The sequence below is a fragment of the Colius striatus genome, chromosome 25 (genome assembly GCF_028858725.1).
Source record: "Colius striatus isolate bColStr4 chromosome 25, bColStr4.1.hap1, whole genome shotgun sequence".
NCBI lineage: Eukaryota > Metazoa > Chordata > Aves > Coliiformes > Coliidae > Colius > Colius striatus.
The window spans coordinates 40,152-315,946 of record NC_084783.1 but is presented as its reverse complement, the minus strand read 5'-3'; the positions used below and the strand labels follow the sequence as shown (position 1 = coordinate 315,946).

The following is a 275,795-nucleotide window of genomic DNA, read 5'->3' as shown; positions in this document are numbered from 1 at the left end:
CCTGGAGTAGAAGAGAGAGAACCTGTAGTCCCAGGAGATGTTGTGGACAGGGGAACCGATCTGGAGGTCTCCATCAAGGTGGAGCGTCCGGCTGTGGTGGCCTCAAGTGTTGAGGTTCCTGCACTGGTAGCAGTGGATGTTGTCACCGCAGTAGCGGTGGGTTTTACTGTGGTACCAGTGGTAGAGGTTGTCTCCAGTGAAGTACTGTGAGTAGGAGTTGAGGTGCTGACAGGAGACTGGGTTGTCCCAGGATGTGCGGACGTTGTTTCTCCAAAAGATGTGGATGAATAGGCCACTGTCTCCAGACCTCTGGTCATGACGGGAGGTGCAGTGGCTTTTCCAAATGTGCTTGTAGTGAGTGGTGTGTTTGTTTGTGGAGCTGTGCTGGAAATTTCTGCTGTGGTGGACAGCAGAGTGGAGGATGTGTAAAGGGTCGATGTTTCTCCTTGAGTAGAAGAGAAAGAACCTGCGGTGACTACAGATATGGATTGCGGAATGGTGCTGGAGGTCTCCATCAAGTTGGAGGTGCCTTCTGTGGTGGTCTCAAGGGTTGATGTTCCTGCAGTGGTAGCAGAGGATGTTGTCTCCGTAGTAGGGGTGGGTTCTGCTGTGGTAACAGTTGTATACTCCAGAGAAGTACTTGGAGTAGGAGCTGAGGTGGTAGCAGCAGACTGGGTTGTCTGAGAAGCAGAGGAGGACATTGTTTCCAGGAACGTGGTGGCAGAGGCTGTTGTCTCTGTAGCTGTCGTTCTCTCGGCTGCAGTGGATGTGTGAGCCGGGCTGGTTGTGAGTGGAGCGGTTGTGTCTGCAGTTGTGCTGGAACCTTGTGCTGTGGTGTGGACGAGTGTGGAGGTTCTGTGAAGGGTAGATGTTTCCCCTGGAGTAGAAGAGAGAGAACCTGTAGTCCCAGGAGATGTTGTGGACAGGGGAACCAATCTGGAGGTCTCCAGGAAGGTGGAGAGTCCCGTTGTGGTGACCTCAAGGGTTGATATGCCTGTAGTGGTAGCAGTGGATGTTGTCATTGGACTAGAGGTGGGTTCTGCTGTGGTAACAACTGTAGAGGTTGTCTCCACTGAAGTACTCTGAGAAGGAGCTGAGGTGGTGACAGGAGACTGCGTTGTCCCAGGATGTGAGGACGTTGTTTCTCCAATAGATATGGTTGAATAGGCCACTGTCTCCAGACCTCTGGTCATGATGGGAGGTGCAGTGGCTTTTCCAAATGTGCTTGTAGTGAGTGGTGTGTTTGTTTGTGGAGCTGTGCTGGAAATTTCTGCTGTGGTGGACAGCAGGGTGGAGGATGTGTAAAGGGTGGATGTTTCTCCTTGAGTAGAAGAGAAAGAACCTGTGGTGACTACAGATGTGGATTGCGGAACGGTGCTGGAGGTCTCTATCAAGGTGGAGGGTCTGGCTGTGGTGGTCTCAAGGGTTGATGTTCCTGCAGTGGTAGCAGTGGATGTTGTCAGCGTAGTAGGGGTGGGTTTTACTGTGGTAACAGTTGTATACTCCAGAGAAGTACTTGGAGTAGGAGCTGAGGTGGTGGCAGGAGACTGGGTTGTCTGAGAAGCAGAGGAGGACATTGTTTCCAGGAACGTGGTGGCAGAGGCTGTTGTCTCTGTAGCTGTCGTTCTATCGGCTGCAGTGGATGTGTGAGCCGGGCTGGTTGTGAGTGGAGCAGTTGTGTCTGCAGTTGTGCTGGAACCTTGTGCTGTGCTGGAGACGAGTGTGGAGGTTTTCTGAAGGGTAGATGTTTCCCCTGGAGTAGAAGAGAGAGAACCTGTAGTCCCACGAGACTGTGTGGACAGGGGAACCAAACTGGAGGTCTCCATCAAGGTGGAGGGTCTGGCTGTTGTGATCTCAGGTGTTGCTTTCCCTGTAGTGGTAGCAGTGGATGTTGTCATTGGAGTAGAGGTGCGTTCTGCTGTGGTACCATTTGTATTCTCCGGAGAAGTAGTCTGAGTAGGAGCTGAGGTGGTGGCAGGAGACTGGGCTGTTTCAGAAGCAGAGGAGGACGTTGTTTCCAGGAAGGTGGTGGCAGCGGCTGTTGTCTCTGTAGCTGTCGTTCTGTCGGTTGCAGTGGATGTGTGAGCCGGGCTGGTTGTGAGTGGAGCGGTTGTGTCTGCAGTTCTGCTGGAACCTTGTGCTGTGGTTGAGACGAGTGTGGAGGTTGTGTGAAGGGTATATGTTTCCCCTGGAGTAGAAGAGAGAGAACCTGAAGTCCCAGGAGACGTTGTGGACAGGGGAACCGATCTGGAGGTCTCCATCAAGGTGGAGGATCCGGCTGTGGTGACCTCAAGGGTTGATATGCCTGCAGTGGTAGCAGTGGATGTTGTCATTGGAGTAGAGGTGGGTTCTGCTGTGGTAACAACTGTAGAGGTTGTCTCCAGTGAAGTACTCTGAGTAGGAGCTGAGGTGGTGGCAGGAGACTGCGTTGTCTGAGAAGCAGAGGAGGACATTGTTTCCAGGAACGTGGTGGCAGAGGCTGTTGTCTCTGTAGCTGTCGTTCTGTCGGCAGCAGTGGATGTGTGAGCCGGGCTGGTTGTGAGTGGAGCAGTTGTGTCTGCAGTTGTGCTGGAACCTTGTGCTGTGGTGGAGACGAGTGTGGAGGTTGTGTGAAGGGTGGATGTTTCCCCTGGAGTAGAAGGGGCAGAATCTGTAGTCCCAGGAGACGTTGTAGACACCGATCTGGAGGTCTCCATCAAGGTGGAGGGTCCCGTTGTGGTGACCTCAAGGGTTGATATGCCTGCAGTGGTAGCAGTGGATGTTGTCATTGGAGTAGAGGTGGGTTCTGCTGTGGTAACAACTGTAGAGGTTGTCTCCAGTGAAGTACTCTGAGTAGGAGCTGAGGTGGTGGCAGGAGACTGCGTTGTCTGAGAAGCAGAGGAGGACATTGTTTCCAGGAACGTGGTGGCAGAGGCTGTTGTCTCTGTAGCTGTCGTTCTGTCGGCAGCAGTGGATGTGTGAGCCGGGCTGGTTGTGAGTGGAGCAGTTGTGTCTGCAGTTGTGCTGGAACCTTGTGCTGTGGTGTGGACGAGTGTGGAGGTTGTGTGAAGGGTAGATGTTTTCCCTGGAGTAGAAGAGAGAGAACCTGTAGTCCCGGGAGATGTTGTGGACAGGGGAACCGATCTGGAGGTCTCCATCAAGGTGGAGAGTCCCGTTGTGGTGACCTCAAGGGTTGATATGCCTGCAGTGGTAGCAGTGGATGTTTTCATTGGAGTAGAGGTGGGTTCTGCTGTGGTAACAACTGTAGAGGTTGTCTCCAGTGAAGTACTCTGAGTAGGAGCTGAAGTGGTGACAGGAGACTGGGTTGTCCTAGGATGTGAAGACGTTGTTTCTCCAAAAGATGTGGTTGAATAGGCCACTGTCTCCAGACCTCTGGTCATGATGGGAGGTGCAGTGGCTTTTCCAAATGTGCTTGTAGTGAGTGGTGTGTTTGTTTGTGGAGCTGTGCTGGAAATTTCTGCTGTGGTGGACAGCAGGGTGGAGGATGTGTAAAGGGTGGACGTTTCTCCTTGAGTAGAAGAGAAAGAACCTGTGGTGACTACAGATGTGGATAGCGGAACGGTGCTGGAGGTCTCTATCAAGGTGGAGGTGCCTTCTCTAGTGGCCTCAAGGGTTGATGTTCCTGCAGTGGTAGCAGTGGATGTTGTCACCGTAGTAGGGGTGGGTTTTACTGTGGTACCACTTGTATTCTCTAGAGAAGTACTTGGAGTAGGAGCTGAGGTGGTGGCAGGAGACTGGGTTGTCTGAGAAGCAGAGGAGGACATTGTTTCCAGGAACGTGGTGACAGAGGCTGTTGTCTCTGTAGCTGTCGTTCTGTCGGCTGCAGTGGATGTGTGATCCGGGCTGGTTGTGAGTGGAGCGGTTGTGTCTGCAGTTGTGCTGGAACGTTGTGCTGTGGTGGAGACAAGTGTGGAGGTTGTGTGAAGGGTAGATGTTTCCCCTGGAGTAGAAGGCGGAGAATCTGTAGTCCCAGGAGGCGTTGTAGACACCGATCTGGAGGTCTCCATCAAGGTGGAGGGTCCGACTGTGCTGACCTCAAGGGTTGATATGCCTGTAGTGGTAGCAGTGGATGTTGTCATTGGAGTAGAGGTGGGTTCTGCTGTGGTAACAACTGTAGAGGTTGTCTCCAGTGAAGTAGTCTGAGTAGGAGCTGAGGTGGTGGCAGGAGACTGGGTTGTCTGAGAAGCAGAGGAAGACATTGTTTCCAGGAACGTGGTGGCAGAGGCTGTTTTCTCTGTAGCTGTCGTTCTGTCGGCTGCAGTGGATGTGTGAGCCGGGCTGGTTGTGAGTGGATCGGTTGTGTCTGCAGTTGTGCTGGAACCTTGTGCTGTGGTTGAGACGGGTGTGGAGGTTGTGTGAAGGGTAGATGTTTCCCCTGGAGTAGAAGAGAGAGAACCTGAAGTCCCAGGAGACGTTGTGGACAGGGGAACCAATCTGGAGGTCTCCATCAAGGTGGAGGTTCCGGCTGTGGTGACCTCAAGGGTTGATATGCCTGCAGTGGTAGCAGTGGATGTTGTCATTGGAGTAGAGGTGGGTTCTGCTGTGGTAACAACTGTAGAGGTTGTCTCCAGTGAAGTACTCTGAGAAGGAGCTGAGGTCGTGACAGGAGACTGGGTTGTCCCAGGATGTGAGGACGTTGTTTCTCCAAAAGATGTGGTTGAATCGGCCACTGTCTCCAGACCTCTGGTCATGATGGGAGGTGCAGTGGCTTTTCCAAATGTGCTTGTAGTGAGTGGTGTGTTTGTTTGTGGAGCTGTGCTGGAAATTTCTGCTGTGGTGGACAGCAGGGTGGAGGATGTGTAAAGGGTGGATGTTTCTCCTTGAGTAGAAGAGAAAGAACCTGTGGTGACTACAGATGTGGATTGCGGAACGGTGCTGGAGGTCTCCATCAAGGTGGAGGGTCCGGCTGTGGTGGTCTCAAGGGTTGATGTTCCTGCAGTGGTAGCAGTGGATGTTGTCACCGTAGTAGGGGTGGGTTTTACTGTGGTAACACTTGTATTCTCTAGAGAAGTACTTGGAGTAGGAGCTGAGGTGGTGGCAGGAGACTGGGCTGTTTCAGAAGCAGAGGAAGACATTGTTTCCAGGAACGTGGTGGCAGCGGCTGTTGTCTCTGTAGCTGTCGTTCTGTCGGTTGCAGTGGATGTGTGAGCCGGGCTGGTTGTGAGTGGAGCGGTTGTGTCTGCAGTTGTGCTGGAACCTTGTGCTGTGGTGTGGACGAGTGTGGAGCTTGTGTGAAGGGTAGATGTTTTCCCTGGAGTAGAAGAGAGAGAACCTGAAGTCCCAGGAGACGTTGTGGACAGGGGAACCGATCTGGAGGTCTCCATCAAGGTGGAGGGTCCGGCTGTGGTGACCTCAAGGGTTGATATGCCTGCAGTGGTAGCAGTGGATGTTGTCATTGGAGTAGAGGTGGGTTCTGCTGTGGTAACAACTGTAGAGGTTGTCTCCAGTGAAGTACTCTGAGTAGGAGCTGAGGTGGTGGCAGGAGACTGGGTTGTCTGAGAAGCAGAGGAGGACATTGTTTCCAGGAACGTGGTGGCAGAGGCTGTTGTCTCTGTAGCTGTCGTTCTGTCGGCAGCAGTGGATGTGTGAGCCGGGCTGGTTGTGAGTGGAGCAGTTGTGTCTGCAGTTGTGCTGGCACCTTGTGCTGTGGTGTGGACGAGTGTGGAGGTTGTGTGAAGGGTAGATGTTTCCCCTGGAGTAGAAGAGAGAGAACCTGTAGTCCCGGGAGATGTTGTGGACAGGGGAACCGATCTGGAGGTCTCCATCAAGGTGGAGAGTCCCGTTGTGGTGACCTCAAGGGTTGATATGCCTGCAGTGGTAGCAGTGGATGTTGTCATTGGAGTAGAGGTGGGTTCTGCTGTGGTAACAACTGTAGAGGTTGTCTCCAGTGAAGTACTCTGAGTAGGAGCTGAGGTGGTGACAGGAGACTGGGTTGTCCTAGGATGTGAAGACGTTGTTTCTCCAAAAGATGTGGTTGAATAGGCCACTGTCTCCAGACCTCTGGTCATGATGGGAGGTGCAGTGGGTTTTCCAAATGTGCTTGTAGTGAGTGGTGTGTTTGTTTGTGGAGCTGTTCTGGAAATTTCTGCTGTGGTGGACAGGAGGGTGGAGGAAGTGTAAAGGGTGGACGTTTCTCCTTGAGTAGAAGAGAAAGAACCTTTCGTGACTACAGATGTGGATTGCGGAAAGATGCTGGAGGTCTCTATCAAGGTGGAGGTGCCTTCTGTGGTGGCCTCAAGGGTTGATGTTCCTGCAGTGGTAGCAGTGGATGTTGTCATTGGAGTAGAGGTGGGTTCTGCTGTGGTAACAACTGTAGAGGTTGTCTCCAGTGAAGTACTCTGAGTAGGAGCTGAGGTGCTGGCAGGAGACTGGGCTGTTTCAGAAGCAGAGGAAGACATTGTTTCCAGGAACGTGGTGGCAGAGGCTGTTGTCTCTGTAGCTGTCGTTCTGTCGGTTGCAGTGGATGTGTGAGCCGGGCTGGTTGTGAGTGGAGCGGTTGTGTCTGCAGTTGTGCTGGAACCTTGTGCTGTGGTGTGGACGAGTGTGGAGCTTGTGTGAAGGGTAGATGTTTCCCCTGGAGTAGAAGAGAGAGAACCTGTAGTCCCAGGAGACGTTGTGGACAGGGGAACCGATCTGGAAGTCTCCATCAAGGTGGAGGGTCCGGCTGTGGTGACCTCAAGGGTTGATATGCCTGCAGTGGTAGCAGTGGATGTTGTCATTGGAGTAGAGGTGGGTTCTGCTCTGGTAACAACTGTAGAGGTTGTCTCCAGTGAAGTACTCTGAGTAGGAGCTGAGGTGGTGGCAGGAGACTGGGTTGTCTGAGAAGTAGAGGAGGACATTGTTTCCAGGAACGTGGTGGCAGAGGCTATTGTCTCTGTAGCTGTCGTTCTGTCGGCTGCAGTGGATGTGTGAGCCGGGCTGGTTGTGAGTGGAGCGGTTGTGTCTGCAGTTGTGCTGGAACCTTGTGCTGTGGTGGAGACGAGTGTGGAGGTTGTGTGAAGGGTGGATGTTTCCCCTGGAGTAGAAGGGGGAGAATCTGTAGTCCCAGGAGACGTTGTAGACACCGATCTGGAGAGTCCCGTTGTGGTGACCTCAAGGGTTGATATGCCTGCAGTGGTAGCAGTGGATGTTGTCATTGGAGTAGAGGTGGGTTCTGCTGTGGTAACAACTGTAGAGGTTGTCTCCAGTGAAGTACTCTGAGTAGGAGCTGAGGTAGTGACAGTAGACTGGGTTGTCCCAGGATGGGAGGACGTTGTTTCTCCAAAAGATGTGGTTGAATAGGCCACTGTCTCCAGACCTCTGGTCATGATGGGTGGTGCAGTGGCTTTTCCAAATGTGCTTGTAGTGAGTGGTGTGTTTGTTTGTGGAGCTGTGCTGGAAATGTCTGCTGTGGTGGACAGGAGGGTGGAGGATGTGTAAAGGGTGGATGTTTCTCCTTGAGTAGAAGAGAAAGAATCTGTGGTGACTACAGATGTGGATAGCGGAACGGTGCTGGAGGTCTCTATCAAGGTGGAGGTGCCTTCTCCAGTGGCCTCAGGGGTTGATGTTCCTGCAGTGGTAGCAGTGGATGTTGTCACCGTAGTAGGGGTGGGTTTTACTGTGGTACCACTTGTATTCTCTAGAGAAGTACTTGGAGTAGGAGCTGAGGTGGTGGCAGGAGACTGGGTTGTCTGAGAAGCAGAAGAGGACATTGTTTCCAGGAACGTGGTGGCAGAGGCTGTTGTCTCTGTAGCTGTCGTTCTGTCGGCTGCAGTGGATTTGTGATCCGGGCTCGTTGTGAGTGGAGCCGTTGTGTCTGCAGTTGTGCTGGAACGTTGTGCTGTGGTGGAGACAAGTGTGGAGGTTGTGTGAAGGGTGGATGTTTCCCCTGGAGAAGAAGGGGGAGAATCTGTAGTCCCAGGAGACGTTGTAGACATCGATCTGGAGGTCTCCATCAAGGTGGAGGGTCCCGTTGTGGTGACCTCAAGGGTTGATATGCCTGTAGTGGTAGCAGTGGATGTTGTCATTGGAGTAGAGGTGGGTTCTGCTGTGGTAACAACTGTAGAGGTTGTCTCCAGTGAAGTACTCTGAGTAGGAGCTGAGGTGCTGGCAGGAGACTGGGTTGTCCGAGAAGCAGAGGAGGACATTGTTTCCAGGAACGTGGTGGCAGCGGCTGTTGTCTCTGTAGCTGTCGTTCTGTCGGCTGCAGTGGATGTGTGAGCCGGGCTGGTTGTGAGTGGAGCGGTTGTGTCTGCAGTTGTGCTGGAACCTCCTGCTGTGGTGGAGACGAGTGTGGAGGTTGTGTGAAGGGTGGATGTTTCCCCTGGAGTAGAAGGGGGAGAATCTGTAGTCCCAGGAGACGTTGTAGACACCGATCTGGAGAGTCCCGTTGTGGTGACCTCAAGGGTTGATATGCCTGTAGTGGTAGCAGTAGATGTTGTCATTGGAGTAGAGGTGGGTTCTGCTGTGGTAACAACTGGAGAGGTTGTCTCCAGTGAAGTACTCTGAGTAGGAGCTGAGGTGGTGGCAGGAGACTGGGTTGTCTGAGAAGCAGAGGAGGACATTGTTTCCAGGAACGTGGTGGCAGAGGCTGTTGTCTCTGTAGCTGTCGTTCTGTCGGCTGCAGTGGATGTGTGAGCCGGGCTGGTTGTGAGTGGAGCGGTTGTGTCTGCAGTTGTGCTGGAACCTTGTGCTGTGGTGTGGACGAGTGTGGAGGTTGTGTGAAGGGTAGATGTTTCCCCTGGAGTAGAAGAGAGAGAACCTGTAGTCCCAGGAGATGTTGTGAACAGGGGAATCGATCTGGAGGTCTCCATCAAGGTGGAGAGTCCCGTTGTGGTGACCTCAAGGGTTGATATGCCTGCAGTGGTAGCAGTGGATGTTGTCATTGGAGTAGAGGTGGGTTCTGCTGTGGTAACAACTGTAGAGGTTGTCTCCAGTAAAGTACTCTGAGTAGGAGCTGAGGTGGTGGCAGGAGACTGGGTTGTCTGAGAAGCAGAGGAGGACATTGTTTCCAGGAACGTGGTGGCAGAGGCTGTTGTCTCTGTAGCTGTCGTTCTGTCGGCTGCAGTGGATGTTTGAGCCGGGCTGGCTGTGCGTGGAGCGGTTGTGTCTGCAGTTGTGCTGGAACCTTGTGCTGTGGTGGAGACGAGTGTGGAGGTTGTGTGAAGGGTGGATGTTTCCCCTGGAGTAGAAGGGGCAGAATCTGTAGTCCCAGGAGACGTTGTAGACACCGATCTGGAGGTCTCCATCAAGGTGGAGGGTCCCGTTGTGGTGACCTCAAGGGTTGATATGCCTGCAGTGGTAGCAGTGGATGTTGTCATTGGAGTAGAGGTGGGTTCTGCTGTGGTAACAACTGTAGAGGTTGTCTCCAGTGAAGTACTCTGAGTAGGAGCTGAGGTGGTGACAGGAGACTGGGTTGTCCCAGGATGGGAGGACGTTGTTTCTCCAAAAGATGTGGTTGAATAGGCCACTGTCTCCAGACCTCTGGTCATGATGGGAGGTGCAGTGGCTTTTCCAAATGTGCTTGTAGTGAGTGGTGTGTTTGTTTGTGGAACTGTGCTGGAAATTTCTGCTGTGGTGGACAGGAGGGTGGAGGATGTGTAAAGGGTGGATGTTTCTCCTTGAGTAGAAGAGAAAGAACCTGCGGTGACTACAGATGTGGATTGCGGAACGGTGCTGGAGGTCTCTATCAAGGCGGAGGTGCCTTCTGTGGTGGCCTCAAGGGTTGATGTTCCTGCAGTGGTAGCAGTGGATGTTGTCACCGTAGTAGGGGTGGGTTTTACTGTGGTACCACTTGTATTCTCTAGAGAAGTACTTGGAGTAGGAGCTGAGGTGGTGGCAGGAGACTGGGTTGTCTGAGAAGCAGAGGAAGACATTGTTTCCAGGAACGTGGTGGCAGAGGCTGTTGTCTCTGTAGCTGTCGTTCTGTCGGCTGCAGTGGATGTGTGAGCCGGGCTGGTTGTGAGTGGAGCAGTTGTGTCTGCAGTTGTGCTGGAACCTTGTGCTGTGGTGTGGACGAGTGTGGAGGTTGTGTGAAGGGTGGATGTTTCCCCTGGAGTAGAAGGGGGAGAATCTGTAGTCCCAGGAGACGTTGTAGACACCGATCTGGAGAGTCCCGTTGTGGTGACCTCAAGGGTTGATATGCCTGTAGTGGTAGCAGTAGATGTTGTCATTGGAGTAGAGGTGGGTTCTGCTGTGGTAACAACTGTAGAGGTTGTCTCCAGTGAAGTACTCTGAGTAGGAGCTGAGGTGGTGGCAGGAGACTGGGTTGTCCGAGAAGCAGAGGAGGACATTGTTTCCAGGAACGTGGTGGCAGAGGCTGTTGTCTCTGTAGCTGTCGTTCTGTCGGCTGCAGTGGATGTGTGAGCCGGGCTGGTTGTGAGTGGAGCGGTTGTGTCTGCAGTTGTGCTGGAACCTTGTGCTGTGGTGGAGACGAGTGTGGAGGTTGTGTGAAGGGTGGATGTTTCCCCTGGAGTAGAAGGGGGAGAATCTGTAGTCCCAGGAGACGTTGTAGACACCGATCTGGAGAGTCCCGTTGTGGTGACCTCAAGGGTTGATATGCCTGCAGTGGTAGCAGTGGATGTTGTCATTGGAGTAGAGGTGGGTTCTGCTGTGGTAACAACTGTAGAGGTTGTCTCCAGTGAAGTACTCTGAATAGGAGCTGAGGTGGTGACAGGAGACTGGGTTGTCCCAGGATGGGAGGACGTTGTTTCTCCAAAAGATGTGGTTGAATAGGCCACTGTCTCCAGACCTCTGGTCATGATGGGAGGTGCAGTGGGTTTTCCAAATGTGCTTGTAGTGAGTGGTGTGTTTGTTTGTGGAGCTGTTCTGGAAATTTCTGCTGTGGTGGACAGGAGGGTGGAGGAAGTGTAAAGGGTGGACGTTTCTCCTTGAGTAGAAGAGAAAGAACCTTTCGTGACTACAGATGTGGATTGCGGAACGGTGCTGGAGGTCTCTATCAAGGTGGAGGAGCCTTCTGTGGTGGCCTCAAGGGTTGATGTTCCTGCAGTGGTAGCAGTGGATGTTGTCACCGTAGTAGGGGTGGGTTTTACTGTGGTAACACTTGTATTCTCTAGAGAAGTACTTGGAGTAGGAGTTGAGGTGCTGGCAGGAGACTGGGTTGTCTGAGAAGCAGAGGAGGACATTGTTTCCAGGAACGTGGTGGCAGAGGCTGTTGTCTCTGTAGCTGTCGTTCTGTCGGCAGCAGTGGATGTGTGAGCCGGGCTGGTTGTGAGTGGAGCGGTTGTGTCTACAGTTGTGCTGGAACGTTGTGCTGTGGTGGAGACAAGTGTGGAGGTTGTGTGAAGGGTGGATGTTTCCCCTGGAGTAGAAGGCGGAGAATCTGTAGTCCCAGGAGACGTTGTAGACACCGATCTGGAGGTCTCCATCAAGGTGGAGGGTCCGACTGTGGTGACCTCAAGGGTTGATATGCCTGTAGTGGTAGCAGTGGATGTTGTCATTGGAGTAGAGGTGGGTTCTGCTGTGGTAACAACTGTAGAGGTTGTCTCCAGTGAAGTACTCTGAGTAGGAGCTGAGGTGCTGGCAGGAGACTGGGCTGTCTCAGAAGCAGAGGAAGACATTGTTTCCAGGAACGTGGTGGCAGCGGCTGTTGTCTCTGTAGCTGTCGTTCTGTCGGCTGCAGTGGATGTGTGAGCCGGGCTGGTTGTGAGTGGAGCGGTTGTGTCTGCAGTTGTGCTGGAACCTTGTGCTGTGGTGTGGACGAGTGTGGAGGTTGTGTGAAGGGTAGATGTTTCCCCTGGAGTAGAAGAGAGAGAACCTGTAGTCCCAGGAGACGTTGTGGACAGGGGAACCGATCTGGAGGTCTCCATCAAGGTGGAGAGTCCCGTTGTGGTGACCTCAAGGGTTGATATGCCTGCAGTGGTAGCAGTGGATGTTGTCATTGGAGTAGAGGTGGGTTCTGCTGTGGTAACAACTGTAGAGGTTGTCTCCAGTGAAGTAGTCTGAGTAGGAGCTGAGGTGGTGGCAGGAGACTGGGTTGTCTGAGAAGCAGAGGAGGACATTGTTTCCAGGAACGTGGTGGCAGAGGCTGTTGTCTCTGTAGCTGTCGTTCTGTCGGCTGCAGTGGATGTGTGAGCCGGGCTGGTTGTGAGTGGAGCGGTTGTGTCTGCAGTTGTGCTGGAACCTCCTGCTGTGGTGGAGACGAGTGTGGAGGTTGTGTGAAGGGTGGATGTTTCCCCTGGAGTAGAAGGGGGAGAATCTGTAGTCCCAGGAGACGTTGTAGACACCGATCTGGAGAGTCCCGTTGTGGTGACCTCAAGGGTTGATATGCCTGTAGTGGTAGCAGTAGATGTTGTCATTGGAGTAGAGGTGGGTTCTGCTGTGGTAACAACTGTAGAGGTTGTCTCCAGTGAAGTACTCTGAGTAGGAGCTGAGGTGGTGGCAGGAGACTGGGTTGTCCGAGAAGCAGAGGAGGACATTGTTTCCAGGAACGTGGTGGCAGAGGCTGTTGTCTCTGTAGCTGTCGTTCTGTCGGCTGCAGTGGATGTGTGAGCCGGGCTGGTTGTGAGCGGAGCGGTTGTGTCTGCAGTTGTGCTGGAACCTTGTGCTGTGGTGGAGACGAGTGTGGAGGTTGTGTGAAGGGTGGATGTTTCCCCTGGAGTAGAAGGGGGAGAATCTGTAGTCCCAGGAGACGTTGTAGACACCGATCTGGAGAGTCCCGTTGTGGTGACCTCAAGGGTTGATATGCCTGCAGTGGTAGCAGTGGATGTTGTCATTGGAGTAGAGGTGGGTTCTGCTGTGGTAACAACTGTAGAGGTTGTCTCCAGTGAAGTACTCTGAGTAGGAGCTGAGGTGGTGACAGGAGACTGGGTTGTCCCAGGATGGGAGGACGTTGTTTCTCCAAAAGATGTGGTTGAATAGGCCACTGTCTCCAGACCTCTGGTCATGATGGGAGGTGCAGTGGGTTTTCCAAATGTGCTTGTAGTGAGTGGTGTGTTTGTTTGTGGAGCTGTGCTGGAAATTTCTGCTGTGGTGGACAGGAGGGTGGAGGATGTGTAAAGGGTGGACGTTTCTCCTTGAGTAGAAGAGAAAGAACCTTTCGTGACTACAGATGTGGATTGCGGAACGGTGCTGGAGGTCTCTATCAAGGTGGAGGAGCCTTCTGTGGTGGCCTCAAGGGTTGATGTTCCTGCAGTGGTAGCAGTGGATGTTGTCACCGTAGTAGGGGTGGGTTTTACTGTGGTAACACTTGTATTCTCTAGAGAAGTACTTGGAGTAGGAGGTGAGGTGGTGGCAGGAGACTGGGTTGTCTGCGAAGCAGAGGAGAACATTGTTTCCAGGAACGTGGTGGCAGAGGCTGTTGTCTCTGTAGCTGTCGTTCTGTCGGCAGCAGTGGATGTGTGAGCCGGGCTGGTTGTGAGTGGAGCGGTTGTGTCTACAGTTGTGCTGGAACGTTGTGCTGTGGTGGAGACAAGTGTGGAGGTTGTGTGAAGGGTGGATGTTTCCCCTGGAGTAGAAGGCGGAGAATCTGTAGTCCCAGGAGACGTTGTAGACACCGATCTGGAGGTCTCCATCAAGGTGGAGGGTCCGACTGTGGTGACCTCAAGGGTTGATATGCCTGTAGTGGTAGCAGTGGATGTTGTCATTGGAGTAGAGGTGGGTTCTGCTGTGGTAACAACTGTAGAGGTTGTCTCCAGTGAAGTAGTCTGAGTAGGAGCTGAGGTGGTGGCAGGAGACTGGGTTGCCTGAGAAGCAGAGAAGGACATTGTTTCCAGGAACGTGGTGGCAGAGGCTGTTGTCTCTGTAGCTGTCGTTCTGTCGGCAGCAGTGGATGTGTGAGCCGGGCTGGTTGTGAGTGGAGCGGTTGTGTCTACAGTTGTGCTGGAACCTTGTGCTGTGGTGTGGACGAGTGTGGAGGTTGTGTGAAGGGTAGATGTTTCCCCTGGAGTAGAAGAGAGAGAACCTGTAGTCCCAGGAGACGTTGTGGACAGCGGAACCGATCTGGAGGTCTCCATCAAGGTGGAGAGTCCCGTTGTGGTGACCTCAAGGGTTGATATGCCTGCAGTGGTAGCAGTGGATGTTGTCATTGGAGTAGAGGTGGGTTCTGCTGTGGTAACAACTGTAGAGGTTGTCTCCAGTGAAGTAGTCTGAGTAGGAGCTGAGGTGGTGGCAGGAGACTGGGTTGTCTGAGAAGCAGAGGAGGACATTGTTTCCAGGAATGTGGTGGCAGAGGCTGTTGTCTCTGTAGCTGTCGTTCCTTCAAATGCAGTGGATGTGTGAGCCGGGCTGGTTGTGAGTGGAGCGGCTGTGTCTGCAGTTGTGCTGGAACCTTGTGCTGTTGTGGAGATGAGTGTGGAGGTTGTGTGAAGGGTAGATGTTTCCCCTGGAGTAGAAGACAGGGAACCTATTGTCTCAGGAGACGTTGTGGTGTCTTGAAACTTTGTGGAGGTCTCCATCAAGGTGGTTGTTGCTGCTGTGGTGTTCTCTATGGTCGGTGTGCCTATACTTGTAGCAGTGGATGTTGTCTCTTGGGTAGAGGTGATTTCTGCTGTGGTAACAACTGTAGAAGTACCTGGTGTAGGAGCAGAGGTGGTAGCAGAAGGTTTGTCATGCATAGCTACTTCACTGAATGACAGCACAATACCTATTAATTTGTCAGTCTATAAGAATTATTCTCTTCCCCTGAGGCAAATGCAATTGTTCAAATTCATCTGGGCTGTGTTTCGAAGGAGGGGCTCGTTCTATTAATAATCATTTACAGGAATCACACCCCATGCCTTCACGGTCTCTCCCTTGTTATTTTGGTTGTGTCAACTCAAAAGATTCTCTTCTTGTGAGGCATACTCTCCTGGTTAGGTAACACTTGTTCTTGACACCCACCAGGTAACTAGCAGGGTTGATATCCTGCCTCAGGTAGTGCCAACTCAGGGAAGAAGGATGGAGCAGGGAAGACGTTCTTAGAACAAAATGTAAAATGTAAAGAGTTGCTATCACATCCCAGCATCCTATGAAACAATTTCTTTGCTGTCACAGTGTGCTACATGGATCACAGAGTTTGTGTGGACTTTTGCATGCAGATGTCTGTCTGCTTGCACTGCTGAAGACCTGAGCTTGCTTTGCACACAGCTGGAGTCACCTGGCTGTCATCCACCTCCAGACTAGAGGCTGTATTGACACGTTAATATACTGCACAGAGAGCTAATACACTCCTTCTTAGCATGACTTGTTAGCTATGATCCAGTGCTAAGCAAAGCACAGCTCTATCCCTTAACTGCAAAAAATAATGCTCTGCCCCTTCCCTCTTCTTTTATCTTTGTTGTCTTTTTAGATGACAAACTTCAAGTGAGGCTCTGTCACTTTTGTGCATGAGAAGGCTTGGGAGGCTGCAGAATATCAACAATGGAAGGCATGGTAATACTAATGCTTCCAACAAAACAAAGACTTGAAAGTTTAGGAGTCACAGAATTAAGTTGGAAAAGACCTTTAAGATCAAGTCCAACTGTTAACCCAGCACTCCACTGCTAAACCATGTCCCTCAGCACCACATCTGCACATCTTTTGAATCCCTCCAGGGATGGAACTCCACCAGATCCATAGACAGCCTGTGCCAGGACTTCACAACCCTTTCAGGGAAGAAACATTTCCTAATCTCCAAACTAAATCTCCCCTGGTGCAACTTGAGGACATTTCCTCTCATCCTATCACTTGTTACTTGGGAGCAGAGCTCGACCTCAACCTCTCTGTGTCCCAAACAAGTCCTCTATCCAGCAAACTGGAAGCACTTGCTTGTCTAACAGTAATTGCATATATCCCTATTTAAGGAGTAATTTTACATACAGTGAAATATTGAGATTGAGTTGCAAACTGTAGGAGCAAGGACGTGGTTCCCTGTCCTTCTGACGGAGCAGAATTCCCAAAGAATTCACCCCAACACCGAAGCCTCGTCCCAGTTTGCACAGCACAATGCACCATGCATCTCCTCGTCCTAGTGAGAGGTTTGCAGGGCACTAGGACGGTAGTTTTCATGCTGCAGATCAAAGCTGAGATTTTGTGAAGCAGTGGCAGAAGACAAACCTTTTCACATCAACCAGAAAAGCGCTCATTTAAAACCTGTCCCTGGGCTGAAATCCTGGTGCAGATTTCTATTTTCAGATTTCATACCCTTCCTGGGCAGCCTGGGCCAGGGCTCCCTCACTGAAACACTGAAATAGCTTTTTCTTATCTTTAATTGGAACTTTTTGTGTTCCAGCTTCACCCCATCACAGCCTCATCTTCTCCAGACTAAACAGCCCCAGGTCCCACAGCCTTTCCTCACATGAAAGATGCTCCATTCCCTGATCATCTTGGTGGCCCTGCACTGGCCTCTCTCCAGCAGTTCCCTGTCCCTCTGGAGCTGAGGAGCCCAGAACTGGACACAGGACTCCAGATGAAAGTATTCAGACACTTAATTTTCCTTTTATAAGAAATACCATTTCAGGAGCTCGAGTGTCCCAGAACCTCAGACTTGTTGCCGTTGAAGACGTCATTCTTCATCGTCAGATACCACTTTTTTTGTGTGTGGGTAAAAATCACACCAGTTGAAAGCATTGTAAATTGTTCAAAATCTTACTAGCTTGATTGTTTTCCAGTAATATTTCTGCTTTGGACTTGTTTTGTTCTTTTTATGAATTAAGAACTTCACTGAGGATTGCACAAGAGCAGTTTGTAAAGTAAATACGAACATCACTCGTTAATAAGTTCACTTTGGTTACTAAAAACAAATATAAGAGTCTCATACTCTGGATGTTGTTAAATGGAATTAGGTCAGCTCAGCTTTTGTTATTCCCTCCACATTTATATCCACTAAATCTGGAAAGACATGTGTCTTCCTCTCTTATTTTCTGAAGACCTGAGTAGATGTAAGTGCTGAAGACACACACGGCAATGAGCAAGATAAACATGCCACTCAAAAGTGTATGGCAAAGGGTTTTTCCCTTGTACCACAAGGTAGATTCTGAACAGATTTAATCAGCACTATTGTTTGCAGTAGTTACACAGACACAAATAAAACATGTTATCTCTGGGGGTAGTTTTAGTGGTAGTAACTTAACGTGAACAGTGCGTAAAGCATCACAGAGTATATTGTCAGAATTGTTCTGTTGAAGTAGCAAATAAATGAAACTTACCTGGAAAGCAGCATAATGCTATGACAAAACACACAACCTTCTGCTTAGATCGAGATAAATTTGTTGTCCAATCCATCTTTTTTTGTCACAACCTTTCGTTTGAGCAGCTGAGTCCGAGATTCCCTTCAGTCCCTGCCGTGCTCTTAGTGACACGGAAGCAACTCTCACAGCCAAGTGAAGAAGATGAGACTGATGGTCAAGGTGAAATGTTCTTAAGCTAAAGCACCTTGCATAATGCCAACATTTCGCTGAGGGTTTGGTGAGTGACACACCTTCTTGTACCTTACAGCCCAAGGATTTTAAAATTAGAATATGGTACTTTCCCTCTAGGTAAGGTAAATAAGAAACTGGCTGCTTTGAAAAGGTCAGTGTGCATTAATCTGAGCATGCAATGATCAGGAATGGGGACTAGTTGACACCCTTGAGAAGTCCATAATCACACATTCATCTCAGATATTTAAGTTCAGGGTGGACACCTAACTGAAAGGAAAGAAGTCACTCCTGCCACCACCTCACATTTTATTGAGAGCACTGCTCTGGTTAAAAACCTCCACAACTGTTGCCACAGCTGCACCCACCTCTACTCTGGTGACAGCCTCCACTGCTGCCAGTACAGACACACCAGCCCTTGAGGCCACCACAGCAGGCACCTCCACTTTGATGGAGACCTCCAGCATGGTTCCCCTGCCCACATCCTCTCCTGAGACAACAGGTTCTCTCTCTTCCACTCAAGGGGAAACATCTGCCCTTCACACAACCTCCACACTCCTCTCCACCATTTTACACCCCACCGGAGTCCTTCAGTTTAAAGCCCCCTTTAAACAAGCTGGCCAACCTATTCCCAAAGCTTCCCTTGCTCCTGTAGTTATTCCATCTCACTCTAGCAGATTATAGTCATCAAAGCAGATCTTGTCATGAAAGCCAAAACCTTCTCCATGGCACCAGCCACGTAGCCAGGAGTTGATATGCACTATTTGTCTCTTTCTGTCTGCCTGTTTGACTGGTGAAGTGGACAAAATGATAATCTGGGCCCCAATATTTGTCATGTGTTCCCTCAGGGCACTGTAGTCCTCTTTGACTTTGCTCAGGTTATGGCTCACCACATCGTGCATGCTCACATGGAAGAGCAGCAGCAGCAGAATTCTCTGTCATGGTTAATCTGCAAAGGACACATGAAAATCTACAGGTGCACAGGCTTTGTTTGGCTTTGGGTCCCCTCATCCCTGAAATCCTGTCCTTGTTCTCTTTCCAGGATCCTGTTTCTCTTTCCTCTCACATTTTCCATTTCTTGTTTGAGATGGACCCTTAAAGAAAAAAATTCTCTTCATTTTCTGTAGGATTCTGGTTGGCATTTCTCACTAAACCATGTGCTTTGCCTAGAGAAAGGCCCAACAGCTTCTGAGTGTCTGCTTGCTGATGAAGAGCCTTTGTTACCGGCTGGTTCCAGGTTCAGAGGGTCAGTTTTCAGCCAGTAACTAGCAATGCCTGTGGGAAAGTCAGCGTTTTTCTGCACGACCTAGAAAGTCTGCAGTGTAATTGTGATTCAGTTAGCTGTTTGGGGGATATTAGTGCAGTGTTTGGTTTGATTGGACTGAAGAATCAGAATTGCTGTGTGGTACAACTTGTAGGGTATGGTTCTGCTTTCAATATCCAGGTAAATACTTGAGATAATTGGCATGAAACCTGCCCTTTTCACAAGTGAAGAAACACTGGCTAATGTGTTCGTAGTAAAACCAAAGTTAATTCAGTTTTCTTACTTGAGTAACTCGATGGCTTTTGGAAGCCTGGATTCATTCCCATCAACATCACTTCTCTGTAAAGTGGGATTTCCATTGGTTTATGTGACATGAAGACCCTCTTAATCACCTGATCAGCGCTTGTTGGACGGCATAAAAAGGTTAGAAGTTCCTCATACAGTTTCTTACATTCCAGGAAGCACACATGTCATGGGCTGAGGGACTGACGCTCCTGCTCCTGCGCGCTTGTGCAACAGCTCAGGGCAGCTGCACGCACGTTCTCGACCTTTCGTCAAGTGTCAGTAAGGAAGAAGGAATGTGTGATGCACAATTAATTTCTGCATGGTTAGCCATTGCCTTTCACATGATCTTTCCTTTTTGCTTTGTCTTTAAGCATAAAAAGGCTTAAAAATGGAAAGGGGTCATTTGGAGAGAGAGATGTACTGGTGGAGGTAGATAAAACTGAAACAAAGGAGCTTTGGGAATAATCTTGAAAAAGACGTGTGCAGAAAGACACAAATCCCTCGGTTTTGCTTTGACTTTTAAGTGGAGTTTGCTTTTTGTTTGAGTACTGAAATCCTAGACAGGAGAGCTCCACAGACACCTGCAGCGAGAGGCAGCCCTGCTGCTCTTCAAAGGAACAGAAGTTGCAGGTAAAATCTACTCAGGGAAACGGGCCCTATCACAAACATCTCTGTGTTATAAAGTCACTGGTGGTTACGTGGGGTGACATGAGATCCCCTAAAAAGAATTTAAACAGTGTTATTTTCAGTAATGTTTGCACAAACCAGCATCGTTTCCTCTTGGGCAGCACTCAAGCATTTGTACCTCCCTGGTGGAAACATCTCATTGTGTACACTCCTTATTCTGTCCAGGTAAATGAAAGTGAAGGGAAAGGCCTGACTAGTCTGGAAAGAATGCAGCACCTTCAGAAAGGCTGCTGATCATTTCCTTTTTAAGCTTGCCATTTCAACCCAGAATGGACCTTCTCAGGAGAGCTCCAGTTGTGAAACAGGAATAATTCTGGCAGGGCAAAGGAACCTTGTTGGGAAATCAACCTTCTTAGATAGCTTAAGCAGCAATTCCTAATAAGTTTCACTCTTTGACTGTCCCACGTTAATGAGACTCACTATGATTTTTCAGGTTTAACAGTCTGGTTTGTAACTGAATGCTTCCTTCTGCTGGTGTAGTGAAGAACTGCATTTTGAACACAAACCAGGTAAGGGCTGTGGAAGAAAAGGATTCCCCCTGTTTCCATACTGGTTTATCTTCATTTACATCTGGATCAGACCATCACTGAATTTTTCCAAATGATGGAATTTGTGCACAACCCCATCAAGTGTTAAAAGATCTCTCTGAACTATTACTAGAACTTGGACCTTCCTGCTACTCAAAGCGAGTGCATTCAGATACCCTTCCTTTGGTATCCAGAGGGGAAAAGGGTAAAAACAAACTTCAGATTGAAAACAAGTGCAGCTTTGATCAAGTGTGTCCATGACTGTGTCAGTCTCTGTTTGTTCAAACTCCTTCACAGTTACCGTTCTGTGTCTAGAGCCGGTTAACAACACGCAGTAAGACCTCAACTCTCATCACATGGCATGTGCCACAGCTTGCTCAAGTCTCAACAGTTTTGGACTGTTTTTCTCTCTCTTCTTCATTCCCACAATCATATACAGTTCCTAGAAAGTATCTTGGTTATGCTGTGCCCTGAGTTCCTGCCTCTGCACTGTGTGCACACCTTAAATACAAATCTTCTCTAGGGTTTTTTAACGTGCTGTGCTGCTCCTAGTCACAGCTTGAACAGACATAGATGTATAGATACACATCCCTAATTCCCTTTAAAAAGATCTTCCCCCTTTATGACAAAAGCTGACCATTTCCCTGGAGCACTCTATGAAATAAGGAACACAAGGTGCATCCTACCTGTTGTGATTGTGTTGAAAGAAATAGCCAAGGCTATGAACAGGTTTGTTATGAAATGCTGCACAGAGGAACGTTTCCAGGTCATTCTGTTGCCTTGAGACTACTTGTCCAAAGGAAAGGTTGTTTCAGGCTCCTTGCAACTCTGCTGCCTCTGCAAGCAAATTCCAAGTGTTATGGAAGTAACTGGGGTAATGCAAGCACGTTGCTGTGTTAGCTGTGCAGCTGACACACCTTAAAGTCCTGCTCAGGTTAAGAAGTTGTAGTTATCTGGGCAAGAAAACTGTGGACCCAATTTATAGGTTCAAGAATATAATGTGTGCATTTGTTTAGAGCTTTCTTGAGGACCTGTATTTCCCAGCTAAATCTGTGCAGGCAAAAGTGGATTAAAAAAAGCAAAAGGAAAAAACAAGAAGAGTTTATTCCTTGCTTATCAACTGGGGAACCAGGGATATGCCTCTCACAGTGTCTGGAGAGGGTCTGGGGCTGCAGGAGCAGGTCCTCACACCATCTTCTGCTCAAATAAAGGAAACAGTTAACATTTTTTTAAAATCCCTCTTGTGTGGTTTTGTGATTATCAAATCAACCACAACCAGTGCCCAGACTTCAGGCAGAAACGTGCTAACTCTGTGGTGCCATGAGAGGTGAGATGCACATCGCTGCTTCTGCTCCTACATAGGCAGTAGAGGGATGAATGAATTGTTACACAGACATTGCCTCTGAGTTTCCAGTGTTGTTACAATAAACCTGATGGACTGTAACTATCCCTCTGCCATTGCCTCAGGTGATGTTCAGGGACACAGCTGAACATCTTAGCAGTGGACTGGAGGTGTTCAAAAGTGTCCTTTGAGGACCAGAATGAGATCAGTGATCTCATTTCATACCAAAGTGGTACCACTAACCATATACTGTAAACCTGATCAAGTCCCTGTTGTCCTAATTAGACAGAGGTTTTGCAAAGCCAGCTTTCTTAGATGAAACACAGTTACGACCTGGAAAATACTCGGTGTTTGTTTCCAGAATGAAAACCACATCTCCTAAGTTGTGTATTTACTGTTTGACATGGGGAAGGTCTTGTTGCCTGGAGACTGTGTAGTGTTACAGTCCTGTCTGTTTCCTGTGCAAGGTCTGTGTTTTCCTCTGCCCCTGTTGTGTGTGTGCCCTGTGAAGCCAAACAGAACAGGGTCTCCCCTTGCCCATCCTGCGAGCCACTAGAGGCCATCCTATGCCTCACAAAGTGGCAAAGCATCTGGGAATGAAGGACAACAGCAAAGAGTCAGAAAAGATTCATTGAAGCCTGGATTCTTTTTAAGCAAACCCATCAGTTTGTTTCAGGAGAGGTTGTTCTTTGCTTGTGCCTTAGGAGTTGGGTGGGTTTTCTCCTGTTTGCTGCTGGTGGGGTAAGGGTGATGAACTGCACCAGGCTGTCCTCCCATCAGTGGCATCCATTCAGTGGTCTTGCAGTTACACCTGGTGCTGGTGCAGTTTCATAGGAGAGTCTTTCAAACCTTTCCTGTCCATGCCATTCTGTCTTTCTGTTTAACTACAGATTAAATTCCTTCTTGTAGGTGCTGCCAAAGGGTAAAGGCTAAAGGCATACAAAGCACCATGGGGCATGAAGAGAGCAAAGCTAACGTGTAAAACACAAAGGCCTTTGTAGTAAGAGTGGAGGGAGAGGTCAGCCCTGGTCACCAGGCAGCAATACAACACAAGGTACCTGGGCTTTGCTGAAGCAACTCAGAATGAAAGGGGCAAACATTTACCATGAGGAAGAAGCAACAAGGAACCTAAGCTCGACTGAGTTGGACTTTATAACGAGGTCTTCTGGTAGTGGTTCACATCCAGTTTTTACAGGCAAAGTTGCAAATGCCACGTTTCCCTTTGAAATCAGAGCTTGGTTCTGGCTGTCACTAGTGCCAAGTGCAGGTAGGATAGGACAGAGCAAAGCTCTGCCTTTGTGAGCGTCCCTGTGCCAAAACCCAGCCTGGAGCATGTCAGTATTTTCCTTCAGTAAGGCTTCAATTCCTACCTAATGAAACATCCTTCAAGTGCTCTGCTAAAGGCATCCATCAGTTATGATCCTACTGGGGATTTTATAACTAATGATATTAAGTAAAATTGAGGAAATCAGAGTTAGAGAGAAGAGACAGTTTGTAGGGCAGGGAGGTTCCCTTCAGTATATTTAATATAGTGATTCCTTATCTCATGGCAAAACAGACAGATTTGACAGGAAAGAATCTCTTCCTTGTACTCAACATCAAGTCCTTTACTACAGAGATGGTGGGATGAATGACAGCTTGAAATATCAACCCATGCCTGGCTCTTGTGCACAGAGCCTAAAAGCAGAGTGCCAAGTATAGACTGGGTGACACACATGCTGGCATGGAACAGGCTGATTTTCACACCACCCCCTGGAATAAGCTTCATATTTGAAGGGGTCTTTTCAGGCATTTTGTGATATAAATGTAGATCTTGGTGAATTTGTTTGGAGAAAATCTAATGTGGAAGAGCAGATGTTTGTGTAAAACAGAGTTATTACTGTGCAAGGGAAGGAGGTTGGGTTTTTGTAGGTGTCATCTTCAATCCTTCCATCTTTAGTTATTTCTGTTCATGCAATATTAAAGCTTCTGTCATCTGGAGCATTTTCCCACCAGCAGTTTTTCTCCTGATTGAATCATTAACCTTGACATCTTTTGTATGCAATATTAATTTCCCTCTCTTTTTCCTTGCCATCTTGTGGAATAATTAATGTGAGAACACTGTGTCTAATGAGTTATAACAGCACAGTTCAAGATCCAGCCTTTCACTTGTAGCATCGTTGGATCAGCTGCATCCATCCAGTTGCAACGAAACACGAAATACCAGGTTGTAAGAGCTGGTGCAGCAGCGATTCCAGGATCAGTCTGTACCTGACAAGAACACAATAGAGAGTTGAGCTGTGTTCTGCAGTTCAGCTGCAATGAAGGCTGGGATTCTCTGTGCTTGCAGGGGAATCACAGAGCTGTCTCCTCTGTACAACAGTGCTGGCTGTGGCAATTGGTCTCAAGGTGGCCCATTCTCCTCTGAGTTAGGTTTTAGTCTCTCTTTAAAGAGTTTCTGGAGGAGAATTCTTGTATGTTTTCCTGTACAAACATGCTTAGATTAACATGATGCTTTCTAGATGTATTTCATCATTTCTACAGGTTCTGCAAAGGAAATAATGGAAATTAGTCCTCAAAGGTAACCACATTGTTTGAAATAGAATGTAAGAACTAACACACCCAGCAGAGAACTCCTTTGTGGCTGCACTTACCCTGCCTTAGTGTCCTTAGCAGGACTGGATTCATAAGCATATTTTTCAAGACAACCATTCAGCTCATCATTTATTGCAACATCTATTTGGCTTTGTCTCCTCTCATGAAAATCCAGTTCTCACTGGGTAGTGAATGATACCTATGTCCTTTCCAGAAGGCACTACCCCAGCAGAAATGGGTTCTCTCTTAAATGGGAATGCTCAGCACTCCCTAGTTGTCTTGCTGGGGTGGCAAAGGCCATCTGTTCTGGTTGTAGGCACCGAGTGTGCTCAGCTTAGCAATAGCTGTGTTCACAAAGCAAGTTTCTGCTCTCCAGCGTGGCAGTTCACCAAGGGATTGTTGCTTCAGTTCTGAGCATTTAATTGCAGAGGGAGCTGTGTCACTACTGAATGAGAGAGTTTCCCTCTGTGTTTCATATTGCTGCACTTTTCCAGCTATGGATGTATTTCCCCTCACCCTTCAATATCTGGCAGCGTTTCTTAGCTGAGTTTTCACTTGCTTTCCCATGCTGATAGCCCTGAGATATCACATATCTTCTGTGCCCTGATTCCCTGCTCTCTTGGTTTTGTTCCATTTGATATATTTCACCTAATTGTAAATCCAAAGAATACCATTTCTTTGAGACTTTGCCTTTGGTACTGCATCCCTTCCTCGTTCCTCAGCCTGTTTTTAGCTCTCAGTGGGCTAAAACTAGAACTCTTTCAACACATTCGTGATGGTTTCAAGGTCTGGCTCAGCTCCAAGTGAATCTGATGAAGGTCTTGCAGTGGGGTGAGAGGTGGGTTGGAGGATGGGTGCTGCCATCACTTGATACCAGCATTGATGATCTGCAACAAAGGCTCAGAGTGTGTGTACATCCCAGGCTGTCACGTCACAGACAGATCTGGGGGATTTAAGTGTAAAGCCGTGGATAATGAAAGCAGTGTCGACCCCCTTGCAGGCCTGTTTCTCTGTATCAGATCCTCAATCTGTGTCAGTTCTTTGTAGTTTTGCTTCAAGTTCTTCCCCTGCCACTCTAAGGCTCATCTTGGACATGTGTTGTCCAACTGGTGCAAGTCTGGAGAATGAATAACCACAGCAACCATGGATTCTCCCAGTGTAAGGCTTCTGCTCAGATGGCACTGAAGAATTTCCACTAGCTCTGCCTTATTTCAATTCTCTTCTTGCCTCTTCAGTTCGTATGACAGACAATAACTCATCAGCTACAGACTTTATAAGAAAAACAATTAGTGAGCATCTCTGTTTTGTGCTGGTTTTACCTCCCATTTTCCATTTCCAAAGGGTTTTTTTGTTGCCTCATTAGGTTAAATCTCAGTCCAGTCCAAAAGGAGTGTTCCTAATGTGGGAACGAACCAAGAGAGGAGCAGGAAATGTATTAAAGGCTTTTCTGCAGTTTCTTAGCATTATTTACTTAGGGGATAAAAGCATTATCAAAGGGTGTTTGTTCCTGTCTGATTGAACAGCAATCTGCCTTATATCACATTACTCTTAGACTTCAGCTCATAGAAGGAAAAACCACTCAAAGGAAATGTCATCCCCAGAGTCAGCAGCCACATTTCGTCTGGTTCAGACCACGAGCTCGACAAAAGCTGGAGATAAAACTTTCAGGTTATCTATTGCCCTTTATTTTGGCTAGTTGCATGGGTTTAGTTTGAAATCAGTTGCAATAAGGCCAGAACACAGTGCCATGGATTTGTCAGGCTGGCTAAAATAGAACAAAACAAAAACTGAAAGGAAGATGATTCTCCTGTCAGATGCTTTGACCTAAATGTGCTTCAGCACTGGGAAGGAAGCACAAGTGTTACCCCCTTTTCCCCTTAGTTTTAAGGACATTTGTGCATGTCTGGATTGCACAGCTGTTGATATAGATGCCATCTGAAAACAATTGCTTGGTTATGAAGAGAAAACAAGGACAAGTTTATGCTGGTCCAGTCTTTCCCTTCAGGGCATCACTAAACTGCAGTGTTACACATGCACGTGTTTGTCTTGCTTTCTGCTTCCACTGAGTCTTGCCATTACAGCTTTGCTCTGGCTGAGACCTGAGGATCACGAGGCCCCAGGAAAGAAGCTGCTTCTACTAATTTTAAAACAGATGAGAAATAATCCATCCTCTATGCTGCTGTTCACAAATTGTCTGAGACTTTTCTTCCCAGAGCCAAGAGGCAGCTCAGCAGAGACCCAACAATTGTGCTGTGAAATGCAGGTGCACAGAAGAGGTGTACAGACCTTTCCAACCACCTGATGCTTTGAGGTCAGCAGGGAAATAATCCAACATTGCAACGAATTTTGTTGGTGGCATCAGCCTGGCAATGCAGATAAATAATGACATTTTACCAGAGCATGTTCAGACCCAAGAAGGATTGATTTAGCTGGAGGCAAAAACTGTTCCTTGATCTGCTTTGGGCCATGGCTTTGCACACACAGATGTACTTCCCGGTGTACATGCTTCTGACTGCACTGATTTCCCTTTCTCAGTACATTTAGTGCTGTTATCTGCTTTGCAGGGAGGGGTGTTTAAGAACACCACTGTGTGACATTCTTACATAAACACGGGATCATTGCACGTGGAGTTAACATGAATGATCCTTACAGCAGTCATGCAGACACAAGCAGCTCATCTGCTGCTCTTCTCTCCTGGGAGAAGCTCCAAGTTTAGGATGCTTTGGAGAGGAGCAAACCAGCTTCAGTTCTGCTGAAGCAAGTAGATGAAACCAAGTCTTTTAGTTCTGGGGCAAACGCTCTGCACGCTCTGAGCTGCCGTCGAAGGGAGGGGTAACAAATGCAGCAGAGCAGGGATTGTCAGTAGAATGGGCCAGGGTTTCAGTATCAAACTCAGCTTTCAGAGCCCAGGCTGGGAATGCAGCAGTGTTTGCAGTGCCACCCGTGAGAAGCACTGTCTCTGCCCCTCTCAGGCGTGAAGGATTTGGCACTGTCCCAAGAGGGAGGAGGGTTTTTTCCCCTTTATGCCCCAGTGACCATCCTGAGTTCAGGGGAGTTCTGTGACCAATTCACTGGCTGATTAATAGGGGATTTAATAGCAAAGGAGACTACAGAGGCATTAGGAATCTTTTGTTATCTGGCTTCCTTATTCATCTCTGTTTCTGTGGCTGTTTCTGGGCTTAGGTGAACTCATTTCAGGGTGAAACGACACAGGGAAAAGCAAGCCAGAGGTTAGTAGGCTTGTGCTGCCTGGGAATTCTCCTTTCTCCTTGTCAGTGGATGATTTCTTTTGCCTGGAGGAATTGACTAATTTAAGAATGAATTTGAGAATTGCTTTGGTTTCCTTTCTAACCTAATATCTCCAACTAGAACATCATCACTCCCCCAGCATTAGACCTCCGGGGAGAAAACATCCTTAACTGCAACATGTGACTGCCCTGGGCACCAGCACTTTGACAGCACAAGTCCAAAAAGCCATGAGGCTGGGCATCTGGAAAACACTCCTTCCAGCACCTGAGGAGTGAGGAAGGGCAGTGGCAATGGCACATGTTGAGCACAACCAGGGCAATTCTGCAAGATGCTGATGGCAATTTCCAGATTCAATGCTGGCATCACACAGTGACCCCAAAGCTGCTTCCAGATACTTCCACGAAACTTTACAACTAACATGTCTGGTCAAGATGTAACTATTTAACCTCATCCCTCAGTATCTGTGCACACATCACACCCAAACACCAAACTGTCAGCAGGTTGCTACTGAGAACTCACAAGGAATTACAGGTGGGAGTTCTTTCCAAGGTTGAAAGGGTTGGGAGGGAATTTGTTCCTTCATTAAAGTATTTCAGTGCTGCTCCCTCCTGCTTTTGTAGTAAAACATGAGCAGTTATTCACCCACTGACCAGCCCATCCTGAGCTCTGAAGCCTTTCCCCTTGCAATGCTGCTGTTTTCTGGACACTTTTAGCTGGTTGCCAGCCAGTGGGATTCTGTTGATTAGTTGTTCATACACTAATTGTGTCGTTCTTTTAAACTCCTCTGTCAGCAGAGAGGCTCCAGTGAAACTGTGTGCAAAGCCACATCCATTAGCTGCCAGCACTGGAGGGACTGTTTCCAGGTAACACACATTTAGAAATGAAATTGCCTTTTTTCTTTCAGATGCACGTGGGAAGCACTTTGACAAAAGGCTTTTGCAGGAAACTTTTGATGCAAGAGAAAGAATTTGACTGTAAATTCCCAGCCTGACCAGTGAATGGATTCAAGGAGATTATTGAGATAAATCCATTGCTTACCTGCTGTTTGAAACTTGATTTGAACCAGCAGCACCAGCAGCCATAAATGGCTCCTGAGATCTTGTTTTCTCCAGGCCATTCAGAGGGTGGGAATGACACTGCTGCCGAAGATGGGAGATCACAGCAGTCTCTGGTAGGCTTGGTCTGACAGAACCTACCCCTGGAACACAAAAGGGTATCAAATTTGTGTTTGTTGAGCAAAGATATTCTCCCAGAGTTCACCACACTGCAGCTGGGAAGGGTGAGGCTGTTGTGAGACCTCTCTAGAGGGACCTCACGACACATTTAATGAACTGGGGACAGGAGTCTGTGGGATGCAGAATAAACGTTCCACTCTCAACTGATCATTGAAAAAGGAAAATCAGGATGTTAACAGGAGTTTTGTCTTCCACCCAGGGATTTGCTGTGGGGCAAGAGGTGCACTGGAGACAGACTGACATGGTGTGAAATGGTGTTGCAGCCTGGCAGCGTGGAACAGCATCAGCTGGGAACAGGTTGTGAGACCAGGGGTGAGCTGCCCCACACTACCCCAGCCCTGCACCCAGGCTCCACAGGGGCTCCCCTGGGCCAGCTACCTCCATCTGCCTTGGGACACTGCAAGGAGCTGTGTCAGTGTTACTGACACAGCTCCAGCTCTTCTCATCACAACCATGCCTTGGTGGAAGAGCCACTTGATGTGAAGGTGAGGAGCCAGAAGGCGTTGCCATCCCTCACACTCACCTTTCCCTTACAGGAAACTCTGCCTAAACTTTGCAGAAACCTCCAGAACCATTTCACAACAGTGTTAATCTGCTCTGCTCAGCTTCTGAGTGGCTGGCTGTCAAAAGCAGGTATGTCTGGGTGTCAGATCTGTGCAACAGGAGCCCTCTGAAAGGTTAGTGCTGACGCAGTTCAGGGAACACGAGGCAGGGCTCTGCTCTGGCTCAGCCACAGCCTGCTGCCTGCTGCTTTTCCCTTCTCTCAGCTTGTAACACAAGTAAACCCTGTAACTGATCAAGGGTCCACAGCACCATTTAGTGAAGGCAAATGGTACAAATGCCTGGAATTGTGTGAGGCTGCAGTCCCACAGATGAGGTTAACACTTGTACAGGTGCATTTCAACCCCCTCGTTGTAACAAAGGGCTGGTCTTAGCCCAGCCACGAGCACACTGGAGAAGGCGCTTGCAGGCACATATGTGGGTGCTGTGTGTTAGTGCAGCTCTTGAAGCCAGACCCTGAGCTTTCACTGAATGCTGTGGCTCCCAGCCCCAGCCAGAGCTCTCAGTTTTGCAGGTGTCCCCTCTTTGTCTGCTGGATCACACTGAAACCCGGATTTAGACACCTCTGTGTTTTACAGTTCGAGGCCTGATCTGGCTTTGGCCACGGTGCTTTACCCTCCTCAGTAATCAAATGGTTAAGAGGCATATGAAGGGAGATGTTTGGGAAGAGAAATGCTGACAAAAGGAAAGAGCAGACAGAGAGGCATTCTGTCCATTGCACAGAGGAACGAAATAGTACCTGTGGCATGAAGTTCTACTGGATGCCCAAAGGTTTGGGGCGTGGTGAGAAGCCTTAAGTGAAGGTCAAGTGTTCAAGGGCACCTGTGGATCCTGCACACCTGCATTTCTAGCATTGCAGCCTTTAAAAGGGCTTTTGTGTTTTCATAAAGTCTCCTGCTTTGGGGTGTTCTGCAGCCAGGTGTAGATGTGCTTTCTCACCATTACAGGAGCCTGAGGGATTCCCTGGCTGGGATCTCCTTTAAGGATGTCAGGGGATCAATTAGCACCTCTTTACCTAACGAGTAACTGTGCTAGCAGGCTTCTCTGAGGTGGCCAAAACCTTGTGAGCTGTGATTACAAAGTATAGTAGGTATAAGAACATCACCTCCCTAACCCCAAAGAGTGCTTGTCCTCCTTGTACCTTGGCTGAAGTGACATTAAAGCATCAGGCAAGAAGTGACCAGGAAGGGTCAGTGCAGAGTGGTGCTGGAGCTCAGCACCGTTCTCACACATTTTCTTCACTGAACTCTCATCTTTCAGCAGGATTGTGTAAGATTTCAACCATGGGATGCTGAATGCAGTGTCAAACATGCAGAGAAGGCTGAAATGTTCCAGTTTAAAATGACAACAGCTTCACTTTTCCATTTTTTTCTCCTTTCCAAATAACTTTTGCTGTGCAAATCGTTGCTTGATGTAACAAATGACAATAAGGCCATGAAAGGAGCCTGTCAAAATGACAGCTGAGTGCTTCAGGCAACTTTTAACAACTTTTTCACCATCTCATTTTCTGATGCATTTCTGAAGATGACATTTCCCTCCCCACTGGGATGAAGCCTGAGTCTGAAATGAGGGAATTTCCAAGGAAACAGACTCTTCAGTTCCCACGTAGGTGTCATCTTAATGCACCAAACCACACACTTTGGTTGGGTAGTGCCAGGTGCTCACAAACAATTTCTGAAGTCTGTAAGGTAACATGGATGGACCAGAGGAGACACCTCAGTGTTGCTCTTAGAACTTGGAAACCTTCCTGCACTAAGAGACCTGCAGTTAGGTGACAGGAGTGTTTTAAGCCTTAGCAGGAGCCCCTGGTGACATTCCTCCTCTGAGATTGTTGGTTCCCCTTCCCTTCCTCCCTGCAAATCTTACAGGGGAACTTGGGATAAACCAGAGACCAGAAGCAGTGATGCAGAGGGGTGGACTAGATGATCTCTAAAGGTCCCTTCCAACCCCACCATTCTATGATTCTATGCCCAAAATACCTGCTCTCAGTCATGGCCTGGGGGAAACCGTTACTGAACTGAAGATAGAGATGGGTAGAGCATCACATCTGTATCTTCATCCGTGGCTCTTCAGCATTTCTTCTTGTGCTCTTTGGACTTGATTTGTATTTTGCAGCTGAGGGGAGCAGAACTGGACTGAGGACACTGTTTAAGATGAGAAGGTGTCATCACTGATCTAAGATATGGCACTATAACACTTTCATCAGTATATAAAACCTATATTCCAACATCCTAATGTCTCTGCTGAGCAGATGCTGCTCAATGAGCTCTTCACAGTGACACCAAGGCCTTTTAGTTGATTTACAATGCATGAAGATCAGAACAGTTCAAACTGCTGCTTCCCACGTGCATCACATTGCACTGACTGCCAGCCCTTTGCCCAGATCATCTCTTTCCTTTCTGTCCTTCCAAAGTTCTTCAAAACCCTCTCCCATCTTGGCCCACTCAGAATTCTCTCCCATCCAAGTGGTTCTCTGTCCACTGTCCTGTCTAAATCATCACTAAGCATATGCAGTAATCCCAGCCCTGGCACCAACTGTGGGATGTGGGGCTGCTCATCTCTTCCCATGCTGAAAGTTTACTGCTTAAGTCTACATTTGGGGGTTTTATGTCTTGATTAATTTCTAAGCAGTGAGAGGGCTTTTCACAGCTTGGGCACCACAACATGGTTCTTATCTGAGCAGCTTTGAGCCTCCACCTTCTCATCAGTGGTGCCTGGAATGAAACAAGGGCAGCAGGGATGTCTGTGTGCTGTGATGCATCCACACAGGCACAGCGTGTTCACATCCCAGTGTGGAGGACTCAGCTGCTTGTTGACACATGTTGTGTTCTTCAGGATTCCTTCAGCAGCTTGTGATTTACTTGTTTTGCTGGAGCAAGAGGCTTTTGGAAGTCTCTGAGACAAAGTGAGCAAACGGGAGCACAAACAGTGCCTCAGCCAGCTGGCTCTGGGATGCTCCCTCCTCCTCCTCCTCAGATCTGGCCTGTTACTGCCAACTGGGACTTGCCTGAGAACAGTAGCTAAGCACAGAGCCAGCAGTGTGCTCATCCCTCTGTTTGAGCAAGGCTAAACTCTCTGTACCTTTGGGGTGGCTTCAGGGGTGAGGCTTCAGGCAGAAAGGTTTGTCTGTGTAGCCTTTGTCCACTTGTCCCCATGTTTTTGCTTTCAGGGAGGGTGTATTAACTGCAGGGCAGCCTGAAAAGGAAAAGTAGTCACACATTGCTCTGGGGAATGAGCATTTTGTCTCCAGCACGTGGTAACAGGGTGTTTGCACAGCACCTGAACCCCAAAGTGACATGTGTGATTGATGGGAGACCAAGTGTATGGCTGGGTGTGGGCTGAGGGAGGAATGAGATCCAGCAGTGCTGGCAGAAAAGGGTTTGCTGAAGGTCAGATCTTGGGTCCTTCCCCAGAAGAGGACAAGAACTACAAGAGGATGTGCATGTACAACTGACCTCCCATGGAGCCCAGGGAAAGTCCTGCCAGGCAAGGACACGAGGGGAGCCCTGTTGTGTTGCACGTGGGTTTGTGGGGGCACATGTGAAGGGGCAGGAGCAGAGCACAGTGAGGATGGAGAAGCTAAACATGGGCAAGAACAGCAGGAGAAGGGAACACAGAGGCATTGTCATTATGAAGTGTTCACTGTGAAATGTCACAATGCCAAGTGGACAATGTGGCCTCTGCCAAAACCCACCTCTGTGAGGCTGCACAGCTCCTGTGACCAGACCCCATGTCAAAGGCTGCTTGTGTGTATCCCCACCTGCACAACCCCAGCCCACACTGCCTCTGTTCCTACTCTGCAGAGCTGAGGGCTGGGACACTTCCTTTCCTTCTGATTAATACCAAAGGATTTTCCTATCCAAAAAGACCCACAATGTCCATTACAAAGCAAGACTGGAGGCTGAGTGAAGCTCATCCTCAGATGAGCACACTGGTACCAGAGGTCTGGCGAAGCAGAAAGCTCCCAGTTTAGGTAACATGAAAGATTTCAGCTTGCCCTGGTCTGAATAATTGAATTGACATGATTAGATCATCTTTTTGATGGTCTAATTGAGTTATGTGAATTTCCAAGAGCTTTTCTCAGCATGGCTGATGAGTTTGATGTTGTTACTGAGCCAAGCAGCTGAGGGTGCAGCTGCAGACACTGTTGCACCCTTTCAGTCTGACTTGTGTGATGGATCTAATCCCCATGAGAGGTCAGCAAGGAGTTTTTACACCAGTTAGGACTGAATTAAGATTCATCTCAACTTCTCCCCTACTGGCAGCTTGCTCAGGGGCTTGTGCCAATAGGTTTCTGTGTAACTTTGTAGGAGATGTGGGGTATTATTTACCAGCTTGTCTCCTGGGCAGTCTGGGTAGCTAACAGAGAGAAACTGCCTTTGGCCTTTATGGGACTTGAGCTGGTTTCTATTGCCCCAGGGGGGGAGCTCCCAAGCCCATGAACATTGTGAGCTGAACATCAGCCCTACAAAGGCTTTTCCCTGCTTTTCTCTCACTTTCCTGACCTTGATTTGCACTTCTCACTCCTAATCTTGGGGCTGAAGCAGAGGCAAGAGCAAGGCTGGCAGGAGGCATGAGCTTATTGCAATGAGTCAAAAATGAGCTTATTCCGACCAGCAAGAGTCTCAGTCTGCAAGAAAGGTGCCAGGTTGAGCTGCCTCTGCCTGAACCTTGTCCCCAGGCAGAACTGAAAGTGTCACAAGGATTGCAGCAGATGGGAAGTTTGTTTAGCCTGGAGCAGAAGGCTGAGGAAAGCCTGTGCTAAATCTGTGTTTGTGCTTGGATCAACTTCGTGTTGTCAGTTGCTTTTGAAAGCAGGAGATTTATAGCTGTGGGAACCTGGTGCAGGTGAGAGCAGGCTCAGAGATTTCTCTTTGACCTTGTACACTGCCCTTGCATCCTGATGGACACTGTCCCTCTTGGCCACCCAAATCTGCTGGTAGATGCTGCAAACCGTGTGTGAAAAGAGCAGCTGCTGCATCCTCTGTTGTTCCTAGGGCTTGGTGCCATGCACAGGACTGCTCTCATCTGCCCTGCTCTCCCTGGAGCTGCATCTGCCTGCTGCAAACTGAGACAAACTGCAGCCTGTCCAGAATGGTTCACAGGGATGGCTGTGATCAAAGCAAACGCTCAGGAAATGTCGCTGCTGTCAGCCCTTTCCCTCCTTGTGCTTTCTCAGTTGCAGCATCCTGCAATCTGGCATCTGGAACCAGCCAAGGCAAGGGCCAGGCCTGCAAATTCCTGAGAACATCTGATACATCCCCTGAACAACATGGTAGTGCATCAGGGGGGTTAATCCTCTCCTGCACCTGCAAAGAGCTCTGCTGCCTCTGAGGCACCAGCCTCTGCCTCCCACGACAGGGTCCATTTCCAGACCTGTTCCTTCAGTGCAGAGCCAAAAAGTTTTCTTCCTAGGAGCAAAGTTTGGAACAGTGAAGTGTGAAAGGTCCAGATGGATTTTTGACAGCAGCTCTGAGAGCTGTTGCAGTTTGTCAGGGATATCATCTCGAGACAAGGGTTTGATCCCTGGAGTGTAACAGCACAGCGAGTGACAGAACCCATCTTCAGAAAATGACACCCCGAGACAAACAGAGGCGTTTTCTTTCAGGGAAAAGAAACCCACCCCAGTCCCTGGACAGCAAAGGTGAATCTTAGCAGCCTGTGTACAAGAAATCCCAGCTTTTGCATTAAGTTTCTGTTAAGATTCTGTGGTATCACACTGGTGATCACTGGTCATCCCCAGGCACCCCAGCAGCAGCAGCAGCGTGATGGGAAGGAGCCAGGGTGCTTCTTGAGACTTGAAGCTCACCACCCTGAATAAATACCAGCAGATAAATTTATGTTCTCTGAAAATAGGATGTTCCTTGTTTTACAACCACTTGTTTTCATGTGGGCAGAGGACACTTTATCTTTACCAGCCAGTTCAGGTTTTTGCAGACTAACTGGTCCAGGAGCTCAGCTGGTTGAAAGGGCATCTCTGTGTACCTAAAGGGATGGTCTCAGTGCAACCTCCATCAGGGGCTGAGCCCTGGGAACACACAAAACCTCTCTGTTCACATCTAGAACAGAAGGTTTAGCCTTTTATCTTCTCACAGTCCTTGATGTGGAGTTTCAGGGTGTCCAGAGTTTCATGAGCAGAGTCCCAGGACTGCTGAGCAGACACTGCCTAGAAACGATGATCAGTCCCTCCCTGAGTTCTTTCCTCTCCTCTCTCATCCCTCAGGGCCTCTCCAGACTGGTTTTTATCCCCCTTCTCACTGAGACTAAACTTTCCAAAGCCTTTTCTAAGCCAAGCCTGTCCCATGTACATCCTCCTGTACACCCTGCTGCTCCTGACACCGAAGTTCAGGCTCTTTCTTTAACGTCCAGCTCTCCCTACTTACATACCTGTCTCCTCTCTGATTTTTCAGCATCTCTGCCCTCCCAGGGACACTGCAGCTCTCTGCTGCTCATAAAGTCTGCCTTTCACCTCCTCCATTTCCCTCCATACCCACTCCTGCCACGTTGTCAGGAACATTGCAGCAGTCACAGTCACCTCCAGGCCACTTCTGTGATGTGGAAGTCACCACTGCACACAGCACCTTCCTTTCATCTCTCAAAGACTTCTGTCCTTGGAAGAAAAAAAGGCTGAGTGGAGACACTGACACAAAGGGAACAGAGCAGCCCCTTTTCATCCCCTGGCTGTGTCTTGCCTGGCCTCTCCCCTGGGCTCTGACTTTGTCAGGGATGCAGTGTGACCAAGGTGTCAGTGCAGGCAGCGTGCAGGCACGGTCCTGCCTCACTCAGCACTTTCAGCAGCAGAGGTCACCTCTGCCCCAGGCCTCTTGAAGTCAGATGGTTTTGATTCCAAGTGCCCAAGGTGGCACAAGGCTGTGGAAGCTCAGCTTGCTGATGGGTAGGAGACCCCTGCTCGGTGGGGCAGGTTTCCTCCAGCTGAGGACTGCAGTGTCCTGCTGCAATGGACTGTCCACACACCACCCCTGTGTCTCAGGCAGCCCTGGCTCCTGGCAAGGTCTTTCTCTTCCCTTAAGGACGAGTGCTGATGTTCAGTTGAGCTGCCTCACTTCTGAGGCCACACACAGGGCAACACTCAGGCTTTTTTTCACCTTCCTATGCCAGCTGCTCTTCCACCACAGAACCTGCCCAGGAGAGGCCTTTACATTCAGGAAAGTCATTTGATAAACAAAGCTGCTCTTGCCCTGTGCCACCTTTCATGGGGACACTCCAGCCCCTGCCATCTGTGATTCCAACTGCAAAACATAACGAGCTTTAATTAGCATGGAGACATTTCCTTTGCAGCATTTACCAGAGTCTAATTACCATTCCCTTTGCATCAGACAGACTCAGAGCTTACAGCACAGCATGGGCTGATCCCTGTGGCAGTGTCTGATGGGTACCTCAGGTCCCGCTGTCACATCACGCTCAGAGGAACACCCACATCTCCCTTTCCAAGCCCCTGCCCGTGAAGGATGGGTTGTATTCTCATGGGCACAGTCTGTGCTGGGAGTTGTGCATCTGAGATGGAAACTGTCCTTTTTCCATCGCTGTGGAAAGCTTTTACAGGTCCCAGGAGGAGCAGGTTCAGCTGAGACAGGGCAGAGCACCACGTGTGCTGCAAAGTGATGTGCGCCGTGTCATACAGGGTCTGCAGCTCCCACAGTCCCAGGGCAGCTCCTGCTCAGAGCTCACAGCTTCTGCCCAGCCCTCTTGTGACTGAGGAGTTATTTCCATAGTGCTGAGGACCAACAAACCCTCTGCAGGTCGTTCAGCTCTTACAGGGGCTTGTTCTCCGGCGTCACTGCGGGGAGAGGAGGTATTTGCTGTCTGTGTGGAAAGGACTGTCCTGTCTCCCCGAGTCCCCACAATGAACCAGACAAAAAGTGGGGAGAGCTACAAGCTCAGAGGTGTGTGAGCCCCAGGAAAACTGGCACCTGGCAGTGTCCCACTGAAACCAGCACCCTGCCCCTTGCGAGGAGCTGCAGGAGGCAGAAGTGCCAGGGTGAGCGGCTGCAGGAATTGCTGCGCTGGGGGAAGGTTCTTTCTGAGCCAGATGAATTAGAAATCAGTCTTGTTCAGGAGATGGAACATCTCACCCCAGAGAAGTGTGAGGGTGTCTCCTGATTGCCTCTACAGCACCAGAAATGCTGATGGAGCTGAATGCAGACTCCCATTTGCCGCTTGTTTGGGAGGCAGGGAGAGCACCGAGGCTTCTGAGAACAGCACCAGGGCCAGGGCTGCCGCTGAGCACGGGGCAGAATGGATCCCCCTTCCCTCAGGAGCAGCTCACCATGCTCTGCTGCTCTGCAAATGTGATGTTATCTGTCAGGGAGGACGTGGCAGGGAGCCTGGGGCCCTGTGCTGCTCCTGAGCAGCGCCTGTAGGAGAGGTGTCAGGAGGCTGTGCCTAAAATAAACCCTGGTCGTTGCCTTAGCTGAATGAGGATGGGTTTAAAGCAAGGCAGGGGGAAGGACAGGAAGAAAGGTAAGGTAATGGTGAAAGGAATTATCTGTACTAAGGGCAAAGAGTTGGAGGAGAGAAACATGACCCAGAGAGGCTCTCAGAGGTCCTGAACTGCTCCCGAGGATGAAAAGCCCCACAGACACCCGAAACGTTGGGTGAGGAGCAACTTTCCTCGCTTGCCTCTGCTGAAAAGCCTTGAGCAGCGGCCCGGGAGTGCCGAGGATGGGCATCGGGAGCCAGCAGTGCGGCACCGAGCCAGGGGAGGGCACCAGATGCTGCAGAGCAGCAGCCGCAGCTCCCCGAGCAGCCCGGGACGCGCCGGGGGCAGCTCAGCCCCAGCCCGGCTCGCACCGGCCCCGGCCACACCTTGTCCTTACAGTCCCTCTGGCTCCATGTCCAGCTGCAGCCCAGCCACACTGTGTGTGTCTGTAGCCTGAGGCAGGGAGGGAGGGAGGGGTGGATGATGGAGGGATGGAGGGATGGATGGAGGGATGGATAGATGGGTGGAGGGATGGATGGAGGGATGGAGGGATGGATAGATGGGTGGAGGGATGGAGGGACGGGTGGATGGATGGGTGGAGGGATGGATGGATGAATGGAGGGATGGATAGATGGAGGGAGGGATGGATGGATGGATGGATGGAGGGGTGGATGGATGGATGGATGGATGGATGGATAGAGGGATGGGTGGAGGGGTGGAGGGATGGATAGATGGGTGGATGGATGGATGAATGGATGGATGAATGGATGGATGAATGGAGAGATGGATGGGTGGATGGATGGATGGGTGGATGGATGAATGGATGGATGAATGGATGGATGGAGAGATGGATGGGTGGATGGATGGATGGGTGGATGGATGGATGGATGGATGGATGAATGGATGGATGGATGAAAGGATGGACAGATACCTGTTGTTACAATGGCACCCTGAATTGAGGTTTCTGCTCAAAACACATCAGCAGGAGGCAATTTTGCATATGCAAACAGGCTCCTGGGCACAAAGCACCTGGGAATGCAAGCCAGGGAGGCCACATCTGCCCACTTTGTGAAGACAGGACGCCAGAGACAGCAGTGACCCTGTGGAAACAGGGCTAATGGTCCCTTTGAGCTGTATGTGGCTAAACAGTCTCTCTTCCTAGGCCCACCTGTCCATCCCTCAGTTGCTGGCAGCCCATCCCAGGTGCAGGTCAGAACCCAGCAGTTCCACCCCGTTACCCAGAAAACGGAGCTGGCAGCATCCTCAGCCCCAGGCTCACAGGGACCATTACCTCTGGATTGGTTCCCTGAGTATCAATCACACTGTTCCCTCTTGGGCAGCCTTCCTAAAATAATAGCAATAAAAGCCCCAACATAATGTAAAGATGAGCTCTACTGAAAGGACTGGATGCTTGCACTCACTGTAGCTGGATGTGACAGTTAAGGGGCAGATCCTAGAAGATGCTGCAGTGTCTGGCCATGATCCAGTAGATAAATGAGGTGCTGTTTTATCTCAAGCCAGTGAATCACCCCCGTTAAAATCAATGGGACTAATGTCATTAATTGGGCAGATCTAGTACCTGCCTCTGTGTGCTCATCTCTGCTGTCCTACAGTAAAAACCTTGATCAAACCATTTAAAAAGAATATGCCAGCTCCAAAAAGGGTGAGGAAAATTGACTCAAGTCATCTTTACTGTACATATCCCAGTCCCTGGCAGGAGGCTGTGAGGCAGACTGCAGACTCCTGCAGGAGAGCAGGGCAAGAAGAGCTCACCTGCAGGCTGTAATGCTCAAACACTGGGGGTTGAGTCATCTCCAGTGGTTTCTCACCGTGCTGTCAGCTTTAGAGGCTCCACTGGAACTGCAGGAAAGTGCCTCCCTGAAAGGTTATTGAGCTGTAATACAGAGCAGAGAGGAAAGAAGGGAGAAAGAGAAGAAAGCAGATCTCCCCAACAGCTCTCAATCCCCTCATCCAGATCATTGGTAAAGATACTAAACAAGACAGATCTCAACACTGAGCCCTGTAACTGCTGAAAGAGCAGGAGACTGAGCTCCCAGCACTGAGCTGCACTGGGCTTGGGGAGAAGAGTGAGCACAGGGATCACAGGTGATGTCCAGGGTTGTGGCTGCAGGGTGGGAGGTTTGCACGTGTCAGGTCCCTGAGCACTGCTGTGGGACCTTTGCTTTCAGCACACAGCAGTTTCCTGAGGTGGCTTCTCCCCTTCAGTCCATGGGGCTCAGCTCCAGCTGCTGTAAAACAAGTTTCATGGCTTTGGCTGTGCTCTCACAAGCTGCTTTTTGCTTTTATTGAGAAGCAGAACCTGCAATGCCAGAATTAAAGCCTCCCTGGTCAGCAGTGTTTGGGGGCTAATGAAGCAGAGCCTCCTGGGTCAGCTTGCACTGGGCTTGCTTTCAAGGCTCTTAATTCTCCATGAGAGGTGGGACTGGGAGGGCTGGTGCAGCTGGAGCTCAGCACCAAGCAGGGACATTAAACAGGGAGTTTATTGGCTCAGTTTGGTTCTGATCCCTGCAGGGCTGCCTGTGTGACCTGGGCCACGTCCTGCTCTGGCTCAGTGGCTTGGTTTCCCCCATCTCTTTAGTCTGGTTTGACTACAAGCCCTTTGCTCTGGAACTGCCACTTACAGGGGAGCTTTGCCCAGTGTGTCTGAGCACTACCCAGCAACAAGGATGAGGAAAAAGCAAGACACAGGGTCTCAGAGTCCCTGCTCTCCTCCAAACAATGCTGCATGAAAGCACAGGCATCCAGAGGACTGCAGCTTGGGCAGGAAAGGGGGTGGGAGCTTTCCATAGTGCACATCCCAGGCTTCTCCAGGCACTTTCGTGCCCCCTGCACAGCTCATGGCATCAATATTAATGGCTCTTTCTCCAGCACATGAGAATGTGGCAGCCAGGGCTGCTAGGAAGGGAATCAGGATCAGTTGCATGACAGAAAATCCACTCAACAGTTATTATATGATGAGACTTAGAGACTAAGACATCTGAAAATGTCTATTCTGCAGCTCCTGAGGGCATCTTCTCTATCCAGGGCAGGCTGAGTTACCAGATAAACGAGCAGTAATCAGTGACTTGAGCTGAGATACCTGAGCACGGGCAGGCTCTGAGCTGACAGGCCAATGTGAGCTGAGCCATGCTGCTCTAAACCTCTCTCCTTTTTCTTTTGATGCTTAAGCTGCTACACAGTGGTGGCTCCAACTGCCTCATCATCCTGCAAGGAAAGCATGGGCACAAATCCTCCGTGGCAGCTGACTGCAGTGATGAGGGTGCCATATTTAGCTGTCAAGCCTGGGGTTTTACTCCCTGCCTGGTGACCTGTCTGAGCTCTCAGGAACCTTCCTGTGCCCCTTTACCTTGTCTATAAAACAGGAAGAAATCCTCTCTGCTTCATTCATCCCTGTTCACAAAACAACTCCAGTGCCCTTGGCAGGATTTCCCAAGGGAAGGTGCATTGTGCTGTTATTACAGCCTGCCATGGTACAAGACTCATTTCCTCTGGCTGTGCCAGCACAGGGATTATCAGGCTGGACAGCATCACAGATGAGAGGTTTGTCTGAGGTGGGGATGGCTGTGTGGCAGGCACCGAGAGGGCAAGGAAACATCCATTCCCTGCAACACAGCAAAGGTGCTCTGCACTGAGCCTCTGCCTCTCTGGCTGCCAGGTTACAGCTCAAGGCATCTCCCAGCCTGTGAGGTGGGAAGGACAACGTCTCCCACCTGAGCAGCCAGCCTCTGGCATTGGAGGGATGCTCTTTCCTTGCAAACCCAGCAACAGGCTCAGGGAGGATGTTACAGCTGGAGGCAGAGCTGATGTGGCAAGATAAACAGTTGTTACCAGCAACTGATTATCCTGCCTGGGCCTGGCACATTTTCCAAGTGCCGTTTCTGTCTGACTCAGAATCTGTTCCAGCCTCCTGCAGCTCCAGGCAGCAGAAAATCCTCGGGGCTAATTATCCCCTAATCCCACGTACAGCGGTTTTAGCAGCACTTACTGTGCTTGTCTCTAAGTAGGTGGAAGCAGAAAAGTAACCAGTTGAAATCTCCTGAGCACAAGGGGCCAGATGTGGGGACGGCTCTGGATGCTCAGCACCTTCCCCCGGGTCCCTGCAGCCGCAGCCCCGAGCTCTGCCTTGGCCTCCCCCAGCCCTGGCATCTCCTCAGACTCCCTCCTGTGATGCTCACATCCATGTTTTCCCTCCACACCCTCCCTTCTGAAGGGTCAGATGCTCCAGATGCCAGTTTATTTGAAAGCAAACTGGCCAAACTGGGCGGGTAACTGGGAGCCTTTCCCAGTGCCTCGCTCCTGCAGACTCTGTAGCAAGAAGAGTAAACAAACCTTCCCTTTGATCTTGGTGGACCTCATATATAGCTCAAGGTCTCCCTGATGGTGTTATCTCCCCTGTTCTCCAGCATTTCCACCTCTGGCAATCAGGATACAGTCCTTTTCCATTCAAACAAGCCCAGCTTGCCCTTGGCCAGGCTGCTGCCATCCCCAGTCCCAGCCAAGCTGCAGCCTGGTGCCCTCCCTGTAGGGCTCAGACCCCACAAGGAGATGTCAGTCTCTTGCTGTCAACAACCTTGAGTGCCACAGAGGTCTCCAACTGCATGGTGAGGGCTTTTTGCCACTCAGGACACAGAAAGGCATCAGTGTCAGGGGCAGCAGCCCCAGTCAAACGGGAGCAACACAGACTCCCCCGTGTGACTTTGATGTGACAGAGCACCTGGACCTCCCAAAATCAATACTGAGCTGCTGCCTTTGCCAGGAACTGTAGTGAGTGTCCATGCCTGCCTGGTGAGATAAACCCCTTCATGTGCTCATTAGCTGCATGGCTCCTCTCCCAGCTAATTGGTGCTGGAAAGGTCAAGCTCTGGCAATGAGACAGTCTGCTGCAGCCAGGAGTCCCAGCTTGGGAAGCACCTGGGGCTGGAGACTGGGATGTTCTTCCACTGCTTAATGGAGCTGGGGAAGGGGCTGAGGGAATGGGGGTGTTGAGCATGGAGAAGAGGAGGCTGAGGGGAGCCAGGAGCACTCTGTGACAGGAGGCTGCAGGGAGCTGTTGCAAAGCCCTGGAGCTGAGGTGCTGAGCACCCTGGGTTAGTGCTGGGCTGGGCAGGGTGAGGGCAGGGCTGGGACTCCAGGAGCTTCAAAGGCTTTTCCAACCAAAACGATTCTGATTCAGCCCATCAAGAACCTGCTGTCCCCTGGAGATAAACAGCAGGAGCTGCTGAGATGGGGAGGTGGTGCTGGGATGCAGCAAAATCCCTTGTTGATACCTAACTGCTGGCACAGGCAAGAAAAGCAGAGTCCCTGGGCAGCTGAACTGTTTCCACTTTTATTCATCCACTGTACAGTTACAAAGCCACAGCCCCCCCTGCTCCCCCCCAGCCCACTCAGGACCCCTCCTGCACGTCCTGTCCCCGTGGCAAAGCCCCGTGGGCTGTGGCTGCAGAGCACTGCTGGGGCCCAGCCACGGCACAGCCACCTCCACGCTTCTCCTCCAGGTACAGACACACTCGTGTTTGAGCCTGGCAGCCTGGCCACCCGAGGCACCTGCAGAAGTCCCTTTTTCCCAGGTCTTTAGGGAACCTCTGTTTCTCAGAGCTGCTTTGCAAGATCAATGGAGAGTGAAATCCGTGGGCTTGAGCTGCTGAGTGTGGGCAAGGTGTCTCCTGAGGATCCTCTGGAGCAAGTTCTTCCTGGGTGTCCCAGGGGGGACCTTTGAGCTGGAGCTTCTCCTCTGATAACCCACCTCCAGGAGCCTCCTCTCTCTCTTCTCTGCCTCTCTGCTCTCCAGAACATCCGTGATTTGGATGACTCTGAGCGGACTGGCACATCTCCTGGGCAGGGGAAGCTGTGCTGGACTCCTGTAGACTTGGCTGCCTCCACCATCCTCTTGGCCACTGGGCTGTTTGTGGGTCCTCAGGCCCCCATGGGTCTGGGAGCAGCCGCCTTCCCCAGCAGCAGGCACCCCAGGGCATCTGCAGCATCCCGGCTTCTGCCAGCTGCAACAGCTCTCAGCTGCAAAACCTCGGAGGTAACCTGAGCCTGAGTGAAAAAACAAAGCCTCTTCACTGGTGACCCGTGGGCTCTGCCCCAGGGTGACAAAGCCATAGGGGGTGGTGACCTTGGGGAGATGGGGCAGGGACAGAGCTGCCCGAGCAGCGGGGTCTGAGACATCCTGAGCCACGGCAGCGAGCTCGGCGGTGGAGCGGGATGAGCTGGAGCCGGGCACGTTGTGCTCATCCTCTGCTGCTGGGTCCAAAGCTCTCCTCCAAACCTCTCCTGTCCCCAGCAGCTGCTCCTTCCCCTGGCCTGACAGCCTGTGCTTCTTGTGGGCATCCAGAGAGGGGACAGCAAACTGTGGGATGCGGTCGGGGGTCAGCACGCGCAGGAGGATGCCCCTGGAGCTCTGGCTCTGCAGCCTGTGGGGACAGAACATCCCCTCCCAGAGGCACGGCGGCTCAGAGGGGCTCCCTGGAGCAGTGCTGGCTATTTATGCTCTGCTCCAGCCCTTGGTTGCGTGGTGACAGTGCTGACGCTGCCAGGGCCCTGCACCTGCTCCCTCCCAGCAGCAATTCCACCTGGAGTTGCATCACCCGCCTGGGCACGGGGCAGCTGGACAGAGGGGTCAGGCGAGGAGACACCAGCTCCTGCCCTCCTGCTCACACAGGGAGCCACCAGCACCTCAGCCATGAGCCAGGAGAGGGGAGGCACTGAGGACAGGAGCTGGCTGAGCCCTGGGAGCTGAGGGTAGGGGGCAGAGGGAGCAGGAGCTGGAGCAGGGGCAGGAGCTGGAGCAGGGGCAGGAGCTGGAGCAGGGACAGGAGCTGGAGCAGGAGCAGGTGCAGGAGCAGGAGCTGGAGCAGGAGCAGGGGCAGGGGCAGGAGCAGGAGTGGGTGCAGGAGCAGGAGCTGAAGCAGGGGCAGGAGCAGGAGTGGGTGCAGGAGCAGGAGCAGGGGCAGGGGCAGGAGCAGGGGCAGGAGCAGGAGTGGGTGCAGGAGCAGGAGCTGGAGCTGGAGCAGGAGCTGGAGCAGGTGCAGGAGCAGGAGCTGGGGCAGGGGCAGGAGCAGGGGCAGGAGCAGGAGCTGGAGCAGGAGCAGGAGCAGGGGCAGGGGCAGGAGCAGGAGTGGGTGCAGGAGCAGGAGCTGAAGCAGGAGCAGGAGCTGGAGCGATGCAGCAGCGGTGGTCTGCGCAGGATGAGTCACCGTCCGTGGGCATCGGGTGGAGCTGAGCTGAAGGGGCAGCTGGAGCTGAGAGCAGGAGACAAACACTCCAGCTCTGTCTGGCAAAACTCCTGTCAGGGAAATCTCTGCCTTGGCTCACACAATTACCCAGAGAAATCAGCCCTTGCCACTGCTGAGGGCCCCAGGTCCCTCTGCAAAGAGGTTCTGGAAGGTGCTTCCAGGGGCACAGCTGAGCCTGTGTGTGTGAGTGTGTGTGCTTAGTTCATCAGGCTGTGGCTTCACCAGGCTCAATCCTTTCATTTCACCTTTACCCACTAAAACAGATCCCAGCTCCAGCTTCCCCCCAGCAGAGGAGCAAAGAGAGGACACACATCAGGAGGGATGCTCAGGGGCCTCCCCTCACCCAAAGTCCAGCTTCTCCCATCACTGGGGGTTCAGTGGGGCAGGATTTTACAGGGTCATAGAATCGTTTGGGTTGGAAATTATCAGCCCTTCAGAAAGGCACCAGGAGCAGTGAAGACCCTTCTCAGGAGGGCAGGGGGCTGCCCCACTGATTGGTGAGGCTGGCAGCTCGTCAGTGCAATGGGGGGCAGCTGGGCCATAGCTACAAGTAGCTGGAGGGCTGCAGGCTGGTCTGAGCTGGGCTTCTGGCTGGTCTGGGCTCTTGGTCCTCATGGAGCGGCAGCTCAGGCACCACAGCAGCAGCCTGGAGCAGGTAGTGATTTCCCAGGTGCTAAAGGGGTGGTTTCTGCTGGGGGTGCTGCCAGAGCTGGTGTGGAGGGTGCCTGACCTTTGTCTCCCTGCCCAGGGGAGGCTGGTTGCCTGCAGTGAGCCCTCCTGCTCCTTCTCCAGCAGGATCCTGGGCCGGATCCTTCAGCTGAATTTTGTCAAGCACCTGGTAGGTGATGCTTTTGCTGCTGGAGGAGTTTGAGGCCAAGAGGGAAGGGGTGATAAAGCCTTGAGGCTGTCAGGTTCTCTGCCAGATGCTCTCTCCTTTCAGTCCCTTTCGCCTGCCCTGTGCACAGTGTGCTCATCCTCTGCTTTCCTCCTCACCCCAGCTTTTGCTCTCAGCCAGGTTTGCTCTTGCCTTGCTCCCCTTCTGCTGGTGACTGTTGCAGCATTCACATTTCTTGCCTCCTCTGGGCCAGGAGAGGTGAGAGGTCTTTGGGGAGAAGGTACAACTTCACTGGCCCTGTCCTGCCTGGTCCCTTTCTCAGCTCCATACTGGGACAGAGGAAGGTTGAAGAGTTTCCCTCTCGCTTGCAGCTGAAGATCCTTCAGAAAGCATCAGTCTGGGTTGGATTTGTGGTCCCTGTGGAGACCATCATCAGCAGAATCTACCCCAGGGAGTCTCCCAGCAGGGCCCCACGACTCGCCAAGAAGCGCCGGGGGAGGCTCCTGCGCCTCGTCCTCTCCATCGTCCCCAGCAGGCTCCAGAACGCCCTGGGCTACCTGCCAGCAGACTGGGGCCACAGCAACATGCCCAAGGGTAAGAGCTGGGGCCTGATGCAGCACCTGGAGGTTTTGGAGCCGAGAAGCACTCGGCATGACAGCGAAACACTCTGTGTGCAGCTCCTGGGCTGGCTGCAGAAGCTGGGAGGCACACAGAGGTGTTGTGTGTGTTGAGTGAGGCTCCTCTGAATCCCTGCAGAGATCAGAGAAGCTCCAGTTGACCCATCGAACAAAGCAAACAAAAGGAAGAGAGATGATGTAGCTCTGGAGGAACAGGAGTCCTGGCTGGTGTTCCTGGAGAGGGACCTGCCAGAGGATGAGTCTGATGACCTCACATACAAGGTAGAAGGTTCTGGCTTGTTCCTCGGGGGCTGAGCAATGGGGAGATGTTTGTGTTTGCTCCCTGGGCAGCCTGGGAGTGTCACTGCTTGGGTTTGCAGAGGGGCCAGCACAGGGAGCCAGAAAGATTTCCAAAGTGCACCCTTCAAGGGCTGTTCAAAGGGCACTTGAACATCACTCCCTCGGTGTCTGAGAGGTGTGTGTGCCCCACTCCTCCCCCAACACTGAAGTTTCCCCTTGGTTGATGTCCCTGCAGAGCAGCAGCCCCACCACCAGCTGTGGCTGCCCCTGGGAATGGGGCTGGTGTGTCCTTGCTCAGACTGTCCCTTTCCTCCCCAGCCCTCAGATGTGGAAACAGACAGTGAGGAGTACAAGTCCCACAATGACACTGATGCAGACCTGGAGCTCGAAGAGCAGGATGAGCTCCTTCTGAAGGACTCATCAGAACTTGAGGTGAGTGTTTGCCCTGTGCTGGCTGCAGGCTCCACCCTGGGTACATTTGCAAATACTGGGCTGGAAGGATGTGCTTGAGTCTTCCTTCCCCTGGCTGAAAGAGGAGAGGTTTTGGGTTAATCAGACTAACCTGGATTCCCTAAGATCACTCATGGGCTTTATGCTGCCCTTCCACAGAGCTGTGGCATGACTGGGCCCCTGTCTCAGCAAGTGGAAGACACACACCACCCTGGGGCTGGTGATAGCCCAGAGCTGCTGGCTGCAAGCACAGAGCTGGGACCAGGGGACTCAGCTGGGTCCAGCAGCAGAGAAGATGCTGCAGGTGATGGTGACAGTGATGCTGCTGGGGGCAAGAAGCCAGAAGCTGATGTGAGCAGTGGGGATGCCAGTGAGCAGGATGCTGATGCAGATTGTGATGACAGCAGCAGTTTGTCACAGTATGAGGTAAGGACTTGTCTGTGCTGAGCCATGATCCCACCCACCCCATCTCTTTGTGTGCAGGAGCTGTCACAAGCTGAGGTGTCTCAGGCTGGGAGGATGTCCCTAGGCTCTGAGCCTTTGATGTGGCTCTACATTCCTTTTACTGCCAAGTGAGCTAGGAAAGGGTTGTAGGGGCCTCTCTGTGCAGAGACAACCTCAGTCCACACACGTTGAGGTGATGCTGGTTGTGTGCAGTGCTGGGGGCATCTTCACCAGGTGCTGGTAGCCAGGGCAGGCAGCTCAGTGCCAGTGTTCTCAGTGAAGTCTCTTGTGCTTTTTAGGATAAACAGGAGCCCTGACCCATGGGCCTGGACCTCTGCTGTGGCTGCAGATCCCTGGTGTGGCTGTGTCCTGGAGTAAGATGTCCAATTCAATGCTGTGTTTGTGTCTTTTGAACTTTATAATAAAGCTGCCCTATTTTTTCATGTGAATTGAGATGCAGTTGGCTGTCAGCACCTAGAGCTGGTGGGTTCTGCCTGTGCACCTGATGGCATGGACATCAACACTGGGGAAGGGTGTGGAGCACAGGTCTTGGGAGGAGCAGCTGGGCTCCTGGGGGTGCTTAGTCTCGAAGAGGTTGAAGGGAGACCCTGACAGGAGGGTGTAGTGAAGTGAGGTGACTTGAGACTGGCCACTGCTTCATCTGTTGCCTGGAACAAGTCCCAGTATCTGAAGTTGCAAAGAGCAGTAACTCCTCTAACTGGGATATAGAAATGGGAACAGGTCTGAGTTCATCTGCTGCTCAGAGCATAGCTGGAGGCTGTGTCTCATGGCACAACTGCCTTGAGCTGTGTTTGTATCAACTTGGACTAACAATACTCCAACGGTTAAAAATAACTGTGGCAGGGCTGTTGTGCTGAGCAAGCTGAGCTCTTGGGCATGTTTAACCTGGATGCAGCAGGGCAGCTCTGCCCTGAGCACAGCAGCAGCCAGACACTGCTGCCTACCAGCTTAGAAGCCTCTGTGCCTGCACCTTGCTGAGGCAAAGCCTGTAGAGAACTGTAAATCCTCGTGTGCTCTGGAGAGAGGGAGGTGTTGAGATGCTCTGAGCAGTTCTCAGTGTCTATGGGCTGTAAGAAAGAAGAGGAGTTGAAGATCTGAGCTGGGGAGTGAGTTGCACCTCTCCCATGGCAGCTGTGCTGTGTGTCTCTAGCTGAACCCCCCAGTGAAAGCTCTTCAAGGCAAAGCTGGGCAGGGGAGGGTGCTGGGAGCACTAATATGCACATACATCGGGTGTGTGACTCAGGAGAGTGATTTTCAGGTTGGATTAGCTTCATCTGTGCACTCTCCCAAGCTCCCTGTGTTTATTCAGTTTCTATTTAAGATGCTGCAAGATATTGGCTTAGGAAAAAAACCCCAGGAGGTGACAGGGAAAGCTGAGAGGCAAAGGCAGCTCCCAGCCCAGGCAGGGGTAAGGAAGGGTGGGCTGAGCTGGCACTAGTGCCTGCTGCCTGTGCTCTGGAGGTGGCCCCAGGTGTGGGATGAAGGAGCTGAAGGATGGTGCTGAGTTTATTAGTCAGATTGCCCTGGCTCGGTCTGCATGGACAGAGGCACTTGTGACTTCAGTGCCAGCACCTCAGGGGCTCTCCCAACCTTCCCCAGGCTTAACCACCAAAACTGCTTTCTCAGGAGCAGCCTATAGCCAAGGAATCTTCATGCCCAGACAGCTCCTTGCAGCTAAGGAACTGCTCTGGATTGCATCTTCTGCACCATCCAGTCAGCTCCAGTGTCTCTAACAGAGGGAGGGAAGCTGAAGCCCAGCTGCTTTGTCACTGGCAAAGAGAAGATCTCCCACCTTGGTTTAAGTCTTTGATGCAGCTCACATCAGAGGCAGGAGCATGATCTGCTGCCAGGAAACCAGCTCTCCTGCACTTCTGGGGCAGCAGGTGGCTTCTCTTTTGCTGCTTTTGCTCATGAGCTTGCTCTGTCCCTGGCTGTAGCTCACTTGAGGATCACAGACAGGGAGCTTTGCACAAAGGATTGAAAAATGCTGGTGTCCAGGCAGCAAAGGGGTGTCCCAAGGACCATCCTTGATGGTTGTGACCTGATCTAGGTGCTCCTGCTTTAGCAAGGAGCTGGGATGAGGTGATCTCTAAAGTTCTCTTCCACCCCCTCTTATTCTATGATCCTGGGGCTCAACAGCCTCAGGTGCACACAGAGGATGGGGAGGGAACAGGAGGAGCTGAACAGGCACCATGTTTCTGGCACCATCGTTCCTCTGAAAGGAGAGGAGCCTGGAGGCAGGCAGCCTCCCCACAGCCATGCATCATCCATGCCAGAGTGGTCCCTCTCTGATAAATCATCATACAGAGACAAGACACAATGGGGCTTTTAATTATAGAAACAATTACCAAGGATTAATGACAGCACTGGGGTGATGGATTATTGTTGTTCCTCAACTTTAATAAAGCTTTTGGTAGTTTTTGTCAGCCAGGGGGAGCAGGGACACAATGCTGCCCTGGGTCTGGGCTTAAGCTGTGATGCAAGTCCCTGCCTCACCCTGTGCTCCTCCCAGAGTCAGCTTGGTTGGTTTGGTCACAGTGGAACTGTGGTTCCCCTGGGCAGAGCTGCCCCTCTCCTGATGCCCCAGCACAGGGTGGGGGGTGCTGGATGCTGAGACACTCTCAGGAGTGGGGTGGGGTGATGGATCATCTCTGGATCCCTGTGCCAGGTACAGGTCTTGTTTCCAAACAGTTTTTCCTTCTCTGGAGGATGTGGGTGGATTTGTTGCCTGTGAAAGTGAGACACTAATAACTCTGGCTTGGTGCCAGGTGCAGTGCCAGTTCTTGCCTCCAGCTCTGAGGCTCCTCAGAATCCTCCTGCAACCCTCCTCCATGCCATCCCTCCACCCCACAGCCCCCCTCCCTGCCAGCCCTCCCCCTGCAGCCCCCCAGGAGCACCAGCTGCTGCCTGTGAGCAGCCCTGATCTTGCAGCCCCCACCACTGAGTTATCCACAGCCAAAGGAGTGTTTCTCTCCTCTGAGACACTCACACATGGATGAGGCTGCTGGGGTGCTGCCCTCACCTGCCTGGCTGCAGGAGTCTTTAGCAATGAAGCCAATTCCCACCAGGTCAAGCTGGAGAAGTCACTTCAAGGCCCAGAGACATATTCAGTCCAAAATGCCCCAGCACCCACTCCTGGTCCCTGCAGTGAGCTGAAGGTTGTTCTGGCAGGTCAAATACATCCAGAGCTGTGGAGCTTCATGTGTGGGCCAGAAGAGACTCTCTGGAAGCAGCTGGATTCCTTGGAGAGGAACCTTCCACCTTCAAACTTCTGTTGGTTGATGCCCCCAGAGACTGACACATGGGTGGGGGGGGTGACACTTCTAACAAATCTGGAGCCATTTCCTCTTTAAAAGCAGCTTCAGAACTGTAGGAGCCTTTCTGTCCTGCAGAAACCCAGGGCCTGGAGGAGCAGGGCAGCAGCAATAAGCTGGTAGGTAACAGTGTGCTTGGCAAGGAAAAGTTCACTTCCCAAGTCTTCCTGGTTACTAAAGGATTCGTCATCTCTCTTCCAGCCCAAATTAGACCTTGTAGACCCACCTGGTTTATGAATCAGCCCTGTCAGCGCTGCACAGCAGCAGCACTTGTCTTGTCTTTCAGAGTAACAGCTCCCATCCCACTCAGAGGATGTGGAGCAAAAGCAGGCAGCCAAAAAAAGCAGCATCCCATGTGCTGGACTCAGCAGAGCACTGAAAGATGGGGAATGGGGGAGTTTCTTCCCTTGCTGTTTGAGTTCATGTGCTGGACGTGGTACATGTGAGGACAGAGTATCTGGGGATTGTCACCTCACCTCAGCATGAGCCAGAACCATGGAAGGGCTCAGCCTGGGCAGTGAGCTCCCTCCTGCCAGCACCTGAGTCCAGACAGCACGTTGGGTACTGAGAGGAGTGTCAGCCCCTGTGCCAGGCTGCCCAGGGAGCTGGGGGAGTGCCCAGCCCTGGAGGGATCCCAAAGCCCTGGAGCTGAGGTGCTGAGGGTCAGGGCTGGGCAGGGTGAGGGGAGGGCTGGGACTTGATGGTCTTCAAGGTCTTTTTCAGCCAGGACAATTCTATCATTCCATCACTTTGGGGGCCTATTGCCACTGTGCAATTCTGTTCAGACTGGCTGGGGGCAAGAAGCATCTGCAACAGGGAACCAGCAGCTCCCAGGGCTGTGAGCAGACACAGCTCTGCCTTGGGCTGATGAATTAAGGAGAGGATTTTGGCTGCCTCTGGTGCAGGGGTGTTTGGGGGTGCCTGGGCTGCCCTCCAGCCATGCCCTGAGGTTTGTACCCCACCGAGCTGGCATCCCCAAGCCCTCAGAGCATCAGTCCAGCTCCAAAGGGGCACTGGGTGAGCCTCTGTGTACCCAATTCCTGCAGCATCAAACATTCTGCACCCGCCATGTGAATCCAGAGCCACCTGGATGGCTCCTTCCAGGACTGGATCGAGGTTCCCATCAGTCCAAATGAACGGCCACCGAGAGGCTGGAGCCATCACACAGCTCCCGGTGCTGCATCCTTGGAGGGGGGGAGTGGAAATCGCTGGCTGTCAGCAGAGCTGGCAGTGCTGGAGTGCTGCATTTGAGCTGGCAGGAGCCCAGTGAGCCCGGCAGCAGCGGGGGCTGGCACAGCCCCCCACACACAGGGAGAGGCCAAGCCCTGGGGTGCAGCACAGAAAGCTCCAGCTCCACCATCCGAGGGCAAAGCGAGGGCAAAACAGAGTTTGCTTCAGTGTTTGTTGGGTTTTCTGGGGGGTTTTCCCCTCCCTTGGCACGTTTCAGGCAGAAGCTCTTTGGGATGTTGAGCGTGTGCCAGAGCAGCTGTGATTGATGTCTTTTAATACACAGATTTATTTCTCTTTTTTTCCTTTTTTTAAACCATTTTGCTGAGTGTGTGTGAAAATGCCCCAGCAGGCAGCAACACTTGGCAAGATGCTCCCAGCCCTGGCTCGCTCAGAACAGCCCCTCCAAAGGCAGCCCCCTCCCCACAGGGCTCCCTGCTGACACCCCCAGGGCCCTCACACCCCTCTGCTTTTCCTCCCAGGCTGGGGACAGGGACAGCTCGACAGCAGGAGGTGACATTTGTGTCCCTCTCCATTCCCCAGGTGACTCAGGTGGCCCTGCTGTGTCCCCAGTTGTGATGCTGAGCAAGAGGCTGAGTTTTGAGATGTGGTTTATGGGTCCCCATCCTTGTTTTGGGGATGGGACAGGGGTAAAGTCCAGGGAACCTAAAGAGGGGACCAAGTCCCATCTCAGCACCCCAAATGCCATGGCCCCTGGCAGAGAGCAGGCTTCGAGTGCCCAGGATGCTCCTGGCCCAGCCTGTCTCCTGGCATAAGGTCCTGTTTGATTAATGCTCATAATGAAACCAATTTGAGTTAATTGGCCCTGATGTCCAGAGCAGGGCCCTGACTTGGGGAAACAGGGCTGTTAACTTCAACCTGGCACCTTTCCTCCATACCTTTGTCCTGGTTTTTTTCCTTAAAGCCCAAGGCATTTGAGCTCATGGCAGCTGGGATGCAGCCAGAGGGGAAGAGGGGCTGAGCTAAAGCCCACGCCATGGGCTCCTGTCACAGCCTCCCTCTTTCCCTTACCCTGGGCAAATCACTTCTCTGTGCCTTGGTTTGCCCCAGAGTGAAATAATGGTATGAAGGGGACATAGTGACATGTAAATGACTTGTTTTTTTGGTGGGAGGCTTGGGGAGGGGACAAGGATGAGCTGGCTCCCTCTAACCTGGGCTCCCCCAGCTCCCCTGTTATAGTGCCATCACTCTGTCCTCCCCCAAAAAAACCAACCCAACCCTAACCCAGGCCAGCAGGCAGGAAAGCATCTTCTGTCAGACAAAATCAGATCAGCACTTGGCTGCCAGGGCCAGGATGAAGCAATTCCCCTTGTCCCTTGATTAATAACAAGGCAGACCTGGGGAGCCAGGGCAGGGGGGAGAAGCTCTTTAACTGACTCCCTGGTTTTGAAACAGCAGCATAATGACTAGGCTCAAATTAGCCAGAATCACCTTTTCATCCTGGGGAATGGAAATGAAATGTGGATTGCTCTGGCACGCCCTCCCCCTCACCCCCCTCCTTAGAAATACACCTCCTACTAAGCCACTTGCATTTCTCCTCCTTGGGTTTGTCACCTTTTATTAAGCAGATAAATTGTTATTGTTTAAACCTGCAGTGAAATTCCTTCACATCCCCCCCCCTAAAAAAATATCTCCTGGCTGTAACTGCAGATCCAGAGATGAAACTCAAATGGGAAAGCCTGAGATGCTTGTGCCTGCAATGAAATTATAAATCCACATCTAGGAGCAAGTGAGCAGTAGGAGGCAGCCAGAAGCCTCCAGCAGCAGGAGCGCTGGGCTGCAGCGAGGGATGGAAGGCGCAAGTGGAAGCGACAAGGCACCCAAGATGGGAGAGCTGTTGGCATTTCTCCTGGCAACACCCTGCACAGATGCAGGCAATTCAGGCAAGAATATTCAATAGGGAAGCTGATGGCATTAAAACAGCCTGGGATTGAGTGCTGTGCCCTGCTTCTTACCCCTGATTGCTTCCCCTCAGTTTCCCCATCTGTAAACCCGAGCACTTGCTGTCAAACCCTGCTTGGAAACCGCTGTCGGGTGGGGAAGATGTGAGTGGATGGCTGGAGTGATGCTCATCAGCTGTCAAACAACACATCAAGGGCACAGGACGCTCCACTTCAGCAGCTTCTGTCCCCTAAGCCCTGTGACCTGCAAAGCTAACGCTGGCCTGGACAAGGAGTGATGACTAGAGAGGAGCAACAACTCTGCTCTGGAAGAAAGTCAGCCCTAAGGAAGGAACTGGCCTCTCTCATCCTCAAAGCCTAATTATCCACGTCATCTGCATTCGTGGGAGACTTTATGGGAGCAGAGAGGGGCAAGAAGAAAGCTCTGAAGAGGAATGGTTAATGGTGAGTGATCTGCACCCAGGATGTGGGTGCTGGGGGGGTGCACTGTGTTACTGCTCTTTGAACCTGGCATCTTGTTGGCCTTGCCTGTGAGCTTGGCACGGCTGCCAGGAGGAGGGAGCCCACCGAGGGGCACGGACACGGGAGCCCTGGCTGGGCTGGAGGCTGTGCTGCTCACTGGTGCCGCCTGTCCCAGTTTCTCCGTGGAGGGGGGGAAATGGCCGTGCTGGTCCATAACCAGCTCGCTGGGGGAAGCATCCAGGGCCCGGGGTGAGGTTGGGCACCCATGACCCAGGGCAGGGAGGGCGACACGGCACAGGGGGGATGCAAACAGGCTGCTGCGCGCCTGCGCTGGGGCACTTCGGCACACCGAGAGCGGTCTGGGAGGGGGAGAAACCCCTTTCGTTGGGCACAGCAAAGCGGGGCGGGGGCACCCCCGCGCGCATCCTCCTCCCCGCGCCCTTCCCCGCATCTCTCCGCGGGCTCTGCCCGTTCCCCCGCCCGCGGCCCCGCACGTCCCTCCCGTCCCTCCCCCGCGCTGCCGGGGCGCGGGGGGCGGCTCCGCGCCCGCTCCGCCGCACGGCCGAGGCTCCGCGCCGGGGTCCGTGCGGAGCCGCCCCCGGGGCTGCGGCTGTGGCCGCGCCGCCGCCGCGCCATGGGCAGCCCGGGAGCCGCGGCCGAGCGGTGAGTGCGGGGTCCCGGGGCTGGCGGGGGGAGGCCGGGGAGGGCGCCGGGGAGCGGCGGCGGGTGGGAGCCGCCGGGCTCTGCCTCTGCCCCGGCCCGGCCGGACACGCACGTGGGCGCGGGGTGACCCCCCTGCAGTGCCCCCTCCCCCGGCACCCCGAAAGCGCTGCCCATCGCCCCGGGCTCGCGGGGCCGCTCCGCTCCCCGCTCCGTGCCGCGTCGGTGCCGGGGGTCGCGCTGCAGCGGGGGGCTCCTGCCTGAAGCCGGCGGCTCCGCGTTGTGCCGCTCGGCGCCCGGCTCTCCGGAGCGGCCGGTGCCTGCAGCCTCGCCGGGGCTGGGGCCGGGGCTGGGGCCGGGGCTGGGGCCGGGGCTGGGGCCGGGGCTGGGGCTGGGGCTGCCGCTCACAGCCCCGCGGAGCCTTTCCCTGGCAGCCCTGAGCGGCTCTGGACATCAGCAGGCGTCGGGAAGGCTCTTCCCCCACCTCATCCCGCTCCTCTTCCCCCTCCCCGCACCACGTCCTGCAGATTCTCGCTGCTCTCCATCCCAGGGCCCTGCCTGCCCCCTCCTCTCGGCATCCTTGGTTTGCAGGCTGGGCAGCTTCTCCCGGCAGCAATCCCGGGGATGGCTCCGGCGCCGGTGGCAGCGGGGCTGTGTTTGCCGGGGAAATGGAGCAGGAGGCAGTCGCAGCACACGCAGCTCCTGCTGCTCTGGAATAGCAGCAGCCTCCTGCCTGCTCCACGTCCAGGGGACTTTGGTGCCAGTTTCTTGATCCACTTGCAAAGCGGATTGAGGTGAAACCTGAGGGAAGGTGCTCCAGTTCCCACCATGGCCGTGCGAGGCAGCGACTGCAGAAAAGCAGCTGCTGCTGAAATCCACGCACAGCCTTACCCTGAGATGAGGGGCTTTTGGGGAGGGAGAGAAGAGCAAACAGGAGGAGAGAGGATAACAGAAGCAGGCAGAGCAGATTGAGAGCAGGCTGGAGCGTGGAGCCGCATCCTGGCAGCACCCAGAGCCCGGCCCTTTGGAGCAGAGAGCGGCAGCTGCAGCAGCTGAGAGGCTGGATCCTGGAGCAAGGAGCAGCCTGGGCCTTTCAAGGTGCTCCAACTTGCTGCTTAGTTTCATGGCCTGGGCTTGGCTGCCAGCACGATGCTGCTGCTCTTGCTGTGGATGTGCTGCCTGGAGCCACCTCAGCGGGTGCTGCTTCACCCAGGTGAGCAGAGAGACAGCAACAAGAAAGCTCCATCCAGAGAGGGGAAAGTTCCTACAAACACCTCAGTCCAATCACAGGGAATGAAAGAAAACCCCAAACCTGAGAATGCAGCCCCCAGCAAGCCAAACAGCTCCTGTTTGTCTGTTAAAGCCAGGGTCAGAATCTGTTGCTGGCCCTAAAACTGCAGATGGTGAAACCCACACTGACCTCTTTGCATCTCAAAGCTCTGCCCTTGGCTGCTGTTTCCTCATCCCTTGTGCTGCAGGATGGGGACAAGGTCCCTGCTGCCTGTGGCCCCACACTGCAGGGCATGACGAGGAGAGTGGCACATGTGCTTTGAAGAGGAGAATCATTCAGGCTGGTTTGGGGAGCTGCCAGTTTGACAGCCTGTGATTGATCCAGTTGAATTGGAGCTAATGGATTTCTCATCAGCGTTCCTGTGGTGCTCATTAAGGCAGAGAGGAAGGAGAGTTGCTGGAGATGTGGTAGGGCTGGGAGAGGTGGCTTCTGATCCTCCTCTCAGTGTTTCTCAGAGGCTGTAAAAAGCCCATTTGGGCACTTCCAGCCTTTCCCACAGCCCTTGGTCCTTGGCTGAGCTGAGCTCGGGGGAAGATGCTCTCAAACACAGCAAAGCTCAGCCCTCAGAACAGCCAGAGAAGCACCTCGAGAGCAGAGAGCAAAAGTGTCCCCAGCAGCTGGGGGCAGCAGGAGTTGAAGCAGCTTCATGGAAGAGTTTGGGGCTTAAAAATCAGCCACTTTTGCTTTTATCCTGCAGAGGACCAGAGAAACGGGCTGGGTTGTGTTTCCTCTCCTCTTCTTGGGCTGCCCTTTGGCATTGATACCCAGGGCTGGGCCATGGGTGAGCAGGGGACACGGTGACAGAGCTGAGGCATCTCCTGGGCTGGACCCTGCGCTGCCTCCTGCTGCTGCCCAGCTCAGCCCTCCCAGGGAGCAGCTTCTGCTGAAGATAGCAGGGCCAGGGGCTTTTTTCCTATTGCTCTCTGGTTTTTTTGTCCCTTGGTGTTTGGAGCTCAGGAATGTCTGCTTTTATTAGCTGTGTTAATGCTGCACCACGAGATAACACATTCCATCCCTGATCACTGCGCTCTGCCCCTGAGCCACAGCGCCAGCCCCAATTAACCACCCTGGCATCTGAGACCCAGCAGCAGGGACAGACCCTGGGGTGGTTCCACTTGGTATTTAGAGGCTTTAAATTCATGTTGTTAGCATCGATTTTGGGGGTGGGGGGTTTAAGCTTCTGGCTGTCAGCTCACCACTGTTGCCCCTGAGTGTCCCACTGGGGAGGGGATGGTCCCTCTGCTCAGCAGCACAGGGAACCAAAGCTGCTGATGGTCACAGAGGAGCTGCACTGCTCCAGCAGATGTGCAATCATGGAATCATTTGGGTTGGCAAAGCCCTTGAAGCTGCTGCAGTCCCAGCCCTGCCCTCACCCTGCCCAGCCCAGCACTGACCCTCAGCACCTCAGCTCCAGGGCTTTGGGATCCCTCCAGGGCTGGGCACTCCCCCAGCTCCCTGGGCAGCCTGGCACAGGGGCTGACACCCCTCTCAGGGAAACAGTTCTGCCTCAGCTCCAACCTCAGTCTCCCCTGGGGCAACTCCAGCTCCTTTCCTCTTGTTATTTGGGAGCAGAGCCTGGCCCCCAGCTCAGTGCAGCCTCCTGTCAGAGTTGGCTCTGGGGCTGCAGCAGCAAGGCAGGTTGGACTGTAGCATCCTTGCCCATTGGCAGCAGGCACCAGGCAGCCATAAGCGATGGCATGTGCTGGTTTCTCCTTTTGATCCCTTTGGTTTAAGTTGGGATGCTTTGGGGCTGTGCTGGCCCAGGGGTGCCCTATGCCCATGGGGTGTCAGAGGTGGGGGCTGAGCCTGGGCAGGATGTGGGGCCAGGGCAGGTGTGGGTGACAGAAATGACACCTCTTATCAGAGAGCAGAGCTCTGGGTCCTCCCTTCTCTCTTCTCTGTAGAAAATGGGCAGTCTGAGGCCAGGAGCAAACTCCCCCCAGCAGAGTCACACAGCAAGGACTTGGGTGCATAACTGGGGCAAACTGGGAGGAATTACTGCCCTGTGGATGAGTTAAAAAGATAAAGCAACTCATGAAGAGTCTGGGCAGCGATCCCCAGCCTGCCACAGTGGGTCAGGTACCAGGCTGGGGAGCAGCAGCAGTGTCTGTCTCCCAGAGTGACACAGTCCCAAGCAGCAGCCCAGCCCCGTGCCCTCCTCCTTCCCACACCACCTGCCTCAGCCCAGCTCTTTCCTTGCTTTCCTGCCACCTCGAGCCTGGCTGCAATTTGCAGCCCCATCCATCGGGAGGGGTTTTTAAAGCTGTGTCCCAGCTCTGCAGGGCTGGGATCTGGAGCACTGGAGCTGCTTGTGAGGCTCCAGTGGCAGCCAAAATAGCAGCAGCCACACGCTGTAGTGGAGAGGAACAAGTGTCACTGAGAATTAAAATGACAGTTCCCAGCACCAAGGTCTCTGAGGGTTTGTGCTTTATTAAGCAACAGTGAGTTCATGGGAAAGGACTTTCACCCCGAGCACTGGTTGTGTCTACAAGAAAAGAGAAGCAGTGCCTATATTTAGGTGCAGGCGTGTGATGGAGAGGCAGGGCCAGGCTCTGGGGGAGGTGAGCTGGGCATCCTCTGCCCTGCCAGGGTGAGCCCTGGCCCTGCAGAGCCTGGGGGGGATGTGGAGGGGGGAATGCAGGGACCAGGGATGGGAATGGCTCAGCTTCATGATGCTGCTGTGGGGCAGGAGAGCTGGAGGGCTCCTCTGAGCTGTGCAGTGGCCTGTCTGGGGGCTGGCATGCCCAGCCTCACCTCAGCCAGGGCCAAGGGCGTGTGGCATGGCTGGGAAAGCCCCTCTGAGCAGGATTCCCTGTGTGCAGCATCCTTCCTGCCACTGTGTTAAGAGACAAGGAGGGTCTGTGACCCTGAGTGTGAGCTGATGGTTGCACCCCTCAGCCCCTGCCTGATGCTGGGTGGTCCCTCTCCCTACAATGTGGTTGGTGATGATGGGGGTTATTTAACAGATCTCTTTATCTCTTTGCCTTAGGGTCTTCCTCTTCCCACCAACTTCTCCTATGAAAAATTCATTGTTTCTCCCAGATGCTGTTGCTAGAGGGAGATCAAGGAGAATTAAGGAGGTTCTTGGAAAGGAGGAGGGAAAATATTGAACAGGAAGAGAGTAGAAGAAACATTTAAAGCAAATATTGTCCCTCTCTCCCTGCCCTGGGCACATCCCAGGACCCTGATGCTCTCAGCAGACTGGAGGAGGTTGTGTGGGACCTGGGTTAAGCCCAACTGGTGGGAATGGTCCTGCTCCTGCCTGGGGCTGAGGAACCCATCACTGGTACCAGGCAGAGATGTAACAGCATCATGTCTGTGCAGATGTGGCTGAACAGGACCTGTGTCTGTGACCATTTGCTTTTGAGGTTCCCCCTCAAAAAGGGGGGGGAGGGTTAAAGCTCCCTCTTTCTTTGTTACAGGCAAATTAAACTTGATCCAGAAAGTTCAAAACACTTGAGCAAAAACTGTAGCCAGTGATTTGCTCACAGGCTGGTGTCCTGCATCCCCTGCAGCAGCCTCTCTCAACCCCACCAAGGCACAGGGGACATGGGACAAAGGGGTCCAGCCCAGGGGAACTTCTGCTTCCAGGACAGGGTTGAGTCTCCCCAGATGAGAGGACTTGTGGAGAGCTGGCCTGGCTGCCACATCCTGGGGCTTTGGGGGTGTTTACTGGGGATTTCAGTGCTGGCCACTGGGGAAAGGTGACTTACAGTCGTGTGCTTGTGCTGTTGTGTGCAGAGGAGCCGAGGCTGACCGTGCCAGGCGCTTTGCCACTTGACCATCCCCAGTGTCAGATGCCAGAGCAGCCCCAGATGTCGGAGCAGCCCCAGACCTGCACAAAGGTGAGTGCTGAGGGGCTGGGGAGCTGGTCAGCATCATCACTGCCCCTGCACCCCATGAGGTTTGGGCACTGAAGTGCTGAACCCCAGCTCATTTTTAGCTCGTGGCTGTCCCTGCTTGGTGGCAGCAGCTCTCCCTTTGTCTCCAGCCTCCTCATGCAGCACTTGGTACTGTGGAGCTGGAGGTTTATCCCATCTAACAGCTGAGAAATCTCCTGCTTGTTTGCCAGGACCCCAGAATGAGCAAGGAGTAAGTGAGGGTGTGATGCACAGCTCAGGGGTGCAAGCCCTGGTGCTCACCCTGAGGTTGCTGCAGACAGCAGCAGGGCCCTCAGCCATGGGGCACTGGGACACAGGCACAGCATCAGTTTGAGGATCAGTTCAGGGTCTGGACAGGTTTCATGGGGTCCAGAAATCCACCAGCTCTGTCCTGGGAGAAGGGCTCCAGAGATTTTCCCTCTGTCTGCTGTCAAGATGCCAGACAGGGAGTTAAGAGATACGGCCCTGCCATCTCCTTCTCCTCCCAGCACGGAGTTTTCTGACTTTTGGAAACCTCTTTGGGGCTGTGTATGGGCAAGGAGCTGCTCTCCCTGTCCCACAGCCACCGCTGATGCCCCAAAGCTGTGGCTGTGGCGACTGACGCCAGTGAGTCTCACTCCAAATGTCAGCACTGGCTGCACTCTTCAGCCCCGAGGAGACGTGGGGGTGGCACAGCTGGAGCTCCCCCCTCCAAAATCTGAGCAGCAAGTCATCAGGCAGAGCTGGGAAAGCCCCCCCCCCCCCCATCCCGCTCTCCTCTCCAGGGCTTATTAGAGGGGGATTTGCTCTCCCTCCCTGGCAGGGTGAGGTGTGGATTGCACTGTCATTACTTCACCCCATCACGGCATTCTGCTTTCGTTGCTCATTGCTCCCAGGGTCATCACTGGGATAGCAGGTCTTAAAGAACCCCTTCAGCCTGGGGTTGATGCAGAGCAGAGCTGCAGGGTGGGGGGAAGGCTGTCGTTGCACACTCCCTTTGCCTGAGACTCCCATCAGGGGCTCCCAGCAAACCCAGGGATCCATACCTGCACCCACAGAGCTATGGGCTTGTTTTCCAGCACAGAGCTGAGCAGTCCTGCTGGGACTGGGTTGTTTTCAACCCAGGGCTGCCTCTCCCACCCCGTGCTCAGAGCTGACATGTGTGTCAGTGTGGCCTGGCAGGCTGCTGCTGCTGCCCACGGGTGTTGCTGCCCAGCTGGGTGAGTTACAGCCTCGCAGATGCTGCATCGTCCAGCCCGGCTTTGGAGCCCGTGGGCTGGCAGCAGCTGGCCCCAGGCTTCCAGGCTCTGTCAGTGTGGGTGAAGGCTCCCCATGGGGCTGATCTCTCAGGAGCAGGGTCGTTTCTGAGAGTGAAGCCTGGAAAAGGCTGGGTTTGTGTCTGGGATGCTCGGGGATGTGGCTGGGACTGCCTTCACTTCATTTTGTGCAGCTCCTGCAACCTCAGCCCAGGTAAGGGATTAAGAGAAGACTTTGTCGTCAAAGACCCAGGTCTGGCAGCTTGAGGCACTGATCAGGGGGTGATTCATGTGCCAGCCCTCCAAGGGGCTCAGCCAGCAATGCTGAGATGCTGAGCTTAACAACAACCTGACCTAATGAGGGCTGACATTTGGGTGGACAAATGAGGTTGTTTGCTGGGGCAAAGCCTGTGGGGAAGCAGGTAGTCCTGGGCTAGTTGGCCCTGAGGCTGCTGGAAGCCCTGGGCCAGTGGCACAGGGAGGGTTCTGTGGGGTGGGAGATGCCTGTGCCATCCCAGGCGCTCCACACACCCCCGAGCAGCGTCATCAAGCAGCTCTCTGCAAGGTGGCTCATTACAGCATATGCTTTTCTGTTATGGTTATTAATCATCCTGCTCCTGTGCTTCATTTCTTACTGAGCTGCCTGGGTTAGAGCAGCAGAGGTGCAGGGTCCCTTCATGCGATGAAGTGGCACCTTCTCCCTGGAGCCTCTTTGGGTGATGTTTCTGGAGGATCAGGGAACAGTGTGGGGTGTCCCCACCACTGGTTGAGGTGTGGGGAGCTTGGGTTGAGGTGTGGGGAGCTTTGGTTGGGGAGCTTTGGTTGAGAAGCTTTGGTTGAGGTGATGAGCTTTGGTTGAGAAGAGGAGCTTTGCAAAACCCAGAGCTCCTGGGCTTTGATGGGAGAGGAGGGAGGTGGTTTTACAGGGGGAGTCTCTTAGACCCAGGCTGCCTCTGAGCTTGTGGCTGGGTCCTCTCCCAGCTGGGTGGGTGCTCAGGGACAAGGACACCGTGGGGGTTGTGGCCAGCAGCTGGTGCTGGTGACACACTGGGAGGGACCCTGGGGAGCGAGGGCTGTCGTTCTGCATTTGCCTTCCTGACCCCCATCAGCACATTAAGGGGCTTCTGCAAATCCTGCAGCACTGGGAATCCTCAAAGCAACCAACCCCAAAGCCAACTCCAAACCCTGGGGTGTCCAACAAGCTCTGGTGGAACAGCTCACTGGCAACCAGTTTTGGGCTCAGTTTAAGCCAGGGAATGGAGCTCAGCCTCTGTCCCCAGGCAGCCTGGCAGGTACTGAAGCCATCGAGGCGTGGGTCAGGTCTGCTCTCAGCCAACATCTCCTGGTAGCCATCGAGATTCAGCTCTGGCTGGTGGTTTGGTCCCACTGCTTAGGCTGGAAGAAGAGCTTAGCACCCACTTGTCCTCCCCCTTCGCTGGGTTTAGAGGAGTTATTCACCTTGGCAGAGAAATAAAGATGCTCGTGGAATATTAAACACCTCCCCCAAGCCCCTGGTAGCTGATGAGTGGCTTCTGAGCCCCATTCCCCAGCACAGGCAGTGACCTTTTAGAAACGTTGTACGTTGTGGTCTTATCTAAATGTCTCCTCTCCTGGGAGCATCTTGTGGAGATAGAGATTCAGACACGGTGTCTGTCAAGAAGAGGAGCAGATTGCAGCTTGATCTGTGGCTGCCTGCCTGGGCCCCGTGCTCACAAATCAGAAGCTTGTCTCTAAAAATAAGCAGTGGCTTCTTGCAAGTTGCCTCCTTGGCATCTTGGCTCATTAGGGAATCCTGGTTTCTGGGTTCTCACGGTGTTTGGTGAGGGCTGGGAGTTCCCACGGGGGAGGGAAGGGAAGGGGAGAGTCCCGAGGCCTTGGCTTGGACTTTGGAGTGGGATCAGGGGGTGAGGAGAAGGCTCCATCAAGATGTCAGTCAGGGCTTTTGCTGGGTAGAAAGGGTGAATCTTGCTTCCAGTGACAGCTCACACGGTCTCGTTGCTCCAGCATCATCTCAGCTGTCCCCAAGGCCTGGGGCTGTGGAGCAGGAGACGTGAGATGCAGCAGCTGCCAGTCACCAGAATAACTCATCTCTGGGAGGTTTTCCTGCTCTTCAGGCCGTCCCTTGAAGCTGTGCTTGGGGACACTGTCTGCAGTGACCTGGCAGCAGCCTGGCTCCTCACACACATCTCTCTTTTCATGCTTTCTCTCCTCGTTCCCGGGGAAATCTGCTGCTGCCTGAGCAGCCTCAGGAGGGACAGGAGATGGGGGTTGTGTGTGGAGCACGGCCACTGGTCCCAGCCCTGCTGCTGTGGCTGCTGGGTGCAGTGCTTGGCCATCCAGAGCCCCAGGGAAACCCACTTTTGGGGTGTTTGGCAGGTCCTGGGGACATGAGCCACTGCCTGGGTGTCCTCCCGCTGCCAGGGCTGCCCCACTGCCCACCCTGGGCTCTCTGCTCTGCCCCTGCAGCTCTGCCCCAGCCCAGCTCTGCTGGGAATAGCTGACCTAGAAAAACACACCCTGGGTGTGTTGAGAGTGGCAGAACCAGGAGCATTTGTTTCCCAGCCAGGCTCTGATGGGATTAGGAATAACTCTCTGCTAGATGATTCTCCATTAGGGCTGGTGATTGATTTTCTTCCTTCTTATCCCCAGCTCTCTCCTCCTCTCCCTGTTTCAGCTGGATTATTCTCATGCTTGGTTTGCTAATTGCCTGATCACTAGAGCCTCGTTGCCACTGGCCTCCTCTGACCCTCCAAGGTTTCTGCCTTTTTGTTTATGCCTCAGTTCTGATTTAATCTCCTGCATTCCCCAGCACAAGCTGGGTTGTTTCTCCCACCCTGAGCAGAGGAGAAACCTGCTTGTGTCATCCCTGGAATCATTTGGGTTGGAAAAGACCTTTAAGATCATCAAGTCCACCCACTGCTGCCATCCTGCCAAGCCCACTCATGGTCCTCAGCTCCAGGGCTGGGCACTCCCCCAGCTCCCTGGGCAGCCTGGCACAGAGGCTGAACAACCCTCTCAGGGAACAAGCTCTTCTTCAGCTCCAGTCTCAACCAACCCCCACGTCGCCACAAGCCCCTGTCAGGGAGTTGCAGAGCGATGATGCCAACGCAGCCCAGCGCAGGGGCTGTGGGGATGCTGGCACAGCTGTGCTTGGTGATGCTTTTCTGTGCAGAGCTGCTGGCACAGAGCCTGGCACAGCCTGGGGACAGCAGCCAGGGAGCTGTGGGCTGGCAGCTGGGCTGTGGGGCAGGGCTGGCTGCTGGCTCTGCAGCGGGCAGCACCTCGGGGGTTTCCAGCAGCGTTTTTGGCCACTGTTGATGTTTGGAGGAGCCCTCTCCCATCTTGTGCCAAGTTTGGGACGTGCTGGCACTGGCACAAGTCCCTGGCGCTGCCACATCCCTGCCACATGTGCTGATGTCACCCCCCCCCCTGTTGCTGTTCTAAGGATGAACCTTTCCAGAGCACGTGGGGTGTCTCAGCATCACGTTCTGTTCCCTTTGCTCCTTCCTTACCTGGGGGTCTTTACCCTCCCCTTGAACTTCCCTGGCTCCATCCCCCAGCCCCTGCATGCAGCAGGCTTGTTATTTTTAATAGCAAATTAAATGCCAAGATGAGCCTCTATCTAGGCCTTGGAGTAGAGGCTTAATTGGCCTCGTTCCCCTGGGACCAGCCAGGCCCCAGAAAGTAATGAGCTATTAATAAAAGACGATGCTCAGCTCTGTGCTGGGCTCAGCCAGGGCCAGATGGTGACCACAGGGCTTGGCACTGAGGGAATCCTGGGGTCTCCACAGCTGGAGTGGCTTCTGCAGGGTGTCCTGGGGCTGGCAGAGACCCCTGGGGACAGAGGCCACCCCAGCTCCTTGCTCCAGAGCTGATTCCCCCTGGGTTTGCTGAGAGGAGGCCGAGCTGGCGCCTGCTCACCCGCCTGCCCTGGGGTTTGCTGAGGGTGTCGGGGCTGTGCCTGGCTCCAGCGGGCACCAGTGGGTCAGGGCAGGGGGATGGGGCAGCTGGGGCTGTGCTCTGGCTGCAGAGGTGAAGCTGCTGCTGCAGGCTGAAACGCCAGCGGGTTCGTGCCTTTGCTCAGAGGATCAGGTGGCTGCAGCACAACACAGGAGTCTGGTTACCTCAGGCTCATTCATAATGAAGGCAGCAGGGAGCTGCTGTGCTCCAGGGCTGCCTTGGTGCTGCAGCCATGGGCAGGGGAGGGGAAGGGGCCAGAATTCCCCCCAGCCCCTGGCAGAGAGGTGCTGGTGGGCACAGGATACAGCCCAGACTGGGAGACCATCAGCCTGGCAGCAGTGTCTGGCTGCATCAATTTAGTGCAGAGACACTTAAAAACAAGTGTCACAGTAAGTTGAGAGGGTTTTCCCTGTGGGTCTGCAGGTTGTGCCTGTGCACATCCCCCCATCCAGCCCCAGGGCACAGCAGGAGCAGAGCCCTCCAAACCACGGGGAGCTGAGCAAAGCCTTTCCCTCCTCACTCACCCAGAGCCAGCTCAGGTTCCTAAGGCCAGCAGCCAGGCAGAGCTGATCACAAAATGGTTCTTGGCACGGCTGTGAGCAGTCAGCTTGAATGCAGACGCTGCCAAGCAGGTCCAGCTGCACCCCTGTTCCGTGCCAAGGTGACACTGGTGAGTGTCACTGTGGGGGAAAACCTCCAGAGGAGGAAACTTCCTTGCAGGCAGTTGTAGGGAGTGATCACATCTCCCTTCAGCCTCCTCTTCTCCAGCTCCCTCAGAGGCTGAGGTCTGCAGCTCTGTGTCCTTTCTCAAACCTCTCCTCCTGCCTCAGTTTCCCTCAGGGTGCAGCAGGCTGTTTGCAGGTCGTGCACGATCTGGTTTGCACGGGCCACGATCACCAACTCACACCTTAGATGCTGAGAGAGGTCTGGAGCGGTTCCTGAGGGGAGCTGGAACCTGCTGAGCACCAGGGGCCGTGGTCTGGGGAGTGTTTCCCAGTCTCAGCCCCGCAGCCGGGTGACCTGGAGCCGGGCAGGACTCTGCTGGCTGCTGATCCCTGCCCGCCTCTCCCTTGCAGGCACGTGGGGGAACGGTGCTGAGCCCATGAGACCATGCTCCACACAATGAGATGTTGGCTCCCGGTGCTGGTCCTGCAGCTGGCGCTGAGCAGCCCGCGGGCCTCATCCTGCCCTGCCCGCTGCGAGTGCGCCCCGCAGGTCAGGTCCGTGGTGTGTCAGCGCCGGCGCCTCACGGCCATCCCCGAGGGCATCCCCACCGAGACCAAGATCCTGGACCTCAACAAGAACCGCATCCGCTGCCTCAACCCCGGCGACCTGTCCCCGTACCCGCTGCTGGAGGAGCTGGACTTCAGCGAGAACATCATCTCCAACGTGGAGCCGGGAGCCTTCGGCAACCTCTTCAACCTGCAGACCTTGAGGCTGAGGGGGAACCAGCTCAAGCTCATCCCCCCGGGGGTCTTCACCAAGCTGACCAACCTCACCCTCCTGGACATCAGCGAGAACAAACTCGTCATCCTGCTGGACTACGCGTTCCAGGACCTGCGCAACCTGAAGAGCCTGGAGGTGGGTGACAATGACCTGGTGTACATCTCCCAAAGGGCCTTCTCGGGGCTGCTGGGCCTGGAGCAGCTGACCATTGAGAAGTGCAACCTGACCTCCATCTCGGCCGAGTCGCTCTCCTACCTCCAGAACCTGGAAGTGCTGCGGCTCCGGCACCTCAGCATCTCTGCGCTGGAGGACCAGAACTTCAGGAAGCTCCACAACCTCCTGCAGCTGGAGATCGACAACTGGCCACTGCTGGAAGACGTCTCCCCCACCAGCTTCCAGGGCCTGAACCTCACCTCGCTCTCCATCACCTACACCAACATCACAGCCGTGCCCGTCGCTGCCTTGAGGAACCTGGTGTACCTCCGCTACCTGAACCTGTCCTACAACCCCATTAGCACTGTGCTGAAAGGCTCCTTTAAAGACCTCATCCGGCTGCGGGAGCTGCACATCGTGGGTGCTCTGCTGGTGTCCGTGGAGCCGCAGGCGTTCTCCGGCCTCAGGCAGATCCGGCTGCTCAACCTCTCCAGCAACTTCTTGTCCACGCTGGAGGAAAGCACCTTCCACTCCGTCAACACGCTGGAGACGCTGCGGGTGGACAGGAACCCCCTGGCCTGCGACTGCCGCCTGCTCTGGATCCTGCAGCGCCGCAAGACGCTCAACTTCGACGGGCAGCAGCCCATGTGCTCCTCGCCGCCCCAGATCCAGGGCAACGCCCTGCGAGACTTCCCGGACTCCGTCCTCTTCGAGTACTTCACGTGCCAGAAACCCAAGATCAGGGATCGGAAGCTGCAGCACGTGACGGCCCGAGAAGGGCAGTCGGTGTCGTTCCTGTGCCGGGCAGACGGGGAGCCCGACCCGTCCATCTCCTGGGTGTCCCCCCAGCACCGCATGATCACCAGGCGCAGCACGGGCCGCGCGACGGTGCTGCCGGGGGGCACGCTGGAGATCCGCTTCGCCCAGGTGCAGGACAGCGGCACCTACATCTGCATCGCCAGCAACGCCGGCGGCAACGACACGTACTTCGCCACGCTGACGGTGAAGGGGAGGCCGCCCGACGGCTCCCACCGCGCCAACCGCAGCCTGTACGCCGGCGACTTCAATGACACGGCCCACAACGACACGCAGGTCTTCCTGAAGTTCACCTTGGACCTCAAAACCATCCTGGTGTCCACGGCCATGGGCTGCATCACCTTCCTCGGCGTCGTGCTCTTCTGCTTCCTCCTCCTCTTCGTCTGGAGCCGGGGCCGGGGTCAGCACAAGAACAACTTCTCGGTGGAGTACTCCTTCCGCAAGGTGGACGGTCCCACCGCCACCACGGGCCAAGGAGGAGCCAGGAAGTTCAACATGAAGATGATTTGAGCCTGTCCCAGGGGACACGGGGCTGTCTGCCGGGGCGAGGCCGGAGGGGGCCGCGGTGACATCCCCGGGGCTGGTGGTGGCACCTCGCCGTGCCGGTGACGTCCCACAGGCGCCACAGAGCAGCAGTTGCAAGCGTGTGGACCTCAGGGTCGGGGGCTGATGGCTGTCCCAGCCCTGGGGTGAGCCCTCGGGGGCAAGGGCTCAGCGGCCACCTCGGCTCCGGGGGCTCCCAGTGGAGCTGGCAGCTTTGCCACCAACTATGCATTTCTCCAGCCAGGAATCAGCAGCATTTGGGCCTGGAAAAAATAACCCAAACCTTCCTTTTCCCCTTTTCCCCTCCTTTCCTGTTTTTTTAAGAGACTCCAGAACACTTTCCCAGGAGTTGTTTATAGTTCTTCTCTTTTCTTGGTGTTGGGGTTTTGGGGGTTTTGGTTCTTTTTTGGTCCAATGGTTGTGGGTTTTTAATGGATTTCCAAGAGAAAAGTCTTCCAGGGCAACGTGGGCCTGGGGCACCAGGGAAGATTGTGCCGAGCCCGGGGGTGTCCCCCAGCCCCTTCCCAGGGGAGGATTTCAGATGTGGCATCTGCAAACACACGTGCCCAGGGAGGCTCCTGCACAAGCAATAATAAACCCCCAAAGCCAGGCTCTGAGGAGGTGTCAGCAAGGACAAAACACAGGGGAAAAGAAAGGTAAAATGAGGCCCAGGTCATTAAAGTCAGGAGGAGCAGCCCCAGGGTGATGCAAGGCCCCAGCTTTGTGTCCACCCAAGCCGTGGTGGCAGTGGTGGGGGGGAAGGGGTGGGGGGGTCAGGGTTTGTGTGGGTGCAAAAGGCACTTTGAGTCCATTTTCTTTGGCTTGCAAAGTCAAAGTCTGCAGGAGAGCAGGAGCTGGCTCATCCTACATGGGGAAGCTGAGAGGAAGGCTTGGAGACCTCAGGAGAAGGTCCTGTCTGGCAGCTCTGTGGCATCCAGCCGGGTCCTGCAGCTTCTGGCACTGGCCATGGGTGGGTGTCCGTGGGCTCTGCTCCCTGCTGCCGGGCTTCCCCCCCTACCCCTGCCCAGGGCAGTGCTGGCTTCACCTCAGGGTGCAGGGTTTTGGGTGTGAGAAGGTGCAGAGCTGGCACAGCTGGAAGGGAAGAGCCTAGATGGGACCTAAATGGGCCAGGGAGTCCATCTCTTCCTTCTCCTCCTCCTCCTCTTTCTCCTCCTCCCGTGTGCAACCCTGGGGTTTGCTGCAGGTCCCCCCTGGATGTCCCCTCCCCAGCTGGCAGGGGTGAGGATGGACACACTCACTCTGGGAGCTGGAGAAGGCACCTGCCCATCTGCTGCCAGGCATCCCCAGGCCTTTGGGACTGCACTAGAGGCAGGAGCTCCAGAGTGGGTCAGGGCTGTGATCCCCCCTCCCCCAGGAGCTTTGCTCACAAGGGGCACAAGAGAGAGCAGCTGCTCAGGTTGTCCCCTGCACCCCATCCTGCTCACAGCCAGGAGCACTGGGTGCCCCCCAACCCCACCTGAGCCAGGGTTGAAGGACAGGGGTGAAGGAACCCTCCTCTCCAAGGTGCTCCCTGGGCTGCTCCTGCCTGCCCAGGCTGCAGCTGGTCACTGCCAGGAGCCAGACCCCGAGCTGGGGGGCTGCTGCCCACCCCTGCCCTGCCGTGGCCCTTCGCATGCCCGGTGCCCCTCACCCCCCTCCTGAGCCCTGCATGCTGTGTCGTGCCAGGGGAGGGTCCCACTGGCTTCACTCACACCCCTGTTTGGTGTCTGGGGTTTTTAGCTGGGGTTTGGGGTGGGGAGGAGGTCGGGCACAGACCCTTGCAGCAGGAGCAAAGGCAGGTCGGGGCAGTGCAGACCTGACAGGGTTTTATATGTACCAAGCATGTGAAATGTATTTGTGGGAGAAAAAGAAGAGAAAACAAACAAAAACAAAACAAAAAAGGGACTTTTGTGGCTCATTTGGTGTTGGGGTTTTTTTTCCCCCTCTTTTTTCTTCTCCATGTGCCTCAAACAGGGAAAGTCAAAGCTCAGTGGCCAGAGGCTGAGCAGGGCTGAGGGTGGGTGTGGGGAGCAGGGGGGGGATTCAGTGGCTCTGCAACACAACCAGCTCCTGGGAGCAGGAGCAGCTGGGGAAGAGCTGCTGGGGGAGCAAAAGAGGAACTTGTGGGTTTTCTCTCATTTCCTGCATGTGAAAAAAACCTATTGCACAAGGGTGTTCAGCAGGGTAAGGGCTGGGCACTGCCCCAGCTCCCTGGGCAGCCTGGCACAGGGGCTCACACCCCTCCCAGGGAAACAGTTCTGCCTCAGCTCCAACCTCAACCTTCCCTGGGGCAACTCCAGCCCCTTTCCTCTTGTCCCCATTACTTGGGGACAGTAATAAATGACAGAGGCTGAGGGACATACCTGCACTGAGCCCATTGCTGAACAGGATCCTGCTGAATCTTAAATGCTTCATCTGTATTCTCTCCTTTTACAGCATCACAGCCCCAAGTGAGGTGTTGAGGGAGCAATGCCAAGGCCAAGCACGGGCTGCAGTCCCAGCCAGGGCTGTGGTGCAGGGAAGCAGAGTGAGCAGGGCTGGGTGAGGACTGATGCAGGTTTTTCATCTCCCAAAGTCTTGCACCTCCTCCCTGTGCTGGTTTCCAACACGACTCAGCCTCAACGTGCATTTTTATCAGCTCTGGCACCACAGAAGCAGCCCTTTGGGGAGCACCATGGGCCAAGAGGCACGTTGTGCAATACAGGGTGAGGAAACCATGGAGGAGGGCAGCCTGCTCATGATGGGGCTTCTCTTCTGCCTCTGCAGCTCCCTGACAGGAGGCTGCAGTGAGCTGGGGGTCAGGCTCTCGAGTAACCAGTGCTAGGACAGGAGAAAATGGGCTCAAGCTGCCCCAGGGGAGGCTGAGGTTGGAGCTGAGGCAGAACTGTTTCCCTGAGAGGGAACAGGGGAGCTGGGGGAGTGCCCAGTGCTGGAAGGATCCCAGAGCCTGTGTCACCACAGGGTCCAGCTCAAGTGGTGAAAACATGGGGGGTTTTCCACTTCTTTGATGCAACTCCACATCCCCCAGAGCCTGAGCGCATCCCCAGCCTTGGTGCTCCCAGAGGAATCCCTGGAGCTGCTGCTCTCAGCAGCTGGTTCACCCACCTGCCCAGGGTAAGTACTAATGAGTGCCACTCATTATTAGCTAATTAGTTGAATGAGTTGAATGGGAGGAGCTGGTGCTTGGGGGTTAGCATGGATTTAGGGGGTTCAGTGAAGTACTTTGGGGGTTTAGTGAAGTATTTTTGGGTTAAAGGGCAACTTTATCCTGGAGAGGATGGACACTGATGGGAGGGGGTTGTTTTAACAGCTGAGTCACATCACTTTGTGCTCTCCAGCTCCTGGAAAGTCTCTTTTCTAGTGGCTGAGCTGCTCTGTGCAAAGGCTGCAGGAAATGCCAGCAAAGAACAGCATGGAAGGAAACACAACAACTGCCCCTCGTTAATGCATCTGGAGTAACAGAAGACAGGGAGTTAGCAGCCTGATTTGGGGCTTTACCATAGAAATCCCTCCCCCAGCACACCTTTCCATGCAGCTGCCCCCCAGCCAGCAGCCCGGGAGCAGGGGGAGGGAAGCGAAGCCACAGCAACGGGCAGCCAGAGGCCAAACCTCCACCTTCCCTTCACCTCACACGGAGCAAGTGTTGAAAGAACATCCTCCTGTGAGCGAGGGGACACCCAGCAGGGCCATGGCCACGGCCCCAGGAGCCCGGGACGGGCAGCGGGAGCAGCCGCCGTGTCGGGAGCTGGAGCCCCCCAGGGCCCCGCCGCTGCCAGGGAAGACTCAGAGGTAACAAACTGCTCTGGAAATGCCACCTGAAAAGGAGCTTCCTCACAGCACCCCGGGCAGGCTGCTCAGCACCCTGCTGCCTGTGGCAACAGCACGGTGATGGCGCCCAGGGGAATGAGGAGGGAGCGGGGCAAAGGCTGAGGCTGCTCAGGGAGTGATGGCAATGGGAGGAAGGGGAGGTTGAGAAGGAAAGCCACTGTGGGTTTGGTGCTGCTTGTGGCAGCAGGGTCAGGGCTGCAGGCTTGCACTGAGCCTGGCCACGATGGGGAAGAGAAACCCAGCAGCCAGGGTTGCAGATGGCTCCTTCCCACCCTGCTCTTCCTTATGGGCTCTCTGCAGTTCCCTCCCCATGCACAGACCTCCTGTCCCACCCTCCACACCCCCCAAGCCCGGGATGGGGTGTCAAAGGCTTTTCCCTGCTCCCATCCTACAGCTCTCCCACCATCCTGTCCTTGCAGCCACCCGACAGAGACTGCAGGGCCGATGTGAGCCCATGTGCACACACCCCCCCTCTGCACCTCTGAGGGTGTCAACTCGTGCAAGCGAAGCCCCTGAGGCAGCCCCCACCCCTCAGAAGCACCCCCCACGTGCTGGCCTCACTGGACCACCAAACTCCCTGCCTTTTGCCCCGAGAGCACACAGCCAGGGCTCCCCAGGCTGCCACTTCCCCTTTGTCCTTACTCGTCCCCTCAGCCAGCGCCGACAGGAGCCAGATCCCTGGGGAGGGGTGAGCGCTGACTCCTGGCTCTGTGCAGGGCCATCGTCACCCGCTGCAGCAGCCTGGACGCGGCTGTCCCCATGCCAGACAGCCCGGAGGGATGCCCACCTCGCCCCCCAGCCTCAGCCCTCATCTACAGCAACGTGGGTGAGTGATGCCCTGCCCCTGCTGCCTTTCTCCTCGCGGAGGTGCCAGCTCAGACCCCGCCGCCATCCCCGGCCGTCAGCCCTGCCGTGGCGCTGGGCATCGCTTTGGGGATGTAAACGTGCGGGTTGCTGTGTAAATAACAACGTGCTCGTACTCCCACCCCGCTCCCCCACTTTCTCCCCTTGCCTCCGGGGAAGTTTCAGGCCTGCCTTGTCTGTTCCTCCCTCCCCAGGACAGCTGAGGGCCCACCTCGTGCCCCGCAAGGCCAGCCGAGGCGAAGGAGCCGGGAGAAGCCCCTCGCAGCCCGATGAGTGTCCCCTTCCCCCTCCTCTGCCCAAGAAGCAGCTCCAGCGAGCAGAGTCTCTCCCAGAGAAGGGCCCATCCCAGCACCGCCACAGCAGCCCCCCGCCACGGGCTGGCAGCACCCTCTGCGGCATCCCCCCACCCCGGCTGCAGCAGCACGAGGGGGCTCCCAGCGCCGTGCCCACGCGGGACGGACCCTCCTGGGCACCCAAGAAGCCCCTGACCAAGTCCCAAAGCCTGGGGGAGGCGGCCGGGAGCCGGCGGCAGGAGCTGACGTTCGGGACGGCTGACGGGGAGCTGGGGCAGGCGCTGGGCGGCGCGGGGCCGCGGGAGCTGCTGCCCGGCTGCTGCTGGGCCGCGCTGGGCCGGCTCTCGGCTCGCATCCAGCAGCGGCTGCTGGGGCCGGAGCGGCGGCGGCTGCGGGCTGAGCTGGCGGGGAAGGGCTGGGCAGCGCTGCGTGTGCTGGGCCGGGAGCCGTGCTGCCACAGCAGGGACGCCTGGTACTTCCCTGTGGGCTTCACCTTCGAGCGGAGGCAGCTGGTGCTGGCGGCCAAGGTAAGGGGGAGCTGGGGAATGCGGCTGGGGGTGCAGGGGGAGCCGGGGGCTGTGGGGAAACACGGTGGTTTGGCCACTGATGCCCCTCACCAGGCACTTCCCCTTTTTGCACCTACTTCTGCATTTACTGAAGGGGCTGGTGCTGCTGGGGAGGGAGAGTGGCTGCTGCTGCGGTCAGAGAAGCGTGGTGGGGGTGGGCAGGGCCCTGCAGAGCTGCTGCAGCCCCAGCCCCTGCTCCAGCAGCTTCCCCTGGCTCAGGGGGCACAGGAACGTGTCCAGGTGGGGTTGGAAACCTCCTGAGGAGCCTCCACACCCTCCCTGGGCAGCCTGGGCCAGGGCTCCCTCACCCCAGCACCAAAGGACTTGCTCCTGTGCCAGGGGCGCTGCCTGTGTGCCAGCTTGTGTCCATCACCCCTTGTCCTGTCACTGGAGACACCAGAAAAAGTGTCCCCCCATCCTCCTGACACCACCCTTCAGGCACTCAGAAGCATTAGTGATGTCCCCCATGTCCCCCTCAGCCTTCTCCACTCCAGGATGAATAGCCCCAGGCGTCTCGGACCAGGGCTGGTGGCCCTGAGGTGAGGTGGTGGCCCAGCCCAGGATGAAGCACCCCATCCTCACACTGTGGCTGTGTCCTGTCTGTCCTTGCAGGTCCCCAAGCCGTGCTGCACCAGCCTGGAGGTGCAGAGCTCCCTGGGAGCACACTGCAGCATCCAGAGCCTGATCAGCCACTTCACAGAGCAGCTCCCTGAGGAACTGGTGCTGCCTGGGGAGCTGAGTCCATCCCCTTCCTCAGAGCAACCAGCCCAGCTGGCCACACGTCCTGTCCTGCAGGTCTTCATCTCTCCTGAGGTTCCCTACCAGACCCTGGCAGGCTTTGTGAGGGGATCCCAGAGCCTGCACAGGACCAGCCCTGGGCACTACGAGCGCCTGGCTTGCCTCCTCCTCCTGCAGGTGTGCATGGGGCTGGAGCACCTGCGGCTGCAGAACGTGGGCCAAGGGGACCTCTGCCTCGAGAACCTGCTGCTGGTGCAGTGCCCGTGTTCTCCCCAGAGCCAGCAAGGCAAGGAGGCAGCCCTGGGGCTGTCCCTTCCCAGGCTGCTCATCAGCAGCTTCTTCAAGGTTGAAAGCAAGCAAAGGGCTTGTTCTACCAGCCAGGAGCAGGACTGGACCGAGGGGTTTGCTGCATCCCCCTCCCTGGCGGCAGATGAGCTGAATGTAGGCATGCTGATCTATCAGATCTTGCACGTGGACATCTCCCTGGAGAAGGCTTTGGGCCCTAGAAGCAACAGAGCTCCTGAAATCCCCTCCCTGTCCATCTATTCCACGGGACTCAAGCGTCTGGCCACGCTGCTCCTCCAGAGAGACCCCTGCAAGAGGGTGTCCATCGAGCAGGCCAGGAGCATCCTGCAGGTGCTGCTCTGGGGGCCCCGCCAGGAGCTCTTTGCAAGGAGCAAAAAGACCCTCCCCCTGCTCCGGAGCTGGGTGGAGCTGAAGAGGGCTCTGCTGCTCCTGAGGTTTGCAGAGGATTCAGCTGGGGCAGCGGGGAGCCCTGGCCTCGAGGACTGGCTGTGCTGCCAGTACTTCAAGGAGGTCACTGAACACACGCTCTGCCAGGTCACCCAGGCTCTCTACACTCCCTAAAGACAAGGCAGAGTTCACAGCCCTCCCTACAGGTCTCCTCAAAGCCAAGAGCCCACCAGGACCTGGCCAAATCCAGCAGCTCACAGGGAACCCAGGCTGGTCCTGGCAGGGAAAGCCCCATTTGCAGACCCAGACCAGCACATGGATGCCAAAGCTGGGGCCAAACTCCCACACCAGAGGTTGTGTTTTACACCCTCGACAGAGTTGTGTTTGGCACTGTGAGCCCAGCTTATTAGAGCATCTCTGGAAGGATGGTGGGATGGAAACTGCAGCATCAAGCACCAGTTTAGTGGCTGATTATCCCATTGATGAGGCTTAGACTGTGCACAGAACCCCCCCAGCTCCTCCCACTGTTAAATAACAGCACAAAGCCAGGCACCCAGCTCACCTTAATGCACCCTCAGCAAAGCAGAAACACAATACCTTGCACTGGGTGCCCTTTCTTAAGAGCCAGTCTGTGGCACAGTCACAAATACCAGTGACATTTTAAAGGGGGAAACACAGCAGCCACACAGCTTCAATAAAACCCAGAGCTGAGCCTCTGCAATACCTCTCCTTTCTGTGCTCCTGTGACTGCATTACACAGCCCAGTGCTGAATCCTGGGGGAAACACAAAGCCAGGCTGCCCTGCTGAGTGCAGATGAGCCACCACAGCCTGGAGGGTGTGGAGTAAAGAGCTGGGGGTCAGTTTGTGGCTGCAGCACCCAGTGAACAGGCCACAGCCTTGGTCTGTGACCACACAGCTCCATGTGGCATCTACACCCCAAACCCCACCAAATCTGGTCCCCAAACCCAGGCAGAGGGCAAGGGACCATGGCAGTGAGGTGCCCTGCTCAGGTCATTGCAATTAGTATTAAGACCTTGCTAAGCCACTTGCAGCTCTCTCCTGCCTGCAGCAGGAGCAGTCTGTGGGCTGTGCATCCCAGCCCTCCCCTGCTCAGGCAGCCCCAGCGTGCCCACAGACAGGGGCAGCAGCCCCTGGGCAGTCACCAGAGCCTGTGGCATGGCTGGGTCAGGGAGGATTCCTCCCAGGAGTCCCTGAGGCCGAAAAACAAACAACCTCTAGTAAAGCAGAGCTGTGATTCCCCCCAGATGAAACCACAGAGCACAGCACCAGCTCCCTGGGCAGTGGGTTCTGCCTCCTGTCCTGCTGCCAGCTGAGTGTGGGCAAGCAGCAGCTTCATCCTCCTCATCATCCTCACATGCAGGCAAGCAGCAGCCTCATCATCCAGCTGCAGCAAAGCCAAAGGCCCAGCTGCCTCCCCTCAAGAAGGGACCAAAGCAGCTCCTCAGCCACAGCCACCAGCAGTGCACAGAAACGTTGGTCAGATTGAGGGCTTTGGGGGCAAAATCTTGCAGGAGGGTTTGTCCTGGGTGAGCCCCAGCCCTGCTGGTCCCACCTCTCCTGTAGTATCCTGCGTGGCTACAAGATGGCAGTAAAGGCCATGGCACAGCAGCAGCTGCCCAAAGGGCCATCTCATCCCTGGGCTGCAGGGCAGGAGAGGGCTGTGCCACACAGCAGAGCACAGCCCCAGCCAGGACAGCTCCATAGCAGGAACTAATTAAGCAGATGAAGCCCCCCCAGCTCTCTGCATTGCTAATTAACCACCAGGGAACACGGGGCCATCCCTCAGGCGACTTTGTGCTGCAGATCCAACACCCAGCTCTGCTCCTGCTGCATCTCTGAGCTTGAGGGATGAGGTTGTGGGTTGTTGATTTTGAGGGGGTGAGCTGTGCCTGAGGCCCCTTCACCTGCACCATGTCTCTGAAGCTCAGCCCAGAGGGGGTGTCAGGCCCAGGCAGAGCCCACCCTCATGACCATGTGCTCTGAGGTACAGGCTCAAAGCAACAACCTGGGGACAACACCCCATGCAGGGTTGACACTGCCCCAGGGGAAACACGAATCTGCTCAGAGGATGAGAGAGGCCTCCAAAGCTGCAAGGGAGCAGCAGGGGAGACAGAATTGAAACACACTGCTTTAAGGCACAGCCCCAGGAGACTCCTCTCTGGTACCTTCAGCACTTAAGTGTAGCACTGAGCAGCTGCCACTGTCCCTGTGCTTCAGGCTCCCGAGGGCTGCAGAGCCCCACAAGCAGCAGTTTAACAGCTCCTTCTCATGCCCAGGGCTTGAGAGGCTGCTGCTGGGCCTCAGCAACAGCATCCAGCCCTCCCACTGCCTCCCAGCAGCCCAGAGAACTCGCACCCAGAGACTCCAAGCTCAGGCAGGAGGCACCTGTGACTCCCTCACACACCCCCCCACATACCAAACCATCAGTGAGTGATGCCACCACCAGTGGAAACACACAACCTGCTCATTTCAAACCAAAAGCAAGCTTTTGAAGCATTCTGGGCTGATTTCAAGTCCTGGGGTAGCTGATAACCACGAGCTCCAGCTAAGCAAAGAATGAGCAACACCTTTGTGTAGCTGCAGCTTTAATGGTGGTGGGGGGAGGCAGTTCCAGAGGCATCTCTTCAGAGTCTTGAAACAGCTTAAAACCAGTAATAAAAAGTAAAATATAAACTTTTATTTAGAATTAAAGCAAATAACTTCAGTATCACAAACACAATATTAACCTTCCAAGAAATGTACTGCTGGATTTGGAGGGAGCATTTATTTGCACAACCACGACATGAGCACAAAATCCAGAGAGGAAAGAAAGAGAGATGTGTGGAGCCTGAAATCATCACCATCTCATCACCAGAGCAGCTGGGCACAAGGTTTCATACAGAGTTATAGAGATAGATACGTGTGCTGCAATAGATGTTGACAAAGTTTCTACAGAATCATCTTTATAGACAACAAAGAAAGCTCTAAAGAGGCAAAGCATTGCGATCTAATCTTCTTCTGATGGGTCTCTCTCAAAGGTGTAGGCCATGAAGCAAGCATCTGGTCTCTTGGGGACAAGGGGATGCCCTGGTCTCACAATCTCAAAGCCCAAAAAGCTGAAAGTCCGGAGCAATGCAGCTGGTGTGGGGGGAAAAACAAACAAAGCACAAGATTGACTCGTTTGTTACCGTGCAGCAGCTCAAGGGCAGCTCCCAGAGGCTCCCACCGAGCTCACACCCACCTCTGTCATCTCTGTTCTTGTGGAAACAGATGAACACGTGATCAACTCGAAGCTGTTCTTCAGCAAACTCGAGAAGAACTGCAAAACTGCAAGGCAAATGCAAAGGTTCAGGGCACATGAGCAAGAGCTCCCTGCAGTCAGCCCTCACAAGGCCGCCTGAGCCAGCCCCACACCCCCTCACGGGCCCAAGGAAGAGGCTGGGGCAGGAGATTCACCTCCCTGAGCCCCTGGGGTAACTCCAGGACACACATCCAATTCCTCAGTAACACTGGAAAGAGACTTTTGCGCTGCAGCTGAAGGGAGAACTGCAGTGACAGCCTCAGAACCAGGATGATGCGTTCAGTGGGTAAAAATGAGCCACCAGCTAAGGAGGGAAGAGCCTGAAATCAGCCCTTTTGGGTGATTCTGCCTGACCAGCCAGGAAACAGCAGCCCCCAAACCAGGATCCCTTATTTTCAGCCTCTTTCAAGACAGCATCATTGTTAGACTTCAGCTTCCAGAACAAGAGAAGCAAACCCCAAGGACAGCAAAGCATTTCTGCACCCTCCCAAGAGGCCTCGTTGCACCCACCTGTCTTTGCTCCCTTCAGGCAGAGCACCACTGGGAATTTCTATATAGAGGTTGTTGTTGTTCAGCACTGCTCTCCAACTAATGTGTTTGGCATCTGTAAGCCTTGACTGGACATTCAGAATTCTTGTCCTGTTATTAGATGTTAGTTCTTCTGTTACATTCAGCCGATTATCCTGCAGCAGGGACACGTGCAAAGTCACCTCCAATTCACTCTGGAGGAGGAGAAACTCCCATGAAGGAGTTTGAGGCCGAAACAAAAGGCACTCAGGCTCCTCACAGGAAGCTGCTGGTGGGTTGGCATTCAATACTCACCGAGTAAAATAAATTAGCTGAAAGATTGTGATCCCTCTGACTATTCCCTCGCCCACCTGGGATCTTCAGGGGTGGGTGAGGGACATCAGGAGCACCACCGAGGCCCCGGACCCAGGTTACTACAGCAATTGAAGGGAACCCTGGAACTGCAAAGGGATGAGAGAGGCAAAGAGGCAGGGTTAGATTTAAACAAAAACCCCAAAAGCTAAGCCAAAGGAACTCCTCCCACCACAAGTGAAGCAAGAGGCAAGACAAAGGAACCTCCAGAGCAGGGAGAGGCACGGTGCCTCACGTCCAGACCCACGAGGCTCAGGAGGCTGCTACTGCAGCACTTGGAGGGGGGAAAAAGGAGCTTGGAGGTGAAAATACTCTGGGCCTCAAGTGAGCAAAGTGTGTTTCTACAGCCAGGCAGCAGCATGCTGGACCTGATCTCAAGAGCAGCAGCATTCTGCTGTTACACACACATGATCCCACCTTGTTCTCCACAGTTATCACGAGCATCCTGGCCCAGCAAGCTCAGGATCACTTTTCCCCTGTGCTATTACAGCCCTGATGACCTCAGACCTTGGCATCAGCACCCCTGCCTTCAGGTTCAGAAAATGACCTGAAACAGTCCCACAGGTGCCACTGTCTCCAATACAGTTTGGCCATGCTCAGAAGCCCAAACCACACCTGAACGTCTGAGAAACCAATGTGCCTTTGCACTGAATCCTTCAGAACAGTTCCAGCTCAGATCCTAAACCTCGTGAACCTGACCCTCTGCAGATCCAGAACACGTTTTCTTGCATGCAGGTGAAGTTTCACCCCATCCAGATAAACCTCCTTAACCAAATAAGCCTTCTAGAAGCTGGAACACAGAAAGTTCCACTGAAACATAAGGAAAAACTGTTTCCCTGTGAGGTGAGGGAGCCCTGGCCCAGGCTGCCCAGGGAGGGTGTGGAGGCTCCTTCCTTGGAGGGCTTCAAAACCCTCCTGGACACGTTCCTGTGTGAGCTCATCTAGGTGGGAGCTGCTTTAGCAGAAGGATTGGACTGGATGAGCTCTAAAGGTCCGTTCCAAGGCCCAGCATTCAGCGACTGCACTGTAGGAAGAGCCGAGGCTGTGCTGGTGGCCCCTCCCTCTGCACCATCCTTCACCCTGCAGGCTCCCTCTTCCAGTTGCGTCATCTCAGCAGATGCAGCAATCGAGGCCCTTCGGGAAATTTTCACAATCGTCCTGTCTGTGAGTGCCAGCAGCCATTTGCAAATCAGAATAAACACCCACTCAATAACCCACCATTTTGCACCGTTCCTAAGGGTGCTTTTCTTTTAGGAAGGCACTGAATGGCCATGCAGGTCAGACCCTGCTGGCAGCACACACACTGCAAAGGGCTCCTCAGGATCCACAGTTCACACACTCCCCGTTAAATGTGTGTTCAGGCTGTTGTTTCAGGCTCTCTGAAAGACTCTAGATGCTTATTTTAATCTCTGGAGCTGTGCATTCCCGATTACCCTTCCAAATAAGCCTTTAAGCACCCTGTTTCACAAGCCTGCAGTGGCAATCAATCCTCTATCCCCTTGATGAAAGGCAGCACACAAGGAACGCTGCCCAGACCAGAACATACTGGAGTGATGTCTGTGTGTACTCAACTCCTCTTGGAAAAAACAATCCCAGAGCGGTGGGGGTTGGAAGGGACCTTTAGAGACCATTTAGTCCAATTGCTCTGCTACAGCAGGTCACAAACCTTTAGATGTTTAATAGCGGCCGATTATTACAAATGGCTAAACAAAACCATCTGGAATACCTCTCCCAGTGCCCAGACAAAGTGTAACCCCGGCCAAGGCCGACTGCTGTTCTACCCTGAGTCATCTCGAGTCAGCTATTTTTCTTCCCAGCATCTAGTCTGGGCTGTTTAAATCTTTCGATTGAGTTTTAAACCAGCGGCTCTCCCAACGCCCTCACCTTCCCCTTTACCCCCAGCTATCTGCGATTACATAAGGAGATCAACAGCTTTCCATCCTCCCAGACCTTCACCTAACAGTCGGGGTGGGTAGAAGCCGCCTTCCAGCGCAGCTTTTGTCTAGGGGCCCCTCACAGCCCCTCTGAGGGGGAGCAGCCGCCTCCCGTCAGGGCTGTTTCCCCGCGGTGTGACACGTCGGGGGCTGCGGCGGGGCCGGGCCGGGCCGTGTGGCGCGGCCCGGCAGCGGCTCACACCGGGCTGGGGGTTGGGGGCGGGTTCGGCCTTTACAAAGCCCCGTTTCTGGGTTGTTTTTTTCCAGCCGCCGCGTCCCGCGGGACAGGCCGCCGGGGCCCAGCGCGGCCCGCCCCGCCCCCGCCCGCCACCGAGCTCCCCTCCCCCTGGCCACTGGCGCCTGAGGGACGAGGAAGAGGAGGCTGAGGGCAGGCGCTGAGGGGAAGGGAAGAGGCGGCGAGCGCCCGGCGGTGCGTAGGCTGAGGGAGGCCCCGGCCCCTCACCTGCTCTGTCCGGTACTGAGGCTCAACACAGCGGGCATGATGGTGCTTTTATTCCCCTCTTTCTCTCTAGCGAAGCAGTGACTGTTGAGTATCCGCTGCAGGGAGGATTTCACCATCCGGCCGCTCTGGTCCGAACCCCGAAACCCTCCGCGCCGCGGCCGGCCGCTCCCCAGGCGCTGCTACACAAAATGGCAGCGCCGCCGCAGTGCCGCCTTATATATCCTGCGCGGGCCACGCCCCCCGCAGAGGCCACGCCCCCTCGGCGAGCCACGCCCCCGGCCCAGAGAGAGCTCGCCACCGGTGAACAGCACGCTTGTCGCTTAGGTAACCCGCTTTCCCATTGGCTGAAGGCAGCGCGGGGGGCGGAACAGAGAGCTCTTCTCCTATTGGCTGGGCAGCGTGAGGGGTGTTCAGTATTGGTTGGAAGGGCGGTAGGACTGGGGAGGGGGGGGAATGGCGGCCTCTGATTGGCCGCGCCGTTGCGGGTGGGCGGGGCGCGGCGGGGTCCGGCCGGGAGGCTCGGTCGCGGCGCCTCAGCCGTCGCTGTGCCGGGAGCCGCCGGTTCGAGTCCCGCGTCCGCGCCTCCGCCCGGCCGAGGGAAACTGCGGCGGAGGGGACGGGCCAGGCCGCGACAGCCGCGGGGTCGGACGGCGTGGACAGCCGCGGGGCTGCCCGCTCGCGGGGCCACCGGGCTCCCAGACACCCACCCAGGCTGCCCAGGGAGCTGGGGCAGTGCCCAGCCCTGCGGGGATCCCAAAGCCCTGGGCTGAGCTGCTGAGGGGTCAGGGCTGGGCTGGGCAGGGTGAGGCCAGGGCTGGGCCTGCAGCAGCCTCAGCGGCTTCTCCAGCCCCAGGGTGATTGTATGAGTTGTACCATCAGCCCTTGGCATTCCCTTGGCCGGGGTCACACTCCGTGAGGCACCACTTTGCTGTTCCCGCGGGGATCGGCGCTGACGGCAGCAGCTCCGTGCTCTCCTGCATGAGGACTCGGGTAAATGCCGGTTGTCTGTGCCGCAGAGGCCGGTCAGCATCCTCCTCAGCCCGTAACACACAGCCCCCCACGCTCCCCTGGCTGCAGCACCCTCTGTGCTTCATCTGTGGCCAGGCTCTGGGAGATCCAAGGCTGGGGGACACAGTGGGGTGTTTGTGCAGCCCCACAACAAGGTCTGGGAGCAAGGGTGAGCGTCTGACATCCCCATTCAGACAGTATCAATTAAAACACACATCCATCCCTTTAAGGTCTTCAAAATTCATCTGAAAAGCAGCAAATGTGTGCAAAAGCTGACAGAGGTTATCATTTCCAGGAGAGGAGGTCTCGGGTTGGGCCATCGCTGAGCATCAGGCCGAGGAGCGGGTCGAGCACAGCACAGCAGTCGGGGCACATCCTGAACTGTGGGTCTTGCCCCGTATGGAAAGAGCTCAAAGCAATGCTTTAGGTGATGCTGAATCAAGCTGGCAGTTGGGTATGCCTTGTAAATTCAGTGGGGAAAAGGTGTTTATACACCCAAAGAAAGCTGCTGAAGATACATTGCAATTTCGAACCCAAAGCTGCTTAAAAACCTGAAGGGAGACGGCGGCATTTGTTTGTCTGTGTTCATCTCAGGCTAAGCCCTGCCCTTTCTGTTGCCTTCAGGTGCCAGGAGTGCATTTGGGCCTTTTAAAATATATTTTAGGGGTTTTTTTTAACTACCTTTTATCACTATTTGCTTTAACACATTCCCATCCAGGAGCTCGGAGCACAAGGGTATTGTATCGATGAGTTCCACTTTGCACAAGGATAAGCCTCTAAATCCCCATCGGCTTCTGTGTCCTGACACTGCTCTGATTGACTGGGATGGAACAAAGTGTGTTGCCAAAAGAAAACACCGTTCTCCAGCTTAGAGGAGAAGCTTAGCCTAGCCCATGGCCAGTGACTAGGCTGGGAATCATGGCAAGAGGTCCCAGAGGAAAATCCTTTCCCTGCTGCAGGTATCTGCACAAAGCTCCCAGAAGACAGTTTGCTGCCACCCCACTGTCTGGATTTGGCTGTCGCTGTGCAGAGGGGAAGCTGATTGCCATTGAATGCATTACCCAGAGACCAGGTTGAAACAATTCAACAACATCCAGGCCAAACGAAGCGAGTCAGAGAAGATTTAGCCCTTTGTGTTGAGTGTGTTGTGTTAGAAAAGGTTTTCCTGATGGGGGGAATGAATGTTTCAGCTGATGGAAGCACTGCCTGAGCTCTGTGATAGCTTTCATTCCTTCTAATAAAGGCATTTATTATTTATGTAGTGACCTGCCTGTAATTCCTTCTAATGGCACCATGGCAGCTGACATCATCTCTGCAGCTGCTTTCCCCTCTCCCGTGGCACTGGGAACAGCTTTGCCCTTTGGATACCTGTCACCCCAAGGGGCCATCATTCCATTTTACAGTTGAGTGACCCAGCTAATGCTGTTGCTACTCTGTAGTTCTGCAAAGAGCCCAATCAACCTGTTTGTGCTTTGTGCATTACATATCGTGTGTGATTAGTTCCAGCTGCAGTTGTGCTGAGATAGCCAGACTTCCAGTTTAGCAGTGATTCATAAATCCTCACAGAGAAGCCTCTGACTCACAATTTCAGGGTTACCAGCTGAGGCAGTTTGAGATGTTGCCATCTCCAGCTGTTTTGTTGGGGTTTTTTACCACTGTTTTGCCATGAGAGTGGGGAGAAGTAACTGTGTGTTGGTGTCTCAGTTGCTCCAGCTCCATTCCTAGCTTGGCACTGTAGTCCAAACCCATCCCTGGTATTAGCTTATGCACTGGGCAGTGAACCCTAGCAGCTGATGTGTGGACAACCATTCCTACTTGCCCCCATCTGCTGTGGCACAGTAGCTTTCAACATAGAGGCAAGATGGGCAATGGCAAATAATCTCATGCATCAAAGTCCTTATGCTCTAGTTCATCCAGTGTCCTGTGCTGGTGTCTGTGAATACACCCTCCGCTGCCTTCTCATTCCCCTGGCTCCCAACTACCCCATCTCCCAAAGCCACGTGTTTCAAAGGACCAGCATAGTCCCCAGAGCAGGAGGTGCAGCAGGGAGCTCTCTGTCCCCTCCTGATGGCAGCTCTCTCCTGAGCTGCTCGCTGAACTCCTCAGAGGAGAGCACCAGCCAGCGCTGTGCTCTCACACAAGCAGGTCACGGCAATTAGGCTGGCTCAGACAACCTGGGAAAAGGTTTTGTACAGCCTGAGTTACTCAATAACCAGAGCTGCTGACAGAGCAAGTACAGAAGAGCTTCAGAGACGTAGCCAAGCACCAAAAGCAGGACTGAGGCTGAGGCAGAGGTGTCCACATTGGCTTCCACAGCCATCATTGCATGTGATGACTTTTGCCCCCTGGAGTTCAGCCAGTTTTAGTCCCAGAGTAACCGAAACGTTCATCTTGGTCAGTTCTGTGTGGAGACAAAGAACAGCAAAGGCTTGTGAGGTCTTTATCAAAGCACTGGGCAGTGTTGTTCCTACACTTTATAATGCATCTAACTCATCAGTCTCATAGGGCAGGGCTCAGCCTGTCTCCTTCCCTGGAACTGCTGCTTCCTTCCCTCAGTAACAGTTAACTACCAGTTACCTCATTTCAAATACTCCCCCACTAGAAGCTCTGTGGGGGGTGTTAGAATCTATTCTGATCTTTGTGGGACAGGTAATTAGAACACTTGGGTTTTTTTCTAGCTGGAAAATTCATTGTCATTGGTGTGGGAATGATTTGATTTGAAGGTCAGGTTCCCTGCAGCCCCACTTGTGCTGGAAGGAGACTCTGCACGCCTCTGCCAAGCTGAGCTGGACTCCTCACATGTTTACCAGCCACAGGGAAGAATTTATTTTCCAAGATCTTGGTGAGATATCAGACTAGAAGAAAGCAGTCACTAGTTTTCAGGCCAACAAACATCTGTACTCCTCACCAAAGAACCTCTGGATCTCTGCTTTCTCACTTGCTCACAGCTGGCGTGACGACGACTGTATTTTGAATGCAGATGAGGTAACAGATGCTTAAAATGCTCTCAGGTCTCGTTATCTGTTTCAGGAGTGTAACCCAACCCAGTGCTGGGCAGCTGCTGAGTGCTCAGTTGTTTTCTGTACCTTTGCAGGATGGATCTCACCAGGCATTGCTGTTCAGTGTCCCCAAGAAAACGGCGTGGGGGTGAGAGGAGAGGTTAAAAGTGAGACTGGGAACTAGAGTCAGCTGGAGGGTGGGATGGGCAACAGCAAGAGAGATGAGATACAGCCAGAGGATGGCCCCTTAATGTCTCTGAGGCAAGGAGGGTGCTTGAGCAGTTTGTTGTTACGGTTTTGTGATGGAAGGACAATGTTCCTCAAGCTTGATTTGGTTTTGTGTTGATTTTTCTCTGGGTGCTGCTGCCAGTTATGAGCAAACAGTGGTGGGGAATTAGGGGTTGTTACAGAACAATGGAGTGGGAGACATTGCAACATCCTCCCTTCCACATCCCATTTTCTGTTTCGTTGGGGCTGGGCCAGATGCAGCTCAAACTTCTCCATCCCCTCCTCTCCTTCCTCCCCCTCTCCCCGAGGTAATGAGAGGTGACCGAGGTCCAGCTCTCACCAAGGGTGCGACGAGGGGTTAGCTCAGGAGATGGAGCACTTCCACCCCTGTTAGCTGAGCCCTTTCCCTCACTGGAGCCTTTGTGTGGTGGATTTATTCCTTTATGTTTTTTGCTTAGCTTCCTTTTTGTCTTACAGAGAGCTCAGCACCATCTGATGTGTCTGTGCAGGACGGGCCACTCTCAGCCCCGTGAGCTGCCTGCCATGGTCTGTTTTCCTTCAGCTCCCATTGTGCTTGGATCAGTCATCCTTTAGGCAGGAGAGAAGTGCAGGGGACAGCTCAGCTTTTGTAACTCAGGATTTGGCTTGGAAATGTTATCAAAACAGACAGATGCCAGCAGGATGAGCGTTCAGACCTGTGCAGAATCTGCTCTGTTAGAAGCGAGTTCAGCGTCAGTTTTGCCTGCCGAAACATTTCACCCAGCAGCTCATTCAAATGGATGCACTCAAAGGAGACTTCCCCCTCCCCTGCTCCCCATCAGATCCTTCCTCTGATAAGAGCATTAACAAGCATATTTTCCCATAAATAAAATGAATGAGCCTCCAGGGCAGGGAAGGTTATTTAGCCTGCAATAAGTTATACCCCACATTCCCCCTTCAGGGAGCTGTGAGGATGGGAACCCGTTTGTCCCTTTGCTGTAGCTGAGAAGGAGCCTGCAAACGGCCTCTGCCCAGCAGAACTGGCACAGGGGGGGTTCTCCCAGCTCCATTTTGGGTGTAATCCCCGTGGATTCAGTGCTCAGCAGAATTGCTGGCTGGAGCTGTGCTAGTAGCCAGGGCAACCCTTGGGGTGCCACAGGAGGGACGGGGATGGCCCAGCCCTGGCAGCACTCCCTTTTGCCAGCCTGTTTGTTTGAGCCTCGTGCTTTTACCCGTGAGCTGACTGTGTCTGAACCAATATTTACCCAGGGTTCTGTGTGCTGAGGGAGGCAGCAAAGCCTCTGAGCTGGAAGCAGCCATCAGGCCAGCTCAGCAGCTCGGGTTGTTTACTTCTTTATACGTATATATATTAAATGCTCTTGAATTTCAGGCTGCTGAAAGGTGGCAGCTTGGCAGCTCTGCTGAGCCGTTACCCACGCAGCAGCCAGAGCGATGGCAGCACAAGCTTTCCCTGCAGCATCCCCCTTCCCCCTCCTTAGCCAGCAAAGCCCCTCAGAGCAGTGCCTGAGCAGACCCCTGAGCTCTGCAAGCCTTGGTGTCTCCCCACCTCTCCTTCTGTAGCAACAAACCGAAATGCAGAGGCAGCCAGTGCTGCAGTGATGTTTATAAGGGATTTGCAGCAAATTGCTCTCCAATAACCCTCCAGGTTGTCAGCCCACTGAGGAGTGGAGGCTTTAAAGCAAAGGCAGCTCCTTCCTTGCTAGAACTTTCCAGTTTTCCTAGAGGTTTTTATTGAAGAAGCTGTTGTAGGTACCAATTAACCTCCCCTGCCTCCTGTTTGGTATTAACTGAGCTTTGGAGGATTCATTGCTTACCCTGCTGGGAAGGGGTGACTGAGTGCAGAGCTCTGCAGTGTTTTCCAGCCACCACCCCAATGCCTGTCCCTGCATTTCCAAAGGAACCAGGCTCTAGGGGAGCTGGTTATTCCCCTGTGTCCTGCTGCATGGAAGCCCAGCAGCCTCACACAGGCAGCCTAACTCAGCCACAGAGGCAGGGCAGCCTGATCTTTGGGGAGTGCAGAAGAGCACTTCCACACAGAGCTGAGCTCGTGCTTGTGACTCAGTAAGGCCAACAGTTTCCCTAAGCTGCTAGAGGATAAAGAGGTGGCAGAAGGAAGGCAGGAAACCTTCAAATTACTGTTTGGGATGGGGCTGATGCCCTAGTTAGAGCTCCTGCTCACACTGACTTCTGCCAAGTACTTCAGCTGCTGACCTGAGAAGCTGCTGCTCCAGAGGTGTGTGCAAGGCAGGGGGGAAGCTGTGACCTCAGGAAAGAAACTGTCAGGGCAGCAGTTAAGGGTTAGTTCTGAAATGTGGGGGTTGGTATTTTAGCTGTTACTTCTCTTCTGATCCTCAGGTCAAAGTTTGTCCTTTCTTGGGGCAGACACTTTGCATTCTGGGTTGTTTTGACCCTTGCAGGTTGCAGGGCAGGTGGTAATGGTGCCTTTCTGCTGCTGCCCTGCACCTTTGTCCTACAGCACATGAATTTCTTGGCTGGTGGTTCCTTATTGCCTGTGCCATTTCCATGTTTGTTTGGTTTCACACACAGGCACATCCTCGGTCTGGGGCTGCCGCAGCCTGGCAGCAGTGGGAGCCAGAGCTCATGCACTACCCAGCTGGGCAGCCCCAGCCCATCTCCAGACTCACTGAGCTCATTAGGGAGGAAAATGTCATCAGCTGTCCTGCAAGGCACAGGATGTGACAGCAGGTCCTTAGCAGCTGGCAGAGCAATGTGCACAGTGCAGCAGCTCTGGAGCTCTGCATCCAGCCACAGGCTCGATGGGACGGAGGATGCACACGAGAGTGATCTCTGCAGAGATCAGAGCGAGGCAGCACATCCAGCACCACTCCTGTGACTGCTTGGAGCCCTGAAACAGGGGAAACAGGAGCTGTGGTTTACACACTGAAGCTTCCCTTTGCCACCCCTCAGTCCTTCCAGGCCTCACTCTCCCTGTGCAGGCTGCCACAGACTGTGCTTGTGGCACCGTGTATGGGGAAACTGAGGCAGGGAGCAAGGACCAGCCAGGACGCTGGAGCTGAAGAGATCTCATGCTTCTGCTCTCTTCAGGCTCCTCCTCTGACTCTAATCCTATGGAAAATGGATTGGGGAGGGAAGGGGACACACAGCACTCAGTTCTGCACCCAGCCTTGGGCATAAGCACTCAGAGAGGACCACGTTGTCTGAATCTTGGTGCTGAGCAGAGGACATTAGTTGCCAGTGCAGCAGGCATAAGATCAGCCTTTCATGGATCATTCCTGACAGGACCTGTTCATAAAACCCCTCAGTGACAGGGAGACCATTTCCCTAGACAATCCCTTCCAGTACTTTTCTGTCTCTACTACTACAAAGCCTCTCAGCTTCACAGAAGTGGAACCAGCACCTCGGTGTCCTCAGCACAGGCACGTGCTCTCGTGGCAGGGAGCAGTCCCCTGCCAGCTGCTGTTAGCAGGGAGGATGGGCTGTCTGTCTGTGGGGTGGCTGGAAAACCCTGTGTGAGTGGAAGGGCTGAACCCCAGGAGGAGCCAGGCTGATGGCACAGGGCTGAAGCAAGCACTGCAGCCAAGTGACGTGGCCTCCTTCCCCCCCAGCCCCCCTCTGCCACCCCAGCAGCACCCAGCGGTGCTTCCCCTTAACCCCACACGCTCCTTCCCTCTGCTGCAGCTGCCCAGACCCCTCTCCCCTCCCCAGACCAAACCCAGGGACCTGGGCAGGGTTGAGGCCATGCCAGGGCTGAGTGAAGGGTGACTCAGAGCTGGGTGCTGCCATCCCCTGCCCGCGCAGGGAGAGGAGCTGGAGCGGGTCCCACCCTGTGGCGTGAGCATCAATCCCCCACTCCCCCCCCATCACCCTGCACCTCAGCTCAGCACCTCGGGGAGAGCAGGACTGAGCTGGTCTCTGCATGCACAGCAGCCTTTGTCTGCTGTGGCTGAACCTAAACTGCTGGAGGGAAGCATTTTAACAATGAAAACCATGCGGGGGCTCAATTGTTCCCTGCACCCGTGGAAAATTCCCCCTGCTGGCTCTCCCCTTTGCTTGAGCAGCTCCAAGATGTGCTTGGAGGGGAGGGTGAGGAGGAGGAGGGAGGTGTGTAAGCCTTTGGGGTCAGCAGCTCGCTTCTTTTCCCTTGTTTCCCCCTGCCTCTAAACGATTTCTCTGGAAGACTCTCTCCTTGGTGTCATTGGGAAAAACACACAGCAATCAGAAAGCATTTTGGGGCCAGCCATTTAAATGTCACTGGGAAGAAGAATGGGAAGAAGAATAGAAAGAAATGAATCCCCCAGCAGCCCAGCCAGGCAGCCCCAGCCCACAGCCCCTCCCTCCCCTTCCCATCTGGCACAAGCAGACACAGATGGGAGAGGTGACGGGGCTGGAGCGTGGCAGAGGGTGCTGGTCCCACTGCCACTGCCCATCTCTGCCAGCCCTGAGCATCCCCTGGGCACCAGCTCCCTTGTGGCAGTGGGCAGGGGGATGGGCAGGGACTTGGGGGCACACACTGGCCGTGGGCACTGCTCTGGTGCTGGTCAGCATCCCGTGAACCTGCCCATCCAGCCGTCCCCTCCGTGGCTCATCCTTCAGGGCTGACTGGCTGTTCCCCTCCTGCCTCTTCCCCACAGATTTCTTTTGCCATGGTGCTCCAGTTTTCTCTCCTTTTCTTTCCTTTTCAACTGGAATTTCTGGCTCATTTGCTTGCCCACATCCTTAATTCTTTCCCTTCTCCCTTTTCTATCTCCCCCCCTTCCACTCCCAGTGCTGCCCAGCTCTCCTCTTCATCCCCTACTCCCACTGTCTTTCCTTGGGACAATCTGCTCAGGAATAAGACCAGGGAAATCTGGGCAGGTTTCACTAGTGGTCAGGGCTGACATTTTTAACTCCCTGTGCAGACCATCCCTGCCCTGACCCCTCTGACTCCTCCCCCAGCCGAGCCCCAGATCCGGATCTGGGACCTACAGCCCACCCGAGGGAGGTGTTTGGTTTTCTGTGACGTGGGGAGCTGCCACACTGTGAGGCAGTGGGACTGTCCCCAGGCAGAGCCACTGCAGGGGCTCTGCCCCAGCCCCTGCTGCCTCGTTTTCCCCAGTCTGTGCACTTCAGCTCAACGTGCTGCCCTGACAGGCTCCTCTTCTCTCACCCATGGCATGAGCTGGTGGCTTATCTTCAAACATTCCCCTTGCATGGGTGTTCCTGGCACCTGCAGTGCTTTTTGCACCCAAGAGACTTGGGTTGGGCTTTTTTGCATAGATTTTTTGCCTTTTCATCTTGTTTTGTTCTGCTGTGAGCTCGTGCACATGGTGTCCTCCTGAGATCCTGCTTCCCAAGGGGGGATGGAACAGGAGGCAGGCTGCTTTTCAGCCCAGGTCCCTCCTGTGCCACTGCAGCCTGGGGCTGCCTGAGGGATGCAGCAGGGATGTGAAATGAGCCACCTCATTGCCCTGTACTCAAAAAGTCCTGATTCCAGCAGCAGTGGAGGGGAGGAAGGGAGCTGGAGGCATCTCTTTGTATAGTCAGGGAGCTGCTCCTGTCATTCCCCTCTCTTTGTTCACTTCCCCCAAGACCTTGATCTTTCAGCCAGGCCTGGACAGGAGAGCAGGGAGTGATATTTAAAGCTGTTTGTGAAACTGCAGCTGAGCTTGGGTAGCTCTGCACTGACCTCCTCTCCCTTCTTGGCTTTGAATTGCTCACATCCCTCTTCCCCCAGCACTGGAGAGCTGCTCTGTTCAGGGACTGCTGAGTGCCCCATCAAAGGTGTCTCCAGCAGCAGGTTCCTGTGGCTCTTAGGTCCCAGGTCGTGGCTGTTAATAAAGCACAGAAGAGATGGTGTGTGGAGGCAGGGCTGGAGCCAAACTCACCCCAGGTATGGCTCTTCTGCAGCAAGCGCTCGGTGCAGCCTCCCTGCTGCCTTCCCCACAGGCCCAGCAGCCTCCCCCTGCTCTGCACTGGAAATTATTTCACTCAGAAATGAAGCATCACGAAGCTGAGCTCATGGCCCCAGTTCCTTCCACCGAGGGATGCAATCCCACAGCATTTTTTCCACATGACTAACAGCGAGGATCCCGCTGTCACATCCCACCCTGGGCACGGGAGCAGCGAGGGGCAGGGAGCCACAGCCCCAGGGAGGCTGCAGAAACGAGCCTCAGGAGCATGGGGAGTGGGGAAAGGAGGGTGGCACTGCTGTAAATCCAAAGTAAATCCGTTTCACTGGGGTTACACCAGGAGTTGTGTCCGTGTCAGTGTCGTGGCAGCCTTGGCTGTGCCGAAGGACACGTGGAATGAGAGGCTGGAGCATGGCCAGAGCCAAGGGCTGGAGCTGGGGAAGGGGCTGAGGGAATGGGGGTGTTGAGCCTGGAGAAGGCTGAGGGGAGACAGGAGCACTCTCTGCAACCCCCTGACAGGAGGCTGCAGGGAGCTGGGGATTGGGCTCTCAAGTGACAGGACAAGAGGAAAGGGGCTGGAGTTGTCCCAGAGGAGGTTGAGGTTGGAGCTGAGGCAGAACCGTTTCCCTGAGAGGGGTGTGAGCCCCTGTGCCAGGCTGCCCAGGGAGCTGGGGCAGTGCCCAGCCCTGCAGGGACCCCAAAGCCCTGGAGCTGAGGTGCTGAGGGGTCAGTGCTGGGCTGGGCAGGGTGAGGGCAGGGCTGGGACTGCAGCAGCTTCAAGGGCTTTGCCAACCCAAAGGGTTCTGTGATGATTCTTAGCCCATGGGGAATTTCATGGCTGTATAAGACCAGTGTCCTTCATGCCAGGAGGCAGGAGCCAGGGCAGTAGCAAAAGGAGCAGCTGGAGCAGAGCACAGGTCAGATCTTCCCCTCCTGTGCTGCCCAGTTTGGTGTTTTCTTCCTGCACCTTTGTCTCGTTTAGTCTGTAAATCACCTTCCCCTGGCACAGCTGTTGGGCCCCTTGGCAGCACTTACACGACTTTACCTCTTCTGCCATTTTCTTCTCTGCTCATGTCCCGTAAATTAAGTCACTGATGAGCTTGGCATGGGATCTGGAAGCTTTGCACAGCAGGATCAGCTTCTCCCCTTTAATTAGACGTTACAGGTTCCTCGTGAATCATCCTCCGTGCTGTTGGGCTTCGGTGAAGAGCCCCAGCCTGGTAATTTATGGGAAATCTGTTGTGATGTGCAGATCTGGGCCCTGCCCCTCACCCTGGACATGATGGCAAAGCTCCTGGAAGCCATCTGACCGCTCTGGGTTTGCATCCACATGGGCTCTCCAGGCTAAACCTGGGCTCTGTGGAGTCTACGAGCACGAGCTCTGCCGCCCCTTTCCCACCGCGACTTTGCTCGCCCGTTATTCCCACTGCTCTGCCTTCTTAGGCCTATTTATAGAGCTCCTTCCATTGCAGTCTTTAGGCTTTTAACCTTTATTCTTGGAAAATTATTCACTTCTTGGACGTGCCATGGAGCAGTTACTCACCAGCAGCTCCTCCCAGCCTGGCTGGGAACGGGATTCCCACGAGGCAGCCGGAGCTCCGGACCCGCCTGCAGCCAAACCCCGGCTCTGCCTTCATGCCACGGCCTGTCTTGGCTTGTCCCACAGCTCCCAGCCTGGCTCTGCTGCTCATTCACCTGCAGAAATGGTTTGCTGCCACTGATGCTTCTCCCATGAGATCATTCGCCTCTGAGTACGGGAGCAAAACACTTCGGATGGGATCGTGGTTGGGGCTGATTGGTGCCTCCAGGTTCCTTCCTCATTCCCTTGGCCATCACCTGCTGGGCCACCACAGCTTCTGCCTCGTGCCCTCGTTGCTGTAGGATAGAAGAGCCCTGTGGTGACCACAGAGCAATCTGGGGGGTGGTTGGTCCCCCAGCTGGGGATAGTTTCTGTGGGCATGACACGGAGGAGCTGCCTCCTCCCCTCCAGCCTTTCTGTGTTACACAGGGCTGGAAAATACCCGCAGGTAGTCAGAGGTACATGTCACTACCCAGCTTTGGGATCCATCCAGCACTGCAAGAGGCTGCTGGGAATGGAGAGAGCTCATTCTCTCTGCCCCACATCTCTGAGGGGGGAGAGGTGGTTGGAGAGGTGTTGTGTGCTCTTCTGGCTCTTGAAATGCCCAGTGGATATGAAATCAGCTGCATCACTGCAGAGACCTGAGGCTGGCTCAGAGTCTGTGCTCTGCTGTGCCAGAGTCTCAACACGGCTCTTTCCTGAGGTGCAGAGTCCTGAGCCTGGCAAACACAGTGTTGGGAGCTGGGGGTGCTGGGGCTGCATGAAACTCCTGCAGAAACAAAACCCATGTGGCTTTGGACAGCTGATCTGGGGCCTGACTTGGGGCTGCAGGAGGAAATCCTTTCAGGCTGTTGTTTGCATTTCACTAGAGCAAAAAAAACCAACCCACCCAAGCCCCCAGAAGGGACTCATCTGTCCTTGCCTTCACAGCTCCCAGCACGAGGCAAGCTGGGCACACGTGGGCTGAGGAGCGGGCCGGAGGGGAACTGCTGACACTGTGGGTAATTGTGGTTGAACATCTGTCTCAGGGCTGTGTTGCAAGGGTGCAGCTCTCTATGGGCTTTGTGCACCCCTTTAACTGGCGTCACAGGATCTCCAGGGCTGGAAGGGACCTGGAAAGATCATCCAGTCCAGAGACACCACTCGAGGGCAGCCGAGCTCCAGAGTCAAACGGCTGCCCCAGGGCTGGGGAAGCAGCGAGCCCAGTGCCCTGCCAAAGCTTCCAGCTGCTGTGCCCGAGTTTTCTCCCCAGGATGGAGCCTACACCTGGCTGCAGCTCCCTGGTGCTTTACTTGGGACGAACCACCAAAGTCACAAAACCTTCATCTGAGCCGCCCGAGACCAGAGATGTGAGGGTAGAGACAGAGCCTGGCTGCTGAGCACCTCGCTGCTGGGAGACAGCTGTGGAGCAGCTCATCTCCTGCCCTTCTGCCCACTCACACAACAGTGTTGCTGTGTTAATAATTCCATCATCACTTGAAGTAGCTGCCACTGCCAGGCTCCTGCCTCAGCCCCTCGTGGGTTGCTCATGCTGCCGCTTCCCCAGCGTGTCCCTGCAGCTCCCAGCCCCATCCTGGGGCACGTTTCATTCCTTGGTGCCCTTTTGCCAAGAAATACCAGACTGGTGTCATAGACAATCATGGGAACTGCATCAGTCTGTGCCAGGCTCTGCTGCCATGATCCAAGGCGTGACCACGGAGGGCTGAGTCCTGCCCTGAAGTGGGAGAAACCAGAGTGAGAATGGGGCTGTTTGGTGGCTTCAGCAGCGAAAAGGGTCAGTAGTCAGAACAAGCCTTGGTACTCACAGTGCCATGTCTTACTGTGGCCAGTGCTGGGCTCCCCAGCTGCAGAGAGACGGGGAACTGCTGGAGAGAGGCCAGAGCAGGGCCACCAAGGTGCTGAGGGGCTGGAAGATGTGTTTGAGGAGGAAAGGCTGAGACCTGGGGCTGCTCAGCCTGGAGAGGAGAAGCCTGAGCTCAGCAATGCTGAGAAATACCTAAAGGGTGGGTGTGGAGAGGATGGGGCCAGTGTTTGTGACAGGACAAGGGCACAATCACTGCCCTGCTCCTGCTGCCACACCAGTGCTGACAGAAGCCAGGGTGCCATCGGCCTCCTTGGCCACCTGGGCACGCTGCTGGCTCATGTTCAGCCCCTGTCCATTGTCCCAAAGAGGCTGGTTGCTGGCAGGAGCAGGGGAACAGCCCCTGTCCCTGGGCAGCTCTGGTAGCAGAGCCTGGAAGCCCTGTGTTGTTTGCAGGGTGCCTCTTGGAGCAGAGGGAAGCAGACCCTTCCCTGGGCTTGATGTGGAAAGGGGGAACCAGGTCAGCATCTGCAGCCCCCACAGTGCTGTCACAGGGGGACTAAACCTCACAGGATAGAGGCACTAACAAGTGGCCGTTCCAGCCTGCTCCAGCACCCCTTTCCCAAAGCTTTGCTTTCCCTTAACCTCCTTTTTGCCTCAGTTTCCCCTGACGTGGCTGTTTCCGACTGACAGAGCCGCAGCCCCCAGCAGGGACTGCTCCAGGCACAGACAGCCTGGACAAGGACAGTTCATCTGAAATGTCACATTCAGACCCAGTCCCCTGCTTGTGCTCCCCTCAGAGACACGAGCAGTTGTCAGCCTTCCAAGGGAATGATGATCAGCCTGAAGCAGTGCTGGGCTGTGAGAAAGGGTCATGGAACAGCTACCGAGAGCAGCCCAGACTGAAGGTAGCACTGAGTGGACTCTGGCACCTTCTGTTGGTGCTGCCCCGAATGCTGCTCCCTCTGCCAGGCAAAGACAGCCAAAACCTCCCAGATTTGTAAGTTGGGAGTATTTGGGTCACACGTGGCTCAGAGTGTGATGAGATTTGACTTTCATGTAGGGCTGCTCTGAGTAGCTACAGACCCGGGAGTGTGCTGAGGCACCAGCGCTCCCAACAGCCCCGCCGTGCTCGGCACTGGGCGCCAGCAGCGAGGTGGGTTACGGCTCCTGCCCTCCCAGCGAGGATCTCCAGGCCAGGAGCCTTCCCCACTGCCTGTGGTGATGGGTCAGGAGCAGCAGAGCTGGCAGAGAGGAGACACGTCCCTGCCCTGGCGCTGCCGACGCTGCCGGAGCTCGCGCAGAGGATTCGTCTCCACGGCTGACGCTGATGTGTTGCCACCCCGGGCTGAGCAGGCTGCAGCTCCTGTCAGCACACAGACAGTTGCACAACCACTGAGGATGGGAAGAGCTGGTGTGTGCTGGATCCAGCTGCAAGAGGAGCTGTGGGTCAGCAGAGCGCTGTGGTGGGCGCTGGGCCCGTGGCCAGGTTGCCGTGGCAACACGAGTGCCTGATCCTGTGAGGGGTTGGGATGCTCTCTCACCTTTTTCCCAGAGAAATCCCGTTGCTGTGATCCTCTCAGCAGCTCAGCCTGGTAGCAGCTGCCAACCACGTCTGAGAGGAGGGTGGAGGGCTCAGGGACACGAAGAGCCTCCAACGTGCCCATGCAGCACCAGCCCCAGCGCCGCGGCGCCGCCGGAGGGGTTGGTTTGGTGACACCCACACCGGTGTCAGACAAGCACAGCATCACTGGGGTTGGCAAAGCCCTGGAAGCTGCTGCAGTCCCAGCCCTGCCCTCACCCTGCCCAGCCCAGCACTGACCCCTCAGCACCTCAGCCCCAGGGCTTTGGGATCCCTCCAGGGCTGGGCACTGCCCCAGCTCCCTGGGCAGCCTGGCACAGGGGCTGACACCCCTCTCAGGGAAACAGTTCTGCCTCAGCTCCAGCCTCAACCTCCCCTGGGGCAGCTCCAGACCGTTTTCTCTCATTGTGTCACTGAGGAGCAGAGCCTGACCCCCAGCTCCCTGCAGCCTCCTGTCAGGGGGTTGCAGAGCGTGCTCCTGGCTCCCCTCAGCCTCCTCGTCTGCAGCCCCAGCTCAGGCAGCAGCCAGTGTCACCCCCAGCTCTGCAAAGGGACAGTGTTGGTGTGGAGGTGACTGACTTGCAGAGCTGTGCTTTGCCCAGGGCAGCTGTGTTCAGCAGACAACATCCAAATTCCTGCCTTCAAAATGAGAGCAAGAGCCCAGCCCTGCCAACATGAGGGGTTGGAGGATAAATGCTTCAGAGGCTGGAAGGGGGGTTTCAACTCCCAGGCCTTGGGAACCCAATTGAGTCGGTCTGGTGGAGCCAGAGGTGAAACCCAGGGGAAGGAGCAGCAGCAGCTCAGTGATTTGGCAGCAGGAATCCTCCCCTGCACCACCAGCCCCAGCATCTGCCTTCCCCCATGCCCTCAGAGGCTCTGGGGAGAGGGGGGAAATTGCACAGAGACCAGCAAAATTCATCCCCAGAGCTACCCCGTGCCAAGAACAACCAGTGGCTGGTTCCATGGCTCGATGGTTGCCTTTTAACTGGAGCTCTTAACGGAGGGGGAAGCAGCTGATGTGCTGGTGGGAGGATGGAGGAGCGTTGCCATGGGAGCCAGGGGATGGCTGTGGCACGGCTGGGCCACAAACCCCTCAGCCAGGTCTCGCAGCAGAGGCAAAGCTGACAGCCTGGGAAGCCAGGGAGGATGGATTTCTGTTCTCAAGCCAAAGCCAGAGAGTCAATATTTAGGCTGGGCTCAGAGCACAGGCTGTGTGCAGCCAGGCCCTCATCCATCACGCTGCCTGGTTGCCCTCCCCAGCTCATCCAGCAGCGCCTCTCTCTCTGCCTGCTCTCACAGCCAGGTCATATTTCCCCCTCTCTGAGCTAACTCCATCCCAGAGACACTTTTATGAGTCTCAGGGCAAGGGAGAAGCCAGAATCTGGGGAGTTCACGGGATTAGGAAAGAATTTGCCTCTGGGAATCTCTTTCCTCCATCTGCCTGGGATCAGTTGGAGATGGAGGCTTTGCAGCTCAGCAGGGAACTGCGGAGGCAGAAACACTCCTGGGCCCTCCCTGCTGCACGAACTGGGTGTTGGAAAGGTCCTGGAAAGGGTGAGGAGAGCTCTGCATCCCCTGGTCAGGGTGAGGGGAGGGCTGGGACTGCAGCAGCTTCCTTACTTCACCTGTAACGATTCTGTGATTGCAACAGGTACCACGGGGCTGGAGGGCAAAGCACCTGCTCCAAACACTGGCAGCAGGCACTTGGGCTGCCTGAGCACTGCTGGTCCCAGGGGGTTGCTCCTCTCTCCTGCAGCCCCTGTGCTGGGCAGGAGTCTGGTCAGTCCCAGAGACCCCCCACATCAGGCAGCAAACGGCCCCTTCCCCTTTCTTTGTGCCCTCGAGGTGGGGTCACAGAGGAATGAGCTTCGTCCCGGGTGCCACAGGCTGCGCTGGGCAGTGGCAGCCCCTGCTCGCAGTGCCTGGGGCCCACCAGCCCTTTTTGGGGCTCTGGTTCCTGGTGATTGGGTGCTATTTTGCTCCGGCCCCGCTCGGCAGCTGTTGCTGTTTATTACCCCGGAGAGCTGGAGGCAGAGCAGGGGCTGGAGGCAGAGCAGGGGCTGGAGGCCAAGCAGAGGCTGGTCGGGTCCCAGGTACGACTCTGTGTGGCTTTGAAGCCTTTCAGCTGGCCGTGGGGCAGCCCCAGGGGCACGGGGCTGTGGTGGGTGGCCGTGGGTCGTGGCCTGTGCCCGTGTCCCAGCGCTGCTGTGGGAGTGCTCAGGGAGGGGGGGGCAGCAGGGGGCTATTTTTGGAAGCCTCTTTGATGTGAGTCAGCGGTAGAGGCAGCTTCAGGAGCTGGTGCAGGAGGGAGCACAGCAGAGCTGGCTGTAAGTGTGTGTTTTTAAGGCAGGATCTGGCCTGAGGGAGCAGGAGCACAGGCAGGGGAGGGAGGGATGGAGCTGAGGTCCCTCGTGCAGGGGTTGATGTGAGCCAAGGGCTGGAGCTGGGCTCTGGGGCTGTGGGTGACCAGCCCTGCCGTGGGCACTGTGTCCCTGGCATTGACTGTGCTTGGGGCGTCTCTGCTGGACAGGGACTGACCCCAGGAAGCCTTTTCCTACAGGTGACATGACCCATCCTGGCTCTACAGCCCCAAAATGCACCCAGCTCCTGCCAGGGCACAGACCCCCAGCTCCCATCTGCTGGGGCACAGAGCCAGGCACGGAGCCGGAGAGCTCTGGGGCTGGGGCAATGCCCGTGGGGCTCTGGGCTGTGGGGGGAGGCTGCTGCCTGCCCAGCCACTGGGAGACCAGCGAGGAGCCCACAGCCACTGCAGAGAGCCCAGAAATGCTGGGGGTGGGGGCACTTTGGGCCTGAAACCTCTCTCCACGGGTGGCACAGCGGCACTAACACAGCAAACGTGGTGTCACAGGATCCCTGGGGCTGGCAAAGCCCTTGAGGCTGCTGCAGTCCCAGCCCTGCCCTCATCCTGCCCAGCCCAGCACTGACCCCTCAGCACCTCAGCTCCAGGGCTTTGCAACAGCTCCCTGCAGCCTCCTGTCAGGGATGTCAGAGAGGGCTCCTGGCTCCCCTCAGCCTCCTCCTCTCCAGGCTCAACACCCCCCTTCCCTTGTCTCTGACAGATGCCGAGGGGCCGGTGAGCAGCGCCGGGACAGGGACGGAGCCCATGTAAGTGCAGCTGGGCAGGGCTGGGGGCTCGGGGGGCTCGGGGGGCTCGGGGGGCTCGGGGTGTCTGTGCTGGGGGAGCTGAGGGTTGTGTCCTTCAGCTGCCCCATCACCCATCAGTGCTGGTGGGCAACTCTTCCTCACAGTGCCGAGCCCAGACCCCCACGTTGTGTGCCCCAGCTCCAGCCACCGCCCTCAGCACAAGCACCACCGTGCCCAGCCAGGCTGGGGCGAGTCCACCCTGCAGTGGGCTTGCTGAAGGGAAGCTCTGGGGCTGGTAGCCACCAGCAGCTGTCAGTCGCCCACCTGCAAGCATTTGGGCTGCACCAGGCCCTGGGGGTCGGAGCGGCCTCGGGGTCAGCAGCTCCATTGGCTCAGCCCCACTGAATCCCTTCCCTGTGGGGTCTTGTGATGCTCTGACCCCCCCACCACCACTCTCACCCCCTCCCCACAGGGGCTAGAGGAGGCCAGGGCCTGGCGTGGTGTCTCTGAGCAGGACCCGAGGAGCCTGAGCTGAGCATGCCAGAGCCAGCCCCGCTCAGCGGGGACAGGAAAACCCTGGAGAAGAAGCAGGTGGAGAAAGTGGGAGCCAAAGGCAGCACTGCTGGGCCTCCAGGTAGGTGTGCAGGATGGCCCCAGGAGGGCCAGGCAGGCACAAGCCCTGCCCTGCATCCCCGGCCAGCCCGGGAGGCACCATGGATGAGTTCTGCTGTGCACAGTCCCCTGGGAGCTCAGCCACGTGGAGATGGGGCTTCTCATCTGCCAAATCCCCCTGCCTTCCTCCTCTTTGCCCTGCCCAAACCTGCTGCTGGCAGGGAGCACAGGGCAGAGGTTTTCCCCACCTGATGCTGTAAATGCCATCGTGTCCCAAACCCCTCCGGCTCAGCCCCCATGGCCCTCTGTTCCCCACTCCCACTGCAAACACCTTCCTGCCCCTGCCCTGGATGGGCTGAGCAGGAGGGTGCTGAGCCCTTCCCACCCCCACTCAGAGCCCTTTGCCACTTCCCATCTCCCTCAGTAACACTTTCCCTTGGGGGTCCCCAGCCCCCAGGAGCCTCCCCGTGCAGAGGAAGGTGGAGCCCCCCAGCCCGGACCCCGCGGAGGAGCCGCTGCTCTGGGAAGGACTCACCCTCAACAAGTGCATCCTGGTGGCCTCCGTCGTTGCTCTGCTCAGCGTCACCTTCCAGGTGCTCCAAGGTGAGCCAGGAGCCAGGCAGCAGGGGGACGGGGTGGCCAGAGCCCGCTGTCACCTCCTGTCCCTCCTCCTCCTCCTCCTCTCTCGCAGCGCCGTGCTCCCGGGACGCCGTGAGCCGTGCCCGGCCGGAGCCGCCGCCGGCCCCGCTGCACGGTGAGTGGAACCGGAGTCGCTTCCCTTGGCAAAGACACATCCCAGCCCCTCACTGTCCCTCGGGTTGGCCCCTGCTCACGGTGGGCTGTCCCTGCCCCCTCCCAGAGCTGGTCAGTGCTGAGGAGCAGGAGGTGCCGGAGCCGGTGACCGTCCGTCCCCTGCAGCCGCAGAGCAGCATGTTCCAGGACGACGACGGCGACGATGACGATGGTGATGATGATGATGGTGATGATGGTGATGCCGACAGCAATCTGGTACGGGTCTGGGGTGGGGGGAGAAGCAGCACCCTCAGGGCACCTCCAGCGTGGGGACAGCACCTCGCCCTTTGGGGAGGGATGAGAGAGGTCCCAGGGATCCATCACCGGCACCCGGTGCCCTCCTTCCCCTCCCAGGCAGAGCCCTGGATCTTCAAGAAGTGGTTTGGCCGCTCGACACCAGAGGATGAGGAGGAAGAGCCCTCGGGTGCCCCTGAGGAGCCCACGGGTGCCCCTGAGGAGCCTCCAGATATCCCCGAGGAGCCCACAGACGCCTCTGAGGAAGCCACAGACATCCCCGAGGAGCCCACGGACGCGCCCGAGGAGCCACCAGCCATGGAGGTGAAGAAGAGCCGGGAGAAGAAGCCGGAGAAGAAGGAGAAGGCCCGTGAGGCTCGTGCTGCCCAGGCCGAGCGGAGCAGCCGGCGGGAGGCACGAGCCAAGGACAGGCCGCCGCGGGACAGAGCCCCCCGAGCCCCCCGAGCGCCCCGAGCGCCCCGGCAGCCAGAGCCGCAGCGGAAGCGGGGCCGGGAGAGCCGGGGGAGCCGGGAGAGCCGGGAGAGCCGTGGGGAGCGGCCCCAGGCGCGCAGGGAGGGCTGGAGGGGCCCGAAGCAGGACTGGCAGCAGCGCAGGGGCAGGAGGCCCTGGGAGGGCAAGGACGGCCCTGCCAGGCCCAGGGAGGGCAAGAGGCGCGACTGAGGCAGCAGCGGCCGAGGGGACCCCAGGGGGGTCCGAGCCCACCGTCACCCCAGAGGAGCAGCCACAGCCCCGCACCTGGGGCAGCCCCGGGGTGTGGGAGCAGCAGCACGGCAGCCCCAGAGCCTGGCAAGAGGAGCCTGCGCCCCTCTGGGTTAGATGCACAAAGGCAACCCGACGAGACCTGGGGAAGGGGCTTCTCTTCGCCTGGACTTCGCGTTATTTCTCCGTCCCCACCCAAAAATCTCTCCCGTGGTTCATTTCCACTCACAGCCCTCGGGGCAGCGCAGTGGGCACAGCCAACAGAGTTTGTCTGCAGACTCCTGTAGCTCTTCAGCTCACGGTTTTATTCAGAAGCAAATCAAGACACGAGTGTATCCCAGGCCGAGGAAGCCGAGGCTGCAGCCACCCTCTGAGGGCCGTCAGGGAACCATCCCCCCAGCTGCCATCAGCTGGTTCAGAGTGTGCTGGTAACAAGAGAGGGGCTGGAGAGCCCATCCCCGGGATCCCTTCGGGCTTTGCCTTCCCAGAGTCGCTTTTAGGAACGAAACACAAGTGCAATATCCCGCAGCGCTGGGGTGAGGCCAGGCGAGGCTCCCGGCCCCGGCCCACGGCAGGTTGCAGTCTGTGCTACATCAGTAGAGGTCAAAATAAACTGTTTTCATTTTTAATCAGGTATTGAGTTGAATGTTTTAAAACCAAACGAAACAAAGAAATCAAGAGAGGCTCTTGTCCCTCGCTGTGTGTTTTCTGTGCCCCCCCTGTCCTGGGCTTCAGGCCTAACCCAGGTCCCTGTGGGATGAGGCTGGTGTGTGTCAGCCTCTGGCCGTGCCCACGCCAGCCCCGGGGGCTGCAGCCGGGATGAGCCCAGGAGCTGCTTTCCAGGGGCTTGGACCCTGCAGCAGCCCCACGGGTGTCGCTGAGGGCTGGGCTCAGCTGGGAAGATGATCTGGGGGCAGCCGGGCTCTCGCAGCAGGTGCTTTGGCAGCCGCTCGCAGCCACTCCCATGAATGGTGTGAGCAGCCTGGGAGGTGTAACGGGATCGCTCCCATCCCTCAGCCCCCCTCCCCTCACCCCCGGGGTCAGCGCGGGGCGATGTGGACGTGACCCGGCTGCAGCCCCAGGCCCTGCCAGCTCTGCACGGCCCCAGGCTCACACAGGGACAGGGCTCAGATGGTAAGGACGGGGCCCTGCAGTGGGGTTTTGCCCCTTGTTCTGCTTTTGCAGGAGGAGACACACGGCTGGTGGGGGCTCGTGGCTGGGAAATGGCCAGAGCAAGGAGGGAAAGATGGAGGAAGCAGTAGGTGCCCTGGCCAGCTGCTACGGGAGCAGAGGGGATAAATGGGCACAGTGCTGGTGGGATCTGCTGTGCCTTCCCCTCCCAAACCCGCTGCGGGGTCAGAGCCAAGGGCACGAGAAGCAGGGCAGGGGGGTGACACCAGGCTGCAGAGCAGCCCCTGGGGACCAGCTGCAGACAAACCCAGACCCAGAGCGACGCTGAGGAGCCGAACCCCGGGGAAAGGACGGGCCGGGAGCTGCCGTCCCGAGACGCTCCAGCTCAGAGCTGTGAGCCCAAAGTGGGGGGCGAGGGAGGAACGGGGCTGCGGGCGAGCGGAGGGGAGCCCGGCCGGGAGCGAGGCTACCGGCAGCCACACTCCTCTGCCACCATGTTGGGGAACTTGCGGACCTCCAGCCCTTCGGCCGAGAGGCTGATGATGAGCTGATCCGAGTAGCGGACGGGGACGCAGCACGGGGGGCGCCGCAGGGCCGAGCCCCGCTCCTGCATGCCCAGCAGCAGCACGGTGTGCGAGTAGTAGCCGTGCACCCGCGTGGACAGGGGCAGCTTGCAGGGCCCCTCGCAGTTGTTGGCCGCGTAGACCGTGGGCATGACGACGAAGTTGCGGTCGCGCAGGTCGATGGTGAGCTCGTGCAGGCGGCAGTGGGCCTGGTGCCGGGCGCTGCGCTGCTGCCGCTGCGCCTTGCGCCGCTCCTGCCACTGCGCCCGCACCGTCTGCAGCGCCTTCAGCAGCAGCAGCGTGCGCAGCTTCCCGGGGCCCCGGCCCTCGCCCTCGCCCGCGCTCGTGGGGTGGTCACAGAAGCTCAGGAGCTGCTGGAAAAGGCCCGCGTTGGCTCGGAAAGCCGGGATGTCCTTCAGCTCCTGGATCACCGCCCGCAGCTTGAGCGTCAGCAGCTGCAGCACGGTGCCCTCGGGCTGCCAACCCCCCAGGTGCTGCTCCAGCTCGGCTCCGCTGTCCTGAGGGAAGAGCAGCACCGACGGCTCCTCCGACCGCACCAGGCGCTCCAGAGCAGCCTCCTCCGACAGGTTGAGCAGCTGGTGAGGGAGGGTCTCCATCAGCTGGAAGTCCAGCCAGTGCTGGGCGCTGGGCTGGGTGGGGGGCTCGCTGGAGGAGTTCAGGACCCGGCGGATGAACAGGGTCAGGACGCTCAGGAACTGGCTGGTGCCACCGGGCACCGGGGACGAGGCGTTGGTCTGGCTCAGGGCGGTGGGGAACGGCAGCTCCTCAGCCTCGGCCTGGGGTGGGCTGTGAGGAGAACACACGGAGGGTCGTGGGGTCCCTTTGCACCCTGAGGGTCCCACCAGGCCTTGTCCCACGTCCTCCTGCAGCAGAAGGGCTGTGACTGCCCATCTCCTCTGAATCACAGAATCACTTGGGCTGGAGAAGCTGCTGCAGTCCCAGCCCTGCCCTCACCCTGCCCAGCCCAGCACTGACCCACAGCCCTCAGCACCTCAGCTCCAGGGCTTTGGGATCCCTCCAGGGCTGGGCACTGCCCCAGCTCCCTGGGCAGCCTGGCACAGGGCTGACACCCCTCTCAGGGAAACAGTTCTGCCTCAGCTCCAGCCTCAACCTCCCCTGGGGCAACTTGAGCCCATTTCCTTGTCCTGTCATTTATTACTTGGGAGCAAAGACTGACCCCCAGCTCCCTGCAGCCTCCTGTCAGGGAGTGTCAGAGAGTGCTCCTGCCTCCCCTCAGCCTCCTCTTCTCCAGGCTCAACACCCCCATTCCCTCAGCCTCTCCCCAGCCCCCTCCCCAGCCTCCTTGCAGCCCCCCAGCCCTGTGCCTTCCCACGGCTGCAGTGGAGGCCACAGACCTGAGCTGTGGGTACGGAGCTGTTTCCACCATCCCGTCAGCAGAGAGGTAGGAAGAAGGAGCCAAAGCCACCTCTTCCTGCGGAGCCTTGGCCAGCAGGAGCAGCACAGGGGTCATCCTGGTGAAGCACTTGTCGTCAGAGCCAAACAGGAGCTGTTGGGTCTCGGTGGAGGACAGGAGGGCACCTGCGGGGGACAGCAGCCGTGAGGACGGCGCTCCGGAGCCTTCCACGGGTACCCTGGCTCCTGCCAGGCTCGAGGGGACGGCGGCTGCCCTTGCTGGGACACAGGGCAGGGCCGTGCCGCAGGGCTCTCACCCGCGGGCCCGCGGTGCCGGATGGACAGCGAGGCCTCGAAGCTGAGCCGCTCCGAGCCGCGGCTGACGGACGCCACGGCGGCTCCCAGGGCCAGGTACCGGGTGTCCCTGCTGAGGCAGAGGCTCTGCACGGAGGCAAAAGGCACAGCGAGCCCCGAGGACGGGGGCGAGACGTCACTGGGGGTCCCTCAAATGAACCCCCCCGGTCTCTGGGGGCTCGGGGTGCCGGGGACCCCCGGGAGCAGAGAGCCCCGAGGGATACTGACCCAGAGCCGCTTCCCGGCGGTCAGGCTGCGGACGCCGGGGCAGGGGGCAGCGGGACCCCGGGGCTGGCTGCGGGACCCCGGGGCAGGGGGCTGCGGGACCCCGGGGCAGGGGGCTGCAGAGCCCGGGGCAGGGGGCAGCGGGACCCCGGGGCAGGGGGCTGCAGAGCCCGGGGCTGGGGGCAGCGGGACCCCGGGGCAGGAGGCTGCGGGACCCCGGGGCTGGGGGCAGCGGGGCCCCGGGGCAGGAGGCTGCGGGACCCCGGGGCTGGGGGCAGCGGGGCCCCGGGGCAGGGGGCTGCAGAGCCCGGGGCAGGGGGCAGCGGGGCCCCGGGGCAGGGGGCTGCAGAGCCCGGGGCTGGCTGCGGACCCCCGGCCGCCCCGCCGGCAGCCGCGGACGAGGCAAGGGCTCCATCTGCAGGCACGGCTCGGGGGTGCCGGGAGGGGACGGGAGCACGGAGCCAAAGCACCCCCTTCCCACCCCCCTGCGACCCCCGGGCACCCACCTGCGGCCGCGCCAGCCCGGGGCCGGTGGTCTCCAGCTCCCGCGGGCCCGGCCCCGCGCCACGACCCGCGTAGAACAGCAGCAGCGCGGCCCGGAGCTCGCCCAGAGCCCGGCCCAGCTCGGGCTGGAAAGGCAGCTGGAACCTCAGCTTCACCTGAGCTTCCCACCGCACTGGAACGGAGAGGACGGCGGCTCAGTCGCTGCCTTTGGGCTCAGCACCAGTCCCGCGCCGCGGCCCAGAACCCCCAGGACAGGAGCCCATGGAGGGGGGACACAAAATCCCCTTCACCCAGTTTCACCCCACACTCAGCCAAGCCTGTGCTCTGTCCTCCCAGAGCTGAGACGGATCCAAACCCCCGTCATTAGGGCAGAAAGTGGGAAACATCATCTCACAGCTGCTCACCAGGGACCCTGTGCACAGGAGTCACCATCACTGCTGAAATCTCTTCAAAACGAACCCAGAAAGACTGAGCTGTAGCACTTGGCTCATTTTAAAAGGGATCCAACCCCACACGTTTAATTCTGGGCTGAGATCTCGGCTTTGGAGCAAACAGCAGCGGCCTGGCCGAGCCCAGCCCCAGCCCACCCCTCTCACACCGACCTTCCTCCAGATGCAGCACGAGGAATCTCTCCCGGGGCTGCCCTGGCTCCAGCACATGAGCGTGGATCTGCTGCAGGGGATGGGCAGCACCCAGCTGCCCCCCTGGGCACAGCCCAAAGGTCTCCAGAGAGCTTTGGTCCCAGCGGGCTCTCTGTCTCAGCCGCTTGATGAAGCCGCTTTCGTAGTGGCCGAGGACACCGACCACGTCCATGTGCCTCAGGCTCAGCCCGTCCCGGTCCATCCTCACCCTGCACACCGGCCCCTCCAGCCCCCCGAGGGGCCAGGGCTGCAGCACGGAGCCCAGGGGCCCTTCCTCAGCCATCCCTCGGAGGCACTTTGCAGCCTCAGCCTCAGCCCAGAGGCGAGTCGCAGCCCCCAGCGCCGGTGCTGCCGCGGAGCTGCGGCCGCCTCTGCCCCCGGTCGCTCTCTCTCCCTGCTCCCGGCCGTGTCCCAGCTCCTCGGGCTGACCCTGCTGCGGGCGGAGGGCCGGGGAAAGCCCTTCCCCCGCTGTGCCCTGGCTCGGCCGGGCTGCGGAGGGGACCAGCAGCGCCAGGCACAGCAGCAGCGCCCTCACAGCGACCCCCATGCTCCCTGTTCAGCTGCTGCCAGCGCAGCCCCGGGAGCATCTCACAGGCAGGAGGGTAGCACGGCCTCTCCCTTTTAAAAACCGGTGGCCTTGAGTTGACAACACACAGCACACCTCCCCCGAGGAACAAAGGCTCCAGAGGAGGGAGGGAGGGATGTTTCAAAGAAACTTGTTGTTTTGGTTCTATTTTTGGGTCTGCATCCAGCGTTGGGAACGTGGAAGAACCGAAGCTGCTTCTCTCACCCGCAGGGACGCGTGTCCTTGACTTCAGATGCTTTCCAAAGGAGGGTGAGTGCCCAGACTCCATCTCCACGGGGTCTGGCACGTGCTACTCCCCTCAGCACTGAAACACCAGGAGGGAGGAAGGAGCCAGATGAGGAGGAGTGGGGACACAGACAGATAACGGGCAGAAACTAAGTAACTGTATGGAAGGAGCTCAGGGCTCTTCTCCCCCTCAGCTCCCCAGCGCCAGGGGCTGCAGGAGCACAAGGGCCACAGCACGCTGGCAGAGGTCAGGGCAGCTGCTCAGAGGCAGGTGAGATTTCCAGTCCTTTGCCTCCTCTCTGGAGCGTGTCCAACACTGGGAATGCTCCAGGTACCCAAGGGCGAAGGAGAGCGAACGCCCGGCCACGTCTGTGAGCGGGACAGCAAACCACAGAGGAAGGAAAATGGAAAGGTTTTAATGAACCTACAGGGTAAATCAAACTCCCAGGTGTATAAAACAAACCTTCCTCTGAGCCAGCCGTGGTCTGTGTACAAAAAGGCAGAAGCTGAAGGAGTCCAGCGGGACGAGTCGGGACGGGCTTCAGTTGGAGGGAGGCGGAGGGGGGATGGTGCCCGGGCCCTCGGTGGGCAGGGGCGGCCTCATCATGGGCGGCAGAGGAGCCGGGGGGGGCACCCCGGGGGCTGGTGGCAGCTGAGGTGGCACTGGAGGGGGTGGCACGGGCCCCGAGGGAGGCATGGGGGGCAGGGTCATGCCCCCAGGGGGAGGGGGGGGCATGGTGTCGGGCAGGGGGGGCCGCGGGGGCAGCCCGTTCATCAGCGGCGGCGGCGGCGGCCGCTTGACGGTCGGGGGCCCTGGAGGGAGGTTTGGGGGAGCTGGGGGCTTCTCCATCTTGAAGTGGAACTGAAGGAAGAACTGGGAAAAGGGAGGAAAGAGAAGGGAACCGTTAAATCCTCAGCACAGCTCTGTTGTCACACCACAGAGATGCTCTGACCACACTCGGCCTCTGGGCTGCCCCTCAGCCCTCACCTCTGCCCTGGCAGCACTCACCCTGGTGCTGGGCCGCCCCACAACCCTGCCCAAGGCTCCAAGCCACCCGTGGTGGGGCTGGAAGCCCCTCTGTGCCCTCAGCCCCTCTCACCCAGGGAGCAGGGCTGAGCACAGGCAGCTGCTGCAGGACACGAGGGCTCAGAACCGCACAGTCCCTGCTGCTGCCGCTGCCCCCAGGGAGGGTCCCAGCTCCTGGGCTCACCCAGGGCTCACCACTCAGCTTCAGCTCCCACCAAGATCCCTCACAGGGAGATCCTTCTGGCAGGAGGAGTCACTGCACAGACTGAGGCTGCAGCGCCAAAGCCCCATCTCCTCCTGCACTGCGCTGCCCTCCTGCTCCCTGTCACCCTGAAGGATGCTGCAGTCACCTGTTTGGTTTCCCTGTTCCAGTGGGTCCAAAACTTTCCCTCTGCTTTGTCGATTTCTCTGCTTGGCACCTGCAACAGTAACGAATCAGGAGCTATGATTAGCAGCAGCACATTAGCTCAAAGGCCCTTTTTAGCACCAGAGCCTGCAAGATAAGCAGTTACTCCAGGCCTCTGTGAGACAGGCTCAGACAGGGATGGGGGCAGGAAAGAATTAAGTTACTTCCCTATCGGTCAAGGACAAGTGTGCTGGCAAAAACCCCTCTCCCAACATCTGCACACAGGCTGAGGAGCAGAGCCCAGAGGCTCTCAACGCCAGTTCAATGGCTCCCCAGGGCTCAGCACACAGCCAGGCCTTGTGCCAGAGGCCCAGATCTCAGTAGGGTTTAATGACTTCCAGACCTGTCTCCTGAACCCCTCCTTTCCACTCTCTTAACCCCCTGAAAGCTACAACAGAATCACTGAATCATTTGGGTTGGCAAAGCCCCTGAAGCTGCTGCAGTCCCAGCCCTCCCCTCACCCTGTCCAGCCCAGCACTGACCCCTCAGCACCTCAGCTCCAGGGCTTTGGGATCCCTGCAGGGCTGGGCACTGCCCCAGCTCCCTGGGCAGCCTGGCACAGGGGCTGACACCCCTCTCAGGGACACAGTTCAGCCTCAGCTCCAATCTACAACTTGAGGCTGTTTCCTCTTGTCCTATCATTTGTTATTTGGGAGAAGACACTGATCTCTTCCTCCCTGCAGCCTCCTGTGAGGGAGTGTCAGAGAGTGCTGCTGTCTCCCCTCAGCCTCCTCCAGGCTCAACAACCCCATCCCCTCAGCCCCTCCCCAGTCCCCTTGTGCTCCAGCCCCTTCCCCAGCCCCAGTGCCCATTTCTGGATGCCACCAGCACCTGCTGAAGTCTGTCAGCACATGCTCTGGGCACGAGTGGCTCGGTGGGAAGGGAATTTCCCCGCAAGGAGCGAGCCCCAGGCGTTACCTTGAAGGCGATGGTCTCGTAGGGCTCGGCTGCCATGAGCAGGTACTGCCAGCGCCGGTCGGGCGGCTCGATGCGCTGCTCGTACGCCGACATGAAGCGGTGCCGGGGCATGATGCTCTCTGCGATCTCGGGGTAATCGATCTGAGGGGTGACACCACAGCGTGGGCAACGCTCCCCCTGCACCCCCTCGAACACACCAAAGCCCTCAACCAGTGGCAGCCTGGGCTGTGTTCAGAGTGTGGGCAGCGGGGCCAGGGAGGTTGTGCTGCCCCTCTGCTCTGCCCTGCTGAGGCCTCATCTGCAGTGCTGTGTCCAGTGCTGGGCTCCCCAGCTCCAGAGAGACAGGGAGCTGCTGGAGAGAGGCCAGGGCAGGGTTGCTGGGATGCTGAGGGGATGGAACATGTGTGTGAGGTGGAAAGGCTGCAGGCCCTGGGGCTGTTCAGCCTGGAGAAGAGAAGCCTGAGCTCTGGGACACCTCAGTAACACTGATCAATACCCAAAGGGTGGGTGTCAGGAGGATGGGGGAACACTTTTTTCTGTTGCCCAAAGTGACAGGACAAGGAGTGATGGACATAAGCTGGAACACAAGAAGTTCCTCCTAAAACACAAGGAGAAGCTCCTTTGGTGCTGGGGTGAGGGAGCCCTGGCCCAGGCTGCCCAGGGAGGGTGTGGAGGCTCCTGCTCAGGAGGTTTCCAAACCCCCCTGGACACGTTCCTGTGCCCCCTGAGGGAGGGGAACCTGCTTGAGCAGGGGCTGCAGCAGCTCTGCAGGGCCCTTCCCACCTCACCATGCTGGGATTCCATGATGCATACCAGTCCTGCAAAGAACTGATGATACTGCTCATCCAGCAGCACGTTTACTTGGATAACCCAGACACCAAGAACTTTAAGAGTGCCCTTACCTGGAAGAGAAGGCTCTGCTGGCCTGTTTCTGGATCTCTCTGTTTGGTCACTGGAAAGAAAATACAAAAGCTCAGTACACAAACACACAAAGCTTCCAACAACGAAACAGCACAAGATTTTCCTCTGATTTATCATACAAAAGGCCACGTTGTCTTTAACTGAAGCCACCACTGTGTTCAGTGTTGGGCCCCTCACTGCAGAAGGACACTGAGGGGCTGAAGTGTGCTGGGGAGTGGCTGAGGGAATGGGGATGTTCAGCCTGGAGGAGGCTGAGGGGAGACAGGAGCACTCTCTGACACTCCCTAACAGGAGGTTGTAGTGAGGAAGAGGTCAGTATCTTCTCCCAAATAACAAGTGATAAGACACGAGGAAACAGCCTCAAGTTGCAAGAAAATGCTTGAGCTATAGGTGTGATGGGCAATCTGTGAGTATCAGTGAAGGATGGGACAACACAGTGACAAGGGAAGAGAGACTGAAACAATGTCATCACCTCCTGCAGGGCTGCTCACAGGAGCTGCAGGACTGAGACACACCAATCCATTATTAAAATGGCTCTGACTCCAGCAATAAAGGGATGGTCCTTGGGGAACTTAAACAACAAAGGCCATCAAGTCCATCTCTTATTCATGGGCAGAGCTGCTAAAAGGACTAGTGAATAATTCAGAGGCAGAGCAGCTCAGAGCTGCAGAGGGCATTTGGTGCCTCCTGGGACACACACCCCTGACACACCTTTGTAACCCGGCCGGCCGATCTTCACAAACTTCTTCACTTCCACTTTGACCTTCTCCGGCGCGGGCTGGGCCGGGGCTTCCTTGGCTTCCTTGGCAGCTCGACGGGCCCTGGAGGCAGTTGGGAACGTGTCAGATGGAAAAGGTTGCTGAGGGACAGCCCAGAGAGCAGCTGGAAGGCCTCAGGGAGGGACAGTGGGTGCTGAGCACGGCAGGAAAAGCCCGTGCAGCACCACAGGCCTGTCGCGTCCATGTGTCCATGCATCCCTGGCTAAGGGCTGTCAGCTGTGTCCCCTCATCCACCCCCACACGGCCCTGGTGCCTCTCCCCACAGCTGGGTTTGAGAAGAGTTACTTTTTGAAATGGAAAAAGAAACAAACTCCAAGCTCATCAAACAACCCAAGGCAAAGGGGAGCTCTTCAGATACAACTTATCAGCCTCTCCCACCCTGTATCCCCAAAAGCAGCCCCTCTGAACCAGACTCAGTTTGCTCTCAAAAGCTTTTCTCCTCCCTCCTTCAGCAACCCCACAACTGGCTTTGAACTTGAGCTCCACATGGAGCTCAGCACCATTTTTTGGAGCGGATCTGGGCTCGTGCCAGGCTGTTCACTAGGAAACAGGCAAAGAGCACTGGAGCACAGCGTGCTGCTGCTGCAGAGGGGAGTGTGAGATGCACAGATGCACACCAGCACCACTTCCAAGCATCCAGGTAATGGAGAACAAAGCTGCAGTGGAGATTGACTTACAAATTAGTCTGATGCTTCTTCCCCTGGGTATGTGCTAAGTAACTTCCCTGAAAGGAAAAACAAGGCAGAAGGAAGTTAAGTGAAGGCAGGACTGAAAGATCCTTGTCACAGAGACTGTCACAAGCTGACAGGGATATTTTAAACCTCAGCAGAGAGGAATCTGCCCCCAAACCTGTAGATTGCACTCAGTTGCTGAACTGCCATAAACTGTCAGGTTTAACACAGAGAAGCCACTACCCACCCACCACCAGCTCCTCTGCAGGCAGGCAGCAGGCCCAGGGTCCTGCACTCCAAGCTGCTCCTACCCCACAACACCCACTGCTGAGGCCCAGACAGGCAGCTGTACCTCACCTCGTTGTTGTGCAGCGTCAGGCAAAGCTTGCATTCGTAAGAGCCCAGGTGGTTTTTCATAAAGTAAGGGTCCTGGGGAGAGAAATGGTTAACAGGTTACAGGGAAAAGCCCTGGCAAAACAACAGAACGATGAGAATACTGCCCAGCTTTTGCTGCACTGGGACAATGGGGTTTGGAGAGTTAAATCCATAGTATCACTGCTTCAGGACTGTGAAAGCAGAGAAGAATGACTGAGGGGAACCTGCTTGAGCAGGGGCTTGGGCTGGAGGAGCTCTGCAGGGCCCTTCCAGCCCCCACCACTCTGGGATTCTGTGATTCTATGAAGGACAGCAGCTCTGTTCACTGAGAGTGTGTGGACAGGAGACAGACAAACACAAACCAGCCCTGAGAAGACTGAAAACACAGAAGCTGAACACACAGGTGCCCTTCTCTGTCAGCCCCCTCACCAATGCTTCTCCTTCAGCTCCACAAACAGAAGCACCTAGTTCTGACTCACAACTCTCCACTAACCCTCTTGCCCCCTACACAACACACTCAGGTGAAGCTCTGAACTTCTCCCCAGAGCAGTGTGCAGGGGCAGCCCCGTGTTTCCTCTCCCACGCAGGCAGGGGCTGCCTCTGACCTTGTTGATGTCGATGGTTTCCAGCGCCAGCTGCCGGAGCCGCTCCCTGCGGTCTCGGTTGCTCTCCGAGGCTGAGGCTACGCCTCCGCTTCCAGTTTTCCCTCCAGGACGGTGCTGGAAATCCATGATGGGAACCTCTGTGCTTCAGTTGCTTATGGAGAAACAAAATCTGGACAAACGGGGAATGGGAGTGACAATGAACCTGGAGTTCTCAGCACTGTCCAGAGCTGTCAGCAGAGCACAGGCCATGCCCTGGACACCCGCCACGGGACACGAATCCAGGCAGAGCAGCTTGTGCCACTGACTCAGTACGGGGGGTTGATGACCCAAAGGCCCCTCCACACTCCCCTTCTCCCCTCAGGGACAGCCAGGACCCCCCTCCCCACCTCTGAGGGACAGCCATTGCCCCTTCCCACACACCTTCACTCCTCAGGGACCACAAAGCTCCCCTTACACACCGCCTCTCCCCTCAGGGTCAGACGTGACCCCCCACGTCCCTCCCCCAACCTTCAGGGACAGACAAGACCCTCTCACTCCTTCCCTCAGGAGAAGCCAAAGGTCCCTCACACACACTTTCACCCCTCAGGGACAACAAAGCCCCCCCTACACACCATCATGGACACAACCCCCTCCTTACCCCCTCTCAACCCCCAGGGACAGCCAAGCTCCTTTTCCCCACCTCTCAGGGACAGCCATTGCCCCTCACACACACCTTCACCCCTCAGGGACCGCAAAGCTCCCGCACACACCTCCCTCTCGCCTCAGGGAGAGCCACGACTCCCTCCCACTCCCCCTTTCCCCTCACGGATGGCCAAGAGCCACATCCCCCTCCCCTCAGGGACGGCGACGACCCCTTCTCTCACCCTTCAGGGTCGGCCAAGGCCTCCCCTCACCCCCCGTCCCGTCCCGTCCCGTTCCGTTCCGTTCCGCTCCGTCCCGGGCTCCGGCCGCGCACGCGCGCTGCCCCCCCGCGGCTTCCGGCGCGAGCGGTTCCGGGGCGGCCGGGGCGGGGGGCGGCTGGAGCCGGGGCCGGGGCTGGAGCCGGGGCCGGGGCCGGGGCCGGGGCTGGAGCCGGGGGGCGGCCGCAGCCCGGGGCGGGGGTCGGCGGCCGCGGGACTCGCTGAGCCATGCGGTACAACGAGCGCGAGCTGCTGTCCCTGGCCCGGCAACCCGCCGAGAAAGCGGCCGAGATCCTGATGCGGGTGCCCAAGAAAGGGAGCGGTGAGGGAGGGCGGCCGGGGCCGGGGCAGCGGCGGGGCCGGGAGGCTGCGGGTAGGGCCGGGGCTGGGCTCAGGGAGGGTTCGGGCTGTGTGGGGCGGGCAGGACGCGGGGGCTGGGCGCAGGATGATGTGTGGCGCTGGGAGCGGGGGTCTGGGGAGCTGGGGCTGGGCGCAGGATGATGTGTGGCGCTGGGAGCGGGGGTCTGGGGAGCTGGGGCTGGGCGCAGGATGATGTGTGGCGCTGGGGCTGGGCGCAGGATGATGTGTGGCGCTGGGAGCGGGGCTCAGGGGAGCTGGGGCTGGGCGCAGGATGATGTGTGGCGCTGGGAGCGGGGCTCAGGGGAGCTGGGGCTGGGCACAGGATGATGTGTGGCGCTGGGAGCGGGGCTCAGGGGAGCTGGGGCTGGGCGCAGGATGATGTGTGGCGCTGGGACTGGGCGCAGGGGAGCTGGGGCTGGTGAGGGGCCGGGGGTTCAGAGGAAGAGGCTCCTTCCTGAAATCTCCCAGCCCATGTCCTTCCAAACCAGCGCTGGGAGATGAGCGCTAAAGAAATCGCTCCCTTCTCCCCACCCAAGGCCCTGCAGTGTTGAGTTGGACTTTGTCCCTCAGAGGCAATATCAGGGAATGGTGGGGGCTGGAAGGGCCCTGCAGAGCTGCTGCAGCCCCAGCCCCTGCTCCAGCAGCTTCCCCTGGCTCAGGGGGCACAGGAACGTGTCCAGGTGGGGTTGGAAACCTCCTGAGGAGCCTCCACACCCTGCCTGGGCAGCCTGGGCCAGGGCTCCCTCAGCACTGTCCCAGAAGTTACTCAAGTGACCTTTGTCACCCTGAGGCTGCAGTTCAGCCGAGCAGGGTGGGTTTCATGTCACCACCTGCCCTTCAGAGCAAAACTTGGAGCTTCCCCGTAGGTCTGGTGAAATTGACGCCGTGGTGGGTGCTGCCAGGGGTGGAAGGGGTCTCCCCCTGACCCCCCTGTGCTGCTGCCTCGACCCTTCCAGCCACCTCAGCACTCCTTTGCTTTGCAGTGCTGAAGAAACGCCTCGTGAAGCTCGTTGTCAACTTTCTCTTCTACTTCCGGACGGATGAGGCAGAGGTACAGAACCTGACGGGCCTCTGCTGCTGCTGTTTGTTTCCCTCCCTCTCTCTTCTCCTATGAATCAACTGCTTGGGCTTTGTGAAATGGCACAGTAACAGGCTGCCAGAGCCAGGACAGGGCACTCGCCTTTCCTCCTCCATCAACCCAGCAAAACCTCTCAGAGATGAGAAGCAGCATCCGGATCTGAGCCCAGCCAGGCCCTGCCTGTGTTCCAGCTTGTGCCCAGTACCTGTAATTCATGCCATTGGGCTGAATTACTTTACAAGTACCACCAGGTTCATTAAACTTGCTGAAAAGTCACCAGGCAGATGCTGTGGGCTCAGCCCGGGGTCGCAGTGGTGGGCAATGGGGCTGATCCCCTCTCTCTGGGTCTCTTCCAGCCTATTGGAGCTCTGCTGCTGGAGCACTGCAGGATCACCAAAGAGGAGGAGAACGTCTTCTCAATCAGTGAGTTCTGCCTCCCCCTTCCCCTCGTGTGTCCCTTATGGCAGATGGTGCTGTGCAAAAGAAAGGGGTAGTGCCCTGCTTTTGTGTTAACAGAGAGGTTAGTGCTGCTCAGCCCTTCCCTTCCTCAGAGGGGTCAGTGCTCCTCACCCCTTCCCCTCCTGGGCTGGCAGAGGTTGCCCTGGCACTGCTGTGCCCAGTCTGAGGTCAGCAGCGTTCCTTTGCTGTGATCCACGGAGCTGCCCGTGAGCAGCAGTAACCAGAGGCAGACCACAGCTCAGGGCTGTGCAGATCCCTCTCAGGGAGGGTTTGGTGTTGACAGATTGCTGCTTCTGTGCTATTGAATGTTATCAAAGTAAAGCCCCAAGCAGGAGCCTCAGATAAAGCATCTGTGGGGCTGGTCCAGCAGCAGCCAGGTGTCCTTGTGTCCATAGCCCCTGGCCCAGCTGGCTCCTGCTGAGCAGCCTTTCATCCAACAACTAGTCATTGTGCCAGAGGTATGTGGTGAGAATCAACAGGATATTTCTCCAAGGCCATCCCCATATCTTTTGGCCTGGTTGTCAGGGCACAGCTGCAGCTCTGTCCAGAGCTTTGTCTCCTCTTTTAGTGGGGAGAGGTGACGTTCTTGCTGCTCTCCAGCCAGCCTGAACATACCGATCTCTCAGAGCACCACACTCCCCTGTTTCTGGGGCTTCAGGACTGGCAGGAGCTCTGGTAAATAAGGGTTCTTGAGAGAAGTGTTAAAACTGATGGCAGCTGGAGTCAGGTTGTGTCCCTGCACAGTGGCCCTGAGGGGTCTGGTGCAGCCTGACCCACTTATTTCACAGCAGCAGCCCAGATCTGTGGCCTGTGTACTAAAGAGCAGGGCTCTGGAGACAGTGTACTTAATTAGATGTCCTGATTCGGTCTTGGTGAAGAGCTGGAGTTGCACAGGGACTTGCTTTCCACTGTGCACAGTGCCAGGTTCCCAAAAGCCTCAAGCAGAGGCAGGTCAGTGGCTTCTCAGCGTGCAGCTGAACGGCTCAGACCACTGCTCACCGGGAGCATCAAAATCACACCCTCAGGGCCATTTGGCCCTTTCCTCATTAAATCTCCAGTGACTGTTCGTGAGGAGACTCAGAGTGTTTCAGTCCTGAATCTGACCACATTGGTCTGGTTCAGTTCTGTGCTGTCACTCTCACTTTGAGAAGTTCCTCTTTCCAAAGCCTTTGCCTGCTGTGAGCTGATAAATGCTCCAGGACAGGCAGGAGCCACTCGGGGTGAGGGGCAGGGACTCACCAGCTTGTTCACAGAGCATTGTAACTGCACAGAGATGCCAACTGCAGCCTGGCAGAGTCTGACTGTGGATGGGGAGGGAGGCAGTGCAGCTCTGCCAGCACCTCCCTTAGGGCTTCTCCTTCTCCCTGACAGGTTTCATTGAGGAGCCAGAGAGGAAGTACTGCTTCGAGTGTGCCAGTGAGGAGCAGTGTCAGGAGTGGGTGGAGGCGCTGAAGAGAGCCAGGTGAGGCTGAGCCACCACCTCCTGTGCCTCAAGAGCCTCAAGGGCTTTTTCAGCCACAATGATTCTGTGATTCAATGGTCTGTTCCTGTCTTACAGCTACGAGTTCATGAGGAGGACCCTGATTTTCTACCGGAACGAGATCCAGAAGATGACAGGGAAGGTGAGTCCCTTGGAGTCATCTTGTCAGGTGCTGACTGATGGGTCTGGGCTGGAGCAGGAGCTGGTGACTTCGGGTGTTGATGCCACGTGTTCCTCACAAGGCTGTTTGCTGCCATGGGGTCTCTTCCATACATGTGCCAAGCCAGTTCCTTATGCCATGGTCTCACCAGCCAGAGCCGAGAGTCTTCCTGTCGTGCTCAGCTCTGACTCTCCTGTGCATGCTCTGCCCGTGGCTGAGTGGCCTGAGGTTTGCAGCCAGACAGGCCTGGCCTTGGCCAGCCCCAGCTCCTGCCAGTTCCCTGGGGCTGTGCACAGGCAGCCCTGGCCAGAGCAGGGGGTGTGTGGGTCGAGATGCTACTGGCAGCCCTGCCAGGCTGCTCGAGCCATCCCTGCTCGGGTGACAGACGTGGCTGTGGCTCCAGGTGCAGCCCATCAGCTCTGGTTCCCCACTGTGTCCTCCCCAAGTGCTGCTGGACTTTCTGCACTAGAAACAGTGTCCAGGGGCTGGACTGGGGGAAATCCAGCACAGGACTGGAATGACTGTCCTGCCCAGCCCCAGCCTGTGGGTGGGTTGAGGGACAGTCCTGCTGGTCTCCCCCTTGTCTGTGTCTCACTGGTGCCTTCCCTGTGCTCTGGCTGCAGGACCCCCTGGAGCAGTTTGGGATCTCAGAGGAAGCCAGATTCCAGCTGGGAACACACAAGGAGTGCTCCCCTCACCTGGGCTGAACCAGGCTGTGCCCCCGAGGGTCACCCAGCGCCCCGGGAGGAACAGCAGCAGCTGCCCACAGCAGTGACCAAGGGACTCGAATTTATCAGCCAAATAGTTTTGTATGATTTTTGTTTAAAGGGAACTCATTGCACATTCCCACTTGCCCCAGCTGTGGAGGCAGCTGCTCTTAGCTGCTCCCTGCAGGTGGGGCCCTGGGCAGCAAGGAGGGGCAGAGCAGCCTGGGCAGCACCTGGGCTCCAAGGGAAGCTTTGGGTCTGGTTGGTTGGGAATTAATGCCAAAACAAGAGCCCACAGTTCAAGCTTTAGTGGCCTGGCCTTGCTGCTTTCCCTCCTGCTGCTGGGTACCAGGAGAGGGGCAGATGGTACCAATGCTTTATTTTTAACCTCAAAGCCAAGATTGTTTCCCCTTTCCCTCCCCAGGGACTCCCACACCCTCCAGTCATTCCAGGTGCTTCCTCCAGAGCTGACCCAGAGCAGGGGAGGGGCTGCCCAGTGGGTCCTGCCCGGGGAGCTGAGGGCAGCACAGGGTGGATTTACAGACAGATGGTGGCTCTGGGGGAAGCAGCAACAAGGGATTAAAAGCAGGAACATACAAGAGCTGCACTTGAGGGAATTAAGTGTCCTCAGATGACTTTAAAGTGCATTTTAATCCTCACCAGCCCACTCTGTGTCACCTCAGGGCAGTGGCTTGTTCCCAACGTGCTGGTGGGGTACACAGCAGCTTTACTTACTGTGAAAGAGTTGTCTGGCTGGTTGCTTGAGAGAGGATGGATGGACAGACCCGGGCTCAGCAGCAGTTTCCTCTGCCACAGGCTGAGCAGGGCCACGTGGGCTCCTCCAGTGCAGCTCTGGCTCCAGCATTGCTTTCCCATGGCTCTTGCCCGTCCCTGTCAGAGGCAGAACATCCCTGCTCAGCTCCCTGGGCTTCAGCAGAAGTGAATCCTTCAGAGTCAACCCTGTACAGAAACAAAACCTCAGGGCTTCTGCCACGGTGCAGTCATTTGTGGCAAACGGCTGCAGTGCTGGAGCAGTTCCAGCTCAGCCCTCTGCCCCCGGGGCTGTGGCAGGAGTGTCCCAGGCAGAGCTCACACCCGCTGGCAGCCCTGGCCACAGCATGGGCATTTCATTTGGCTGTGACTGGGGACAGTTGGGTGAGAGACAGACAATCCCAACCCTCATCTGAGAGGCGACAGTGACATTTCCTAACTGAATGTAAGACAAATGCTGTGAAGAGTTACACGGGCTGGCGACCGGCCCCGCAACTGCCCCACATCAACCTCCAGAGTAGCACTGGGACGTGGGGTTTGGTTTCAGGAGAAGATGGTACTTCAGACACTTTGAGATCTGCATCAACTGCTGGTGATTTCCAGACAATTGTTCACTTTCCATCTCTGGTCTCTCTGCTGGTTGTGTCTCAGGGGCCTGTTCCAGCGAGGGCCGTGTGCAGGCTCCCTGGGACTGCACTGAAGCCATTTCTCTCTTGTTCAGTGAACACTTCCAATAAAAGCTTGTTTTAATCTCTGTGGCAGTCAGAGCTGTTCTCACAAACGACAAGCTGGGCAGTGGAGGGGAGGGAGAGGCTGGAGCCAGCGCTGGGTCAAACGGCATCGCCCGTGCGCTGACGGGGCTGGAGGAGGGGGCAGCGTGTGCCTGGGGAGCCGCTGCGCTGGAGAGGGGGCACCTTCCCTCCCTGGAGGAGAACAGGGGAGGCAGCTCCTGCCATGGCTCCTCAGCAGGACTTTGAGGCTTTTTGCTGCTCAGCAGCAGCGTTGAGTGACCAATGTGTTGAGGGAGATGGGCCAGGTCAGGCTGCTGCTGTGGCCCATTTCCAACTCCTAAAAACCCTGCCTGGAGCAGGAGCTGAATCTGCCATGAATCCAATAAACCTGGTTACATTTGCACTTGATCTTAAGGGGTTTTTCCAACCTAAGTGATTCTAATTCCCTGACAGGAGGCTGCAGAGGTAAGGGTTGGTCTCTCCAGTAAGAGGGACAAGAGGAAACAGGCTCAGGTTGTCCCAGGGGAGGTTGAGGCTGGAGCTGAGGCAGAACTGTTTCCCTGAGAGGGGTGTGAGCCCCTGTGCCAGGCTGCCCAGGGAGCTGGGACAGTGCCCAGCCCTGCAGGGATCTCAAAGCCCTGGAGCTGAGGTGCTGAGGGGTCAGTGCTGGGCTGGGCAGGGTGAGGGGAGGGCTGGGACTGCAGCAGTTTCAGGGGCTTTGCCAACCCAAATGATCCTGTTGCATGACAAAGGTGCCTCCATCTCGTTTTACGAATCCTCCAGTGAATGAGCTCAGGAACATTCCAGCCATCACTTCCAGAGTTTACCACATCACCTGGCTGATGACAGGCTCTGGTGAACACCACAAAGGTGCTCAACCCCAAGGGCTCAGCTGAGGCAACTCCTGCGCCGCCTGTGCTGTGGGCAGTGAAACTCCACAACAGGACTGTGTATTAAAATACAGACACTTTAATATAAAGACAAAACTTCAAAGCATCGTTTCAATTACAAATCAAGGTAAAGACACAAGAAATTAAGTGGAAGGAGGGGAGAGAGGGGAAAAAAACCAAACCCAAAACAAACCCCAAAACCCCAAACTCTTACAGCGTGGAGGATTAGAAAGGCAGGGTGGGAATATATATATTATACATACATATATACACAGCAGAAGAATTCACACTACTTGTATGGAGGAATGAAAGGAACGAGAGGACAACTTACTGGTGTAAAAAAACAAAACCCAACAACAACAAAAAAGAAGATAAATTAGGGGAAGTTTGAATTTTAAATAATTCAGTTTAATAGGCTAAATTATATTAACTAACTCCTATTCACTAGGAAACATCCCATATCACTGTCCTAAGAAAATGGGGTTTGTAAAAAAATCCATTGAAAAATGGATTTTTATTAGTAGTTAAAAGTGTACTAATCAATTCCTGAGCAACAGCAGCCTCATTGGCCACTGCTTTCCCCATCCAAGCCCCACTCAGCGAGGGCAGGCTCACACTCCTAAAAAGTAGAACAGAGACCTAAAAAGTTGGTGGTTTTAATTTGAAATCGATCACTTTAAAAGATTAATAGGTTAAAAAAGCCAAGCAGGATGATGGATCAACCCCTCCCACCTTTTCCTCATTAACTCCAGAGACAAAACCTTTCCAAAGAGCGATTTGGCTGCACCAGAAACACAACCAGAGGTACCTTGGGGAAAAAAAACAAACCCAAAGGGTCACAAAGTTGAGAACTTCAGGGTTGGTGTCGTAAAACTTTGGATTTTAAGACACAGTTTTGTGTTTAAAACTGTAAAAGCTTCAGAAACCTCTTCAGAAAGAGGGTCCCAAACAGCAAATGTGCTGGAGTAGCTTCCCCCCTTTGTTTTTTGTTTCAGGTTTAAACCCTGAAGTTCACAAGAACAGCAATGTTCAGCCTAAACAGATACACACCCATAATGCATAAGGATAAACAAAATATGGCACAACAACATTTCTCAACCTGATCTTGATCTGCCACCACAAACCCTGGAGTGAAAACAAAACAGGAGGAAGAAAACCAGGACAGCCAGAACACTTGAAACACTCGCACACAGCCTGCACACATCTGTGCTTCCACAGTAAGCCAGTCCTTGGGATTTCAGGTTCCCCTCAGTGCTGCAGAGATAGTTCACAAAAACACTGGCTAACGCTCCCCAGACTGGGATTTCACAGGAGGCTGCTGGTCCACAGCCCACGCTGTATCGTCCGCTCCTTCATGAAGGAATCGTGCTCTGGGGCTCCCAGTGCCTCATCCTCTTTCTGGCTCAGGCAAAACAGAACAACAAAAGCAGATATTTTTCAAGACAGTGTGTGAGCTGGGGTAACTCCCTCCAAGCAAAAGAACCAAACCATCAGTGATCTGTTTCCCACACCCTGCATGGAAAGGACTGACCTCAACACAGAGCAAATGGGAGTCCCTGCGAGTCCCTGCACGAGGACACAGGTCCCACAGGGCCACCAACGTAGCCCCAGGAGTCACACAGGACTAGGCCCTCAGTGAGCTTGGAGATGAAAGCACATGCTGGCCCTGCAAGTGCCCACAGGGACCGTGTGTCCCACAAAAACCCATCACCCGAACAAGAGAGAGGTCCACCCTGCTGCAGATACCAGCTCTGCCCCAGCTGATGCTCCCCTTGGCTTGGGCTCTCTTCCAAGTGTAAAAATAAGGGGTGGGGGAGCAGATGCTGCTTCCTAAATACACAACCCCAGCAAGAGTCAAACCCCACAGAGGATTGTCAAATCCTGGGGATCTGAATGCTCCTGATGCACAAAACCAGAGACCAGGAAGCAGATCCAGTGATGCAGCTTTCCTGCCTGGGCTACTTCCAGCAACTAAATGCTTTCACAGATTCAGACCCTACCTGCTCACCTTCCTCTCCACCTGCCCAAGCCACCAGCAAGTCCTGGCACTGGGGGAATCGGGACTTCACCACTCAGGCTGAGCCCAGACCCAGGGCCAAGCCCACAGCAGGGTGAGCACAGCCTGGGTGCTGGGAGATAAAGCAGCTGCTGCTACGAGAAAGGAAGGAAATGAGATGGAAGCACAGAAAGTATCTACTTCTGTCAGGCCAAGGAGCTTCCAGTTCCTGCTGGCAGAAGAAATGGTCAGAGACTGCTCAGCCTCTCAGTGTCATGTACATCTAGGCTGTCACTTCCAAGTGACAGGACAAGGAGTAACAGGCACAAGCTGGAACACAGAAAGTTCCACACAAATGTAAGGAAAAACGACTTTACAGCAAGAGTGAGGGACCCTGGCCCAGGCTGCCCAGGGAGGGTGTGGAGGCTCCTCAGGAGGTTCCCAACCCCACCTGGACACGTTCCTGTGCCCCCTGAGCCAGGGGAAGCTGCTGGAGCAGGGGCTGGGGCTGCAGCAGCTCTGCAGGGCCCTGCCAGCCCCCACCATTCTGTGATGAGGATGCTTCCCACCATTATGGCTGTCCAGAGCAACCTCCACCTTCCTGAAGGGAACAGCCTCACCTGCACCAAGCCAAGAGACACAGGGCCATGACTCTCCATCACCTCCTGCCCCAGCTGAGCTCCCACAGCCCAGGCCTCTCCCTCCCCCAGCAACGTTTTCCCACTTTCTCCCTCAGCTACACAGAAAAGCAGAGAAATCCAAGTGCTGGGTGTCCCTCAGCTAAAGGGAGAAACGAGCAAGTTTAGGTTTGCTGCTGCTCAGCCCCACAGGTCTCAGCGGACTGAACCCGGCAAGCGCAAGCCAGAGGTAGCAAAGCACCAAAAAAGGAAGAGGTCACAGGCTTGCTCCTCAAGGCTGACAGGTTTTGCTCAGCACAAGGCTCAGGAAGTTCCCTTTTTTTGATTTTGGCAGCATGATGTGCCTACAAGATGTATCTGAGCTTCCTGATGAGCCCCTCGCTGGCAGCAGCGGCGCGGAGGAGACGGAACACGTGCGACTGGACTCAGCAGGATGTGGTAACACTGAAGGAATTCATTTCTGGAACTGGCTGTTTGGCTTTGGTTACTCAGAAGTATCTCCAATTATTTAAAACAGGTTTCAGACCTCTGGAACAGTGCTCCTACAGTAGGGTCACAGGGGGCTTATTCTCGTAGCCATATGGATCAGCTCTTAACGTCCCTAAGCTGTTCCTTCAGCAACTCTCCAGCAAGGTAAATGCTCTCCTGGATATGCAAACACAGAAGAAACAAGTGGAACTTGCCTGAGACTATGCAACAGAAGACTGAGGAGCATAGAGATGACAACACAAATCTCTTGGCAACATCTCCCAGCTAATGCAATATTGAGAGGTCAGAGCTCTGCAAATCAGCCCCTTCTCCAGACACCTTTGCTGGTCCTGTGAAGCCTCAGCCACGAGCACAAGGAAGTGATGCAAGTGATGGCAACTGTGTCTTGGTCCCTTCTCAGAAAAGGATCTGATGAACACAGAGTGATTCTACTTGTGTTTCCCTGCTCTCTCTCTCTCATCAGGGGCTGCTGCCCCTCCAGCAAGCTCAGGCACAGCCGACCAATTCAAAGCCTTCAAAGAGCTGAGCACTCGGCCCTTTGCTAGGACAGATGTTAAGGCAACAACTTCCAGGCACCCAAGGATCTGGAAGAAGCTGGAGCTGCCCAACTCCCAGCTGCAAACTGTCTGGGTTACACTGTTCCTGGATTCCAGGACATACACTGTATGGCTTCCACCAGAAGCTACCAGATGCTCCTCAGCTCTCACCCTCCCAGCATTTTTGCCCTTTTCCACGTTTTCATCTTGCTGTCAGTAACTCAGCAGGATGCAGCACAGTCCTCTCCCACATGCAAAGAAGAAACCAGTTCCAAGATGTCCCTCATTTCCAGGGCCATCAATCTTTTCCCTTCCCAGTGAACAAGGCAGCAAAGTTAGAACAGTCTGCAAGCAAAGGCTGCCTATGGAAGACACACTGAGGAATCAACAGGATCACTGCACTTGGCCCTAAATCTCTACAAAGATTGCCAGGGATGAGAGAGAAAGGCCTAACTGAAGTCTCTCAAGGGTAGAAGCTGCCTTGGCACCTCACTCCCATCACATTCTGTCTTGCCAAGGGCCAGCATGGCACTCACAAGCATCCCTCCAGGATCCAGGGAGCAGAACCCGGCAGGGCTGAGGGATCCCGCCTGCTTCAGCCAGGGAGGCAGGAGTCAAGCAGGAGTCCAGGACAGTGAGAGCAGTCCTGCCCCTCAGAGCAGCAGGGCTGGCAGGCACATGTTTCCCAAAGCCTCAAATGTGCTTTTCTTCTAGTCATTTTGCTGTTGCAATTTCCCTTCCCTTGCTGTAGTTTCCTTTATTGGTGCCTGGTCCAGTCTGAACTACAGACCAATGTGATTTCTCCTGAATGGATCATCCTCCTCCTCACTTTGTGCCCTCCAATAAATACCATTTTTACAAGTTCCCTGTGCCCTGTGCAATCTAAAAATAAATGAAATCAAGCTATAGGAGATTTCTCTTTCTCTTCCTTACATCTCTATAAAATGCAGCCACTGCTCAGAGTGGCACCTTCTGCACACAGAACACCAAGTCACAAGACAATGGACTGCACCAGTGTGGTGAGCCAGGCTGGGGTGTTTTTGTGAACTACCATTTAGATCTACTTAAAGCAAAGAAACCCAGAAGCAAGAATGCACTTGGTCAATAAATGCACACAGCCATTTCTGAATCAAGTATCAAAACCCTACCAACAAAACACATTGTACTGGGAACAAAGACGACAAGGTGAGAAGATCTGCTGCCTGCACCAGGACAGAAGCACTAGGTTCAGTCTTCCCCATGTTGGTACGAAGGGCCTGACCAATACCAGCGGTAACACACCCTGTTCAGACGCCAGTGACAGCCCAACACAAGTTACCAGCCGAGCTACCGAAATTCACAGTGACTCCAGTGCCACCAGCAACGGCAAATGGCCAGAGAACCAGCTCCAGCGGGGGCAGGACTGTGCCTGCATTGGCTGAGCTTGCCCAGACCACCCCAGCTCCTGGAGCTGCCTCTCCAGAGGGGAGCAAGAGTTCCTGTTTGTAATGGACACAAACTAAAAGCCACCCAGTTAACAGAGCTCCTGGCTCAGTTCAGATTCAAACGTGTTCCTCTAGCTCACAAGCTGCCAGCCAGCTGGGGTTTGGTGTATGAACAGAGTGAGTCGAACAAATACACTGCAGAACCTTTCTGAGAACTGGGTTTGGCATTGGTCAGCCCTCCAAATTCAGCACCAAGGATTCAAACTAGAGGCACAGTTCTGATGGGTGAAATAGCACCAAGAGGAGGCTCTTTACATCTCTGCTGGTGTGCCAGTCCTTTGTTATTCAGTGGATTTAATCCTAAGTTGTAGTTATGATTCTAGGTGGAATAAAATAAGTCAAAACTGTTTTCACTTAAAACAAAAGATAAATATCTGAACTACCAACGATACAAACTGGAGCTTCCAGCATCTCTTTTGCCTTTTTCTCTTTTTTTTGTCCTTTTTTTGCCTTTTTTCACTCAGATTCACAGTTAAGATTTGCTCTGTCGTTTAGGTCTTTTGTTATGGTTTTATTTTGTCCAGTAGTAAGAGAGTAGAAACCCCTGCACAGGCCAGGTGAGCACCTTTCAGTGGAAGCCGAGTGAAGTTGGTCCACGTTGTCCTTGCATAGGTCACATTGGGTTGAGGTAGAAATCCTAGTTACCTGCACAACAGGAGGAGAGGAAGAGACTCATCTAAATAAAAGACAAAAATCTGCTGTGTTAGATGTGTCAATCATTTCTACACTGCTCCAACACCTCGGCAGTCAGCACAGAAGGAGACAACTGCAGACAGAGCTGATGTCTCTGCAGAGGTGACACCCAGCTCCTCTGGCTACTGCAGTTTCCCAGCACTGGAGCCACACTGAGCTCTGCCCTCCTGTGACTGACCTCCAAGTGTGAGGGGAAGAGATGGTGCATGGGAGCTGTGGTCCTGCTCCCTGCAGCTCCTGAGAGCATCACGTCTGCTCCTTTGCCCCACAAATCCACCTCTGTCATCCAGCTATTCTCCTTTAAGCCTTGCTCATTTTGCTCAGAAGCCTCCTGTGACAGGGATCACCCCATCTGACGGTACAGAGCAGCAGAAGGCTGTCACACTGTTCTCACTGGAGTCACGTCCATAACCCCCCACAGCTTCTCCCCCATCTCATTTCTATCCAGGGTCTTTCATCATTCTGCCACCACACCACACTGCTGGGCTCTGCTGGCACACAGTTACTCAAGCTCTTCCTCAGCCTCACTTTCTGGTACAGAAGGACAGAGGTTAATACTTACGTGCCTCACAAAAGCCTAAAGAGCATTTGTTGGTGGCTGAGGAGCAATTTGGTGATGAAGACACTACAGACAATGCACACTCAAAAGAGTCTCTCAGGTATATTGTAATTGAGTCATATGCTTTATCAGTGGCAAAAAGAGTATTGAACCACAGATTGCAGGTAGCTGTGGTATCAGTGAACAGCAACAACATCACAGGCCTACACGAAAGCACAGAGCAAGCTCTGGGGCCCAACACACTGATTTCACTTTGCAAGCACAAGGTGTTACATCAGGATGCCACAGAGTTATTGTCATTAACAACAGTACCCAACTCTGTGGTGGTACAATTTATTCTGGAGTTGCTCTAAAGACATTTAAGTACCTGCTTGAGTAAAAAAGGATGCACACAGCCTGTGGAGAGCCTCCTCTGCCATGGCCCCAGCCCTCAGCAAGCACGGAGCACAGTTAACCCTGCAGGCTCCCTGTGTTCTCATTCACAGTCTACCCAGCAAAAGCCAGTGATTGCCATGGGAGCACAAACGCAGCAGCTGAGGGAGTCTGTTACTGGCAGCCCTGGCAGCAGAGTCCATCAGAGCTGCAGGTAAATCACAACCCTTCATTTGCTGCCTGTGGTTGTGTGTTCCATGGACGCAGGGGGCACATTAACCACGATGCAAGACCAGTGCATTTGCTCTGCAAGACAAAGCTGCAGCTTGGTAACCTGGAGCTTTTTAACTTTGTGATTATTTAGAGCAGCTGCTGTTGCCTGACAGTAAAAACAAGACCAACACACCACCATGTACAGTCACAAAGCAGCACCAGCACACAGCCTAACGCTACGCCAACGTGGACTAGTGGAGATGCAACAGGCTGTGTCGGAGGGCAGAGGGAATCAAAGTAGGCAACAACCACTTCCAGTAACTGTGTAAAACCATACTCAGAAATAGACATTTCCTCCTGATTCTTGATCTTCAGAAGTAACCATGTGCATGAAGCCATCTCAGCCTGAACATAACCCTCACGCTGGATGAGACAGACCAGAGTTGCCAGTTTGAACACTCCTTGTCGAGAAATCCTGACTCCCAGAACAGAGAGCACTGACTCCCCATCCCCTGCCATCAGATTCTTTGCTCCCAGCCCGTCAGAGCTGGCAGTTCACAGAGCCCATCACCCCCAAGCCTAGCTCTGAAAAGGAAGAAGCATCATTCAGCATCTCGTACAAAACTCCTGGGGGGTGGGGGTTTTTTTGGGGGGGGTTCTTTTTTGTCTCTAGCCTTACCTTACAAAATAAGAACTGTTAGCTAAGCAAGCTCTTTATCGTGGCTTAACCCCAGAAAGGTGCGAAGCATAAGGAGGCTGCATGCCAAGTGTAACCCACATGGCTGACGTGCCAGCGGCGTTGGGCTGCCGGAGCGCGGGCGCCGACTGCGCCAGCGCCAGGCGGGGCACAGGCGGGTGATGGACGGTAAAGGAGGGGCGGGAGGATTTGTGCTGGAGAGAAGCAAGCTTAATAGACAAAGAAGCGTTAGCAGGTTGGACAGAAGCAGCGGAAGAGGATGGCAAAAAGGCTTCGGCGGGAGGGAGGGACGGCAGGCTCTGCAGGAGCGCAGGCTCGGAGTTAGAGGCGAGTAATGGAGGGGGTGGGGGCAGAGAAACGTTAGGAGGGGGCGGAGGGGAATGGAAAACAGATTGCACTGGCGCTCTGTTGAGGTGCTGAGCGGATCTAGTCTCACTAGATGTTACTAAATTAGAGGAAGGGGGAGGGAAGGATGCGGATGAGGTGCTGGCAACAGCCTGCAGAGGGTTTAAGCTTAGCACCGTGCTGCTAGAGACAGCACTGCTGCTGAAACTGGCTCCAAATTGATGAGGAGAGGAGGCAGAAGGCACCGCATGGTTAAAAATACCTGCAAACAGGAGAGAAAAACTCAGCTTCAACAGATGGGCTTTGTACAGTCTCCAGTGACAAGAGAAACAAACCAAAAAGGAACCACAAAAAAAGAAGTAAAAAAAGCAAAATTATAATAGTTACAGCCCCATACAAAAATATGCAGCATGAGAAGGCAGCAAGCAATGAGAGACAATGGTGCAGGCCAGGAGGTACAAAAGATTTCACTTACCTTTCCTACTGCCAACCTCTAAATGCCACGAGGAAAAATGGTCAGACCCGAGACCTGTCAGTTCTATAGCACACGGGCAGACTTGGGATGAGATTACGTGGTCTCTAGAGTTGTTTAGCTGAAGACTCAAACTGCTGCTCTTCCCTCCCCACCCTCCTGCTTTCCCACTTACAGGGCAGCAGAGGGGAGATTGCATTTCCAGCAAATCTACGTGCTGAGAGATGTGAGAGTTAGGATTTCCCGACATGGTGCCTGAATGGTTATGGACAGGTAAGAAAATCTGCCTTGGACACTTAGCAACGGCAGGTTCAGACTATCTTCTAGTCCTGCCAGCTTGTCTCCGCTTTGGGCCACAGAGGCCAAGCCTGTGCAGAATCCCAGAAGTGCAAGGTGCATATGGCATTGCCCTTCCTGGCACGGAAACGCTCTTCGTGTCCATTCAAGAGCCAGAATGCTACGCAATTCCCAGCACCATCTCCTCTGAAGAGGCACTGATGTTCTGCTCTTCCTGGATCATGCTAATTCCATTCAAGGCCTAATCTCAACCTTTACTCAAGTTGACACGTTAGAGAGATCCTTAACTTGGTACCAGGACAGTTAAGTGTGTTACCTGCAGGCGGACCTAAGCTGGATCCGACACAGCAACATCTGAACAAGCACACATTACGAAACCACAAAGTCTGGGTGTATTCTTTCATTAAGGTGATACAACAAGCTCATCTAGTAGACAAAGCTCGTGAGATTTCTCTGTGGGGAACTGAACTCATCCTAGCATTTCCAAGAGACAGAGGAGACTGGTTATGTGGGACAGATCTGCTTCACATCCTGCGGAAGTGAAAGGGTTTCACCCCTGGAGAGGCAGTGTCAGACTTTCCTTTAGGCCCTGTCTTATACCAGAGAAAGAGTTCTGCCTACCTCCAACTGTTCCACCTGTAACCCCAGGAGAGAAGTTCCCCATAGTGTGAGAATTAGTCAGTCTGGTTGCAGCTGATGACACGTGGACCAGACTGGCAGCAGCTGGCATTGAATTAAATAAGGACTGCAATACTGAGGAGTTTGTCACCGAGTTGAGGTTTGCTTGCAAGGCCACGGGCCCGAGGGGGAACTGCGATCCAGTGCTCAGAGTGTTTAGGAAGGGATGGTGCGTCTGGACAGACGACGCTGGGCTGCCCGCCGAGGAAGCGGCAGTCGAAAGGCTTTTACCGTTCAGGAGGCCACCAGAGGAAACAGCAGCGGAAATGAAAAGGTTGTGGCCGTTTTTGAACTCCAGGTCTCGGTCCCTTCCTTTGCCGAGCTTCCCGTTGTGCTGCAGAGAGGCTTTTTCTGCAGGGCCCCCGCCGCGGCCGCCGTCGCCGAGCTCCTTCCCTTTGAGCCGGTTCAAGTCTTCTCCCTTGGCGCCGCCGAGGCCTTCCAGCTGCCTCTTGTTCAGGAAAGGGTTCGTGTCCGAGCCGCCCCCGTCTTTGCTTCGCTGGAAGCCCAGCGAGCAGCTGGAAGCCGCCGCGTCCGAAGCCTTCTGGGGCAGAGAAGCACCATCGATGAAGCTGTGCAAAGCGAGCTCAGCCGACAGCCCCCCGTTGTAGCTGAAGCCGTTGGGGTTGGTGCCGGGGCTCAGCCCGTCGGGGGGCACGGCCACGCTCTTCCTCACGTGCGCTGCCGCCTTGGCGTCGAGGGCCAGGCCGTCCTCGGGCCTGAAGGCAAACAGCGAGTTCTGGCTGAGGGCTGAAGCCGACTGCAGGGGACTGTCTGTAGTTTTGGTCAGGTTGATGTCGGATATTGGCGAGAAAGTGGATTTCCATTTGCTGCTGTTGACGTTCTCGTTGCTTTGTGCTTGTTTCCTCCCAGATAAGCTGCCGCCTGGGTTGGAAGAAGATTTACAGGTGTCAAAGAAGCAGCATTCCCTGAGGCTGCTCCCTGAGACTATCTCTGGACACCCACGTTTTATCAGCCTGTGGTTCTACTTCTGATCCAAGGGTAGAAATACTTGTGAAGCCGCCTAGAAGCCATTTAACGCCCTGCAGCAGCTGGGGAATCTACTTTGTCCTCAGCCTTTGTACCTCCCCAAACCAAAACCATGGTCAGATCTTTGCTGGCCTGTGACTACATAAGAACCCACCCAAAGATGTGTAATTACCAGCCATCAGCTCGAACTACATCGGGCAAAGCCCTGGCAGAACTGCACCCCAGAGCACAGAACCTGCTTCTGACCAACAGCGTCAGCCAGAGGCAGACACCCGCCCCAGCCCACGGCAGCAGCCCACGACACCCCTCACACCTACCGTTCTCAACAGTCTTCTGTGGAGATTTGCTTTCCAAGGATATTGTTGCAATTTTCCTCTCAATTCTAGTGGGGAAATGAAAAGGTTATAGCACTCCCTGCAGAGCCCTTGCTGCACATTTTCCCTCATCTTCCTCGTGCTCACGTCTTAACAGTTGGCTACAGCACAGAAAGCCAAGGCAGCAGGACAGCTGTGTGTTACTGAAGGGACTTAAAAGCACAAAGAAGCCATCACAAGCTAAAAGTAGAAGCCATTACAGAATTCTTTGCCAAGACCAGTGAATGTTCAGAGGCTTTCAGTGTTGCTTTTCTTTCACAGTACCAAGCAGCCCCTTGCTCACGTTTCTGTAACTTTTACTTTTTCAGCACTTTACACCAAAAAAACAAACTGCACCCTCTAGGCAAGCCAAGAGCTGCAAGCACTCAGCTTTCAGACCAAACCACAGTTTGGGGCAGGAAGGGGACAATTTTGAATCAAGCTGAAACTTGGGAGTGAGCAAGAGGTGTGTTCTAATCTGTGTTAAAGATTACACACAGAGCCTCAGCACTCCTACAGAGCACCAGAGTACAACAACAAACATCATTTCTCCATCAGCTCTTTCAGAAGGCTCACAGTGTTGTGCCAGCCTTGCAACCACAGCAACAGGAGGCTCCCACATTCAAGCACTGCTCCCCAAATCCTTCCCTGATCACAATCCCAGCCGCATTGAGAGACTTGGCATCATGGAATCAGTCTATAAGCAAAGGGAACAAAGGCCTGACACACCTCTCCAGCTGAGAGCTCCATTATCAGCTCTCAGAGAAATCTCACCCTGAAACCTAGGCTGGTGTATTCACCTGCTGCTATTGTGCTCATCTTCAGATCCCTGCTCTTCATCCGATGTCAGAGGCGAGTAATGGACACCGTTGCTCTGAATGAGGGGCTTTTCCTTTTTCAGTACCGGGGGCTGGTCGTTGTCCTGGTAAGGAACAGGAGAGTTCTTCAGGGAGTTTTCAGGAGAGGAAATGGCTGTTATTTCTAAAGGCTGATTAATGTTATTGACCTGGGCAAGAAGGAAAGAAAGCAGTTACAGATGAGAGTAACCCCTGTAGAAACAAGGCGTCTTGTTAAGGATATCAAAAGCAAGTGTAAGTTGCTCGGCTTTAGGGAGCATGCCCACAGCTGCTTGTCTCACACTAGCACTGGCACTAGCCCACCTTCCTGCATCAGAGCCCAGCCTGGAAGCTTAAAGAGAACTCGGGAAAACATCCACTTTCCATTCTTTGCCGTTGAAATGCAGAAAGGAAGACACGGGATCATCACGCTTCCTTTCAAACTGCCACTGGAGGATCAGGAGAGCACAACTCCCAGAGCTGGCCCAGTGATGCTGGCTCAGTGATGCTGGCTCAGTGATGCTGGCTCAGTGATGCAGGGTCAGGAGAGCGCAACTCCCAGAGCTGGCCCAGTGATGCAGCGACTCCCCCTGCTTCTGGCACTGCCCTGCTCTTTGGTTTGAGCTGTTTTCCAAATATTTCACCTACAGCCTAGGCACCGACTTCCCTGCAGGGACGGGAAAGGTCGGTGTTCATCGCTAATGCCCTGGCAGAGACAGCTGCTTGGACTCCATGACCTTAAAGGTTCCATCCATAAGGGGGTCTATGGTGCTGACTCCTGGGTGTTCCACCCACCCCAGAACACGTCCCCGACTCCTCAGCAACTCTCTCCCCTCTCAGGGCCGGCTGCCCCGCGGCTCTTCACGCCACCCCCAGCCCCTCCCCCCGCGACAGCCTGGACACGACACTCACTCCCTCCCTCAAACCCGCTCTCCCGGCGCCTCCTGTCCCGGACGGCCCTTGGTGCCCTTACCATGGAGCTGATGCTGAGCGGTGACCCCGAGGGCTGCGCAAAGAGCCCGGCCACGGGCAGCGCCTTGCGCTTGGGGGACACGCCGCAGGTGCCGCCCAGGCTCCCCGGCGACGATCGCTTCCGCCGGCCGCGCTTCTTCCCGTCCTGCGCGTGGGCTTGGCCACAGTCCAGCCGAGCGCTCGTGGGCACGGGACTGTGCTTGTTGGAAGGGGATTGTTTTACATGTCCTGTATTAGGAGAGATTGTAAAGATGATTCTTCTCTTGGCCTCGTTCTCAGGATCTGAAAACGCTGCATCAGACTGAAGATCCCCCTTTGTTCCTTCGGCAAACATCTTCTGAGCATCTGCATATTGCAATACCCCTACCAGGCTCTGGGAGGTGCCATTTAACCTGGGGCTTGTTGAGTGCTGGTGAGCAGGGGAGTTTTGCCCAGAGTTCCTTGACTGCAGCATTAGCAAAGGGTGTTGTGGAGTGGAACTCCGAGACCCTACTGAGTTAAACAGACTCCCAGAGTCGTCCAGAGCTGCCTGATCAACACTATGGTTAAGATGGACTGGGCTCTTTGTAAGATTTCCATTGACTGCCACGGAGCCAGAAGAGTAAGAAAAACCTGTTGAAAGGGAAAGTATACATCATTGCTTCTGCTGAGCCAGAGTGCACAGTGCTCACATTGGGGGCATTCTGCTGGAGCTGCCCGAGGTCAGTCAGCAGCCAGGGACTGCAGGGGAACCTGCTCCTTACACTGGGCAGTGGAGAAGGTGGCTCTGTGTGCTGACAGGCTGGGCTGAGGAGTCCTGGTTTTTGCTCTTGCCAGTTCAGGAAAATTCATGTTCTATATGGAGATATCCTATGCCCTACAGTTTTTACATGGAATTCGAGTCTAAGTCTCCTTTGGACTACTTTGCCTTTGGAAATCGGGGCTCCTGTACTCTAAACTTCCTATTGTCAAAGAACTAAGCAGCATCTGCAGTCTGATTCCTTCCCAGCAAATTAAACATGAGCCAGCAATGTGCCCTCGTGGGCAAGAAGGCCAGTGGCAGCCTGGGAGGCATTAAGAAGAGTGTGGGCAGCAGCTCAAGAGAGGTTCTCCCCCTCTGCTCTGCCCTGCTGAGGCCTCATCTGGAGCCCTGTGTCCAGTTCTGGGCTCCCCAGTTCCAGAGAGACAGGGAACTGCTGGGGAGAGGCCAGTGTAGGGACACCAAGATGCTGAGGGGATGGAACGTGTGTGAGGAGGAAAGGCTGAGAGATCTGGGGCTCTTGAGCCCAGAGAAGAAAAGACTGAGGGGGCACGTTATCAACGCTGGTAAATACCTAAAGGGTGTCCAGTGGCAGGACAAGGGGTAACAGGCACAAGCTGGGACACAGGCAGTGCCCCTGGTACAGGAGGAGAAAGTCCTTTGGTGCTGAGGTGAGGGAGCCCTGGCCCAGGCTGCCCAGGGAGGGTGTGGAGGCTCCTCAGGAGGTTCCCAACCCCACCTGGACACGTTCCTGTGCCCCCTGAGCCAGGGGAACCTGCTGGAGCAGGGGCTGGGGCTGGAGCAGCTCTGCAGGGCCCTGCCCACCCCACCATGCTGGGATTCCTAAAAAAAGAAGGGACTCCTTCATCCATACAGCCCACTTCCTTCTCAAAATTAACCCAAAGGCTGTGGGCTCAGGATCTCCAAAGAAACTGTGGCAGAAGAACATCACGTGGGAGGAAGCTTGGGAAGAGAATTAATATGTGATAGTGTGTTGGAAATGGGTTTAGTGCTCTGGTGAGGCCTTGTCTCTGGGCTGTCTGAACCAAAGGGACAGAAGGGAACTTGGTACTGTTTCACAGCAAGTGGTGGGTTGGTTTTTAAACACTTCCTTGGTTTTGTAGAAAACTGCAGCCAAGCCCTTCTTTGCAAAACAGCTGCTAGAAACAACACAAGCCCCTCGAGGCAGCAAACATTCAGAACAAATGCACTCTCTGATGAGCTGTAGAAAGCTTCTGTGTGCTAGAACCTGCTTTTCCTAGTCCACAACATTTCACAGAACTTCCACATTCCTGAACAGCTAAAGGCCACAGTTCCAACAGATGGGTGAGTCTGGAGTCACGTCTGCACTGGAAGGTTCTCCTGCTCGCTCCTGTTTGACCTTTCCTGCTACCCAGACAGCTGTGCCTTTATGGCTGCTCATGAGGCACCATTGTGATTTGCATCAAGAAATTAGCTTTGCTATTAGAGAAACTCCATCACCCTGTAAAATCACATTTGTAAAGCCAGAGCCTCAGCTCACAGCACAGCTATGCAACCCTTTGCTGGTTTGTCACCCTGTAAAGGCAGGAATCTCTTAACCCACATAGAGGAATTTACCAAAAGCAGTCATTTATTCACACTGCCAAGTGCTGCAGTTCAGGTAGAGGCACATCAAGCACATAGTTTGTGCCAGAATGCACCCAGGCTGTAGGCACATGCTGCCTGAAAACACCATCCCCCGTGATTCTTTGGTCTCATGACAAAGCACCCATTTATCTAGCACCCCACTGCCTGACAAGAAGTACTTGGAAAACTCCAGCACATGCACTTGTGGGGTGCTGTCTCACAGAGAGAGGCAGAGGAGGCTGTTACCTGAGGTAGCCAAAGCCAGTGGCTTGTTTCCAGCAGCATTGCTTATGCCATTATGAGAACTAGCACCAATCTGCTTTTCAAGTGTCGATGAGTCTCTGCTCTGGTGAACTGGGCTGGGTGTGCTTCTCTGGAGGGAGAGAAACAGGCATGTTAGTGCAGGGAGTCTGCTCAAGTGTTTCAACAAAACTCACATGCAGTAGTAGATTTACCAAGGAAAGTGTCTCTACTGCCTAAATGTCCCAGATTTTGCTTTGAGGAGTAATGTTGAGCAGCATGTTATGGGGCAAAAATAAACCCTGTGATTCATTGGACTGCAGCAGTATCTAGCACACAAGAGAGCCCAGGCTGACAGAGGGAGAGCAGGGTCATCCTCCCAGAAAGGTGACTCAGGACAGCACTGCAATCAGGGAATGAAAGCATTAAGGTGTGTTCCCTGGTGTGTTATCTGGGTACAATCAGCAAGGGGTGTTTCCCTACAGCAGGCAAAACAACTGTGCAATGGTGGCCTGAATAAACAAAGAATGGAAGCAAGAGATGCCTTCCAGAGCTAACCACCTCTCTCTCTCTCTGAGGACATATTTCTGCTCAGAGCTGGGCAGACTTTAGTTCTGCCACAACTACAAGTCTGCAGCTGGAAGAAGATCATGAGTTCAACACTATAAAACAACTCCAGCTTTCCAAATATGGGATTCTAAGGCAAGGATCTGTGGATGGATTCTGGATTCACAGCTCTCCTGTGAAAGCAGTAAAGGCTTCTCAGTTCTCTCTCTAACACTTTTGCAACAAACACTTGTAAGAAACTGGAGCAGGCTTTTATAAACTTCTCTGCCACTGAGAGTGGCACAGACCTATCTGGATTTCAAAAGAGAGATGGCCCCAGAAGCTCTCTAGCTGCTCTCTGCAGCTGCAGAGCAGTCACTCACACATTGGGCAGTACAGCCTCCAGTTCATCCTACAGGTGAACGTGACAGTTTTGAGATGACCAAACTGAGGCAGAGAAATTTGTCTCAGGGCCATGTAAGAGACAGAGGCTAAGAACAGACACATGTGATTCTCTTTCACTGCCCCAAACTCTCACACTCTGCACCTCTCTTGAGGCACGTACCTGACTTTCCTTCCTGGCTGAAACATCACCGACCCCACAGACCCACAAGAGGAAAAAGATCTACAGAACAACTAAGAGCCAAGAGGGTGCATCCCAACAGCAGCCTCCCCCACAGAGCAAGACACTTGAGGTTAGCAGCCCACTAAAGAGTCTGGTGCACAGCACCCCACTACTGCCCAGTGTGATTTTAGTTAGGGATGGAAAGTGTTGACAATCCCTTACTCACCACCTTCTCAACACGGCTAGGTAGGACTACGCTGGCCAGAGGGATACTAACAGGGAGTTTATTGGGCTGCACTGTGCTGAGAGGAATACTGATAGGTAGGCTGGTGATAGTTTCTCCATTACTCACAGAGGTTCTCTCTCTCAAAACCTGTAAATGTAAAAGAGAAAGTAACATTCTTCACCCCACGCTCTTACTGAAGAGACTCTGTAAACTAATGGCAACCAGCCCATCTACATCTCCCCCCAGCCCTTTCTTTGTTTGAGGAATCACACAGGTAAGAGTGATGACTACCACAGCACAGACACTGAGCAGCTTTGTTACCAGCACCAGTCTTGGGACAGCAATATCCAACCACACAGAAATACTTCAATCAAAGCTACTGCTGTCCCCAAGCACAAGGAAAGGATGCCCTAGGCAAGTTCATTCTTAGTGTCTCTGTCAGAGCTCTCAGATTCCTATCTTGAGGCCCTCTGTATGCAGAAGAGGCAGTAGCCAGAAGTATTTCCATGGTAACATCCTATTGGAAGACACCTGCTTGCTTTGAAATGAGCACTGATATGATTTGTGGCTGGACCAATTGCATGGACAGTTTTTAGTTGGTTTTAGCTGTGAAAGAGTCTAGTTTGCAAGCAGACATGCACCAGAGCAAAAAGAAGCTCCTACTGCATCACTGGTTCATATCAAACCAGGAACTCAGAGGTAAGCACAACCTCCATGACTGTTCTCCCATCTCTAGCCAGCTCCTTCCTATTGCATCACACCTACTATATTTTGTGTTACTTTCCATGCCAAGCTGACCACAGACAAGAGCACATCTGCATTCTCTAGTTTGGTCAGTTTTTCGCAGGTGCAACATCCCTGCACTTGAGCTCAAGCACTTCTCTCACCTTCTCGCCTGCAACGGGTAAGGCCGCTGGGGAAGAGGGCCGAGCTTCCTGAGGACTCAGCTTTATGCCATTTGCAACACCAGGGCTGGGATATGTAAGGCCATTCTCTTTGACATGGTCAGCTCTGGAACACAGATGCAAGATTGTCAGAACACAAAAGCTCAGCATTTCTGTTTTACAAGGAATTCCTGCACCAGACTCAAGGTAATGTGCCACCTTATTCACCCAAGCAGCTGGCACTGCTGGTCTCCTCGACACAAAGCTTTTAGAAGTGTATAAACCTCCACTTTTAAAGTATTTTCCCACAGTGTCAATAAGCAGCTGTTAAACAAGCAGTGACCCCTCCCTTCCCACCCTAGAAAATGATCACTCTCACCTCTGTATCTCATTAGCTGTTGCTTTCCCATTGACTCCGTGGTCTTGATTCAAATGTCTCCTCAGTGCTATTTTAGCTGGGGAAAACCTGGTGTAATCAGGTAAGGACAGGCTTGTCATCTTGTCTGCCTTCTGTCTGCTGCTGTGGTTTGGGGTACATGGAACTATTTCTTGGTCCAGGTGTGAGGTTGTGTACTGAGGGGTGTTCTGCTTGGAAGAGGGTCTGCTGAAGGCATTCTGAATTTCATAGGGAGTAGCATGGCCGTTCATGGACAGTTCAGGGCTCATGCCATTGATGTGGGGCATAGGAAACTTGGAGCACTCAAGCTCCAGTTGGAACCTGCCATGATCAGCCTCAGGATCACGGCTCAGATGGGTTTTATTGCGTAGCTGTACTGACAGTGACTCATCAGACGGCGTGTAGGATTTCAGCTGCATGAGCTCCTGCTGCCTTTGACTTTTCTCAAGTTCCACAATGCTGATCTTTAAATGAAGAGGAAAAAAACTGTTAAAGACCACACTCATCAATTCTACCACGTTATGGAGTTTTGCTTTGATACTTTCCCCATTGACCCAAAGCTTGAGAAACAAAGTTCAACGTGCTGCAGTGAGCCTGAGACCAACAGGCACAGGTAAGGGCAATGGCTCAAAGCACCTTTCACATCTTACAGTGATAAAATATCCTCAACTTATAGACAGTATGGAGTAACTCAATGCTGCCAGTATTGAGGAAACAGTTGCTCCATGTCAAAGCACCCAGCAAAAGGGTGGATTAGCTCTAGAACCAATCTCACAGGGAAAGGACAGTTCTTCAGACACAGGAGTTGAATTCCCTTTCACATTCTGTGGGAATTCACTCCTGAATGGAGATGTCAGAGCCCACATGCAAACAAGCAGGACCTTTCTTTTCATCAGGTCATGCTTCTCTATTATATTTAATGATACACCATGGTTCCCTCCTCTACAGCACGTGCAAGGATCAGGCCGAGGTGTCCACTTCGTTTAAAAGTTAAACGTGTTTATTCTTCAAGGTTACTAAAACCCTCTAATAAACAAACTAGTCTCTGGGGGGGAAAAAGGGGGATTAAAAAAAGATGGGAAATAAAAAGATATAAGCAACCAGCCAGTTTATCCTCCAGTTTATCTTGTCAAACACCCTTAACTGGGCCATTGCCCAAGAGCTACCTCAAGTCAGTGACTCGAGATCTGTTTCTCACTCCTCACCTGCAATTCCAAACAGTGCTTCTGTTTCTCAGAAATCTGATTCTTCAATGCCTGCTTCTCTTTCAGCAAGTTCTCCAGTGACAATGTTGACCAATCCAGCTTCAGCTCTTCACATCGAGCCTTAAGCTGCAAAGACAGAACAAACAGATCACAAGACAACTTTCACCACCTCACCCAAGGTGCAAGCTGGAAGCCATGCACCCTTCACCTGGATACATGCAAGAAGCTTCTTTGTACACTGAAAACTCCTCTCAGCCCAAGCCAAATGCCAACTAAATGGTCCTGTGGGGCCTCACAATGTGGCAGGAGGTGGCCTGGTTCTTTCTAAGTGTTATCACCCACCTTCCCTCACACTTCCACATCCACATTTCCCCCTCACCCACCTGAGCAGTTTTTGCTACCAAGGTGAACACCACAACAGTTACAGCTGACACAAGGCAAGCACCATGATCTTGGCCACAGAGACCCAGATGCAGTGACAAGTGCATGTACAGGTGCAAAGCTGTTTATGGGACACAGCTGAGGCCAGAACGAACTATCTCAGCATAATAAAGGTCATCAAGAGAGAGGAGCACCTGCATTCCTTCCCTCATCACTCTCTGATACAGAGCAGCTACAGCAGCTCTACGGTTTTTCGTTTGTTAAGATATCCTGAAGGGGGGCAGCCCTCAGCTCCTGACCTGTCCTTACATCAATGGCAGCACCACCTGCTCCTCAGCCACATGCACTGTACATACCAGCTGTAAGCTCTGGTTCCTGAGTTCACTGTTGTCCTTCTCCAGCTGTTTGGTCTGTTCTTTCAGTTGCTGATTGTGAGCAGAGATTTCCTTCTGAGCCTGAATCAGGTCATTGTACGTTAGAGCTTTAACTCCCAACTACAAGATGAAGAGTGAGAAGGAAAGAGATTATCCAACAAGGTCTTGACACTCTAATTCCAGACAACTGTCACATTCAGAAGTGACACTGGGGATGGTCACAGAACCTCTGCAGCTCTCACAGAGTCCCCCAGCATTCTCCAGGGCATTTTGTCATTGCTAGTGGATAACGAGGAAGGACAAAAGCATCTCACTTGGAGCTGCTGTTCCAGCAATTCAGCTTTAAAACTGGCATTTAGTTTCTTGCCAGCCAAAGGAATGGTATTTTTGATGGAGCCATCTCACTTCTTTCTGTGCTTCTGCACTTGCATTGGCAACACAGAGCTTGTCCAACCAGTGGGAATGCATCCTTTACTAAAATCCCACAGTGTGTGTGGCCTGTCAGCCCCTTCCCTCAGCACACAACCATTTCCACAATTCAGATAAAGCATAACCAGAGAGTCATGCTGATTCCACATTATTTAGCATGATCTGCTGCAAAAACAGGGGCTGGAGATCTGAGACAGGTCTCTGGTCTTATTTTTATCAAGCCTGTTTGCATGCAGAGGACAAGCAAGCATCCACTTCCACCAGAGCAGGGCTACCTCATCAAGTTTCTGCTGAAAAAGACGTTTGATTTCCTCTTTCTGTGCCTGGCAGTGGGTGAACAACTGCTGTGCTGTACCCAGTAACTGAGCATTCTTTTCCTGGAAGAGGTAAGAGTGAGAAAACAAGCTTTTAGCACCAACTGCAGCAAGAGTCCATCTTAACAAGATGTTTACATCAAGTTTGTATAGCAAGTTAGGAGTGAATCTGAGCACAGAGAATATCAACTGATTTAGCTCTGCTGCAGATTACTGTGAGCCTGTAATTGTTGGTGTTCAACACTTAGTGAAGTACACTGAAAAGAGTTTCTAAGTAGTTTTGTATATAAGCTGTATGGCAAAATATAACTGAGACAGTTTTTTATCCTCCTAGTGCACTGTAAAGATGAAGTTAATAAACACACCCTACAGAGCAGAAATGCAAGTGGAACAGATTATCTGTATTAAATCTGTTACTAAACTGGGAACAGGATCTAAATCTCCAGTCCCAACTTGGTTTTCCTACATAATACCCAGAGGACACACAGTAAATGAAAATACAGTGTGGGTGAGGTAGGAAGAGAGTCATAAATAAGCCAAATCACTTGTACTTCGAATGCCAAAATTACTTCAGCAGGCCACCCCAGCCCTCCTCTTGCAGAACATTCTCTGCTCATAACATTCCTCAACTAGATACTTGCTTACTCATTTCACGGTCGTGCAGGACGTGATCAGCAAAGGGCAAGGATAGGACTGGCTCCAGTCTCCTCTATTCAGTTCCCACTGCAGGATGAGTGCAGCAAGAAGAGAAGCTCTGGAGATTACACTCTTCTCCAAGTTTTGCTGCTGAGGCCAAACAGGAATTGTACAGAATCTGAGCCATCACTCCAGAAAAAGTGGAGGACAAGGGTGAAAAGCACCTTGATCTCCTTTCTGTGATGATTCCAAGCAGGGAAGCAGCAGTGCTGGTGAGTCCCATATATGCAAGAACACACAGGAGCTGGCACACAGCTCTGCCTGCCCCTCACCAGTCACTTGGAAAACAACTGAATCACTGCAGGGCTAAATGAGCTGCCACAGGTGATGCTGAAAAAATCGTTTATGCTTTCAACAGCAGCCTCTTCCCCCAGCCTTTCCAAGCAGTGGAGGAGCTGACAGCTCCACCTAAAGGCAACCTGCTGGGCTGGCAGCTCACAGCACCTCCTTGATTTTGAAATCTCTGATTACATACTGCAGGGAGTTCCTCCCCAGTTCCCACCTCTGTGCAGCCATGAAGTGAAACACTATCCCAACTCTGTGTGCAGACTGGCTTATTGCACAAAGACATCAGCAACAACCAACTCTGAGTAACAAATGGGGTGGCACTAGGTAGCTTCTCTCATCTGGAAAACGAGCTTCCATTATGGAAAACTCCATGAAACAACACTACAGCTCTGTGCTGATGCTGTCACAAAGAGCAAAGCAAAGCTTCCATGGGGGCTACAAAAAGCTGGAACTGGCCAGAAGTTCCAGATGATTGTTGTGCTCTATGGGGAGGGCTTCCTCACTGAAGGAGCAGGCACATCCTCTCTCATCAAGGCCAATTTGTGAAGTAATTAAATTACTCCTAACTGAGGTAAGGCAATACAAGGTCTTTAGGCAGTAAATCTCCTCCCTCTGCTGGGGAGATGGCTCCATAGCACAGACACCACACCACAGCTTCAGGATTGTCTTCACCTTCCCATGTCTTTCAGCCTGTAACTTGGTAACTTCACACTTTGCCCAGCAGTGCAATGTGCACATACATTGTCATACTAAGGATGCTTCATTAAGTCTCTTAAATCAAGTGATGACAGTTTGGGGTTTTCAGTCTCACACTTCCATTTGTTTCAAGGGTAATGAGCCATTCCTGTGCTATGGCACTCAATTCATTTAGGCTTCCCTACTGTGGGAAAGAATAGATGTCAAAACCCAGAAAACTCAGCTCCAAGGAATTAGTATCTGTGTGTTTTTCAAGACACTGTTCACTCCACATTGCTACAGCGATTAAGCACAATTTAGTTATCTAAGAGCAGTTTAACCAGCAGCTCACAGGATGCTTCTGTGCAGGGAAGCCCCCTAAGAGGAAGGCAGGAACCTATTCAGGCAGTGCAGAGCTTGACCACCCCCTGTGGTGTTCCTGTGACCCATGAGACAGAGAAGAAAAGCAGCTGCCAGTCCCTAAGGGGAGAAAAGGATGGGGCTCAAGACACCAGCTTCATGCCAAATAGAGGGGAAAAAACCAGAAATAACAAAGTCTGATTAGGTGCAGGAACACCAGAGGGAAGAGTGGAGGTGCATCCCTCGTAGTTTGCAGGTGGGAAATGATATGGAAGCACACAAAGATTGAGTTAGCAACACAATCCCCAGGTACAGTCACTCAGCCTACTCTGGCAATATAATTGGCCTGGTGCAGCACTGGTTTAAAGTGCACACAACCCCCATCTCCAGGATCTTCCCTCACATCCATGGTACCTGGTTTGGCAATTTTATTTAGAAATGCTACAAACAAGACCTACCTTTTCCTGCTCCAGCAACTGTTGCAGACTTGCTTTATACTGAGGAGTTTTCATGTATGCCATGAACTGCATGTACTGGATCTTAAAAGAGTCTGCAAAGTACAGAAGGAGAATGATACATTTCAAGTGAGAGTAAGTCGATGCTCCTATTTACTCCCTGATGTCTCTCCCACCTTTGCTCTCTCATGCTTTTTATTTGGACTGTAAGTCAGACCAAGCTATTAAATATCAATGTAGAGCATGCTGAAAAACCATCTTCTGACGTGAGCCAGCTCTTGGATCCATCAGCTGCTTGTAACAGGTACCCATGGAAGTCATGACAACACACTCAAAAAAACAGAAGGAGATGATGGGTGCTAATGGTGTATGTGCATGATGAAAGGGGAACTGAAGGGTTTTTAATGCACAGTAAGTAAAAATCTCATTTCCTTTGCTCTATGTTTTGCAGAGAAAATGGAGCTGTGCTCCCCAAGACTGTATCTGGGAACAGGCTGCCCAGATGGGCTGTGGAGGCTCCTTCTCTGGAGACACTCAAAACCCAGCTGGATGAGTTCCTGTGTGCCCTGCTCTAGGTGGTGCTGCTCTGGCAGGGGGTTGCACTGGATGAGCTTTCCAGGCCCCTTCCAACCCTTGAGATTCGGTGATGCTGTGAGTGGTTCCATTCATAAAGTTATTCCTGACTGGCCATTTCCATTTAAAGTCACTGGGGATTCCTGCTAAACCCAAGCCTATTTCCTCTTGTGCCCAACATGACCTGAAACAATGTCAACAAACAAATGCAGGCTGAGACATCAACTTCAGCAGCAAACAGGAGAAGAGACTCGTGGTGATGCCAATACAAGTGGGGCAGGCAGGGGAAGCAGCTTCCCCCTCTCCTGTTCAGTTACAGCCTTCCACAGGGGACAGCTATTAGTAGCCCCTTTGCTGTACTGTATGTTCAGAAAGTTCCAAGTAGAGGATCCCAGGACAAGCACAGTGACAACATGAGCCTTACCTAGCAGCTTCTGTAGTGCAGGTGGGGTAGGTGTCACCAGTAGCTGGTTAGATGAATGCCGTTGCACTTTAGGAGGTAGTTGGTAATATGGACTATGAGGTGACTTGTATGCATCTAGAGAGAGAAGCAAAGATAACCTTTCAGATGATGACAGTTAGTGTGGCAAGGACAGTAGCTTTACCATTGGAAAGGATGTCATTTACAACTGTTTGGAAGGACATGTACAGCTTATCCTTGACCTGCTTTAGCAGGAGAGGTCCCTTACAACCCTGACCACTCTGTGATCTCAAGAGCAGCAGCAGAGACCAGCTACCAGCCACAGCTCAGCTCCAACTTGTGGCCAAGTGCCCACCGCCAGGCTCAAGCAGCATCTTCTCACAGAAACATACCATCATCTCAAGAGGAGCTTTGCTTTGGTGGCAAGGGAGAAGTTACAACACAAAACCAGACTCAGCATTAAGGAAGCACTGACTAAGCATCCAGAAGCCAGAGGTTTCTTCCATTGTCAGCCTTGAACTCACCCTGAGGAGAGGATGAAGATGTCTGTGAAACAGTCTGAGCATGCAGAAGTTCTAGTGCAGTTTGGTTCTTCTTGGTCTTGCGCTCTGTGTTTGCAGTGTTCATTTTCTTGGGGCGGCCTCGTTTCCTTCCTGCCATTTTCCTTCCTTTTTTACTCAACTTTTTCTTCCGTGCCTTGGAGGGAGATGGCTTTTTAACAGAATTTGCTGCAGCTTTTTCTTCTTCAGCACCAGAATCCTAAGAGATTTTCAAAAGCCAAAAGCTCTCAGTCAATTGTACCTACATATGCAGCCTTTGTTTGAAAGCAAGCATTGACAGCTTTGTTTCACAGGTTTCTAAAAGGAAGCTAATGCATTGTAGTTAACTGAGTTGCCAGTGAAGGAGACTTGCTTGGGACAACACAACACCCAAGAAGTTGTGCACATTCTCTTCTGGACTTACTCATTACAGCAAGGAAATCTGTAACTGTTGTCAAAGAAAAGCTGATTCCACCCTGTATTGACCACACTCTTCAACTGAACTTCCTTAAGGAGTCACATTACCTTCGACTGCTCACACTGTTGTGCAGGAACAGTCTCTGCATTTCTAACACTACTATGCAATGGAATGAGAAAGGAAGTTAAGTCTTTGCAACAGAGATTCTGCACACTTTGAACTACATTCAGTGGGAAATGCTCTACAAGCTGGTGCTGAAGGTAAGGGAAGGTGCACAACCAACTGCTCCAATCATCTTGCAATACTTGTTCCCAGAATTAGTGGTGCAATTCCTAAGTGCAGCTGTTATTAAGCCACTCCATCATCACCCTGTCCACAGCAACAGCTACAACGTGTTCAGGACCCATTCTTCAGGTTTTCCTGACACAGGTTATGAGTTCATGCACAGCTAAAGAGAAAGCACATTTACTCTAGGGAAATGCAGGATGTTCACCTTGTTTTCTTGAACCTTCGTTGGAGTAGTTGTGTTGCTCTTATTCTCTCTTTGTTGGCGACGTCTAGCTGCCTCTTGTTCCTCCTGGGAAAAGGGTTTGCAAGACTGAATAATGTGCTCATAGGTGTCACTTTTCCATCAAGCCCACTGTGTTTCCCAGCTCCACCTTCCACACCAGTTCATGTGTAACCTGTCTGAATTCAACAGTCTGAAATAACCCAGTCTCAAAGCTGCCATTAGGCTGCTTTCAACGCCTCCTAAGTCAGTCAGTCTGAAGAGGAATGTTCACCTAAAGTCTTAAATCAAACAGCCTCACTTAATTCTCTTAATGGGAATACCAGTCCCATTGGTTATGTCAGACTAATACAGACCAGCACAGTCTCAGAGATCCTCTGGCATTTTAATTCCACATGTAATAGCAGAGACCAAAGCAACTGACAACACATTTCATGTCTCAAATAGCATGTCCCAAAAGTACCATTTCAGAGCACTCTTCAGCTTCATTTTCACGCAGCTCAACACTAGGACAGATCCAAACTATCATTTCCCTCTTTAAGTTCAGTTCTTTAATGAACAAGTAGCTCTTTATGGATCTCCAATGCAAGGCAAAAAACACCTTGTGGCTGCCCCATTAATTCTCTATTAGAAAGCTCCTGAGCATGATTGCATTAGTGCTGGAGGCATGTGATGCCTCACTTCAATTAGCTCCATGCCCATGTTCCTTGCTCATCAAGGCAATTTGATTTTCTATCAGATCTGTACATCTGTAACAAGTGACTGAATCCCTTGTGGTGACTGCTCCAGCACTGGTGAGTCTTCTACAGAAACTTACCCTGAGTTTTGGATTTTTGAGACTAGAAAAGTAGTTTTCAAGCTGAAAATAGAAAGATAAGAGAAGTCATTTCCAGAGTCACAACAGGTGAACACAAAAGAACAAAGTGTGAGCTTCAGACAAATGCAGAACTGCAGAAGTTCTGACTGCTTTCCTTCTGATAAGCTACATCAAGAAGCCATTTCCATCCATTCCCTCCAGCACCTCAGACACGCTGTGTAGCAGGACACAATCCAGGACTCAGCAAGGTTTTATCATCTTCACCACTGCCTGTCCTTGTTGGAAAGCTTTGTGTCATTTATCTCCACTCAGCAGAAGGTTACTTCACTCTTGGACTCCACTAAAATACTCACCCCAACTAGCATACTCTGTAACAAAAGCATTGTTGGACTGCAGCAGCCATAGACAAATGGCCCTGCTGTGATACTGCAAACATCTCTGAAGTGTGGCAATAAACTATTTCTCCACAGAAGTTGACATTTCTACAGGGTTGTTTCCCACCCAGAAAAGCCCAGTGAATGCATCAGCACTGGTATGGAGCTTTGGCTGGTTCCTACAGCAAAGGGAAGTTCAACTAAAATGGAGATTTACTGCTTGGATGTGACAGAGTGAAATGGTCTGTGCACCAAAGCTAACTGAGGAATGAAAGAGCCATGGAATCGACTCAGTGTGGAAGTCACAGCACAAGACCACCATTCTACAGCTGCATATTCTGCTGCATAGATGGAATTACACTGGTAAATCTATGCACTGTCAACAGTTCAACAGCCTACTCTAGTACTGTCCCTAAACAACGTGTTTGTGTGACACAGCCTTTCAGCCAGCCTGCACAGACTCCAAGGAGGTGTGCTATGGGTCTGTACATGTGCAAACAAATATGAAAACAATTTCCAAGAAGGAACTGAAATTTGCATGTTGATTGCAGAGGAAAGCAGTCAGAGAGCTGTTGGCCCCTGTTCATACTCACTATGGTTCGGTCAATAGTATGCAGGTAGTAAGAAACTGGTTTCCCCGTCCATGACACAGACCCTTTCAGTGGTGACAGCTCCACAACTCTCATTATAGTGCCAATATCTATAGGAAGAAAGCCAAGTTAGGGAGTAAGCTTGCTGAGTTTGACAGTTCTACTCAGTTGAAACTAGCCATGCAACAGTAACAGCATATTCAAACCAGAGAGAGGAGTACTCAGAGAGCAGTGTCCCAGGAGCACGGCTGCAGGCAGCCTCCAAAGCCATTGCTCACCCTTTTGCTACAAGCACCCTCCAGAAAACTGAAGAGACATTTGGAAGAGCTATCTTTCCTTTCTTCAGAGACAGTCAGCTGTTCTAGAGTAAAACTATGTGCTAGGGAAGGGTTTCAGCACATGGGACTCTGTCACAGAGACGATGTTAACAAGGAACCCAGAGACAATGCATCTGCAGCAACAGGCAGGATTTAATTAGACAGGATCAGTAATAGAACATCATTAGATCCAGCCCAAGAAAACTGTAACTGCACTATATTTGGACTGGAGACAAACATGTTTCATATTTGCTTCCTTGCCTGTATTTGTTTTGTTCCCTAGAATGAATAGATATGGGATGTGTCTAAGCAGTTCCATAACCACCCAACACTGAGGAGTGACACGAGTGCAGAAGGAGCTGTGGCACACTCAGTTAAACAGAAAGTTACCCAGAAGAGTCAAAAAAGCAAAGTTTAGGATCCAGCAACTTTGGCCACTATTTTAACCACGTTTTAATACTTGCTTTGGTTTGTCCAAACTCTTTCCACATTTCCATTTCTTTTTCCAGATGGACTATTAAGGGCAAAGTGCTATTGAGGAGAAAAAAGGCTTCCTGCTTCTCAAAGCTTTATCATTTCCACTGTATTTTTTACATTACCTAACTGTTCGGCCTTCAGACCAAAACATCAGATACACAGGCAAGTCATGTGAGTCAAATCATACTCTGCACCAAAAAAATCCCTTTGTTGAATAAAAGTATCATGAAAAAACTCACATTTAACAGCACAAAGCTGGCACAGCACGAGTGAAGCTGACTTCTCTGCATGTGAAGGCCATCAGCCACTTGTGATGTCACCCACTGGATGACATTTCCCTGCAAGTGTCACTTAGACCAGGCCATTAATGCTGGAACAAGCCCCAGAGCCTGCACACCCCAGATTTCATTTGACACTGGTATTTCCAGTATCAGCACCACTGGTCACAAATGGGATTAAGACCTACAATTTATTCCACAGTTTTCCCTCACACTTTACTTTCAGGGCCTTTTACCTGAACCCCTGGAAGAGTTCCCTATTAGTAGAGGCTGTTATCTATTCTTATACTCAGCAGTCTCATTCACTCAAACCTTGATCAGCTATCTCTGGATAACTTCAACATCAGCTTTCACATTAAGCATTAAATAACAGTTAACAGACAGGACTTCAGCATTCCCAATCAATCCACGTTGGGGTGAAAGCTGAAATATGGTAAAGAAAGCTGAAATAGGCTCAACTGTCACAAGCAGGGCTTTTAGCAGGTGAAAAACAACCAGTACACATTGGTCCCTTTGTCTCCCCACCATAATAACTGCAATCTCCCAAACCTAATAAAGGAAGAGATAACAAAATGGTCACAAGCCAGGAAAGAAAAGGCTTGAGAGGCCAAAAAATGTATTTAGGTAGGCACATCTCCTAATTGAAACCCCAGAAGTGCCTTATTGTATTTCATCTAGCCCTAGTGTGTTATAAAAGCAGCAGTAGGCACTCTTAGGCACTCTTTGTCTCTCTAGCAAGCTGCCAGACTGATCCCAGCTCTGTGAGGTTTGAGCATTTACAGGAGTGCCATTCTGCCTTTTTTTTTCCCCCCATTTATTTTCAAGTCCATGTCTACAAAGGATTGGCAAAGCAAGAGCCAGTGGTAATGAGGTTCCAGCCAAATCACATGTCACAGAGAGCATCAAGCAGGAAGGAAAGGGCAGGTTGGGTGTCTGATGCACACGACACTTACATCAACTCGAGCTTAGTAAAAATAACTCACAATGGCACCACTGCAGTGAAATGCCTTAATGACAGTCTTCAAATTACTGTTCTTGAAGAGCAGTTTACCAGGAGCATGAGCCCAAAAGCTGCAAACACAGCTTGAGATTTGTAACTCAGTGTGGTGCTTGCCATGTTTGCACAGGGAAGGGAATGAGGCAGCTTTGAAATGTAGAGGATGCTCTGCACTGGACAGGGAAAGTGTGTCACACCCTGCCTGGGGCAGCTTGCACAACTTCAAGAGAAATACATGCAAAAAAGGTCAGAAGTAAAGCCAACACCAGGGTGTCAGTGACCTCCAAAGCTCCCTCAGCTGCAGCTCACATTGCAAAGCACAACACTGGCAAACACAGTTCTGCTCTGTCCAGTAGAGAAGAAACGCATCAAACTTCCTTGGCAACAAGAGTGACACAGCAACTGGGTGTTTGTGGGATAGGTCTGTCTGATCCATTTACACCACAGAAGACAAAGCATTCAAAGTTGAACCTTTCAGCTTCTAAGCCTGGAAAAATGGTGGGATTTACCTGTCCAACTTCAGACACTCATGGTACCAGGAACTTGCAGGTAAGTTACTCACTGCAACTCTGTGTCTAAAGGATTGATTCATGCCCTTGCAACACCTCATTTCTCTTCAACTATCAAAGATGCCCATCCAGGGAAACACTGACATTCTAGACATCTGAACACAGCAGGATGAATCCCATAACAAGAGTGTCTGTTTGTTCCCAGCTTGGGTGGGGATCATTTGTTTGCCTGATTTTAAATAGATGTCACTTTGGCATGTGTGCTATAATAACACACCAGCATTTTTCTACTTGCACAGCTCTCTGAAGAGCAAAAAACCCCACTACAGGCACATGCAGAAAATGAACACACCACAAGGAGTAAGGAAAGGGGAAATCATACCACTCAAGTTTCGACTGTTAATTCTAAAATTCAGAGGTGCAAAAGGCTTTGAGGACACAATTCTCCCACCTGGAAAAAGGAAAAAGATAAAGTCAGCTACCATTGTTTCTTCTAGAAATGACTACTTATTAAATAGAACCCAGCACAGAGCCCTGAAGAGCAGCTCTAATAAAGCTGCCACTTGGATATCATTAAGGAAAAATTACTTGGTGTTCTTTGTGACAGCATCCAAGAAAGTCAAGGTATTAGTCCTGTTAGGCAGCTTTGGGGTGACACCTCAAGGATCACTGTAAGATGAGGGATCTTAACCAACCACTTACACAAAATGAGTGCATTCATTCCCAATGGGCAGCTGCAGACATTTCAATCAGTTACATTCCCAGTTAGCATCTTTTACACATGAGCCCCCAAAGCCCTTCCATTTAAAAGAAGGCTAATTTCCATTTCACAGCTATTTGTGGTCACTCAGCCCAAGGCAGGGAGCCTGGGCATCTTCTGGGAAGAGAACTAAGCTCTCTTCTGTTGTCAAGAGTGCTTGAACCTTCCCCACCACTGTCTGCTGTAACTAAGCCCTCGCCAGCAGCTCCCACAGCAGGCAGGAACCCAACAGAAGAAGGGTTGAAGTTTGGTTTGTTACCTTCCTTCATGTTGGCAAATCTCTCCTTCAGCTGGTGATCCACCTCAGGACCAAAGGCAAAGTTATTCACAAAAATAACACTGCAAGAAAATGGTCCAGTTAGTGAAGAGGGACAGGCAAACAGCACCCAAGTATCCACACACAGCCCCCCAAGCACAAGTCCCAGCATTTCCAGCCACTTACTGAACTGGAACATGCTGCCTGTCCCTGACTACACAGTTACTGCTACCTAACAGAGTGCAGTGACACAAAACAGTACTTAACCTTTAGCACTGCAGACACTGCCCACACAATCACATTTAAAAGCATCTCAAAGGCACCCTGCTCTGACAGGGCCTCTTGGCATATGGCTCTGCACTGTAAGCTTCAACATAAAAACAATGTGCAAAATGTTTTCCCCCCTCTGCCACGTGAGATCAAACACCAACACACTGAGAGGAGTTAATCCCCAGATGAAAAGCAATACTCCACCACAGCAGACACACATTTCATCCCATCCCTTCTTCACACACATGGACAACATGGCCCAGTAACACAAAAGGCCCACTGACACGTGTTCCCTGCCCTACACCCAGCACTTCACCCTAACCCATGCCACAGGAGGTTTTGGTTTAGGAAATGCAATGAGGGGGTTTGTTCCTGAGGGAAAAAAAAGGTCATATGGAAACAAAGAAGCCAAGAAGCCTGCACACAAGGAAAAACACCCAAGTGGTGAAGTGTTTGGGGAAGAAACAGAACATGTACAGATTAAAAAGGAAATGTTTCTCTATTTTTAAGAGCCTGGGCCTGGTCTAACTGCCCCTCATTTCCCATCAGCTTGCAGAAGCCACTGAGCACCCTGCATGCAGAAACCCTTGAAAGCCATTCTGGCAAATTGCTTCAACATGGAGAACTGATTTCTTTGCAAGAGGTCTGTTGGAAAACTCCCCTCATAGTGCCTCCACACATGAAACATGTTCAACAAGGACACTGAGTCTAAGAGCAGCAGCCAAAGCTATTAAAAACCACGGATGAAAAATGTGTTTATACACCAAGGGGGGGGGAAGGTTCTTCTTGCTATGCCTTGCTCTTGGAAATTTGGGAAATCCTGCCTGGCAAGTAAGGCTAACAGGGGTTTCTTCCTCCTCCTTCCCATCATGTGCCAAAAGAGGCCTTGCAAAAGAGCCAAGCATATTAATGGGACTAGAAAACATCCAGGGAAGGAAGGGAAAAGGACACAGCTTGCCAGAGCTCTATGTTTTTTTAGCATTGGTTCATGTTCCTTCTGGCAGAGTGTTCTGTGTGCACATGAGCACAGGACCTCCTGGTCCACCTTCAGCTCTCTTTTCAGCACGTACTGCTAAGCCACAAGTACATTTCATAACAGGAATAGCACGTGCTGCACAACTTGTTTACATGTCAGCACTCAACCACGTAGCACTGAGCCCTGGTACAAATCCCTCCTCCCCTCCAGAGCCCAGCCACTGGTCCCTGCTCGTGGGAAGGGTGACACTTCAGCTTGGTCCCTTAAGACTGGATGGCTCCAGTGTGAATTCATCAGACAATCTGCAGTCTCATTAGAGCAGACACTGAACAGTATCAGAGCTGGGGATCAGTGGGGAGACAACTGGCTGCATCCCACACAAAGTGAACATCTCCCAGCACTGCTGCCTGCAGCCACATGTGCTTCAGCTAAAAATTGTTTTCAAATACAATTTGCTCTAAGGAAACTTGCCCAGCTGACAGAGGAGTGTGTATTTGGGATGGAAAGCAACAAAGCAAAACCCTCTCTGCTGCAAGGCTGGGACAAGGCTGTCCACAGAAAAGGCACAGGCAGAAGTTTAACTGAGGCACATAGTGATGCAAAAGTTGCCAGGCTGGCAGATGCCTTCATGGTGGAGCAGTCTTAAATCAGTGTCTTGGAAGCAAGCCACAAACTGCCACAATGCTGAAGACTCTCAGAGAGCTTCTTTGACGAGTGTCTTGCATTCCCTCACATAACAGGGTGGCCAGAAGGTCACATAAAAATAAAGACCTTTTTTTTCCTGTCCATAAGGCTGAAAGAATGCAAAGCCTCTGCAAATCCAGCACAGCATTTCATTGCTTTTAACAAATTTACTCCAGTTTTGCTACCCAGAAGGAGTGTGACCCTCTGTACAGACCTGCACACCCATAAATCTTCACAACCATCAGCTCAAATGAATTCCCAGTGTCAGGTAGAACAGACTCACTTGAGTCTTTTGGCTTCTTTTTCTAAATGGAAAATGAGCCCAGCTGGATGCAGCAATAGCCAAAGCAGCCAGTGTTTTGCCAGAATCACTAACACAAACTACAAGGATATGCAAAGGAAACAGAGGTTTATACCTCCCTGTCTAAGCAGAATTTATCTTGGATACACCCTTGTATGTAATAGCATGGGACATCCATTCTTCCAGACAGAAAACAGGATCTAGAGAGGCCAATATAAAAGTTGGCAGACAGTCTGTTGGTATTTGCTATGGAAATTCTATATAAAAAGCTGGCCAGTCTCCCAATTTCCATGATACAAACTCCCAGATATTCAGCTCAGAAAGCAGCATTCAGGGGCTGTACTGTACCTTGTGTTTGCAATTCTCTCTCTCCATTCTTCTGAGAGGAAGTCACCTCTTTCCAGCTTAAAAAAAGAAAGAAAAGGAACATAAAAAACCACACACAAGAGTTAACATTGTTCCTTTCTGCTCCATACCCCTTTTCCTTTGGAGAAGGTCACAGCAGCTGTACCAACCCAGTGACAGTGCTACAAATGAGCAGTCTGAAGTCTTTAGGAAACACTGAGGAGATGCAGCACCCAGAGGCTCAGCAGCTGTCTCAGCCCCTTCCTGGGGTCCCAGAGGTGCCTCCCTCTCTGCACCCACCCTCAGATGCTCTCCTGCTATGGGATGAAGAGAGAAGGGGCTCCAGGTACCACCCATGTTCCCACCAACCTCCATGGAGCAGTCGGCCCCTCGTGGAAGACACAGAACCAGAGCAAAGGGACTGAGCACAGCACTTGCTGGAAACACTGGCTCCTAACTCAGGCTCTTGTTGCAGCAGACAGTCAAGCATCTGATTTTCCTGTGCTACACAAACCTTGAATGCTTCAAACACTTTCAGGTTGGAAAGCAAGTAAGATAAAAGATCTTATTTGAAAATAATGACAGTTATGACTATAGAGTGACTTACACAGCTCCCTTCTGAGGAAACCACATCAACCCCCAGGTTAATACCCACAACTACACAGCTCTTCCACAGATTAATGGTTTCTCAGTCATGCATTTTGAAGTGAGAGGGGAATCTGTGGGCCACACTGCTCTGCTGTGCCACAAGTAAGGCAGAAGGAGGGTTGGAGGAGGAAGATAAGAGGAGGAGAGACAAAATAATATGCAGCTCTATAATTAATGATAACACACTTTGAAGGGACAAGTAAGATGATGGCTTATATCAGAACCTCAGGAACATCAAAGCCTGGTGGTGACTGCTTAGCATCCTTCTCCTGCATATATTCCCTTGTATGGAGAGAAAAGAGCATTTCAGCTGCCAGCACTCACTCTCCTTTAGTGACAACTCAAACAGAAGTGCCTGCACTGCAATGCAGACACACTCAAGCTACTTCCAAACCTCCCTAGCTAAGCCAGGACATGCATCTTGGTGAAGCACCAGAGCCTGGTGTCTTCCACCACAGCTTTCTGTTCCCAGCAGAGCAGCCTAGAGGCATGGAAGGGATGACAAATGGCAGTAAACCTGCCTGAGCCTCCCAAAATCTCAGTTAACTCTGTGGTTTACAGTAATTTTCAGAGCAAAACAAGTAAAGAAACTGCAGTTAATTCCTGTCCAAGAGCTGCAGTAGCTAAACCTGTAGAAGAACAAGGTCTGTGATGGTCACAAAGGGAGAAGGTGGCCTACCCATGCAAAGCAGCCGTGACAGCTACAGGGACACACTCAATCTCTTCCCACCAGTGTCCCCACCCCCATCATGTTCCTTCTCTCTGTGAAACTTAATCTCCTTAGTGAATAATGAATGGAAGGGACCATCTGTAACACAGATATTTTCATCTGATTAGACAATGCAGGAGACTTTATCTAACAGGATAATTAGCTCTGTGCAATCCGCTCCAGAGAGCTGCCAGCCTGCATGGCTTCTAAATTTAGAAGCCAAAACAGGTTCTTATTCAGGTCTTTCAAACAGACACGTTTACTCTACAGAGACTGCAGAAACAGGCTCCATCTGATTCCTGAAACTCCTCCTGTGACTGGAAGAAAAGTGTCAGATCAGTGCTCGGGGGAAGTGACAGGAGGAACACTCCCTGGGGTTGTGCATCCATCACGGAGCAGAGCAACAGTTGGAGAAGGTCAAAGCCCTGGGCTGCAGAGGAGGGTTTCACTCTCAGCCCAGCACCAGGCTCTCTGGTAACAAAGCCATAAATTCACACCCAGAAGGGCTCATTGCAGCAACCTCCATGCGAGCACTTGGCTCACAAAAAGCACTCCTTTCTCCTTGGACAAGTACACATGGTTATTTTTAGGTTCCTGTTCTTTTCAAAAATAACTGGAGGCATGAATCCAAACCTCCAAAACGTGGCAGCACTTCAGAGCCACAGGGGACGTCTGGAGGGCTTTTCAAATACCAAAACATCGAGTTTCCCGCTGAAACAGGGCACTCACACCCATCTGGGACAAACAGCTCTCTCACCCTCTCCTCAGCTGCAGTGTGCTGTTAGGCACTGGAGGCTTTTGAGTGCAGGTGATGTCAGTTACCCCACAAACCAGCAGCTTACGTCACACAACAAACAACGACGACACTCCTGCACAAGCCACTCTGCTGCTGCTCAGAACAGAGGTTTCCAGGAAAATAAGCCAGCCAGGGCACCTCCAACAAGCCTGCAAGTTTACAGATGCCAGGCTTCCACTGATTTATGCAAAACAAAAATCACCTCTGATCCATGGGGCTGCACCACAGAGCATCTTCTGCAATTCAAAGCTACTGGGGTTTCCCCTGGGCAGACAGCACGTGTCAGAGGTCCATCCAGCCACAACCCCAGCCTTCAGCAACACTGGCCTCTGTTTCCCTGCACTTGGCTTGAAGATTTATAGATGATTTCCATCTACTGCTAAAACAAGCTTTAATGGAACAGGGGAAGGTATTCTGTTGTAACAACACCAAAGAAACAAACCCAAAACAAATCCTTGTCTTCAGCAGAAGCCAACTGTGCAACTGCAGCTACTGCCAGAGTCCCCTGCAGGGATCTGCTCTGACCTCTGACTGCAAGAATACCTTCCCCTAGCAGGAGAGTACAACAGGGAGCAGTCTGTGAGGACACACTGACCATTTCCTTCAAGGGTACCCCAGGAAGAACACTGAAGCACTTTCTGCTACATGGCAGCCTCAGCATTGTGCTCTAGATACCTGGAGGTGGCTCTGATTTTGAGGCCACATGAGGATACTTAGTTAGGAACCATGAAACCCCATCTGCCTCTGAACTGCAAGAGCATTCTTTAATTTGATCACTGCACATGTGCAGAAATTCCCCAAGAAACACTCACTAATTATCTGTGCCTAATGACCTTAGAAGAGTCTCATGTTTCCTTCAGACAACAGCTTCTTGAAAAGAATGGTTTAAGGTTTAAGTCTGATGTTGGAAACTTCTCAGTTCCATGGGAAGAGAAATGAGAAGACAAAAGGAGTCAAAACAAAGTGAAATGTGTTGTAAGTGGGACACTCCAGTCCAGAAAGCTGAAGCAATTGATGACAATGAGGAAAGTCTCAGAAGTGTAATGCATTCCCACCAAATGCAAAAGACAAGACTAGTAAAGGATATGGTTACCCTAACCCACCAGAAACCAGGCATCCACAGCCATGCAGCCAGGGCACAGGGATGCAAACATGTCTAGCAAGTTGGAATATATCAGCTGAATGGGAAACTAAGAAAGATTCTTATCAGAAAATGTTACTCTTGGGTTGGGTTTTTTCTGGTGAGAACCATGAGAAAAGCTTGTCACTGAAAATGAAACTCAGTTCATTTAACAGGATGATGAGGTACAATTACTTACAACAGCTGGAGATCAGGAGACTTATAAAGCCAGTGTACCATGAGCAACCTTTCTCCCGTTTCTCTCGTGCCCCTCACTCCAAGCTGCAGGATGACCCATGGCTAGCAGCTGTAGCTCTGCAGCAGCCTTAGGCATCCAACAGGCCACAAGTCACTTTGCCACCAGCTACTGGAGAAGTTTAATGTGCAATTATTTTCTGAAAGTGGCTCCACAATGGCATTTTGTTCCACTGAACAGATGCATCTGTGTGACTCTGTATCTTTTGTATGGAGCTTCTTCTCCAAAGGGACTGTTTTCATTGAAATGTGCATGGACAGTCAGAGTTTAAGTGCTGCTCACCAGAATTCACATGTCTGAGCTCAGAACTTGCAGCAGTACCAAGAATATTCCAGTGGGGAAGGAGAGGAAATGAATCTGCTGGTTGCAGAGCTGGAGAGGGGCTCACCAGAACAGTGCTGGCTACAAGACAACACCTCAGCAGCAGGTCACTCTTCAGTGAGAATTCAGAAGTCCATTTGGTGTTGGAAATAATTGTATGAGGCTCTTGGTAGTTAAAGAAAGACCCCACAGCCCTGCAGGCCCAGCTCCAGCATTTACTGATGCCTTCCTACCACAGGCTTGACCTGTACAACAAGGCAGCTGTTACGTGCATGAAGTCAAACCCCATCCACATTACCCAGACAAAGCTGCAGGTGGGATTTGATCCTTCTTCTCACTGAACTTCTGCCAAGTTTCCCTCCTCCCAACACTTTATTCTTCTCAAAATATTTCTTTTTCATACCACTGCCTTAGAAACTGGAGTGGAACTGACAAGTTGAGCTCTGCTGACGACAGACTCTTTCAATTTCTGCTTATTTTATCTCCAACATTTGGAATGTTGGGACCTCACTAAGCATTTTGCAGGGACCAAGTTGTTTTCCAGAAAGATAAAGATACCAGGCTTCTAATTACATGCCTTCAAGTGTCTTCCAGCTGCATTATGAGACAAGTTTGCTCTCTGATTAACAATACTCACTTATAGAAGATGCTGTCTAAGGAGTTACGACAGAAAATATAGTCTGTCAAGAAAAATGCAAATGTCAGCCTGGGATGTTTGATGAAGCAACAAAAACTAAATCAAATCTGCCCTGTGTGTCTAAATGTGAAAGATCAAAACCAATCTATCTTCCAGCATCACTACAAGGTGATGGGAAACCAACTTTACTTAAGAAGCGCTGCAAGTGCTCAACCTTTCCCACAAAAGCAGGCTGCATGACAAGGAGAATTTTACACCAAACACTTCTCAGAAAACAGTTATAAAAGCAAAAGAACCCAGGAAAAAAAAATGAGTAGCTTTCAGTACAGCCCCAGACTCTGTCACTTGGAATGCACAAGATGGAAATGCTCGCTGCCTGCGGCACTCAATATGCTTTCAGAGCCTCAGTCCAAGTTCCTATCCTACTCTAAATTACACAGCTCATAAGCAGAGTATCTTCAGCAACAATTCCTTTCATGTAATGCCAGCTGGGTGACACAATGGAAAAATGCCATATGGCCACTTTATGAAAAGTAAAGCATTCAGTGTTTCCACAGCAGGAAAGAGTTAGCAGCCTGGTATCAATCCTGCCACAAACCAGTCCCAGGCAGGCCCAGCACCTCTCTGCAGAAGTCACACAGTACAGGAGAGGCATCTCAGGGAAGACAGTGCCCAGAGGCAGGTGGCACCACCACCTTCTCCAGCCTCCTTCCCCAAGGGACAGTTGTAGCATCCTTCACTACAACACAAGCCTCCTCAAGAGCACCAAGGACCCCAGCAGACACGGCAAGCTGCCATTTGACACCACCCTGCTGGACTGCTGAAGCACATGTGGTTAAACCATTCCAGTAACACACCTAAAATCTCCCTGTACAAAAGGAAAATGAAGCAGTAGCTCCCCAAACACTTGCTCACACTTCAGCTGCAGTACACACTGCTAACTGCAACTTCTGAGCAGGAAAGAGTGACCCAGCTCCTCCAGGCAACTAGGGAACGACCCTGACCCATTCAGCCTCTGCCTTGACCAGAGGAAAGTGAGAGAAGCAGCAAAAATACATGTGTTTTTAAAACTCCTAGTGAGTTCCTACTGTGTTATGATTACAAACATTTCCAACTGGAAAGTGATTAACTAGGGAGTAGATTTTAACAGCATTTACCAAGGGGGAGAAAGGGGAAGGAATGACACACGGGAGTGCAGGGCTCTGCACACGCTTCAGGCTCTCACTACAGAGTGGAAAACACATCCACAATGTTTAAGTGGATGGAGAAAAGGATTACAAGGAAAACTATTTCAACATATGTCCCTGGCCCCAAATAGAGAGATGACATATCCTCCTCCTGCTCTAGCTCTACCCTCAGAGCAATCAATTCCAATCCTTTCCAATCAGAACACACCACCCACCACTGTTCCTGAGCCTACAACCCGCTCCTCATCTCTAACTACAAACCATCTATCCTGTTCATTGGCCCTGGAGGTTTCTGCTCCAAACTCAGTGCTGGACCTCGATCCCAGGATCCTCAGTGTTGAAACCCCTGCCATCCCATCTCCTCCTCTGCCTGTCCCAGGTGACCACACCTTCTGCATAACCAATGCTTCAGCTTTTGTTTCCAGCAGACTTCAGAAACCCAAGGAGAAGCTGCCACTTCCCACAGAACCCAAACACCATGGACAGGGGAGGGAGTCAAAGGAGATCTAATACAAACAGAAGACACATGGCAGCCAGTTCCAACAGTGCTTTAGCATAAATCTTCCAAGATTTTCCCAAAAGACCTTAAAGTGTTCCAAATAACACCATACCACAGGTAAAGCAAGACAGAGGGAGGTTTGTGTGGAGGTCTTGGAGAAGACCTCAAGATAAAAGCCAGGAAGCAGCTGTGAGTTGTCCTGCAGTTGGCTGGTGAAAGGCAGAAGAGGGCTTTTGCAAATTCTGTACATCAGCATGGATCACAAAGCTCTTTCAGCTGAAATTCACTCACTGTGTATTCTGCATGTTTTTTCCCATACCATTTCATCCACTTTCTGAACTCTCTGTCCATCGTCTAGAAGAGGAAGGAAAAACAAAACCATCTATTAGGGCACCTCATGTTACCAGTCACGTTGCAGTCAGAGGAGAGGCAGCACTGACAGTGCTCACTGACCCCCAGGACTTTCTGGTTGGTTGGGGTTTGTCATTAACACCAAAAGGACAGGCAGACAGACAACTTCATTGCTTAGTTTCCTTTAAAATAAACCTTTGCTCCAAAAGGGTCAAGTGAAATCCAGCAACTTCTTCTCTCCCTCCTTTTCACCAAAGTTACAAGTTAGAAGCAAGACAATCTGAGTTGATGCTGCTCAGCACTAGAAATGGTGCAACCTTAAGCAGCTACTGTGTTGTGGTACATCATCCCACAGTGAGTAGGAGGCACTGAATGTGGCCCAGTCTCAGCCCAGATTGCAAAGGAACAAACAGGATAAAGACAGGTTTGCCAGGGTGAATGAGAAAGCAGAAAGTAACATGCAAAGCATTGCAATGGCAAATGGGAGGAGGGAGCAACCAGGAAGAATGCTTCAAACTACACAAGGAGGCTGTGGTGAGGTGGGGGTTGGTCTCTTCTCCCAAGTCACAAGCAACAGAACGAGAGGAAACAGCATCAAATTGCGCCAGGGGAGGTTTAGATTGGAGACTGGGAAGAATTTCTTCCCTGAAAGGGTTTGTCAAGCCCTGTCCCAGGCTGCCCAGGGAAGTGGTGGAGTCTCCATCCCTGGAGGGATTCCAAAGCTGTGGGGCTGAGGGACATCTTAGGAGTAACACAACAACTTGGAAATGGGGGAGACTTCCATCAGCAGGTCAGTGAAACGGTGCATGACAGATGTGTTTCTGTCCCACAACAACCCAGAGCTTAGCAGGACACCTCACAGATCTGCAGTGTTTTCCTATGCTGTATGAATTTCTATTTCATTTTTTAAGGTGTTTGTTTTTAAAGACAACCTCACTGAAACAAACCCATCCCACCCCTCCCCTTTGGCTGAAGCTTTTTGAAGGCATCTGCATTAATGATCGTAGTAACCAGAGATGTGTTGCCACAGCCAATCTTAACTAGAAACTTAATCCAACTCCTTCCACAAATGTTTGTCAGAGACTGGGAGGAAAACTGGTCCATTACAGCACTGCCACATTCTGACACTGATTCTTTTAAAGCTGATCTTTCAGCTTAACTATTAAACAGAGAGGAGTCCAGGCCATGCGAGTGCCTCCCTAATGAAACCAGAATGCTCATGCAGAGGGACTGCAAAGAGCACTCCAGTTGGAAATTTCCACTGGGCCATGGCAGGGGAAACAACAGGGATTTTTAGAGCCTTATTTGATCCTCCCCACCACTGTGTTTATTTTGCCCACACCACTGAAGAGGAGGATTTTTCCCTTTCTTCACAAGGTATAATTTTCTAGCCTGTACAGACTGAATCAGCTTGTTTTAACAACACAGAGGGATAAGTTTCTGTTCAGTTTACTGAAGAAAGTAAACTTCTTATAGTAAGGCATAACTAACCTTTGGATTTGCATGTAGCTCATTTGCCTTCCAGGTCTGCCTTGGAACTGATTATCTTTGTGTGTCCCCATTGGCACAGAATTAGAAGTGGTGTAAAGAAAACTGCCTGCCTGACTAAACACAATGGCTTTCTTATAAGAAGACTTCATTTAGGTGCCTACTAAGCAGTTAACAGCCAGACACCCAACACAGGCCTCACCAATTCACCCACAACAGTTTAATAACTGAGCTGAACTTCAGTGTTAGGACACTAAAAAGGGGCATCACCACCCTAAGCACAAATGTAGCCTTTAAAAGCTTTGAGGATATTTATTTGCTAAATCCATTTGTAGATTTGCTCAATGCTGTAGTCTCTGGAAGGCCTGTATTAGAGCTACTTCAGACACACAAGGATTGCAGGTGTTGAGGTGATGCTTACACTGCACTTCCTTTTGAACAGGTCCTACACCAGTACAGTTGAAACAGCTTTCCATCTCCTAGCCCTGAAATCACTGCAGAGACACACCAGTGCTCCTTCTGTGCACTAGCAAGCAACCAGCCCCACGCTCCTTTCCCAAGCATGTCGTGCTCTTACTGACCCAAGAAGCAAAAGCAACTAGGACTGAATCTGCTTTTCTTCCTGCATGGCAATTAACAGTAATCCTGAACCACCGAGTGAGCCTTCAAATAAGGCACATACACACAATTCACTTGGAAAACAACTCACCTCAGCATATTTGGCTGGAATATCAGCTTTCTCCACACCATAGTGATGTTTGCAGTTTGTGGCTGCAGCCACTTGAAGCACCACCTGACCCACACCTACAGGAAAGAAGAAAAATTAACTTGAGAACAAGGTTTCAGTAGAAAACCACTGCAAGGGGAGATAAGAGCTTTTAGAGCAAAGGCCAACAGGAAAAATGCAGGTAATCTGTGAGACTAGGCTTCAGGGTACAATTTCAGCTCCCAGTTGGGTCTGACAGTTCCCATATGAACTCTATCTCTCAAACAAAAAGCAGATTCAAGGCCACTTGCTTTATTAAACCAAGTCCCATTTCCCTGCAAGAAGTGAAATACTGAGAACCTGGTTTTCAATAGGAAGGGTTTACAGCCTAATTACAAAGTAAGCAGTGCAATTTCACTTTTCTTATAGAAAAGGATTTCTAGCATTGTAGTTCTGTAGTTCTCTGCTCCAATAGATTGAGCACTTTTGATAACAACAGCATCAGACCACAACATGTACAGCAATGCTGGTAGTGGTAATTCTTCAGGGTTGCTTTCATTAAATACCACAGGCTCATTTTTACAAGTTCATCCAAGTTTTAAAACAGCTGCATTTTAGCTTTTGTACACATTTTTTATGCATTCCACCAAAACTGCAGGACTGACGTTGTCATTCACTATTTAATTAAGTAATTGAACAAAGAGACAAACCCCACCACATACAAAAGCTGCCTAGGTCACACACCTACACCCCAAAAAGTGGCTAAATGTTTGTCATAGTCTAGCAATGTTTATCTTGTTTTTTACCATGAAATGGAGCAGAGTCTGAGAACATGTAAAGCCTATTTCTACATGAGCCATATTAGAATACTAATGTAGAAAATATGACAGGGCTCAACACTCAATTTCAGAAGCAACCACTATGCTGGCAAGACTCAACAGCACTTAAAAATGCATGAACTTCCCATCACTCCAAATTCTACTTGCATCAGACTCTACCAGCAGTAATTAGCTGCCATTTCTACACCTCGCCTGAATGCATTCCCTCAGCCCAGCTTATGTTACAAAGAGAAAATATTCATTAGATTTCTCTCTGTGTGAGGACCCAGGTTTTGCACACTCTGTCACTGAAATACTCTTAAAACATCCCCCATTCATCACCAGGACACCAAATCATCACTTTTTGTCTGTGACTAACACAATATACATTCCTGTCTCACCAGCACACTCAATCATTCTGCAGATGACCACATGGGAACCAAGAGTGAATGGAAGAGGATAGCCCATTTGCACAGCAAACATATTGCTGTTTTCCATCTCACTGGCTGCCGGCAGGAAGCGCCACTGGTAATTGAAGGGGTGGAACTCCTGCATTTAAACCATCACCACTGTAATGCTGGCTGGCACAATGAGAGCTGCAGTGCTGAAGGGGATTTGCTGTTGGGACTTTTTGGTTGGTTTTTGGAGGGGTTTTTAAGCAATTCCTACAGACAGACAGAACACAGATGAACAGCTAAGGCAGAACTGGTTTGCTGTTTCTTATTTATGAAGAGCAAGGAGGACAAAGACTAAAGGGAAAACCAAGAACAGACTGCTTTGTCACATATCACATGATATGACATAATCTCTCCTTGGCTTTTCTTTTTGCCAGAACTTAGCTGTTCTGCAGCTCCAGTGTGCCCAAGGATGATACTCCCTGAATTCCCCATGAAATGAGCCACATAGTCCTGGGGTCACACACGGAACAAACAAGAACAGCACCCTGGCTGCTCAGCCACTCTCTCATGCATGTAGTTATTGGGACAGCATGAGATTTACTGACAGAAATAACATGGTGTGACAGTGTTGTCATTTACAATGCACTCAGTGATTACAACTCAGAAAACATTGGGTCCTCCAGCACAAACCCAACAACTGTGGGCTGGGTTTCATTGTTTCAGGGCTCCAAAAACTAACATCAAAGGCTTCTGAATTTAAATCATTCCTTTCCTACAGGCTTTTCAGACTATGGATTTTTATACTGCTGGTCAGTCTCCAGGATCAGAGTGGGGAGGTTGGCAATAAATACCTGATTTTATTTCTGATGGTATCTAATATTTGAGCTTGTCACATAATCAGCAGCACTACAGCACTTCAGATACAATCTTCTTTAACCTTCCTGAACAAACAATTGTGAGAATCTATGGTATTTTTTTTTCTTCCAGATGGAAAACAATTTGTCTGAAGCCTTTTTACGTGTCTCAATTGAACACAAGTCATTGAAACAGGAAATTTCAGACCTAAGGCCCACTGAGGGGAGGAAGCAAGGAGTAAAAAACACCAACTAAAGATCCCTGACTGATATCTGACTGTTGGGAGGGAATGAGAGTCCTGCTGCATTTCAATTTAAAATACATTTGGGTTTTAACAACAGAATGTATTTTAAAATATTCTTCCCCAGAAGTATCACATCAGCAAGAAAACCAAAACACTCTGCATTCACAACTTCACAACCATCCAGTAAAAGGGGAAATTCTTATTAGTCTTTTCCTGCTCTGACTCAGATTTTAGCAACAAAAAGAAGAACATAATCTTCTTAGTAAGTCCATCTCCTCCACATGTGTTTGAGTCACATCTGGTTTCCTTACCAACTGACAAAATCTGTTCCCTTTTAAAACTCTAACCTGGCCACTCGATGCAGTTGTGGGTTGTCAGCTACGTTTTATGGGGTCTCACCAGGCAGATGTTGAAGCTAACTAAAGCCTTTCTTGCCACACTGAAAAGTATGTCAGGGGAATAAAGCTGCTTTGTTTTCCGGTTCCACACCAAGTGTTTCACCCTGGCATGGGATAGGTCAAGAAATGACACTTCCAGATATGAGGGGCAAAAACTGAATCTATTTGAAACAGATGAATCTTTAGAAGTGGAATTGCTGCTGGTATTTTTCAAGCATCACTTTAAATATCCTTTCCTCTTTCTAAGTCCATCTGCCAATAGCAACAGCGATCAAGACTCTGCTGTAACAAGGGTTTAGTGCGTTTGTAGTCCAACATCTCGCTAACACGACGGGGAGGGAGATCTGGGATATGTTTGTTCTATTTAATCTTGTGACACAAAAGCAAGAGCATCATTGGGGATTATCTAGAAAAGATGCTTATCCCATGACACAATCCCTCCTCCTGCCTCACTTTCCAAATATGAATTTCCCTTTTTAAAAAAGGACAGAAGAACAGCAAGCAGAAAAGAGAAGCCACTGAAGTTACTGGTCACTTACCACTGCCCAAGTCAACAAACAGATCATCCTCTGTCATTTTAATTTCATCTATCATTTGGGCCACCAAGTCAAAGGAAGTTTCTCCATAAACCTCTGGGGAAAAGGGCTCATAGTTGTTAAGTTTCTCTGGATCAGTCACGGAGTGGTTGTAGACTTGCTGCAGGATGTGCCGCAGGAGCCCGTTGGAGGGACGAGTGTTCAGTTTCATCGGTTGGGTGGTTCCCTTCCACTAAAGGTGAAAGAGCAGGAAGAAGATATGAACTCAATGCTGAGAAAAGTCACCAAATCAAGGCTGCATTGTCACCTCATTGTCACCCTTTCTCACAGGCTGCTCTGCAGGCCCTCCAGAGATAAAGCAGTGACTGATACAAAAGGAATCACACTGCTGGATATTTCCTCTCACCTCAGCTACCAGGTGATTTCAAATTTGCCTTCTGGAAATAAGTGGTAAAGAAAAAACACCAAAGATATGTAAAAATCAATAGGAAATGTAAAGCTTAATACTGAATATAACTGGAGTAGGGGTACAAGTTTGTTCACTGATTACTGATCACCACCTGATCACATGGGCTGTACTGGCAAGGCAAGAGCATTTTCACTCTTTCAGGAACAGCAGTATGGAGGGATTATATGTAGTCAAACAAGGGGTGGCAGGAAAGAGATGGGACTCAAGCTTCCTTTCTTCCTCAGAGGAAAAATCTCTGTCCTAACCATACAAGTTGGCAAGTTTTTTTTTAAGGTTTCTCTCTCCCTACAAACAGAAAACAGACACCTCCAAGGTCCCTCCTCAACAAACCGACTCTGAGATTCAGATGTCAAGACAAAAACGAAACCAATCAGGTTTGCCATTTCAGACTGCAATGGCAAATGCTGAACAGCTTCAAATGTTTAGCTCAACAGCCAACACACACATGAAGATGCCTGAAGCCAAACAAGCACAGGTTTTAGGGAGCTGTATGAGTGAAGGAAAGGCTGACAAAAAGATGTTCTTGCCATAATGCTGCACTGCATTATGCAGAGAAAAAAATCCACCTTTGGTTTCAAAATTAAACAGAATAGTAACATTAATTCATTGGTCATGTTTTGTTTCCTCCAGTTCAACCTTTTACAGGGGTAATAAAACCAAAAAGCTTATTAGATGATGTTCTAGTTTTGCCAGAGTGATCCCACAGAGCAGAGGCTGAACTGAGGCAAGCAAGGAAATTCCAAAGCCACGGGTCACTTCCATAACACACAGGAGAGTTCATATGGATTATTTAAGTACCCATAAGCCACAGGTTTCTCCACGCAAAAGTAAATCTGTAAGATAAATCCCTATGAAATATCTACACACTAAATGCAGAGAAAGCTTTTCTTCCCCCTGAAGATAACTTAGCTATTTTAAAGTGTCAAAATGATGGTGTACTAAAGAGTAATAGCTTACAGATCTGAGGCTCAGGGGGAAAACGTCATCATTTTCTTCCTACAAGAATGCCCCTCCAATACCAGCTCCTTGGCTGCTCATGTGTGGTCAAGAAAACCAGGTTTCATATCAGACTTCAGTCCCAAAAAGAACAGAAGTGCTGGATGCTGGTGATGCAACCAGACTAACACATACAACCCAGGACTATGTGTCAGTCACTGCTTTCTGGGTACTATTCACTATATATGAACTGAAGCCAGCTAGATAAGCATGGTGGTGAGTAACAAAGGTAAATACATACCAACTGATGAATGCTATCAATGGCTCGGTTGTACTTGTCACAAAGCCTCTGCATGCTTTCAAAGCTACATAGGGGGAAAGAACACAGGGGCAGTTAAAAGCAGAGCTGTAAAGATCAGGTTTGAAGATACAACCTGCTTTTTTTTGTCCTCACACATACTGTAAGTAGATGGCTGTTTAGGGTTCCTTTCTTGCAGAACATGTAATTACATATACAGCTTTCAGACTTTGCATAGTTTCCTTTAAAAGCATTCCCCAGCAGACCAGAGTACATGACAAATAATACTGGTTCCTTCCATTAATGGAAAAGGGACTGAACTAAAAGTATGACTTATTAGGAAGTTTTGTATTCTCACAGCACATTACAGTTGCACAGATATTTAAGACATTTTTATTATCCCAGTCCCAAGCTGAGTTCCACACAGTAGACATTCATTTTAAGCTGTGTGTGGAACTGCTCTGAAGAGCAGTGTGAATACTTTGCCTTTGAATTTAACCCCCACCCAAACAGTATCCCACCTGTGCCGAATCCTACCTAGAGGAGGGATGGGGAAGGTCAACCTCTCACAGCCATGGCAGGCAGAGGACATGGCACTGACAGACAGCTCTGGAATGTCCCTTTCCAAACAGGAATTCTTATTTACTACCAGAGTAGAAACCTCAGTGCCATTCAGATTCCTACCACTGGACCCAATCCAACCACGCAGATACCAATCATTGTTTGGGAGTGAGCAATTCCAATGTACACCAGAGCTAAACTTGCTTCTCTGTGGAGTTTCCAATTATGTCCTTAATCCAACAGCCTTTGCCAAAATTGCTGTTACACATTTCCTACCAAAATAACTCTGCAGAGTTTGAAGCCAGTTCTAAAAGAAAACTTCAGTTCATGGTGTGTCAGAATAAGCAGCTACAAAGTGATGCACTATAAGCTGTGCTGGCCTGTCCTGGTGGGGAAGAACATTCCTCTCACCTTTTCGTATCGTAGTCAATTAAAACATAGTTTTCCATAGCAAGCTTGAGATCTGGGATTTCTTCACAGACCCACCTGAAACGAGAAAAGAAGTAAAGAATAAAAACATCTCCAATTAAATATAGTAAGGCAGAGAGAAATACTTCTTTGCATTCTTTTCCCCACCGCTGTCACAATCACATTGTGGCTACTTTGCACAACACAGGCAAAAGCAAGAGGAAAGCCTTCTAACACACTGTATTCACTGCAATCATGCTTAAAACACAGTTGTGAAATATTACTTGGGCCCAGCTGCTTTCTAACACAGTTTTCCCCTTGCCTTCAGCTAGTTTAGCACAGAACACACTAGCATGGATGACTCCAGCAAGCACTTTGAGCGTTATGTCTGTTTAAATCCCTTCAGAAAGAGTCCTCTCAATAATCATACTGACAAATGACACCCCAAGTTCCCAAGGTACAGTCTCATCAACATCAGGACAAGTGAACTGGAAGCAGCAGTGACAGAGCATCTTGTATCAAGGTTTTGAGGTCAGAAAAGGAAATTTCTTTAGATGAAAAACTCTCAGCTCTGGCTTCTAAACCCCATCACACATTCTCTTCCACCACAGACCAAGGGAAACTGATACTGTTTCATGTCCTTACATGACACTACAACACTACCACGCAAGCACTTAGCCCTCACTCATGCTGGGAGCTCTCTACCTTTTCCAAGGCCACACGTGACTGACCAAATTTCCAGCTCAGGTGGCTATGCTGCTAAACCACCATTCTTCGTATGTCACCTATATCTGTACCATCCAACCATTCAAACCCGCTGCAGATACAACCCCCAGACCAGGGAAGGACCTAAACCAGTTAACAATCTACTGTGGATAATGCATTAACAGCCCTCAGGGGCTTGGGAAATTTGTGTTGGGATTTAACAAAAGTTATTCTACAGCAAGTCACCTCCTAATCCTGCTGAAACAACACAAGCCATGTCATAACCACTGCCTGTGTTGTGAAATGATCAGACTTCCTACTCTTCTTATTTGTCCTTCACTTTTACCCTCATTTTCCCCAGACTGGTCCAAATCTACCAGCAAGACTGAGAGGAACACTACCAGGGACATCACTCCCAAATAACACAGTTAATCAATGCTGCAACATCACAGCAACAAGGGGAAAGGGAGAGAGTGGGGAAAAGGACATGCAAGACCAGAACTTCACATAGTGATGTTTTCTTAACCTTGCTTTTGTCACAGACTGCCATAAGCACTGAAGTTAATGTCACCACTCATTCTCAACTCTGTCCAAAAGAGAATAGAATATGGCAAGATAAAGTCTGTTTGGCAGAGAGATTTGCATTGCAATAGCATCAAGTCAGCTTACAAATTAATTTGGAGCTGCTGAATTAACTGCTGCCTTCCTTGCAATGTTGTCTAGAGGCAGCCAGTGACTGAGCTGCAGTGAGACACGGGAAAGGGTTCCAGCCACGTCTGCATCGAACACTTACCGAATTGTCTCAATAATTTCGTGAGCAGCATCATGGTGTTTGTCCTGAAATAAAAAGAAGAGAACAAGTGTTTTCAGAGACCTCAGGTGTGTTGTTTGTCAGAAGATTACAGGAATCGCAATCTTTTCAGAATATAGGCGGCAAGTACACTGGGAAATGAGCCTTTGATTGCCACTCAGGCCATTAAACCCATCAAAATGAGCCCTCTAAGCAAAAGTAAGGCTTAAGGAAATACATTTTTCAAGTTTCTATTGGACTAGCACAAGATTTAGATGAAGGAACTGTCATTCCACTCATTTCCCTGTCATTTCCTGACATCAGGAACTGTGTAGCTGATACCCTTGAGGATTATTGGTATGCAGTAGGCACTTGACTGCAAGTTCCACAATGCACAGCTGATTTCATCAATCTGGCATCTGGTACATGCTCACATCTCCATATGGGCAGCAAGACTCTAGCACAGTGAATGGCTTTCTGAAATAAAGCATCAAATAAACAGGAGGAGTGGATACCCATGTAGAAAAAAGGCCATCTCACAGCACACACACACAGAGAAGGAAGCCTGAACAGGCAGACCTTGTCAGGAACTGAAAACCAAAACACACGTGCATAGGAGAGCTACACTGTGAGGCACAGATGTTTGTTGTCTTTGTATTGAGGGTTTATTCAGGAGCACAAGTGAGTTTAGCAAGCCATTCCAAATTCATGCCAACAAAGCCCTTGGAGCTGTATGTATATATGCACCGTGCTACCAAAAAAATCTGGTTTAGGCAAGTTACAGGAGTTTTTATCTATCATGTTGTATCTGTCTTGTGGAGCCTTAGTTAGCAGAGTTCATCTCCACAAAGTTGAGGTTGTATTTAGACATTTGTGCCTTCAAGTGGCTTTGATCTCTTAATTAGGAGTCAAATTGTAAGGATCTTTTAGAGTCAGAAGTGTAAAGGCTCTTTCTCCATCCAGAGCCTTTCTCCATCAGTATCACAGCTTTCATATTTGCATGAGGAAACAGATTCCCTCTGGCATAACCAGTTTCTAGACTCAAGATCAATATGTTCTCATTCCAAGAAACTTGCATACAGCCTCTTAGATACCTGGATAAAAATGTCATGAGTGAGAGGAATAGGTAGAAAGGCAAACATTTCTAAAGGCTGTTATGGTGAGGGGATGAGACACTTGCCATTGGTATTTTCAGAAGGCAAAAGCTAACCCCATATCTAGGACTCACAGGAGAAGTTAACTCAGAGGAACAAAACATTCTAGTTACCATATCAAAAAGGAGAAAGTGTCACCATAAAAGTAGTGGGACATTTGGGATTGAACACACAGTGGCCTAGAGACTGAGACCTTGGTCACGTTCATACCACGCTGCTGACACTACACAAAGGCTGTGCACACAGTGACCACACAGGGCAGATGTGGGGCTGTGCTTCCTCTGCTCAAGTGTTCACTCAGGGCTTGGGCCAGGACAGCCCAAATCCAACAGAAACCAACAGCATCAATACACAGTCACGCACCTAAAGTTCAGAAACCTCAGTCATTCCACTGATAAATCTGGGCCTAGAAAACGCAGAAGCAACTGAAATAAAATCTGCTTCTGACTGACAACGTGCCTAGAAAAGCAGAGAAAGCAGAGAAGAGGCTTCTTCATTTCTTATCTGTGGAGTATAAAAACAAGCCAAGACTGCCGGGTCCTCCATAAACATCCCCTTTTGCTACACACAGAATTATCACAGTGGAAAGCCCTTGGGCTGATCCAGCCCTTCCAGTGAACTTTGTTCCTGGACAGTAACAATGTGCTTTATCAACAGAAGCACATCACAGCAGAAACGTGAATTCACGCTCTTTCTGGCCCAATGGTTCTCTCTGAACTCCTGGTTTTCACTGATGGCTTTGGACAGTTTCAGTGCTCAAAGAACACACAGAGAAACCTCTTGTCCTACAGGTCCTTCATGGACATATCCCTATAAATGACCAAAACTGCTTAACAGACTCTATCTGTTTGCAAGAGAACTTGGGAGCTCGTCTGCTCAGACAAAGTGTGTTAGTTACAGAGCATAGTAAACATTTTGCAAACAAAGAGATGACCTCCACTGCTTCGAAGCACAGAAGGCCATGGAAGAGGGAAGCAGGGCAAATACAGAGAATTTCCCTTTCTTATCAGAATCTTTTAGACTCATTTCAATGTTATAGTTGCATGATTATATAAGAACCAGTCATTGTATCTGTGTCCATGCAATTGTTTATGATGCTGATAGAGAATCTTCAGCACCTCAAAAGGCAAGTTGAACAGAGACCTCACCAAAACCACAGGCTCTGCTGCAACCAGCATCAGCCTCTGCCCATCACCCTTTCAAGCACATGCACTGGTTTTGGCCAGACACACAACCTGAGCTCAGTGCAGCAGCTCTAATCTGATCTTTTTACATACCCAGTGGACCAACACTGAAACCAGCAGGTTGGGAGGGACTGACTGCAATGCCCAATGGCTCTGCTGCAGACACAGCAGCCTGAAAAACCTCTCACCTTGCTCAGCCAACACTCAGCCCAGCACACCAGAATACAGGCTGAAGCTTCTCAGGGTTTGGGTGTTTTTTATGCCTTTCAGGCTGCAGTGACCCGTGGCCAGCACCAGCATGCCAGCTACACCCCCAGTGCAGGCAGGGTATGCAAACATGTCGTGTTATACTTTGGCAAACAGCCATCATCGAGACCATCTGCATTTATGCTCTATGCTGCATCTGCATCCACACTCCCAGTGCTTTGTCAGTAAAATATCATGGTAAAAAGCCTCCTAGGAACACTGTGGCCATCAATCATGGAATACACTGTGCAGAAGCCTTTTGGACGAGTCTCAAGAAGCATATCTGTTCTGCTCACAGTCTCGGGATGATGCCATGGTACTCTCTGTCACAAAGAGGAGCTCCATTCATCCTCTGACTCTGCTCCAAGCTGTTCTCCCTCTCTCCTCCCCTCCACACTGATGTGAGGCATGCTACGTGCTGTTGGTTGGCCTGGCTGTACTTCTGCAGTGTTCTCAGAGTTATGTAGTTTGAGGGGCCCTTGGAACCTCCTGAGACACAGAGATGGACACTATTTCATGAGACAAGACTTTATCTCTGTAATGTGGTCTATGCACTAAGTATATCAAGTAAAGAGCTGCAGACTATAATAATTACTGAGAACGCCCAGAGCTATTCATAAATGGTTTATGAAAAAAAACCAAACCTAAACACACATTAAAAGTTCCTTATTGCAGTCAATTCTCTGCAGCTGAACTCTAGAACAGGAGTTCTCCTTCTCCACCTAAACGTTCCATTTAAAACTGAAACGTGAGCTCATTGAGAAAACTCAACAGCTTTTGCCAAGATATTTCATTGGAAAAAATAATGGGAAGAAAAAGCAGATTCTTTTGAAAAGTCACTTATAAAAGAATCCAGTTTTCTATGGAAAACAGTGGAGAAAGTCTTTAGCCAGCACAACTGAATGCCTTCGCAGATCCAACGCTGACAATCCACATGTTACTACAACTCTGACCACAGGAGTTCAGCACTTGAAGTCAGAAACACACCCACTGCTATTGCACTTCTAGCACACTTGTGCCCAGAAGCCCTACCAGCACACAGGACCCCTGCTTACACCTCACTCCAAGCACAGGCCTCCTGCAGGAATCATCAAGCTGCATCAGCAGCTCTGGCCTGTAGGACACAGGGATTAGGCCACGGAGTCATTTTTAAGAGTCTGATTTTTCCTTTCACCTCTTCTCCAAAAGCTTTCCACCCTGATTGTTCTCAGGACCTTTTCCTGCAGTTTAGGCTCAGCTCCCTGATCAGGATGGAAGAAGATAATGAAGCTTTCTGCTTGCTTGAATGCTGGAGTCAGCCAGTCCTCATACACAAAGGACATTTTGTATGCTGCAGAGACGCCTTACATGTGGTTTGAAAGGCCAAAGAAGCCCTTTCCAAGTATGCATTATCATGCAGTCATTATCATTTTCTATCATCACATTTTCTGTGTTAATCCAAATTTTGAAAAGAATCCCCAATAAGACCAGAGCTCAGAAGTCCCCAGGAATGATGGCAGCTAACACCTGCATCCCAAACTACAGCAGCCTGAGTCACACCGAGCATCACACGAGCAGCACCAGACACTTCAGCTATCCACACGTGACTTCATTCTACAAAACACACAGTTGAATCAGAAGCTTTTGCAGCCTAGTATACAAGAAGAAAGTGAAAATAATCTGTTATGGTTTTGCCACAACACAAGCAAGGCTGGTAATTCACACTGAGTACACAGCTCTACACACTCGTCCATGACATGTGGCTGGTTTGGTTCAAGTTAACGTCCCTCAGGACATCTCAGAGGCATTATTTTGATTTAATTCTGTATTCCAGTCCTGTATCCTAGCCTCTCAGGTGTATTAGTATAGGTCTAGTTTTCTCACAGTGCAACAATTCATACTCCAAGGCAAGTCTCTAACCTAAAGCAATAGATTTAAACATTACACGTTTCTTCCTCAAACACAAAGAACATGTTCAATTAAATTGGGCAGCCATCATTGCCTGAAGCAAGGAATAACACCCCAGTGCCCTTCCAAATGTATACCTTTTTATATTTAGATCCTTCTTATGAAACTGTGCATATCCTTGGGGATAAGCATAATCTGGGGCTTGAGGGGGAACACTGCACGTCTCTGAGCTTCATTTCCCCACAAGCAAATCCTTGTGAGATCTGAGCAGTCTACTCAGTGCTACACAGTACAGGTAACAAAAAGCCCAAACCTGCAGAGAACAGAATGAATAGTTGGAAAATTCAGGTGAGGTCTTGGAAAAAAAAAAACCCAGCTCACGTGCCTTCAGTAAGTAGCTCTCAAAGCACCATACACAGAACTTTAAGACCTCTTGTCTGCTCTTCACAGACAGGAACATTTTTGTGTGCAGCTTTGACTGCCCAAGACTGGTCTGTCCCACAATTCTTACCTTTGCAGAGCCAGTTTATAGTGTTTGACTCACTAAACCACACTTCCTTCCCCCAAAACAGGATAGGTGACCAAAGCAGCTCTTCAGAAATGTGCAACCCAGCTGTGGTCAAGCTTTTGCAAAGCAGGAGGAAGAGATCTCCTACAACTTCTTCACTGTCCACCAGATGAACGCAAACAACTGAGAGGAAACAAGCTAGTTGCAAATAAATCAATGTCAACACTCATGAATCTTTTAATGACTGTCTTTAGATATCAGACTACTTCCAACACTTCAACCACGGAACTCTGGCTCCCAAGCACTAAACTCGGCTCATGTATTAACAGAAATCATTTTGATTTGCCAAATCCCCATCTGCAGATGACCTATTTAACTCACAACACAAAAGAGGTCAGTCTCCCTAGCCCCTGCTTTTAAAGAGCAGCTTGGTTGCCTGTAGTGGCAGCTCTCTCCCCAGGCAGTGGTCCATAAATCCAACAGAGAGGATGTTACAGCTGGAGACAAGATGGTTCGCAGAGATCAAAAAGATGGATTAGGAAAAGCCAATCAATCTTGCAGAAGGCTAGTGGGACAAGTGCCTCTTTAATGTCCTCTAGGTTTCCTCCATCTGTGGAGGATGATAAGCATTTCTCTAGACACTAAGGAAGGCAATGTGAGCTACTGCAGCTGCAGCTTCTCCACAGGAACCAGGACAGCATCCAGCATTCTGTGTGGCACATGGATGCCCTCTCGTTGCCTTCTGCCTGTCAGAAGGTTGTGTTCTCCCTCCCCTAGAGTTTAACTTCATTTACACCTTGTCTAGGAAGGTTCACCAGTACAACTTCTCTGTCCAGAGCAAGCCCATATCCAACACACCTGTGAACAGTGGTTGACAAGAGCCTATGAAAAGCCAAAACCCAAGTAATTCCAGCTGCTGTAGCCGCAGAGACCTGCTCGCGGGCCAGCTGAACAAAGGGAAAGGTCTTGAGCTCCACAGTCCTGCCAGCTACTGTCCTCAATCACTTTGCATTTTAAGGTCTTTGTCTCGTGCTCAAATGCAAGTTACACTGTAAGGAAAAAGGAAAGTCTGCTCTGTGCAGTGTTTCATACTGCCTGGCTAGGCTTTGTTTAATATTATCAGACTTTATCCCAAAGCAAGGTGGCCTCATTTGGTTTCCACAGCAACAACCAAAGCCCAAGTTTTCTTACCAAGTGAGGACCAAAAGCCTTCTTTTAAGCACTCAATTACTGTTGTTGCCTTCATCAAGAAAGTTTAAGGATGTTCACAATTACACCTATATATTAGTATGTTTAACATACTAATGTATAGAGAACAGCCTGTGTCCACTCTTTCCCTCCCAGCCTCAGAGACTGCATTTGGAAACACATCTCCCATAAAGCAAGAGAGAAGGTAAGTTGGACGTAGTTTCAGTAGAAAGTCTATTATCACACAAAACTAAATGGAAAACATGGAGGGCATTATGGGCTCTGGAACAGCTACATAAGGACTTGTAAAGACAAAAAAGTCTGGGCCAAGATCCAATATATACTGCAACTACCAAGTTAACAAAAGATAGGCATTACAAAAGATCCAGACTGCTCCAGGTAATCCTCACACAGTGTGAGCACAGGTGATCCAGAATTCCTACACAAGACAGTTGTGGATCTGGTTGCAACAGGGACTCACAATTTCACTGCAGCTACCAAAACCACAACAGAACCGTTTTGCCTTTCCACACACAGCAATTCCAACTGTTGCTACGGACACTGCACAAATGCCAGAGGGACTGGTTCCCATGATGGTGTGTAGGAGGGACTGTATAAATACATTAACACGCAACCCCTCTGCAGGAGTGTCTCAGGCAACACACAGAGGACAGTTACAGCAGGATGACCTACTGGCTTTAGTCTGCATAAACCAGACACAGCCCAGACATGAGTAAGAAGAACTCTTTTATCCAAAAAGACAGACTAGTTTTTAAAAAGAATCCAAAGTGTTTATATTGGAACACAGAGGAGAATGCAAGTCTTGTGGTACAACAGTACCTTGCAGTGCTATGTCTCATCACCCTTTCTGTTCAGTCTGAGGCAATTATAAACTGCTCCCACAACAGGGCAGCTGGAGGGAGCATGTGGATGCTGTGGCAATCCCAGCAGCTGAAGCAGCACTACGTGCACATGCAAACGAATCCAGTGTTCACATATTCTGGGACAGGGCAGGCTGCTGGGCTTTGGCTCCAGTCAACAAGAAAGGCAGCACTACCATCACGTAACCAACACAGCCACCTGCCTTGCCACTGCTTCTCTGAAAGGCATTGTCTGCATTGGGCCAGCAGTGCCTGTGCACACAGCCAGCAGCCAGGGAAGGCCAAAGCTACAACTAAACCTTTTGCATGTTTTGGCTTGGGTACCTCTCAACCAGACCAGTTCACCACACCAGTGTACAAACACATTGTCATGAGGGTCAGGGCAGCTGGGACACAACAGTCAGCAGAGAGATGGTAAGAGTTATTTGTACTTGCAGACATAAGAGTCTCAAACTCTCACCTAACCATGAACCACCACAGCCTGTGTTTAGAAAGAAATAACCCTCCCATGCAGCAGTAACTGAGGAGGTGGAGGGAGCAGAAAACAGCCCTGTACATCCACACTGCTAGAAACAAACCTTTATGTGAAAACTAAGCAAAGGGCTGCTGCTGGTAGAAGTGAATACCCAGTCCTAAAACTGCTGTTGCTGAAGGTGGCTGCCATCTCTTTCTCAAACCCACAGTTTTTCCACATACTTAGTGGGTGCTGGGAGAAAATTTGTGCCACAGTCTGGGTGTCTCAACAGCTGAGCCCCACCTCCAGCAAGGAAAACTGGCCAGCCAAAGGGAAGCATCCTGCAGATCCCTGGTCAACACATCTTAAACAATCACTTCACATTCTGTGAAGGTAACTTGGATGCCTCAGAAATCCTGCTCCTACTTTACACCCAGAAATATTCTACAGAAGTTAGCAATAAAACCTTGTATTCTTTCTAAGAGCTCAGTTGGCTTCAAAGAAAGATACATGGTGAGGTACAAAAGAAAAGCATGAATGGAATGAATTTCCCTGTTTCTGCTGCAGAGCAGTGATACAAGCCACCCCCAGCACAGATGAGCTTCCAAATGCCCACCATTTTCAACAGCTTCCTTTTCAAAGCCTTGTCAATGACCCTGCAATATTATAATATACTCCTCCCATGTTGCAAAAGAAGCAGGCAGGGAAGGCAGTTCCCAGCTTCAGAAGGTCAGAGGCCGCCCTGTGCCCACACCTCCTCCCTCTGCACCCAAGGGCCTGGCTGCCAGCAGATATGCAAACCAGAGGGAATCACCTGCAATCCCATGGAAATGAAGCTGAGGAATGAGAAAGCTGTCTTCAAACCTCACACCTTTCAGCATTTCACAAGCATATTCTGTCAAATGCTAACAATATTTCTGAGCTCTAGCTAGTAAATGACAAATTGAGGCCCAAACCTCAGGAACTGCCCTTCACACTACACAAAAAATACCAGAACGTTCCTTGGTCACAGAAACCGTATTAAAACCCATTAATTTTTACTAAGGAATTTATTCAGAGCTTTCTGTAGGTGTCTTGGGTTGTTAAAGTTCCCAGTGCTTCATTCAGCTGTCCTCAGCACTTCCTTATGTTCCTCATCTAACACTGAACAGTTCTTGCAGGGCAGATTTTTAGGAAACTTTCATTCACTCATGAAATGAAACAAAACAAAACGCTCAGAACAGGAACGCTGTCGTTATTCATAGATCTGTTCCTATCTCTGAAGCCATCATTTCCTGCTGTAAAAGACACTCACCCTCTTCCTACGCTCTAAAAATAGCACCTACTCGATTTGATATCTGTAGCAGCATGTGGCCAGTAGCATCATATATTCAGCTTCATTTCTTGTTCCTCTTCAGAGTTAGTTTTGTCCTATCTTTAACAACCACTATGACTAGAAACATGCTCACGATTCCTAACGTGAACTTCTCCTGCTTCTCTGGATCTTTCCGTTAGGAAGTAGAAAATAAACTAAGCAAAGATATTTTACATCTGTTGAGACACTTTATGAGGATCAATCAGTGATAAACACACTGAAAGTGAAAATAAAAACCCCATCCCACCACTGGCCTTTGTTTTGATCCTTACAGTAAAAAGCTTTAATCAGACAGTGAAAGGTTAACAGAAAGCAGGGAGAAAAAAAGCAAGGCAGTATTGAGAGGGGAAAAAGAAAGAAGGAAGAGTACAGAAGGAGACATATGGATGTCTGGGGAGAAGGGTGATTAAATTTCCCATAAATCTCGCATACCAAGAGGTGAGATATTTTGCCTAAATCCCCAGGAGGAACACAATTCAGTCACATATCTGAGACTTGAAAGGATAATCATCCCCATATATATTAAGGCTGCCACGAAGGACAAGAGTTGGAGTTACATGTGGTGGCATGGATTTCCCTTGGCACACTAAAAGCTTCCAGTACCGTGTCTGCCTGTAACTGATGGGTGAATTTTAGGCAAATAAATTTGAATTGTCTGAGCTCAAACTTTGGCCAGGACAGGAAAATTAATCCCCACTCATCCTGATAGGGCAAAAAAAAAAGAGATCTTGAATAGCCACACTGTCAACAGTTCCTGACAGTAACGGACAGTCCAGTTATGTGGAAAAAGAAAGACTGCTGTGGGCCAGATGCAATAGCAGAGAATAACTTTTACTTTTCATACTGGAATACTAGGGAAAAAAAGAGTGTGTTAACTGAACTCATGATTTATGCTGCATCCAACGGGTCAGAGCTTTGAACAAAAGCCAGTCTGAAAACCAAACAAGTACCGATTGTCACTCAGGGCAAGTTACACTTCAAAGGGTGAAGCCCAGAAGAGAGCTGCCATTCTGCAATAACCACGTGCTGCACAATTAAACGCTGTATGGTTACAGTCCTCCTCGCCTTGTGAGGCCACCTCACCTCCCGACAGCACACTGCTGGGTTCCCCTTGGCATTGGTGAGAGCAGAAAAGCATACAGAAAGCGATGCATGTGTGCCAGCTCTGTCGCTGCTTCTGTTCATTTCCTGGGCAGAAGAGAAACTCAAGAACTTTTGAAATGAGTGAGGGAATGATTTTGCAGTTTTGCACTATTCACTCTCCCAGCTGAGGAGGGCAGAGGGCTATTGAGAAATCAGAAGTCTGATCAAGTTTTCAAACCTTTTTCCTCGCTAGAGAAGTTTCTGTAAGTAATTAGTCATCCCCACAGACATTTCCCAACAAGCTGCATCGACGGCATCTATTAAATCAGAGAAAATCCCCTAACCTTGCCACCGCTGCGGAATTTCTGGGTGATTACTCAGGGTATGAGGAGGTTTTGCCTGGCAAAGTCAGCTCGACAGCTTCCTCTGCTCGCCACCCCCTCCTTTGTGCGGCACCGCTGCCCTGGGAAGGCAGCATGAGTCAGATTACAGATCAGGGCGGGCGAGGGGAGGGGGGGCGGCTGTGAAAACACTGGAACATTTTTTTCCAGCCCAGATAGATATTTTCAGCGATCCGGTTCACAGAGCCACCCCACACACAGTGTCACAGCAGCACAACAGAGGGGCTGCAGGCAGCAGAGGAAGGGGCAGCCTCGCCATGCCTCACCAGCACCCCACCTTCTCCCTCCAGCACAAACTGATCCGAGGGAAAAACCACACACACACACACACACAAAACATGAAACTGCTCCCCAGCAGCTCATCTTGCCGGAGTGTGATGGAGTACGTGGTAAGGGAAGGGCTGGATCTGTGCAGGGGAAACAGCAAGTGGCTGAGGGAAAAGGAGGCACAGGACCACCCCTCCACAGTGACCTGAAGCTCCAGCACATTTGGTGCAGCACCAATGGAACCAATTTAGGTCCAGTTTAGGAGCTTCTTAAACTGATCTCACTGTACTGCATCGTGGCACTCAACTTCAGCAACTGCTCCCACGGGTAGTGATGAGACACCTCACTGTCTCATCAGAAAAACTATTCCCAATAAAGTTGAGTGACACATTCACACAGAAAGGCATTAAATTCTTAAACAAGGTTTGTTATTCATCTCTGCTGCTGATCTTTCATTTCAAAGGTGACACTCCCTGCAGGGCTGTGATTTTCATTATCACTGCCTGCCCTTGAGCTTTTCACACACAGCACATTCCTCTGGTGACAGAATGGTATCAGCTGTATCACAAAGGGATAGAGAGAGAGGGGAAAAGGAAAGAAACTCCATGTCACACACAGACACACACAGACACTCTCCACCTGTACAAAGTCCAGAGTTAACAAGCTTGTACCCCATTACTCCTCAGCTCCAGTCACACAGGAGCTTCTCCAATGGCTGCAGGATGATGCTCTAACACTCACTTAGCCAATGAGAATTTTTTGCCATCACAGCTGAGTGGAAAGTCAGCAGCAAGGAGGAGGAACACAGACAAATCACTGAATTATTCAAACCAGACTAGTTGCTAATTTTGAGGCTTAAGCTGCAGCAGTTCACAGCAGAGGCACCTCAGCCCAACAAGATTTGCACAGTGGCACAACCAGGACAACTCTGTCACTTCTTGGGCCAGAGTCAAGGGCTTGACATTTCCAGGCCGGAAGATGGGAACAAAACTGGGACATGACATCTAGAATGTAACCCCCCAGGGATCCACAGCAGCTTGCCTGTCAGAGGCCCAAAGTACAGAACTTCCCGGGCATTATCACAACCCAAATGCCTGGTCCCTGTGGGTCAAACTTAGGAGTGAAGGGGAACATGACACACAGAGGTTTGCAGTTATGTTTCGGGAGAATGCCACTCAGTAGGTAAACAAGGGGAAGGCCACCAGGCAAAAGGAGCAAGGCAAGACAGGCAGATGATGAATTCTGAAACTTGAAAGGACTTGCACACTATCTAACACGACAGGCAGTGAGTCATTTGCAGCCATCCGAGTGAAGGACACAGTGCCACGACAGCACAAGCCAAAGTCAGCACCAGCCCATCCTCCTCACTTGGCTGTGCCTCTGCTTCCCCTTCCCTGTCAGCACTGACACTTTGATCACACTGCAAACCTGCTCAGCACATGCCTGAAGGAGAGGAGACATTAACCACAGTGTCCTGTTATTGATGCACGTGCTGCCAGAGAACAGGCTTTTCCACATTCACAAACTCAAATGCTGCAATAAGGTGCAGTTCAGCAAACACCGATTTTGGTGACAGTAATCAGCTCCAGCAGCTCAAAGCCTCCTGTTGCTCAGTTCTGTAGGCAAGTAACCCCTCACCGGGGCCAGAGATGTATCAGCAGAACCGTGCCAGACCAGGTTGTGAAGCTGATTCAGAGTTAATTAAAAAACAGCACCAAAAAAACCCCACCCCACCCACCTTTTTTACCCCCACACTCAGAGTAGGCTGGGACTTCTTAAGCAGGAACTGTTGTCAAGAGGAGTTCAAAGTACAACCTCAGACACCTCACAGATCAGGCAGAACTTTATGATGCTGGGAAAAACCTCCATGTTTAAACTATAAATACTCAGATTTAACTGTAGTAAGTAAAAGGCAGAGACAAGAGAATGAAGCAATTTAAGGACAATTCTCTAGAATAAACCTAAACATCTGTAAGTTTGAGAACTACAAGGGGACGTCAGCCCTTGCATCTATCAGATCCAGGCAAGAAGTAGCAAGCGGTGCATGTCAGTACTTGATGGACAACTGCACATGCCATCCTCCACCACCATCAGCCTATTTAAGACCACCTGGATCCATTAACTCTGCTCCCCTGCCCATCTAAGCACATCCCATCCTGCCTTTATCCAGTCCTGTATCTCACACGAGATCAAAATTGCATTTTTTTTAACGTGGTTCCGCTGGTCTCCAGCAACCCAACACAGGCAAAAAAACAGGGCAGGTATGTGGGGGTCAAGGAGTTAAATGGCATACAAAAGAGTCAACTCACTTGAGCTCTGATTAAGCAGGGCACTCATAAAAAACAGAGGTCAACATCAGAAAATATTTTGTGAGTCATGAGGAGAGATTACTCACCATGCACTATTCAACTTACTCATCACAGTGTGCTACGGACAGAACTGCTCACCATGTATTCATTAGGAAATCGTGGCCTTTCCTTTGAGAAAAGCAGAAGGCGGGGGAAAGAGTCATACTTTCAGTTTTGTATGTAAGCCAGTGGGAGGCTGGAGCTGCAACAGCAATGCTCTCTCCTCCCACGGCCCTAATTAGACGGGCAGGGAAATACATGTTTCACATCACCCTCCTCGGCTCTTTCAGCATCCCAACAAGCACCGGTTTGTCAGCTGAGCTATTATGCAAACTCGGCAGTCTCGGGAGACCCCACTTTTCCTATTGTACAGGAAATAAGCAGCAGTCCTGCAGTAAACAGACGTGTTATTAATCCAGGCATCTATTAATACACTGAGAGATTAGACCCTCGGCCTTTGACGCAGCAACACGGATGACGCTCGTTTAAGATGTAGTAAGAGCACAAAAATAGCCAAGTTACTCAATGCAAGGTTACATCACACAGCGTGGCTCAGCAAGCAGCAGGTCTACAACACTATTCAGCCTCTGATGCCAGGAAAGACGATTCCCTGCCATTCCTGGCGCTCTCACCAAAAATAATTAGCCAGGACTATGAGCTTCCCCTCCCCTTTCTCTCCAGCTCTCGTTGGAAAACACATCTCACGGCACACAACGGGAATGCTGCTAAATAAGACTACCTGAAGCATGGGGTTGTTTTCCCCACAGGTATCCCATTTTGCTTCCTAGGAACCGAGCAGCAGAGAGAGTGGTGAAACTAAGAAATGTTCTGCTTACGTCAAACTGAGCCGAGCTCTAAAACCACAACGGTACATATACCCTGCTGCCAACTCACGGCTAAGCCAAGGAGGGAAAGAAAGTCTGCAGTTCAGCAGAGTATAGTGTTAGCAGGCCAAACAACAGAGAGGAGGATTTATGTCTAAAGCTCCAGAGTTCATCTGCTGCTGCAAAGGCCGGAGCTGCAGGCAGCGTGCGTGTTCGTGTGCGTGTGTGCCCGCGCACGCTCCGCTAACGCCAGGCGTGAGCCGCTCACCAAAACTGCAGGACAGAAGATTGATTGGCTCCAGATGAACCAGCCACTTCTGCATCACTGTGGAAAAACGTGCAGCGCCAAGCAGGGTCAGTTTGATGGCAGGACGTTGGGGTTTTGTGGTATTTCTTAGGACTCCCAGATAGCACGTCTGGGTAAGCAGCCCTGACCCTCACGTTTCTAATTAACCGGGAAAGAAAATCTATGTGTCATCTTCAGAACTGGCTGCTCAGGTTGTCCTAAATCAATTAATTCCTTATTTCCCACACTGCAAACGGCACACTTTCAGGCGAGGGGGGAGGGAGGTTGGAGGTTGTGGTCTGGGGTGGGTTTAAGCCCATTGGAAGTTCTGTTAACGTACACAAACCCGATCCTTCCTTCCAGATTAATCCCTAACCCATGTAATCTTTAACCTATAGCTCACACAACCTGCTCGGGGGGAATGCGAGTCAATATTTGGTGGCACGAAGGAAAAAACGAACTGGTCATCGTTTCTACTTTCAGTTTCTGTCAACTGAAGCTGAGCGCGCGCCCGCCAACAAACACAAACACGAATGACAGAGAGAGGAGAAGGCTGCACTACCCAGTGCGTGCTGGAGGCTCCGGCCGAGGAAGACAGCAGCCAGCATCCATGGAGGATGTTTGGGAAACGACAGATAGAGCCCCAGCAGCGACAGGCAGGCAGCAGATAGGAACACGCAGCCACCTCCCTCACCACAAGCCGTGTATTCCTAATCATTCAGACACGAGCGTGTTGCTGATTGCCAAGCAGCAATAACAGCAGCAGTATCGGCTGCCCCAGCCCCTGCGTCCCAGCCCGAGCTCCCCACGCGGCACCGCACGTACCACGGCAAAGCCTGAAACACCAGCACTCATCAACGGGGAAATATCTCCTGAGAGAGATTGGGGTTTTTTTCCCTTTCACAAACTGTTCTCTGAGGTGCCACAGAGTGACAAATTGTTCAAGGATTGGCACAAACCCTACAGACAAAAAAAACCAACCCCAACCCTCTGGTGAGATTGTCACTAAGTGGAAGATGGACACTGCTATCAAGGTCACTCATCTCTCACTCAGGGCTCAAGACAGGCAGGGAAAAGTCAGGCGAGTGAGGATAAAACCCTCCCCACTCACTGAACTAACCAGGGACAAGTGACATTTGATTTGAAAGCGTGCGGGTTACGGCTGCCATCAACTGACAAACCCGACTCGAATTCTGCTCACACTAAATAAAAGAGAAGCTACAAGGGCACTCGTTGGAGGGAAACGTCAGCAACAGCACAACCCCACCAATACACACCGAAGGCAAAGCCCTGCTTCTCTCCCTGCAATTAAGGCTTCTGCTTATTCCTACTCCTGAGCCTGGGGGGTTTTTTGGGGGGTCTCCTTCGACCACCCCGTGCCACCGATAATTTCAGCGACATTTACCAGCCAGCAAGCTCTGTATAAAACATCACCCAGCTCTGGTTATTAACCAGTTCCACAACCGAGCTCAGGAAAACACAAAAACTTTTCATTAAGCAGTCCTCCTCCTCCCCGCCCTCAAGTTTACTCAACCAATTATAAAAAGAAATTGGGGATTTGACTTCCAGGAGAGCAGCAAGAGCAGCCTGGGCTGGGGGAGCCCGGCGGGCTGCTCAGCCGCGGCTCCGGGGGCTGCTCCCGCATGGGAAGCGCTGCCCGCTCCATAACGCCAGTTCCTCCCGCTCCCGGGAAGGACGGGCGGTAACAGGATTCACAAGTGACAGAAAGCTCGCGGAGAGGGGGGAAGCGCCGGCGGGCTGGGGAGGGGAAGGAAGGCAAGGGGCCGGGGGTAAGCGGGCTGGCGGCCCGCGGGGCTGAGCGGGGCCGGCGCGGGTGGCCGGGCCCGGAGAGCGGGCGGCGCTGACAGGGCGCGGGGCAGGTGCCGGGCCGCGGCCATACTCACGTAGACGGGCAGCGGCCAGGGGTAGACGGCGGGCTCGGCTCCCACGGGCGACTTCAGCCGGAGCTCCAGCCTCTCGCCCATGTCGGCAGCCGGAGGAGGAGGCGGCGGCGGCCCCGCACCATGCTAGAGGGGCCGGCCGGGATGGGGTGTGGCGGCCGGGCCCGGCCGGGGGCGTGTGCGAGGTGCGGCGGCGGCAGCCGGGGGGGGAGGGGGGTGGGGGGAGAGGCGGGGAGGGGAGGCCGGTGCCGGCGGGGGCGCCCGCTCCCCTCGCCTCCCTCTATTGTCGTTAGCGGCTCGCGGGGCTCTCCGGCGCCGCCGCCATCTTGGGCCGGCGTGAGGCGAAGCACAATGAGGCGCCGGGGCCGGGCCGGGCCGGGCCCGACCGACGCGCCAGACGCGGGGGGCGGAGGCGGGCGCGGCCTCGCGCTCCCTCCCCCTGTCCTCAGCTGCCCTCCCCGCGCCGCCGCAGCCGGCACCGCCGGGCCGGGGGACACGGGAGACGAGGGGGCGAGGCGAAGCGGGACCCTGTCCTGTGCGACCCCCGCCGGCCCGTGCGGGGCCTGAACGCCCCGGTGCGGTGGGGCGAGGCGGGCACGCGGCTGCCGGGTCATTGTGCGAGGCTGCAGCGCGACGCCTCGTGTGAGGGTGCGAGGACGGAACCGACCCCTCGGTGCGGGGCTGGAGCGGCTGTGCGGGGCTGCGGGCTGAGCCCGTGCGAGGACGGAACCGACCCCTCGGTGCGGGGCTGGAGCGGCTGTGCGGGGCTGCAGGCTGAGCCCGTGCGAGGACGGAACCGACCCCTCGGTGCGGGGCTGGAGCGGCTGTGCGGGGCTGCGGGCTGAGCCCGTGCGAGGACGGAACCGACCCCTCGGTGCGGGGCTGGAGCGGCTGTGCGGGGCTGCGGGCTGAGCCCGTGTGAGGACGGAACCGACCCCTCGGTGCGGGGCTGCGGCCAGAGCCCGTGTGAAGGTGCGGGGCCGGCACGCGGCGCTCCTGAGGCCGTGCAAGGCTGGAGCAGCCCGTGTGTGGCAGCTAAAAGCCTGGGCTGAGCCCTCGTACCATGGCGATGGGCAAGTGCGGTCCATCGGCTGCAAACACCGAGGGCAGGGGCACGGCCTGCAGAGAGGGCGATGGGGAGGGAGCTGCTGCGCCAGCACCTACAGCCTTGCAACACGGTGTAACCGGGTGGTAGCACCAAGAGCAGCCCAGCACGCTCTGGAGCAGCGTCGAGCACCAAGGGAGGAGTGGAGCAAACAGCCTGGGGGAGGGCGAATGTCCCCTGAGTGTCCCCTGGCCCCTTGTCCCACAGGGGTGGCCGGGAGCAGAGTGACCCCATCCTTCATCTCCGGAGTGTTCTCTGATGGCCAGAGCTGCCATCCTTTTGCATCTCTATAGGTGCCCAGCAGTGGCCAGAGCACAGTGAGATACCACTTTGCATCTCTATAGGTGCTCAGCTGCAGCTGGGAGCTGAGTGATAAAACCAAGCCAGAGCTTCCTCCCAAGCCTTTTGGGTGCTAATTTCCCTTATCTGGGGACAGGCAGGTGCCCTGGCTTGAAAGGACGTGTGGCTGTCCTGGGGACTGGGGATGTGCGGGTGCTCTGTCGCCCTGCCCTGGAGTTCAGGGACCGAGTCCCTCCTGCTTCTAGCAGAGCCCCCAGGCACCATGTCCATCCCCACGTGCATCAGGGACAGAGCCCTGCAATGAGCTGGGCCTGAGGGGCCTCCTGCTCCCAGGGCTCCTCCACTTGGGCTGAGAAAACTCAGGAACCGCTGCCAGTGCTGGGTTGGGAACACGGGGCTGCAAATGTGGGCACGGGAGTCAGAGCAGCCAGTGACACACACACCTCACACCTTGGCAGAGGGATGGAGCTGGGGGATGGCTAGTCTGGGTGCTGGTTTCCATCTGAGGGCTGGAAGAACAGCAGTGAGCCCTCACCTGCCTCAAGTTCCCCACAGGACAGGCGAGGAGGTGCCCACAGCCCGGGCATGGGTGAGCCTGGGCTCTGCAGCACAGCCTGACCTGCAGCCGGGTGCAGCGGAGCCAGACGGCTCCTGGGAGGACAAGCAGCCTTTCCCCACGGACCTGGCAGTGGGAGCTGTGCTGGGAGCTGCTGCCCTGCAGTGCAGGCATGGGGCTGGTACCAACCCTGCTTGGTTTCTCACTTTCTCAGCCAAAGATAGGTAAACACAGCTCGTGGCAGGATGCTTTTGCCATCTGTCTCTTCTAGCTGTTGTCCCACAGCTTATTAATCTCATCTTCCTTTTATCCTGACAAAGAGGATGTGGGTCAGCCACAAACCTGCTGGGGAGCTTGGGGGCCGCCTGCCACGGAGCTGGGGCTTCAGCACCCACCCCGGTGCCCTCACCTCGGTGCAACTGCATCCGCTCTCCTCAGGCTCTGCTGTGGCTCTGGGGCCTGGCACAGAAACACAGGATCATTTGGGCTGGCAAAGCCCTGGAAGCTGCTGCAGTCCCAGCCCTCCCCTCACCCTGCCCAGCCCAGCACTGACCCCTCAGCACCTCAGCTCCAGGGCTTTGGGATCCCTCCAGGACTGGGCACTCCCCCAGCTCCCTGGGCAGCCTGGCACAGGGGCTGACACCCCTCTCAGGGAAACAGTTCTGCCTCAGCTCCAGCCTCAACCTCCCCTGGGGCAACTCCAGCCCCTTTCCTCTTGTCCTGTCACTCCTTACTGAGTAGCAGAGACCAACCCCAGCTCACTGCAGCCTCCTGTCTCCTCTCAGCCTTCTCTTCTCCAGGCTCAACACCCCCATTCCCTCAGCCCCTTCCCCAGCACCCTTGTGCTCCAGGCCCTTCCCCAGCTCCCTTGGCTGAACACAGCCATCCATGTTCAGTGAGCATCCTTTGAGGTCCTGCTCCTGTGTCAGCATTGCACAGAGATGTCAGATGTTTGGGCTGGGGCTGTGATGCTCCTGCTCCCAACACCCCAACAGTACAACATGGGGAGGGACAGGGGCATGCACCGTGCAGAAAATGCATCCTGCAGCCCTCATGTGCCAGGGCAGGAGATTCCTGCTGAGGTATTTGATTCATGATTTCAGTCCCGTGTTTCTCAGCGGGTCATTGCCTGGAGCAGCGGTTTGCTGGAGGCGTGTATGCAGCCCTGTGACAGACACCTCGGGCTGGGACGTGCTCCTGTCCCCATGGCAGGTTGCTCCCTCACCCAGAAACACCTCCAAGTCTCAGCCACCCTTTTCTTTGCATCTTTTGCCCCCTTTAACATCCAGAGGTGCAGAAAAGTCCATCACTAGGAATGCTTTTCTGAGGGAAACGCTAAGATCATCAAGGCAGCAGTTGCTTAAACTGCTCTGACTGCCTCTTCAAGAATCAATTCATATTTAATTAGCTTACCACAAAAATTCCATTACATTTAAATAAATAGACATGGCATGAGCTCTCCAAGGCACAGCAGGCTCCCTGTAAAGAATTCTCTTTGAGTTTGTTAGGTTGGTCTTTAATCAGTTTGTTGGCAAAGTCCATGTGTGGCCCAAGGAGGCTCCTGGGATACAAATGAAGAGGAACAGGAGCTACGAGGCTTTCCGGGACGGATCCAGCCCGCAGAGGGTGCTGTGCAGGGCTTCAGGGCGGTGCTGATGGGCTCTGGCAGGGAGCAGAGGGCAGCTCACTTCTGAAACACCTGCCCTAACCACCAGATCCTTTTCTCACGGGTTTCTCTCAGTTTTCCATCTGGGTGAAGAGAGCAGGGGCAATGCCTTGTTTTCTGCTGGTTCAGCGAGCTCAGCTGGACCCCAAGAAGTGAGAGCTGCTCTGCCCCTTTCACCAGCTCTGAAGTGATGTTTTCCTGAGTCTCCTTTGCCCCCTTGCCCCTGTGCTTGCCCACAGCTCATCTCTGTGCTGCAGCAGGACCTGCTTTTCAGGGCATTCAGGCAGTGCCCTGCAGTGTTGCCCACTCCAGAGCCACAAAACTGGCTTTGAAATCAGCAGCTGGTGGATTTTTTCCAGTGTGGTGGTTTGTAGGGGCAGAAGGACCTGTCTGCTCCCTGAGTCTGCTGGCCCAGCCGCATCCCAGCCTGCAGCTCCCAGCTCCACGCTGCTGCAATCCAGAGATTGGGGTTTTTTGCCACTACTGAGTAAACCAAGTCTGACTGAGGTTGGAATGGGGAAGTGCAGCGCACTCAGCTGTGGTTCTGGGGCGCTGGGGAAGGGAGGTTTCCCCAGCAGGTGCCAGGTACAGCGTGTGGCTGGTGCCCAGCCCTGCAGAGGCATGTGGGCAGCAGCCAGCAGCCCCTCCTGGCCCACTTCTGCTCCCACGCAGCAGCCTGCGTCCCAGCCAGACACCCATCCAGTGCAACAGGGGTCTGAGTTTCTGCAGGCATGGAGGGGCACGAGGAGGGCACCAAGGCACCCAGGACATTGCACAAAGGCCCCTCCTGAGCTCCTTGCTGTGCTGCTGTTGCTCCCCACAGCACGTCAGCCCTCGCAGCCCACACAGTGCTGGTGGCACGAGCGCTTGGCTGGGATGGGGTGAGCACAGCAGCTCCTCCAGAAACTGGTGTTTGCAGTGCAGGTATTGCCCCAATGTGCTTGACAACAACAAGGTGGATCACCAGGTGAATTAACGTGGGCGAGTCTGTTCCCATCAGATTCAATCCCTGTGTGTTTGCCCTCACAGCAGGGCAGGACACCGGTGATCCCCTGTTCCAACAGCCCTGCCAAAGCCTCTCTTCACTCTGGGTGCCCACATCTGTCTGTTTATTCCTAGTTCAGGCTCTTCTGGTTCCTGGTGCCCTTGGTGGTACGTGATTTCTCCTTCTGTGCCCCTAAAGCCTGGAGCACAGCCAAGCTCCAGTCACTGTTCCATGGTAGGGCTCTGCCAAGGGCTCCCGTGGCACAGCTCGTTTCACGGAGCAGTTAAGCTGTTTAACCCCAGCTGGAGTTGCACATCTCAGTCCCCCTGTAGCCTCTGGATGGCCCTGTGAAACAAGGCAGGATGTTTGACCCCAGCAGGGCGAGCCTGGCCGTGCAGAGCTTCCCTTCCCCTCCTCAGAACAGCCCACATGCCATTTCCCTGATTCGGTTCCCCGGGGTCACTCCTGCATCGCACAGGGGGTTCCCTTCCACATGATGGAGCAGCATCTGTCCTTTCCATCTGTCCCAGCAGCTCCCTGGGCCAAATCTCTTCAGGGATGCTCCGGCTGCAGTTGCCACAACAACAAAGCAACAGTTACCTCTGGGGATGCAAATGCAGCATTAGCACCAGGGACTGGGGTGGGCAAGAGGTGCCACGGCCACAGCGGTGCTGGAATAGATCTGGGCAAGGTAAAAGCCCTCTGGGCATGTCCCCGGTGTGTGCATGTGCCCACACAGCCCCATTTGCTCTGCTCCCATGTCTGCAGCAGTGCTGGCTCGCTCCCTGACCCCCGACACGGGGCACCCGGCTCCAGCTCCGCTCTCTTGCGCCCTCTCGCGGGCACCGGGCGGGATCGGACGGGATCGGGTGGGATCGGGTGGGATCCGGCGGAGATGGGTCGGGGGTCGCCGGCTGGGGGTCGCGGGGCTGCACCAGAGCAACACGGGCAGCCTGACACCACACCTCAAGACAGGACACCCCAAAACCGACACGTCCGCACGGGCATCCCGGCACAGGGCACCTTGACACGGGCACCTCGATATGGGGACCCCAGTAAGGGCACCCCGGCAAGGGAACCCCAAGATGGGACACCTGAATCTGGGCAGCTGGGCATGGGACACTGTCACTGGCAGGAGATGCAGCTGAGAGAAGGAAAGTTCCCTGTGCCAGAAAGCTGCGTGTGACGTTACAGCAGCAGAACCGGGAGGTGGCGATACTGAGACCACCCAAAAACTGATCCGAGCTGCCAAAGCTGGATGAGACAAGCTGGGAACGTTGAGGGCTTGAGATATAACCTATGACAATGATTAGGGTCAGAGCCACGCTCTCAGTGAAGGGTGGTCGTAAGGGAATTTCCAACCCCCGGGGTTTGGAGGAAGAAGCTGGGTGTGCTGTGGGGTCTGTGGGAGGGGGGATGCATTTCCCAGCCCAGCCGTGTCCTGCAGGGCTGATGGTGTGGTGATGTGATGGTGTGTGTGGGCCTGGTTCCACCTGAGCCACTGAATGGGCTGGGCTACAATTAGGGCTTTTCACAAGGTTTTTGGAGGAGGGCTTTGGAGAGCAGCACCAGGGCACTGGCAGAGCCAGGGGGATAGCCACAGGGGACCGTGGCAGCTCGGGTGGGCACAGCCATCCCTCCTTGACCCCCTGCCCCACCTGAGGTACCTGAATGATATCTGTAGCACAAGGACTCCTAGGAACATAACTCTTAGCTTTTGACATTTTCCCCTTAAAAAGGGAAACCTCATGGGCAGTAGGAGCTGATGTCTGTAGCTATTTCTGACTAAAACAAAAACAAACCCCCAGGCTCCGTTCTTCTGCCAGGATCCAACAAAAACAAGCTGTAAGCCAGGATCTGAAGACAGAGGACAAAGGGGACAAACACTGGAAGCAAACAGAAATCTCTTTCCTTCCCCCTGTCATAAAGCAGCTCGAAATCCCAAGCAGATCTCAGCAAGGTCACGTCTCCTTCCTCTACAAGCTCCTTTCCAGCTATTCCTCTCCTTTCCCAGGTGCTGGAATCCCACTCAGGAGATGAAGTTGGACTGGGAAAGCAGCTCCTCTACATTTTCTGTCTCCTGTCCCATGGCACCTGCAGCGGGACAGGTCACCCCAGGGACACACAGAGCTGTGGGGGTGCTGAGGGTGTGTGGTACACGGGTAAAGGATGAGCTGTAGCCACAGAGGAGCTGCACCTCTGCCTGTATTTATCACACAATCAGGAATGGCGGGGCTGGCAGGGCCCTGCAGAGCTGCTGCAGCCCCAGCCCCTGCTCCAGCAGCTTCCCCTGGCTCAGGGGCACAGGAACGTGTCCAGGTGGGGTTGGAAACCTCCTGAGGAGCCTCCACACCCTCCCTGGGCAGCCTGGGCCAGGGCTCCCTCACCCCAGCACCAAAGGACTTGCTCCTGTGCCAGGGGCACTGCCTGTGTGCCAGCTCTGCCCGTTACCCCTTGTCCCGCCACTGGGCACCACAGCAAAACGCGTCAGCCCGCGCACCGCGGAGGTACCGCGGGCCAGCGAGACCTCAGCTCTGTGCCCGCCCAAGCGCCGAGCGGCCGCGGCCGCTGCTGCGCCCTCCCCACGGGCCGGTGGCCCCGAGCGCAGATGCGGCCCCGCGAAAGACACGGCCACAGTTGTACTTCACTCATTGTGCAGCCATCAACGGCCCCGAGGGGCGAGGCTGGAGCTGCCCCAAACCCAACCCCGCCGCGACCCGCCGCGTCCCGCGCCACGGACCCCGCGGAGGGACACCGCTCCCTGCGGAGGGACACCGGCGGAACGCCGCGGTGAGACGGCCGTGGGAGCGCGGAAGGATCCGTGGCCCCGCCCCCGGCCGCGCGCTCCCCCCGCCACGTGGGAGCCGCGGGACCGCCCCGGTGGGCGTGGCCAGGGGTGGGCGGGGCCGACGCGTGGGCGGGGGTCGCGTCGTGGGCGGGGCCGTCGGGGCGGTGACGTGGCGGGAGGGGCGGGGCCGGGCCCTCAGCTGACCGGCCGCCATTTTGTCGGGCGCTGTGAGGCCGAGCGGAGCGGCGCCGGGGCTTTGCGGCCGCCGTCGGTGCCGCTGCCCTGTGCCGCGCCGGGGGCCAGCAGCGTCCGCGCCCCCCCGTCGCCTCCCCGCCCGGCATGTGAGCGGCCCGGGCTCGCTGCTCTCACGCGGTAGCAGGATCCGCGGCGGCCCTCCCACCTTGCCCACCCCGGCTGGGCCCGGCCCCTCGGCCCCGAGCGCAGGCCCCGCGGCCCGGCCCGGCCCCGCCGCCGCCATGGCGCTGAAGATGGTGAAGGGCAGCATCGACCGCATGTTTGACAAGAACCTGCAGGACCTGGTGCGCGGAATCCGCAACCACAAAGAGGACGAGGTGAGCGGACCCGGTTCCCGCTGCCCAGGGGCTGCCGGCTCCTCTCCGCCTCGGACTGGCCGTCGCATCTGCGGCCGGCTCGCCTCGGCCGTCCGCGCTGGCTGTCACTCGTGTCCCGGTCGGGTCCTGCCCCTCCGGGCGTCGGGGAGGGAGCTGCGGCAGGCCCAGCAGCAGGCCGGAGTCTCGGCCGCCCGGGAAAGGGGATGTTGTTTTGAGGAAGGTGGAAGCGGGGATTAAAAGACGGAAGATGCCAGTGGGGTGTGGGCCAGCAGGGAAAGACTGTGGGAGAAGCATTAGGGGAGCCGTGAGTTGAAAAGGGTGATAAGGGAGGCTTGTACTTGGTTCTCACTTTCCTACTGAGCCTGTTACTGTGGTGTTTATTTATATATATATATATGAGAGACATTCCTCTCTATTACACTCCAGCCAACGATATGCTCTTCACCATGAAGCTGATATGCAGGAAGGCTGAATTCTGTCATAATTCAGCTTTCAAAGTATTCGTGTTACATTCCTTGAGACTGAAATGCATTTTCCTAGTTTCAAAGCTGTTGTAGACAGAGAGCAATTGGATGTGTAGGCCTGTTATTATCTCTTGTATTAGAGACATGAGATCAGGACATTAGTATAAGTGAAATAATTAGTCATCAAGAACGTTTTATGTGAGACATTCCTCGTCAGTGTCACACGTTAATTGGGAAGTAACGGACACTGAGGATACTAATTATGTTCATCTTCAAGTAAGTAGTGATGGCCTTAGGAGGCTTCTTATGAAGGGCCTAAGAGTTAAGCTTTGCTGGTATATCAATGAGTGGTTGAGGAATTAGTGGCAGGCTGAAAGTACAACATTTGTAGACTACAATGTCTCATATGACTACAATATGCCAATGGTATGAGCTGTGAAAAGGGTCTGGAGAAGCTGATAACTTTATGGGTATTAATTTGGTGACAGAGGAAGATAGTGCCACTCTGAAGTGCCCTGCAAGATGTGAGAAACTGCAGGGAAAAGTGGAAACAGGATGTTTATGTGGACACTTAATGTGTTATACTCAAAGCTGGAAGGGATGAGCAGTATTACTTTGGAGCACTTCCCCATAGCATGCTTAGTCCCAGTTTGTGTGTTATGCTGCTTTGAGTAAATATCCTTTATTTTTTTGTTTCTTCAACTGTCAAGTCTCTGAGGATTCCCCTGTTGAAGGTCCAGGCTGGCCCAGGCCTTTGTGGCACCAGCAGTCTTTGAGGAGGACTGAATGTACTGTTCTCATTTCTAAACTAATTTTGTGACAAACAGCTCCATTTCCAGGGACTCAACAAGAGCCCCAGTGCTGTTAAACAGGATTAAAAAGTTCCTGTGCATCATGAGCTGTACTGAGTTTGTTCTGACAACAAACAGTGAAAATACATTGGTTTTGATCTCCTTTGGACTTAGGAAAAAATGCTTCTCAGGCAATTTTGTAGGGCTCTGTGTGTTTGAAGCAAGTTGTTGTACAGGTATACACAGCACAGGACTGTTCCTTTTTCTAGCTCAGGCAGCTGAAAAGGGCTGTAAACCTTCTGTTAAGATGCTGGGCATTGATTTGGTGCTTCCCAGGCAGTGCTTGTGGATGTTTGCTGATTTTCAGGTGCTGTTACCAAATCAAAACAACATTTTGGAGAAAGTAGCTGCAAAAACTCTTCCTCCTTTTCCTGCAGTGCTTCCTTGTATCTGTTCAATGTTAAAGGGCTTTTCCAATCAAAACAATTCAGTTCTATGAGATGCTTGATTCAGAGGTGAGTTTCTCAATACAGCTTTTCAGCAGACCTACTGCATGCTTCCTTGATGGTGGTACCTTCATCCTGTATTGCTGGGGCTCTTGCACACTCACCCCAAGGCTTCTGGCGAAGTAAATGCAGCACCAGACCTCTTTTCCAATAATTTTTAAGTGTGCTCCTCATCTCAGTAAAGGAACTGAGAGGATGCTGGAGGCTGCCTGGCACTTCCTCACATCCTTGCTCCAGAGTGCTTAATTACCTGTCAGAGGCCATTCTCATTTTAGTTTCTGGTCTGTATCCAAAGCTGACCCATTTATTTTGACTTCAGAACACTGAAACATGAAGTGATGGCCTTCTGTAAGGATGAGAGGTGAGGGATAGGAATTAGTTAACACAGTTTCTTTTCTGTGCAGACATTCTCTGTCTGTTTTCCAGTCTTCTGGGGAAAACTGGAGCTGCATCATCCTTCTGTGAGGTAAATAGCAGTGTGGAAGGAATGAGGCAGCATAGCAGCCTTTTCCTAGCTGGACATGTTGTGTTTGCTTTTCAACACTGTACAGATGCTTCAGCTCCTTTGGTAGCTCCCAGTGCCAGGTGAAAGGTTGATAAAAAGCTAGACTTGCAAGAAAAGGTTAATCCCATCTCCCCTGACCTTCACTTCTAATATCCCATTCTGTGTTCCATTTGGAAAATGAATCCCCTCAGTGGTGAAAGCAGCAAGTGTTTCATCTGCAGTTGGGTGGTTTTGTACTCTATGGAATGAATAACTTCTATTTTGTGCCTACTTTTGGCCCACGGCAGGCTCAAGAGGGAAGTGGCCTGTACCATAGGCTGTTGGAAGTAGAATGGCTTTCTTCCTAGATTTTCTAATCTGAGAAATTGTTTCTGTTTGGGGATGTTCTGAACATGACATAAGGGAAGGGAGAAGCCTCTTGCACTGTTCTGCATCTGCAGTGAAGAAGTTTGTTGGTCCTGAGGATGAAGGTCCTGTCAGCTGCTGTGTTGAGGGGTTCCTTTGTGAAACTGAGATGGTAAAATAACAGAAACAGATGTTAAATCAGAGGTTCTTTGTTCTGTTCAGACCTTGGCCCTTTGTGTTTCAAGGGCCTTTGATTTACTGGGGAACACTTGGGGGAGAGAGAAGGGGTTTAAAAAAATCCTGTGTGAAATATCTGTGCTCTTCTCTGGTGGCTCGAGGAGACTGTTGCCCTCTTTCAGAGAGTCTGCCATTTGGACAGAAGCACAATGGACTTGTGATGTTAAAAAACCTTTTCCCCTAAATATGTGGCTACTGCACTGGAGTGCACACTTCAGCTGCTTCTCTGACATGGTTTCACACAAAATGATGGAGTAAGGAATCTTTTAACATCACAAAGGTCCTTTGGTGCAGCCTGTCATCAGTGAGGCTGAAGATGTATGATGCTGTGGTCTGCTGACAGCTTGGCCTCTAGCCACTGTTGCAATGTGATTATCTAACGGTAGAGGATGTGGGGTGGAACAGAGCACAGAATTTTGAGGAATGCTCAAAAGCTCCTTGGTGCCCAAGAGTGAAAAACCAGCCCAGTTGGTCACAACGTGCAGTTCATTGATGACAGACAGCTCTCTCAGTCACTGATGCTTGATCAGTTCCTGCTTGTCATATGTATGTTAATATCTTCGAAGGGAGCTCATTATTCCACCCACTTTCAAGTGAATCTAGAGTTGCTATTGTTAATTCTTCCAGTGTGTGAATCACTGGAAAAGACAAAGTCGGAAATGGAGACAATACACAAAGGAGGGTTGGATCAGGACCTCACACCCTCTGGTAACAGAGCAGTGGCCTCCAAGGTGCACAGCCCAGTGTAGTGGTGTCCTCACACCTGCTGTGTCACAGCAAATGAGGGGCCTGGAGCTGTGGGACACGAGCCAAGATATGGGCTTTTGCTTGGATGATTACAAGCAGAGAGCAGCTTTGCTTTAGTGCTGTCTTGCATTAGCTTCTTGCTTTCTCTTGTGTTAAATATTACTTAATTGACTGTGGCATTAGTGGGGCTAATAGCTTTGTTCCCAGTCCAGATCCTTTTGTAGCCATCTCTTCTGAGGGTTTGAAATGCTCCAGGCAGATCATTTTCTTGCATGTGTAAGTAAAAAATCAGCCTAGACAGGTCCAGGGGAGGAGAAGAGCTTCTGGTACCTCGTTCTGAGAAGTGGAGTGGCCCACATACTGCACATTTTGCAAGGCCAGTGGAAGAACAAGCAGAAAGATCCAAGCAGAATAAAAATCTAGACTACAGTTGTGTACTGTGCTTATCTTCAGACAGTTGTTGATTCGCTGCTTTTGGATGCAGTTCTCTTTGTCCCAGTGCTGAGAGTGGAAAACGGGCCCTTCTGTCATTTCCTCCAATATCGTCATTGTCCACAAAAGTGACTGCAAAACCTCTTCCTCTGTGATGTAGGTTAGTGAATATGTGTGCAGAGAGTACCTTTAGGTCTTTCACTTGGAAGTGTTGGTAGTGTCCCATTTCTTGTGTGATGTGAAGAGCAGCGAGGGAAGCATTAAACAACGTGCATCAGATGGGCCAGGTCATGGGACCAGCTACAAAGAGGCATTTGTGTTCCTTAGGTTATTAAAAAACCTGATCATCCATGCTGAAAAACAGAAATGCTTCATAATCTAAAGGGTTCTGCCTGAGTAAGATAAAGTGTGCAGAACATAACCTGGCTAGTGGTGGTGTTAGTAGCTCATAAAGCCAGTTGAGTGCTGTTTTAAATAAGAAGCACACGGTCAAAATATCTGACACCACTTAGGAGTCCTGCTGAATGGAATTGAGCACAGAAAGATGTGTGGTTCATGCTGACTGACCTGCTCACAGTTGCTGGAATCGTTTTGTGTGGTAAAGCCCCTGCTGCAGTCCCAGCCTTCCCCTCACCCTGGCCCAGCCCAACACTGACCCACAGCCCTCAGCACCTCAGCTCCAGGGCTTTGGGATCCCTCCAGGGCTGGGCACTGCCCCAGCTCCCTGGGCAGCCTGGCACAGGGGTGACACCCCTCTCAGGGAAACAGTTCTGCCTCCGCTCCAACCTCAACCTCAGCTGGGGCAACTTGAGTCTATTTCCTCTTGTCCTGTCACTCCTTACCTGGGAGCAGAGACCGATCTCCACCTCACTGCGGCCTCAGGGGCTTGCAGAGGTTGCTCACATGTCCCCTCAGCCTCTTCAAACCGAACAACCCCAGTTCCCTTGTAAGACTGGTGCTCAAGCCAGTTCTAGCAGCTTCAGCCTTGAGGAGTGTAAGTTTGTTTAGTGTGAGTGATATGATTGTACTGCAGGGAGTAGGTGAACAATTTACTTATGCAAATATTTGTTCTCAATGTAAGTGGTCAGTGGTGACCCTGAACCATCTTTGTTCATTGTACTGCTCACCTTCCAGAACTGAGAAGTACTCACAGCTTTGCATAAATCAGTGTAATAATTCTCAGTGATACATGTTTGTATAATATTACTATGTCATTAAGTATCTTTTTTTCAGTGACATTTCCCCCTGAACTAATGCCAGTCAGCTGAGTCTCACAGTAGCCACTTCAGTTCCTCGGGAGGAAATGGCCATTTCCTATAGCTACAACCAAACGTGTGCTGGTAACAAAATCTGCCTTTATCAAAGCCTGAATGTGCACACAGAAATATGTCTGGAACTAGCAAATTGAAAAATCTGTTGTAAAAGCACTTGCACAGCTTTTTGCATGCTAATGTGAGAGTAAAAGTCATGGGTGATGCCTTTGTTCTTAAGCTAGCCACTTGTTTAAATGCACATATTTTCTAGGTGAAGTCTTGGGAGTTCTTGAGGAATTTGGGCTTATTTTAAAAATTAGCTTGTGTGTTTTGTTAACAGGTATAAAACATCCACTGGTCTGTTTGGCAGAGTACCTTAGGAAATGGCAGTTAGGACTTTGTGATGTGTCCCCAACATCTGCATGTTTTCCTTGGGCTTTACTGCTCCAAGTGTGTTTCTCTAATCTTCCTCCTTCTGAGGGATATGTGAGAGAAACAATTGCTCCAGTGCCTGCTGTAGCATTTTGTTAAGGAGCCTTTTCCCCTGAGCTGGGAAAAGTTCCTTTCTCACTTGACAGGCTAGCAGGAATAAAAGCTCCTCTCAGCTCTTATTCCTGTGTTATCATATGTCCTTCAGCTTTTGACTGCAGACTTACAGCTTTGCCTGCATTGCCACCATTCTGAGGGTGTTCTTTCACTTAATGGCTCTGCTTGTTCTCTGCTACACCAGAGTGAAAGGCTGCCTTAGGACTGCCTGGCTTCCTCAAAGCAGTCTGCTAGGAATGGCCAAAGGTCTCTAAATGTTGTGACTTTGAAGTGCTGCTCAGTTGATCGGCCAAAATGTGTGAGCAATGGAGTAGCATTTTGGGAAGATTTCAAATAAGACTGTCACAGAATTACTAAGGAGTTAAGAGTTGAGAAGTACATTCATATTACAATGAGCACTGGGAGCATAAATGAACTGTGAAGTATTTTCCTTTTGCATTCTTTTCTTCATGGGATCTCAAAAGCATTTAAAGAGAAACAGAGTTGTATCCTGGCAAGTGTTTACTTTCAATGATCACACTGAGACATTGCTATGGATTTCTGCAAAACCTGTCACTGAATCAATGCTGGCAAAGATATGCAGATTTTACCCTCTTTCAGTGTGCAGATGATTTTTTCCTTGCAAATATTAGACTTTGCAGAGTGTCTGCCATTTTTTCTTCATTGCATCAAGTGGTGATTCTCTCTTTTACTGCTGAGTTTGACTCCACTGACCAGCTTGCAGGCTGCAGTGTGGACCCTGAGGGTATGGGTCAGCATGAAGATGCTTTGGTGCAGCCTCCCATCTGTTGCCTTGCAGAAGTCAGTGATTCCATGGGCCAGGGAATGGGCAATAGCTTCCCTGAAGATCTGCTGCTTTCCTTCCTATCATCCAGATGTTAAATGTGGTAGCAAATCTGGCTGGGGTATGGTGATTGAGTTTCAGATTTAAGTGGGAGACAAAAAGATGATTTTTCTTCATCTTGCTTGTTCATGGCAGTGTTACTCCACTGAGATTAACAAAAAGTTAATACCTGCTGATCCTTTAAAGCTTTCTATATATAGGGTCTTTCATTCCTTGTAGTCTTTTAGGGTTTGAGGTATAGCTGTTTCTTTCTTTTCTTCAGAATCCCTTATTTTCACTCCAGATGTGATGCTGAGCTCTGTAATACACTTTCCAAGGAATTGCTCATTTTCTGTGCCTGGGAGCATGTATTCACCGTGCCAGGCTGGACGTTACTGACCCAGCCTGTACTCTTCCTCCCACTCACATAATGGTTTATGTTCAACTCCCAAGAGATTACCAGAAACTTTGGCTGGTGTCTAAATTGTTTGGGGATAGATACTGTGGGAAATGACAATTTGTGGCCATAAAGACTGAGAACCTGCCTGTTAGTATCCTGCAGTGACCTTGCTGTGGCAATGAGATACACACCAGGGATTCTGTGACAGTGTTCCAGCTGACTCTGATGTGTGCATAAAATATTCAAGCCTTGGTACAATGTATTTGTAGATCAGTTGCCTGTTGTATAAGTTTTTCTTTCAGCATCTCTGATCAAGTGTTTATCTTCTGCAGTTAGTTTTTTGGGAATTCTTTTTGGTTTATACTCAAGAGTTTAAGCCTCCCTTGGGAATTGTCTGGACCTAAATCACTCTCAGGTGAAGGGTTTAGAATCCCAAATCTTCTACTTCCAGGGAGAGGTCATCTGGATTTGAACTTCAGTGTTTGGGAGCAATGCCATGTCCAATTTTGGCAGGTGTGATCCACTTGCCTGTGAGTGCACATCTGTAGTGCCATCTGTATACAACATGCCCAAAAGAAGAGCAACTCACAGAATTTCCATCAGCCACCTTAAATTTGGGGGCTATTAATAGCATTTGGCATAGGTTTTTTTCTAGGCACATAGTGAATGGGTGACCTCTGACATCCCCTTGAGGTATGGAACTAGTGTTTGTTCTCACAAGGGTGGAACTGGGGTTTTGTTCAGACCCCTAGGTACAAGAGCTCCATTGAACCACCTGTTTTTTACAAGCCCTGGACTGAAGGGTTTATTTGCAAGGGAGAAGCAGCAAAACTGCTGAGGAAACATCTTGTTGGACTTTTGGCTTTGTAATGGAGTTTAGTTCCATCAGAATTAAATCCTTCCCTCAGTTGTATGTGCTTGTGAGTTTTGGTGCTTGCAAATGATGAGTTCTGCTGCTTCTCCCTACTGACATGCTGGAAATATGCAGAAGTGGTGAATGAACACGATTTGTTTGTTTGTTGTTCTTCAGGCAAAATACATCTCGCAGTGCATCGATGAGATCAAGCAGGAGCTAAAGCAGGATAACATTGCAGTGAAAGCAAATGCAGTCTGCAAGCTGACGTATGTAAGTGCCTTGCTGGGATGCAGTGTAATCATACATGTTTTTTCCCTTCCTTGCTGCCTAGGAGCTGAATGCTTGCAGGTTCTGAGGCTGCAGGTGCAGGCTGCAAGTGAAACTGCTCCCACCCTAGTACTGGTGCGGATTCAGTGAGATAGCCCAGGATTTGGAAAGTCCTTTGGTGCTGAAGTGAGGGAGCCCTGGCCCAGGCTGCCCAGGGGAGGTGTGGAGGCTTCTTCTCAGGAGGTTTCCAAACCCACCTGGACACATTCCTGTGCCCCCTGAGTGAGGGGAACCTGCTTTAGCAGAGGCTGGGGCTGGAGCAGCTCTGCAGGGCCCTTCCCACCCCACCATTTGAGGAATCTGTGAAAAAGTTGTTTTCAGCTGGGTTATTTCTTATGTGCAGTTCCATGAGCACTTGAAAATGGTGTTTGTGTCTTTTTGCACAGCCCTTTGTCAACAAGGGAAGGAGGGAAATACTGTTAATTGTTTTTTGTGGTGTGTTCTGGGTTTTTATAAAAAGCCCCACTGACAGTGATGCTGTGTGTGAGTGGTGTAGGATGGAACATTACTCAAACTTGAGCCTTATTTTTGGGCTCTTGTTTCACCTTCAGGTCACTTCCACCTGTTTTCTTGAGTCTTATTTCAGAAGTTCACCTTGCTTTCTCTGCTCACAGTTACAGATGCTGGGCTATGACATCAGCTGGGCTGCTTTCAATATTATTGAAGTCATGAGTGCATCAAAGTTTACATTCAAAGTGAGTTCTCTGTGTAACTACAACTGTAGTTTTATTATCCTTAAGATAGTTTTCTTCTTATTAAGAGATGTTACTTGTCTGAGATGATTCTTTCCTGATAGAAACTCCCTCTTCTAGAGAAAATGGCTTTCAAGAAAAGGGTTCTAGGTTTTCATGCCTGTTGTGCAAGCCTGCTGCCCAATGGTTCATCATTTTAGTGTTGCTTATGAAGACAGCAGTTGTTGCTCATCTAAACGTTGTCTAAACTTGCTTTTTTAAAAAAATCATCTCTTTTTTTTTGCCACTTTACAGAGGATTGGTTACCTAGCTGCCTCTCAATGCTTTCATGAAGGAACTGATGTCATCATGTTGACAACTAATCAGATCCGAAAGGTAAACTTTGTATTTCACTCCTTCCTTTTTCTTTCCTTGCACTGTTTCCTTGCTTGTATTTTCAAGCTGTACACAGTATTAGATATATGTAGGATTTAATTACGGTGCCTCCTGCCCGTTGTCAACCCCCAAGCTGCCTGTACTGTAACAGCTGTTGGAGAACATACCTGTTCATGGGAATATTTATGTCACCAATGGAGTAGAAGCTCTCGTTGAGTGAATAAAACTATTCTGAGAAAATAGTTTCTCAACATTCTCTGTGATCTTAAATTTTTGAGCCTGTTTTTCCTTTTTTAGGATCTGAGTAGCCCTAACCAATATGATACTGGAGTTGCACTGACTGGCTTGTCCTGTTTTGTTACTCCAGATCTTGCCAGGGACTTGGCAAATGACATCATGACACTGGTGAGTTGAGAAGACTGAAATAACTTTTTCCTGTAATTAAGGAATGTTAAATTGTTCAAATCTGTTAAAGTTAGAACTGTTACACGTGAAAACTGATGCTTTGTTCTTGGGAGGATTTTGGGGAGCCTTTACAGACCTTGATTAGCTCCAGAGGATTACCTTGTACATCTCTGTTCAGTGCTGATGGCAAGTGACAGTGTTTTACTCTCCCCTCAAAGCTGAGTTTTCTAAAAGGAGTGGAGTTTCCTAAGAAGTTTTCAGATAGGAGTGTGGACACACACCTTGAAGAACTCTGGAAACACAAGTTTGCTAAGAGCCTGATTGCAAGTGTTTCTTTACAGATGTCTCATACAAAGCCTTACATCAGGAAGAAGGCAGTGTTGATCATGTACAAAGTCTTCCTGAAGTACCCAGAGTCCCTCCGTCCCGCATTTCCTCGCCTTAAAGAGAAACTTGAAGATCCGGATCCTGGTGAGTGGATTTTAGTAAATGACTTGAGCTCTGAAACCTGTAGGTGTTTGTGATCTTTGAGCTTGTGGAGAGAAACATCCATGAAAAATGCTGTGATCGTTCTTTGGAGACTGCTTCCCCCCTTTGAGAAGTCCATCAGCATCTGAGAGTTTTGACAGATGTTGTCATATTAAAAATAAAGTCTTTAAAATGCTCAGGTCTTACTTCAGACCCAAAGCTGTTGAAACTAGATCAGTGGATTAAACCTTAACGGGACAAAGAGACTTAATAATTCCTGGTTTGTTGCTTAACTTGACTACTGAAAATACTTCAGAACTTACCCAGTAGATTGTTCAAGGGCTCGTTGTTTTATGCTGTGTTATTTAGATATGTTTAAATCCACTTTAGAGAAGCAAGAGTGTCTGGAAGCTTTCTGGTGGATAGGACCGTTGATTATAGTCTGTGGCCCACAAAGTACTGACAGTGAAGAGGGAAAGAAACTGGCAGTGTCTTGTTCTTTCTGAGGCTGCACCCAAAGCAGACACCCAGCTTGCTGACACTGCAGAAAAGAGCCAGGAATTTAAATCAAATCCTTTCTCAGTTTGTTTTTGCACTCTTGTGTTAATTCACTGTCTCATGGTTGTGTGGCTGAAACATTCCTCTTGGATACACAAACCTGGACCTTTAGCTGCTTTTGTTCTGGGGGTTCTGCACCAGAAACTTCAATTACAATTAAGGCATTGATGAGATTTCTGCTTTCCTCCTTCTCTTTCCCAGGTGTGCAGTCTGCTGCAGTAAATGTTATTTGTGAGCTGGCTCGACGCAATCCCAAGAATTACCTTTCCCTTGCTCCACTCTTTTTCAAGCTGATGACATCCTCAACCAATAATTGGGTTCTCATTAAAATTATAAAACTGGCAAGTATTCTGGATTTATGTTTGCAGCTTTGGGGTTCTCATTACATAACCTGGGGTGTGAGAATAGGTTTCTTGCCTGGAGGTACGATTGGCATCAGATTCAAAGAAAAAGAAACCAGGAAATTGAGAGAAATGAGAGAAAAATACTGCAGTGTGGCTTGGTTTTAATAAATGAGCTGCAATTTAAATCATGTTTTTATACTGTTTGAAAGCAGCTATTAAATCACTCTCTTGTCTGCACTTCTTTTTAATAGTTTGGTGCTCTTACTCCATTAGAACCTAGGCTGGGAAAGAAACTGATTGAGCCTCTGACCAACCTCATCCATAGGTATGTATGATGCTGTTTATTCTGGGCTGATGAAGTGCCTGTTAGTTGGGGCAGGAGCTGGGGCTGCAGAGACATTTCTGAACTCTATCTTGAGTCTCAAAATATTGGCTTCAAGTATCAAAAGATAATCACATCAGAACAATTTCTGAAAAACCTGAGTGAGATCAAGTACTTGAAAGGAAAATTTTGGGGGGGTTAAAGTGTGATGTTACGCAAGAGTTGTTAAATGGAAAGGTTTGCTTCCCTTCAGATACCTTAAACAGATACCTGTGTAGCTGTGAGAGCAACTCTAGCCAAACCAGTTCTGTCCCTCCTCCTAATATATCTGTAAGGCTAGTTCCCAGTAGACAAACCAGCAGCCTTGGATCCAAGTACCTAAAGAGGGGTTTTAGATAGAAATTCAGCAGGGGGAGGAGGAAGATGGACAGTATGTCTTCAGTCCTGCCTGTTCCTCCTCTCCCCCACTGCCACATTAGTAATTTGGTTTATTATTTGTGAGGACTTAATGTTGTGTAGTTTGGTCTCCATTCAGTTGTTTTGAATCTCATATCACTTGTGCATAAGGTGAACCACCCTGCCATCCTCCAGGAAGTGCTTAAGGAGCGAAAAGCAGCTCTCCTGGTTCTGAGTGTGCTAGAGCCACGTGTACAGAGTGACCTTCACAGTATCACTCCTGCCTGCTGCCTCCAGTTGTTTGCTTTAGCCTTGCAGACTTTGTTTCTGGAATCTGCACCTTTGTTACTTGTGAGGTTCAGTGTGTTTCCCCCTGGTGCAGATCAGGATTTGTAAGTGCTTTTGCAATCCTCAGAACTGCATTGTTTGTTGTGGCAAAAGTTGTCTTGAATTCAGTTTTGAAGGAAATCAGGCATGGAAGAATGGGTTGCTCAGTTAGGGATGAGCAGGTGTGAACCTTCATGCCATGCCAGAAGAGCCTACTGGTTGTGCATGACTTTGCTTTAGAGAGGGAGACTTGAGGTTCTGCAGCTGCCTTCCTTCTTAGGAATTTTTGACCTTGATCAGAGAGTTTGATTTGATCCTGGGACAAGATTGCTTCAGTGCAACTGTAACTTGTCCTGAGGTTTTGAATAACTGCTTCCTTCCCTGTTGCTTCTGTTACTTGCTGCTTCTGAATGGGTTTTAAACATTCAGTAGCCCTTCCCTACCCCTTCCATTAGTTTTTAAGTGAGAATCATTTCATCTTATTTGAAGGTATATGGAATAGAATACTGCCAGTTTCTTGCGCAATTAAAGGTGTTAACTAGCTCCTGGATATTGCTGACAGCTCTGCAAAATGTGTTGGTTTATTCCTTATTTAAAATATTTGATTTCTTTCAGCACCTCAGCCATGTCTCTGCTGTATGAATGTGTGAACACAGTAATAGCAGGTGAGAACTGAAACTTGTAACCTGCAAAAAAGCCATAAAGAACCTTTGTCATCAATTAGCACTGTCTGTAAACCTTTTTTTGTAACTAAGTATTTTGGAGCTGAAGCAAATCTGCCTGGCAGACTTTGATTTGTGTTCTGTGTAACTGTAACTGAAATCCTTTGCTGTCAGTCTCTGGGGCCAAGTTACTGCACAGATGTTGTATTTGCTGAAGGATGAAACAAAGCACAAATGATGGATGATTATTTATGATAATGATGAGCAGACTTATTGTTTAACTCTACAACTTCACATCTTAAAGATGTGGTATAATTCCTTAAAAGAGGTAGTTGGAATCACTGATTTACAGTTTCAGTTTTTCTGGGGAAGGGATGTGAACATTGCAACGAGGATGGAAAGAGAAACAAAGGCCAAAAGGGATAACACAGTATTCCAGCTCGGACTTGTCACTTTTCCTCTCCTAGTGTGGAAGAAAAGGGTTCTTGACATGCACAGTTTGGCCATAAGCCTGTTTCTTGTGGCTGGTTTGGATAATGATGGAAGAAGCTGCTGTACTGGGTCAATTCAAAAAGGAAAGGATGATCTGTCAGTCACTGTATATTTGTTCATCCCTACAGGGGTATGTGAAATGACATTATGATGGGGGGGAAAAGAAACACAGAGGTCAATTCTGTTGTGGATGAGAGTCAGTGTCACTGAGATACAGTAGGAACAACAGTTTGTGTCACAACCTCGTCTCCTCCCTGCAGGCCCCCAAAAGTCCAAGCAAACAGATGATCAACAAAATAAAGGGGCCTCTTTCCTTGTGAGCTGAGCTAGCTGTTGACATTTAGGTGTTGTGGTGTTGCATTCGTTCTGAACGCAGAAATACTAACTGAACTTGGTATTTGTCTTTCAGTCTTGATCTCTCTGTCCTCTGGGATGCCCAATCACAGTGCCAGCATCCAGGTACAACACTGGGGTTTGGGGAGGAACTTGGTATCACACAGTAGAGCAGAACAAGTGCTATGGAGAGATGAGATTGTGTTCCACAGCCAAAAGTTAAAGCTGAAGTGCTCACTCAGGTGGAATCTTACAGACTGAAGCACTTCCTATATAAATTCTCTTCTTGCTTTGTGCTAAAATGCAGATTCTTTTCACTTAGAGTTTTTTCTAACTCCTGTTCAGCTGCTGCTATCAGTATAATCATAGAGAGATTCCTTTTGTTTTAAATCAGTGCAACAAGACCCTTTTACCTAGAGGCCTAGGCTCTGTCAGAAATTTTCCTTGTGTATTGAGTGAATGTTATGAAATCATAAGCATGACGTGGTCTCTCTTCCAGCTTTGTGTTCAGAAGTTGAGGATATTGATAGAAGATTCTGACCAGAACTGTAAGTATGTTGCTTGTCTTCATGGAAGCTTTTAGCAACCAAGCACTGGGGAGATGGCCACAGTCTTAAAGCACTGAGCTGTTTCTCCAAAGGGCTTGTTCAGTGTTGTAGCACCTGGTATGTTGGAAGCAATTGCTGGGATTTTTAACGTGGAAATGATTCTGACAGTGAGCAATTCTTTATAATGAGCTCTTTGAAAAACAACTGAGGTGAATTATTACTGCTGCTTCTGGTCTTATAGTGGAAAACAAGATTATTTCCATGCTGAGTGCATCCTAGGATGCCTCTTCTCCAAACCCATAGCTTCCACACATTAAATGTGTATTTTTAAATTACTGATAAGACTTGAGGTGCAGGAAGACTGTGATGAAGGTTGTGTGTGTAATTGTGTTGTGTGTGTAATTGTGTATGTGGCTGCATGCCTGTGTGTGGAGTTGGGAAGTGAAGGACTGCAACCTGTGATGCAGTTTCAGCAGCACTTGGTGTTGAGGTTTCACACTCAGCACAAACAGTGTTTCTATATTTGGAAAGAAGTTTTATTTTGTCTTTCACAGTGAAGTACCTGGGACTGTTAGCTATGTCCAAAATCCTGAAAACACACCCTAAGTCAGTTCAGTCTCACAAGGATCTCATTCTGCAGTGTCTGGATGACAAAGATGAATCCATCCGACTCAGAGCTTTAGATCTCCTCTATGGCATGGTATGTTTCTGCATGTATTTTGGTCACTCAGGACACTGTGCTGCCCTGTCCCTCATGCACAAAAGGATCATGATAGATATGCCTCATAGCTTCCTATTGTAGAGAAGAAAGAGCAAAGACAGAAGAGATGCCTGTTGTCTGGCTCTCCTCATGAGATGAGAATGTCTTCAGTGAGCTTTGATCAGGACAGTGGCTTTAATGTCATTGCAAAGAGAGTTGGAGTTCTTTCTTAGTTCCTGTAGGTTCAATTCTTCTTGTTATGTCTTTAGTCAAAAGAGGAGGTGAAAGTCTGCCTTTTTACTCAGCACTACCTCTGAGTGCTGTCCAGTGACTGATTGTAGAAATACTGTCACCTATGTTTTTGTTAGTGAGGTATTGCACGTGGACCTATGGGGAGAGGGCAGCTGGAAGCAAAGAGTCACAACAACTGCTGATGTTTACTGAATATTTTGGTCACTTTATTTAGACACAAGTTTCCTGAACAAGTTAATACAGCCAAGTTGAAAAGAGATAAATAGGTTCCTTTTCTTGATTGTGACCCAAGTTGGAGCCTAGAGATGTGGTTCTGGTCTCTTGTTAGCACATGACACAAAGCCAACAGCTGCTTTAAGGGCATTCAAAGGACTTGGCAATATGGGAGATGGATTAGTTGTGGTTCAACCCTTCATTAACTCTTTAACAGGTATCAAAGAAGAACTTGATGGAGATAGTGAAGAAACTGATGATTCATGTGGATAAAGCAGAAGGGACAACGTACCGGGATGAGCTGCTGACCAAAATCATAGACATTTGTAGCCAGTCCAACTATCAGTACATCACAAACTTTGAATGGTCAGTGGCTTGATGAGCTGAACTTTGAGACTGTCAGCCACGATGCTGCATGATTCTCTGCTGCTAAGGTTGCATGCCTTTCACTTCTTGCAGGTACATCAGCATCCTGGTGGAGCTGACCCGCCTGGAAGGCACACGGCACGGGCATCTCATCGCAGCCCAGATGTTAGATGTGGCCATCCGAGTGAAGGCCATTCGCAAATTTGCAGTTTCCCAGATGGCCATGCTGCTGGACAATGCTCATCTCATAGCCAGCAACACCCAGAGAAACGGCATCTGCGAGGTGCTTTATGCTGCTGCTTGGATCTGTGGGGAGTTCTCTGAGTAAGTGCAAACAGCAGGCCTGAGGCACTTCTTGTCTCTCCAGTCCTGCCCACTCGTGCAGGAAGGCACAGCTCTAGGTACAGGGTGTACAACTGATGCAGTGTTGAATGTTCTCAGTTGCTTTCACCTGTCTGATGTCTTTATAGACACCTCGAGGAGGCCAACCAAACTTTAGAAGCAATGTTGAGGCCTAAAGTCACAACTCTCCCGGGCCACATCCAGGCAGTCTATGTGCAGAACATGGTGAAGCTCTACGCGTCCATCCTGCAGCAGAAGGAGCAGTCTGGGGAAAAGGAGGCAGCCCAGGAAATCACCCAGCTGATGATTGAGCGTTTGCCTCAGTTTGTACAGAGTGCAGACCTAGAAGTTCAGGAGAGGGTAAGAGAACAAAATTGCTTTGGAATTTATCATTATCAAGTCTCTCACTTGGAGTGTGTTTGTAACTTTCTAGGATGAGCATGTCTTATATAAGCCATTGTTACCGGTGGAATGGAGCATTTATTCTGCACTAGCTCTTGTGTAACTGTAACCCAGTGACAGAGTGGGGAAGAGGGGTGACATTATCTTCTGCTGGTTTCCATTGAAGTTGATTGTTTGGGTCAGTTTGATAATATTAATTCTGAAATTACTTGTGCATTTGTTTTTAGGCTTCTTGTATCTTGCAACTAATAAAATACATTCAAAAGCTACAAGTAAAAGAAGTACCTGTAGCTGAGGAAGTAATAGCACTGTTTGCTGGTGAGCTGAACCCTGTGGCTCCTAAAGCACAGAAGAAAGTACCAGTTCCAGAGGGGTAAGGTTCCATCTCTCTCCCAAAGCCTTGATTAAACTTTTAAACTCTTAAGTAGTAAAGCTAAGCATATGATGAGGAGCACTAAAGTACTATGGGCTACTGAGTCAGGTGGTTTGTTTACTGCAATTCTTACCAGCTTGGACCTTGATGCCTGGATCAATGAACCTCCATCAGACAGCGAGTCTGAAGATGAAAAGCCCAAAACAATTTTCCATGATGAGGAACAAAGGCATTCCAGACACAGACAGCCAGAAATTGATGAGGAGGAACTGGCCAGAGTGAGTGAAATGTTAAAACTCTTTTTTCCCTACGTAATTCAGTAGAAAAGTTGAGTGCTACTAAAGCAGTTGGAGCTGTTGTGGGTTCCCTGTGTAGCCAGGGAGCCTTTCTGCTCTCTGCAGCTCAGGAAATCTGATGACTTGTTGTAAACAAATTAAATGCATTGTGGCTTTTGTAACAATCCGCCCTGCAGAGCGAGGTGTGCAGTGCAGGTTGTGTTGGAGCAGACAGTCCTGAGGATGGACGCTTGTGCTGGCTCTGCACCTGCTCTGGTTTTTCCATACCTCCTCTGCTCCTGTGTTCTCTGTATTAGCAAGAGAAGCAGCATCTTTGCTTGTAGATTTCAGCAGGCTCTATGAATTACTGTAATGTGGCTGTTCTCAGTGGTGATACCACTTTTCCTCTTCTGACCTTTTGTTGTCATAGGGAAGATGTTTCTAACTACAAACACTCTTTTGCTTTTAGCGTCGAGAAGCCCGGAAACAAGAGCAGGCAAACAACCCTTTTTATATCAAAAGCTCTCCTTCCCCTCAGAAGGTGAGTGGGTCTGGATCAAAATACCTTGCTAACCTCTCATACTTGTGTGAAGTGACCCAGTATCACAAGAGCAGGCAACCTCCTGTGAATCTCAGCTTAGAATTAAGGAAGTGATAATTGTCACAACTCCCATGAAACAGTAGTTTGGAACAGTCTGGATTAAATGCTTGCACAGCATTTGTATCTCAACAAGGACTTGAAAAGCTGCAGAGAAACACTTCTCTGTGTCCTTGTGTCACAAATTCCTGTGCAGGTAGTTTGTCCCAGCTGTGGATCATGGAAGGGTTGAGGTTTCTGGGTGCTTCATTAAGATCAGTGAAGAGAAAGTGAACATGCTCCTTGAACATACAATGTGTTACAGATCAAAAGGTCATTGTAGTCTCTTCCTAATACCTTCTCCAGGGAAAGAACCTGCTGTATTCCCTGTGTAGCCTAATCCATTTTCCTCAACTCAAGTCTCAAAATGTGTGTTTTGAAGTGTCGAATTATGAGCAACAGAACAGAAACCAGCAGTTCCTCAGAGTTGCAGCAAGCTTTCTGCAGGGCAGGAACGGGGTTAAAAAAGGGCAGCTGAAAGAAGGGTCATCAGCTGGCTTTAAAATACCCTCTGCCACCACACAGGATTTAGTACTGAGCTATTCCATTCATATCCTCTAAAGTGTTCACTTGCAAGATGAAAGTACTTGATGTTTTGAGATGTATCTGTTGATACAGATTTGTCTGGCAATGCTTAGACTGTAACAGATTCTCATTTCCTCAGCGATACCAAGACACTCCAGGTGTGGAACATATACCTGTGGTCCAGATCGACCTTTCTGTCCCCTTAAAAGTTCCAGGTGAGTGCAGCTAATCTTTCACATTAATTACAGAAAGTCAGTGAAGCAAAAGAAATAATTCCATCTTCCCTAGATTTTTAAGGGCAAGGAGCATGTTTTTCATTAGACTTTCAAATGTATCTCCTGAACGTGCATGTGCTTGAAAATTTGCAGTCTGAGGGCAGTTTCTCTTAAGACAGTATTGCAAGTAATTGAGATGAAGTATATTGTGCAGCCAGGTCTAACAGGGGAGCTGGTCACTGTCTGTGTAGGTGACAGTCACCTTTGGAATGTCTTAAAGGGCCGATGAAGGTGATGAGACAAGAATCAGGGAGCAGGATCGTCCTGTTTCTGGAGAGGCAGAATGAGACAGCAAAGCTGGTGCTACAGGGGCTGTATGTGGATGATGTGGAAGCAGAGAGGTGTTGATCCTCCTAATTCTGGGGAGCTAGAAGCCAAATTCACTCCATTTGGTGATCAATGCCCACGTGGACTGTAGCCTGACAGCAGTTTGGCTTCCTCTGCAGGAATGCCGATGTCTGACCAGTATGTGAAACTGGAAGAAGAGCGAAGACATAAACAGAAACTGGAGAAAGACAAGAAAAAGAAAAAACAGAAGAAGGAGAAGGAGAAGAGAGGCAAACACCATCGCCATAACTCCCTGCACACCGAGAGCGAGGAGGACATTGCTCCAGCTCACCACGTCGATATCATCACGGAAGAGATGCCAGAGGTCGGTTGCTTTGGCTGGTGCTTTGAGCTGTGGGCTTCTCTGTGTGCTGCTCTTGGGAGATTGTTCCCCAAGAATTTGCAGCCAGTTTGTATTGCTGCAGTTCAAGAGCTCTCATTTCCTGCAAAGCTGGTTAAGAAATGACTGATTGAGATGGTGCTAAGCTGTTCTTTGCAGGGAGGGAAATCAGTGTCTTTTTGTGCACAAAGAGACAAAAATTGCCACTGCAGCTATTAAAAAAAGAACAAACAAAACAATATGGATCTCTGCTATAAAAGTAAGCCTGTCCAAGTAGTCACTTCATTTATTCTCCTCTGCTGCTTCACTGTGACATTAACTTACTGTCTAGTCAGCACATTTGCAGCTGATTATAATTAATTGTGCATGCTAATGATGCAATCTGTATTTGTCCCTAAAGTTTCCTTTAATCAAAACCAAGCAGCAGTGATTCAAATCTGTAGTTTCTGAAGAATGGTTTTCTGTTCTAAATTAATCTTGTAACTAGATGCTGCATTGAAGTGTGTTGTTCCTATAGCTTACTGTGCCTGACTGCCAGCTGGCCTGATCCAGGCTTAACAATCTTCAACTAGTTTGAGCCATCTAAACCTTTCGTTTTGAAAGTTGAAATTGCCTGTGGCCTGCTGCTTCAGGGATGGTCTCTTTATCTCTCCTGCAGAATGCTTTGCCCAGTGATGAAGATGACAAAGATCCCAATGATCCATATAAGGCACTTGATATCGATCTGGATAAGTAAGTGACAGTTTTTGTGTGTGAATTTACTGAATTGCCAACCAGAATGCATGAGAGCAGGTCTGGGGCTGCACAGGCAAAAGCACTACATGTAGTCCATGTCTCTGGCTGTGTACTGGATGTAACCCTAGGTGGACATTCAGTGTGGTTCCACTGTTGGAAAATGTTGAGTGAACTGCCCATCATAAATGTGACCAGAGTCTGAGCCCCATTCAACTCCTGGAGGCCTTTACAGTATGAGCACCCCAGGCTGCAGTGCAGCACACTCTGAATCCCTGCATGCTCCATCCTCATTACCAGTGGCCTGTGAAGTGTTTGCACATGGAGATGTTTTTTTAGTTGCTGTTTTATAAAATCACTGCACTGAAAATAACTGCTGCTGTATGGTCCAGGGATGTCTCTGATAGGTTTCAAAGACTGCACAGGCACATGTGTGCATATGTAGTGTCTCTCTCTGATAACTTTGAAGTGTGTGCTGCTCTCTGCAAGTCTCAGGTCTGTAGGGCTTTGGCCCCTTGTGACCTTGAAAAAAACCTGATGTAGTGTTTTGAAGAAATGGAACTTTCTGATAGACTTCATTTTTTCATCTGAGCTGGTCACATTCCTCTGAGTCTGCAGGGGACAAAGGCAGAAAAGGAAAGAAACTTCTGACTGTAGACTTCATATTTGCATGAGGAGCCTCAACAGCAAACACAGAGCAGAGCAGTTGGAGTGGGGTGCTCCAGGAGGCATCTTTGGACTTGTGTGTTGTTCCCAGCCATTCTCTTTCCATTTCACATGAGTCACTGTGCTCTCCTGTCATATTTTCTCATGTCTGTCCTCTCTCTTTCTTTCTGTGCTTGCACTGCTCTGTCTGTGTCACGCTCACATGCAGTCTGATTTCAGGGAAGCCTTCCAGGTAAGAATACACTGTTCAGTAACTGACCTTCTTTGCCAGGTTGGTTGATTTTAGTGGACAGCACTGAAATTATTGACCCTCAAATTAGTCTGAGTTGATTTCATCATTGAGTTTCAGCACTGATCCTAGTTCCTGTATGTGGATGTGACATGTGACATGCATGTGACATACCTTAAAGATGAGATCTGGTTACTGTTCAAACAGATGGGGTCCATCATGACCTTACAGGGTCTGTTTCAGAGCAAAACATTATCTGGTCTTCCTGCAATATAAGCAAAAAATTAAGGCAGATGAGACCATTAGAAACCTCCCTGAACTGATGTTTGGTGCTCAGACATGAAAATTAGTGTTAAATAAAGCTGTAGAAATAGAGAGGCAGTGGTGAGTGTTTCACGGGCTTCTGGACAGTGTTTGACAAGAGAAGTGCCACTTCAGTGGTGGGGTTTTCTTCCCAAGTGGTGGATTTGGGAGACAGTGTAGGTCTGAACTACTCCTCATGGTTTTTGGAAACAGATATCTGAAATGAAATGCAACTTGTTAAAATACAATGGTAGAGTAGAGAGTCATAGTGTAAACTTCCAAAATAAAACAAGTCTGTGCTTAAACCAATTTGCAGTTGGAGTGATCAGTTCATCATTAACAGCAGAACCCACGACCTTCAAGGGCTGTTTGAGCTGTGCTGTCATTCCACTGCTTGAATTTCCACCCTGTTGCAAATGCTTCCTACTTTTCCACATCTTTTGCTCTTCCATTTGAGAGTGGTTCCACAGCAGTGCAGCATGATGCTAAGTGTGTGTATTCTCCTGTGGGTATTACTCAGCCTGCAAGTTTCTTCCAAGTTACTGCTTTGAAGAGTGTCAGGTGTCAACAAGAGCTTGGCTCTCAGTCACCTTCAGATTGCTCCTGTTAGCTTGTAATCCCTGAGAGTGGTGTCTGTAGTTACATAAATAAACTCAAGGTACAGAAGTATGTGCCAATGTAAGTTTTTTGGGGCCCAACTCTCTAAAAACATACCTAGTCTTGGACAGACCATTTGGGCTCGGGGAGGCTGCTTGCAGAAGGGTAATGGTCTCTTTTATTTTTAAGACCCTTAGCAGACAGTGAGAAGCTGCCAGTGCAGAGGCACAGAAATGTTGAGACCCTGAAGTCACCAGACTCAGAAGCTCCCCTAGCAGAGAAGAAAAGCAAGAAACCAAAAAAAAAGGAAAAGAAACACAAAGAAAAAGAGAGAGAGAAAGGAAAGAAGAAAGAGAAAGAGAAAAAGGCAGCAGAGGAGGAGGAAGAAGAAAAAAAGGTAATTCTCCAAGGCTTATACTGGTTTGGAAACAGCTGTTGAGGGCCACATTCATTGCTGTGCTTGGTTTGCTGCTCAGGAACATCCATGTTTGACAATTTTAGCAGCTGCATGTTTTCAACCTTTGTTTCCTTACATTTGTACAACCCTAAGAGCAGGTATTTAAAGATTCCTGTTAATGCAATCAGCATTTACCTAGCCTCACAAGTTAGCCACATTCCATTGACTGCAGCCTACGCAGCAGATCTTCCAGATCCAATTTGGAAGCTGAGTTCACTGATATTTTGTCTGTTATTGAGGTAGGAAACTCTTCAGCAGAGTATATGAAGCTGACATTTGTTCTACATCCTATCCCCCATATACCCCAGAGCCTTTCAGGTATAAAGCCTGATGTGAGTTGTCAGTTACTCTGAAGACATGAAGTGTGTTTTCTGTTACCTATCCTGCAGAGATGCACTTTTCCTCTAAGGTGCAGCCAATGTGCTTTGACTACCTGCAGATATTGTTGTAGGTAGGGTAATTGGCAGTAATTAAGCTTCTTGAACTGCTGGCTCCTAGATGTATTGCAGCAGCTGTTTGTGAGCACTCTGGTGTGATGCATTTCAATGAAAACATCAGGTTCTAATTTAATGGATGGTTTTTCATTACATTTTTTGAAGAAAAATAGTATCAAAACAACCATACTGATGTGGGGATTTTTTCTCCTGAAACTCAGGGGGAAGACTTGGATTTCTGGCTCTCCACTGCTCCACCACCTGCTTCCACTACCCAGCCCCAGGTAAACATCTCCCCATGTCACAGGAAACCTTTTCTTCCACTTGCATCTTAGCTGTGATACGAGGGCGTTGTCATGCTGCAGGAGAGAAGGGAAAGATAGGCTCCATCTCCTCAGCTTATTGCTATGAAGCAATGACATTTTATCTCCTTAGTTTACAGACAGTGTACTGGGAGGTTTCAGGCTCACTCAGCTGTGCAGATCAATGGATAGAAATGCAGATGCAGCTATGGGCTCAGTGCATTTTAATATTGTTGCTGGTTTTTAATACTCTGTTGTTGTGTGGTGTTATTTCCTAGTGTGAGCTAGACACCAGCAATATTCATAGACATGAGACAATCTGTGGAGGAAGAGACAGGGACTACAAGGGGATGGATTCATTGGAGGGAATCTTTTGTGTGTCTTGTCCTCAGGTGATGCAGAAGCATAACATGAAAGGGTTAGTCTACTGTAGCTTTTGAAAGGAGTGTCACTTAAAATCTCTTCTGGTGTGGGATTCAGTTGTCTCAGCTACACTCCATTAATGGCATAATCCTTCTGCTGATCCCCTCAGAGCCAGCCTGAAGTGGGGGGAGCTCATGTGGCTGAATCACAAGAGGTAGAAAAGGAAGAAAGGGAAGAGCGAGATGAGGAGGAGGAAGATGAAGGAAAGGTGAGTGGTTGAAGTTACTGACACCCTTAGACATGTTCTTCTGAGTTCCATACTCCTTAAAAAGCAGCACACAGGAGTTAGCAGCAGCATGCTGTTCAGTGTAGTGACCACCTGCACACAGGCAGCAGTGGAGTGTGGTGTCTCAAGGAGCTTCTAACACTTCCTAGTAAGAGGTTGGCTGCTCCCTGAGGCAAGGCTCCAGGTTGCTTTGTGTTAAGGTATTGTCATTTGGGTGGGAAACAAGGGGTTTCTGGGACTCAGCACAGAATGGCAACTGGGCTTTAAGGAATGGGAGCTCTCTTTTGGGTTTCTGCAGTAGCAGGAAACTTTGTGCAGTCCAGAAGGCTGCAGAGAGTGAGAGTGTAGAGTGTAAAGACTGGTAAGAGGGGTCAGGATGTAATGGCCAGAAATACAGGGTTTCTTTAAGAGTTCATTGTAGTTTCTTGTTCTTCTTGGTAGAAGTCCTCTAAGCATAAGAAGAAAAAGCACAAGAAAGAGAAAGAAGAGAAATCAAAGGATAAAAAGAAATCCAAAAAGAAGAGTCATCACAGCGAGGAGGAGGCAGCAGAGTCAGTGCAGAATGGAACACTAGATGATGAACCACTACCAGTGAGTAGCTGTGCCCTGGCAGCCCTTGCCTTGGGGGAAAGGCAGGAGCTAAAGTGTTTGTGGAGGAAGGAGAGTGACAGCTCCTCTCAGAGACACCAGATTGCCACGATGATTTCTTTCTTGTTTTGCAGCCTATGTCCAGTTACCGCCTCCTTGCTGAAAACACCTACGTGAAAATGGTGAGTGCCTGGGAGCTGAGATCCTGAGGGCTTGTCTTCCTGTGCTCTCTTGGGGAGGAGGGACGGTGTCCTGGCTTGATGTAGACAACATTCACCTGAAGAACTGTTTAAATGGCAGCAAGCAGAAATGTGGCAAAGCTCAGTTTCCATGCCTTTAGATGTCCCTTGAGCCAGCTCTGAGGTTGCTGTTTTGCCCCTGGTGAGCAGTACCATGGAGCTGATCACAGTGTGCTTGTCATTGTCCTGTAGCTACAGCAGATACTTTCTTTTTGAAGCTTGCTTGATCCTGATGCTGTGTTCTGCTGTTTGAAGTTTCTGAATCTCCCATGTGACTCTTTCTCCTTCCTTTACAGACCTATGACATTCAAGGAAACCTCCAGAATGATAGTCAAGTTACTGTCTCTGTTATCTTTGAGAACAAAAGCACTAGCTTCCTTAAGAGCATGGAACTAAATGTCCTGGACTCTCTCAACACTAAAATGCTCCGACCAGAGGGATCATCAGTACACGACGGGATACCTGTGCCCTTCCAGCTGCCCCCTGGTATGCCCAGCTTTGCACAGGGTTCTTGGAGTATGTCTAGTCCTGCACTGCCCTCCTGTGGAAAGAATTGTTTGAACTTCTTGCTACTTGCTGTTTTCCAGAGACTGCCTTAGTGTTTGCTGGGCTTTCACACGATTCACTGGAGAGAATAAGCCTTCTTACAGTCTGACTATAAATGCAGGTGGTTCTGGGCAGCAGGAGCAAAACCTGTAATGTAGGGCTGGGAGTCTCAATGTCTGAGTTGCTTTTTCAGGTGACTGTTGGCTGTCACACATGTGAACATGCCAGCACTGTCAACAAGGAATCCAAAACTCAGGAGGAGTTTGCTGTGAGATATAAAATGAAATGAAGTTATTGGTTCATGAACCCTTAGAATCCACTCAGGGTTTATTCCTGAGCTGTTGTTCAGTGTTTTGATGGCCCCATGCAGTGGCAGTTAGGGATAAGTGTGTGCTTATTTGGATGGAGAGCTGGGCCCTTAAAAAATAGCTGAGATGAAGGAAAATGGCTTCATGTGCAGTACAGCAGGACAGATGCATCACTGACCTTCTTTGAGTCTCAGTTCCTTCCCCAAAGAGTGAGTTTGAATACTGACACAGCTGACAGGTTTTGAGATGCAGTGGGTTCAGGGTGCATTTTGATCCCCTGTGGAAAACACTGGAGAGGCTTTTTTCATTCTAAGGCAGTTCCTGGCACAGACTTGTATTTGAAAAGCAAAGCATTAGGATTCAAGTTAGTCCTGAAAACTATATAAAAAGCTGTGTGTTTGTTCCGTGATACAGATTAAATCTGTTGCCACTGACGTACTTTGCCCAGGCACTTGCTCAGTAACCTCTGCCAGATGCCAGCTCTCAGTGCTGCTTTTCAGAGACCCAAGAGCCAGGTGCTGCTGTGTTAATTCACACAGACACTGTGCATCTCAGTCTCTTCCAGTCACATGCAAAACTTCAGACTTGGTTCAAGAATAGTCAGCATGTAAAGCCTGGCTGCAATTAATCACTTTATTATACATGACTTAGAGATGGAAACCGTTTTCTGACCTGACTTCTCCCTCTCCTCTCTTCATGCTAGGAATCTCTAATGAAGCCCAGTTTGTGTTTACACTTCAGAGTATTGTTATGGCTCAGAAGTTAAAAGGAACACTGTCCTTTATAGTCAAAGTAAGTGCAGCTTTAACCTCTGTGCTTCTGCTTCCTTTGGATCTGCATAAGGGAGCTTGACTTGGGTGGAAGGCACTGCTTTAGAGCTTTTATTTTAGGCATCATTTCATCTCTGCTGCACCAACCCATTCTGTGATGTGAGAAGTATTTTTACATGACATCTTGTGCAAAGAGTGTCCCAAATACTGCCTAAGCATGTCCTGAATTGCTCATTCCTGGCAGTGTGTGAGCAATGCAGCCTGAAACGTGTGCCACATTGTCAGCTAGAAAGTCACTGCCGCGGTGCATCTGCCAGGAGAGGAGGTCACCCAACCACTCAGAGATGCAGCCCAGAGTTGGGCTCTTCTGACCTGGGTTGCCCAAAGATCACATGGACACTGCTGCCTGGTACATGGCTGGACAGTTGGCAATGACAATTAGATACAGTCAATGAGGATGGAAAAGCAGAACAAGAGTGAGGTTAGCTGAAGGCAATGTTTAATAGGTATCAACCTGTATAAGACTGTGTGGGTTTCTAATCCTACTCCAGTAAAAATCTTAACGAAGGAGCTGATGAACAGCTCGAAGGAAGTGAATGGAGGCAGCTGTGGCTCCCTGTGAGTCAGCCAGTGTCTTGGTGTCAAGCTGTACTAGTCCTGTTTGCAGTGCCTCAGAATCTGGGACATCAGTTCTGACTTTGCTTGGCAAGTACTGAACTGTCAAACCACAGCTCCAAATGTTAGTTTAAATTGAGTCTGCTCACTGTATTGCAACAGATTGCACAGGGAAATACAGCCCAGTCCCTCCAGTTGTGTCCCTTCTCTGCTCTGGGTGGATGTATCCACTTGGTGCCCAAAGCTGTTCTCGAAGTGGCCTGATGTTGTAGCACGACGGCTCTTCTCAGACTGCTCCTGCAGGCCCAGCCAGGGTATATCAAAGGGAACTGAGCCCTGAAGTCTTGTTTGGTAGATGGGGGTGGTGCCTCCTCTTGCTGCCTTGGGGCTCCCATTCATCTCCTTTCCTTTGACCTGTTGCAGAATGATGAAGGTTCAACCCATGAAAAACTAGATTTCAAATTGCACTTCAGTTGCGCTTCATACTTGATCACGACGCCTTGCTATAGGTAAGTGCCACTCAGGGAGCACAGCACTCGTGCTTTCACTGCCCATGAGGAGCTGAGCTTTGGCTGCAGGCCATCTCTGCAAGATACACAGCATGCTTTTGACTTTGGCTGCTTGGGATTGCTTTGGTTACAGTTCAGTTCTCCTGTGTAATGTTTGACTATTAAAATATGTCCAGTGACTTGAGTTCCGTCTTCAGGCTCAACTGTAATGTGTGCCCTGTAGTCTGGCAGAGGTCATGTGGAAGTAGCTCTGGTTTGAGGTCATAGGGTGCTCCAGTGGAGTCTAGTGCTCATATTTGCTCTAAACTCATTTTCCTGGAGCTTGGTAGTACTTAGACTTCTGCATCCTGAGATGTCTCAAGGTCTGCATGGGGCTGCTGTGGCAGACTTCACTTGAATGTCTAGTACAAGTGTTTACTTTCCCTCCTGTTTTGCAGTGATGCTTTTGCCAAGCTCCTAGAGTCTGGGGATCTGCACATGAGTTCTATTAAAGTAGATGGAATTAGCATTTCATTCCAGCATCTACTGGCAAAGATCTGTTTCCATCATCATTTTTCAGGTGGGTATTCCTCGGTGCAGAACCTCTTGCAAAACTGCTGCTGTGCGTGGCCAGTGGCAGGCTCCGTGGCCTCCCCAGGGCAGCTGATGTCCAGATGGAATGAACTTGGGAGAGGAGGTTTTTTCCCAGTTGTGTGATACCTCGGTATCCTCAAAGCACTCAGTGTTCTCCCCAGGGAACTCTCCCTCTGTCCCTGTGGCTTTCCTCCAGTCCACTGAGGCACATGCCAAGTATCACGGGAGCAGCTTGCTGACAGTTAGGGCTGAAAGTGTTCTCTGGAGGGTGTGCTTGATCTTCAGGGCTGCAGCCTGCCTCTTCCCCAGTGGTGCTTTCAGTAAGGGAGAGTGTGAGCTACTCAAGCTTGCACTTACTAATCAAAACACAAGTACTGGCTGAAGCAAACCAAATGGCTGTTTCATCATGCTCTGGTGTATGCATTAGAAGTTGCCTCACTGAAAGTGTTTCTGGGGAACAGATCTACATTCTGATGAGTGTGTTTTGCTACAAAACACTTGCAGCATACTTAAAAGACAAATGACTAACCTCCTTATTGTGAAACACCCCTGATAGGAGCCAGGCACATACATCATCTTAACCCTGACTTCCTCCTCCCCTCACTCACTAGAAGCTTCTGTTCCTTGAGGCCAGGCCAAGCAGAGGTTTCTCTTGCTGAGGAGCAAACCTGCCATGAGAAGCCCCACTAAACGAGCTGCTTCCTTTGCAGTTGTGGAACGTGTCGACTCCTGTGCGTCCATGTACAGCCGCTCTATCCAAGGCCATCACGTCTGCCTGCTGGTGAAAAAGGTGAGAGCATTGTGCCATCCTGCAGCCAGACCTGAGGGAAGCCAAGCACAGAGAGGGTTAAACGCCCATTCACCCTGGGCCAGTTCAAATCTATGTAACTTCCTGCTGGGCTGCTGCCAAGCTCCTGCTGCCCATGGGCTTTGTGCTGCCTGGAGGCTGGTAGCAGCACTGCTGCTTGCACAGACTGACCTCTTGGCTAGGTCTGCTTCATCCCCGGGCCAGCTCCAACAGTCCCTGAGCTTGGTTGGGAGTAAAGTTGTCCCTGCTTAGAAGAGGAGCTAACTTCTTTTTTCTTTCCTCTTGCCAAGGGAGAGAGCTCCGTGTCCATAGATGGGAAATGTACCGATTCCACCCTGCTTAGCAACTTGCTGGATGAGATGAAAGAGACATTGTCCAAGTGCTGAATATTCTTTATCTATTGTTCCAACTACAAAAACACAACCTAATGTGTAAAGATGAGCAGACCCAAGTGTTAAGTTTCTCCCTCTGTACGCATGTACTACCCTGGGGCACGTGCTTTTCGGTTCACTCCACCCTTGGGTGCAGTTTAGACATTTTAAGGCTGTATGTTACCTTTTTATTTCAAGACTTTTTACAGACTGTGGTGTTAACCCTTTCTAGCCCAAAGAGATCCTGGTGACATGACTGGAGGAGGGAGGGAGGGAAGGGCACTATTTATTCAGCAGCTCCTGAGGATCCCATAACCCTTGTCATCTGCCTGGGACGGTCGACTGAGCAGAACTGTCAGCAGTAGCACAGTCTGTTGCTTGTGCTTGTTGCCAGAGAAGGTTGATTGATCCTTAGCCATGGAATATGTCTTCAGGGCTGCTGTAGTTGATGTATATTTCTAGCAGAGGCTGGTGCTGGACCTGAAGGCCTCTTTTGGGTTTTTTTATATGATTTATTATTATTATAATTATTATTATCTCAAGATCTGTTGTGATCAGCCTCTGAACATCCTCCCTCTCCTGAGCTAACCCACAGGAGCCCTGTGAGAACTGGGATGTTTTGGGTTGTCTGTTTATAGTAGTTGCCTTGAGCCTTAACCTTCGTTTCCCGACAGCTGAAGGCGTAGAGTGAGTGCACGAGGCAGGCTGAGGTGTTACTGGTTGGTTCTCTGCTCCTGTTGACCACCCCAGCAGATGGTGTCTGTCATCCCTCTCCCCTTCGAGCAGCCTCCTCTGATGCATTTGAGTCCACTTCAATTTCACATTCCTCAGCAGTTCAGAGTGTAGCAAGAAACTGGAAATCCAAAGGGGTCTGTTCCTGCTATTTTTCTTTCCCCATTTTGCTCAGCAGCTGAGGTTGGCCAAGCCCAGGTTGGAGCCTGCCCACGTGTGCAATGCCCTGTGCCCCTTGCAGCTGCAGCCCCTCTTCTCTCCCCCTGGGCTGGAAGCCAAATGTGCCCTAGCGTGGTTGTGCTGGGGAGGCTGCAGCAGCCTCTGCTCTGAGGGGCTCGGGGGTCCTTAGAGGGGAGGAAGGGAGGCTGTGCAGAGCAAAGGCCATTCTGCACTACTGCAACCCCATGGACTTGCTGATTGAAGGGGATATCACCATGTCCTTTATGCTGATGCCTGATTGATGTTCTCCAAAATCTCTTGCTTTCCATCTTCTTTCCCCCTCTGTTTTTACTTGCTGTTCCAAGCAAACCCAGAACACACCTGAATGGTTTTGCTCTGGGGTGAAGACCTCTTGGTTGCTGTTCCCAAAAAGGCGTCCCCGGGGGGGGGTTGGGCAGCTCTGCCCTTGTCCAGCACCACCACCACCACCAATGCTGAACCAAAGCCCACACAGGGAACAGGACCAAGTGTTGATCTTCCTCTTTGGGTGGATTCCTGTACTTAGAGGTGTGGCCTGTGCTCCTTGCTCCTGCCAGGGCACAGGGGGTTTGCAGAGGCTCAGCTCTGGTGCCATCACCAGGACCAGCTCCGTGTTCAGACCACACTTGTGTCTGGGGTGTTTGCAGCAGCGGGTGCTGCTGGCTCAGGGGCAGGTCCTGCTGTTGGTCAGTCTCCTGGGGTAGCCAGTTTGTGTATTAGAAACTGAACATATTAAAATTGTCTTAAAAGATAATGTTGCTCCATTAGTGGGTTTATTTTTAATTCATGGATGAAAACTGTCACTTTAGCATGTAGAGTCTTCTCTTACAGAATCCTGTGCAGTGATTCCAGGCCTCTGAAGCTGTATGATGTGTTCCAGTCACAGGTTTATTTGCTATCGACATTCCCTTAAAAAACAACAAAAAAAGAGACAAAAGAAGCAAACACCATCCCCCAGCTGCTGTAACGATTTTGTGTCGAGATGATCCAATAAACTTTCAAAACAAAGATAACTTTTTCCTTGGTCGATGATCCTGTGCAGGCCGTTGCTGGGGCAGGGCGGAGCAGCGGCGCTCCGGGGGCTGCCCCCTCCTGCGGGGCCGCTCCTGGCACGGGGAACGGAGCCCCAGCTCCGCCTCGCCCTCTCTGCAGAGCCGCGGGCGCGGGGCAGGGCGCTGCTGCCGGGGGCTTCCCCCCGCCGCTTACCCGGGCTGTACCGGAGCCTCCCCCCGCAGCAGCCGCTGCCCGCGCCGGGCGGGGACGTGCCGGCGGCTGCCCCGGGCCCGCCCCGCGCCCGCCCGCGGGAGGAGCCGCAGCCGGCGCCAGCGCAGCGCGGGCGGGCGGCGGCTCCTTTAAGAGGAAGTAGCGCCGGCGGCCGCGCGCGGAGCGGGGCCGCGCGGGACGGCGCCGAGCTGAGGGGTGCTGCGGCCGCACGAGGAGCCGCTTCCGCGCCGCCGCGGGTAAGTGCGAGCGGGGCCGAGGGGGCTGCGGGGGGCCCGGGGCGGCCCCGAGCGCCGGCGGCGGGTCGGGCCCAGCCCAGCGCGGCCCTGCCCGGCCCTGCCCGCGCTCCCCGTGCCCGCCAGCGCCCGCGGCGGGGGGCCGGGGCCGGCCGCGCTCCCCGGGCGGGCTGCGCCCCCTCAGGGCTGCGCCGCTTGTGCCGAGCGAGCCCTGACGCGCGGCCGCTGGAGCCGCCGCTCGGCCGCCTCAGCGGCTCGTACCCGCTGTCGCTTGGGCGGAAGGCGGAGCAGCGGCCGAGCAGCGGCCTGGAGCGAAGCCCCCGCCGCGGGACCCGCGGGCCGGGCCGAGGCGCCGGGCACACGCTGCTGCTGGGCTCAGGCTGCTGCTGGGCCCGGCCGGCGCAGGGACGCGGGCTCTGGCAGCGCAGCGACAGGCTCCGAGCGAGGACAAAAACGAGCGGAGAGGGTAAAGAGTCTGGCCGGGGTGACCGTGAAGTTCCAGCCCTGTGTGTGCTCCTGAGTCTTGTTCGTCCTCTTTCCCCCCTTCAGCTGCACTCGTGGGTGTTTCTGCTGCGGTAAAGGCACAGACCTCGAGCTCAGGCTCCTTAAGAACGGGGAATTCTGCGTTTGTGGCTGATGTGTGACCCGGCTGTGCTGAGGGAGAACCTGTGATGCCTGAAAGCAAGCTCGGCCGTTTGCTTCAAGTCTCACAGGAGCTGCCTGTGCTGTGCCCCGTTCTCAGCTCCCCCGGAGAAAACTCGTGTGTGAGAGAAGGACAGACACGGAGGGAAGGGCAGGGAGTCCCCAGAGAGAGGGGAAAGGGGGATTGGAGGTTGCCCAGCGTGTGGAAGCATCCGTGTCGTGGACTCTTGTGAGATCCCCTTCTCCCGGTGCCTGCAGCCGAAGGGTGGTCACACTTTCTCAGTTTCCATCCCGTCTTTGAACCCCGTCTCCGGGCTGGAAGGTTTCTGCTGAGTCGCAGGGCGGGGGGGGATTTTTGCTGGGAGATGTGAAATTTCCCCAGCCAGCCGTGTATCCCGCTCCCGGGGCTTTGTCCTTGCACTCTGCTTCCTTTCAGAGCACGGGCTCACGTCCAGCTCTGTGTTTATCTGCTGCTCTTTCTCGGACTGTATATTCTGTGCTTTAGCTTCACTTTCTGTCTTAGTCACGTACCTGTGGAGTTAACTGGGGCAGGAGGGCGAGTTTGTAACCTTTTCAAATGCCCAGAACAGGAGGAGGGCTGACTGAGGGTTCCTGCCAGCTGGGTGATGTGGCAGCAGAACCTGCTGCCTTCGGATTACACCGAGGAGCTGAGTCCAGGTGCTGAGCTGGGAGCTGAGCTCCCTCTGCCCAGTGCAGACACGTTACTCTGGGTTCTGGGTCAGGAGTGGCAGTAGGCTTTCCTCTCTGCTTGGCTGAGGCTGAGGGAGCTTGAAGCCTCCTCAGCACTTTGAGCAAAGTCCTCCTCCGTGACTTCAGCTGCTGTGGGGGCTGTTGGCCAGATGCTTCCTTGGCCATGTTTAGCTCTAGCGTGGCTCTTTCATCCATGGGATGCAACATGAAACAGTTTCAGTCCCGTTGGTGGGGGCTGGCCCTGGGCTGCTTTGGGCCCTGGTGTGTAGCTCCTGCTTCTCTGGAAGTGGGCCAGGGATCTCTACAGCACTCAGAGGGAAAACGCTTCCCCTGTCAGCAGTGAAAGCGTGTGGGGTCAGAGAAGAGAGATTGCAAAACCTTACCAGTCTGTGCATCTGGGCAAAGAATTGCCTTCAACTGCTGTGTTTCAGGTTCTTACTAACCAGGAAAGTATTTTGTGGTACTTGAGCCGTAAGTGCTGCTGTAAGTGGATCCATGACCAGCCTGGGAGGGTGAGGAGCTTATCTTTAGAACTACATACGCTGCAGATAATGCTGCCAAGGAAGAGTGCACCTTAGGCCACATCTTCATCCTCCCTTTCCCAGCTGGCCCAGGGAGGAAGGGTTATCTGTGACTCCTGCCTCGTCTGCTGCTTGCTTCCCTCTGGAGCTGGGCTTGTTCTGCTCCTCATCAAACAATGAGGCACCTTGGGCCAATCCTTGCTCGGAGTGTGTGAAGCTGCCAGAGAGCAGAGGGCAGGAGTGGAGGCAGCAGATTCCCACCTCTTCTGCAAGTGTGCAAAGCCAGAGCAAAAAAAAACCCCACCCCATCACTCTGGGGCAGCTTTGACTTCCTCCAGAGAAGTCTGGCTGAAGTGTGCAGGTGCTTTGTTGTTGTTGAGTCAGTTTGAGAGGAGGCAGAAGCGGTGAGGCCGCTGCCATTGCCATGTGCTGCCTGGGTTTGGGCTGGATGTGGCCTCCCCATGGAGCACAGGTGAGCTGGAGCCGTCCACAACCTGTTGGAGTTGGAAGCAGGGGCTGAGTCAGGCCTGTGGCTGCACTGCAAGGCTCTGTCATGTTGTTCACCATCTTCACTGCAGGCTCCTCTCAGGGCTGCTGTCTGGGCCTCTTCTGCTTTTTCCTCTTGCTGTGCAGCAGGAGGTCTTATGATGTGGTGAGCCCCGAGGTGATCTCCAGCTCCACATCAGTGGGCTTGTTCCTTGCCTGGAGACATCCTTCATGTGTGTTGTGTCTGCCCTACCCTCACAGAGCAGAAGAGCTGGCCTCGTGGGCATCTGCTCTCCGTGACAGACAATGCTGCCTTTATCCAAAAGCACAACATGAGCGTGGGGAGCAGAGGTATTTGTGTGTGGGCCGAGCCCTGCCGTGGGAAGGGCTGGCCATGTGGCCAGCACGTGCTCCAGCTCCATCCCTGGGTGAAGGAGCTCACAGCCCTGGCTTCTCCAGACCCGTGGCCAAGCTGCTGAGCTGCTGCCTCTTGCAGTCATCACTTCATCAGCCAAAGGCAAAATCCACGCTCCAGCGTTTTACCTTCTACGTGAGCGGGGGCAGATCACAAAGTTAAGACCAGATGGAGCTGCAGTTGCTTCCACAATGTCCCTGCCCAGTGAGGACGGTGACGTGGAGCCTGCAAAAGGAGGAAGAAGCGTGTTGCTCCCAGCTTGGGCTCCATAAATAGCACAGTGTCCCTTAGGAGTCCTGCAGTGGGGGACACACCAGGCTGGAGGACAGCAAAAAGCCTTCCAGAAGGAGCAGGATGCTGGGGGTGACCTGACAGAGGTCCAGGAGATGGACCTGGGAGTTCAAACTAAACATGAGCTGCAACGTGCCCTCATGGGCAAGGAGGCCACTGGCAGCCTGGGAGAGGCACTGAGAAGAGTGTGGGCAGCAGGTTGAGGGAGGTTCTGGCACAGGAGGGGAAACTCCTTTGGTGCTGAGGGGAGGGAGCCCTGGCCCAGGCTGCCCAGGGAGGGTGTGGAGGCTCCTCAGGAGGTTTCCAACCCCACCTGGACACGTTCCTGTGCCCCCTGAGCCAGGGGAACCCGCTGGAGCTGGAGCAGCTCTGCAGGGCCGTTGCAGCCCCCACCATTCAGGCAATCTGTGAAAATACAGCCCCTCAGACCTCAGAAGAGTTGAGCTGCTCATAGTGTGTCGTCAGCCACCCACGGCCTGTGGTTTATCCTAGAAATATTTGTCTGTGCAGTTAACCTGCCTCCTGGAGTCGTGACCCAGCTTGTCAGCTTAAGGCAGCTCCTGCAGAGCCTGCAGCGGATTAGCTCTGCCTGCACACGCAGCCCCCTGTGGCTGGGCTGCCTGGACACCCTCCAGCAGAGCTGCAGCTCTGGCAGTGCAGTAAATGCAGATGTCAGGTTAAAAAAGGCAAGAGGATTGGCCCAGCCCCAGCATGTCCTGGGGCTCTGACAGCTGGCCCTGCTGCACCTCTGGGCTTTCCAGTGGAGATGGTTCAGCTGCAGCGTTTGCTGTCAGGACCTTTGCCTTTTGGGGAAGGGAAAGTAGGAGGGGTGAGCTCTTTCAGAAGTTACTTTCCCATGTGGCTTCTCCCCCCTCTATGACTGTGGAGAGGCCCATGCTGGAAACTCCAGTTTTCTTGCTTGCAGAGTTAGAAGACGACTCAGCCTTCCCTCTGCCCTGCCAGGAAGGGCTCTCACCTGCCTCCCCCTGCAACCTGCCTCCCACAAACCCCAGAACCTCCCTCCTGGGCTCTGGATCGAAATCCTGAGCTCTGAGCTGGGCTGTGAGCTGCCTGCTCCTCCTTCCTGCTCACAGTCTTGGAGTCATTTCAGATGGAAAAGCCCCTGAAGCTGCTGCAGTCCCAGCCCTCCCCTCACCCTGCCCAGCCCAGCACCGACCCACAGCCCTCAGCACCTCAGCTCCAGGGTTTTGGGATCCCTGCAGTGCTGGGCACTCCCCCAGCTCCCTGGGCAGCCTGGCACAGGGGCTGACACTCCTCTCAGGGAAACAGTTCTGCCTCTGGAAGTAGATGTGGGGTGTGTGATATCATCCCCAAGCAATGGCTGGGATGCTCTTGGGCCCTGTGCGTTTTTTCCCCCTACACCTGGATGTTTCTTTCAGCTCAGCTGCAGTCAAAGACCATCGTTAAACAGGCTGCATCTGCTTGAAGTCTGAGCTGCTTGTTTTGCTGCTGCTCAGCTGTGTGCCAGTCACTGCTGCTTTGAGCTCCTCTGTTCTCTGACCCGTGTCTCCACGGCAAGAGGAAGTTGGTTGTGGCTGACAGAGTTTGATGCTTCTCTTGGTAGGAAACGAGCCGTATTGATCCCCCTTTGCCCTGCTCACGTGGCAGTTCCTCCTGGGGACAGTCACTGTTCATTTCTCAATGCTTGGGTTCTTTTCCCTCTGGTTTTGCTGTTGTTTCACCCCATTTTCCTGGCTGTGCTGGGCCCTGCAGCTGCAGCCTGAGCCCTGCTGCAGACACACGGTGCTGTGCACCAAGGGCCGTGCGTGGCCGCAGCCCCGGCGGGTGCTGTGCGGAGGGTGCTGCTCCTGCACCTTTGGGCCTGTGTTGGTTCCAAAGGGCGTTTCTGTCTGCATCTCCAGTGTAAGGAGATCATTGCCTGCAAGGACGTCCCTGGGACTGATTCCCTGCTGGAAGTGGCTGCAGACTCAGCACCTGCCGTGCAGGTCGGTGGTTCTGGAGGCAGGTCGTGCCGGGCTGCGCCGTGGCCCCGCGCGGAGCTTCCGCCGCAGGATGTGGTGAGCTGTGACACAGCTCTCGCTAACCAAAGCTGCTGCCTCCTGCTCTCGTGGCCCTCCACGCTGTTTGCCGCTTCCTCTCTGTCTGTGGTGTGACCAAACAGCTCCCAGGGACAGGTTTTCTGAGGGTTTTCTTCGTGGGCTGTCACACAGCAGCTCACAGTCGCAGGCTGGGCCCTGCCTGCAGTGGATTCACCCTCCAGCCCTCACTCATCCACACTAAAGTGCTGCTTTGGTTTCTCCCAACGTGTGCCACGGCCCATGTTGCAACAGGAGTTTGAGTCTCTCTGCTCCAGCACAGAAGAGGTTACTGATGGGAAGGATTTGCTGGCTTGTTTGCTTATGAACTTAGGGGAACTCTTCTTGTGCCAGCCTGGGGAAGCCATCAGCTTTGGTTCATCTCTGTAACTTTATTTCTCTGTGCAGCACATGTAAAACACTATTTCTGGTACACACAGCTCTCTGCTTCACCTTTCCATCAAAGAGCAGCTTGACACGAGTTACAGGAGGGGATGGATGTGGGAACAAAGGAGGTATAATTAGCTGCAGATAAACAGAGCTCTGCTTCTCGGCAGCATCCCTTCAGATCTTGTGTCTCACCTCCTTTGGAGCTCACTCTTTCCCCCAGCCTGGCAGAGGGAGATGAGCTTTCCCTGCTCTTTCAGCTTTCAACCAACCTTCAGGAGAGAGAAACTGAAATGAGAGATGTTTGTGGTGGCTCTGCACCTGCAGAAGAGGCTGTGGCTGCTCTTGGACACGGTGTTATTTCTGGATATGCTCTTTCTGGGTGCCTGAGCTACCACTTCTTCTTTCTTCTTCTTGTTCCCCTCCACCCTTTCGTGTCCTGTCCTGAACATGACACAGTCACAGGCAGCTCCTGCTCCAAGGGCTGTTTGGTGAAGATCTGAACTTCACTGCAGGCTGCCATAACCTCACCTCTCAGGGTGGGGAAAAATCTGATCCAGGTAAAAACACAACTTCAAGTTTTACCTTTCTGAAGGAGATGCTGTGTTGGAGCTGAGCAGGTGCTGATGGAGTTTCTCCTTGGTTCTGGGGGGTTTGTGTCTCCTGGTGTGATGGTGTGAGTGGCAGTGATCTCCCACTGAGGCTGTGCTGGGGGCACAGGGGGCTGTGCCTTGGGGTCTCGTTTTGGCTCTTCCTGCCTCATCCCTTTGCTGGGGGGTGGGTTCTCATCCCCACACTGAGTGAGGGAGACCTTGCAGGGGGACTTCTCCTTCAGCCCAGGTCACCTCTGACAGCTGAGCCACCAACTCTCATGGAATCAGGATCATTTGGGTTGGCAAAGCCCCTGAAGCTGCTGCAGTCCCAGCCCTGCCCTCACCCTGCCCAGCCCAGCACTGACCCACAGCCCTCAGCACCTCAGCTCCAGGGCTTTGGGATCCCTGCAGGGCTGGGCACTCCCCCAGCTCCCTGGGCAGCCTGGCACAGGGGCTGACACCCCTCTCAGGGAAACAGTTCTGCCTCAGCTCCAACCTCAGTCTCCCCTGGGGCAACTCCAGCCCCTTTCCTCTTGTCCTGTCACTTGTTAGTGAGGAGCAGACCCACCCCCCAGCTCCCTGCAGCCTCCTGTCAGGGAGCTGCAGAGTGCTCCTGGCTCCCCTCAGCCTCCCCCAGGCTCAGCACCCCCGTTTGCTGCTGCTCTGCTGTGAGCTGGGCTGTGACGAGAAGGGAGGAGGCCACAAAGCTGCTGTTGGCTTCCCCCACTTCTCCTGTCTGGGGCGAGGGCCCAGATGGGATCCCAGATCCCTCCCGGTGGGATTCACACAGGGTTTCCCGTGGGAGAGCCGCTCCTCACCGCTGCCCTCTGTGCTGCCCCTCAGACCAGCAGCCGATGAGCAGAGGGAGGCTCGTGTGACGCCTGGCGCCTCGGCTGGCAGCGCCCCGACACGAGACCATGTCCCACGCCCTGAAGCAAGTGTTCAATAAAGACAAAACCTTCCGGCCCAAGCGCAAGTTCGAGCCGGGGACGCAGCGGTTCGAGCTGCACAAGAAGGCTCAGGCCTCGCTCAACGCCGGGCTGGACCTGAAGCTGGCCGTGCAGCTGCCCCCGGGCGAGGAGCAGAACGACTGGGTGGCCGTGCACGTCGTGGACTTCTTCAACCGCATCAACCTGATCTACGGCACCATCAGCGACTACTGCACCGAGCGCTCCTGCCCCGTCATGTCCGGCGGCCCCAAGTACGAGTACCGGTGGCAGGACGAGCACAGGTACCGCCGACCCACGGCCCTGGCTGCCCCCCAGTACATGAACCTCCTGATGGACTGGATCGAGGTGCAGATCAACAACGAGGACATCTTCCCCACCAACGTCGGTGAGTTCGGCCCCGGTGCCGGCTGGAGCCGTCCCTGAGCCCCCAGGTGCGGTTTGAGACCCGGGGGACGGTCGCTGCTGGAGCAGAGCTCGTTCCTTTTGTGCTGCCCAGAGGCTGGCAGCGTCTGAGCTGTGCCAGGCACCTGAGGAGCTGCAGAGATCTGGAGCTGTAAATCCCCAGAGCTGTGCCAGACCCTGGGGGTCCCTCGAGGAGAGCCAGGCTGAGCCCAGTCAGCAGAGACAAGTGCCTGCTCTTAGAAAAGTCAGGAGCATGGGGCAACCCATTTGCTTTTAGTGCTCAGTGCCAGGACAAGGGGTGATGGACAGGCTGGAACACAGTCAGTTCCACTTAAACACCAGGAGAAAGTCCTTTGGTGCTGAGGTGAGGGAGCCCTGGCCCAGGCTGCCCAGGGAGGGTGTGGAGGCTCCTGCTCAGGAGGTTTCCAACCCCACCTGGACACGTTCCTGTGCCCCCTGAGCCAGGGGAACCTGCTGGAGCAGGGGCTGGAGCAGCTCTGCAGGGCTCTAAAGGGAGAGGGAAAAGGAGAGGGGAAGGGGAAATTGCCAGGGACAAAAGCCCTTTTGTCTCAAGGTGTCCTTGTGATCTATTAATTTCAGCCCCAAGGAAGCAGATTTCAGCTGGCTGACAGTCTCTCCTGGCTGTGTCTCCCCTCCCAGGTACTCCCTTCCCCAAGAACTTCCTCCCCGTGGTGAAGAAGATTCTCTCGAGGCTCTTCCGTGTCTTTGTCCACGTCTACATCCACCACTTTGACCGGATCACGCAGATGGGCTCCGAGGCTCACGTCAACACCTGCTACAAGCACTTTTACTACTTTGTGAAAGAATTCAATCTCATAGACACCAAGGAGCTGGAACCACTGGTGAGTGCTGGGGGGGGTGACGGTCTGCAGGCAGCACAGGGGCTGTGGGTGGAGGGATCACAGAGGGTCCTGGTCCCTCCTTGTTGGGGGTTTAAGCCTGGCTGCCTGCCAGGTGCCCACCAAAACCTTTCTGTCACTCCTCAGCTGGACAGGAGAGAGAGGCTCCAGTGCCTGGGCACCTCCTCCCCCTCCTTCTCCACTGACCTTGGTGTCTCTGGAGATGTTATTCTCACATTCTCACTCCCTTCTCCTGCTGTTTTGCCTCTGCTGCAGCAGCTTCTTCCCCTTCTCCTGTGTGTCAATCCCAGAGTCGTTACCTCCATCACTAATTGGCTCGGCCTTGGCCTTGGTGGGTCCATCTCAGAGCCAACAGCCCTGTCCCTGGGATATCCAGGGGAAGCTTCCAGCAACTGATGCTTTTCAAAGCAGCCCCCTGCTCCCAGAACCTTCCCCACACAGAGCCAGGACCCTCCTCCAGCCCAGCTGCCCACACTGAGGACGTGGGTTGGCCTGTCAGGAGCTGGGAGGCAGGACGTGCTGGCACAGCACAGCAGGGTTGCTGGGGCATCTCCTGGGGCAAGTTGCCTTCTCCAGCAACCTCCTCATGTTTCCAGCAGCTGCTGTGACTTGTTTGGGTGCACGTCAGCCACCTAGCATGGGGATGACTAAACCCCACGCTGTCTGCACGGGGAGGCTGGAGAGAGTGGCCTGTCTGAGCTGAGAGGTGGAGATGGTGTTTGTTTGCTGTCAGCAGCAGAGCAGACACCTTGCCATGGGCAGAGGAAGGGTGTCCTGCTGGTGCCTGGGAACAGGAGCAGTGGGGGGAACATGCCCAAACTGGAGCTCTTGGTGCCACCCCTTCCCCAAGGAGGGCATTTACGACTCACAGAGATGGGATGTTCTCATCTCAGCTTCCCCTGGATCTTCATCGTGGTCCCTTGTGTTCTCTGTCCCTTTGACAGAAGGAAATGACGTCCCGGATGTGCCACTGAGCCCAGACCTCGGGGTCTCTGCCAGAGTCCCCCTCCTGCCTTGGAGATGTGATTCCAGGGGAGAACAGAGACGTTTTCTTAAAGAAATCTCTATATTTTTGATGAGTTTCAATGTAAAACTGTGACACTGCAGGAATATTTTTGTAAAGATGCTCTAGATAAACTAGTTTTTTATAGTAATTGCTATAAAAAAGAGAAGGAGCTGCTGCAGGCCCTTGGTGGAGGTGCTGCTCCTGGAGGGGGGAAGAGCCTCTTCCCCATCCCCTCACTGCAGCAGCACCACAGGAGCCGAGCCAGGGGCTCCAGAGCCGTGTCCTGTGGCCGGTGCTGCCATGGCAGAGGTACTTCCCCCAGACACCCGTGTCCCACCCGTGCAGGGAGGCTATGTGGGGATGGGGGAGATGCTGCTGCAGGTGGATCCCCTGGGGTGCTCTTGGGCTCCAGCACCTCCTCCCCTGCCTGTGAGTCCGCTGGTTTTTTGGACAGAGCTGCTTTTGTGCTCACCTTCCACTTGGCATCCTGTCCCCGAGGCTTGGGCCCCTGGCAGCCGCTGCACCGGGGCTGAGCTGGAGCGCTGCTCTCATGAATCTGCTCCTGCCTCGGACACTGAGCTGAGCTGCTCCTCAGCTCTGGCTGCAGCAGCCCCACAGCAGCAGCATGAGGCCAGGCAGACCTGTCCCTCGTGGGTCTGAGCAGAGGGACGGTGCTGGGACAGGCGTGGGGAGGTCTTGAGCACCTCCACCACCCACCCACCGCCCCCTGCGGTACGCTGACCCTGCTCAGGAGGGACTGGGCCTCTCCCCTCACCTCCTGCCTGTGCATGGACCCTTTTCTGCTTCCCCTGAGGGTCCCTCTTCTGCACCCATCTGGTAGCCACTGTCTGCTGGGCTACTGGCCTGGGCTGCTGCTCCACCAGCAGCTCCACAGCGTGCCCCGAGCTTGGCCGTGGGAGGTGGCCTACCCCGAGCTAGGGAGGTAGGTCTGCCTCGGGTCTGAGGGGAGGGGAGCAGTGTTTACAGGGAGGGAAAAGGATTCTCTGAACAGTGACCAAACTCTACCACTAACCACATCTTCCTTCCAAAGTGTTTCTGTGCCCTGGAATCTCTGTACATACGTTGACTCGTTTCTTACGCTGTCGTTAGGGCCCTCGTACAAACACCACGATAGTCCTCTGGAATGGAACCAATAAATTATGTCATATTTACATAGCTCACTCCCCTTGCTCAACATCTTGTGATTACACCCTGGCCAGAGCCATTCCAGCAGCAAAACAAACACGGTGTGTTCGGGCTCCTCGGGAAGGGCGCTGTGGGTGTCCTCGGGAGGTTGGGTCCCTCCTGCTCTGCGGCTGCCTGGGGGCTGTTCCCTGGGCTGTGGGGCAGAGCAGGCTGGTGCTGCAGCTCAGGCAGCAGCTTGGCATTGCCCTGGCTGCCCTCTTCACTGTCCCTGTACCCCAGGGCTGTTTCAGCTCTTAAAACTTGGTCTGATGTGGGCAGGGGAGGTGAACTGGAGCTTTCACCAGCTTCCTGCCAGGCTGTGCTGCTGCTGAGCCAGGGCTGTGGGGGATGAGTAGCTTGGCCCAGGCTCTGCAAGTTGTTTTCCTGGCTGGGAGGGGAGAAACGGGCTGCACAGCCCTGGCTGCTGCCTGTGCCAGGCCCTGCCCGCTCCCCTCTGAGCTGCTGTGTGCTCACAGGCTCCCTCCAGCCCCGCTCCTGTGTCTGTGTGTGTGGTGCCCACCCCATGGGCTGTAGGACACTGCCCTCCTCTGCCCCGCTTTTTGGGGAGGAAAGACGTGGCCTCTTGCAGGGGACAGCAGCTCAAACAGCACAGCAAACCCACCCTGCCTCGTTTCTCACTGGTCTCCACCAGCAGTGGAACCCCCCAGAGTGGCTGTGAGCCCACAGCACGGCCTGTGCCTGTGCCCTCCGTGCTGCTGAGGGGCCCCGTGAGCCCCACGCTCTGAATCTGCCCGAGGGAAACAGGAGAGTGAGTGGGGCTGTGCAGGAAGGCAGCTGCTGCTGGAGGGGGCAGGGTCAGGAGGGAGGCCACGGGGCCACTGCACCCTCCTGCCCAGCCAGGGCCAGGGACTCATCACAGAATCACTTGGGCTGGAGAAGCTGCTGCAGCCCCAGCCCTGCCCTCACCCTGCCCAGCCCAGCACTGACCCACAGCCTCAGCACCTCAGCTCCAGGGCTTTGGGATCCCTCCAGGGCTGGGCACTCCCCCAGCTCCCTGGGCAGCCTGGCACAGGGCTGACACCCCTCTCAGGGACACAGTTCTGCCTCAGCTCCAATCTACAACTTGAGCCCATTTCTCCTTGTCCTGCCACTCATTATTTAGAAGACACTGACCTCGTCCTCCCTGCAGAGTGTCAGAGAGTGCTGCTGTCTCCCCTCAGCCTCCTCTTCTCCAGGCTCAGCACCCCCATTCCCTCAGCCCCTCCCCAGCACCCCTGTGCTCCAGCCCCTTCCCCAGCTCTGTGCCCTGTGTGTTGGCCCCAGTGTGGGCAGGAGCTTGGGCTGTGCAGCGTTTCCTCCTCCCCTGCCCTGCTGCTCTTGAAGGGGAAAAAAACCCCACGGAATGAATCCCTTTTGCTTGTGTTGTTTCCCCAGCAGAGGAGGGCCCAGATGCCTCCTGGAAGTGGGAGGATTTGGAGCCCTGGCTCTGCTTCAAGTGAAAAATCTTGCAAAAAAAAAAACCCCTGGAATTTCCTGCCAGGCAGAAACCCAGAGGCTGGACTCTCCCCGTGCTGCTTCTGCCAGGCAGGGACGGGGGACACGGGGCTGGATGTGCCTCAGTGTCCCCAAACAGGAGCAGCCGCAGCCCTGGGGCAGGGCACAGGCACACACAGGGCTGGTTTCACCCCAAAAAAGCCTCTGGGGGGGGATAGTTGAGCAAGGAGCAGCCCCAGCTCAGTCAAAACCCAGGGGACAAGGAGATGGAGACAGTGGGGCTGAGGCAGGACTTGGCACAGGGGGAAGATGGAGCTGGGTCACGAGGGGAGGGAAATACCCCCAAATCTGGGGCTGAGAGCTTAAGGACTTGGGGTGTTTGGGGAGAAGGGCAGGGAGGGGGCTTGTGCTGAGCCACAGTGGGGGTCAGGAGCAGCTTTTCAGCACCCCGGGCTCTTTCTGCCCCAGCTCCATCCTCCCAGCCCACGGGAGCTGCAGCCGGGCCGGTCCCAGGTCGGTGCTGGGCGAGGGGCGGGACATGGAAACGCTGCCTCGGAGCAGAGAAAGTCCCAAACCACAACAAAATACCCAGCGCCCCTCGATGGCTGCTCCTGCGCCCCAGCTTCACAGACACCGGCGTTTTCAGCAAAGCCCCTGGGAACTGAGCTCCTGAAGCTGCTGAGCGGCCCGGGAGGAGCTGGGCTGGGAGGGGGCGCAGGTTGGGCTGGGAGGGGGGTGCAGATTGGGCTGGGAAGGGGGCGCAGGCTGGGCTGGGAAGGGGCGCAGGTTGGGCTGGGAGGGGGCGCAGGGTGGGCTGGGAAGGGGGCGCAGGCTGGGCTGGGAAGGGGGCTCAGGGTGGGCTGGGAGGGGGCGCAGGCTGGGCTGGGAAGGGGCGCAGGTTGGGCTGGGAGGGGGCGCAGGCTGGGCTGGGAGGGGGCGCAGGCTGGGCTGGGAGGGGGCGCAGGGTGGGCTGGGAATGGGGTGCAGGTTGGGCTGGGAATGGGGTGCAGGTTGGGCTGGGAGGGGGCTCAGGCCGGTCTGGGCTTTCCTCGGGTGACACCTCGCTCCAGCTCCGGGGCTGATGCCGTCTGTGCTTCTTGGGGAGGCGTCAGCCCTGCAGAGGAGGCTGCCATGGCCCCCTGCTCTCCCCGTGACACTCCTGCGGGTCTCTTTGGGCTCTCCCCAGGGCCTTGGTGGCACCTCAGTGTGTACCCGGGGAGATGGGCCATAAAATGACCCGCCAAGGTCTGAGTGGGGCTGAGCACCACGGCAGGGCGGCTCGGGGACACATCCTGTGCCACTCCCACCCCCGATTCCACAGTCCCAGAGGTGCAAGGGGGGACAAGCCCGGGTGAGGCAGCACCTCGAGGGGATGGGAAGCGTGACCGTGGGCTCTCGGGGGAGGGTCTGTGCTGCAGGTGGCTGCAGCCCCGGGAGCAGCATCTCTGGGCTGGGCAAGGACCTGCCTCTGTTACAGCAACGCAGCTGCGGCTCCCGGCAAGTAAACACCGGCCCGTCAGGGGAGCTGAGGCGGGTGCTGCCAGGCTGCCAGAGGGGAAGAGGCAGAGGCTGAGCAGCAGCTGGGTGCCTCTGCAAACCTGTCTGGGCAACATCCTGCAGCGCCGTGGGACGGGCTCAGCTGTGGCGGCAGCTCCAGCACCCGCCGGCGCTTCTCCCACCCCCAGCCCCGGCTCTGCAGCCCCCGCGGTGCTGGGTGTGGGGGCTCAGGAGCTGGATGTGGGGGCTCAGCACCTGCTGAGCAGGCAGAGGCCGAGTGCATCAAAATCTGTGTTTCCCTGAAAAAAATCAGATGCCCTGTGCTGCAGGGAAGGGGAGCATGTCCCAGTGTGTCCCAGCATGGCCCAGTGTGTCCCAGCATGTCTCAGCGTGTCCCAGTGTGTCCCAGCAGGCCCCATTGTGTTTCAGTATGTCCCAGCATGTCCCAGTATGTCCCAGCATGTCACTGTGTGTCCCAGCATGTCCCAGCATATCCCAGCATGTCCCAGCGGGTCCCAGCAGGCCCCATTATGTGTCAGTATGTCCCAACATGTCCCAGTATGTCCCAGCATGTCACTGTGTGTCCCAGCATGGCCCAGTGTGTCCCAGCATGGCCCAGTGTGTCCCAGAATGTCCCAGTGTGTCCCAGCAGGCCCCATTATGTGTCAGTATGTCCCAGCATGTCACTGTGTGTCCCAGCATGTCCCAGCATATCCCAGCATATCCCAGCAGGTCCCATTGTGTGCCAGTATGTCCCAACACGTCCCAGTATGTCCCAGCAGGTCCCACAGTGTCCCAGCCCCCTGTGCCGTGCCGGTGGGCCCCCAACCTGTGTTCAGCTGCCAGGCACAGGCGCTGTGCCCCCCGGCTGCCCCCCGGCTGCCCCCGGGGCCGCGGGTGCTCTGCCCTGTCATTACCAGCTCCGTGACCCACATGGCAGCGGCGCAGTTTGGGAAGCGTGTGGCGCGTCCACCCCAGTGCCCGGCACCAGCCCAGAGCCCGTGGAGGGGGTGTGGGCTGGGGGGGGTCAGGGACAGCCCCCCCAAACTGCCCTGAGTGTGAGCTGGTGTGTGACACACTCACACTCACACACTCACTCACACACACACACTCACACACATACTGACACTCACACTCACACTCACTCACACACTGGGGCTGCGGGGGGGCATCACCTCCCGCCCCCCGCCAGCCCGGGCTGACTGCGGAGCCCCCGTTCGCTGCGTTACCAGACGCCTGCGGCCGCTTTTCCCGCGTGCGGGTGTGAGCGGCCGCCGGGGCCCGGCGCGCGCGGGGCTTTGCGGGGCTTTGCGGGGCCGGGGGCGGCCGAGACCCCCCCGGGGCGGCCCCGCGCCGGCGGCTTGTGCGGGGGCAGCTACAGTCCCCCACGCAAACGTGCCGAGGCAGCGTGGGGAGCGTCGGGGGCGGGAGGAGAAGGCGGGGGGCGGCCGGAGGGTCGGGGGGAGGCCCCGGGGCCGCATCGCGGGGTGCGGGGGGGGGTGCGGGGGAGCCAATGCGGGGCGCGCGCGGTGACGTCATGCGGACGGGCCGCGGCCATTGGCGGAGGCGGGCGCGTCACGCGGGGCGGGGGGGGGGGGGGCTGGGCGCGCGGCCCCCCCGCGGCGGCTGCGGGAGCGCGACGGGACCTGCGGGGGGGGGGGGGCGTGAGCAGCCCCCGCCCCCCGCCCTGAGCCTTAAACGGGGCAGGAGGCAGCGTCCGGGGGGGCTCGGGGAGCGTCCCTGTGCCCGGGGCAGCTCAGGGCACAGCGGGGGGGACACGGGCATCGACCCTCGGTGCAGCGCGGGGGGGTCGGAGGGGTGTCCCCGGGGCTGGGGGCGGCGGGGGGGTGCCCCTGTCTGCGGGGGGGGTCTGGGGGTGTCGCAGCCTCTGCGGGCGGGGTGCGGTTTGTGCCCCGGGGGGGTTGTTTGTGCCCCGGGGGTGTCTGTCTGCCCCCCGCCGCAGCGCGGGGGGGGTCAGGGGGTGTTTGCGCCCCGCCGCAGCGCGGGGGGCGGCGCTGAGCCCGGGACCGGTGTTTCGCCGCCCTGGTGCGGCGCGGGGGGGCCGTGTGGCCCGTGCCGGGGGGTGTCCCGGTGCCGGGGCGCAGCGGGGGCGGGACGGGGCGGGGCCGGCGCTATAAACGCGTTGCGGGCGGCGGCGGCGCGTCCCCCCGGCGCGGAGCGGAGCGGAGCGGGCGGTGGCGGTGCGGGGCTGCGGCACCAGCGGCTCCTCTGCGGGGCCGCGCCGGTGAGCGGGGCCGGGCCGGGCCGGGGGGGGCTCCGTGCTGGGCCGCAGCCGCTTGACCCCCCACCTCCACCCCCTCCTGTCCCCGCAGGTCTCGGCCACCCCCCGGACTCCCCTCCGGCTCTGCCCGTCCCTCCGCTCCCCGCCCCCCGTTTTGGTTTTGGGTTTTTTTTCCGTCCCCCCCCCCCCCCCCCCCCAACTCCGTTTCTCTCAGCAACGCCCCCGCCGCCCCCCAGAAGCAAGATGGTGCAGAAGAAATCAGAGATCCCGGGTTTCCACCGCTCCTTCAAGGTAAGGGGCTGCGTGTCTGCGCGGGGGGGCTGCGGGGATGAGCTGCGGACCGGGCCGGTGCGGGCCCGCGGGTCGCATCCTGCGTTCCGCAGCGCTCAGCGCCGCGTCCCCTGCCTGGAGGGGGGGTGAGTGAGCCGCCTCCTGCCCTCGGCCCCCTCCCCCGACACCCTCGGAAGGAAGCGCTGCAGATGTTGCCACCCAAACCGGGCGAGAGACCCCCCTGTACCCCCGGTCCCGGGGATCAAGATGCTCCCGGGGGTCGCGTCTGCAGCCCCCGCGCCCCGCCTCGGCTGCTGGCGTGCTGCAGGAGGGCTCTGCTCGCTCTGCCGCAGCTCCCGCCGAAGTGGGGGCGTTCGCGCTGTACCGTGTCCCCCCCAGCTGCAGCCTTTCCTCCCGGGCTGCACGCAGGGTGCGGGGCTGCAGGGGGTCCCCGGGCCCAGCCCCACGCAGGACCTGTTGTGCAGAGCGTCCTGTGCAAGGGCCGGCTCTCGGCAGCCCCGCACCCCACGTCCCCCCACCCCGGCCCCTGTGCCGCCGGGGGTCCGATGCTGCCCGTCCCGCACCCCCCTTGTCCCGGCCGAGCAGCTTCCTGGGATCTTTGTTTAGTTTGGGATGCCGAGAGCTCCCCCAAACCTGCCCGGCTTATCTCGGCTGTACCTCATCCTGCCTTTAAGGCTTTTGGCTGAGGGTGGGCACCCTCCTTCCCCCCCCCCGGCTGGTTGGGGACAAGGGACACACACACACCTCGCGTGGAGCCGGTGTGCAGCGTCCACCCCGCGTCTCCCATCCCCCAAACCTTTTGTGTGTCGGTGCTGCAGCAGCTGCAAGAGCCCTCGGCCCCCGGCTGCCCCCGCTGCTCCCCCTGGGAGGCCTCATCCTGCCCGCGGTGCAGGGCTTGGGGCCCGAGCTGCTCGTGCTGGGGGGTGGCCGTGATGTGGGGCCCCCAGGCTGTGGCTGGGGGGGGTCAATGGGGGGGCAAAGGCTGCGCTCTGCAAATCCAGATGCGTTTTGTTGGGGGGGAGCAGATGGCAAAATGCCAGGCAGGAGCAGGATTTTTGCCCCAGAGATCCGGGGCGCTGGTTGGAGGGGGAGGAGAGGGGAGGGGTACTCCTGGTGTGCCCCCCCGTTCCCCTTCCCAGCCCCACAGCGCTATCGGGAGCTCCCCATCCCTCCCCAGCCCCCCGGCACGGAGCGGGTGTTTCTGTCTGTTTCTGGCAGCGGTGGCTGGGGCTGGGGCTGGGGCTGGGGCTGGTGCTGAGGCTGGGGCTGGTGCTGAGGCTGGGGCTGGTGCTGAGGCTGGGGCTGGGGCTGGGGCTGGGGCTGGGGCTGGTGCTGAGGCTGGGGCTGGGGCTGGCGTTGGGGCTGGGGCTGGCAGCCAGCCCGGGCACCGGGGCACGGGGCGGGTTTGGGAACACGCCGGAGCTGCCACCTCCACCCAAACACGTTTCGTAACCCCGCTCGGGACGGGGCCCTTTCGCCTCCCCGGCGGCTGCCCCGGCCCACGCTGGGCTGGCTCGGGGTGGGCACAGGGTCCCCAGGGCCCCTCTGCGTGCTGGGACTGCAGCCACCGGGTTCGGGGGGTTGGGGAGGGTTTGTCACTGATCTGGGGTGTAGGGAGGGTTTGGGGGGAACCTGATCCTGCTGGGTGCTGGGAGGTGTTGGCCAGCGCGGGGCTGAGCAGGCTCCAGCCCGCTGTGACCTTGCAGGGAGGACGTGCCGTGGTGGCTCTGGCACCCGTCCTGCCCTGTGGCTTTTCTTCCTCCCCCCTCGCTGTAGTTCAGGTCTGGGTGGAGATTTGGGGTTGGGTTGGTGCTGGTGGCCCCATCATCCCTCTCATCATCTCCTGTGTGCTGGCCTGGAGGCATGACCCTGCAGCACCAGCCCTGTCAGGAGATGTGGGCAAACCCTTCCTCCTCCTCCTCCTCCTCCTCAGGCCCTGCCCCAGCTGCATCCCTCTGGCAGCACCATGAGCCGGTGCCCTGCACCGCTGGGTGTGTGAGCAGAATGTGTGCCCAGACCAGGAGGGTGCTGAGCTCTGGGTCTGTCCCTCTCAAGCCTGTTCTTGGCCCCCACAGGGACAAAACCCCTTTGATCTGGAGTTTGATCAGTCCAACCACCTGGAGCCCGTCTTCAACTTCGAGTGCCCGGCCCGGCCCGGTGAGCTGCCACGGGTCCCGGGTCCCGTCCCAGGGGCTCTGGGGGGCTGTGTCCCAGGGGCTTTGGGGGGCTGTGTCCCAGGGGCTGTCCCATGGCAGGGGGTGACTCTCTGGTGCCTCTGCTCTGGCACAGAGATGCCTTCGAGTCAACCCATCGACATCCCCGACGCCAAGAAAAGGAACAAGAAGAAGAAGCGCTGCAGAGCCACCGACAGCTTCTCGGGCAGGTTCGAAGGTGAGTGAGGCTGCCCAGGGACCCCCCGGAGCCCCCCAGGCTGGGCCAGGGCTGGGGCATCCCTGGGGCCGGCGGCTCAGGTGCCCTTTCCCCTGCCAGATGTTTACCAGCTGCAGGAGGAGGTGCTGGGGGAAGGGGCCCACGCCAGGGTCCAGTCCTGCGTGAACCTCATCACCAACAAGGAGTACGCGGTGAAGGTAAAGCCCTGCCCCGGGCTGCACCCCCAGAGCCCTTCACACCCCCTGCCTCGGTTTCCCCTCGTTGCTCTCTGCATCTCGGGCTCTGGCCACAGCTGGGGTTGGCACATCCCATGGGCTGGAGGGGCAGGAGTGTGGCCTCTGCCCCTGCCCAGCCTGGGGGTCTGGGTCAGCCCCCTGAGCCACGCTCCTCTCCCTTTGCTTAGGGCATTGGGTACATGAATGCTTGGGGCGAGCAGGGCCGTGTGGTGCTGGCAGGGCAGTCACCTCCTGCTCACCCTGGGGAGGTCTCTGTGACTGTGTGGGGCACGTGTGCTGCAGCTGCTTTTGGGGTCAGGGATGGGATCCCGTGGCCCCCAGAGCCCCGTTGATGGCGGGAGGGTGCTGGGACGGGCCCTGTGTCAACATGGGCACAGATACAGAGGGAACTTGGCTTCCCCCATGGCCCTGGGGGGGCCTTTGGGCGCCTCAGAGGGGACACTGAGGCAGGGGGAGGGGGCTGCATGGTGGTTGGGGGGCTCTGTGTGCCCAGCTCTTCCCTCCCCCGAGGCTGTGGGTGCCCAGCTGCCGGGGCAGTGCCCGTGGGGCTGAGCCCTCCTCTGCCTTCCCTGGCCCCGGCCGCGGGTGTCACATGGAGCTGCCTTGGCCGAGGCCCCAGCAGGGAGGGAGGGAGCGGCTTGGCACTGCCCTGGGAACAGCCTGTTCTGCTGCCTTAACCCCTTCAGGCCCCCACTGCCCTCCCCTGCCCAGCCCAGCCCCGGGGTCCCCAGTGAGGGGCTGCCGGACCCTGCTCAGCCCCTCTGTGCCCTCAGATCATCGAGAAGCGCCTGGGACACATCCGCAGCAGAGTGTTCCGCGAGGTGGAGATGCTGTACCAGTGCCAGGGACACAGGTATGGGGCAGCCCCCGGCCCCAAAGCGGGCACCGGGCGGGGGAGGCTGAGAGGGGGCCGGTGCTTGAGACACCCCCGGCTGTGGCACCCGCTGGCCTGGGCTCCCCATGGCGACCTTCAGCAGTTTGTCATGGCAACAGGGCCCCTGGAGCCGTGCCCGGGGCTGAGCCCAGGAGCTGCTGCTGCCCGCTGGGGAGAGCTGGGAGGAGCTGGGGAGAGCTGCTGAGCAGGGCCGGGAGGGTCTGTGAGCAATTAGGGAGAGGAGGCGGGTGCTCCAGTCCCTCTCCCCTCCCTGGAACGCAGCCAAGGGTTGCTGTGTGGTTGCAATCCCTGGAAACCCCAGTTGCCTGCCCTGCGCCCCCCAGGAGGTTGTGCTGGCCGGGGGGGGGCTAGGGAGGGTTTTAGAGGGTACTGAGGGATGCTGCTGTCCCCACAGAAACGTCCTGGAGCTGATTGAGTTCTTCGAGGAGGAGGAGAGGTTTTACCTGGTGTTTGAGAAGATGAGAGGAGGTGAGTGGGGTACTTGGGGCAGGGGGAGCCGAGGCAGCAGGAGCCCCCCCCCAAACCACCCACAGTGCTGTCCCCCATCCGTCACAGGCTCCATCCTGACCCACATCCACCGCAGACGCCACTTCAACGAGCTGGAGGCCAGCGTGGTGGTGCGGGACATCGCCAGCGCCCTGCACTTCCTGCACAACAAAGGTGAGCTGGGATGCTGCATCCCTGGGGTACCCCCTGTGCCCACCCCAGGGGGATGCTGCATCCCTGGGGTACCCCCTGTGCCCACCCCAGTGGATGCTGCATCCCTGGGGTACCCCCTGTGCCCACCCCGGTGGATGCTGCATCCCTGGGGTACCCCCTGTAGGGTGCAGCCTCCCCAATCCTCCTGCCCAGGGCACAGAGCCAGCTGCAGGGTCAGGCCTGGCTGCATCACGAGGCTTTTTGTGGTGCAGAGCCTGTTCCTCCAGTCTGGCTGGGATTTTTACCCACCATGACAAAGGTGGTGATTTGGGCTGGGGAGGGAGGGGTCCCTGTGCCACTTCAGGCTTTTCACCGTGGAGCTCTTGTAGGGGGAGATTTTTGCCTTCATTGTCTCTTCTCCCCTTTCCCCTCTCCCCAGGAATCGCTCACAGGGATCTAAAACCAGAAAACATTCTGTGTGAGAGCCCAGACCAGGTGAGTGGGGAGCAGCCAGGGTGGGCACAGGGGGTCCCTTTTGGGGGTGCAGCCAGGGGACATTGCTGAGGGGAGCAGGCCCTTTTTAGGGTGCTGCTGCCACAGCACACGGGATGGTGTGAGGTGGATCATCCCCAGGGACGTGAGGGCCAGGCTGTGGTACCCAGGGGGGCTGCCAGGGGAGCTCACCCACCTCTCCTCCCCTCCCAGGTGTCCCCAGTGAAGATCTGTGACTTTGACCTGGGAAGTGGCATCAAACTCAACGGCGACTGTTCCCCCATCTCCACCCCGGAGCTGCTCACCCCTGTAAGCACGGGAGGGCTTGGGCAGGGGGGCTGGGTTTTGGGGGAGCCCCCTCAGCTGCCCCCCGGGCTTTGGGGCCGGGCCTGTGTGTGTTTCCCGGGGCTGATGCCGCGTGTCCCCCAGCAGCGAGCGCTGGTTACATAACGGGGAGGAGGGGCCGGGCTTTGGCTCAGAGCCCGGCTGCTGGAGCCTTAGCAACAGCCAGAGCCAGCCCCAGCTCCAGCCCCCTGCAGGCCACGGGAGCCTGACGCTGCTGAGAAGTGGGTCAGGCTGGGGAGGGGACGGGGGGCACCGTGATCCCCTCAGGCGGGAGGGAGGGGGGCTGGGAGCCCCCTGCTGCCGGGGCTGCGGTGCAGAGCCTGCAGGGTGGACACCCCAAAGGCTTCCAGGGGGCCCCGTGTTGCACGGGGTCTGTCCCACTCTGTTGATGGCTCCACATCTCCCCACTCTTCACCAGCACCGGGGCCCCAGCTCCACCCAGGGTGCTGCTCTGTACCCCGGTGATTTTGGGGTGCTCACGTGCTGGGAAAGGCAGAGCTCAGCCCATGGGCTGCCAATGAGATGGGGGCCAGAACAGCCCAGGCCCCTCCCCCCCTCCCAGGCAGGGGCTGAGTCAGAGATGTCTGAGTGTCCCTGTTCTCAGCAGTGGGGTGCAGGGGGTGGCTCCTCTCCTCTCCTCTCTGGTGATTATCTGCTGGCTGCAGCTTTTCTCTGCCCTGGTCACGAGGCCTGTGTGGGCTGTGGGTCATGTGCTGGAAAACCCCAGAGTCCCAGAGCGATAGGAGCAGCGATAGGAGCATCCAGCCTCTCCCTCTGCCTCTGTGCAGCGGCGTTAACTCCTCTGGCCCTGGCTCCCAGCTCCCTGCAGCAAGGGAGGAACTGGCCCAGCCGGCTCGGCCGTTGCCTCTCTGCCACGTTTAGTGGCCGCTCCCAGGCGATGTGTGGGGTGGGTGTGGGGCAGTGAGGGGTGGGTCTGGTCTCCCAGTGCCCAGGAGGGGGTTACACCTCTTTAGGCTTTATCCCAGCCCCCTGTGTCTGTGGCACAGCCTGGCAGCGAGCAGGGGCCGCTCTGCCCGGCCAGGAGCAGACCCGGGGCTGTGGGGTGCAGCCCTTTGGCTCTGGCGGGTTCCCGTCCCCCTGCTCTGCCCCAGGGGTCCCTGTCTCACCCCTCCTCGCTCCCTGCAGTGTGGCTCTGCCGAGTACATGGCCCCAGAGGTGGTGGAGGCCTTCAACGAGGAGGCGTCGATGTACGACAAGCGCTGTGACCTGTGGAGCCTGGGAGTCATCCTGTACATCATGCTCAGCGGGTACCCGCCCTTCGTGGGCCACTGCGGCTCGGACTGCGGCTGGGACCGCGGCGAGGCCTGTCCCACCTGCCAGGTACAGACACAGGCCTGCCCTGCCTGGGGCCTGGAGTGTGGCATCCTTACAGCTGGAAAAGCCCTGCTGCAGTCCCAGCCCTGCCCTCACCCTGCCCAGCCCGGCACTGACCCACAGCCCAGGGCTTTGCAACAGCTCCCTGCAGCCTCCTGTCAGGGAGTGTCAGAGAGTGCTGCTGGCTCCCCTCAGCCTCCTCCAGGCTCAACACCCCCATTCCCTCAGCCCCTCCCCAGCACCCCTGTGCTCCAGCCCCTTCCCCAGCTCTGGCCACGCTGCAGCCCCTCAGTGTCCCTGTGCCAGTGAGTGAGGGGCCCAGCCCTGAACACAGCCCTGGAGCTGCAGCCTCCCCAGGGCCCAGCCCAGGACACAGTCACTTCCTTTCCTCTGATGTCTTTTCTCTCCCCAGAACATGCTCTTCGAGAGCATCCAGGAGGGGAAGTACGAGTTTCCCGACAAGGACTGGGCACACATCTCCTTTGGAGCCAAAGACCTCATTTCCAAGCTGCTGGTGAGAGATGCCAAGAAGCGGCTCAGCGCAGCCCAGGTCCTGGAGCACCCCTGGGTGCAGGGGGTGAGTGCTGCCCCCAACCCCCACCTTGCTCCCCAAGTGTGGGGTGAGGGCCCCCCAGGGCAGGGTGCCTGGCTCTGACCACCCCTGTTTCGTTGCAGTGTGCCCCAGATAACACCCTGCCGACCCCCATCATCCTGCAGAGGTGAGTGTGGGTGGCCCTGGGATGGGGGTGGCACGTCATAGAATCAGAATCCCTTGGGTTTGAAAAGCCTTTGGGGTCCCTCCAGGGCTGGGCACTCCCCCAGCTCCCTGGGCAGCCTGGGCTCCAGTGCCCAGCTCCAGCTGCCCCAGCCCCCCAGAGCCAGGCTGCTCTGCACTCGCTGCTCTTCGGGGTGTCGCAGCTCGCAGTGGGCAGCGCTTGCAGCTCATGATTTAGGTTCCCAGCACAGTTTTGGGGCCTGATGGGTGCAGCGTGGGGTGTGTGCAAGGAGGGGACACCCTGATATTTGACCCCAAGCTCCCTCCAGTGCCCCCACACCCCGGGCTGAGCCCTGCCCTGCCCCACAGGAACAGCAGTGCCAAAGAGCTCACGTCCTTCGCCGCCGAGGCCATCGCCGTCAACCGGCAGCTGACGCGGCGCGACGAGGACGAGGAGGAGGAGTTGGAGGAGGAAGCACGACCCATTATCATCAAAGCTACCTCACGGGCCATGCAGCTCTCCCCACCTTCCGAGTCCAAGCTGGCCAAGCGGCGGCAGAGGAGCAGCCTGGCCAAGGCCGTGGCCGCCGGGCAGCATCTGGTGGCCCCGCTGGTCCTGGTGGCCGACCAAGCCTGAGCTGTGCCCCTCAGACCTGCTGTAGCCCGTGTTCCCCCTCCTCCTCCTTCCTCCCTTCCTTCCTTCCTTCCTTTCTTCCCCCCCCACCCCAAAACTCCACCATTTCTGCGTAGTGACAAGATCAGGACTCGTCCCTGTGGCTGGTTTCCAAGGTTTTGCTGATCTTGTAGCTCTGGGGGTGGGAGGGGGGAAGGTTTTACTTGGTTTTTAAGGTGTTCAGTGGAGCAGGAGGTGGCTTCGCCCCGGGACACTCAAGGACACGTGACAGACACAGACTTTTGTTTCCCAGCTCTTGGCTTCTCCTCTGACATTTCCCCCCCAGGCCCCTGGCACCAAAGGGCTCTTTGTGCCTGCGCTGCTGAGGGTTTCAGCTCATTTCATACTGTGAACAAAAGACCTTCGGGTCGCTTTCAGCAGGGGGAGCCGCGTTTTCACCTCACCCCCCACCCCCGGGAGCTGCAGGTCGTTCTCTGATGGGGGGGGAGGCCCCACAAATCCCCCCCTCCCGGGGGTCGAGGGTGGGGGCACCTCTGTCCTGTGTTTGGGGCTGGGGAGAGACGGTGCCAGCCAGGGAGCAGTGCCCCATCCCACCAGCCACCCTCTCTCCTGGCAGCCTGCTTTCAGAATAAGCTATTCACCCCCTTTCTCCTTTTCTTTCCCACCTTTTTTTTAATGACTGTTGGTTTTAAACTGCTGGCTGTGCTTCTCTGCAGGGCACTGACGTGTCTTCCTGCCCTCGCGCTGCGGCCGCCGGCTCCCGGGGTAAGCTCAGAGCTGGGGGATGCACAGGCAGCGGGGCCGGGCTCCTGGTTCTGGCGTGGGGGGCTCACTGCTGGCTGAGCCTTTGTGGAGGTGTAAAGGGGAATGAGGTGTCCAGGGCAGCTGGAGCAGGTAGAAAGTGTCCCTGTGGGAACAGCGAGGTGCTGTATGGTCAGCAAAGGGCCCCTTGAGCAGTGTCGGGAGCTGCTGTGGGCGGTGGGACCCGGCCCGGCGCCGGGGTCTGGGGGCACAGAGGCACCGAGTGCCCCGGGGAGCAGCCTGGGGAGTGCTCAGGCTGGGGGAGCAGAGGGGCTGGGGGCTGCAGAGCTGGGCAGGGCTGTCCCTGCGTGCTGCCACGTGTGTGCACGGCATCCCCCGCGCCTCGGGGAGGGAGGAACAGCGGCAGGGCCAGGGGATGCTGATGGGGACCCGTCCCGAGGGGTGAGCGGTGCCTGGAGTCAGGCTGGCCTCTGGCTCCCCCAGACCCCGCTGCCAGGGCAGCGCATCCACCCCCTGCCCCGGCTCCTGCCCCCCGAGCTGTGCCGCTGCCGTCCCCGCTGCCCCTCGCAGGGATCTCCCCTCCCAGCCCTGTGCTTTGAGCTTTATCCGTTGAAGCGGCCGCCGCGGCCCGCTGTGCACACAGCTGAAGGCTCGGGGAGATTTGCTCTGAGCTGGGGGAGTCGCTTCCCTGGGTCTTCACCTGAAGACAGTCCTTGTCTCTGGGGTGGGGGAAAAAAAGAGTTCTCCTTTTTGTTTTGAGACTGCTGACAGCAATACTATGCAATATGTGTTGGGTTTTGTTTCAGGGAGGTGTGTGTGAGTTCTCTGGGAGTTCATGATCTCGGGTGTTGACGGAGTTTGGGGCAGGGACAATCTTTTCTCACCCTTCTTGGCCCATCCATGGGTCAGGGTGTGGGTCTCCCCCCTCCAAAACTGCCTCCACTCGTGGTCTGCCCTCTCCCCCCGGGCAGACCCTCCCCCCTCAGGCAGAGGCCTCCTCTAAAGGAAAGCAAGAAAAAACAAATCTCCATCGTGATTGTACATTGTTCCCTTCTCCAGTGGGTTTTGTTTTATCACTTGTAGATAATTCCTCGTTGTCTTATATTAAGAAATACTTGAATGCTGTGCAGAGCAGTGCCTGGGGCTGCTGTGAGAGCTGCTGCTGTGAGAGCTGCCCCGCAGCCCCTCAGAACAAAGGGAGGAGTGGGAGGAGGATGCTGGTGGGGACGGCTCTGGAGGTTGGTCCCCCCCCCTCTCTGTGCTTTGCTTGGCAAACTGAGCTTTCCCCCCTGTTCCAGGGGCCAGACGCTCCCGTGTGCGTGGGCTGGGACCCGTGGGCACGTGGGCACGTGTTGTGTGGGTGCCCTGGTCGGGTGCTGGGCGTGTTGGTGCCCCAGCAGCCTCAGCCCAGGCTCAGCCTGGTGTCTGGCCTCGGGGTGTCAGCTTGGCCGCAGAGCCGGGCGCTCCTGCTTGCAGCACGTTGGGAGCAGGGCCCCGAGGCCCAGCAGCTCTGCCGTGAGGGTCTGTGTGTTCAGAGGGGATCTGGAACTGCCCCTGAGCTGGGGGATGGCTGAAACGCCTCCAGCCCTGCCCCTGGGTCGGGGCCCTGCGGTGCCGGGGCCGGTGCTTCCCGGACAGATGCTCCCTGACCCAGCTGTAACTCCCCTCACCCTCTCCTTCCTCTTTCAAAGCCTTTCTTCCCCCCGTAGAGCATCTGTCTTGGAAACCAACTTCAAAAAAAAAGATGTTTTGGGTTTGTTGTTGTTTTTTTTTAGCTGGAAGTTTTAAGTGTGTTGGCTTCCCCCTGCCCCCGCCAGCCCTGCCCCTCAGCGCCGCTTTACCAACCCACAGCCCTTTACTGTGAAGCTACAACTCTCTTGTTTTGGTTTTTGTTTTTTGTTTTAAATCAAAAGAGAGGGAGAAACGTTTTTCTCTCCCCTTTACAATGGATGAAGACTGCCAAAGCTGGTGGGCCAGGAGTCACGCTGAGGCACTGGTGGTGGCTGGTGGCAGGGCAGCCCCTGCCCCGGGAGCTGCTGCACGAGCAAAAAGCTGAACAGAGCAAAAAGCCCTTCACCAGGGGGAAAAAGGAAAAGAAAAAACCACCCCACAAAAACAAGCACTTTACTGTATGTACCAGGTGACACTGATACAGCTCAACTGAAGTTTTCCTTTATAACAATTGTTGATGCCAGAATTTTGTATTCTGTTTTGTAAGAATTTAATAAAAACGCATTGAGAGCTGTGTGCTGGGGCTGGGGCTGGGGTAGGGCTGGGGCTGGGGTGGCCTGGGGTAGGGCTGCCTGGGGGGTGGGATGCCAGGAAGGGGGACTCACTTTTCCCAGCAGCATGCTGTGCTCTGCTGGAGCCCTGGAGGGCTCAGGGTGCAGCTCTGAGGCTGCCCTGTGCAGCCAGCCCTGGCCCCTCAGCCACCGTCCCCTGAGCTGGCACACAGGGAGGAGGAAACTGGGGCAGCTGGAGGTGTTCATTAACAGCAGCTGAATGTGAGCCAGTGGCGTGCCCAGGGGGGCAAGAGGCCAGTGGCATCCTGGCTGGGATCAGCTCTGGGGTGGGAGCAGGAGCAGGGCAGGGATGGTCCCCTGTGCTGGGCCTGGGGAGGCTGCAGCTCCAGGGCTGTGCTCAGTGTTGGGCCCCTCACTCACTGCCACATGAGGGGCTGCAGCGTGGCCAGAGCTGGGGAAGGGGCTGGAGCACAGGGGTGCTGGGGAGGGCTGAGGGGTGGTGCCAGGTGCCAGCCTGGCTGCTCTGCAGCGGCCCCTTTGCTCTCATGGTGCCCAGGGCCGCTGTGGCTGGCACTGCTGCCTCCTGCCATGGGGCTTCTCCCCTGCACATCACTGCACACTTATTTATAGCCCCGTCTCCCGGTGGCAGAGCCTATTTTGGGCTGCTGCTCCAGCACAGGAGCAGCACAGCAGGTTATTTAAACCCAGCGTTGGGTTATTTTCGGAGCTGCCCTTCTCTGCACGTGCTCAGTTTCCCAACTCCTGGGTGCTCGTGAAGCCAGGGGCAGGGCTGGGGGACAGGGGCAGAGAAATGCAAAGAGGGGCCACACAAAGAAGTGTTCCAGGTGAAATCCTGCCCTGGTTCAGGCTTTGGGACCGTTCCCTCCCTGGTGCCTGGTGCAGGGCTGTGTTTTGGCTTTGGTGTGAGAGCAATGCTGATACCAGCCCCAGGTGTTTAGTCGTTGCCAAATCGTGTTTACACAAAGTCAAGGATTTTTCAGCTTCTCATGGCCTGGCAGCGAAAGGGCTGGAGGGACACAAGGTGTTGGGAGGGGACACAGCACAGCTGACCCTGCTGGCCTCAGGAATATTCCCAGTGTATAAACTGGGGTTGGCTGGGAGGGACTGGTGGCTGCTGGGGCGCTGGCTGGGCATCGCTCAGCGGGCCGTGAGCGGCTGTGCTGGGCATCACTTTGTCTTTCTGGAGCCTCTGTGCTGCGGGGACAGGCTGAGGAGGGGGAGTGTTCTGCCTGGAGAAGACAAGGCTCCAGGGAGACCTTGGAGCAGCCTCCAGTCCCTGAAGGGCTGACAAGAAAGCTGGAGAGAGACTTGTTTACAGGGCCCTGGAGTGAGAGGACAAGGGGAAATGGCTTTAACTGAGAGAAGGGAGATGTAGCTGAGACATTAGGACAAAGTTGTTCCCTGGGAGGGTGCTGAGGCCCTGGCACAGGCTGCCCAGGGAGGCTGAGGCTGCCCCATCCCTGGCAGTGCCCAAGGGCAGGCTGGATGGGGTTTGGAGCAGCCGGGGGCTGCTGGAAGGTGTCTCTGCCCATGGCAAAGGGGAGTGGAACGAGAGGAGTTTTAAGGTCCCTTCCAACCCAAACCGTTCTGTGGTTGTATGATTCTTGGGGTTTTATTTCACTCTCCTGCTCTTTTCCCTTTCACCTGCCCTGGGAGGAGGCTCCAGGCCACCCCTGCCAGGACTGTGGCCAGCTGCCCAGTGAGGCGCAGGCAGCAGTCTTCAGCTCCCTCTAATGTTTATGGCCTGAAGGAAGCATCTGAAAGCCGAGGAGGAGCGAGCAGGGAGCAGAGCACAGACAGGAGCAGAGACACCACCTCTGCGGGTAAACAGGGTGAGGCTGAACCGTGTGGAAGCAGCTCTGCCAGCCATGGGGTCTGAGCACCTCCAGACTGAATGCTCGGTTATTAACATTTTACAGAAAGAAACAGAGAACTGCTGCTCTGAAGGCTCCTGCTGGCTGCTGCACGTTGCTATTCCTCATCCCTCCACAGCCTGCTCTCAGGGCACCCACACCCCTCATCTGACCCACAATGATCCCCTTCTTGGGACAGCCCCCTCACCCCCATAACTGCCCTTCAGGGCTTGTTCCCCTAATCCCCCCAAATTCTTCCTCAGGGAATTGGCTCATCCCCCAGAGTTGCCCCTCAGGTATTGTCTTCTCACCCCCTACAACCAACCCTCAGGGCATTGTCCTCCTCACTTTACAAAACTGCCCCTCAGGGATCAATCCTCTCCTCCTCAGCGATGGTTCTTTCCCCTCGGGGTCATCACATCTTCCACAGCGATGGCCCCTCTTTCTCCTCAGGGATCACCCCTCTTCTCCTCAGGGATCACCCCTTTTCTCCTCAGCGATGGCTCCTCTTTCCCCTCAGGGATCACCCCTCTTCTCCTCAGGGATCACCCCTTTTCTCCTCAGCGATGGCTCCTCTTTCCCCTCAGGGATCACTCCTTTTCTCCTCAGGGATCACCCCTTTTCTCCTCAGCGATGGCTCCTCTTTCCCCTCAGGGATCACCCCTCTTCTCCTCAGCGATGGCCCCTCTTTCCCCTCAGGGATCACTCCTTTTCTCCTCAGGGATCACTCCTTTTCTCCTCAGGGATCACCCCTTTTCTCCTCAGCGATGGCTCCTCTTTCCCCTCAGGGATCATCGCACCTTCCTCAGCGATGGCTCCTCTTTCCCCTCAGGGCTATCCCCGTCAGCGACAGCCCCTCTCTGCCCCCGGCTCGCCCCGCTCCCCTCAGGGCCTGCCCGCCGCGGCCCCGCCCGCCGCCCCACGCCCTCTCCCCGCCCCGCCGCTCCCCCCGCGGCCCGGCCGGCGGCGGCGCGCCGTGCCCCATGCGCCGCTGCTGCCCGGCTCTCTGCATCAGCACCGGCCCCGGCACCCCCGGCCCCGGCCGCCCCGCCGCCGCCGCCATCGCCATCGCCGCCCCGCTCCCGCCCGCCGCCGTGTCCCGCCCGCCGCTGCTGGTGCTGGTGCTGCTGCAGCGCCGCCCCGCGCCGCCCGCTCCTGCGCCTCCGCCGCACAAGATGGCGGCCGGTGGGAGCGGCGGGGGCCCCGGGGGCCTCTCCTCCTCCTGCCCGCAGCCGCCGCCGCCGCCGCCGGGAAACGGTGCGGCCGCCGCCGCCTGCACCAACGGCGCCCCCCCCTCGCCTCCCGGCCTCACCTACAACCAGTGCGGCGCTGCCAACCCGGCGGCGAGCGGCGGCGGCGCGGGGGGCCCGGCGGCGGCGGGGACGGCGGGGGCCGCCGGGGGGGCGGGCGGCCCGGGCGGCGCGCTGCAGCGGGAGCCGGTCTATAACTGGCAGGCGACGAAGCCGACGGTGCAGGAGCGCTTCGCCTTCCTCTTCAACAACGAGGTGCTCAGCGACGTGCACTTCCTGGTGGGGAAGGGCCGCGGCTCGCAGCGCATCCCGGCGCACAGGTGGGCCGCGCCGAGTGTGGGGAGGGGGCGCGGGGAGCCCCCCGGGAGGGGATCCGCGGGGCCGAGCTGGGCTGTGGCGCGGGCCCTGGCTCCGGGGCGGCCCGCGATCCCTGCTGGGGGCCTCGCGAGGTGATCGGGGGTCCTGGGCCTCGGGCCAGGCCGTGGGCCAGGTGCGGGCGCTGGTGTGGGGCTCCCCTGCGGCTCCCGGGGGCGATGCGCCGGCGGGGGTTGGGGTTTGGGTTTCTTTGTCTCTCATGAAAGGAGAAAGGGAGGTTGGGTAACTTCACCCCACGTTTTATCCGCTGTCGGGGGGACGCGTTGGCCTCGGTGAGACACGGCAGCGCCGGAGTGCAGAGCGTGGGTCGCCCCAGTTTGCTGTCCAGCGTGTCGGAGGGTGACTCTGCCCTTTGCTGTGGTCAGTCGCTGTCACCTCAGATCTCACCGAGCCCTCAGATCAACGGCACGTTCCTTCTTACGGTTCCCAGCCCAGGTGCCAGGGCCCAGCTTTGCCTGCGAGTGTTTCCCCTGGAAGGTCGCTGTGACTGGTGCAGGCACAGCGGGGGGAAAACCCCAATCCCAGGATCTCATTTGGAAGCAACCCTTGGGTTTGCGGGGAGCAGGGGGAAGGGGGAGCAGCCTCCCAGAGCGCCTGAGCTGCGTCAACAGAAACAGGGATGGGTGAGAGCTTGGGGATGGAAAGGAAGGAGCAACGACTGAGACCAAATCTCTGCCGCAACGCTTCCTTTTGAAAAGAACCTTCGTGGGGTCTGTTCTGAAGCCGTGTGTGTTGGGGCTGGGGATGCAGCGCTGCGCACCAACCCCCACGCTTCGGCACGAGCTGTGTGGGGAGTCACATCTGGCTCTGAGGTAACCAGGCAAGGTGAACGTTTAAGGCCCAGCTGCCATTTAAGAGTTTGCAGCTCTGAGTCGCTGGGAGCCGCCTCCGTGGGAGAGCACAGACCCGCTGTGGCTGAGCTTTGGCTGGTTCTTGGGGCAGCTCGGGTGAATCCATGCGTGCCCCTCACACCCCTCTGCTCCGGGAAGTGCCTCCTGGGCTGCTCAGCTGTGCCAACACCAGCCCTTCGCCCCGAGAGGGGACCCGCTGGAATCGAGGCCGGGCCATGGCTTAATTCAAAGTGGTGCCTGGCAAAGGGAGCCTCGCTCCAAACCATCCCAGACTATTGCTTCTCTCCTAAGTGCTCACTCCTGGAAGTTTCCCCTTCAGGTTTCCCTTTTTCTCTCGCTTTCCAAACAGAACACATCTGCTTTAGGCTGGTTTGAGCATTTGGGCTGTCAGTCCAGTTGAAGCTTCATCAGTATTTGAGTAAGCTTGCTGCTGCCCTGAGAACCAGGCTTGCTAGGTGGGGGAGGGCAGTGTTCAGCCCAGAAATAAACTAAAAGCCCCCAGAGCGAAATGCTGCTTCGCTGCTCTGAGATCCATCTGCTGCCCTGGGCGGTAAAGGCAGCCCGGAGTGTGTCACACGGTGACATCCCGCTTGCGGATTGCACAGATTTCAGTAGAGCTCGCCTGCATGATGTTCCAGTTGGGATACCCTGATGATTCACGAGGTATTGTGGTTATTTCAGAAACAGAGAGCTTAAAATAAAACCACCCAGACCCCTTCTGTGCTCAGCTCTCCCACAGCAGCCTGACAGCAGAAGAGATTCTGCGCTGGAATTGAGTCGCAGAGCAGCCGTGGGTTTCATTTGAGAGGCACTGTGTTGCTTCAACAGCCAAGGACAGGTTTGGTCCTTTGCTGCTGTAGGTGTCTGACGTGGTGCACAGGTAACAGGCATCCTGGCTGGGATCAGCACTGGTGTGGCAGCAGGAGCAGGGCACTGGAGCTGAGGTGCTGAGGGGTCAGGGCTGGGCAGGGTGAGGGGTCAGGACTGGGACTGCAGCAGCTTAAAGGGTTTTTCCAACCCAATGATCCTGTGACTGTGTTGTCCACACGTGGTGGTGCAGGGGAGAGGTTCCTGACCATGACATGGCTGTAGGTTCAGCTGTGTTTCTGAGAGTCTGTTGAGTTCAGCAGCTCACCTGCAGCTGTATAAGCAGACAGTAGATATCTCATGTGGTAACTAAGAGCAGACATTCATCTTGTGTGTGAAAGCTTTGTTTGTAGCTAAAGAGCCTAAGTGGCCATGCTGGCTTTGACTGGATGTTCATCTGTCGCAGCACCTGCAGCCCTGAAGACGTTTTCCACCATCAGGAGGCTCAAGGCCTTGTGGAAGTTGCTGGGTGACCCAGGAGCAAGCTCAGTCTCTGAGCCTTGGGCTTGTTCCCTCTTGGTGCTGAATCAGCCCTGAAGGGGTTGGAATGGCCTTAAGTTTGTTGATGTCAAGGCCGGACGGAGCAGGCTGCCTCGTGGCCACGGGCTGTGTGCTGAGCAGGCCCAGCAGGGAGGGCAGGAATTGGGGTTACTTTGGTGTGTTTTTTCCAGATCTGCCTCATCCAGCACATCAGTGACATCAGAAACATCCAAACTTCATCAGCCAGGAGCTGTGTGGATGTGACAACTGAGCTTGGGAACTGACCAGAAAACGTGGCCTAGGTGGGAAAGGGGCAACCCCGTGGCCACGCTGCCCTCTGTGTGCTCCAGCCTGAGACATCTGGGGCTGGGGGACGGTCTGAGCAGGTCTTTGGCTGCTGTTTCCAGGTGTCTCTCTGCTGAACTCATCCCATATAAAGGTGTGGTACCTGCAGTGCCATGTGCCACGCTGTCCCACTGCCCAGCTCCTGGGGCTTTTTGAACCTGCCTCTTGCTTGTTTGACCCGTTATCCCCAGCCCTTGCACCGTCAGGTTGCAGCCAGCAAACCATCATCATTCATTAGCTGCTCCTCACCTATGGTTTCACATCACGTGTTGCTCTGTTCCTCTGCCAGCTCCTCTGGAATAGATCTTTTAAGATTGCTCTGCAGTGGAGCAGCTGGAGGAGGGAGGTGACGGGTGCTCGTGGCTCTTGGTGCTTTCCTTTGTGATTGGATTGTAGTGCCTGGAAGGGGAGCAGGACTGTTGGGTGTACCAAGGAAGCCAGGTGACAGCTGGAGATGCCAAGGTGAGGGGTGAAGCAGTGCAGGTCCGTGGGTAGGAAGCTGTGAGGAGTGGAGACTTTCAGAGGCAACTTTGGATTCTCATGAAGACAAACAGCTCACCTCATGGGAGTTCCTGGGACTCTGCTGGAAGTCACTTCACTTTGATTCTTACACGTGTGTGTGGGGATGCTGAGAAACCAAGCATTGCTTTTTACTCTGCTTCTGATCATTTCTTTGCATCCTTTGGTTTGGCCAACAAAGAAATAACCTTCTGAGTTGTTCCTGTGGCAAAGGTGAGTTCCTGCTCTGAGCCTGGGGTACCTGCACTTCCCTTGAGAGAGCTGCAGTGCTCCTTGGGGTTAGGAAAGGGGAGAGTGAAAATAAGCCCTGTTAACTCTGCTGATTGGCTTTAATAGATGTGTTTCCCACATCTGGAACAAACCTCATGTCTTCCTTCTGCAGAGCTGTGCAACTGAGGACAATGGGCAGTGGGGGAGAAATGGGACATGTCCCTGCTTTTCCTGGCGTGTCTTTAGAACAGCTTTAAGTGTTCATCTCAGCAAGAGTAAGAAGACATCACGAAGAGAGGGGGCTTTTGTTGATGTTAATTGTCCCCTTAGTGTTTTAAGAGACCTGGAGTCCTGTGTGTCTCTGTGGCACCCCTGGGGATCCCTTTGGGGCAACAACAACAAATCCAACTGCCTCATCCCTGAGCGAAAGGGGAGCACGGCTGTCTGCTCACTGAGGACATGTACTGTGCTGCCTGGGAGGACCAAAACGCTGAGATGTGATTAGTGTGTCTTCATTTTTAGTAGTAAACAATCAAACAAGCATGAGACAGAACCGAGCCACGCTGGTGATCCCTGTCACCGCCGCCACTGCTTTCAGAGCAACGAGGGCTTTTCTTTCACCTGGCGGTTCTGGTGCTGTGGACAAGGGTTCCTGTTTGTTCTTGACGTTTTTCTTCAGGGTCATTTGCTAGAAATACACATGTGTGTGCCTGTTGCTTTGCTGTAACCCAGTGTGGTTTGTCCCTGGCTCTCTTACCCCACCAGAAACAATACAGCCCGTCTTGTCGGCCCAGCCCGTCACGGCCAGCCAGCCTGGCACAGCCCCGGCGCCTCGCTCTGTTGTGTCCCTGGAAGGCCCCTGTGCATGGGTGGGGAGTGAAAAGACAGAAAATGGGACATTTTGTTTAAAAGGAAAAGAAAAAACCACCCTTCTATGCCATTTTCTACAGCAGAGCCTGGCTGATGGGCTTTCCTTGAGCTCTGGGTGCTGGAGGTTTTGCTCTTGCTCCTTTTACCCTGCACAGTTTTGTGCCCACAAGTTCTGGAGCTGCTTGATCCCAGACAGCAGGAGCAAGATTGATTTCCTGGGAAAAAACCCTCACCTCTGTGTTTTCAAACAATTAAAAGTTCTCAAACTGGCCTTTCTAAAGCATGAGGCAGGTGCAGCAGCTTAACACACACACAGACACACCTCTCAGCATGGAATCACAGAATTGTTTCAGTGGGAAAAGCCCCTGAAGCTGCTGCAGTCCCAGCCCTGGCCTCGCCCTGCCCAGCCCAGCACTGACCCACAGCCCTCAGCACCTCAGCTCCAGGGCTTTGGGATCCCTCCAGGGCTGGGCACTGCCCCAGCGCCCTGGGCAGCCTGGCACAGGGGCTGACACCCCTCTCAGGGAAACAGTTCTGCCTCAGCTCCAACCTCAGCCTCCCCTGGGGCAACTCCAGCCCGTTTCCTCTTGTCTTAAGCAGCTCAAGTCCTCCTCCTAAAATAGGAGTTGGCGTTTATCAGGGAGGGAAGTCATCATGTTTACATGGGAACACTGGGATATTGGTTTTGGTCCCAAACCTGCTTTGTGGGAATTCTGGCTTCCTTCTTCTTGAGGGCCAAGGAGAGCCCTCTCACCCTTAATTGCCACAGAAACTCAGCCATGTGGGAACAGTCAGTGTGCACCTAGCAGTGCTAGTTTGCTTCCAGGGAGGGTTTTCTCTGCCTTCTCAGCACGGAAGGAGACAGCAGCGTGCCGGGGGAAGGCGGCTCTGTGCCGGCTGCTGCGGGAGGTGCTGGTGTCTGCAGCTCCCAACATGATCTGAGTGTTTTGGGAGCTTGCTGTGCTGTCCCCAAGGGTGTTTTCCTGGTGTCTGGGAAGAGGGGAGCAGTTGGGGGTGTGCACTGGGAAGCTTTCCATGTTTTCGGTACGTGACTGCGGGGGATGGCGCTGAGACCTGGGCTCTGTGCTCCGGGAGAACTCCAGTTCCTTCACTTCCTTGTGTCTTGGTTGTCGGCCTCCTGAACAGTCTGTGGGCTCCTCCAAGGCCTCTGCACAGCAGCCATTTGTATCCTGCTCCATAAGGCAGACAACCTTGTCTTTGGGGAACCGTGGCTGTGCTGTGTACCCAGACTGTGTGAAGCGATTGGCAGCGGTGGTGGTTTCGCAGGGAAGGGGCACGACAGCCTGACACTCCTGCTGTTGCCAAACACTCTGTTAACGCTGGGAAGGATTTGCTTTCCCTGGGGCTGACCTTGGGGAACAGCAGCTAGCCTGGGATTTGGGTTCTTTCTTGCAAATAAATAGGGTTTAACATGAAGCTTTGTCTTGTGCTCGTTTGTGCCCTGCCCTTAGGTTCGTGCTGGCGGTGGGCAGCGCAGTCTTCGATGCCATGTTTAACGGTGGGATGGCCACAACTTCTACAGAGATTGAGCTGCCTGACGTGGAGCCTGCTGCCTTCCTGGCACTGCTGAAGTAAGCTGCTGCTCCTGTGCAGTATCACTGGGATGAACAGATGTATGAATGAAAGCAGTGGGCTGTTCTGGAGAGTGGAGGTCGTTCAGTTCCTAAGCCAAACACCTCTTTGCTGCTCATTTAAACACTGGTGGCAAAGTCCTTTTCTTCCTGGGTAGAAGTTGAGTGGAGCTGCTGCTGCACAAAAACATCTGACTGTGTGTTTTGGCCTAATGATGGTTGAAAATCAAAGAGCCCTCCTGTTGCTGGTCTGCAGCAGGGGCAAAACTAAACTGGGTAGTGTATAATTTTGTGAAGATGTAGTTTATCTAGTTAGAGCACAGAAAGGCAGCAGGAGGGAGGTGTCCTGCTTGGTGGGTGGGGTAAGGGCACGTGCTGGCCCCTGTGGGTAAGTCAATACTCACCTGTTCCAAGTGCTGTTGGAGAGAAGTGGAGAAAAGTAATCCTCTTAAAGCTCTCTAAGGTACAAGTACTTGGAGCTGATTTAGGTTGTGGGCAAATGAGCAAGTTCTAACAGGTAAGCAGGGGCATGAAATGGGTGTCAGGCATCCCCTGTGGCATCTGCTCTGTGTTTTACTCCTCTTCTGCAGGGCTGGTTGGAGTTTACACTGGCTGCACACGCTGTGTGTGCTGGGGGAGGGAGGAGGAAGGGGCCGGAACATCGTATTCACCAATTTCTTTAGGCTCAGCTGGTGGTGTATAACATCCAGCAGCCATCCTGAATGTGTGCTCACAAGTCATTGTCCCCTTTCTATAGGATTTCTGTAGCCTACTTCCAGGGGGTTCCACTCTTGTGCTCCTGACATGTTCCCTGCTTGCTCCCTGGTGGGATCAGTGACTGTATATAGCTTTGGCACGCTTTTTGCTTTACCTTCAGGACGTGCTGTGGTCAGATCTGTGTGTCTGAGAAGATGTAAAAATTGATCTTTGCCAAAAGGAAAGGCCAGAAATCACAGGGAGCCCCAAGCCCCCTCCCCTGCAGCTCCTTTGAAACCAGACACATGGGGAATCCCTCTGATGGGTGTGTGACTCTCTCAGGTCTCCCTGCAGCACAGAGTCAGTATCTTTAAAGCTCAGTGAGGCTCAAATATCGAGTGAATTAGAGGCAGCCGTGTTGCTTCTGTGCCAGTGCTGAGAGATTTCAGCATTTGTATAAACAATGTGAATTTGGAAGGGAACCAAGGTGTGAAAAGACTGAAGTGATGAGGTCGAATAGATTTCAACAGCCATGTTTATGTTTTGTAGAAGAGTTGTGTGGGGATTGTCACAGGGCCTCTGAAGCTTGCAGCAGCTGTGCACGTGGCCACTGACGTTTCACATGCTTCAGTCTAGAGTCAAGCTGTCACTTCTTAAATGCTCAGTGTGCCAAAGGAAGTTTGGGTGCTGCATTCCAGTGGGAACCTTACCAAGTACATGGTGTGAACCTTCCCTGAGTAAAACCAATCCCTCCAAACGCCGATCTGGAATGGCAGCTGGTCCTCACATATGTCTCTGGACGTGCTCCAAGCCATGACCTAATGCTGTGGGATGAGGAGCTTATCAAGGGACAAAGTGCCCATCCTGAATGTGCAGCCCAAGGTCCCTTCTGGACACAGGATTGTGTGGAGCCTTTAATAGGTCTGCTGTAATTGAGTCAGGGGGGCCTTTATAGTAGTACTGTCATTTTCATAGTGACCCAAGGAACATTTATGATTGTCTGGGGTTGTAACCTAAGTCTCCTTTTAAGCTGATAGTAGCCTTTTCCACAGTTGGAGCCTCTCTTGTCATCCCTCTTAGCCCACACTGTTTGGGCCATTGTGAAAATAAACACTGCTATAGTCATGGCTCTAAGTAGAACTAGTTGTTTTTAGAGCAACTGTGTTCCTTTAATCTTGTAGTAGAAAGGATTACTCAGTGAAAATAGGACTGCTTGGAGGGATGTGTGCAAAATACATTCATGAGCCTGTGGCTTGATGCTGTTATGAACAGATGCTCTGGAGCAGCACAAAAGCCCGCTTTCAGCAGCCATGAGAGCGCTTCCCTTCCTCTGAATCCCCCTGTTCATGCTTCTCTGAATTGCATCCTGGCCCTCCCTAGCTAGAGGAGCAGGAGCTGCACTGCTCTGAAGCACGAGGGACACTGCCTGGCATCCCCCTGGAACAGCCCCGCTGCTGCGTGGAGCCTCCAGGAGCAGCCACTGTGCTCCCTTCAGAGAAACACAGGAGAAGAAGTTGCTGGAGTCCCCAAAACATAGAATCACAGGGTGGCAGGGGTTGGAAGGGACCTTTAGAGATCATCTAGTCCAACCCTGCTGCTGAAGCAGGTTCACCTAGATCTGTGGCACAGCAATGCCAAGCGCAGTGAACACACGGAACGTTGCTGCTCTGCGCTTCCTGCCGTGCTCACCCTGCTTGGCAAATGCTCAACTGGTTAAAGGAAAAGCACTGAACAAAGCCTGGGCATGGGGTGAGCACCAAGCATGAAGCTGGCTTTGCTGACCCCAGCCTGTCAGTCCCTGCTGTCTCTAATTGGCATGCTTGGGTACGAGGGGGCTCGGGCAGGCTTCCTATGAAGACCTTTGTTTTGCCCTGTGCTATGAATGTATTTCCTTGTTTGGGCCCAGCAGTGAAGGCTGCTGCTTTGCTAGCAGCGTGGCAGCCCTTGGCTTTCGTTGCAATTAACTCTTGCTTTGTGCTGGAGTTGTTCTGCACAAGGAAAAGGAGAGGTTCAGTGTGTAAGGTGAGGAGGAAGGAGACGTGGGGAGGGTCGGTAGCTGCTCCGCTGCAGTGGACGCTTACGGACGGGTGCTCCTGGTCACTTCTGAGTTAGTGCATAAAATGGAGCTTCCCATCTGAAGCAGGCAAGTGGGATTGAATGTCTGCCCTTGTTCAGGCCAACTGAAAAGCCAAAGGCATTAATTTGAAGCATCACACTCAGCCGGAGGCTGTTGTGGGCTGGTGTGAGCAGCAGCAGTGGTGGGATGGGTGCAAAGCAGCTCACGGTGCTTCAGCAGATACCCCCCCACTGAACTCACCCAGTCACACTGTAAAGAGTATGTTGGGGAAAAAACAAACCCAAACCACAAGCAAAACAAAACAAAAGCTTCTCCTTGGTGAATTAGAGTCAGTGGAAAGGATGTGAGAACCCTTCCCAGCGTAGGAGGTGGGGCCAGGATGACGGGCAGAAGCACCAACGTGCTTTGAGGGGATCCCAGGGGCTTTTACCCTCTTACCAACGTTTGCTGTGCGTGTTTCCAGATTTCTCTATTCAGATGAAGTTCAGATTGGACCAGAGACTGTTATGACAACACTTTACACAGCTAAAAAATATGCAGTTCCAGCCCTTGAGGCTCATTGTGTGGAGTTCCTGAAAAAGAACCTGCGAGCAGACAACGCCTTCATGCTGTTAACACAGGTGAGAGTGCAGCCCTGTGCCTGAAGCCCCTTTGAGCAAGGTCCATCACAAGTTCTCTGTGTGCTCTGGAGCTGATCATCCAGAATGGAGCAGTTCTGTCTCCTTTTGTGTTCATCCTTCCAGGAGTCTTGGTGCTGATGGGCAGGTCCTTAAAAAGCTGCCACTGCTGATGTGCTGTCAGTTCTGGTGTGACTCCTTGCAGGGTGTGAGCTGGGGAAGGAATGAACAGGCTGGAAAAATGTCATCTGCCCAGAAGAAAAGTGAAATAAGAGGATGTTCAGCTTTAGGACTAATCAGCTTTCTCTGTGCAAAGCCTGCTGCCTCTAGCTGGGCAGACACTGAAGGGCTTTTTGCAATAGCTTCCCTGAAATGGGGGTGGGAGACAGAAGGAAGAACAAGGTGATTAATATCAGACAGGGTTCATATCTAGTTTGTGTTCCCTGATGCAGGGTATCGAGTCTCTAAAGTGTTGGGGGCTGGTGTTCTCTGGGAAATGTGTCTGGCTACACGAGGAGCCTCACTTGTGGGTCTGTTCTCAAAATGCTCTTGGTTCTGGTTCTTCAGTGTGAAAATCCATCTCTGTTTTCTGCTTTTAACTGCAGCAGACTGACAAGTTGTACAATCAGTTACAGGCCTGAGATGCATCTTGTCCAAAACATTTCCCAGCCACCCAAGATCCCAGAGCCCCAAAGCTCAGCCTGTGTCAGTGCTGAATCTTGCTGGCCCAGCAGCTATGTCACTGACAGCTTTTCAAGTGACTGCTAATCTGGCAGAAATATCAGTGGCAAATAGCTCTCCTAAATTGATTGTGCCTCATAGTGAGCTGTCATCCTCTTCCACACCAGACACACAGGCACATGTCACTTTGATCAACAAGGAGGTAATCACTTGCCTGCAGCTGCTGTGGGGGAGAGCTCTGCAAGTCCTTCACGTGTCAACAGAGAGCCACTACTGTAGTAAAGTCTGAGTCAGTCACAGCTCTTGTATGCCAAGAGTGTAAGGCACTGGCAGTCCTCCAGCCCCAGGAGCAGGTGACAACTGCAGAAGCTTCCCTGGTCCCTGAGAGAGTTGTTTCAGCTCTTTGTGCTGGAGGCCTGGGGGTCGAAGGTGGCCCTTGCTGAGTCCTGCAGCCCAGGAGCACAGGGGAAGCAAGTGACTCCCAGCCCAAAGCACAGTTCTTAAGCCTTGGCTTCAAGCCCCAGTGTGCTCCTGTGCTGATGTTAGGCAGTGTGATGTTAAGGCTCTTCCTAAGTAGTAACCCCAGAGTGTTGGAAATAGGAGGTCATTGTGGTGAGCTTTGTGTGTTCCCACCTCATCTGTGCTCGCACCAGGCACAGGGTTGGTGATGTGTCTTGGTGCTCCAGCAGGATCTGCAGTGAAACTGTGGGGAGACTGCCCTGAGCTTGGGCAGGGACGTTCTAAGCAACTCCCCAAGCTCTGTGCAGGCTTTGTTTGCAATAGTGACCGATTTGGGGGGAAACTCTTGAAGGTAACTAGATGAAAGTCGCTGTTTGTGTGCAGCACATGCAGTAAGCAGCTCTGCACAGCTCCCTGGGACACCTGCACAGCTCCCTGGGACACAGGCCCTGTCCTGTTAAGGCGTTTTTGCCAATCCACCAGACCAGTGTTACAATGTTCTTACAGAATAAGCTGCCTCTGCATATTCCCAGAGTGAGCAGGCCTGGAGCCACTGGGCAAAGCTTTCTGCTAAATACACAACTGATGCAGTGAAAATACCCATGGCTCAGCTGCCATGGCCAGGCTGGGGGATAGAAGGCACCAGAGCCACACTGAGGGACGTGATGGTGAAGCAAAGAAGTGGCTGAGGCAGAGCTGGTGCCAGAGGCAGATGTTTCTGGCCTTTGCCTTGTGCCCAAGTGCTTGTGGAACAGCCCAGCAAGTTCCTGGGGCAGGCAGGCATGGTGTTGCTAACAAGGATGGGCTCTGGGGTGCAGGGTGGCTCCTTACCTAGTGGGAACTTTACAAGCCCTTTTGTGCTAACGATTGCTTCTTCGTTACTAGGCCAGGCTTTTTGATGAGCCTCAGCTGGCCAGCCTTTGCCTGGAGAACATAGACAAGAACACATCAGATGCCATCAATGCAGAGGGCTTTACAGACATTGATCTGGGTAAGCTTTTCTCCCCTCCTCCCTCTAGATGCCTGCAGCCTCTGAAGTCATTGCAGGGTAATCCTGGGCGCTTGTGTTCGTGGCTTTGCCGCCCGTTGAACAGTCTCTGGCACGGGGCAGCTGGAGACAAGGAGCTGGCACAAGAGCACGTTGGACCCTGGAATCTGCTTCTGTGCAACTTGAATTCTCTGGGCATGATACAAAGCAGTTGATGTGGGCAGGTTTTGGGGTGGGTGGAACCTGCCTTGTTTGTGGAGTTGGCCTCATCCCCCAGCCTGGGTCAGGTTTGGGAGTTCTGAGGTGTGGTGTGTATTGTGGAAGCAAGGACTGGCTGTTTAAATTCTCCTGTGGAGGTTCCAGACTCGCTGGGCACAGTTAATAACCATTACAACTCAGACTTTAACCTTCTTCTAATGAGATGGAGACAGAGGCAAGGTGCTGGCAACCTTCTGGCTCCCCTGCTGCTTGCTTCATCCAAAGCTGACGTCAAGGAGGCAGCAGCTCCTTGTGCTGCACCTGCAGTAAGGTGCCAGTGGAGTGAGTCCCTGCCGGGTGGGGCAGGCGGGTCGGTGTCGCTCAGAGCCTGCAGGCAGCGCTGCTGGGACACGCTGCCGGGTGTTCTCCAGTCCCTTCTTACTGTGGCTGTACATCAGGGTACTTGTGGCTCCTCAAGAAGGGGGTGATGTGGGGCAGTGCCTAAAGCTGTCGCTGTCTGTCCTGCCTTGCAGACACGCTGGTTGCGGTGCTGGAGAGGGACACGCTGGGGATCCGGGAGGTGCGTTTGTTTAACGCAGTGGTTCGCTGGGCAGAGGCCGAGTGTCAACGGCAGCAACTTCAGGTGATTCCAGAGAACAAGAGGAAAGTGCTGGGCAAAGCCCTTTCCCTTATCCGCTTCCCATTGATGACTATTGAGGAGTTTGCAGCAGGTAACTGAACAAAGGCCTTTCTGGCAACCCTGGTCTTTGCTTTCTCTGAACTGCAGAGGATCAAGTACACGAAAAATGGGTTTTCTCTGGGTGTCCTGTAGTAATTTAAATGTGAGGCTCTGCCCCAGTGCCACTGACCTGCCAAATCTGCTGGGTTAATGCCATTTGCAGCCAGGGTCCTTCCCTCTTGTTTTAAAGAGCTGTGGTAGGAGTTGGATCGCAGCTGACTGCACTCACAGTGCATTGAGGTGGTTCCTCTCTCACTCCCCTGAGAGCAGGGATCCAAACAAGGGCTCCCATGCTTTCTTTCCTACCCATCCCAGGCATTTAAAGCACACAGAGCCGTGTTGCAGCCATGGCTGTGGATTGCCCTGCTCCCAGAGGGAAAGGAGGGTGTTTCTGCACGTCCTCCCTCTGCTGCCTCTGTGCAGAGCAGACCCCATGAGACAAAACAGCTCACAAACTGTTTGAGCTGAAGGGCTGGTGGTGTTTAGTCTGTGTCTCCAGGCATTTTTTGAGTTTAAGATGTTGATCCACAAGTGTCTCAACCATTGAACACGTTGCAGCACGGACCCTCCTGGGCTTGTGTTTTCAGTGCCTTTGACTTCATGCTCTGCTGGTTCTCCAGGGATCAAAAGCTGGCAGGCAGCTTGCAATAGTTTTCATGCTAAAAGACATCATGAGGCCATTTTCCAAACTGAGACTTGTTGTGGGCTGCAGTGCTGTGAACAGAGAAGCACAAAGGGGTCGGTGCCAGCACGTCCTTGGCGCTGCGCTTCCCCGGCAGAGACGGCGGCCCCGCGGTTAATGGACGTGTCTCGAGGCAAAGAGGGACATTAGAAGTAAATCTGTGATTAGAACTTGGTACCCACTTTCTGTTTTGCCTGTCACAGCTGTGACTGTGGTCTTGGGGATGTGCATCTCTTCAGGGACAGCTTGGCCAGGGAGGCCGAGACCCTCAGTGGGCGACTTCCCTTTGTGCTGGCACCGGGGAGAGCACAGCGAGCGCTCGGCCTCGGCTGCCCCCCAGCACGTCACAGGCTCATGGTCCAGCTGGGTGGGAGACAGCATCCTCCTCCTGGGCAGCATTACAGAGCAGTTTGAATGTCCTCAGCTTTGCAATTCTCTGTACATCCCATTTCTTTCAGCCCTTCCTGCAGATCTCTGTCACTGGGTCTCGCTGGGAGGAAGGTGTGAGTTTGGGTGTATTTGGGTTGAAGCCTTTGAGCTGGGAGTGTGCATGTCCCTGCCCAGACTCTCACTGCTGCCTGCCCAACTCTCATCTTTGGTTGATCTAGTTGCTTTGAGAGAAACTCTTTTAAGTTTTCTGCATCAGCTTTCACCTAAAAGATGGACAAAAGAAGCCCCAGCCCTGAGCAGCTGAGCTCAGCTCTTCCTCAGCAAGGGGCTACGTGGGAATTGCTTCAGCTTTCTCCTTTTTCTGAGTCACTTGGATTTCTTTGGTGATCACAGACGAGGCAGGAGTGGGAATCCACTGCCCTCCACCCCCCTCTGCCAAAAGGAGGGAATGAAAAGGACTTTTTGAGGCAGTGGTTCCACCAGTTGATGTTTGATCTGGTATTGAACAGGGAGTTTTGCATGAAGATGTTTTAACTGGCAAATGTGTCCCTCCCTTCCCTTAGAGCAAGTCATTTGAAACACTTGAGAGCTGAGTTGCAGGAGAAGCTGAGACATGATGGCAGCTGCATTTTGCAGAGCAAAGTATCCATCAGCTCATTTATAGATAACAGGCAGCTTCCTTAAATGCTTTCATCCTGACCTATTGCAGCCTCCTCTTGTCTCCATGGAGCATCCTGACGGGTTCAACCCACTACAGGTCGTTTTGGACCGTGAATTTAACCAACTACAAGTCATTTTGGACCAACAAGTAGCTGGGCATTTGCTTCTGGCATTAAAGAGCACTTCAGGCTGTTGTTTCTCCAGTAGCCTGGTGTCTGTTAAAAGCCTCTTTTGCAAACAGAGGTGGAACAGCTCATGTGCTGAAAAACTAATTGTACCCAATTCCACTTTGGAAAGTGTTCAAAGTAGTTTCCAAAGTTTGAGTTTAGCATCACTTTGGGGGAAAAAGAACATCTTGTGACTGGAGAAAAGGTGTGAGTGTGCTTCAGCTCCTGCTGAAATCACTAGTGTTCGTCTCTAGGTTCTACAGGAAAGGTATTAAACCCCCAGAGAAGGCCCAAACAGGGATTAGATGCCTGAGGGAAGGAGTCAGAGCAGGGCATGAGCTGAACCACCTTTGTCTTTGCTCCTGCGCTTGCCAAGCTGATGGGGGCCAGGTGACATTCCCTCCCACTGCCCCTCGTGGCCTTTCCTGACACCTTCACAGTAATGGTGCAAAATTCCAGTGCAGATGGATGAAAATCCCTGTCTCTTGCCAGCATTGGCAGCTCCTGAGGGAGCAGGGCAAGGGGTAGCTGCATGTTGTAGGTTTTCAAACCAGTCCTGGTAGCCAAGTGTGCTGTGGCTCTGCAGAGCGGCTCCTTCGCCGGGTGCAGAGCAGGGGCAGCACTGTCTGGCCTTCAGTGCCCTGACACAGGGCTTTGACCCACTCTCAGCTGCAAGACAGAATCATGGAATCATTCTGGTTGGCAAAGCCCCTGAAGCTGCTGCAGCCCCAGCCCTGCCCTCACCCTGCCCAGCCCAGCACTGACCCCTCAGCACCTCAGCTCCAGGGCTTTGGGACTCCTCCAGGGCTGGGCACTGCCCCAGCTCCCTGGGCAGCCTGACACAGGGGCTGACACCCCTCACCTGCCCTGGGGCAACCTGAGCCCGTTGCCCCTTGTCCTGTCACTTGTTATTTGGGAGAAGAGACCCCAGCTCCCTGCAGCCTCCCGTCAGGGAGTGTCAGAGTGCTGCTGTCTCCCCTCAGCCTCCTCCAGGCTCAGCACCCCCCTTCCCTCAGCCGCTCCTCAGGTTCTCCCTGCCCAGCTGAAGCCCCAGAGGATCCCTCCCGGTTTCCAAGAGCTGACAGCATCGCTGCTTTTGTGCTCCTCTGCAGGGCCAGCCCAGTCGGGAATCCTCACAGACCGGGAGGTCGTGAGCCTGTTCCTCCACTTCACCGTCAACCCCAAGCCGCGGGTGGAGTTCATCGACCGGCCGCGCTGCTGCCTGCGGGGGAAGGAGTGCAGCATCAGCCGCTTCCAGCAGGTGGAGAGCCGCTGGGGGTACAGTGGGACTAGTGACAGGATCAGGTCAGCTCCTCTGCTCGTTCTGCTCCTGCTAGATCCGTGTTTGCTGGGCTTTGAGCTTCGAGGTTCCGAACGAGACGCTTCCAGCGCACAGCGTTTTGCCTTCCCCTGCGTGTGCAGCTGCAGGCTGCTGCTTCCCTTCTGTGCTGGCAAAGGCTTCCAGCAGATGTGGCCTCCAGCATGGGCCTCTCGATGAGATTGTTTCTCTCCTTTTCAAGTGGTTTCCTGCAGCTGTGTGGGCATGTAGTGGCTGAGCTCGTGGGCTCCTCCTGTGCCCGAGTATGTTGACTAACCAGGTCGGTTCCTTGCTCTGTTGTGAGTGCAAATGTGGCTTGTTGAAGCCCCTTAATGTGGCTGTTTGAGGGGGGGCTTAAGATAAAATGCTCCCTGTGCCTGCTTTTCTGCTCTCACCTAGTTTGGTTAGAGCTCAGCTTGTAGAGATACAGCAAAGGCCAGTCACGGTGGACAGAGACCTGGGGCTGTGCCTGGCAAAGGGTGCTTGGCAAACCTGGTGTGGCCAGGAGTTGGGAGCCAGGCAGGAGGTGGTCAGAAAGCTTTGGATACTTCTGATTCCTCTTTGTCTCTGGTGACAGTGCTTCTGGCAGTTTGGCAGGCACTGAGGCTCTCTGCCAGCTGAGAAGATGGAGCTGCAGTGGGGTGAATATCCATCCCCTTGCTGTCTGAGGCAGGCATTCCTGCATTCAGGGGCTGTTCAGTCTTACTCTCTACTCTTGAGGGCAGCAGAAGCACGTTAACAATTGCCCAGTGCCCAGCAGTGAATCCCTCAGGGACCCTCTGGGCAGCCTTTGCTGTGAGGACAGGCACCGTCCCACACTGGGGGTGGGTGTTTCTGGATGCTTCTACCACAGCCTGGAAGCACCTTCTGAGCCTGGGCTGTGACGTTTGGTGATGGGATTTTGTACTAGATGATCTCTTAGAGGTCCCTCCCAACCCTTTACTCCCCTGTGATTGTGCAGCTTTGTATTGTACTTGAGCAAACAAAACTCTTGCCAGCTCATTAGGACAGTCCAAGGTGGAAGCTCAGACACGGCTGCTGTAAGAGCCTCTGGTTGTTAGTAACTGTGGGATGTTTGATTAAACCAGAGGTATAAAATCAAAGTGAGCAAAGCTGTTTGTGTGTCATCCCTGTGCTCGGTCAGTACAGAGGTGGCAGGTGGCTCTGACTGTCCTGCTCTGTCCCTGCAGGTTCTCGGTGAACAAAAGGATATTTGTGGTTGGGTTTGGATTATATGGATCCATACATGGGCCAACAGATTACCAAGTAAATATACAGGTAATTCTCTCTGCTACCCTGAAAATATTTGCTGCTGTAGAGACTAACTTGGACATTTCAGTGAATGTGCAACAGAGGTGTCCCTGACAGGAGGCTGCAGGGAGCTGGGGGTCAGGCTCTGCTCCCCAGTGATGAGTGACAGGAGAAGAGGAAACGGGCTCAGGTTGCCCCAGGGGAGGTTGAGGCTGGAGCTGAGGCAGAACTGTTTCCCTGAGAGGGGTGTCAGCCCCTGTGCCAGGCTGCCCAGGGAGCTGGGGGAGTGCTCAGCCCTGCAGGGATCCCAAAGCCCTGGAGCTGAGGTGCTGAGGGGTCAGTGCTGGGCTGGGCAGGGTGAGGGGTCAGGGCTGGGACTGCAGCAGCTTCAGGGGCTTTGCCAACACCAGTGATCCTGTGACTCTGCAGTCAGGGGCTGTGTGTGTTCTCTGGGCAGGGTGGTTGGCAGATGGAGTGAGGGCCAGATGGGGCACTGGGGATAAGAGGGATTATTACTCTTGATTTTAGGCAGCCTCCTGTTGCATGTCAGGAGGATGGGGCCAGACTCTGTTGTGTGGACAAGGGGTGATGGACATAAGCTGGCACACAGGCAGTGCCCCTGGCACAGGAGCAAGTCCTTTGGTGCTGAGGTGAGGGAGCCCTGGCTCAGGCTGCCCAGGGAGGGTGTGGAGGCTCCTCAGGAGGTTTCCAACCCCACCTGGACACGTTCCTGTGCCCCTGAGCCAGGGGAAGCTGCTGGAGCAGGGGCTGGGGCTGCAGCAGCTCTGCAGGGCCCTTCCAGCCCCCACCATGCTGGAATTCTGTGATTCTGATCACAGCAAACAAGCAAAGAGCTCAGCAACCACAACCAACAGTGCTTCAGAGTGACACTGTGTTAACCCTCTGTCTTACAGATCATCCACACTGACAGCAACACAGTCCTGGGGCAGAATGACACAGGGTTCAGCTGTGATGGATCTTCCAACACCTTCAGGGTGATGTTCAAGGAGCCTGTGGAGATTTTACCCAACGTCAACTACACGGCCTGTGCCACTCTAAAGGTGCCAGCTGGGGCTGTGGGGCAGGGGGTGGGATGGGATGGGGTGGGATGGGATGGGGTGGGGTGGGGTGGGGTTGCTGGGGTACCCAGGTGAGCTGGGGGTTCTGGGGGGTGGAATGCAGCAGAGCTGCCTGCCCCAGCTTTGGAGAGATGACACAGTTGATACTGGGGAGGCCAGGGCTGGGCTCCCCAGCTGCAGAGAGACAGGGAACTGCTGCAGGGAGGCCAGAGCAGGGACACCAAGGTGCTGAGGGGCTGGAACATGTGTGTGAGGAGGAAAGGCTGAGACCTGGGGCTACCTGAGCTCAGGGGCACCTCGGCAGTGCTGAGCAATCCCTGAAGGGCAGCTGTGGGGGGCTGGGCCCAGCTCCCTGGGCTCTGTGACTGTTGGGGTGAAGTTCCAGCAGAGGCCACTTCGGTCCGAAGAGCCGGGATGTGCGAGCCGGGAAGCAGAGGGCGGTGCTGAGCTCCCTGAGCCTGCCCAGGCCCCTCCCCGCGCTGACCGTGTTGTGTCCCGCGGGCGGCAGGGCCCGGACTCGCACTACGGCACCAAGGGGCTGCGCAAGGTCATCCACGAGTCGCCCACCACGGGAGCCAAAACCTGCTTCACGTTCTGCTACGCGGCCGGGAACAACAACGGCACGTCGGTGGAGGACGGACAGATCCCAGAGATCATCTTCTACACATAGTGCAGCCGGGGCTGCCGGGACTCCTCCTCCCCGGGACCCGCCGGGCGCTCCCTGCCCGGCTGAGCAGCCTGGAGCCACACTAGCCAAAGGTCTCAGTAAAATCATTTCAAAGCTCCTGGGTTTTTTTTGTTGCCTTGTGCTAGTGATTCTGCTGCTGCCCCTCCCAGGCTCGCTGGGGACCAGCTCCCATCTGTAGGTTGTCTGTGGTTAGTCGTTTCTCACTTCACTGATGAATCCTCTCTAAGGCCAGTTCTTGGGGCTGGACTGAATGTAGATGCTTCTCCCACGGGTCAGAAGCGTGGGAGAGAGTGGCTGTGGCTGTGGTCAGACCTGCTGTGAGGAGCCCCAGGCAGGGGCTGCACGGCCCAGGAGCCTCATCAGCGTGTGGCCTCTCCCCTGAGGCTGCTCTGAGGGACGCTGCAGCCAGGGCTCCTCTGCGGGGGCCGTGTCCTGCCCTTGCTGACAATCCTTCCCCCACAGCAGCTCTGCTGGGAGGCCTCTGGCTGAGCTGTGTCAGACCCTGGCAGCGGCTCTGAGCGAGTCCTGGGCGGGCACTGGCAGGGTCTGGCCGTGGAGGGGGCGAGGGGCTGTGCCCATGTGCCCCTGCCCGGGGTCGCTGCCTTTCCCTGAGCACATTCCAATGCATCGCTGCCTCTGCCAGCCCCCAGCGCTGCTGCCGCCCCCAGCCAGCCCCACGGGAGCAGGAGGAGCCCAGGGGCAGTTCAGGGAAACGGGAGAGCTGGGAGGAAGCTGCAGTTACAGGTGTCCTCAGGCCCTGGAGCTGGGTCATCTCACAGATGTCCCTTCCCCTGCCCAGAGCCAGCACCCGGCCCCAGAGGCTGCTGCTGCGGAGCCCCAGGAGCGTTTCCCACCCTGTGCTGCAGAGGAAGCTGCAAATCCTGCTGGAGCTGGTGCCTCAGAGCCAACAGCTCCCAGCCCTCCCCTGGCCCTGCCAGGCAGCACTTGCCGCAGCTCCAGCAGCCCTGTGGCCGCTGCAGCATCCCCGGTGCCCCCTCCCCGAGCCCTGGGGCTGCTCCTGGGGCTGGGCTGGGCCTGGGGGGCTCCTCTGCGTTCTGGCCCCCCCTCCCCAGTAGCTGTTAGAGATGTCAGTAGTGTGTTCCCTCTGTAGGAAGCCCGTGTAAGGTGTGTGTGCTGTAACCCAGCGCTGGGGCTGGTTCTGCTATGGCCAGTACTTAAAACCCAG

At 53.4% G+C, this 275,795-nt stretch overlaps 11 protein-coding genes across 22 annotated transcripts; 7 read left to right on the top strand and 4 right to left on the bottom strand.

The window, feature by feature from the left end:
* The first annotated feature begins 66,464 nt into the window (after positions 1-66,464).
* Positions 66,465-68,279, top strand: LINGO3 (leucine rich repeat and Ig domain containing 3). The gene has a single exon (XM_010207134.2). The coding sequence runs from the start codon at positions 66,465-66,467 to the stop codon at positions 68,277-68,279; it is 1,815 nt and encodes a 604-aa protein (XP_010205436.2).
* A 2,706-nt stretch (positions 68,280-70,985) lies between these two features.
* Positions 70,986-75,994, top strand: PEAK3 (PEAK family member 3). Its single transcript, XM_062015028.1, has 6 exons — positions 70,986-71,017; positions 71,341-71,426; positions 71,848-72,101; positions 72,857-72,966; positions 73,199-73,824; positions 74,476-75,994. The coding sequence occupies exons 1-6, from the start codon at positions 70,987-70,989 to the stop codon at positions 75,466-75,468; spliced, it is 2,100 nt and encodes a 699-aa protein (XP_061871012.1). The 5' UTR covers position 70,986; the 3' UTR covers positions 75,469-75,994.
* A 1,977-nt stretch (positions 75,995-77,971) lies between these two features.
* On the bottom strand, positions 77,972-82,053 carry OAZ1 (ornithine decarboxylase antizyme 1). The gene is given in 6 exon segments (XM_062015062.1): positions 77,972-78,433; positions 78,537-78,622; positions 79,107-79,279; positions 79,419-79,505; positions 79,507-79,564; positions 81,873-82,053. Coding segments are annotated over 6 exon segments (651 nt in total). The 5' UTR covers positions 81,989-82,053; the 3' UTR covers positions 77,972-78,302.
* Positions 82,054-103,999: 21,946 nt separating this feature from the next.
* Positions 104,000-107,741, bottom strand: AMH (anti-Mullerian hormone). The gene is made up of 5 exons (XM_062015065.1): positions 107,156-107,741; positions 106,556-106,725; positions 105,788-105,911; positions 105,473-105,656; positions 104,000-104,903 (listed from the first exon to the last, which is right to left on the bottom strand). The coding sequence occupies exons 1-5, from the start codon at positions 107,739-107,741 to the stop codon at positions 104,000-104,002; spliced, it is 1,968 nt and encodes a 655-aa protein (XP_061871049.1).
* Positions 107,742-108,401: 660 nt separating this feature from the next.
* On the bottom strand, positions 108,402-114,658 carry SF3A2 (splicing factor 3a subunit 2). The gene is made up of 9 exons (XM_062015016.1): positions 114,571-114,658; positions 113,708-113,876; positions 113,085-113,156; positions 112,734-112,780; positions 111,989-112,098; positions 111,259-111,308; positions 110,357-110,497; positions 109,383-109,451; positions 108,402-108,879 (listed from the first exon to the last, which is right to left on the bottom strand). The coding sequence occupies exons 2-9, from the start codon at positions 113,831-113,833 to the stop codon at positions 108,547-108,549; spliced, it is 948 nt and encodes a 315-aa protein (XP_061871000.1). The 5' UTR covers positions 113,834-113,876; positions 114,571-114,658; the 3' UTR covers positions 108,402-108,546.
* A 117-nt stretch (positions 114,659-114,775) lies between these two features.
* Positions 114,776-120,375, top strand: PLEKHJ1 (pleckstrin homology domain containing J1). Its single transcript, XM_062014963.1, has 6 exons — positions 114,776-114,928; positions 115,950-116,017; positions 116,401-116,467; positions 117,875-117,965; positions 118,062-118,125; positions 118,767-120,375. Exons 1-6 carry the CDS (start codon positions 114,835-114,837, stop codon positions 118,848-118,850), a joined length of 468 nt encoding a protein of 155 aa, XP_061870947.1. The 5' UTR covers positions 114,776-114,834; the 3' UTR covers positions 118,851-120,375.
* Positions 120,376-121,299: 924 nt separating this feature from the next.
* DOT1L (DOT1 like histone lysine methyltransferase) lies at positions 121,300-187,084 on the bottom strand. 6 transcript variants are annotated; one of them, XR_009820384.1, is made up of 29 exons: positions 186,755-187,084; positions 170,789-170,832; positions 169,294-169,368; positions 168,325-168,388; positions 166,622-166,850; positions 163,373-163,467; positions 161,116-161,178; positions 154,655-154,710; positions 152,079-152,158; positions 151,442-151,510; positions 148,485-148,591; positions 147,518-147,559; positions 146,686-146,769; positions 145,760-145,994; positions 145,239-145,352; positions 144,245-144,336; positions 141,729-141,830; positions 141,007-141,144; positions 140,270-140,395; positions 139,047-139,528; positions 138,671-138,794; positions 137,784-137,930; positions 136,453-136,579; positions 133,861-134,471; positions 132,852-133,057; positions 132,016-132,080; positions 130,655-131,593; positions 128,005-129,526; positions 121,300-127,609 (listed from the first exon to the last, which is right to left on the bottom strand). XR_009820384.1 is itself a non-coding variant. In XM_062014837.1 (28 exons), exons 1-28 carry the CDS (start codon positions 186,833-186,835, stop codon positions 128,937-128,939), a joined length of 5,187 nt encoding a protein of 1,728 aa, XP_061870821.1. In that variant the 5' UTR covers positions 186,836-187,084; the 3' UTR covers positions 121,300-128,936. The 6 variants fall into 6 exon arrangements, 4 of the variants coding, with proteins under 4 accessions (XP_061870821.1, XP_061870824.1, XP_061870822.1 ...); XR_009820385.1 differs by lacking the exon at positions 128,005-129,526 and having other exon boundaries at positions 121,300-127,030; positions 129,740-131,593; XM_062014837.1 differs by having other exon boundaries at positions 121,300-129,526.
* Positions 187,085-194,383: 7,299 nt separating this feature from the next.
* Positions 194,384-225,543, top strand: AP3D1 (adaptor related protein complex 3 subunit delta 1). 3 transcript variants are annotated; one of them, XM_062014832.1, is made up of 32 exons: positions 194,384-194,723; positions 202,803-202,898; positions 203,570-203,650; positions 203,942-204,022; positions 204,320-204,427; positions 204,769-204,898; positions 205,655-205,794; positions 206,049-206,122; positions 207,458-207,507; positions 208,406-208,455; positions 208,829-208,877; positions 209,432-209,577; positions 210,260-210,408; positions 210,502-210,732; positions 210,879-211,110; positions 211,380-211,525; positions 211,662-211,803; positions 212,270-212,341; positions 213,102-213,177; positions 213,684-213,889; positions 214,563-214,636; positions 216,621-216,828; positions 217,544-217,606; positions 218,157-218,255; positions 218,715-218,864; positions 218,996-219,043; positions 219,397-219,586; positions 220,658-220,746; positions 221,763-221,848; positions 222,286-222,407; positions 223,132-223,211; positions 225,362-225,543. In XM_062014832.1, the coding sequence occupies exons 1-32, from the start codon at positions 194,628-194,630 to the stop codon at positions 225,374-225,376; spliced, it is 3,579 nt and encodes a 1,192-aa protein (XP_061870816.1). In that variant the 5' UTR covers positions 194,384-194,627; the 3' UTR covers positions 225,377-225,543. The 3 variants fall into 3 exon arrangements, with proteins under 3 accessions (XP_061870816.1, XP_061870815.1, XP_061870817.1); XM_062014831.1 differs by having other exon boundaries at positions 223,520-225,543; XM_062014833.1 differs by lacking the exons at positions 220,658-220,746; positions 222,286-222,407; positions 223,132-223,211; positions 225,362-225,543 and having other exon boundaries at positions 221,763-221,838.
* A 340-nt stretch (positions 225,544-225,883) lies between these two features.
* MOB3A (MOB kinase activator 3A) lies at positions 225,884-236,505 on the top strand. Of its 2 annotated transcripts, none has more exons than XM_062014935.1 (4): positions 225,884-225,990; positions 232,934-233,425; positions 234,103-234,305; positions 235,268-236,505. In XM_062014935.1, the coding sequence occupies exons 2-4, from the start codon at positions 233,008-233,010 to the stop codon at positions 235,295-235,297; spliced, it is 651 nt and encodes a 216-aa protein (XP_061870919.1). In that variant the 5' UTR covers positions 225,884-225,990; positions 232,934-233,007; the 3' UTR covers positions 235,298-236,505. The 2 variants fall into 2 exon arrangements, with proteins under 2 accessions (XP_061870919.1, XP_061870920.1); XM_062014936.1 differs by lacking the exon at positions 225,884-225,990 and adding an exon at positions 226,236-226,453.
* Positions 236,506-241,605: 5,100 nt separating this feature from the next.
* On the top strand, positions 241,606-252,688 carry MKNK2 (MAPK interacting serine/threonine kinase 2). Its single transcript, XM_062014932.1, has 14 exons — positions 241,606-241,711; positions 241,800-241,999; positions 244,075-244,156; positions 244,289-244,390; positions 244,490-244,587; positions 245,400-245,479; positions 245,916-245,989; positions 246,077-246,181; positions 246,600-246,655; positions 246,866-246,961; positions 248,144-248,338; positions 248,745-248,909; positions 249,008-249,051; positions 249,417-252,688. The coding sequence occupies exons 2-14, from the start codon at positions 241,952-241,954 to the stop codon at positions 249,682-249,684; spliced, it is 1,413 nt and encodes a 470-aa protein (XP_061870916.1). The 5' UTR covers positions 241,606-241,711; positions 241,800-241,951; the 3' UTR covers positions 249,685-252,688.
* Positions 252,689-255,530: 2,842 nt separating this feature from the next.
* Positions 255,531-274,706, top strand: BTBD2 (BTB domain containing 2). Of its 4 annotated transcripts, XM_062014828.1 has the most exons (9): positions 255,531-256,130; positions 261,800-261,919; positions 265,156-265,312; positions 267,335-267,440; positions 268,169-268,366; positions 271,386-271,578; positions 272,782-272,869; positions 273,757-273,903; positions 274,430-274,706. In XM_062014828.1, the coding sequence occupies exons 1-9, from the start codon at positions 255,544-255,546 to the stop codon at positions 274,589-274,591; spliced, it is 1,758 nt and encodes a 585-aa protein (XP_061870812.1). In that variant the 5' UTR covers positions 255,531-255,543; the 3' UTR covers positions 274,592-274,706. The 4 variants fall into 4 exon arrangements, 3 of the variants coding, with proteins under 3 accessions (XP_061870812.1, XP_061870813.1, XP_061870814.1); XR_009820383.1 differs by lacking the exon at positions 272,782-272,869 and having other exon boundaries at positions 274,430-274,519; XM_062014829.1 differs by lacking the exon at positions 268,169-268,366.
* The last annotated feature ends 1,089 nt before the right edge of the window (positions 274,707-275,795 follow it).

Bases quoted from the DNA above. Each gene is read 5' to 3' on its own strand.
- LINGO3 (XM_010207134.2), top strand. From the start codon at position 66,465: ATGCTCCACACAATGAGATGTTGGCTCCCGGTGCTGGTCCTGCAGCTG.
- PEAK3 (XM_062015028.1), top strand. From the start codon at position 70,987: ATGGGCCAAGAGGCACGTTGTGCAATACAGG. The intron at 72,967-73,198 runs GTGAGTGATGCC...CTCCCTCCCCAG, and splicing joins CCTCATCTACAGCAACGTGG to GACAGCTGAGGGCCCACCTC. The intron at 73,825-74,475 runs GTAAGGGGGAGC...CTGTCCTTGCAG, and splicing joins AGCTGGTGCTGGCGGCCAAG to GTCCCCAAGCCGTGCTGCAC.
- AMH (XM_062015065.1), bottom strand. From the start codon at position 107,741: ATGGGGGTCGCTGTGAGGGCGCTGCTGCTGTGCCTGGCGCTGCTGGTC. The intron at 105,657-105,787 runs GTGAGAGCCCTG...TGTCCCCCGCAG, and splicing joins CCGGCACCGCGGGCCCGCGG to GTGCCCTCCTGTCCTCCACC. The intron at 104,904-105,472 runs GTCTGTGGCCTC...TTCTCCTCACAG, and splicing joins GCTCCGTACCCACAGCTCAG to CCCACCCCAGGCCGAGGCTG.
- SF3A2 (XM_062015016.1), bottom strand. From the start codon at position 113,833: ATGGATTTCCAGCACCGTCCTGGAGGGAAAACTGGAAGCGGAGGCGTA. The intron at 112,781-113,084 runs GTGAGGTACAGC...TTTTCCTTTCAG, and splicing joins TGACGCTGCACAACAACGAG to GGAAGTTACTTAGCACATAC. The intron at 110,498-111,258 runs GTAAGGGCACTC...GTCACCCCTCAG, and splicing joins AGCAGAGCCTTCTCTTCCAG to ATCGATTACCCCGAGATCGC.
- PLEKHJ1 (XM_062014963.1), top strand. From the start codon at position 114,835: ATGCGGTACAACGAGCGCGAGCTGCTGTCCCTGGCCCGGCAACCCGCC. The intron at 116,468-117,874 runs GTGAGTTCTGCC...TCTCCCTGACAG, and splicing joins GGAGAACGTCTTCTCAATCA to GTTTCATTGAGGAGCCAGAG. The intron at 118,126-118,766 runs GTGAGTCCCTTG...CTCTGGCTGCAG, and splicing joins TCCAGAAGATGACAGGGAAG to GACCCCCTGGAGCAGTTTGG.
- DOT1L (XM_062014837.1), bottom strand. From the start codon at position 186,835: ATGGGCGAGAGGCTGGAGCTCCGGCTGAAGTCGCCCGTGGGAGCCGAG. The intron at 168,389-169,293 runs GTGAGAGGAATG...CCCCCTATGTAG, and splicing joins ATTGACTACGATACGAAAAG to CTTTGAAAGCATGCAGAGGC. The intron at 134,472-136,452 runs GTAACAGCCTCC...CCCTTTCAACAG, and splicing joins ACTGGCTTTGGCTACCTCAG to GTTTTTCTTACTCTTCTGGC.
- AP3D1 (XM_062014831.1), top strand. From the start codon at position 194,628: ATGGCGCTGAAGATGGTGAAGGGCAGCATCGACCGCATGTTTGACAAG. The intron at 204,428-204,768 runs GTGAGTTGAGAA...GTTTCTTTACAG, and splicing joins CAAATGACATCATGACACTG to ATGTCTCATACAAAGCCTTA. The intron at 208,456-208,828 runs GTACAACACTGG...TCTCTCTTCCAG, and splicing joins ATCACAGTGCCAGCATCCAG to CTTTGTGTTCAGAAGTTGAG.
- MOB3A (XM_062014935.1), top strand. From the start codon at position 233,008: ATGTCCCACGCCCTGAAGCAAGTGTTCAATAAAGACAAAACCTTCCGG. The intron at 233,426-234,102 runs GTGAGTTCGGCC...CTCCCCTCCCAG, and splicing joins CATCTTCCCCACCAACGTCG to GTACTCCCTTCCCCAAGAAC. The intron at 234,306-235,267 runs GTGAGTGCTGGG...TCCCTTTGACAG, and splicing joins CCAAGGAGCTGGAACCACTG to AAGGAAATGACGTCCCGGAT.
- MKNK2 (XM_062014932.1), top strand. From the start codon at position 241,952: ATGGTGCAGAAGAAATCAGAGATCCCGGGTTTCCACCGCTCCTTCAAG. The intron at 242,000-244,074 runs GTAAGGGGCTGC...TGGCCCCCACAG, and splicing joins GTTTCCACCGCTCCTTCAAG to GGACAAAACCCCTTTGATCT. The intron at 245,480-245,915 runs GTATGGGGCAGC...CTGTCCCCACAG, and splicing joins TACCAGTGCCAGGGACACAG to AAACGTCCTGGAGCTGATTG.
- BTBD2 (XM_062014828.1), top strand. From the start codon at position 255,544: ATGCGCCGCTGCTGCCCGGCTCTCTGCATCAGCACCGGCCCCGGCACC. The intron at 265,313-267,334 runs GTGAGAGTGCAG...CTTCGTTACTAG, and splicing joins CCTTCATGCTGTTAACACAG to GCCAGGCTTTTTGATGAGCC. The intron at 271,579-272,781 runs GTCAGCTCCTCT...CTGTCCCTGCAG, and splicing joins GGGACTAGTGACAGGATCAG to GTTCTCGGTGAACAAAAGGA.